General features: G+C 46.9%; 1 protein-coding gene and 1 long non-coding RNA gene across 5 annotated transcripts; one reads left to right on the top strand and one right to left on the bottom strand.

Moving 5' to 3' along the window:
* The first annotated feature begins 6,166 nt into the window (after positions 1-6,166).
* Positions 6,167-14,445, top strand: LOC120945469. Its single transcript, XR_005750589.1, has 2 exons — positions 6,167-6,255; positions 14,258-14,445. It is a non-coding gene; the product is annotated as an uncharacterized LOC120945469 (long non-coding RNA).
* Positions 14,446-73,875: 59,430 nt separating this feature from the next.
* SREBF2 (sterol regulatory element binding transcription factor 2) lies at positions 73,876-230,747 on the bottom strand. Of its 4 annotated transcripts, none has more exons than XM_040359628.1 (20): positions 230,480-230,747; positions 192,214-192,582; positions 187,834-188,045; positions 187,122-187,277; positions 174,041-174,121; positions 162,046-162,267; positions 161,236-161,350; positions 155,103-155,284; positions 153,569-153,761; positions 146,056-146,240; positions 145,358-145,619; positions 145,085-145,254; positions 141,865-142,036; positions 140,435-140,546; positions 139,095-139,207; positions 132,406-132,535; positions 114,343-114,508; positions 106,328-106,498; positions 104,741-104,852; positions 73,876-79,637 (listed from the first exon to the last, which is right to left on the bottom strand). In XM_040359628.1, the coding sequence occupies exons 1-20, from the start codon at positions 230,559-230,561 to the stop codon at positions 79,417-79,419; spliced, it is 3,426 nt and encodes a 1,141-aa protein (XP_040215562.1). In that variant the 5' UTR covers positions 230,562-230,747; the 3' UTR covers positions 73,876-79,416. The 4 variants fall into 4 exon arrangements, with proteins under 4 accessions (XP_040215562.1, XP_040215563.1, XP_040215565.1 ...); XM_040359629.1 differs by having other exon boundaries at positions 187,131-187,277; positions 230,480-230,746; XM_040359631.1 differs by lacking the exon at positions 174,041-174,121 and having other exon boundaries at positions 187,131-187,277; positions 230,480-230,746.
* Between the last annotated feature and the right edge of the window lie 57,611 nt (positions 230,748-288,358).

Here is a 288,358-nt window from a genome sequence, read left to right on the forward strand (position 1 = left end):
CATAGGATTACTAACACCACCCAAATTGAACCAATTGGTTCTACCCACTCTATGAGTGATATTCAAATAGGGAACTGTCTGTATGGTGCGACCTGCTACAGGAGACATCCGGGTCCCAGAACACCGAGGGGCCTCCTGCCCCACACCCTTGGGCGTGGAGTTTTTTAGGCAATAGGTGAGATTTTTTCACTGATATTTTGTGTCTTTTCTTTATTTGATGAGGAGGATGTATATGTACTGCTTCTACATTTTAATGAAGAGAATACAATGTTATAACGTGAATGTATTTAATATATATAACTTTTTTCGCTCTATCTCAGATGCATTACTTGTTTTATGCCATGATGAAGAATGCGTAGCATTCGAAACGCGTCGGCTTTTCAGCTACAAACTTACCTCCCAAATGGTGATGGTACCGTATGCCGGACAGTATTTGCATCATTTATGTTCTGTTTTGTATTATGTATATTTATGTAATTCTCGAGATATTTAACAATTTTTTGTATATGCTGTATGTATTTTTGTAATAAATTTATATATTTTTTCATATATATTTTTGAATAATTTAATTTATGTTGCCTACACAATCCCACTCTATGAGGTATTTTCGATTTCATTTTTAGTACTATGGGATGATGGCAACTACATGCTATCATATGTGAGTTGGTCCTTTTTCAACAAAAAAATGGTTAACAATAAAGTATAAAAACAATTACATACCTGAAAAGCAAACATGATAAAACATAATAACATTGCAGAATAAAATACAGTAAAAAAGAGCACAACAATAGAGAGAATAGAGAGCGAGAGAACAATAAAATGACAACTATTTTTTATATGTATATATATATATATGTTTTTTGTTTTTTTTTTGTAACTGTAACGGTTCGGTTCCAGGTTTGGGTCTCTCAAAATGCGATGGAATCTTGAGAGAGCCTGTGTAAGTGTGTGTCCTAGTCTGTGAAATGCTGTACCCTACTCTAATAAAGGGATTTTTAATAACAGCTTACCTGTAAAATCCTTTTCTTGTAGTACATCACGGGACACAGAGCAGCATAGCCATTACATATGGGTTATATAGTGTACCTTCAGGTGATGGACACTGGCACTCTCCGACAGGAAGTTCCCTCCCTATATAACCCCCACCCATAGTGGGAGTACCTCAGTTTTGTAGCAAGCAATATGTCTCCCAAAGATTCCCCATAAGAGGGGTGGGAGCTCTGTGTCCCGTGATGTACTACAAGAAAAGGATTTTACAGGTAAGCTGTTATTAAAAATCCCTTTTTCTTTATCGTACATCACGGGACACAGAGCAGCATAGTTATTACATATGGGATGTCCCCAAGCAATGCTAAATGAGGGGAGGGAGAGCAACCAGGCAAAGCAAAAACAGCGGGTGCCAAAGGACAAGAGGACTTTATACTGCGGCCTGTAGAACCGCCTGCCCGAAGGCTGAATCAGCGTTCCTCCTAACGTCCATTTGATAAAATTTAGCAAACGTATGAACAGATGACCAGGTCGCTGCCCTGCAGACTTGAGCCATAGAGACCTGGTGATACGCTGCCCAAGAGGCGCTCACAGCTCTAGTGGAGTGGGCCTTAACCGACAAAGGCGGGTTTTTCCCTTTCAGGCCATAGGCTTGAATAATCAACTGTCTAATCCACTTGGAAATGGTGGCTTTAGACGCTGCCTGACCCTTCTTGGGTTCTTCTGGCAGAATAAACAAGACGTCAGTCTTGCGAATCTGGGCTGTGGCCTTAAAATAAATCCTAACAGCCCTGACCACATCTAAGGAATGTAGTAGTCTCTCCTTCTTTGAAGAAGGTTTAGGAAAAAATGACGGAAGAATCAAGTCTTGATTTAGATGAAAACTAGATACTACTTTCGGAAGAAAAGACGGATGTGGCCGAATGGAACGACCCTGTCCTTATGTAGTACTAGATAGGGTGCCTTACACGACAAGGCTGCCAGCTCTGACACCCTTCTGCCGGAAGACATAGCCACCAGAAAAACCAATTTCCTAGTTAACAAGACCAGCGGGATCTCCGATAAGGGTTCAAAAGGCTGAAATTGCAAGGCCGATAGAACCAAATTTAAATCCCAAGGATATAGGGGAGCCTTCACCGGAGGATTAATCCGAATAACCCCTTGTAAGAACGACTTTATTAGAGAGTGAGAGGCCAAGGGTCTTTGGAAAAAGACTGATAAGGCAGAAACCTGCCCCTTGATTGTGCTAACAGCTAGACCCTTCTCTACTCCTAACTGTAGGAAATCCAAGATTCTCCCGATGACATACTTGCGGGGATGCCACTTCCTAGCCTCACACCATGCAATGAAGGCTTTCCACACCCTATAGTATATAAGCCTAGAAACTGGCTTTCTAGCATTAACTAGGGTGGAAATAACCTGGCCAGAAAGGCCCCTGTCTTTAAGAATTAGGGATTCAGCCGCCAGACCGTCAAATTTAAGGCCCGTAAGGCAGGATGGAAGAACGGCCCTTGTGAGAGGAGGTCCGGCCGCATCGGGAGGACCCAAGGTTCCTCTATTGCCATCCTTATTATTAAGGAGTACCAAGGCCTCCGGGGCCAAGCCGGGGCTACCAGAATCGTTGGTTTGCGCTCCACCTGGATTCTGTGAAGAAGACGGGGTAGCATTCGTAACGGAGGGAAGGCGTAGATCAGCGCAAACTGTTGCCAAGGACATACCAGGGCGTCCGTTCGGCAGGCCAATGGATCCCTTGTCCGGGATACAAATCTGATTAGTTTCGTATAGAATCTAGAGGCCATGACATCCACCTCCGGAGTTCCCCATCTCTGGCAGATGTCCTGAAACACTTCGGGATGGAGAGACCTTTCTCCCGGGGAAATTTGTTGGCGGCTGAGAAAATCCGCCTGCCAATTGCCCACTCCGGGGATAAATACTGCTGAAATGCATGGAATATGGGTCTCTGCCCAAGAAAAGATTCGGTCCACCTCTCTCTGGGCTGCCTGACTTCTGGTGCCGCCCTGGTGGTTTATATAAGCCACAGCAGTGGCGTTGTCGGACTGTATCCTTACTGGGGAGTCCTGTAATACATCCGTCCATGCAACTAGAGCCAACCGGGCTGCTCGTATCTCTAGGACATTTATGGATAGAGTCGACTCTCTTTTTGACCACTTCCCCTGCTGGGTCAGTCCTTCCAGGACTGCACCCCAACCCGATAGACTCGCGTCTGTGGTGACAATTCTCCATGAGACGGGACTGAACGATCTTCCCCTTAGAAGGTTGTGCGGGACTAACCACCAGCACAGACTCTGACGTGCTGCATGGGACAGGGATATGGGAAGATCCAGGGCCTGGACCCTCTTGTCCCAGGCTGCGAGAATTGCTCTCTGTAGTTTCCGAGATTGGATTTGGGCGTAGGGCACCGCTTCGAAGGTCGCCACTAACTTGCCCAATAGGCGCATACACAGACGAACGGTCGGCCTTGCGCTGCTTAGAATCACTTGAATTAGCTCCTTTATAGAATCCACCCTGGACTGGGGAAGAAAGATCTTCTGATGCACAGTGTCTAGAATCAGCCCAAGATATTCCAACCTTCTTGTGGGCTGTAAGGCCGATTTGTCCTGATTTAGGATCCAACCTAGAGATTCCAGGTAGGTTACCACTAGGCCTACTGCTTGCCTCAGACTGGCCTCTGAGAGATCGATCACTATAAGATCGTCTAAATAAGCCATAACCAGGATCCCCTGAGATCTTAGGTTGGCCAGAACTGGGGCCAGAATTTTTGTGAAAACCCGAGGGGCCGTGGCTAGCCCGAAGGGCAAGGCCACGAACTGAAAATGCCGACGTCCCAGAGCAAATCGAAGAAACTTGAAATGCCCGGGAAAGATCGGGACATGCAGGTATGCATCCTTCATATCGATAGATGCGAGGAATTCTTTCCCTTGTAGGGCGGCCACTACCGAACTAATAGATTCCATTCGGAAAGAGCGAATCCTTAGGAAGCGGTTTAGGGCTTTTAGATCCAATATTGGTCTTACATCGCCGTTGGGCTTCGGGACTACAAATAGATTTGAATAAAATCCTTGTCCGCGCTCCAGGGCTGGTACCTCCATAATCACCCCTTGATTTAAGAGGCGGTCTAGGGCTGCTAGAAGCGAGACTCTTTTTTGAGGATCGCTTGGGAGCCTTGACTCCTGGAAGTGGGGAGGGGGAAACCCCCAAAACTCCAGCTTGTACCCCTGGGCCACTGAGGACAGAACCCATTGGTCGGAGATTCTGGCCTTCCAAAGCTCCAAGAAGAAGCGGAGTCTTCCCCCTACCCGAGAGAGTGGGGGCGTCCCTTCACAAATTCGCTTTAGGGGCAGCTTTAACTGGTTTACGAAACCATGGCTTCTTGTTGCCTGAAGCTTGCCCTTGCGACCTGTTAGCAGGCGAACGGTACTGCCTAGAGGGTGATGGTCCTGAGACTGGAGAGGTTGGACGTTTAAAGGTAGGCCCCTGAAACCTCTTCTTAACAGGCAAAAGAGTGCTTTTGCCACTGGAGATTTTCTGAATATATTTGTCTAGGTCATCTCCAAACAATCTTTCACCCTGGAAGGAAAAACCTGTTAAGAGTTTCTTGCAGGGGGTTTCTGCAGACCAGTTTTTTAACCAGAGAAGCCTTCTCATATGAACCAAAAATAAGGATAAACGAGAAGCTTGCTGGATGGAATCCTTAATGGCGTCTACGGCAAAACATAAGGCTCTGGGCAAGTCAGCTAGGTCCTGAGCTTGTTGTGCCGGAAGGTCTCTTAAGACCTGTTTGGTCTGTTCCTTCAATGCCTGGCATACTCCTATGGCAGCCACAGCTGGTTGAACTACTGCACCTGCAGTGGCAAAGGAGGCCTTTACCAATGTTTCAAGCCTCTTATCAACAGGGTCCTTGAACATATGAATATTGTCTACTGGACAAGTTAAGGCTTTGTTAACACATGAAATGGCTGCGTCCACTGTAGGGACAACCCACTTTTTAGAAAAACCTTCTTCCAAAGGATACAGCACTGAGAACCTTTTAGGAGGAAGAAAAATCCTATCTGGTTTAACCCAGTCCTGGAAAATTAGGTCCCTCAGTAAGGGATGGACCGGAAACACTGCATTGGATTGAGGAGCCCTTAGGGAACCTAGAGAGTATACGGCAGCCTGAGGTTCAGGGAGGGGTAATTTAAACTCCGTCCGTACCATGTCCGCTAGGGACTGGATCCATAACTTTTCTGCTTGGGAAGCTGAAAACGGTTCCTCTATTGTGGACTCCTCAGAACCCTGTTCTAAGTGGTCTTCCCCTTGCTCCGTTGAGAAATCTAATTCCTCTGCGGAAAGGATCTCTTCGTCTGGAGACTCAACCCTAGGGGATGGGGACCATTCTCCGCTCAAATCCACCCAAGGTGGAGGCTAACATCTCCTCCGTAACAAAGGTAGGAGCTGGTTGAATGGGGCCAGCCGCAGCACCCAGCAACCCTGATGGCACGTCTAGGGCAGCAACCTCCAGTTTATCTGGGGAGGAAGGCACAGCCGACGATTGGCCGAGATCCTCAGAGCCCGATGGGGAACCCTTCTGTTTCTTTGGGCCCTTGGCATTTTTGGAGCCTCCTGCGCCCTTAGGAGCCATGACACAAACCCAAGGTACTCCGCTATAATACCACTGACTATTAAGACGGAGTAAACACACGCCCCCTAACAAGAGATGCGTCAGTTACTAAAATAGAAATAGTAATAGGTTAGGGTAATATTACAAAACCTTGTTTCCCCTAACCTATAAGGATAGATAATACAATTCCCTCAAGGGCTTGTCACTCACAGAACCACTATGAGTCAGGTATTACCCCCTTAAATTGCTGGTCCAGAAGCCTGGGTTTACTTAGCTTAGGCTGCTGCAAATACACCGGCTTTAATCACTATTTAAGAGCCAAGCTCTTATTAGGGTGCGTACTCCAATTTGGCCACCGGGTGTCACTCTCCCCAAAAAAACCCTGGTATAACAAACCACACGCAGCTCAGGCTGCAGCTCCGTGTCCCACGGCGATCGTGACTGACTGAGAGCCTAATATAGGCTTCAGAAGGACCGCCCTACGCTCAGCCCACCCCCCCACGCCGCGTCGCCGAAGCTATTTACAACGTGCGCGCGCGCACGCCTGACGCTGCTGGAGGAACCAGGAAGTCTCAGGGTGACAGCGTGGACGCTGACGGAGCTATGGGGAGAGACAGGCACCCAGGGAAGACTCCCATCTCTGGGAGGTAAGTCCAGCTTACTTTTTCCAGGACCCTTCCCTCCTATGGCAGCGCAGCAAGCCTCTAGACCAGCCAGGGGAACATTTACATGGGGGAGAAAAAACCATCCAGTGCAAACAGACTTTGTGGTGACATATATTGCCCATGCACAGAGGCATAATATAGGCTGCCCCCGAATCCCCTGTGGAGGGCTCACTGACAAACCAAGTTCCGTGGGCCCTCGCTTACCTTATCCACGCTGCAGGGTATTGCCAAAGGCCCCAATCTTCTCCCATCTCCGTGGGTATGGTCATAGACCTTCAGGGACCGGGGTCCAGTTTAGGAACACCACACACCTGGACCTATATAGCACCGCTGGCATCAGGATTGCTAGGTTGAAAACCAGTCCTGGAACCCAGAGTCCAGCCCTCCCAAAAGGAGAGGCATTATAGGCAAAACCCCTCCACGACTTGGGGCCCGGGTACCGTCCACTTTGGCTATGAAGCACCTTGGACGGATCCGGTAGGCTTGCCCGGGTCCCAAGGACAACTATAGGCAAAGCTCTTCAACGTGCACCAACACCTAAGACACTGGCGAAAAAACTGAGGTACTCCCACTATGGGTGGGGGTTATATAGGGAGGGAACTTCCTGTCGGAGAGTGCCAGTGTCCATCACCTGAAGGTACACTATATAACCCATATGTAATGGCTATGCTGCTCTGTGTCCCGTGATGTACGATAAAGAAACTGCATTAGTGTGTGGTAGCGTTCAAAACATTCACCATTGCAAAGACCAGGATTGTCAGGACAGCGTGGACAATAATATGGGGTTTCACACCTATATCCGCTCTTTCTACAGACACATTTTCTTTGGGGGGCTCGTTGGGTAGGAGTACTAGGGATGGCATACAGAAAATGCCTATCACGCAGCCGGCTCACTGCATTTGGTTGGGGATGGTGAGGTGCAGCACCGCCTGGATACAGGAGGGCTCGGACGATATCTTCCTAGAATTTAAGGAAAGATCCAGTCCATCCTGAAGCTCTGTATAGCATATGAGCGTTCAGCAAAGCCAATTGAAATAAGTATACAGACACTTTTTTGTACCAGCGCCTGGCCTTACGGGCAACTAGGTACGGCGCCAACAACTGGTCGTTGAGGTCCACCCCTTTCCATGTTTTGGTTATATTCGTGACACAGAGGGGTTTCTCCACAACACCAGTCGCAGTACAAATTTGGACTGTTGTGTTTGCGTGAAGGGAGGACAGAAGGAAAAATTCCTTTTGTCCCTCCACTTCACAGCGAGCAAATTATTACACCTTGAGCAAGCTCTCTCCCCTAGCCTAAGATGGGAAACTACAAGCCTCTGGGGTAAGCCCCGGCACGGTGCCACATGCGCCAATTTCATGATCAATGATTTGATGATCAAACAAGTGACTAAAACGTGGCAAAATGGTAACCCTTTGCAAATAAGGGTGACACCAAGTTTCACACTATCTTCCCAGCACTCCCTATGTGATCTGGGCAGTTCTCCGGCTCTACGTGACTATCTTTTCACTTGTAAATCATAAAACTACATGTATAGCCTGTGGCCCTGTCACAGAGCTTATACATCTTGACCCCATATCTGGCACGCTTGCTGGAAGGTATTGTTTGAAAGACAAGCGGCCAGAAAATGTAATGAGGGACTAATTAAACTTGATGGGGACAACTTGGGGACAACTTGATGCGGAGTATACAAGGCTGCAAAACGTTGGTTGAAGTGATTTACAAGGGGCCGAATTTTGTAGAGCCGATCAAATTCAGGGTCTCCACTAGATGTCCGAATTTCGGGTCATTTCGTTATCGTTTTAACAAACTAAAACAAACACGCAGAAAACGAAATTCGAAAGATCTGACATAAAAAAAGCTTTATTTTTGTTGCTACAACAGTTCGATATAGATAGAAGATTTGACATGAAGCTGAAAATAGTGATCTGTGTCTATCAAATGTGCCTAACCTTAACTGTATTAGTCCAAGACTATTCTACATAGAGAGGAAAGATTTGACATAGAGAGAAAAGATTCAACATTAAAGAGACTGTGTTGGGGTAGACCATTTGACATGAACGACGAAGATTGGCGAAGCAGCGAAAAACATACAAACATCGAATCTGTCATTGAAGGCTTATGGTGTCCGTCGAATGTTTTAAGAAGATTTGACAAGCAGCTAAACTGTACGATGCCGCTATCGTACATTTCCGGTCAAATGCTCGGCCCATAGGCTATAGAAGAATTCAAATGTTGGTTAACTAGTAATAATAATTAATAAATATAATTATTACTAGTGTCATACAACATTAGAATTCTCCTATAGCTTGTAGGCGGAAAATTAGACTGGAAATGTGCGATTGGGGTGTTGTACAGTTTAGTCGCTCCGTCGAATCTTCTTAGAACATTTGACAGACACCATAAGGCCGGGTACTAACGAGCAAACATGTACGATGAAACCGGTCCGTCGGACTGTTTTCACCGTACATGTCTGCCAGAGGGCTTCTGTACGATGGCTGTACTAACCATCGTACAGAAGTCCGCACGTAAACAATACGCGGGGCGTGTCCGCGTCGTCGCCGCGGCCATGACGCGGTGACGTGGGCGGGCCTGCCATTTAAAGGCTTCCACGCATGCGTCAAAGTCATTTGACGCACGCGAGGGACGGCGGGCGCTCGGACATGTACGGTAGGTCTGTACTGACGACCGTACATGTCCGAGCGGGCAGGATTCCAGCGGACGGTTTTAAAACACGTCCAGGAATATTTGTCTGCTGGGAAAAGGCCCGGCGGGCAAATGTTTGCTGGAATTCGGCCCGCTCGCGCCTACACACGACCGAACATGTATGCTGAAACTGGTCCGCGGACCAGTTTCAGCATACATGTTTGGTCGTGTGTACGGGGCCTTAGACTTCAATGACAGATTAGACCTTAATTATTTCGGATTTTCGGACAAATGCATTTTTTAACAAAAGGAAAAAAATAAAAACGAATTTCGGGAATAACTAAATACATTTATTTTTCAGACTAAAACGAAATTCCGACTATATTTGAGTGTGCACATGTCTAGTCTCCACAAAGGAGGACTGGGGATTAGCGGTGATGTATTGACCAGCATACAAATTACTTTGGTCCACAATAGATCTATAGAGATCTTACGTGAAAAACAGCGAATAAAAATCAAGTGCCGTGAAATCAACTGTTTCAACCTGAATTCCGGGTTGGCCAGTGAATGGGGGAAGTACGGGTGCTGCAGAAGTGGTGGGCTCCCAAGGACTCTATTGGCACGACTGGCCTGTCTTTGTCTTATTGGTGGCAGTGGGACACTACTTGTGCTTGCCACCTCGCCAGCTTGAACTGCACTTATGGGACTCGCCACATCACCAAGTGTTACTGCAGTGCTGGATGTACGTCCAGGGTGTACTAGGCCCCTGGTGCTTGTCAGTTCACCAGAAGGATGAGCGGCACTAGTACTTCTCTGCTCCATACAAAAGCCCAGCAGGTTTTGCACCTCAACAACAGAAGAAAAATAATGGAGTCGGGTACGCCTGACCTTGGCAGGGACCTCAACTTCGTCATCAGTGCTATCTGTCATGGAGCCACTGTCGTCTACAGGATCGTATTCTGAGCCTGAATCTGACAGATGAGTGACTTCCTCCTCACTCTCTCTCATGCTCAGAAACGTGTAGGTCTCTTCACTAATGTACCTTCGATTTGCCATTTTGGACTCTAAATTTGCTGGTACAACTAGTCAGATTCACAGGAAAAAAGCACCTAGGCTTGTCAGCAACTGAGTCAAACGCTACCAAAAAAAACTGTTAGCGATCGCAGGGATCAGGCCTGCACTTGGGTGGGTTGGGCGGAGGGGCAAAACACAGGTGCTAGCAGGTATCTGGGCCGATACCACTAACACTGTGTTTTTGGGAACCCTAAACTGCTGGGGACACTAGTATAGAGCTGATCAGATATTGATCCGTTCAGATACTATACCACTACTGGCACTAATCTGACGCTGCCTGGGGCGACACAGACCATATCTGACAGTAAAACCTAACTGATTTCACCCTCCGGGCGATCACAGGATTAAACCTTTATTGGGTAATAAATGGCGGGTGCACTGACGCTTTAAAAAGCAAACTAACCAGCGTCACCAGTGACACTTACATACGGCGATCAGAAAAAAAATCGCTTAGTGACACTGGCGACAGGGGGTGAAAGGGTTACCTGGGGGGCGATCAAGGGATTAAACCTTTATTAGGTGGGGTCTACCACTAACTGCCCTGACACTTTTTGCAGTTACAAATTACACCAAATGCTGTGATCAGTAAAAAAATTAACACAGCAAACGGTGACACTGTGACTGGGGGTGCAGAGGGTGATCTGGGGCGTGTTTTGTGTGCCTACGTGCTCTGGTGTCAGTGTACTGTTGTGCACTTACTCTGAGATGTCTTCTCTCCTCGGCGTCGGACGAAAAGACCGCCACGAGGAGAGATGACATCACTTCCTCTGCCTGTGTTTACAATTCACAGGCAGAGGAAGAAGCTGACTCGCCAGGAGCGATCGTGAGGGGGTGGCCATGAATCGGTGGCCTCCCCCTCATCTTGGATTACTCCTGGAACGATGGCGACTTTAGAATCACATTGGATTCACCTATTGAAAGCGATGGTGTCTCCTGGGTTAAATGAAATGTTAAGCTATAAACCTTTTATATATATATTGCAATCGTTCATCTTGCTGCCCCCCTGCCCTATTGTCTCTGATCCCACCCTTTTCCCTTATTCCCCTTCTCCCTCTTTCCTTGTTCCATCCATTCTCTTTGCCGTGGTCCTGGGTTTTTTACATGAATGGTTATACCTAAATCAGTATCTTTAGGCCTGGTTCACACCTATGCGAATTGAGTGCGGGTTAAATCAGCATCCAATTCGCAGGACATTTCAAAATACATTGTTTTCAATGAGGCTGGTTCACATATGTGCGATGCATTCGCACTGCGCATTGCCTCCAAACCGTGTGCGGTTTTTAGGTCTTGCGGTGCGGCTCAGGTGCGAATTCAGTCCCATTATCTTCTATGGGTACGCAGCTGAATTCGCAGATGTGTTCAGTTCTCTTCAGGAATTTCTCTCATTCAGCTCAATACACTTCTCCCCCACTCTCCTCTCACCCGGAACTTCTCCAAGGTCTCCAAATTCGCATCTAAAACGTTGCTAATCTGCTGAACACTTCTCTTATCTCTCTGCAGAGATAATAGAGCTGAAATTCGCACCGCACTAGTGTGATTCCGGCCTTATTGTTTATGTTCTTTCCATATATATGTGTTTTTGTATTTAATACAATTTATTGTGAATGCATGCGCATCTCCAGGCTCCTTGCACTGCTCCATCTAAGATACCATCCTCTCCTTTGTATGACAACCATTTAGACTAGGGTTGCCAACTCATCCCTTTAAAACAGAACACATATTAATTACACAGGTTCTGTGGCTGATTAAGGAGGTAATTAAACTCACTTGGTGCCTTATTTGCATTAAATTAGCCTCAGAACCTGTGTAATTAATATGTGTTCTGTTTTAAAGGGATGAGTTGGCAACCCTAATTTAGACCCATGATGATCGGACTGCCCCGTGCATCTGATTTTCTTGTGCCTATTGGGTGATCACATGGAAGCCAAGGGGGTCCCAGCCTATATGGCAGGGCGCCCGAGTCACTGGCTGCTATTGCAATTTCCGACTTGTTGCTTTGTTTCCCTCTAAGGGCTCGCCCTATGTTTCATTACATGGTGTGATGCCCTTTTTCCGCCACCAGAGGGAACTTCCTCCCATATTTCCTGGCCAAGTCATAGAATTCGTCAGCAACGCGGTTTGCGCATACACGGTCCAGTCCCTACGTCCGCTTCAGGTCTGAGGACTGAATGGGGGTTATATAAGGCCACCGGCTCCGGCGATTAGACGCTGCTGGAGCCCCTGGGATCTATACATGCTGTCAGACAATACCAGGTAATCTCTTGTGAAGTCTGGTTTGGAAAGCCTATGCTTCGATTTCCTCTATACTCCTTTAATGCTAAACCTTGGGACTCTTCAAATTACTATGTTTGTAAGCTGATTCCTATTTCAGTTTATAATGTGTTTGTTTCCAGTGTGGAGAATTTTCTCCACCCTGAGTTTATTTTTATATATAGAAAAATAGTTGGAAACAACTGCGCTAAGATGAGCGATCGGGATTAATAAGCAGCAATTAGGTTGTGTATAAACAAAATTAACAAATGAAAAAGAAAATAATTGCGCTAAACCCAAATACACACTTGTATTGAGCAAGTGTATGTGAAGACCATTGTATCTAAATAAATGATCCAATGGAATCAGGAAGTCAGGGTTTCCTACCCTGCTGATATTGATATATGTAAACCCAGTGATCAACAACATAAGCAGTGATAAACCATAACTTCAAATAATTGAATAAACAATAACAATATTAGTGTTTAAAAAGTCCATAAAGTCCAAGACTAATTTTTAAATTAGATAGTAAGTCCATATAATGAATAAAAACACCCGTGAAGATTCCAGAAATATTGCAATTAATACACCAGACGTGAATCCTCCACCGATCATGCAGCTGCTTACCAGAAATCTGGGTCCTGCCGGACCACTATCCACATATCTCTCAACCAGAGATTTTGTAAGGCAGTAGTAACTCCTTCACTTGCACTAAACCACTCCGTGCTCAACGAGGGATATAGAAGACAACAAGACAGAGCTCCACATAGCATAAATCCGGGTAATTTATTTTTAAAAAAACAGTAGTAAGCATATGTACATACAACTCACATTTGGGTTGAATAAACCAGCATTTGGCCTGTAACGCCGGCCGGACGTGTCCAGGAACAAAAAGAGGCCACTCGTTTGGAGGAATGAAGGCCTGAGGTCATACTTTGGGTTAGGTACATCGACGACGTCCTCCTCCTTGGCTTGCTGCAGTTCCCGATTTCTCCAGATGGAGAAATCGGGAACTGCAGCAAGCCAAGGAGGAGGACGTCGTCGATGTACCTAACCCAAAGTATGACCTCAGGCCTTCATTCCTCCAAACGAGTGGCCTCTTTTTGTTCCTGGACACGTCCGGCCGGCGTTACAGGCCAAATGCTGGTTTATTCAACCCAAATGTGAGTTGTATGTACATATGCTTACTACTGTTTTTTTAAAAATAAATTACCCGGATTTATGCTATGTGGAGCTCTGTCTTGTTGTCTTCTATATCCCTCGTTGAGCACGGAGTGGTTTAGTGCAAGTGAAGGAGTTACTACTGCCTTACAAAATCTCTGGTTGAGAGATATGTGGATAGTGGTCCGGCAGGACCCAGATTTCTGGTAAGCAGCTGCATGATCGGTGGAGGATTCACGTCTGGTGTATTAATTGCAATATTTCTGGAATCTTCACGGGTGTTTTTATTCATTATATGGACTTACTATCTAATTTAAAAATTAGTCTTGGACTTTATGGACTTTTTAAACACTAATATTGTTATTGTTTATTCAATTATTTGAAGTTATGGTTTATCACTGCTTATGTTGTTGATCACTGGGTTTACATATATCAATATCAGCAGGGTAGGAAACCCTGACTTCCTGATTCCATTGGATCATTTATTTAGATACAATGGTCTTCACATACACTTGCTTAATACAAGTGTGTATTTGGGTTTAGCGCAATTATTTTCTTTTTCTTTTATATATATATATATATATTTTTTATACATCTTAATATAGATAATTTATAGCTGGTCCTCCTATTTCCCCTGTAGTCACCCAGCACAAATGGCTTTCTGAGCGCAGTCAGCTGTTTTGAAAGTGTGGCAACATCTGGACCTACTATAGGAGAGATAGGTAAGGAGCCGTGCTTTGAGGGTGGAGATGCGTGTACATATAATTTTTGTAACTGAATGTAATACAATGTAATATATGACATGTAATTTATTGACTTTGACATAACACGTCTCATTTTTTGTTTTTCTAGAAGGCTTGTACTCTCAAACCGGACAGTTTTCCCCTGAAGAAGCCCATTCTATGGGAGAAACATGTTGGGAAACCCATCCTACAATGCTGTCCTGTAAAAATTTGTGATATTTGTACTTGCCCTATGTTACATTTTACTATATATTTTTTGTTTTGTTCTTCAAATAAAAAGTAAATTATTTTTAACCACTTAACCCCCGGACCATATTGCTTCCCAAAGACCAGAGCACTTTTTGCGATTCGGCACTGCGTCACTTTAACTGACAATTGCGCGGTCGTGCAACGTGGCTCCCAAACAAAATTGGCGTCCTTTTTTCCCACAAATAGAGCTTTCTTTTGGTGATATTTGATTACCTCTGCGGTTTTTAGTTTTTGCGCTATAAACAAAAATAAAGCGACAATTTTGAAAAAAAATAATATTTTTTACGTTTTGCTATAATAAATATCCCCCAGAAATATATAAAAAATATTATTTTCCTCAGTTTAGGCCGATACGTATTCTTCTACCTATTTTTCGTTAAAAAAAAAACGCAATAAGCGTTTATTGATTGGTTTGCGCAAAAGTTATAGCGTTTACAAAATAGGGGATATTTTTATGGCATTTTTATTAATATTTTTTTTTTTTACTAGTAATGGCGGTGATCAGCGTTTTTTTTTTTTGGTACTGCGACATTATGGCGGACACTTCGGACACTTTTGACACATTTTTGGGACCATTGGCATTTTTATAGCGATCAGTGTTATAAAAATGCATTGGATTACTATAAAAATGCCACTGGCAGTGAAGAGGTTAACACTAGGGGGTGGGGAAGGGGTTAAGTATGTTCCCTGGGTGTGTTCTAACTGTAGGGGGGGTGGCCTCACTAGGGGAAATGACTGATCTCCTGTTCATACATTGTATGAACAGAAGATCAGCATTTCTCCCCCTGACAGGACCGGGAGCTGTGTGTTTACACACACAGCTCCCGGTCCCCACTCTGTAACGAGCGATCGTGTGTGCCCATCGGCGATCAGGCCCACCGGGCACGCGCACGGGAGTCGGGGCCGAGCGGGGGGTGTGCGCGCCCCTAGTGGCATGCTTGAGAGCCGACGTTATATTACGTGCTCTCGCGCAGGGGAGCCGACTTGCTGCCGTAAAACGACGGCGGCTGGTCGGCATGTGGTTAAATAATATATTTGATATTATTCTTTGCACCTCTAAAAATCCCAATACTACCCTTTTCTGTTTTGTGTGGTGTTCTGAGATTCCAGACCCTTTTTCTTTAATGGAAACCCATACCCACTCGTTCCATTTGGGATGACATATTTTCCTAGTGGTGTTAGTCTTGGAGTTGTCACCATCATTCCTCTTCTGCAACTATTCATATATCTGAATCCTCAGGTTTCTTCTTTCTGGTTTTGTAGTATTGATTTATATTACCTATATTTGTATGTATTCCAATCTTTGTGCACTCTGTGTTTTCTGTGTATTTATTGGCATTTTATGCGATTTAGGTGCTATTTTAGACTACATCTTCTGTATGGTGTTTTGGGTGTCTTCCATCAGTACCGCCACACAGGCCCACCATCACTACCGTCATCATGGCCAAAAGAGTTTACACACCTGAGGAGGCATATGACATGCTTACCATGTTGGATGATGAGAGCAGCGGGGAGCTCCCATCCGATTCTGGTTCGGAATAGGAGCCAGTAGAGAGTAGTGGATCGGACGCCGAGTTAGTGGAGGAAACTGTCCCTCCTAAAAGAATAAGCAGCGCCAGGAAGAAGAGCCCAATATCAGTACTGGAATTACACATCCAACCCAAAGAATTTTGCCCCAGTCCTACCTCCCTGATGCCCTGGAAAACCCCTTATGTGTTGCCTGCCAGCTCAGGATCCACTATAATCCCCCCTTTACCGCACAGCCAGGTGTGCAGCCCAACACTACAAATTTTTTCCAATTAGATTTTTATTTGTTTTTCCCCAAAGATTTGTTGCAGTACATAGTAGACCAAACAAATCTCTATGCAGAGCAATTTATTGCCACCAACCCTAAATCTTTCTACGCCCATATGTTCCATTGGCAACGTCTCACACTATATTGTAATAATCTCAGTGTCTAAAAGGCCTAATTGCATTGCTCAGGAAAAATTAAAGCGGGGGTTCCTCGGGTTTAATTTTTTTTTTTTTTTTAAGTTTTCTTGCGCTCTTACCTTGTGTAGGTAATCGCTCATCTGTCCCAGTCTTTCAGCCTGCTGCAGCGGTAATCGCGAGAAAACTATATTTTATAAAATCCTAAGATGGACATTACCATCTTTACTGTGGGCACTGTGAAGCCCAGCTCGTTCTTCTTCCGGGATGCGGCGAATCCTAACACGCTGGCGAAGTCACAAGACCCGCCTGACGTCACGTGACCCGCGAGATATCGCGGGATTTCGACAGGAGACGCTCCCAGGAGACAAAGCGCTGATGGGGGATATTCGAAAACCACGCCCACTCCCGCGGGGAATAGTGAGTGACAGCTCACAAAAGGGCCTCGTTTCAAGGTAAGGAGGCCAATTAAAAAAAGAAAAACGAATACATAGTGTACCATGGCAGAAGTTTTTAAGAAGCAGAACTTGTAAATTAGGGTGAACCACCGCTTTAAGTTCCCAAAAAAGAAGAATTTAGTTCTTACCTGTAACTCTGTTTCCAGTAGTCTTCCAGGCCAGCCCTTCAGAGATGGAGCTCCTCCTCACACACAGGAAACGCATTCCCATTAATTTCTTTAAAAGGTGGTCCCTGGTCAGTCATCCAAGAGAACCGAAGGCCGGAATCTGAAAGACCTAAAACACAACAGAACCCCACAAGGTTAGACATTTATGGTGGGATCGTGCTGCCCCAGAAGACTACTGGAAACAGAGTTACCGGTAAGAAATAACTGCTTTTCCCCAGTCATCATCCAGGTTAGGCCTTGAGAGGATAACCAAGTACTCACCAGATCTAGGGTGGGACAACGGCTTGGAGGACTTTCCTACCAAAAGCCTGGTCCTAGCTGTATATCAGATCCAGCCTGTAATGCTGAACAAAGGTCGAAAATCTTGACCAAGTTGCTGCCCCGCAAATTTGCTCCGGAGTTGCTCCTGCCTTCTCTGCCCACGAGGCTGCTGAAGCTCTTGTTGAATGAGCCGTTAGATCTTTTGGCGGTACTATCTCCATAACTCTGTAGCATTCTAGTATAGCTGCCCTAAATCCATCTGGCTAGCGTTTTCTTGTACGCTTGTTCACCTGTTTGCCAGCGTACGGGACGAATAGAAGATGGGGGTTAATTTACTAATATCAATGCACTGCGCCGATTCATGGCTTAATTAGTACTCCGGGTGAAGCCATGAACTGGCTTAGCAGCCGGCGCAATGCAAGTAATATGTAAAGCCGCCGCCGAACTCCCTATAGAAGTCTATGGGAGAAATCAAAAGTGTTCATTTTAAAGGTTAATATGCAAGTTTTGTTCTAAAAAGTGTTTGGGGACCCGAGTCCCGCCCCAGGGGACATGTATAAATGCTTTTTTTATTTTTTAAAACAGACGTTTTTTCGGGAGCAGTGAATTTAATAATGCTTAAAGTGAAACAATAAAAGTGAAAGATTCCTTTAAATTTCGTACCTAGGGGGGGTGTAAAGTCAGCATGTGAAATAGCGCATGTTTCACGTACTTAGAACTGTCACTGCACAAAATGACATTCTGAATGAAAAAAATACATTTAAAATTCACTTGCAGCTATAATGAATTGCCGGCTCCGGCAATTCATTCATAAAAAATAAAACAAATAGCATGGGGGGTCCCCCCAAATTCAATTAACAGGCCCTTCAGGTCTGGTATGGATATTAAGGGGAACCCCGCCGTAAAAAAAAGACATGGGGTTCCCCCCAAATATCCATACCAGGCCCTTCAAGCCTGGTGTGGATTTTAAGGGGAACTCCACCCCAAATAAAAAAAATGGCGTGGAGTTCCCCCAAAAATCCACACCAGACCCTTATCCGAGCACGTTAACCTGGCCGGCCGCAGAAAAGAGGGGGGGACAGAGTGCGGGCCCCCCCTCTCCTGAACCGTACCAGGCCACATGCCTTTGTCCCCATGTTGATGGGGACAAGGGCCTCATCCCTACAACCCTTGCCCGGTGGTTGTGGGGGTCTGCGGGCGGGGGGGGGCTTATCGAAATCTGGAATACCCCTTTAACAAAGGGGACCCCCAGATCCTGGCCTCCCCCCCTGTGTGAAATGGTAATGGGGTATTCATTTCACAAAAAAAAGTGTCAAAAATGTGAAAAATTACAATAGCCGGTTTTTGACAATTCTTTTAATAATATCTTCTTTCCGCGCTTCTTCTTTCATTCGGGTTTCTTCCTGCAGCTTCTTTCTTGGGACTTCTCATCCGCATCTTGCCCGGCGTCTTCTTCCATCTTCTTCTCCTTCCGTCGGCCTTCTCATCCCGCATCTTCTTCTTCCTCTGCTTCTTTCTTGGGACTTCTCGTTCGCATCTTGACCGGCTTCTTCTTCCATCTTCTTCTCCTTCCGTCGGCCTTCTCGTCCGCATCTTCTTCTTCTTCCCCAGACGCTTGGGGTTCAAATTGAATTCTCCGCCGTGTGCCGCTCCTGGGAGCCCGCCCCCCTCTGACGCCACAGATAAACTCTTAAGAAAGTCATTTGCGTCAGAGGGGGGCGGGGTCACATGAGCGGCACACGGCGGGGAATTAAATTTCAAGCCCAGCGTCCGGGAAAGAAGAAGCAGCGCAAGATGCGGACAAGCTTCCATTTGAAGTTCCCGTTGTGTGACGCTCTGTGACCCCGCCCCCCTCTGACGCACATATACCACACACGGACTTTCTTATGAGTTTACCTGTGGCGTCAGAGGGGGGCGGGGTCACAGGAGCGCCACACGGGGGGGGGGCCGGGATCTGGGGGCCCCGCAAACCCCCACAACCACCGGCCAGGGTTGTGGGGATGAGGCCCTTGTCCCCATCAACATGGTGACATCCTCCCCATGTTGAGGGCATGTGACCTGGTACGGTTCATGAGAGGGGGGCCGCACTCTGTCCCCCCCTCTTTTCTGCGGCCGGCCAGGTTAACGTGCTCGGATAAGGGTCTGGTGTGGATTTTTGGGGGAACTCCAAGCCATTTTTATTTTTAAATTTTACGGCGGGGTTCCCCTTAATATCCATACCAGACCTGAAGGGCCTGGTAATTGAATTTGGGGGGACCCCCACGCTATTTTTTTTTTAATGAGCAATGACTGTATTCTTTATAGCCATGATTACTTTTAAATTACTTTTTTTGTTCACTTCAGAAATGACATCTTGTACAGGGACAGTTCTAAGCACGGGAAACATGCACTACTTCACAGGCATGTTATCCTCCCCCCCCGTATGAAATTTAAAGGAATATTTCACTTTTATTGTTTCACTTTAACCACTTCCATACCACGCCTATTCTGACACTTCTCTCCTTCATGTAAAAATTATATTTTGTTCCTGGAAAATTACTCAGGACCCTCAAACATTATATATATTTTTTTAGCAGACACCCTAAGGAATAAAGTGGCGGTCATTTTTTATTTTATTTCCAACGGTATTTGCGCAATAATTTTTCAAATGCCTTTTTTTTTTTGGCCACAAAAAAAACTGTTTCATGAATTTAAAAATAACAAAGCAGTAAAGTTAGCACAATTTTTAGGGATAATGTGAAAGATGATGTTACACCGAGTAAATAGATACCTAACTTGTCACGCTTTAATATTGCAAACACTCATGGAATGGCGCCAAACTTCGGGACTTAAAAATCTCCATTGGCGATGCTTGAATTTTTTTTACAGGTTAACAGTTCAGAGTTACAGAGGAGGTCTAGTGCTAAAATTATTGCTCTCGCTCTAACGCACGCGTCAATACCTCACATGTGTGGTTTGAACGGTGTTTACATATGTGGGCGGGACTTACATGCGTGTTTGCTTCTGTGCGAGTGCGAGCTACTAGAGACAGGGTCGTTTTAATTTTTTTTTTTTTTTTTTACGTAATATTTTTCTTTTTGCACTTTTTTGTCCCTTTTTTTTGGATCACTTTTATTCCTATTACAAGGAATGTAAACATCCCTTGTGGACTAGTGTGTGACAGGTCCTCTTTATGGAGAGAGGCGGGGTCAATAAGACCCCACATCTGTCCTCCAGGCTGGAAATCATTAGATGGGAAAAAAAAAAACACTGATCTCATCTTTTCAGCCGCGATCATGTTCGTTCAGCACAGTGGTGTAATGGATCTTTCACCTAGCAGCAAAAAGGGTCGCTGGTTCGAATCCCGCCTGTGACACCATCCGCCTGGAGTTTGCATGTTCTCCCTGTGCCTGCGTGGGTTTCCTCCCACAATCTAGAAACATGCTGTAAATCGGATCCTGTCTAAATAAGCCCCAATATGCAGTAGTATACTTAGGTTTAGTGCTGTCCTAGGCCTGACTAAACTTCTGCACCTCCTAATAGAAAAATGACCCACCCTTCCTGTCAAGGCCACACCCTGTTTTTTTAGGACACACCCAGAATTTTTCAGGGGACACACACACACACACACTAGTTCTGGGGGGGGGAGGGGGGCACTGGATTCCCTTAATTTGCATAGTTTTTCTCTCACTTCCTGTTTGGCTATGGGGCAGGAAGTGAAGGCAAATCTCCGCAATTGGACAGGGATGGTACAAAAATAAACTGACAGAGGCTATAACACTCCCTCCCTCACTCAGGGCCGGCGCTACCACTAGGCGGATTAGGCGACCGCCTAGAGCGCACTGTCGCCTAGAGGCGCCCGACCGCTATTACTCCCGCACTGTCCGTCCTCCACAAAATGCTGGTAGGCGGCAGCGTCCTCAGCCCTGACATGTCAAGCAGCGCCGCTAGGCAGAAACACCCCCCCCCCCCCCGGCGGCTCCAGTTCTCTGCTCTGAGTGACATCAGCGTGTATCACAAGTGGCATAGATAGGTCCCCCCCCCAGCCTGGGCGCCCTCCGCTGTTTCATGTGATGTGTGATACATACATTACTGTCTGTCATTATCTCATCTCCTGTGTCACCAAAGGTCCGTCCGTGTCCAGCAATGATCCTCCCTTTCAGCAGAAAGAGCCGACTCACATGAGGCAGCAGCAGCCCCTCCCTTCTCAGCTCTCTCTCTGTCCACACTGACTGACAGTCTGTGTGTGACAGGAGGAGGTGTACAGTCCGCAGCACAGCGCCCCCCGGCACCCCCCCCCCTCTCCTCTCTCCTGAGTCCTGTCAGTCACAGTGTGTGGAGGATGCCGCGCGATGCATCATGGGTACTAGCGGCTCCCGGGCTTGGGGGGACAGGTGGAGCATTGAAGAGGTACCGTGCCACTGTACAACAGCAAAGGTGGTGTGAGGGAGGGCAGGTAGCCACCACAGAGTTCACCGTTCAAGTTGGTGTGGTGAGTAAAGTAAAACTTTTGTGTATGTGGTAACAATATTTTTTTTTAAATGTATGTGTATATTAAAATATCTGCCCCTCCCCCCCAGAGCTTGATTTGCATTAATTGGCACTGATGTGATTGATCGGACGCGGTGTGGCTGTATTTGATGGACGCGGTGTGGCTGTATTTGATGGACGCGGTGTGGCTGTATTTGATGGACGCGGTGTGGCTGTATTTGATGGACGCGGTGTGGCTGTATTTGATGGACGCGGTGTGGCTGTATTTGATGGACGCGGTGTGGCTGTATTTGATGGGCGCGGGTGTGGCTGTATTTGATGGGCGCGGGTGTGGCTGTATTTGATGGGCGCGGGTGTGGCTGTATTTGATGGACGCGGTGTGGCTGTATTTGATGGACGCGGTGTGGCTGTATTTGATGGACGCGGGTGTGGCTGTATTTGATGGACGCGGGTGTGGCTGTATTTGATGGGCGCGGGTGTGGCTGTATTTGATGGACGCGGGTGTGGCTGTATTTGATGGACGCGGTGTGGCTGTATTTGATGGGCGTGGGTGTGGCTGTATTTGATGGACGCGGTGTGGTTGTATTTGATGGACGCGGGTGTGGCTGTATTTGATGGACGCGGTGTGGCTGTATTTGATGGACGCGGTGTGGCTGTATTTGATGGACGCGGTGTGGCTGTATTTGATGGACGCGGTGTGGCTGTATTTGATGGACGCGGTGTGGCTGTATTTGATGGACGCGGTGTGGCTGTATTTGATGGACGCGGTGTGGCTGTATTTGATGGACGCGGTGTGGCTGTATTTGATGGGCGTGGGTGTGGCTGTATTTGATGGGCGCGGGTGTGGCTGTATTTGATGGGCGCGGGTGTGGCTGTATTTGATGGGCGCGGGTGTGGCTGTATTTGATGGACGCGGGTGTGGCTGTATTTGATGGACGCGGGTGTGGCTGTATTTGATGGACGCGGGTGTGGCTGTATTTGATGGACGCGGGTGTGGCTGTATTTGATGGACGCGGGTGTGGCTGTATTTGATGGGCGCGGGTGTGGCTGTATTTGATGGGCGCGGGTGTGGCTGTATTTGATGGGCGCGGGTGTGGCTGTATTTGATGGGCGCGGGTGTGGCTGTATTTGATGGGCGCGGGTGTGGCTGTATTTGATGGACACGGTGTGGCTGTATTTGATGGACGCGGTGTGGCTGTATTTGATGGACACGGTGTGGCTGTATTTGATGGACGCGGGTGTGGCTGTATTTGATAGGAGCAGGTGAGATTGTATTTGATGGGCGTGGGTGAGGTGGAATTTGATGGGCGTGGGTAGGCTGTATTTGATGGACGTGGGTGAGACTATATTTGATGGGTGAGATGGAATTTGATGGACGCAGGTGAGGCTGTATGTGATTGGCGTGGGTGAGACTGTATTTGATGGGCGCAGGTGAGACTGTATTTGATGGGCACAGGTGAGACTGTATTTAATGGGCACAGGTGAGGTGGAATTTGATGGGTGCGGGTAAGGCTGTATTTGATGGGCTCGGCTGAGATGGCATTTGATGGGCACAGGTGAGATGGAATTTGGACGTGGGTGAAGCTGTATTTGATGGGCACAATTGAGACTATTTGATGGGCACGGGTGAGACTGTATTTGATGGGTGCGGGCGAGACTGTATTTGATGGGCACGGGTGATATGGCATTTGATGGGCACAGGTGAAGTTATATTTGATGGGCACAGGTAAGGCTGTATTTGATGGGTGCTGGTGAGATGGCATTTGATGGGCATAGGAATGGAATTTGATGGGGCGTGGGTGAGGCTGTATTTGGGTGTGGGTAAGGCTGTATTTGATGGGCATAGGTGAGACCAGGGGTTTGACAAATTTGCTTGGAATCTAGGAGTCGGCTAAAAAAGTTAGGAGCCAGAAAACGCGCCCGTCCCACCGAGTTTGCACGCAGAAGCGAACGCATACATAAGCAGGGCCCGCATATGTAAACGGTGTTCAAACCACACATGTGAGGTATCGCTGCGATCGGTAAAGCGAGAGCAATAATTCTAGTCCTAGACCTCCTCTGTAACTCAAAACATGCAACCTGTAGAATTTTTTAAACGTCGCCTTTGGAGATTTTAAAGGGATAGGCCCCATACACACGATAGAATCCATCCGCTGAAAAATCCCAGCAAATGGGTTTCAGCGGATAGATCCTATGGTGTGTACACGCCAGCGGATCTGTTTCCGCGGATATTTCTCCCCTGGGATGGATTCCAGCAGATCGAATATTTGCTGACATGCCAAACAAATCCATCTGCTGGAATCCATCCCAACGGATGGATCCGCTGGTCTGTACAGACTCACCGGATCCATTCGTCCGAAGGGATCCCCCGCATGCGTCGCAATGATTCGACGCATGCGTGGAATTCCTTATATGACAGCGTCGCGCACGTCGCCGCGTCATAATCGGCGACGGCGCGACACGTCATCGCCAGAGGATTTCGGCGCGGATTTCAATGCGATGGCGAGTACACTCCATCGCATAGAAATCCGCGGAAATCCTCGAGAGGATTTATCCGTGGAAACGGTCCGCTGGACCGTATCCGCGGATAAATCCTCCCGTGTGTATGGGGCCTAAGAGTTTGTCGCCATTCCACGAGCGGACGCAATTTTAAAGTGTGACATGTTGGGTATCAATTTACTCGGCGTAACATTATCTTTCACAATATAAAAAAAAATTGGGCTAACCTTCCTGTTTTATTTTTTAATTAAAAAAAGTGTATTTTGCCCAAAAAAGTGCACTTTTCGCAAATACTGTGTGACAGAAAGTATTGCAACGATCGCCATTTTATTCTCTAGGGAGTTAGAATAAAAATATATATATAATGTTTGCGGCCTTCTGCAGGCCTAAGCTTCCTTCCCCGGGCGCCAGGTCGCTAAATCCAGTCGCAATTGCGACCAGGCGCCTGGATTTTGTTGAACTTTGGGTGAGACTGTATTTGATGAGCACTGTTGAGATGGCATTTCATGGGCACAGGTGAGAAGGCATTTGATGGGCGCTGGTGAGGCTGTATTTAATGGACAGAGCTGAGACTGTATTTGACTGTATTTGATGGGCAGAGATGAGGCTGCATTTGATGGGCACTGGTGAGATGGAATTTGATGGGCATCCCTTACAGTCAAAGATGCCTGCTTACGCAAGTGAAAGTGCAATGTGTTAAATATGGGGGCAGTGAAAATCAAATAAATAATATGCTAAAGATATAAATGCAAAACGATTAAAGGTGCATAAATATATAAGGGTGTATGGATACTAATATCATAAATGCAAACAATGATCCATATATCATACGGTGCTAGATTAGAAAATAAATTGCTAAACCATAATTAATAGTTCATATTTAAATGCGGATAGGTTGGCTGTAAACTGCATGCAATAAAGTGCTGGTAAAATGTGCCAAATATATCATAAATGTAAACAATGATCCATATATCATACGGTGCTAGATTACAAAATAATAAATGCTAAACCATAATTAATAGTCCATATTTAAGTGTGGATTTAAATTCTTCATCGCCGATCCAGCCAATCGCAGCGCTGGAGCGGCGATACCCGGAAGACACGCTGGAGCAAGATGACATCTCGCTCAGCGTGGACCAGGTAAGTTCTACTTTCCTCCATCCAAGGTAAGTATTTCATAGTGAGCTAGTATGCGGTGCATACTAGCTCATTATGGCTTTTCCCTTGCAGGTGTAAAAAAAAAAAAATGTTCTGCGGGTAAACAACCGCTTTAAAAAATAATGTTCTTTAGCAATGAACACACATTTTACATTAGTAATTATGCTACCAAAATCAGTTTTTGCTGTAAACTGCATCCAGCATTGCTCCTGTTTCTTCTTGCCAGAGGCTGCCATTTTGTTGAAGCCCAGAACCCCTGAGCAGATGTAAATCATAAAGTGGAACTAAAGCCATCGATTTAATGGTTAAACAAAAAAAACGTATATTCCTGGAATGTTGGGATTGCTAAATGTCACATTTGCTTAATTCCTCAACCAAACTGTCAAAGCATTATATGGCTGGTGTCATTACTGATCACATGTGCAGCACCATGGCAGTTGCAGATTAAACAGAAGCAGCTTCCTTGGCTGTAAAATATAGGAGGGTTTAATTCTGCTTCAAGGCTGTCGGCAGGCCTCTGCAAATACTTCAGTTTGTAAAGATGCCTAAAATTTTGAGCAACTGAGCATGTGCAGAGTGGGAGAGACAGTATATTACTGGATTGTACACAATAAAGACACCTATTTTTAATGTCTTACATAGCTATACCTGCAAATTGGGCCAGCCCAAAGTGATTGAGGAGATCTTAATTTTCTGACTAAAGTTCCACTTTAACTTCCACCCTCAAAACGGTTCCCCCAATCGGGCTGTCCAAGATTGCAAAGAGGATTGGACAAGCCTCAGCCATGTGTACCCCAAATTCGTTTAGGTGGATAAGAGGGCTTTATTTGTCTAGGAAGATAGACAGACTAGGATCAACCAATATTTTTGGCTTTAAGTCATGTGGTCACTGTGAAAACTAGGGGTGCAACGGATCAAAAAACGTACGGTTCGGATCGTGTCACGGATCGGATCATTTTTCGGATCAGCAAAAAAAAAAAAAAAGTCGTAACGTGGCTCAAGCACTTTCAGCATGTGTTTAAGGCCCTTGTTTTGCACAACCGAATATGGCCTCATGTCTGCACCTATAAACACCGATAGCGTTTATGATGGCTTTAGCACGGCCTGATTGTGCAACAAGGGGTTGCTTAAATTCTGCTGTGATAAGCAGCTTTCGTTTTCACTCCTGTCGGTGAAACACCGGGGTGCTGTCGCTTCAAATGCGTGGCCATGCTTAATGCGTTTCCACTGTCATATGGCTTTCTTGTGCCACAGTGACCAAACACCATCATGGTTTTATCCACTAACCTCTTTCCTTCACCATTCTATTTGACAGGGAAGCCAAAATGCTCCCATACAGGGGATTTAAATTACGCAGGGTGTTCAAGCTCCTCCGTTCATCCGCTCGCTATGACCACGCTGTGTGTCGATTGAACATGCGCACAACTTTTTATTTCAGAAATCAATCTGCGGATCACGTGTGTGCGGTTTGGATCAATATCTTTTGGTACGGATCACGGATCAATGACGATCCTTTGCACCACTAGTGAAAACCATTTAAATGGCTCTTGTCCTAGACAAGAGCCAAAACCAAAACCCAATTTGTCATTCAGGGGTTAATTATTAGTTTATTTCTGCAGTGGATTGATTCACATTATACAATGTCTGGACCTACACGCAAGAAGTTGTCGGGTGCGGCTTTCAAAAGGAAAAGAAAAATCAGAGAAGAAGAGGCCCAAAAAATGGCTGGATCGTTAAAAAAATTCTTCAGTGCTGACCAGGAACAGAAATCCACACAAGCTCAGGATGATGAACCAGAACCAGTTTGTGAAGTTGAAGACAATCCTTTGCATATGGATAGCGGTGAAGGACCTTCAACAACCATGACAGTGGGTGCTTCAGCATTGACAACTATTAGTGAGCAATCTGTTGAAGAGAACAGTGACACAGATACTGAAGAAGAGACCTCTCCAATATCGCCAACACTACTAGAGATCACTTCATTACCACTGGATTTCTCTGATCCAGCGGATTGGCCAGATGTCATCACTACATCATGTCGGGATACCATTGTAATGAAAGGCCCAGCAAAACCAAACAAACGGTTTGCATGTCCCAGGGATGCATCTAATAGACGTTTTACAGCAGTCCATTACAAACGCCGCCTTGGAAATGGAGAAGTGCAGACAAGACATTGGCTAATCTACTCTACCAAGCTCAACAAAGTGTTTTGCTTTTGTTGCAAACTGTTTGCAAACAAAGAAACAAGTCTGATTGCTGGAGGTGTCAGTGACTGGAAAAATATATCGCATATTTTGACAGCGCACGAACAGTCTGCATATCATCTTGCTTCTGTGGGAAGGTGGAATGAGCTATTGCTGAGGCTTGGATCAGGAAAAACCATTGACCAGGCTTACCAGAGGTTATTAACAACCGAAACTCAGCACTGGCAAAGTGTTCTCCAGCGCCTTGTAGCCATCGTCCAATATCTTGGTAGGCAGTGCTTGGGTTTCAGAGGAAGCAATGACACACTTTACAGTGCAAACAATGGAAATTATTTGCAACTTGTGGAAATGCTGGCTACATTTGATACAGTGATGCAAAACCACCTTCAAAAAATTACAAATTCAGAAATTCATTGCCACTACCTGGGAAAGGATATACAAAATGAATTGATTGGCCTTATTTCTAAAGAAATAATCAGAAGGATTCTTCTCCTATTAAAAAATGCCAAGTACTATTCCATCATACTTGACTGCACCCCAGATGTTGCTCTTGTGGAACAGATGACCGTCATTGTTAGGTTTGTGTCAATCACACAGGGGGACTCAATAACAGCAAGCCCTGAAGTGAAAATCGAAGAAAGGTTTCTTGGATTCGTCCCAGTTCATAGTTCAACTGGAGAAATGTTGACTGAATCGATTCTGGCAGAGCTTGAGAAACTGAACATACCATTAAGTGATATGAGAGGCCAAGCGTATGACAATGGGTCCAACATGAAAGGGAAGCACTCTGGTGTTCAGAAGAGAATCAAGGATTTGAATTCACGGGCATTCTATATTCCTTGCAGTGCTCATTCCTTAAACCTTGTTGTAAATGATGCTGCTATGTGTTGTAGGGAAGCCAGTTCATTTTTTGGTACTTTGCAGAAAATATATGTTTTTTTGTCTGGCTCAACAAATCGGTGGGACATCTTAAAGAAGCACATCAGTAGGCTGACGGTGAAGCCACTATCAACTACAAGATGGTCAAGTAGAATTGATGCCATTCGTCCTTTCAGATTTCAAATAGTTGAAATATATGACACACTGATGGCAATTGAAGAAGACCCAACATTTGCTATTCTTGCAAGAACCGAGGCTGCTTCATTGGCAAAAGAGCTGAACAGCTTTACATTTTTGTGTTTGACGGTAATATGGTATAACATATTAAGTAGTATTAATGAAGTGAGCAAACTTCTTCAAAGTCAAACAATTTACTTGCCAGATGTTGTGGAGCTTTTGGAATCCAGCAAAACCTACTTAAAAACGTATCGGTCTGATAATGGATTTGAGGAGTTACTCACAGAAGCACAAACAATGGCACTGGAAATGGAAATTGAACCTGTGTTCCCTTCTACAGTGCAGAGAAAAAAGAAAAGTCTTTTTCCCTATGAGGGACAAGATGATCCTATCCAAGATCCCCAAAAACGGTTTAAAGTTGATTGTTTCTACACTATCTTGGATGTTGTAATCAAATCTGTTGAGGAGAGATTTGAACAGCTTAAAGGCCATAGCAACTATTTTCAGTTTTTGTATGACATCAGGAAACTTAAAGACGTGAATAGGGAGCAAATCTTGAAGAGCTGTATGGAGTTACAAGAGGTCTTAACTGATGTAAAGACCAAGGATGAAGATATTGATGGAGTGCAGCTGTGTGAAGAGCTAATTGTCTTGGCTCCTGTTGTATCACCAGGCATGAAACCAATTGATGTTCTGGGCTACGCAGTCAAGAATGGTTTTGCTCCAAATGTAGCTATAGCACTTCGCATTCTGTTGACACTCCACATCACAGTGGCTTCGGGTGAAAGAAGCTTCTCAAAATTAAAAATCATTAAAAATTACCTGCGTTCATCAATGTCGCAAGAAAGGCTGGTGGGTCTTGCCACTCTGTCCATTGAGAATGCCATTGCTCAAGAGATTGACTTTGAAATATTGTTGAAGGAGTTTGCTAATGCTAAAGCAAGAAAAGTCAATTTTTTGTAGACCCAATAGCCTTAGTTAAAAGATGCTCGAAGAGCACAGAGTTCAAAGATTGGCACTTTCATTATTGTTTTTAGGTTTACAATGTTATAAGTTCTTATGCACTATAATTTAATTTATAATTTGCACTTTACTTTAGTTTATTTTTACATTGTACCAAATTTATTGAGAGACGTTAGAGATATTGGAATGTTATAATATCTCTCCTGTCTCGTAGTGTTTATTTTATAATGGTATGTTTCTATAATGTTATTTATCTATCTTATTCTTGTGAGTCTTGTTGCCAGTTGATACATGCGCAATACTGCTATGTTATATTTTGCAAGTGAGAAAATGTTTACAAATAAAATCTACCTTTTTATGGTTTATTGTTTTGAATTATTTGATAAAAAAGCTGGTTTGGGGGCAAAATTGTAAAATTTCCACAATTACCTGGTCAAGCAAAGTGTTGCATGCAAAATAGTAGCGGTCATTAAAAAGGTGGAATGTACATGGGCAGGGAAAAGGGGGTGGGGTCAGGGGTGGAGCCAAGGGGGGCGGCAAAATTAGGTTTCGCCTAGGGTGTCAAAAATCCTTGCACCAGCCCTGCCCTCACTCTATCCAAAATGAAAGAAAAAAAAAGTGTTGATTATAGTTCTACTTTAAGCACAAATTTCTGATAATTTTATTGAGAGGACTAAGAAAATATAACCATGCCAATAGGCCAAGATACAGCATTGTTAATATGTATGAATGTGTGTTAGGGACCCCCACAAACACCACCCAATGTTAAATAAACAATTTTCATAATTTGCAAATAAGTATCATCTTGTCACGGAAGCATGAATCAGACGTACAACAACAGATAAATGAAATAGGAAGGCTTTATTAAAAACCAAACAGCAAGGTTAAAGTCCAAACGGATGATCAAACAGTCAGCAGAGTCCTTCACCGGAGCCAGGGTTGATAGCCAGGAATGAGCATCAGCCAAGCCGGAGTCCGTATCAAGAGAGGTGGTGGAACGAAGCCGGGGATCAGGAGCCAGGAGGATTGTCCGTGGAAGCCGGGTCGGTAACCAAGAGCAGCAGCACAATCTCAGGAGCATGTGTATACAAGAGGACCAAGCAAGGAAATTCAGCAACAGCCCTCCTATATATATGCAAGGCATCCAGCTCCTCCCAGTGGGAAGGAGGAGCCGCAGGGTGTGGTAAGTTATAAGAACCCCAGGAAGCAATATGGCCGCCAGCACATGTCAGATGTAAGAAGCATGCAAAGAGGTAAGACCATGACACATCTGCTCATTTTTTGGGGATGTCTGCACCCCTGGTGAAGACACCTCATAAATGTTGTCACTTTCTACTTCAAATTATTCACTTCCTGTCACATAGCCAAACAGGAAGGGAGGGTAAAACCTTACTAATGTCTTTTCTTGGGGACACAGAGATTAATCTAAATAGTTTCCCATTATGTAAATTGCACTCTAGCATTTTGCAGTGTACACCCCAAAGTATTAGGGATCTTGGACTTTGGGGTCCATTTACTAAAGGCAAATCCACTTTGCACTACAAGTGGACAAGCAAGGAAGAAAAAAAAAAAACTTTGCTTCTACAGGATTGGATGTTAAAACCATCAGTGCTTCCCCTCTGATTTTCAGCGACTATGCTTCTACTGCAGAGTGGCTTTGCCTTTACTAAACCCCAAACTAACTAATCATTTGGGGTGTACACAGCAGTGCAATTTGCTTAATGGGGACACTAGTTAGATTGACCTGTGTGTCCAAGAAAAAACATTGGTAGGGTTTTAACCGCACTTCCTGTTCAGCTGTGTGACAGGAAGTGAAGCCAATTTTATGAAAAGGGACACAAAGCCCAACCCAAAAAACACAAGCAGGGGTTCTAACACTCACTTGGCTTCCCTCAAACACCCACAATTAGAATAGGATTGCCTTGCGCTAGATTTAAGCACAGTGCTGTAAATCAGCACTTCAAGCCGGCCAATACACCCCCACCCCCCAACAGGCCATGTTTTCAGGTTTTCCTTCATCTTGCACATGTGCTTTAAAAGACAGTCTGGACAGCAATTCTTGATAAGATAAATCCACAAAACATGTCCTGTCGGGGGAAATTGACTGAGGCTGAGAACCACTGCAGTAAAAAAGAAACAATACTTACCATGCTGAATTTTTCATTTCCTGGTGACTAAACATGACAGCAAACATTTCATGCATACAAACCAGGAAAAAAGCTTCCATACAAAAATCACAACTGATTGTTGTAACCAATCAGCCCTAATTCAGCTGCAGCAGTCAAAATCTGTAGCATGAAAAAGTAACAAAAAACAAACTTCAAAATTTGAAAGTAATTTTATTGGTTTAACAAAGCAAGGAAAGCAAAAATAATATATATAAAAATAAAAATAAACAGGTTAATTTGAGACAGTAAACAGAATATGGTTAAACACAATAGAGCCACAGACACAGGTTTGAAATATTAGTCACAACATCTTGAGAAAGATTCAGCAAAATAATGCAGTACATCAAAGTGAGTGAACATACAAAAAAAAACATACATTGACAAAAAAAACCTTGATCAAAAACATATCTTTTGGCAAAGACATTCTTGCCAGCTCCCACACACACACAACCTGCCCTCTTTCAGGGCAGCTGACAAATGCTCTATGTGCTTTATATAACAGGCTTGTGTGTGCTAATAATGATGCAATTGAAAACACATGGACAAAGTTCAGTCTCTACATTGGGTGCGCTTGTAAATGGGTACACCTGTTAACTATCTCCTTAAATTACTAACCCAAAAAAAAAGCTCTATGAGACACAAAAAGCAACATCAAAAATTCTAAGTCCCTGGGCATGCTTAGTTCACCAGAAATGCAGAGGCAGAAACAAAGCTGCAATCGCGGCTGAAAGCATGAGGTCTGTGTTTATTTTTTTCCCTATCACATGCTTTCCAGCCTGAAGGACAAGATGTGAGGTCTTATTATTTTTTTTTTTACGAAATAATTCAATAATTAAAACGCCCCTGTCCCTAGTAACTCGCACTCAGAAGCGAACACGCATGTAAGTCCCGCCCACATATGTAAACGCCGTTCAAACCACACGTGAGGTATTGACGCGTGCATTAGAGCGAGAGTAATACTTTTAGCACTAGACCTCCTCTGCAACTCATAACTGGTAACCTGTAAAAAAAAAAAAAAAAAACAAGCGTCGCCTATAGAGATTTGAAAGTCCTGAAGTTTGGCGCCATTCCATGAGTGTGTGCCAGGGATTTTTTTCTCAGAGAATAGGTGCAGGAACTTCTCCTTCCCAAGTCACCCTTGACTGCACCCCCTACCCACCTCTAAGCACCGTTCCTTGGTTCCACCCCTTATTCACCTTCAAGTACCATCCCTTTTAGAGAATGCCGAAACAAGTATTCTGTGGTGCAAAGTATTTTGTATAGAATTTATTAATGACAACAAGAAATGCAGTCAAATAGCAACAATAGCTTCCACAGTAACCATCATTATTGACCCTCCAGCAGCAAGCAGATCCCTCCTGGCAAACATTGACCCCCTGCAACATAAGACACACCCCCAGCAACAATAGATTCCCCACCAGCAACAATAGACCCCACTCCCCTGCAAAAATAAATCTCCAGCAACAATAGATTCCCCAGTAGCCAGCATTAATAGACCCTCCAGCAGCAAGCAACAAAGACCCCTCCCTCAACAGTACATCTCTCCTAGCAATGACTGACACCCCCCCCCTCCCAGCAACAGATTCCCCACGAGCAACAGAAAAACTCCACAGCAAAAATAGCCCCTCTTCCTTTGCAAAATAGATCCCCTCAAGCAACAATAGATACCCCAGCAACCAGCATCAATAGACTCTCCAGCACACCCCAGAACCTATTTACATTACATACATTCAGTTCGGGAGGTGCCGGAACTGCGTTCCCCCACGTTCCTGCTGAAAAAAAGCCCTGGTGTGTGCAATATTAAAGCGTGACAAGTTAGGTATCTATTTACTCAGAGTAAAATCATCTTTCACCTTTTTACAATAAATTGGGCTAACTTTTCTGTTTTGTTATTTTTTAACCACTTGCTGGTCAATGACCGGGCCACTTTTTGTGATTCGGCACTGCGTCGTTTTAACTGACAATTGCGCGGTCGTGCGACGTGGCTCCCTAATAAAATTGGCGTCCTTTTTTTTACCACAAATAGAGCTTTCTTTTGGTGGTATTTGATCACCTTTTACATTTTTGCGCTATTAAAACAAAAATAGAGCGACAATTTAAACAAAAAAAAGATTTTTTTTAACTTTTTGCTATAATAAATATCCCCAAAAATCTATAAAAAAAACAATTTTGTTCCTCAGTTTAGGCCGATACGTATTCTTCTACATATTTTTGGTTAAAAATAAATCGCAAAATGCGCAAAAAGTTATAGCGTCTACAAAATAGGGGTTAGTTTTAATGCATTTTTGTTAATATTTTTTTTTTTTACTAGTAATGGCCGTGATCAGCGATTTTTATCGGTACTGCGACATTATGGCGGACACATCGGACACATTTTTGGGACCATTTGGCATTTTTATAGCGAGGAGTGCTATAAAAATGCATTGATTACTATAAAAATGCCACTGGCAGAAAAGGGGTTAACACTAGGGGGCGAGGGAGGGGTTAATTATGTTCCCTGTGTGTTCTAACTGAAGGGGGGGTTGGACTGACTAGGGGAAATGACAGATCGCTATGACGATCAGGCATTTGTCCCCCAGACAGGGCTGGGAGCTGTGTGTTTACACACACACAACTCCCAGTTCTCGCTCTGGGACCAGGGGCGAGCGGGGACGCTGAAGGGGAACTCCACACCAATTTTTTTTTAAAACTGGCGTGGGTTCCCCCTGCAGTGGCACATCAGACCCTTCGGTTTGGTCTGGATCATAAGGGGGCAAACCTACGCCGAAAAAACAGCGTGGGGGTTCCCCAAAAATCCATACCAAACCCTTATCCGAGCACGCAGTCTGGCCGGACAGGAATGGGGGTGGGGACGAGCGAGCGCCCCCCACCCTCCTGAGCCATACCAGACCGCATGCCCTCAACATGGGGGAGTGTGTGCTTTGGGGCAGGGGGGGCACTGCGCCCCCTACCCCAAAGCACTCTTGTCCCCATGTCAATGGGGACAAGGGCCTCTTCCCGACAACCCTGGCCATTGGTTGTCGGGGTATGCGGGCGGGAGGCTTATCAGAATCTGGGAACCCTCTTTAATAAGGTGGCCCCCAGATGCCGGCCCCCCACCCTATGTGAATGAGTATGGGGTAAATCGTACCCCTACCCATTCACCTGGGGGGGAAATGTAAAGTAAAAAAAACACCACACAGATTTTTAAAATAATTTATTAGTCAGCTGGGGGGTCTTCTGCCGGGGGCCCCCCACCCCCTTTAAGCTCTTTTTGATTGGGTGGGCACCCGGGCTTTGACGTTTTCTGCCAGGGGGCGCCACCCCCAGGCTTCTCGCTGCCTACCGCCGGGGCCCCCCACCCCTTTAAGCTCTTTACCATTCGGGGGGGGTGCACCCGGGCTTCGTCATTTTCTGCCGGGGCCAGGACTTCTCTCTGTTTTTTTCTCTGTTCCCTCTTCTGTCTGTCTCCTCCGCGGAGCCCAGGGCTTCTCTCCGCTTTCCTCTCTGTTCCTTCTTCTGCCTGTCTCCTCCGCGGGGCCCAGGGCTTCTCTCCGCTGTCTTCTTCCTTCTTCTGTTCCATTCGATGTCGACACGACAAGCACTCCGGCTGTTTTGGCGTCTGAGCGGAGCGCATCGACTTATATAGGCATAGGGCGTGGTCACCGGGTGATGCCACCCTGCGACCCCAACCTTTGCAACATCACATTCCCATCATGCCCCGGGAATGTGATATCACAAAGTTTGGGGTCGCAGGGTGGCATCACCCGGTGACCACGCCCTATGCCTCTATAAGTCGACACGCTCAGACGCCATAACAGCGGGAGAACTCGTCGTGTCAACATCGCTGGAAGAGAAGAAGGAAGAAGACAGCGGAGAGAAGCCCTGGGCTCCGTGGAGGAGACAGGCAGAAGAGGGAACAGAGAACACAGCGGAGAGAAGCCCTGGCCCCCGGAAGAAACCGGCGAAGCCCCCGGCAGAAAACGGCGAAGCCCGAATCAAAAAGAGCTTAAAGGGGGTGGGGGTCCCGGCAGAAGACAGTGGAGAATCCCGGGGGGGGTGCCCCCCCCCGGCAGAAAACTATGAAGCCCGGGGCCCCGGCAGAAGAGAGAAGACCGGGCCTACACCCCCCTTTGTAAAAGAGCTTAAAGAAGAAAGGGGCAGAAGACCCCCCAGCTGACTATCAAATTTTAAAAATCTGTGTGGTGTTTTTTTTACTTTACATTTTTATCCCAGGTGAATGGGTAGGGGTAATATTTAACCCATACTCATTCACATAGGGTGGGGGGCCGGCATCTGGGGGCCTCCTTTTTGAAGGGGGCTCCCAGATTCCGATAACCCCCCGCCCGCATACCCCAACAACCAACGGCAAGGGTTGTCGGGAAGAGGCCCTTGTCCCTATCGACATGGGGACAAGAGTGCTTTGGGGTGGGGGGGCAGTGCCCCCCTTCCCCAAAGCACACACTCCCCCATGTTGAGGGCATGTGGTCTGGTACGGCTCAGGAGGGGGGGCGCTCGCTCGTCCCCACCCCCATTCCTGTCCGGCCAGACTGCATGCTTGGATAAGGGTTTGGTCTGGATTGTTTTTTTCAGCGTAGGTTAACCCCTTATGATCCAGACCAAGCCGAAGGGCCTGATGTGCCACTGCAGGGGAACCCACGCCGTTTTTTTGTTTGAAATTTGGCAGGGAGTTCCCCTTCATGGTCAGCGTAGTGAGACGGCGTGCGTGAAAGGACACAATTGCCTCACACGCATGCGCAGTATGCAAATAAACCTCCCCGAGTGTTTAGGCGTACTTGCGGCGTGCTGCGATGTTTGCAGAAAAATCACTTTCACTTTCAATTCGGCCCGTAAAACTTAAAAAAACACGTCACTACACTTCCCGACATCAACCCACACCCTCCCCCTAATAAACTCCCGCCCAAACTCCTTCTATTTACATTTCTAAATGCTGTACACCAGGTCTATAGAGGCGCACCATGCGCCCTATCCTGGGCGCACTAGGCATTATAGTAAATAAAGAAATACACTGCTCTGCCGGCGTATTTCTTTAGTAAATGTGAAAACGGCTGTTACTCCTGCCTTTGCTCCATGATTCATGACGCAATGATGTCTCTTTCAGAATCTGGAAGTCGTCGAGTTCAGAGCATCAGACGCTTTCACATCTAGAAGGCTTAGTTTTTGCTCTTTGCTGTTGGTTGGTGAATTACAGAATGAAAGTAGTATTATATCCTGGGATTTATAAAAAGTTGACACTTTTGGTGTAAATCCCGGATCTATTTGAAGGACAATTCTATCGTCATGAATTTTTAGAAAAGGGTCTCTGACAGACAGAGCCTGGATTTCCCCCAACCTACGTGCGGTAGCAATAGCCATGAAGAAAACAGTTTTCACTTTCAATAGATTTTTATTTTTCAAATAAAGGAAACAAGTACAGTATGACCAAAGATTGGGTCTACATCATCATAACATTCATGAACAAGGAATAATGTCAGCAACAAGGGCTCAATTGATTTCATATTGCCCAAATATGGTCTAATTGAAGGAAGCAAACAAGCTTGCTAACAGGGAAAAGGGAGGAAAATAAGTGAATATAATAGTCTCTCACTCGGGGGAGTCTTACCTGTCCCGGGCACCCCTAATGGCATTATTTTTTCCCCCGGCCAGGCCCCCCCCCCCAATCCGCCCCTTTAACAAAAGTATTCATAAGAAAATTAGTGGGTTTGATTTTCACTTCAGTGCACCTCTAACTTGTACCCACGAAATAAATTAGGCCTATAGTGATGCCAAATTGTCTTTATGAAAAACCGAATATAGAACATTACCCTCTAGTCATACAACTATCTAAAAATAATAAAAGGTAGGAAAGAGAGAGAGGTGTGGGGGAACGAAATAAAAAAGAAAGGAAAAGGAGCATGTGCCTAACTAGGACTGGAGGATGTAGATTGCACAGGGTGTACCCCCGTCAAAGATATACCACAGTGGGACTCCCATGGTTCCCACGCGGCTTCAAATTTTTGTTTCGTATTTGATAGGATGCTGGCCAGCTTCTCCTGCGCCATGATCCACGAAATCTTGCGGTTTACCGCTTCAATGGAGACCCTGGGTTGTTTCCAAGCCCTAGCGATGGTAATTTAAGTCCGAGGAGCATAAATCGGATCAGCTTCTGTTTGGGCTTGGATATACCCGGACCCCGAGCATTTAGGAGAGCAACAGATGCTGACCTGGGGACCGAGCATTCAGTGACTGTATAGATGAGGTTAAAAATCCTCCTCCAGACTGGTCTAATTTTGGGACATTCCCACCAGACATGCACCATCGAACCCAGGAGTTGGCATCCTCTAAAGCACCTGGGATCTGATGATGGGTAGATGGTCGCAAGCCTGGTGGGAGTCATGTACTACCTCATGAGAACCTTCAAGTTTGCTTCCATCAAGGAAATATTTAAGATACCCTGAAATGAATCAGAACACGCTGCTTGCCAGGTCTCCAGGTCCCATTCAAGTTGGAGGTCGGCCTCCCATGCCATCATGTAAGAAGACTTCTCGGTCGGGCGGGTGAGTGAAGAGTAGATGACAGATATTCCTCCCCTTTGTCCCATGGCCTGCCCGCACCAGAGCTCGTAATCTGTGAATTTGGGAGGTAGAGGCCTCTCCGTCCAAATAGTGTGTAGGAATTGTGATATCTGTCTAAATCTGAATTTTTCAGTGTCAGGGAGATCCAATTTGGTTAAACAGTGGTCTAGGGTAAGGGGGCCCTTGGTTATGAAATAGTGTCCTATGCGGTACAGACCCTTGTCCAACCACCAACTGAAGGCCTTACTATCCATTCCAGGTGGGAAATTCGGATTTTGAAATATATTGGCTAGAGGTTGCCCCTTCAAAACCAGGGCTGGCAGGTGACGGATTCTATCCCAAAGGGCGTAAGATTGAGATAGGAAGGGGGACAAAATGGATGGTCTTCTCTTTTGGGGGCACCAAAGTAAGTAGTCTAGGGAAAAATGTGGGACAGCCTGTTTCTCTTTGTGGACCCAGTCCGGTTTTTCATGTTTGGAGTAAACTACGGATAGTTGAGCCAGTCTGGCAGGTAAGAAGTACTTATATAGATGCGGTAATCCCAGCCCCCCTCCTTTCCTATGGTTATATAGGGCGTTTTGGGGGATTCTGTAACCTGACTTGCCCCAGATGAATTTGAGTATTTTGCTTTTGTAAAGACTGCAACTGGTCTTTTCTGATGGGAAGGGAGCGGAATAAATATAAGATTCTAGGAAGCAAGGTCATCTTTATAGCGTTAATTCTGCCTAGCCAGGAAAGTTCAAATTTGGCCCAGTTACTCATGTCCGTTGTAAGTTTACGGTAAAGGAAAGGATAATTGTTTGTGTAAAGGGATTCTGTACGCGCTGTTAAACAAATCTCTTGATATTTGATGGATGAGGGACACCATTCAAATTTGAATGACTGTTGGAGGAGGAATACTGTGGAAGGTGGGAGGGACACGTTCAAGGCTTGTGATTTGGTAAAATTGACCTGAAGCCCAGAGATTTTAGAGAATTCTGAAATTACCTTGTAGAGGTTTGGTAAAGAAGTAATGGGAGAGGTTAGAAATAATAGTAAATCATCGGCAAAGAGCCCACATTTATGAGTTTGATCTCCGCATGCTACACCCCGAATGTCAGGGTTCTGTCAGATGGCTATCGCCAGGGTTTCAATTGCCATTGCGAAAATGATTGGGGAGAGAGGGCATCCCTGTCTGGTACCCCTAGCTATGTCTATTGGGGAAGAATAGTACCCTTGGATTAGGATTTGGGCCTTGGGTTTGGAATAGAGGGCTTGAATCACCCCCATAAATCTAGGGCCAAAGCCCCATCGCTCTAGTAGGGGGAGGAGATATTGCCAGGACACAGAATCAAAGGCCTGCTGCAGATCAAGTGCTAGGAGAAAGCCCTGTTGTTTCGGACCTCCGTCCCAATTGGATTGCAAGATTGAGACAATGTCCACTGCCCTTCTCACTTGATCTGGGCCTTGTCGACCTGGGATAAACCCAACTTGGTCCTTGTGAATATATTTACCGATGAAAGAGGAGATGCGGACAGCTAGAATTTTTGTAAGAATTTTTAGATCATTATTTATCAGGGAAATGGGACAGTAATTACAGACTTCTTCCGGATTTTTCTCCGGTTTTGGAATAACCGTAATGTATGCAGTTTTCAGTTGTGTACCCAAGGGGGTGCCTTGAGTCTTGAAATTAAAAAAGTTTGTCATATGTGGGGCTAGGGTATCTGCAAATGCCTTATAATAGGGGACCGACAGACCATCTGGGCCTGGGGCTGAACCCTTTCTGAGGCCCTTGATTACTTTCGCCACCTCCTCAACCGAAAAAGGTGCTTCCAACCTGTCTCTATGTTCTGTGTCTAAGGATGGGATGGGAAGGCTGTCCAGGAAATCATCGATCGAGTCCTTGGGAAGATGTGGAGGAGCACTATACAGGTTGGAATAGAATGTTTGAAACGCCTCCAGAATCTTTTTTGGGTTGGCCGTAGGTTCTTGACCCGCTGTGCGTATCTTGGGCAAGGAATGTAACCTTGTTTTAGGGGACAATTTGGTCGCTAACATATGCCCTATCTTTTCTTTTTGGGTGTAAAACTTATTCCCACTCCAGCGGAGACATCTCTCCGCTTTCGTTGTGAGAGCCAAGTTAAGTTCTAATCTCAGCTTGTCAATATTCTCTAGTAAGGCTAAAGACGGTTTCTTTTTGTGTTGTGTCCTTAGGGTCCTGTATGACTTCTCCAATCGCACAATGTCCGCTTCGTGTTGTCTTTTGATTCGCGTGGAGATCTGAATAATTTTACCTCTAATACAAGCTTTATGGGCTGCCCAAAGGGTCTCTGCAGAGATATCTTCAACATTGTTAATTGTAAAGTATTCTTGAAGAGCTCTATTGATTTCTGTTGTTGTGGTTGGTTTGGAGAGAATGGACTCGTTTAGCCGCCAATGTCCACTCTTTGCCATACCGGCTATAGTGCGTATGACATGATGACCGTGTAGTGGTCAGACAGGACCGTGTCTCAGATTTGGGCCTTGATCACTGCCGGAAGGACAAATGAATGAATTAGAATATGGTCGATCCTGGCATAGGTATTATACGGGTGAGAGTAATAGGTATAGTCTCCTGCCAGACATCCGTCAACCCCCTGTCATGGAGTAGTTTGGCAATTTTTAGGCTAACCCTAGTGGGTCTAGTAAGTTGGGCAGATGGAGGTTTGGATTTGTCCAAACCTTGGTTGAAAGCCACATTGGAATCCCCCCCCCAAATGACTGTGCCTTCCAGAAGGGGAGTTACAGTATCCAAGATAAGTTGGAAAAACTTGTCTTGCCCTTTGTTGGGAGAATAGTATGAGACCAGGGAATAGAGATGACCTTCAATTTTGCCCTTAACCAATATAAACCTTCCCTCCGGGTCTTTGAAGTCAGAGAGATATTCAAAGTTACAGGATTTGGAGAAAAAGATTGCAACCCCTTTAGTTTTATTCTCGGCGTTAGCCAAATTGAAAAAGGGGAAAGTGAAAGTGGACGAATTTGGGACTGTACCGCTCAGGAAAGTGGGTCTCTTGGATCATGAGTATGTCAAGTCCAAGTGCTCTATAACTATCAAAGATCTTTCGTCTTTTGATGGGGGAGTTCAGGCCTTGGACGTTATGTGTAGCTATTGTGAGGGAGCTCTGTACGTGATCAGCCATGAAAATCCGGAAAGTTACTGTGTCTGTCCCTACCTCCACTCACCCTTAGACGTTTTCTGTCCTCCCAAACCTGCCAGCTGTCAGCAGGATGGACGTCAGGCTGGCAGGTGGACACCCTTTGTTCGTAAGTACTGCAAGCTGTAAAATAAAAAAAGGCTATTTACATGTGGGAAAGACGAGGAACAGAAAAGGAAAGAACAGATTCTAAAGAGAAAAAGAGATGAAATGAAGGTCTCCCGATCCAACCAAAGGAGAAAATAAAAAATAAGAAAAAATACATTCTTGGGGGGGAGGGAGACGCCCCTCGAGAACTTCTACCAAGGTAGAACAAAATGAGCTTGCTTCCAAAAGGAAAAAAGCAACCTCGCCCCCCAGAGACCTTCTGGAGTCTGAGGGAAAGGCGGAGGTGCATGGGGCTCACCCCAGCCAGGGCGCCCTTACAACAATTTTCAAAACAGTAACTAGAAGGAATCAAGCAATTCAAAACCCAGTTCGGTCGGATCTAGGTCCGACCTGCGAGTTCCCCCGTCCTCACCTCCTGAGGGGACCGAGGAGGGAGGGACCCCAGAATCCAAGTGGGGACATCCCCCTGCTAAAAAAAAAAAAGAGAAAAAAAAGGAGATCTTTTTAATAAGTGAAGTACTGTAATGGTGTAATAGAAATTGTCCAAGAAGATGTTAAGCTGATCAAATAAAGTCTAATCCTCAGGGATAGGTCCACCCAAGATCCTCTAAAGTTCAAAGAGTATATGACCAATGTGTCAGCCAAGATCTGGATAAGTGGGTCCGCTGTCTCTAGCCTTCTTGGACTTCGATCTGGTCCATAGCAGGGATTGAGGACTGGTGGGGGTCGGTCTCTTGGAAGTGTTTGGGATACTATGAGTAGTATCCATGGTGGGATCTTGCAAAATGAACTTTAGACGTTGTAATAATCTTTCACCATCAGGAAAGGTGGAGAAGGAGTAATTCTTCCCTTTGTCTGAGAACTTAACCGCAAAGGGGAATGCTCATTTATATTTCATATCCTTTTGGGCCAGGACTAGCGGCTTCAATGACCGTCTTCGCTGTAATGTGGAGGGAGAAAGGTCTGCGTATATTTGGATGGGATGACCTTGGCATAAAACATTGGGCACAGAACATGCTAGTCTCATGACTTCATCCTTTACTGCATAAAAGTGAGGTTCGGCGATTATGTCCCGTGGTAAGCCGTCCTTTCTGGGTGGCCCCATGGCTCTGTGGGCTCTGTCAAGCTCTAGGCGGTTTTGAGGAATGTTGGGGATCAGACTCTGGATCACATTTTGTACCGCTGCTGGAATGTCAGTGATGGATTCGGGCAAACCTCTGATCCGGATATTATATCTCCTGGATCTGTTCTCCAATTCGTCAATCCTGGATAGGGCCACCTCCAATTGCTCCTGTACTGTTTGGATATGCTCTGAGTTCTGGTTTGTGGCTGCCACAGTTTGATCCAGCTTGTTTTCTATAGCTTCAATTCTGGTGCCCAAATTCTGAAAATCTGCTTTTAATTCTCCTGTTATTTTGGTAGCAGTTTGAGAAAGTGCCCTATGCAGGAGTTCAGCCAGTGCCTGATATAAATCAGTCACTGAGAATGCAGAGGCTGCAGTTAGGGGGCTGACAGAGAATTGAACAGCCTGGCTCCCTATGTTAGGTCCCATGAGGGGTAGTGCAAAGTCCTCCATATTACTGCCTGCCAGGGGTTCTGTGGAAGTTATTGAGGGGGGCATGTCCTGCTGATTTACTTGAACCATGGGGGTATAAAGCGGGGTGCCGTTTTTGAAAGAATCCTTCCCTCAGGCATCTCCTCAGCTCCGCTCTTGTGAGGTGCAGCAGTGGCTGCCATCTTGTAATTTTCCAGTTTTTTGCCCGTTTTTTAAACTGCAAAATAGCAGCCTTAAAACTTTCCTTTAATAAAACTAATTCGATAGGGGGGGTGCCCTGATGTCTTGGGGTGCTGTGTGTAGTGTTGGCACAGCTTCCAGCACGTTTTTAGCTGACTTACGGGTACCGCTGGGCTGGGGTGATGAGGAGCTCCCGGCTGAAGCAGCCATCCTCCAGGCTCTGCACATGCGCCTCTAGAAAACGGTTTTAAGTGTCAACAGGCGTAAAGATGTTTCTTGTAGTGGCTCAAAGGGATATTTGATGATCCCCTTCAGTACCACCAACAGATGTGGGACATTTGTGTCTTGGGTAGTCTGTATTTTTGCCAACGCTCTGCAAAAGTGAGAGACCAACGGGTCTTCTTGTAGTGCCCGTTCGAGATACACTGACAGCGTTGCTATCTGGACCTTTAGTGTGTACTGAGCACTAGACCTTTATTATCACCCTGCTGTAGGAACTCAAAAATAGTAGGCATATCCATCTTTTGTCTGTTATTTACAGCACACCAGCTGTTAAACTTTCTCCAGGTCTTCCTGTAGATGGCCCTGGTGTTCGGCTTTCACCACTTTTATCTGAGAGTTCTTTTCATCTCAAGATGTCTTCCTCAGTAACCAGGCCGCCCATTTGAAGCTTTCTTGTCTTAGGCCTGTTAGGGGTCCCTGACACATTAGGTCGTCCCTGTGAGGAAGTAGCCACGGCTCTTTTGCAGAGAGGCTGAGGAGCTGAGATAACCAAGCTCTCTTGGGCCAATATGGTGCTATCAGTATGAGTTTTGCTTGCTCTTGTAGGAATTTCTTTACGACCCGAGGAATCAGATGTACCGGAGGAAATTCCATGCGTTTTGGAGTGCGTCTATCCCTAGTGGCCGGTCTTGCTGGTTTAGCGAGAAGAAACTCTTCACCTGAGTGTTTTTCCGGGATGCAAACCGATCTATATTTGGTACTCCCCAGCAGGCTGTAATTTCCCTGAACACCTCTGGGTGTAATACCCATTCCTCGAGGGGAGATCTCGTGGCGGCAGAGGAAGTACACCACTTGGTTGTTTTCCCCCTTTAGATGGACCACTCCCAGCGACAGTAGGTTCCCTTCTGCCCACCGTCATATCTGGTTGGAGATGTGGCTTAAGGAGGGGCTCCTTGTGCCCCCTTGTTTGTTTACATAAGCTGCTTTCGTGGCATTGTACGATAGAATCAGTGTGTGATGATCTCTTGGTTGGCTTTGGCTATTACCATAAGCTCCCTCCAATTTGAAGATGCCTGGGCTTCTTCCGGGGGCCATCTTTTTGGGGTTTGGTTAGAAGAGCCAAAGAAGACATTACTCTTTGGCTTCCCAGAAACCTGAGGGACCGCCTTTTAAAAGAAATGAATGGCAATATGTTTTCTGTGCGTGAGGAGGAGCTCCATCTCCAAAACTTTCTAGCCCTTCTCATGGTAGAAATTCCCAAATCAGATAGGCCCCGGTCTCTTAGTACCTGACTTTCAATGGCCATGCCGTTAAAGCCAGCGACTGTAAAGTAGGATGCAGTATGGGACCTTGTGACAACAGGTCCTTTCTCTGCGGTAGACGCCAGGGGACGTCTGCTACTAGCCGCACTAGATTGGGGTACCAAGGGCGCCCAGGCCAATCCAGGGCGATCAGGATCATTGGAATCCCTTCTGCCTCTACTCTGCGAAGTAGAAGAGGCAGGATCTTTAGAGGAGGGAAGGCATAGATTAGCCGATACTGACTCCACGGCGCCACTAACGCATCTGTGGCGTCTGCCCATGGGTCCTTCGTCCTGGCCACAAATCACAATACCTTCCGATTGAGTCGAGACGCCAGGAGATCTACGTCTGGCATGCCTCATCTCTGGCAAAGGAGCTGAAACAACTCCGGGTGCAGAGACCATTCTCCTTGGTCCAACGACTGGCGACTCAGGTAGTCCGCCTGCCAGTTTTCCACACCCGGAATGTATATGGCCGACAGTGCCGGTATGCTTCTTTCTGCCCACCTTAGAATGTGCACGGCTTCCGACGCTGCAGCCGAGCTTCCTGTTCTTCCTTGATGGTTGACATTTGCCACCGCCGTGGAGTTGTCCGACTGGATCCTGACTGGACGCCCCTGTAGTCTCTGAGACCATGCGGTGAGGCACAGCCTGTTCGCCCAAAGTTCTCAGGACATTGATCGGCAGGTGGGAATCCTCCGGGGACCAGCGACCCTGGGTCGACTGGACCCCCCCCCCCACCCGATAAGGCTGGCGTCCGTCGTGATGACTGTCCAGTGATAAGGAAGAAACGACTTTCCAGAACAGAAGTGCCGGTGAGGTCAGCCACCAAACCAGGGAGGCCCTGACCAGGTGGCTCACCCGGATCTGATAATCCAGGGATGATGGGCCCTTGTCCCATCTGGACAGAATTTCCTTCTGTAATACTCGCGTGTGAGATTGCGCATATGGTACCGCCTCGAAGGAGGACATCATTAGGCCCAGGACTCGCATGCAGAAACAGAGTGATGACCATTTCTGGGACGTCAACTGCCGCACCACAGTCCGAAGGGTCTGCAATTTTTCCACAGGGAAGAATACCCTTGCCACTGAGGAGTCCAGGATCAATCCCAGATACACTAGGGGGCTGATTTACCAAGCCTTTACTCCATGACTCATGGAGTAAAAGCAGGAGTAGCAGCCGTTTTGCCATTTACTAAAGAAATACGCTGCTAGTGCAGTGTATTTCCCTAGTTACTAATGTGCTCCGTGCGCCCAGGAGAGGGTGCATTGTGCACCAGTACAGACCTGGCGCACGGCACATTGAAATGTAAATTGCGGGGGTTCGGGCGGGAGTTTATTAGGGGGGAGGTGGGGGGATGCAGGGGAAGTGACATGTGTTTGAAAGTGTTTGGCGGGCCGAATTGAAAGGGAAAGTGTTTTTTGAAAACAGATCCCCGTACGCTTGCACAGTGCGCCTGAACCTCGGGAGGTTCATTTGCATACTGGGCATGCGCAGAGAGAAATTTCGGCGCTTCCCGTGCGCCCTGTCAGTACGCCGTGAAAATCTTGGTAAATACCAAGCGGCGTACCCGTGAATGCGCTGCGTGACGCGGTGCACGGGAATCTCCGAGCTGTTTTCAGCCATGAAGGGGAACTCCGCGCCAAATTTCAAACTTGAAATCGGCGCGGGTCCCCCTTCAGGGCTACATTAGGCTCTTAGGCTTGGTCCGGAACGTGAGGGGTTAAACCCGCGCCAATTCGGCGTGGGGGTCCCCCCCCCAGATCCAAACCAAGCCCTCATCCCAAGCACGCAGTCTGGCACGGACAGGAATGGGGGTGGGGACGAGCGAGCGCCCCCCCCCTCCTGAGCCGTACCAGACCGCATGCCCTCAACATGGGGGAGTGTGTGCTGTGGGGGAGGGGGGCACTGCCCCCCCACCCCACAGCACTCTTGCCCCCATGTAGATAGGGACAAGAGCCTCTTCCCGACAACCCTTGCCATTGGTTGTCGGGGTATGCGGGCGGGGCTAATCGGAATCTGCGAGCTCCCTTTAATAAGGGGGCCCCCAGATGCCGGCCCCCCACCCTATGTGAATGAGTATGGGGTACATCGTACCTCTACCCATTCACATGGGGGAAAGTGTAAAGTAAAATAAAACACCACACAGAATAAAATATTTTATTAATCTGCTCCGGAGCCCCCCCTTTCTTCTTTAGCTCTCTTACAAGGGGGGGTTTCTTCTCTCCCGATCTTCCGCCGGGACCCTGGGCTTCGGTGATTTCTGCCGGGGGAGGGCACCATCCCTCGGTCCTCTCCGGAGCCTTCCGCCGGATGCCCCCACCCCATTTAAGCTCTTTTACATTAGGGAGGGGCATCCGGACTCCGGGGTCTTCTGCCGGGGGATGGCGCCTATCCCCCGGTCTTTCCGGTGCCTTCCGCCAGGGTTCCGGTCTTCCTGGTCTTCTGCCGGGGGTGCGCCAACTCCCTGGTCTTTTCTCTTCTGTCTTCTCTGCTCCCTCTTCTGCCTGGCTCCCCCGCGGAGCCAGGGCTTTCTTCCGTCTTCTTTCTTCTCTCTTCCTTCTTCTGCCTGTCTCCTCCGGGAGCACAGGGCTTGTCTGCGCTGTCTTCTTCCTTCTCTTCCATAGGATGTTGACACGACAAGGTTCCGCGCTGACATGCCGTGTCAGCGGCGGGCATGGACTTATATAGGGTAATGCCACCATGTGACCTCAACCCATGTGACATCACATTCCCTGGGCATGATGGGAATGTGATGTCACATGGGTTGAGGTCACATGGTGGCATTACCCTATATAAGTCCATGCCCGCTGCTCAGACGGCATTCCAGCGCCGGACCTCGTCGTGTCAAAATCGAATGGAAGAGAAGGGAGAAGACAGCGGAGACAAGCCCTGCGCTCCGTGGAGGAGACAGGCAGAAGCGGAAGGCATCGCAGAAGCCCGCGGGTGTCACCCCCCCGCAGAAACCGTCGTAGAAGCCCGGGACCCTCCCCCAAAGGCAGGAGCCTCACTGGTGAAGGGGGTCCCGGTGAATTACGTGGCTGAAGACGGGGGCGGGGTGCCAGTGCACCCCCCCCCCCCCGCAGAAACCGTCGTAGAAGCCCGGGACCCTCCCCCAAAGGCAGGAGCCTCACTGGTGAAGGGGGTCCCGGTGAATTACGGCGCTGAAGACTCATTCACATAGGGTGGGGGGCCGGAATCTGGGGGCCCCTTTATTAAAGGGGCCTCTCAGATTCTGATAAGCCCTCCGCCTGCATACCCCGACAACCAACGGCCAGGGCTGTCGGGAATAGGCTCTTGTCCTTATCGACATGGGGACAAGAGTGCTTTGGGGTGGGGGGGCAGTGCCCCCCTCCCCCACAGCACACACTCCCCCATGTTGAGGGCATGTGGTCTGGTACGGCTCAGGAAAGGGGGGGGGGCGCTCGCTCGTCCCCACCCCCATTCCTGTCTGACCAGACTGCGTGCCTGGGATAAGGGCTTGGTTTGGATCTTGGGGGGGACCCCACGCTGTTTTTTTTGCGCGGGTTTAACCCCTTATGTTCCAGACCAAGCCTAAGAGCCTGGTATGCACCTGGAGGGAACCCACCTTATTTTTTTTTTGGGGGGTCTGGAGTTCCCCTTCATGAACAGCGATCTGTCATTTACACATGTCAGTCCCACCCCCCCCTACAGTTAGAACACACCCAGGGAACATATTTAACCCCTCCCTCGCACCTAGTGTTAACCCCTTCCCTGCCAGTGGCATTTTTATAGTAAGCAATGCATTTTTACAGCACTGATCGCTAGAAAAATGCCAATGGTTCCAAAAAAGTGTTCCATGTGTCCGCCATAATGTCGCAGTACCGATAAAAATCGCTGATCGCCGCAATAACTAGTTAAAAAAAAAAAGCGCCATATTTTGTAGACGCTATAACTTTTGCCAAAACCAAACACTAAACGCTATTTGCGATTTTTTGGAACCAAAAAGATGTAGAATACGTATCGGCCTAAACTGAGGGTTTTTTTATTTTTTAGAATATATATTTTTGGGGATATTTATTATAGCAAAAAGTAAAAATAATTTTTACATATGTGGGCGGGACTTACGCAAGTCCCGCCCACATATATAAACATTGTTCAAACCACACATGTGAGGTATTGACGCGTGCGTTAGAGCGAGAGCAATACTTTTACCACTAGACCTTCTTTGTAACTATAAACTGGTAACCTGGAAAAAAAAGAAAAAGGTCGCCTATGGGGATATTCACGGAATTAATTTTGGCCCCATTGCAGGAGTGTTTCCAATAGTAAAGCGTGACATGTAAGGTATCTATTTACTCGGTGTAACATCATCTTTCACATTATCCCCAAAAATTGGGCTAACTTTTGTGTTTTGTTAATTTTTAACCGCTTGAGCCCTGGACCATATTGCTGGTCAATGACCGGGCCAGGCTGGAAAGCATGAGATCAGTGAATGTCTGTGAATGTCAGTGCATTACAAGGCATCATGGGATGTGTAGTTCTACAACAGCTGGAGGGCCGTAGTTTGAGGATCCCTGCCCCAAATGATTATTTAGTTTGGGGTTTAGTAAAGGCAAAGCCACTCTGCAGTACAAGCATAGTTGCTGAAAATCAGAGAGGAAGCACTGATGGTTTTAACATCCAATCCTGTAGAAGAAAAGTTGTTTTGTTTTCTTCCTTGCTTTGCACTTGTAGTGCAAAGTGGATTTGCCTTTAGTAAATGGACCCCAAAGTCCAAGATCCCTAATAATTTGGGGTGTACACAGCAAAATGCTAGAGTGCAATTTACATAATGGGAAACTATTTAGATTGATCTCTGTGTCCCCAAGAAAAGATATTAGTAAGGTTTTACCCTCACTTCCTGTTTGGCTATGTGACAGGAAGTGAATGAATTTGAATTAGAAAGGGTGAAGACACCCAGGGCCAGATTAAGAACATCATGGGCCTGGTGCTGAGGATTTTGGTGGGGCCTTTTAGGCTGCATTCACACCTCCGCGACAAGTAACGCCGCGTACGCGGCGTATTTTGCCGCGAATAGTGTAACTTTTTTTTTACAAATCCTTCCTATTGCTTTGTATGGCCGAACGCCAATGCCGCCTGAAAAAAAGGGTCCGGGACTTTTTTTCATGCCGCAGGTGTACGGCGTCTATGAGATGTGAACCATCTCATAGACAGCAATGGGAATTCTCCCCTCCAGCGGCACGAGCGGCCGGCGTCGGGCGTTTTGTCGCGGAGGTGTGAATGGGGTGTAATAAATAATAAATAAATGCGTGGGAATGACATGAACGCAGCCCAGCCAAGGCAAGTGACCAAAGGCACAGAACCCAGAAGGAAGACCGGGTGAAGATGGAAGTGTCCAGGCCCTGCCTGATTCATCGCAGCACTGGAGGGCTCAGTCTGAAAATTGAAGTGTACACTAATGTGCTAATATGCTGTGCATACTTGTACGTTGTGGCATAACCTACCCCAGGGCCTCTAAAAAGTAGTAATGTCAGGAAAGTTTACTACCGCTTTATTATCACAGGATCCCAGGAGCCTCTCATGGGGCCCCCTATTGACCCGGTGGACGGTGGCCCTTGGGCAGTGCCTAAGTGCACAGTTGCCAACATTTAAAAAATATTTTCAGGGCCACTTTTTTATATAAGTGCTATATTTAGAGTATCTGAGATTCCCGATGTTCCTCTATACATCATAGTAGTAATCACAAAATTAAATGAGTACTAATAATGGGGCAGAACAAATATGAGAACTGATATTTTCTTTAGTTGAACTAACAAAATTGTGTCCATTCTAGAGCTGGTAACATTGAGGATATTCAGTATAATTTTAAAGAACTGTTTTTGTGGGTAAGCGACATAGGGGAGGAGTATGGACGGTATATAAGTGGGAAGTATGTGCAGGTGAGGGAGAGAAATGTGGAGGGTCTAACAGTGGGCACTATGTACAGGAGAGGAGTACAAAGGGTACGGAAAAAAGCACTATGTACAGGAGAGGAGTGTGAAGGGTATGACAATGGGCAGTATGTACAGGAAGAGTGAGGGGGTATGACAGAGGGTAGTACGTACCAGAGAGAAGTGTGGAGGGTATGATGGGGCAGTATGTACAGGAGAGTAGTGTGGAGGGTATGACAGTGGGCAGTATGTACAGGAGAGGAATGTAGACGGTATGATAGTGGGCTCTATGTATAGGAGAGGAGTGTGGAGGGTATGACAGTGAACACTATGTATAGGAGAGGAGTGTGGAGGGTATGACAGTGGGCACTATGTATAGGAGAGGAGTGTGGAGGGTATGACAGTGAGCAGTATGTACAGGAGAGGAGTGTGGAGGGTGCGACAGTGGGCACTAAGTACAGAAGAGAAGTGTATGACAGCAGGCACTATGTACAGGAGAGGAGTGTGAAGGGTATGACAGTGGGCGCTATGTATAGGAGAGGAGTGTGGAGGGTATGACAGTGGGCACTATGTACAGGAGAGGAGTGTGTAGGGTATGACAGTGGGTACTATGTATAGGAGAGAAATGTGGAGAGTATGACAGTGGGCACTATGTACAGGAGAGGAGTGTGGAGAGTATGACAGTGAGCACTATGTACAGGAGTGGAAGGATATTTAGGGACTGCGTAGTGGTTAAGCGGGTCATACATGGATTGAAATTACGCCAATTATGCAGAGACCAGCCATAGTCAATCTATGTATGGGCTAGCTGGTTTTACACAAGTCAATCTATTAATCAACTTGAGTACAACCAGCCTGTTTTTTTTTCTTAAAACAATCAGTGCTGCCAGCTAAAGTTAGCAACACTGATCATTGTACGCACTGGCAGAACACAATAACACTGCAGGAGTGATTCCCCCATCCACAGGTCAGCAGGTGAGAGGGTGTGTGGGGACAGGCTGGGGAGAGATACTAGTGAGTGGCTGGGTAGGCACTGGTAGTATCAGAGCCAGATACACACAGGTTACATACGCCACGATCGTTAGAGTGAGAACAATAATTCTAGTACTAGACCTCCTCTGTAACTCTAAACATGTAACCTAAAAAAATGTAAAGCATCGCTTAGGATACCAAAAAAAATTGTGCTAACTTAACTAACTAACTGTTTTTTTTAATGAATGAAACATTTTTTTCCAAAAAAACATGTTTGAAAAATTGCGCAAATACCGTGCTAGAGCTGCACAATTAATCGTTAAAAAAATTGTGATCTCGATTCAACCCCCCTGACGATCTTCAATGCAGAGTTTGCTGATTCTTTCATATAACAAGTGGAGAGACTTTCAGCTGTCAAAAGAAAATATCCGGGCAGTCTGCCAAGTTTTTAACAGGAAACATTGTAACTGACACTTCCTTCTTAGATCAAAGGGATACACTTCTGTGTGTAAAGAACAAATCTGGGCAGTCTGCGAAGTTTGTAAACAAAATGAAACATTGTAACTAACTAACATTGTAACTAAATTTAACCACTTAAAGTCCAACACTTGTTTCTTAAGTTAGAAAGCAATATTATTTGCTAGAAAATACTTGGAACTGCCAAACATTATATATATTTTAGCAGAGACTCTAGGGAATACAATGGCTATTGCTGCAATATGTTATGTCACACTGCATTTTCCCACTTCAATGAATAATAAAAACCATAAAAACAAAACAGTGAAGTTAGCCCATTTTTTTTTTGTTTTAATGTGAAAGATGATGTTACGCCGCAACAATCGTGAGAGAATTGTGATCTATCTTCTAAGCAAAAAAATTGCAATTTTCATTTTAGCCAGAATCGTGCAGCTCTGTACCCTGCAACATAAAAAGTGCAAAGACCACCATAGAGTAATTTTCTAGCAAAAAACAAATGATGATTTTTACATGTAGTAGAGAAGTGTCAGAATTGGCCTGGGTGGTAAGGGGTTAATTTCCATGAGTAATATACAAATAATTATTATAAGCACTGTGATCCTATCAGTCTGCTGTAGTGTGTCAGCTTGTATTTATATTGGCCGCTCTGAATGTAGCTTCTGACAGGCTGTGCAAGCAGGCCCGTATCTCCGGAACCATAAATGATAGTTGTGGGGTAGCTCTTCCCATGCCTACCCCCAAATGTGGGGTTTCTGTGACCTCTGGTCATCGAGCTACAACCCCCCAAATTCGATCTTAGAAAAAAAAAATCTTAAAAAAAAAATATATTTTTTTTTTTTTTTTTGGGCAAATGGGCCTATCTTGAGAAAGGGGCCTGGAGCTGCAGCTCCATCAGCCCCATTGTTAATCCGGCCCTGAAGACACCTCACAAATGTTGTCACTATCAGGGGTGCAGACATCCCCAAAAAATGAGCAGATAATACTTATTTGCAAATTAATAATTTTTTAGTTAACATTGGGTGGGGTGCTCTAACACACACATTCATACATATTAGCCACGCTGTATCCTGGCCTATTGGCATGGTTATATTTTCTTAGGCCTCTCAATAAAACTCTATGAAATTTGTGCTTAAACTAGAACCAGGGGCGGACTGACAACTCATGGGGCCCCCGGGCAATAGAAGAGTATGGGGCCCCTCTGGCTTACAGATGGCCACCATGCCAGGAGGCAGTGCAGAGGCAGGCAGCTAAAATCTTGGGATATTCACATTAAAAGCATGTCATTTTCGGACATATCAGGGACAGATCTAAAAAAAACACAGATTTTTACATACTGTCCCTGGTTTTACTGAGCCTGGCAACCCGGATGGGGCCCCCTAGTGGCATGGGGCCCTCGGGCAGTGCCCGAGTGACTCAATGGTCAGTCCGCCCCTGACTAGAACTATAATCAACACTTTTTATTTTCTTTAATTTTGGATAGAGTGAGGGAGGGTTATAGGCCCTGTCAGTTTATTTTGTATTATCTGTGTCCAATTGGGGAGATTTGCCTTCACTTCCTGCCCCATAGCCAAACAGGAAGTGAGAGAAAAACTATGCAAATTAACCACTTCCCGCCCAGCCTATGGCCGATTTACGTCCGGGAAGTGGTTACACAATCCTGACAGGACATCCTGCAGGATTTCATGCCGCGCGCGCCTGTGGGGGCACGCAGCGCGGCGATCGGTGATGCGGGGTGTCAGTCTGACACCCTGCATCTCCGATCTCGGTAAAGAGTCTCTCACGGAGACGGAGACTCTTTACCACGTGATCAGCCGTGTCCAATCACGGCTGATCACGATGTAAACAGGAAGAGCCATCGATGGCTCTTCCTCACTCGCGTCTGACAGACGCGAGTATAGGAGAGCCGATCGGCGGCTCTCCTGACAGGGGGCGTTCGCGCTGATTGTTTATCAGCGCAGCCCCCCCCCTCGGATGACCACACTGGACCACCAGGGATGCCCACCCTGGACCACCAGGGTGGGCAAAAAAAAAAAAAATATAAAAAAAAAAAAAAAAAAAAAGCATTAAAAAAAAAGAAAAAAGATGCCAATCAGTGCCCACAAATGGGCACTGACTGGCAACCTGGGAAAATCAGTGCCACCCCACAGTGTCCATCAGTGCCACCCCACAGTGTCCATCAGTGCCACCCCACAGTGTCCATCAGTGCCACCCCACAGTGCCCATCCATGCACAGTGCCCACCATAAGTATCCATCAGTGCCACCCATAAGTGCCGCCCATGAGTGCCCATCTGTGCCGCCCATGAGTGCCGCCTATGAGTGCCCATCAGTGCCGCATACCAGCGCCGCCAATCAATGCCACCTCATCTGTGCCCGTCAGTACTACCTCATCGATGTCCATCAGTGCCATCTCATCGGTGCCCATCAGTGCCGCCATATCAGTGCCCATAATTGAAAGAGAAAAACTTATTTACAAAAAAATTAAGACAAAAAAAAAAAATTTTTTTTTTTTCAAAATTTGCAGTCTTTTTTTAGTTGTTGCGCAAAAAAAAAATCGCAGAGGTGATCAAATACCAACAAAAGAAAGCTCTATTTGTGGGGGAAAAAGGACGCCAATTTTGTTTGGGTACAGTGTTGTATGACCGCGCAATTGCCATTCAAAGTGCGACAGTGCTGAAAGCTGAAAATTGGCTTGGGCGGGAAGGTGCGTAAGTGCCTGGTATGGAAGTGGTTAAGGGAATCCAGTGCCCCCCTCCCCCCCAGAACTAGTGTGTGTGTCCCCTGAAAATTACTGGGCGGGTCATACAAAAACAGGGTGTGACCTTGACAGGAAGGGGTGGGTCATTTTTCTATTAGGAGGTGCAGATATGTAGTCAGGCCTAGGGCAGAACAAAACCTAAATATACTACTGCATATTAGGGCTTATTTAGACCGGATCCGATTTACAGCGTGTTTTTATATTGTGGGAGGAAACCCACGCAGGCACAGGGAGAACATGCAAACTCCATGCAGATGGTGTCACGGGCTGGATTCGAACCAGCGACCGCAAATACCGTTGGAAATCAAATAAAAAATGACCTCCACTTTATTCCCTAGGGTGTCTGCTAAAAAATTATATATAATGTTTGGGGGTCCTGATTAATTTCCCAGGAACAAAATATAATTTTTACATGAAGGAGAGAAGTGCCAGAATAGGCGTGGTATGGAAGTGGTTAAAGTGAAATAATAAAAGTGAAATATTCCTTTAAATTTCATACAGGGGGGGAGGGGGTTTACACGCATGTTTCCCGTGCTTAGAACTGTCCCTGTACAAGATGTCATTTCTGAAGTGAAACAAAAAAAAGGAAGTTTAAAGTACTCATGGCTATAAAGAATACAGTCATTGCTCATTAACTACTTGGTAACCGCCCTATAGCCGAAATACGGCTACAAGGCGGTTCCCTAACTCTAGGAGGGCGTCAATATACGTCCTCCCAGAGAGTCAGAATTGCGCGCCCGAGCGGGCGCGCACACGCGATCACCGGCGCTCGCTGGGTCCACGGGACCCGCAGCAACACGGATCGAGGTAAGGAGCCAATGGAAGCGGCTCCTTACCACGTGATCGCGCCGTCCAATGACGGCGCGATCACTTGTAAACAAACCGGCGTCATGTAATGACGCCGGTTCCTCCCTCTCCTCTCTGTACCGTTCGGTACAGTGTGAGAGGAGAGGGAGGGGGGGGGGATCGGGCGGCAGCAGCAGCCGCCGCACTGTGGGCTGGATCTGTGACAATTGCAGTCACAGATCCAGCCATCCCTGCGCAATACTCTGCAATAAAAAAAAAATGATAAGCGCTAAAGTAAAGTAAAGTGCAATACTCTGCAATACCCCCCATACTCTGCAATACCCCCCCATACTCTGCAATACCCCCCCCCCCCATACTCTGCAATACCCCCCGCCATACTCTGCAATACCCCCCCCCCCATACTCTGCAATACCCCCCCCCCCATACTCTGCAATACCCCCCCCCCCATACTCTGCAATACCCCCCCCCATACTCTGCAATACCCCCCGCCATACTCTGCAATACCCCCCGCCATACTCTGCAATACCCCCCCATACTCTGCAATACCCCCCCCCATACTCTGCAATACCCCCCCCCATACTCTGCAATACCCCCCCCATACTCTGCAATACCACCCCATACTCTGCAATACCCCCCGCCATACTCTGCAATACCCCCCGCCATACTCTGCAATACCCCCCCCATACTCTGCAATACCCCCCCCATACTCTGCAATACCCCCCCCCATACTCTGCAATACCCCCCGCCATACTCTGCAATACCCCCCGCCATACTCTGCAATACCCCCCCATACTCTGCAATACCCCCCCCCCCATACTCTGCAATACCCCCCCCCATACTCTGCAATACCCCCCCCATACTCTGCAATACCACCCCATACTCTGCAATACCCCCCGCCATACTCTGCAATACCCCCCGCCATACTCTGCAATACCCCCCCCATACTCTGCAATACCCCCCCCATACTCTGCAATACCCCCCCCCATACTCTGCAATACCCCCCCCCATACTCTGCAATACCCCCCCCCATACTCCGCAATACCCTCAATACTCCAATACCTTGCAATACGTCGCCTATGGGGATTTTTAAGTAGCAACGTTTGGCGCAATTTCACGAGCGTGTGCAATTTTGAAGGGTGACATGTTGGGTATCTATTTACTCGGCGTAACTTCATCTTTCATATTATGCAAAAACATTGGGCTAACTTTACTGTTTTTTTTTTTTTTAAGCACAAAACAGTTTTTTTTTTAAAAACACGCGTTCAAAAAATTGCTGCGAAAATACCGTGCAAGATAAAAAGTTGCAACAACCGCCATTGTATTCTCTAGGGTATTTGAAAAAAAAACATATATAATGTTTTGGGGTTCTATGTAATTTTTTAGCAAATAAATGATGATTTTTACATGTAGGAGAGAAATGTCAAAATTGGCCTGGGTGCTCCAGAACGCCTGATGGTGCTCCCTGCACGTTGGGCCTCCGTATGTGGCCACGCTGTGTAAAAGTCTCACACATGTGGTATCGCCATACTCGGGAGGAATAGCAGAATGTGTTTTGGGGTGTAATTTGTAGTATGCATATGATGTGTGTGAGAAATAACCTGCTAATATGACAGAAACTAGAATTTTTTTTTTATTTTTACAGAATTTTCAGTCTTTTTTCTTTTATAGCGCAAAAAATAAAAACCGCAGAGGTGATCAAATACCACCAAAAGAAAGCTCTATTTGTGTGAAAAAAAGGACAAAAATTTCAGATGGGTACAATGTTGTATGACTGAGTAATTGTCATTCAAATTGTGAGCACCGAAAGCTGAAAATTGGTCTGGTGATTAAGGGGGTTTTCGTGCCCAGTGGTCAAGTGGTTAAAAATAATAATAAAAAAAAAAAAAAAAAAAAATGGGGGTCCCTCCAAATTAAATTACCAGGCCCTTCAGGTCTGGAATGGATATTAAGGGGAACCCCGCCCCCCTCTGACGCACATGACCTTCTAAGGAGTTTACTTGTGGCGTCAGAGGGGGGCGGGTCCCAGGAGCGCAACACGGCGGCCAAATCAAATTCAAACGCTGGGTCCGGGGAAGAAAAAGATGTGGACGAGAAGGCTGGCGGATGGACGGAGAAGAAGACAGGAGAAGACAACGGGCAAGATGCGGGACCAGGAGGCTGAAGGACGGACGGAGAAGATAGAAGAACACGTCGGGCAAGATGTGGACAAGAAGACCCAAGAAAGAAGCAGCGGAAGAAACCCGAAGGAAAGAAGAAAAGAAGATTTTATTAAAAGATTTGTCAAAAACCGGCTACTGTCATTTTTAACACTTTTGACATTTTTTTTGGGGTGAAATGGTAGAGGTACAATGTACCCCATTACCATTTCACATAGGGGGGGGGCAGGATCTGGGGGTCCCCTTTGTTAAAGGGGTCTTCCAGATTCTGATAAGCCCCCCGCCCGCAGACCCCCACAACTACCGGGCAAGGGTTGTGGGGATGAGGCCCTTGTCCCCATCAACATGGGGACATCCTCCCCATGTTGAGGGCATGTGGCCTGGTGCGGTTCAGGAGAGGGGGGGGGGCGCACTCTGTCCCCCCCCCCCTCTTTTCTGCGGCCGGCCAGGTCAACGTGCTCGGATAAGGGTCTGGTGTGGATTTTTAGGGGGACTCCACGCCATTTTTTTTTTTAATTTGGGGTGGAGTTCCCCTTTAAATCCACACCAGACCTGAAGGGCCTGGAATGTATATTTGCCGGGAACCGCACGTCTTTTTTTTTTTGTTTTTTACGGCGGGGTTCCCCTTAATAGCCATTCCAGACCTGAAGGGCCTGGTAATTTAATTTGGGGGAACCCCTACACATTTTTTGTTTTTGTTTTATGAATGAATCCCTTTAGAATTGTCAGAGCCGACAATTCATTATAGCCGCGTGTGAATTTTTAAATGACTTTTTTCCTTCTGAATGTCACTTTGTGCAGGGGCAGTTCTAAGTGCGGGAAAAATGCGCTATTTCACATGCTGACATTACACCCCCCCTAGGTACGAAATTTAAAGGAATATTTCACTTTTATTGTTTCACTTTAAGAATTATTAATTTCACTGCTCCCGAAAAAACGGCCGTTTTAAAAAATAAAAAAAGCATTGATACATGTTCCCTGGGACAGGACTGAGGTCCCCAAAACACTTTTTAGGACAAAACTTGCAGATTAGCCTTTAAAATTAACACTTTTGATTTCTCCCATAGACTTCTATAGGGAGTTTGGCGCGGCTTTACATATTACTTTCAATGCGCTGGCTGCTACGCTGGTTCATGCGCCCAATTAAGCCTCCACCCGGCGCACTAATTAAGGCATGAACCAGCGCAGCGCACAGAGCATAGTAAATCAGCCCCTAGGCGTTGAGTCGGTAGCATTACTGATTTCTGAATGTTCAGAAGCCACCCAAAATGTCTGAGGGTCTGACATGTTGTAGACACGCTATCCTCTAATTCTGAGGCTAAAGGAGCCCTCAGAAGCAGGTCATCCAAGTAGCCCACGTTATGATGCCACAATGTCTTAGTAGGGCGAGAATTGGGACAAGCACCTTGGTGAAGACCCTTGGTGCCGATGTCAGGCCAAAGGGGAGAGCCACGAACTGATCGTGGTCTTCCCCGACCGCAAAGCTCAAAAGTTTAAAGGCTTTGTGCATATAGGGACATGTAGATAGGCATCCCTGATGTCCAAGGATGCCAGAAAGTCCCCCGGCTGGAGGGTAGTAACGACAGTGCGGATTAATGGCATCCGGAATCCTTGTACCTTCACAAAGCAATTGAGGGCCCTGAGGTCCAGGATAGGACGAACGCCCTCCTTCTTTGGTACAATGAACAGATTGGAGTAAAACCCCTGAAACCGATCCTGTACTAGAACAGGAATAACCACCCCGCGTTCCAGCAGGTCTTTAACTGCTCCATCTAGGGCTTCCCGAGCTGGTAGTAGCTGGAGGTTGGAGGGAAAAAATCTGTTTGGTCGGCAAGATAGGAACTCTATCTTGTACCCCGATGAGACTACCTCACGAACCCACCGGTCGGGAACCGGAGATGTCCACCGGGTCACGAATTCACAAAGACATCCCCCCACCCGAGGGATGGGTGGGGGCGCACCTTCATGCGGACGTGGTCTTGTTAACGGGTTTGCAAAACCAGGGACATCTCTGTCCCTGAACAGGCGCTTTATTGGCCTGTGGTTTTCTTCCTGCAGAGCTGGGCGGGCGAAAAAAAATCGCTTGAGTGCAGTAAAGAAGGGCCCCTGTCGCCGACGTGGCTCCTTCCCCTTATAGGTCTGTGGGAGCAAGGTGCTCTTACCTCCTGTGGCATCTTTAATAATTTGATCCAGGCAAGCTCCAAAGAGTCTAATCGCCTTAAAAGGGCAGGTCCATTAGGGCCTTCTTGGAAGCTTGGTCCGCCAACCAATTCTTCAACCACAGTAGGCGGCGTAACAACACAGCCTGACCAGAGGCTCTGGCCAGCAGAGGAATAGTGTCCAAGGCTGATTCACACACAAATTTTAGGCCCTCTACCAGTTGTTCCACTAGGGCTACCTCGTGGGTGGAAGCGTGATGTGTTTGTAAACCATTGAGCAGTAAGTTTGCCCACTCCGTGAGTGTCTGGGACACCAGCACCCCAACTATGGTTGGGCGTACCGCTGAACCTACTACAGTGCATAGGTTTTGGCAGGGCTCAAAATTTCAAGTCCTGAACCACTAGCCAGAACGTAAGAGTTACTCGCCACCAGTTGCCCCACCCAACCTCTCCCCTGCCCCACCCCCAAGTCGGCCCTTAAACACGCCCTTGTAAATGATCTCATGAAATTACACTGGTAAATGTTTTCAGCAGAATTAAGTTCCAAAAATAAATAAATAACTTTAATAATATTAACATAAAGCATATCAGTACTCATCAAATACAGCCTCATTGTGCCCATCCAATGCAGCCGCACTGTGCCCATCAAATGCAGCTTTACGGTGCCCATCAAATGCAGCTTTACGGTGCCCATCAAATGCACACTCACTGTGTCCATCAATGCGGCCTCACGGTGCCCATCAATGCACTCTCACGGTGCCCATCAATGCACTCTCACGGTGCCCATCAATGCACTCTCACTTTAGAGGGTCCATGTGTCACCCCTGTACACCTGGATAGGAAGAGGGCTGGGGCAGCATACAGAGGAACCAATCCCCTTAATTTTCCCATCCCCCCATCACTGCTACCACCGCTCACTGTCACACATCCCAGCCCCATGCTTCAGGGGGCCCATGTCTCACCGCTGTACACCCGGATAGGAGAAGCAGCGGGCGGCATATAGAGGAACCAATATCCTCCATTTTCCTCCTGCAGTCACGGCTATTGGTTCCTCAATCTGGTGGGATTGTGGTGGTAGTGGGATCAGTGGCGGGGGTGGTGGGATCAGTGGTGGTGGTGGGGGGGATGGGATCAGTGGTGGCTGTGAAGGAGGTAAGATCACTGGCAGTGGTGGGATCAGTGGTTGTGGTGGGATCGGTAGTGGTGGTGGGATCAGTGGCAGGGGTGGTGACATCAGTGGTGGTGGGTGGGATCGGTGGTGAGATCGGGGTTGGTGGTGGTATCAGTGGCAGGATCGGTGGTGGGGTTGGTAGTAAGAGGCAGAGGTGGTGGTGGTGGGGGAGGATGGCACCAGGGATAGGGATAAGATCTGTGGTGGTGAGGGGGGTCAGTAAGAGGCAGAGATTGGGATCAGCTGCACTGACTATTATGTCACTTACTTTCTCAGTCGATTTTTTCCTCTTCATCATTACTACCATGCCTCCAGGGATGCTCCTGTGTCATGGGATCTCCTGCAGAGGGGAGAGCTTCTCCCCCTTCACTGCATTGGTGTCAGATGGTCCAGAGTCTTACATGGCTTGCCTTTCCTGAGGCTTTGCCTTTCCTCAGCGAGCAGCAGGCAAACAAACGTCCCCCCCCCCCGCAGTGCAACAAGGTCCCACACCTCTAGATGGCTAGTTTCATAGACGGAACACTGATACTTTCACAAACGCCGGTCTAGGGGGGCGGGACCTTGTTACACAGGGCGCCGAACACAGACACAGTCAGCTCCATGACACACAGCAGGACATCCCCGCTGTGTGTGTGATAAAACAAAACAAGAGGAGAGAGAGCGCGAGAGCGCGCGAGAGAGCGAAAGAGAGCGAGAGCGCGAGCGAGAGAGAGGAGCGCTGCAGCTTCCTCACCCCAGCTCAAAGCCACTGTGTTTCCTCTGGCTGACAGTTTCCTGGCTGATCGCCAGGAAACGATCAGCCTGGTCCACCCCCGCTCCTCACTCGCCCTGAATGAAATTCCACTTGCAAATTGCGAGCAGGCAAGTGGAATTTTTGAGGGCTGGGTTACGGGATATCGACTCTGCCTTCTTGTCCGCCGGGTCCTTGAAGGCAGGAGCCCCCTCCACCGGAAGGGTGGTAAGCTTGTTTGGTCTGGACACAAGAGGGTCCACTATGGGGGGCGAGGTCCATTTCTTAAGTCTTTAACTCTCCTTCAGTGTGTAACGTACCGCTAGGCTTTTAGGTACAAAAAAAGTTTTGTGGTCTGTCACATTCCTTGTATAAAAGTTTGTCTAAATAAGACACACAAGAAAACACTTTAGCAGTGCGGGTCGCCTTACGGAACCCAAAGGGGACCGGCGCTTCTGTTGCTTCTACAGACCCCTCTATTTTTAGGGCAACTCGCACTGCGGTGATAAGGTCACTCACCAAAGCCTTCTCGCGAGCTGACCTGGGTCCAGAGTCCTCCTCACTGTCTGGCTGCTCTAGGTCTGCACCGTCAGTTCCCTTAGAGTCAGGCTCCCGAGTGGTAGCTAGACCTGGCTCCGTATCCGAGTTGTCCCCAGAAGATGGCGGGGGGAGGGGGCGCTTTCTAGCCCCCGTTCTTCCACGCGCTGAATCCACCTTGGCAATGAAGGCATCTAGGATTGCCGACATATCGTTCACCGATACATCGGGTACAGGGGCATCAATTGCCAGCTCAGGTGTTTCAGGGAAAGAAATGTCAGTTTCTGACGCCATGCTGCCCACACGCTTGACACAGGGATTCCAAGCAAGGTGGGCAACCCACCCTCCTGACTGCAGCAGAGATGAGGGGTACCCCCCCAGAGGACTCACGCCCCTGGAACCAGCAGTGCAGTTTAGCTGAGCTGCTTCTTGACAGCTGAATATAACTGTCAGTCTGCTGAATGGCTGCTATCTACAAGGCTGCTGTCCTTATCAGCTTGTTTGCTAGTTAGCAACGTGTGTCTGTTTGGCTGCTGATTTATAAGATGGCCGCCGCTCATGGGCTAGAGGTCAAGAATACTGAGGCCCCAAAAGCATGGCCGCCAGCGCTGTAATACTAGCATGGGCTACAAAAAAATGGCCGCCGAGCGGGACGCTAGAGGCCCCAGTTTCATGGGGAAATGCTGGCGGAGGATAGCCGTTCTAAGCGCCCTTCTTGGGGTGCACCGCGCAGGCCGCTGAGCGTATGGGAGACGCGGTACAGTCTCCCCTTGGGCGCCGTGTAAGCAACACCTCCAGTGCTGGGCGGCTACAAGAAAATGGCTGCCGTAGTGCATATAGACCCCAGAAGTATGGCCGCCGAGCTCTGAGTAGAGGCCAACAGTGGCTACAAGAAAATGGCCGCCAGGTATACAAACAATCCAGCATGGTCACAGAAAAAATGGTCGCCAGACACACAGCAGCAGAATCTCATATGCAGCTCTCTACATTGAAAGAGGGAAGCAGCAGCTGACAACATGGACACAAGTAAGCAATATCTATGCACTTATACTTTATATTGGTTCTCAGGTGGAGCTCCCCAGGGCAACCCCCACCTCAGCAGTCTAGGGAGGAGGGAAGGGGAAGGAGGGGAGAAGGGAAATAGAGCCCTTTACTCACCTCTCCAGGGATGCCCAGCTCTGCTTTCTTGCCGAAGCAAGGTAGTAGTACTTACCCTCCTGTGGTTTTATGTTGGAGCATCCTGGACAGTGCATCTTCTGCATGGTAACGGAGATGACTGTTGGCCAGGCTACTGCGACTCGGCCCTGTAGACTGGTCTTTATGCAAGCCCTGGAGCGCATAGCTCACCCGTAGAGCGACGGGCATGTTGTAGACGACCCAGCGCGCAGCTACGGTCGGCACACGCTCGATGGCCGAAACTGGGAAGAATACAAGGATCTATGATCCAGCATGTCGCCTAGTCGGCAGTTGATCGAAGATCGCAGGAAAAAAATAAAAATCCAGAATCTTGAACCAACAGCCTTCAAGCCATGGGCCTGAAGGGAGCCATGTCTTCTCCTGAAACTAGGCAGAAAAAAACTGATCTGCGAGATGCAGAGAGAGGGCTTATACCCAAAGGGCCCGCCAGGGTGTATGATAAGTTAACCTTTTATATATAAGTTTCTGCCTAGTCAACTCCTAAAGGAAGGCTAATACCCACTAAGTCAAGATTAAGGCTGTGTCCGTCCATGAACAAAAGAGAAATATATAGGATGTATATGACACAAGTCTATGTACATAAAAGCAGCCGCTAAATAAAACAGAAATATACACGCAAGTAAAAAAAGTCCTTAGTCCATATAGACAAAGTTCCAATATTTAACCATTTGCCGCCCGCCAATGACAAATTGACGTCGGCAAAGTGGTTGTAGAATCCTGACTGGACGTCATATGACGTCCTCAGGATTCTAAGCCGCTGCGCGCCCCCGGGGGCGCGCATCGCGGCGGTCGTTGTTGCAGGGTGTCAGTTTGACACCCCGCAACACCGATCTCGGTAAAGAGTCTCTCACGGAGACTACCATGTGATCAGCCGGTTCCAACCACGGCTGATCACGGTGTAAACAGGAAGAGCCGTTGATGGCTCTTCCTCACTCGCGTCTGACAGACGCGAGTAGAGGAGAGCCGATCAGCGGCTCTCCTGACAGGGGGGGTCGCGCTGATTGTTTATCAGCGCAGCCCCCCCTCGGATCGCCACATGGACCACCAGGGAAGCCCACCCTGGACCACCAGGGAAGGGCAGGAAAAAAAAAAAAGGGGCTAAAAAAGTATGAAAATAAAAATAAAAAGTCTGAAAAAAAAGTATGGAAAAAAAAAAAAGATGCCAATCAGTGCCCACAAATGGGCACTGACTGGCAACATAAGTAAATCAGTGCCGCCCCACAGTGTCCATCAGTGCCGCCCCACAGTGCCCATCTGTGCCACCCCACAGTGCCCATCTGTGCCACCCCACAAGTGCCGCCCATGAGTGCCCATCTGTGCCGCCTATGAGTGCCCATCTGTGCCGCCCATGAGTGCCCAGTGCCGCCCATGAGTGCCCAGTGCCGCCTATGTGTGCCCATCAGTGCCGCATACCAGCGCCGCCAATCAGTGCCACCTCATCTGTGCCCGTCAGTACTACCTCATCGATGTCCATCAGTGCCATCTCATCTGTGCCCATCAGTGCCGCCATATCAGTGCCCGTAATTGAAAGACAAAACTTACTTATTTACAAAAAAAATTACAGAAAAAAATAAAAACAATTTTTTTTCAAAATTTCCAGTCTTTTTTTAGTTGTTGCGCAAAAAAAAAAAAAAATCGCAGAGTTGATCAAATACCACCAAAAGAAAGCTCTATTTGTGGGGAAAAAAAGGACGCCAATTTTGTTTGGGTACAGTGTAGCATGACCGCGCAATTGCCATTCAAAGTGCGACAGTGCTGAAAGCTGAAAATTGGCTTGGGCGGGAAGGTGTGTGAGTGCCCTGTATGGAAGTGGTTAAAGCAGCGTTCCAAACAAATAAATGAAGTATGACCAGAATTCACATGTAAAAATGTATTATAAATTGGTAGTATGTTGTTAGGTGATGAGACAGTTCAATTTATAGGTGGACACCTGAAACACACTACCCTAGGCGTTTATAGCCAAAGGGATGCAATCCAAAAGCCTTGAACACACCAGGTGTCTCCAGTTTGGTCCAGTTATCTCAAACAGCTCATCGTCCAGGATGGTTTAGTCATGTAAAAAAAGGACAACATAATTTCTAACGGGCATTTGGTTGAATAATCAAACTATTTATCACCACCAATCAGTATAGAATGCCGCCTGGCATCCACCGCATTGAAAGTATCTGCATATGACAAGTAAAGGTGCAAGGAACTGAGGGGAAGTTATCCCACAAAGTTATAAGGCATATGTCATCAATAGCATGAATGTCAGGGGGGAAATAAGTTAAAAACGTCCATAAGGTTTTTTGTAAAAAGTCCATGGACCATAAGGACAGGTGTAGAATCCACCACTCAGGGCTGCCGTCATATGGGAACAGAAACCATGTTCCAGTACACTGAAATACACAAATGGAGAGGTGCCTCTGGGTGTAGGTTTATAGCAGATTTATTTAACACTTAAAGTTGGCAACTCACTCTCTTGTAAAAAAAAATAATAAAAAAAAAAAAAATAAAAAAAAAATGTTGCAACTCACATTTCTGGAGTAATAAGCATGTAGTATGTCCCAGCAAGAAGCATCTGAACCAAATCTCCATCCTGTCTGCTGCCACAATTTGATGGAGAGCGGAGGAAGGAAAGGCCAGGAGAACGAGTGGCGAGGAAGGTTATGTTATAACTTTATGTGGCGGTCTTCTGGGTCGTATGATGAGCTTTTCCGTGTTGAGGATAATGTCTTTATTCAGCCTGCACAGCACAACTAGCCTAGGAGCGGAGGTAAGTGCTGTTAGCTGAAGAAGGGGCAGAAACAGGAGTGGCAGCTGGGTTCGGCTTTTACAGGTACATACCGATCCCTGTATTTTCCTCCTGCAGCAGTTGAATGCTAGCGGGAGGGAAAAGATGCAGCCTTTCAGCTGCTGCAGGAGGATCAGTACCAGCTGTGGTGCCCCTCTCAATGCCGAGCCCGGGGCATCAAATGTAAAAGAAAGAAAATAAATCTAAAAAAATAATGTTTTAAAGCCCCCCGGTCCCCATGAACTCGTGCAGCAAAGAAACCGCATGCGCAAGTCACGCCCACATATGTAAACAGCATGTTCAAATCACACGTGAGGTATCGCCGCGATCGTTCGAGCGAGAGAAAGAATTCTAGCAAATGACCTCCTCTATAACTCTAACCTGTTAATTTTTTTTAAAGCATCGCCTATGGAGATTTTTAGGTACCGTAGTTTGTCGCCATTTCACGAGTGTGCGCAATTTCAAAGCATGACATGTTAGGTATCTATTTACTCGGCGTAAAATCATCTTTCATATCCAATAAAAAACATTGGTCTAACTTTACTCTTTAGTTTTTTTTTAATTTGTGAAAAAGTCGAGAAATTCAGCCTTTTATCGAATTTTTTAATTAACATTGAAAAGTCAGTGGCAATGCCAATTCATGCAACCCTGGGGTTGAGGAAAAAGTTGCCGAGAGCTTTCCTGTTTGTATGGCGCCTGGACTCCCTATCATATTTGGGGACTCATAACTCCATACTTAAACGATTATATGACTTAAATTATGGACCCTTAGTTGTTTCAATAGTAAAGACCTGAAGAAATGGAGCGGTAATACCTTGACATGGTTTGGTAGGGTAAGTGTGCTTAAAATGAACGTCATCCCTAGGCTCATCTATGTTTTGCATGCCATTCCCATAACTCTACCACAGACATTTTTTAAACAAATGAGGGCCTTAACGACTTTTGTGTGGGGAGATAAACACCCCAGACTGGCATACGAGATGTTGAGGAGACCAAAGGGGGAGGGGGGGTTAGGCCTCCCGGATATTGGGATTTACTATCGGTCCATGGCCCTGGTTCGGATTATGAATTGGTGCCAGGATTCAAATAGTAAAAAATGGGTATCACTGGAGAAAAAATTGGCAGGCAGGAATTTGGCGGTAGCGCCATGGATTCCATCCGCCTATAGGGGATTATCGGAGTATGTATCCCCCCTGACCAAAACAACACTTACAATATGGGATAGAATGAACAATATAGGAATGTTTGCTTCCCTGATATCACCCATAACACCCCTAGAAGGGTTCCCTTGGTTCCCCCCGGGAGAGGAGAGGGGTAGTTTAGGGTGTTGGGGTAGGGAGGGGAGGGGAAACTATGCTGGAATGGCCCCACAAGGGAAACTACTGCCATTGGGAGACCTGATAAAGAATTTGGGGGAAGTATCAATGGCAGAGTGGAAAAATGGTCAGTTAAAGGATTTATTTAACAAATGGAAACATCAGATTAGACCTGCAAGTCCCCTGACCAGTTTTGAAGAGGGGTGTGTTAACTTATTAGAACTGGGTCACATGTTATCCCAAATGTATAGGTTGGTATTGAGTGCCCAAGGCCGCACAACCCCTTACTACATACGGGAATGGGAAAAGGATTTGGGCCATAATTTTACGACAGAACAATTGGACAGATTGATGGAGAAAACACACCACTCCTCAATAGGCTCTTATGTACAAGAGATGTCCTATAAATTTCTCACTAGATGGTACCTTACACCTACTCGACTGGCACAAATGTATCCATCTGGAGATGCCAAATGTTGGAGGGGGTGTAACCAGAGCGGCTCATTTCTCCACTTACTGGTGGTATTGTCCCAAGATTAAAACATTTTGGGAAGAGATAACACCCTGGATAAAAAAAGTTAACACTTAGATCTATTGAACCCTCTCCGCTACATTTCCTCTTTCATGGGATGCCGGCTTCCATTAAATTTTATAAAAGAAGTGTTACTCATTTGCTAAATGCAGCTAAGGAACTAATCCCTAGATACTGGAAGCAATCCACATGCCCCATGATAGGGGAATAGAAAAGGAGGGTGGAGAAGGTTATGGAATCAGAGAGATGGGTGCATACAGTGAGAGACCAACAGGACAAATTTAAAGATACATGGGCAGGGTGGATATATTACGCTCCCAAAGTGGGGAGGGGAAGAAAGTAGGGGAGGTCCATGGCCAAATAAAAGAAGAGTATGAATTTAGAGAAACCCTAAAGGGAAAGAGGAAGGAGGGCTACACGGGAAAGGGAAGAAAAGTTTCATAGTTTATAGTAAGAAATGTCTAGGATGTATTTCTGTAATGTCCTTTTTTTAACTGGTCAAATAAAAAATGTAATTATAAAAAAAATATTTGTGAAAAAGTGTGTAAAAAAACGCTGTGCAAATACCGTGAGACATAAAATATTGCGAAAAACAATTTTTTAGGGTCTCTGCTAAAAATATATATGTTTAATGGTTGGGGGTTCCAAGTAATTTTCTATAAAAAAAAATACCGATTTTAACTTGAAAGCAACAAATGTCAGAAATAGGCTTAGGCATGAAAGGGTTAAAAAATGTAACTGATAAAATCTCCCATCTGTGGAAAAAACTGGGATTTGAACTGATGACCCCAGTGCTACTAGTCAGAAGTGCTAGCCACTTGGCCTCCTAGCTAGCTGCCCCACAGATCATTTTAACCACTTGTTGCTTGCTTGTAGGGCTGCAACTAACGATTATTTTCATAATCGATAAGTTGGCTGATTATTGTTTCGATTAATCGGATAACAGCCTTAAAAAAAAAGAAAAAAAAAAGTTTGCATTTTTAAATTTTTTTGGGCCAATTTGTTGTTGGGCAGATTACAAAACACAAATTGCCGCAAAAACACATTACATGCTTTTCTGCAGCTTCTCCATTGAAGTATATTGAACCAAAAAAATAAATAAAAAAAATAGCACCGTTTTGCGTTAAAAACTCCTTGCCCTTTTCAAATACGCAGCAGCTGAAAAAAAATCATGGATGTGAACGTGTCCCATAGGAAAACATGTAAATGAATTGTAGTGTGTTTCTGCAAAAAAAAAAAAAAACAGAGATGTGAACCCGGCCTGAGATGTTTAGCAACATAATGGGGTTAAAAAAACAAAAATAAGTACAAAAAGAGCAAATAATCGCTACTGTAAGGGGGTTAATTTTTTTTACTGTGGGACAGTGAAAGTAATATTTACAGTAGCGATTTTCTTTTTTGTACTATAAAGGGCTAATTTTAGTTTTTTTTAACCCCATTATGTTACTGGCCGATTAATCGATTATGAAAATTGTAATCGATTAATTTCATAATCGATTAGTTGTTTTGGCCCTACTTGCTTGTTTTCAGAACGGTTTAGCATTGTAAAGGGACTGAGTTCAGGAACATAAGAGCAAAGGGTTGGCACCTGCATTAGGTTCAGGCCTAGGTTCATCCACAGGAGAAAATCGGCCCAAGACCCCTTTCACATGGAGCATTTTTTAGTGCTAAAGGTCTAAAAATAGCCCATGTAAAACGCCTCCCCTGCAGCCCCAGTGCTTTCACACTGGCGCAGTGCGCTTGCAGGATGTTAGAAAAAGTCCTGCAAGCAGCATCTTTGAAGCGGTGTATATACTGCCCCTGCCCATTTAATTAACTGGGCAGCGTTGCCAAAGCGATTCAGCAGTGGTGCTTTTCAGGCACATTTAACTCTTTCTTCAGCCACAAACATGGTTTAAAAGCCTGCTTGCAGTGTGAAAGGGGTCTAAGAGATATTGGTGAAGATACCAATTAGCGTGGCGATCACAAAGTAGTGTGTTACCTTCCTGAAGAAACCAAGGAAATACAGTAGACCCAACATTAAATAACCGCTTGGGCTACTGAAGGGTTTGCAATTCATGTCTTTTCTGCACCATAACAAGGTCTTCATCTGTAAAAAATCTGCACTTCCCCACCTTTAAACTGGGGTGCAGAGGTACGCTTGGTATAAAAGCTCATCACACCTGAGGGTATATTTAGGAAGTTTATTGAAGTTGATAAGTTCACAAGTAACGCCTAAGCAATTCAGGGTAAATGCACCCCCCCTTCATCAGGGCTGTAGTGGTGGATGTGATGAGAACAGAGATGCAGCTGTCACGATACCCAGCCTAGGTATTCTGCTGAGAGTCTTCAATCACTTGCAAATAGGCAGCAGCCCAAGACCTTGACAAGGTACACCTACACCACACATTCATTGGGTACAAGCTCCCCTAAAGGATGACCAAGCCCTCAGTGCTCACATAATACTACACCATCCACTGCTCCAGCACTATCTCACACACGCATTGGTAACCTTAAGGCTCGGTTCACACCTAATACGGATGTGGCTCCTTGCAGGGGTCTTGTGCGTCCTGGTTCACCCTTTCAGCCCGAATTTTGGGCTGAATTCAGACCTGAAATGGACCAAAAGACGCACAGGGCTCATGTAAAAATTTGCACCTGAGATTGTGAATGGCTCTCTATGGAGCCGGTTCACATATCTCCTGCTATTGCGAATTGAATGCAGTGATTCCGCATCCAATTCGCGATAGTATGAACCAATCCTCAAACTGGAAAGTATCACAGTCCCTGGAGGGCTTTATCACAGCTTCCTTGATTTTGAAAAAGTATGGTTTCCCAATAATATGAGGAGAGCTTGCATCCCATGTGGAATTATTCAGATTTGAAAATTCTATCTCCTGGATCTGTTTTCTAAGAACTGTATTTAAGAAAGTTGACGTTGCCAAGCTGGTTCTGTAGTGAAGTTCTGAGAAACTTTAATTTCCTTAGTGGTCTGTGTAGTGGCTTCAGCAAGTTCCCTTTGCAACAAACCTAGCCATAAGAAGGGTGTCATCCTGAATAATGTGTGCGATTTCTTTAAATGTGAAAGAGGCATTTCTGAACCGTCTGTGTCCTGAGAGAATGATTGTTTTTCTGCTCAGGGGAGGGATAAATGTCATCCTCAGAATCAGATGACCCTCCATGGTTTTGTGATTCATGCAGAGGCAGCAGTGTGTACCGGTATGTTGTCATCTTGGACTAGGCACTGTGATTTTAGTGAGATCCTTCATAATGTATGTCCTCTTCCAAAAAAAAAAAAAAAAAGTGAGCCATCATAAGTCAGATGGTCTCTAGGGGGTTCATGGACTCCAGGCTGTTAAAGAGTCTTGTGTGGCTGTTGTATTGTGGATTGAGGTGACGAGAGGGCATGGCTGTGCTGGAAAATTCACACATGTGCCCTTTTAGGGTTGGGCTTTATTAAACAAATACATTACGCTATAAATACTTTAGTGCTTCAGTTGAGGCAGATTAAATAGGTCAGATAATTCACCAATTTAAAAAAAAACTAAAAAAAAACTAGGTCAGTGCAGACCTAGAAAATGCCTCATATCTAGAAATCTAAAAGATATATCCTTGTTTGACCATACGGCACTGACACTGTCCAATATTTTTGTCTAGTATTAATTATACAAAAATACATATTGCATTACACAAACTGGAACTGCATTTTTTTGTTTTTATATCCATTTCTTTGCGCATTATAAAAAACATAAATGGAATGATTTTCACACATACTATAAATGTAAAGTGGTAAAAAAAAAAAAAAAAAAAAAAAGCGAGTTATTGTTGAGAAGCAGTGCCTTGCGAAAGTATTCGGCCCCCCTTGAACTTTGCGACCTTTTGCCACATTTCAGGCTTCAAACATAAAGATATAAAACTGTAATTTTTTTTGAAGAAACAACAAGTGGGACACAATCATGAAGTGGAAGGAAATTTATTGGATATTTCAAACTTTAACAAATAAAAAAGTGAAAAATTGGGCGTGAAAAATTATTCAGCCCCTTTACTTTCAGTGCAGCAAACTCTCTCCAGAAGTTCAGTAAGGATCTCTGAATGATCCAATGTTGACCTAAATGACTAATGATGATAAATAGAATCCACCTGTGTGTAATCAAGTCTCTGTATAAATGCACCTGCACTGTGATAGTCTCAGAGGTCCGTTTAGCGCAGAGAGCATCATGAAGAACAAAGGAACACACCAGGCAGGCCTGAGATACTGTTGTGGAGAAGTTTAAAGCCGGATTTGGATACAAAAAGATTTCCCAAGCTTTAAACATCCCAAGCACTGTGCAAGCGATAATATTGAAATGGGAGTATCAGACCACTGCAAATCTACAAAGACCTGGCCGTCACTCTAAACTTTCAGCTCATACAAGGAGAAGACTGATCAGAGATGCAGCCAAGAGGCCCATGATCACTCTGGATGAACTGCAGAGATCTACAGCTGAGGTGGGAGACTCTGTCCATAGGACAACAATCAGTCGTATACTGCACAAATCTGGCCTTTATGGAAGAGTGGCAAGAAGAAAGCCATTTCTTAAAGATATTCATAAAAAGTGTCGTTTAAAGTTTGCCACAAGCCACCTGGGAGACGCACCAAACATGTGGAAGAAGGTGCTCTGGTGCTTCTTGGCAACAATGCAAAACTTTATGTTTGGCGTAAAAGCAACACAGCTCATCACCCTGAACACACCATCCCCACTGTCAAACATGGTGGTGGCAGCATCATGGTTTGGGCCTGCTTTTCTTCAGCAGGGACAGGGAAGATGGTTAAAATTGAAGGGAAGATGGATGGAGCCAAATACAGGACCATTCTGGAAGAAAACCTGATGGAGTCTGCAAAAGACCTGAGACTGGGACGGAGATTTGTCTTCCAACAAGACAATGATCCAAAACCTAAAGCAAAATCTACAATGGAATGGTTCACAAATAAACATATCCAGGTGTTAGAATGGCCAAGTCAAAGTCCAGACCTGAATCCAATCGAGAATCTGTGGAAAGAACTGAAAACTGCTGTTCACAAACGCTCTCCATCCAACCTCACTGAGCTTGAGCGGTTTTGCAAGGAAGAATGGGCAAAAATTTCAGTCTCTCGATGTGCAAAACTGATAGAGACATACCCCAAGCGACTTACAGCTGTAATCGCAGCAAAAGGTGGCGCTACAAAGTATTAACTTAAGGGGGCTGAATAATTTTGCACGCCCAATTTTTCAGTTTTTTATTTGTTAAGAAAAATTTAAATATCGAATAAATATCGTTCCACTTCATGATTGTGTCCCACTTGTTGTTGATTCTTCAAAAAAATTTACAGTTTTATATCTTTATGTTTGAAGCCTGAAATGTGGCAAAAGGTCGCAAAGTTCAAGGGGGCCAAATACTTTCGCAAGGCACTGTACAAAAATGTAAAAATGTGTTCTGTTCACAAAGGTTTTGTTGATCTGTGGACGTCCATGGGTTAAGGACACAGTAAAATGCATTTCTGTTCTGCAAAACATTTTAAAAGTCAAAACATTTTAAAAGTCTAACAGGCACAGAGGAAAAAACAAAAAATGCATAGTTTTTGGTAAATGTGTATTTTGGATACTACTTACAAAACATTGCATTTCACACTGAAAATATTTCATGGCCAGATCTAACATTTTACTGCTCTTTTCTTGACAATCATAGATATTTATATAGATATATTTACATAAGTATAAAAGTAAACACACATGAATACAATAAAAACCAGACTGAGCAAATGGGGGGAAAAAAACAAAAAAAAGGCCCTTTTAAACATAGTTTGTACATGTTTTTTTACCCTTTTATTTACAGATAAAGAATGGCAAACATCAGGATACAAAGCACGGAAACAAAATATTTGGAGCAACGTTGTAGTTTGGGTCCAATTTGTTTTTGCAGAATATACACACACGTTTGTAGTTGACATGCAATGGGTTGATTTACAAAAGTAGAAGCGGTTTTACTAAATTGAATGTTAATTCATAAGGTGAAGCCATATTCCTTTTTAAAAACCCAATTATGTGCTATTAAAAAAAAAATATATATATTTTTACAAAATCTCCCCCTCTACATGATTGGGTATTTAAAGTGAGAACAGCTTTACTTTTCACTAACATACAAATGACTTTGCTTTTTCATGCTATCCTGTGAAAGCCGAGGTTCTTAAATCTTATGAGAATAGTAGGCAAGAATGTTTTTCGTTTTTTTTCTTCTCATTTTTCCCCCCAAAGGAGTGGGGGGAAAAATAGAACTCAAAGAAAGGCAGCCATTAGACAAGTCTTTTTTGTTCAACCAGCGAGTTGAATGTAAAAACAAAAAAAAAAACGACTTGATTCCCCCATCCACACACTCTATGTGTCATAATATCATGACGGCAAGGAGACTTCCTCACCATCAGAATACATTGACCATTGTTGTCAGCTATGGCCAGTGGTGCTAGCTGCATGAGAAACAGACAGGACAGTTGCACAGAAGTCGATTAGTACCTGCTGAATCGATCCATTTTTGTCCGATCCAAGATACATTAACTGCCAACTCCAAAATAAATACTGAGACACCCCTATTTTGCCTTTAATCCTTCTTAGGTTGCTCTTGCAACTGACCTCCAATTATTTGGTAACTAATAATGGAGAATTCAGCGGGTGATCAAAACACCATAATTTGGCTTTGTAATGGTGTGGTAGAGTTGGGAACACTTCAGGAATAATAGGTCACCAAATTCTCCCAAACAGAAAACCGGCTTGCCAGCACGTATTTCATTTTTCCTGCAGCCACACAAACTGAAATGGCAATTTCAAGCTAATAAGGCTTTTAACAGACAAAGATTTATTCTACTAAACTAAGAATTAGACAAAATAAATACATCCAAAAATATACACATGCTTATATCTATTTGGAGGAAATTACTAGAATTGTACAGCATGTACAGTCATAGTGGCGATACATTTAGAAATAAGCCGTATTTACAAATAAGCTAATTATTTGTATATAAAAACTATTAGAAAAACGCATTATACAGGTCTTTTTTGTTCAGAAGTATATCAATTCAATATAGCTCACTAAGGCGCATTGCGTTTGATTATACAGAATGACACACATTCCTAAAATACCATTTGTGAGAGGTGTGGATGTACATTTTTAGTCTTGAAAAATTTGTCAGATAAATATCTGTGTATTTATACAAAACTACACATGTATATATGGTTGTACATAAACATTTACCCAGATTTGATAAAATATTTCAAACCTCTAAATGCATTAGTTCACCTTGTCAGAAAAAAAGGTTAACACCCTCACCACTGTACTTTCCTTTGTGGGTGATACAGTTTCACTGTCCACACAGCAATACTGGGGTTAGAAATCCGAGCTGTCCTTCCCGTTTTACTAGAAATGCTGGGAAAATCAGTACAGTTCTAATTGACTCTGATCTTCTCCAAAAAGGAACATCAAATCAGTTCTCCAACGCTAGAATCACTGCACTGGATGCTGAAACTGTACCACCAATTGCGGCAAGTGCAGCTGAAACAGGGATAGGGGGCGTCATTGAATTTTTCCGATTGGGGACTTACATTTAGACAGTTCAGTTTACTAGGATTCAGTAGTGACACTGCAATTGATGCCTGGATCTAAATTTGTAAAAGTATGCCTATTCATTATGATCAGACAGCTTACAAAACAGTGCAATAGACGAGCAAGACCTTAATCAGGGAAAATCTCCTGTGCCTTTTTATGGCCATTTTTAAGTTAATAGCAAGTCTGTTAGCACCAGTGGCAGCCCGTCCATTAGGGGCGCTCCCCCCTAATCCATGTGCCTGGCGCCTCAGAGCACTGCACCCCGAACCCACCCACTTGTGTGACATTAGCAAATTAATATCCGTCAGTGTCTTCATGCTTCTCCTCCTCGCCAATCAGGAAGAGAGACCCGATTGGCCGAGAGTCTTAGGACTCCCAGACAGTTTAACCAGGAGGAAAAGCCACGGTCCCAGCAGCAACAACAGCCTCTTTCAGGAGCCTGGAGCCACGGATCACACATGGGGTTGGTGGTTGTACGAGTGGATAGAGAGCTGCAAAATATTGACCACCAGCTGCCACAGGCTGGCACCACTAAGTAATACAAGCTTTAATTAAATATGGCTGATGTTCGGCATGCTGCTCGGTGTGTAAATAAATAACCCCAAAAAATTAACGTTTTAAAAATTTGTGGGTTCTGTGTGCAGTCTGACATTTTTTACACAATCATTGTGCCAAAAGAAAATGGCATTTCCTCTCTTTAAGGTTCAGTTCACACCAGTTTTGTTTCGACCTGTGTGTGCTGTCGGGCTGTAATGCGCGACAAAAAAAAAAATCACATTATACTCTGGTCCCTTTTCACGTCAATGAAATTTTCTGAAAAGGTGCTGGTACTTTTGGTGTAGCATAGTTTGTGGCCCTACAGACTACAATGGTAGTGCAAGAAAAGCACAAAAAAAAAAAAAGTCTCCTCCTCTAACAAAAGAAGCACATGATGATGCACCAAAAACTCAATGAAAAATGCACGTTTATGCGAATTTAGGCTAAAGTACATGCATTAATTTCCACGCCAATGATTTAAGAAAATATTTAGGAAGTAAAGTTTTTTTATGATAAAACCGTAAACTGAACTATCTTGTCCTACATTGGATACCGAATATATTTCTATTAGAGTACATACTTCAGGCATTAAGGGCTTAGTAGACACACTTGAAAATCATATGGAATCAAGCATTATGATATTGCACATTTTCACGTAATTTCTGTGTGTTGTAGCACATGAACGCTTCCAGTTAATTGCGATAAATGGGACTCTAGTTTTAACTCACCCTAAATGCCAAATTTCAAGAAGAAAATATTCTCATTGAATTTGCTGCATTCTCTCATGTTTAGGTATATAACTTATATTTGAAAAGAGAACATGACAATGCAACATGGCTGATGGGGGACAGAGGAGGTTATGGGAGCACATGAATGGATACCTCCAGAAATAACGGTCCAATACTCCCAAAAAACTGAAGTATAATGTCAATGAATGTTGTAAAACTGAACACAGTTTAAAATAAACGCTAAACTGTAAAAATGAATATATAAATTACATAACACTAAATCAATAAAGTTATATAATAAAACCATTAACTACAGCTGTCAAATACGAAAATAGAAACGAATGTTGGTCCCTCTCCTAAAAATGATGACAAATAATAAAACTGTTGATAAGTTACGGATAAGTTAAGTACAAATAGGTAAAACATATTAGGAGACTTCATGTCAAATAACAAAGATTTCTGCATTTCTTTTACATTTTCAGTTCTAACAGATGCATGTCTTAGACCTAGTAAAAAGGCACAAGTCCCCATGGTACAGTGATAATTCTAACCCCTAGAAGAGAAATTTTCAATAGAAGTAACAAGTTGGAAATTATTTCAGTTTACAGTGCAGTGCTCCTGTTCTACATATAACTTTCCTATAAATGTCCCAAAAAAAGAGTACAAATGGAGAGCCATCTATGGATGAGTGCATTCATTTTGCGAATTGGTGAACAACAATATCAAGCCTATGGGGTTCAGGCACAATAACTATTGTTTGATCTAGCAGATTTTGCCTATGTGCCTGCAACACCTACCAGAAGTCCAGAGCTTGACAATGCTCTTATCACTCTTTTTTGCCGTCACCAGACAATTCATGGCAGAACAATGACATTAATAAACAAAATATATTGGTGTGCTTAGCTGCAATTCTGTTGAACTTCACCACTAAAGTACACAAGTAAAGCCTATTACACACGGGGCAAATGTCGAGCGGCATTGGTCGGATAGAAACCGGCAATAGAAACCAGCCAACATTCGGCCCAGGTGGACTGCAGCGGGTCTGACTGAAGCCAACCATTCGGCCGGCTTCTGACTAAAGGGGCATGACTCAAAAAGGTCTGCCAGTCGGCTCCCGATCAGTGCCCTCAACCAATGGGCAGTCCCCCCTGTCAGAACACAATAGCACAGCAGGGGAGGTCACTGTTTAACATTGGATAGTACGGCGGCTCCTTCTGTGTTAGGTTTGTTTTTCCTTTGCTTAAGCCTAGTACACACTACTAAAGGCAAAGATGAAGACAATTATAAAAATAAAAAGTTGGGTCCCAATCACATACATGGCTACTTCTCAAAGTATTTAATAAAAAATAAAAAAACACATGGAAAGTGTCTGAACTTTGAAAAAAATTGTGTGTAGATAAACTGCACAGCATCTTTGTGATTATTCAATAATGCAAAAGTAAGGCTGTGTGAAGAGCAGCCATTCATAACACCCAATCAGAAATCCTCTTTCACCAGTTTTATCAGCCTGATTTGAGCTACTGACTTTGGTACATCAGGATTGCTCTTTGCACTGCCTCAATAAATAAGCCCACTGGTGTCTTGAGCTATGAATGTGCCATGCACTCTGCAATGATCGTAGCATAAAAGTATATAATGATAAACAGCACTGGACTGAATAATGAAGTTTTGGTCCAACTTAATGCAAAACGAACTTAAAAATGTTCCAGACATAAAAGGTACAGAATAAATGGTAGAAGCGTCTATGGGCAGACTTTGGGATACCACACCAGTGTCAAAGAGCAAAATCAGATTTCAAATAGAAATATTTTTGAAAGGAGCAGCTTTGCATTCTTTTGATTTGACAAGTATGTTCTCTATGTCATTACAACTACTGTGTCTCTGTTCTGAAATTTAAAAATTCCCACTGAAATCAAATTAAAAGAAAAAAAAAAGGGGTGGTCCATGATGCTTGTAAATGTGTAAATACAAAAAATTGCAATGTATATAATCTGCAAGATATATTCACTGCACAATGTCATTCTCAGGAGTAGAAAGACCTGCATGATTAAAAGTATCTAAAAATACTAAATAACATCCCTTTTTACTCCAGTTCGGATGATAGGCCCATATTGCAATATCACCGAATTCATTCTTAGCTTCAATCTTGTTTTCAAATCCCCACACATTTGATAGACATCAATAAAAAAAGACTGTATATTCCTGAAAGAAGAAGATAAATATGAGGCCAGACTGCGGTTTAAACAGTGAGTCTTTCATGAGGCGGCCATAGCTGTGCCCCCACTGAGCTTGATCATCATTTGCTGACAGTCATGGTATGAGCGTCTGTCGCCCACTTTTTCCAAAGTCCGTGCTGCTTCAGCCAACATCACTACTCTCTGTCCTGGCGAGGATAAAAATGATAGAGGCAGGTGTCGACAGGCCAACAAGATGGCAGTTGCTCGTTCTCTCTGTCCCGGTAAGGAGTACATATCCCCTGTTTAAAAACAGACAAAAAAAATTAACAAACCATCAAAATTGAATGTAATTCTTTACCGACATACTCTTAAAAGGGATACTATGGGTTCGAGTTTTTTTTGTTTTAAACAAACATGTCATACTTACCTCCACTGTGCAGTTAGTTTTGCACAGAGTAGCCCTGAACATTCTCTTCTGGGGTCCCTAGGCCGCTCCTCCCCGCAAGAGCTAACCCCCTCTGGGAAGCCGTCTCCCGAGGGGGTTACCTTGCGGGCACGCTCCTGTGTCATACACTCGGTGGCCATAGCCGCCAAGTGTAGGACTCGGCACTGCGTCATTGATTTGATTGACAGCAGCGGGAGCCAATGGCTGCACTGCCATCAACCATCCAATGAAGAACCAACTAGAGCTTGGTGAAAGCAACGCAGGATCGCTCACAAGGCGATTCGGGTCTCAGGTAAGTAAAATGGGGGCTCAGGGGGGCCGGTGACTGCAAGGTGTTTTTTCACCTTAATACATAGGATGCATTAAGGTGAAAAAACACAAAGCTTTACAACCCCTTTAAGAAATAGCTTAACCACTTAAGACCCGGACCAATACGCAGGTAAAGGATCTGGCCCCTTTTTGCGATTCGGCACTGCGTCGCTTTAACTGACAATTGCGCGGTCGTGCGATGTGTTTCCCAAACAAAATTGCCGTCCTTTTTTTCCCACAAATGGTTTTCTTTTGGTGGTATTTGATCACCTCTGCGGTTTTTATTTTTTTGCGCTATAAACAAAAATAGAGCGACAATTTAAAAAAAAAAATGCAATCTTTTTTACTTTTTGCTATAATAAATATCCCCCAAAAATATATAAAAAAATTTTTTTTTCCTCAGTTAAGGCCGATACGTATTCTACATATTTTTGGTAAAAAAAAAAAAAAAAAAAAAAATCGCAATAAGCGTTTGATTGGTTTGCACAAAATTTATAGCGTTTACAAACTAGGGGATAGTTTTAGGGCATTTTTATTATTTCTTTTTTTACTACCAATGGCGGCGATCAGCGATTTTTTTCGTGACTGCGACATTATGGCGGACACATCGGCCACTTTTCACAGCGAAAAGTGTATAAAAATGCACCGATTACTGTGAAAATGACACTGGCAGTGAAGGGGTTAACCAGGATGGGGGGCTGTAGGGGTTAAGTGTGTACTAAGAGAGTGTTCTTACTGTAGGGGGGCGTGGCTGTGCGTGTGATGTCACTGATCGTCGTTCCCTAACACAGGAAGGAAGGTTTGTTTACACTCACCTCTCCCCGTTCTTCCTCTCTGATCCGATCACGGGACACCGGCGGCGATCGGTTCCGCGGTCACGGAGGACAGGACCGGGTCGTGAGCGCACCCGCGACCCACGGCTGGGCATCTTAAAGGGGACATACCTGTACGTCCATGTGCCCAGCCGTGCCATTCTGCAAATGTAAGTAATCGTGCGGTGGTCCTGAACCGGTTAAATTGTCTAGGAAATATACGGCAAGGTGATTGCATCTTTGCCCATAACTAAAAAACGCAACTCATAAGCTGTTAACAACTTGACAACCATTGGGCTGTCACCCCTTCTACTCTTTTGTGCCCTGTGATACATTTTGCAAAAAAAAAATCCAGAAGTGAGGCGGGTGAGGCAAAAAGAGAACACAAGTTATTCAATATGTATATATATATATATATAAACTTGCCTTTGCATATGCATATTTTTATCATGGAGCACAGGTTTTTGTATCTAGAAGAGTACAGTTTTTCGAATGACTTATGTATTCAACGCAGTCATACACATTCGCACGTGTACGTAAAATCTGCAGATATGCCACGAAAGGGCAGTGCACATTTTTATTTGAAGACACAGATCTGCGTGTATGGCCCCAATGATTTCTGTAGTGCTGCATTTAGATGCGGACAAACTACTAGAACACGCTTTATATTTAATATAAAAGATTTTTTTCCTAAATACAGATTTTTGTTAGTGGGCTTTTTCCTATTTTGTTAATTTATGCTAGTGGGCTATAAAGAAATGGAGCCTGTTCCCACATTTTCCTTTTCTGGCTCTTGCTTTCTACGCATTAATATAGACGCAGGAGAAAAGGCCATGTCCGCTGGACTTCAACAAAATGGCGCTGACCATTTCCTGTTGGCCTTCTAAAGACTATGTGCTGCCTATTTGGAATGACTATCTCTGTTTAACATTGGGTTTTTCCCTCTAAATACATTTTTTTGTAAATTGGCTTTTTCTTTTTGGTAATCCATGCTAGCGGGCTACAATAGCATGACACTTGCTCCCATATTTTCCTTCTGGCATTCCATGTAATAATACAGACTGAGGAACAATGGCGGCGGTGGCGGCAGGGGGACTTCAACAAAATGACGCCGTTAATTCCTGTTGGCCCTCTAGAGCAGTGTTTCTCAACCTTTTTCCAGTCGGGGAGCCCTTAAAAAGTATTTTCAGTCTTGAGGCACCCCAGTCCAAGGCTTGGTTCACATTACGGTGTGTCGCAGAACACGCGCAAAATAATGCTCATTCCTGACACAAATGCTCTGCTCTTTAGGGGTACCATTAATTCTTAATGATACCCCCACACATTGGAAAACGTGGGGTGCTTTTGCTGCAGTGCAATTAAAAAAAAAAAAAAAAAGAAAAAAAAAGGTTGGCGACTTTGTTTTCCTGCATTTTTGTGGGTACGGAAATGAATGGACTGCCCTACATGCAGCTACACAGATGTGAACCAAGGGTTTGTTCACATGTCATAGGGGTGGTAAAACCACTGGGTTGAGCTGTTTTTACCACCCCCAACTTCTCCACCTTTAGCTGCAGAGGCAGCAGCTGAGGGTGTTCACATGCTGTGGCTGCAACTGGAGGTATACCGAGGGTGAATGGGGCGGCACTGCAACTACCCTGCAACTGTGTGCATTGCATATTTGCGGTGTAGTGATGCTGCATTTACGGGCTTAAAACAGGTGGTAAAGAGGCAACATAATTCCTCTTTACCGCCTGTCAAATGCCTCTGAAAAGCGATCTGTGTATGGATTGCTATTCAGAGGAGCAGCAGTCCTTGCTGCTATCAAAAAAGCCCTACAAAAGCCATTCTGATGGTACAGGAATGGGGGGGGGGGGGGGCAGGATTAAAAGTAACATACACACATACATGCAGACACATGCTTACACACATGCTTACAAACATACATACACATGCGCGCACACACACACTCAAACAGACACTCACATGTGCGCGCGCACACACACACACACACACACATGTATAAAGCCATTTTAAAATTAATATAGATTCTAGCTCAGTACCTGCAGGTACTGCATTTTAGGGAGAAGCAGAGAGCACAGCACACTCCTCTGCACTTTACTTTCACTTTTGAAGCAGTTCGGCATGAGAGCAGGCTCATCTGACAGCCTTCTCTCCACTGACCCCGCGGCACACCAGAGAACCTCTGAAGGCACATCAGTGTGCCGCGGCACACTGGTTGAGAAAGGCTGCTCTAGAGACCGTTAGTTGATTATACAGGCTAGTTAAATGGGCTAATTTTTTATATCGCTTGCTAGCACCCCCCCGAAAACATGCATTGGCATGAAACACGTCAGGGCGGAGCTATACACCAACATCCAGGGCTGGACTGGGACAAAAACTTGGCCCTGGACTTCATCCAGACTGACCCACTTTGACAGGTCTCTCCCATGGTGGCTAGACAACTCCCGCACCCCCTCTTCACCAGCCACTAGCCATTCTACTTTATTAGAGTAAAACGGCTGGTGCTGGTACTCTTATAGGCAGTACCCAGAGGGGAAGCTAAACATTATTTCACCCAGGGCAAAGAATCAGTTCGGTGCCCCCCCTTATGGGACAAGATTAGGCAGAAGTGAGAAACTCCCAGGCCATAGCTGTTGAGTCAGCTGTCTGTCCCCTCCCCCTTGCTCCTCTGTCATCCCCCCTGCTCCTCTGGTCCTCCCCCTGCTTCTTTGTTCCCCCCAATTGAGCGCTGCGGGAAGGGAGAGGTGAGCTCTGCGGGAAGGGAGAGACAGAGGAGCGGAGGGGGGCGGCGGTCTGCTGTCACTGAAGCTGGCCCACTGAGCCATCGGCCCACCCGGAAACTCCCTGTAGTCGCAATGGCCAGTCCATCCCTGCCGACATCACTCCGCTACCTTACTCGGAATATAGAACTGGCAGCCATCTAAGTGCACAGCTGTATTTGTTTTTACTACTCGACATCTGGATGTTTAGGTGATTCTTATGCATCAGTAAAAAATTGATTGACAACAATCCACCCAGCCAGCTAAAGCTATGGAAAAGATATATAGATGATATCTTGGTGATAGGGGAGGGTGACCTCCCGTCCCTTGAAAGATTTTTTTCTACGTTAAACAATGACAGGGGTATCCTTTTAAAATATGAGGCTAGTGAGTCACAGATCCATTTTTTGGACCTCAATATTCAAGTGAAGGACGGTACTGTGGTCACCACCACTTATTTTAAAGAAACGGACCCTAATGCTTATATTCCACTTACTAGCTGTCACCATTCCCAATGGCTTAAAGCTGTTCCTAAAGGGCAGTTTCAAATAATAAGGCGTAACTGCACCTCACTTGAGGATTATCATCAACAGGCCCAAGTCCTCAAATTAAGATTCCTGGAAAAGGGCTATAATGATGTTAATATTGATGACACCATTCTGTCAGTCAGTTCTATGAATAGAGGGCAGCTTCTAAGTGGTGTAAAGAAAACTGCTATAAGTAATAATGACTTTTTTAGTTTTGCCATGATTACTGGTTATTCAAATCAGCATGTTTCAGTAAAAAAGATATTGAAAAGACACTGGAATGTTTTGAAGAACGATTGTGTCCTGGGTCCTAACATGCCCGATCGACCATCTGTTATTTTTAGGGGTGCACCATCGTTGCGCCACAAAATTGCTCCCAAAGTGATTGACCCTCCTAAGACCATACATTTCTTTCAGCATATGAAAGGTTTTTTTCCTTGTCGTAAATGCAATATTTGCAAAAAATAAATACTTTTCAGGGGCGGAAACTCTTATCTATTCAGTCTACCCAGACTCAAAAAAATAGGATTTTTATAACAGCTTACCTGTAAAATCCTTTTCTTTTGAAGTACATCACGGGACACAGAGAAGCATAGTAATTACTATGTGGGTTATAGAGAGTACCTTCAGGTGTGGACACTGGCACGCCCTTAAGGCAAGAAGTTCCCTCCCCTATATAACCCCTCCCATACCGGGAGTGCCTCAGTTTTGTAGCAAGCAATAAGTGTCCCAAATACCCCAAAAGAGGGGCGGGTGCTCTGTGTCCCGTGATGTACTTCAAAAGAAAAGGATTTTACAGGTAAGCTGTTATAAAAATCCTATTTTCTTTATCGTACATCACGGGACACAGAGAAGCATAGTAATTACTATGTGGGACGTCCTAAAGCAATGCTATGAGGGGAGGGAGACCCCAAGAAATAAGCCGGGCGCCATCAGACATGAGGAATCAAACTGCAGCCTGCAGCACACTGCGCCCAAAGGCGCTCTCCTCATTCTTTCTTATGTCCAATTGATAAAACTTAGTGAAAGTATGGACAGACGACCATGTCGCGGCCTTGCAGACTTGAGCCATGGAGGCTTGATGATGCACTGCCCAGGAAGTACCCACCGCTCTAGTGGAATGTGCTTTAACCTTAAACGGGGGAACCTTTCCCCTCAAGCCATAGGCTTGAGTAATGACCTGCCGAATCCATTTGGAGATAATGGACTTCGACGCTGCCTGCCCACATCTGGGACCTTCTGGCAGGATAAACAATGTATCAGTTTTCCGGACCTGAGCAGTAGCCTTAAGATAGATCTTAACTGCTCTTAATACGTCTAGCGTATGTAAAGACTTCTCCCTTGCAGAACTAGGTTCTGAGAAAAAAGACGGGAGAACAAGATCCTGATTCAAATGAAATTTTGAAACAACTTTAGGTAGGAAAGCCGGGTGGGGCCGTAGGACCACTCTATCCTTATGGAATATAAGGTACGGTTCCTTACAAGACAAGGCCGCCAACTCCGAAACCCTCCTGGCGGAGGTTATGGCTACCAAAAATATCACCTTCCTGGTCAGAAGGACCAAAGGAATATGAGCCAAGGGCTCAAATGGTTGTTTCTGTAAGACAGAAAGAATATATATAATAGTGCGCTATATTACAATGTGTTGGTAAAAAAATATAGTGTGTAAGGCTGCCGACACAACATGGAAAAACTGTAAGACAAAATATAAAGAAAAATGTGGCGCCAATAAAAACACAAATGCCCTGTAAGGCAGTATCAGACTCAACAAAATCAATGAGACTTGGACAGTGAGTACATATGAAGAGATCAAGGAGACTCCCCCACAATCAGGTGAGTACCCGGATCAATAAATCGTGAATAATGAGTGTATCGACTCAAACCACATTTCCAATCAACAGGGAAGTGAAATCCACAATGTAAAAAACTGTGCACATGAATGAAAACAAGTAACTGTGATATTCATAAAGTGTCAAAGTAGAAAAGAACAATGGTTGTCATGAACCATGAAGTCCCATTTAGTGCATATAAATAATTTGTATGCATAAAGTTTATACAGTCCCAGGGAACATCAATCTTTATGGTAAACGGTGTATTATCTCCAGACAAAATCAGCAGTAGAAATAAATAAGTTGTACCCTTACCGGATGGAGTAGACCCACATCTCACCATATGGTGGGGGGTCTTCAAGGCTTGCGTAGGCCGATTGCCTTACAGGGGTAACTCTCCAGGCACTCCTAAAGCTCTTTTCCGGTAGGACCTTTCCACTCTGATTGAACCAGGGATCTGGAACTGGTGACAGTGATGATGATATTCCTGGAGGTAGTTGGAGTTCTCAGGGGATCCAGTGTACCAGTATAAATTAAAAAGAAAAGAAAAAACACCTCCTCATCGCATAAAAAAAATTTATTAAAAATTTTAAAAAATAAGGATAAGCTCCCAAAAGTCTCAAATAAGGGATTCTCAATAAACCATTATCACACCAAAAAAGAAAGCAGCACTGCAAAAGCAATCTTAGCATCAAGGCACACACACTTCAGAGAAGGATAAAAGTAGCTGTGCGCAGTGTGGGATGGATATGATCAGATGCCCGACCGGTTTCGTATCAAAATACTTCTACTGGGGTGCATATCTGAATCATCTTCTCCCCCTGCGCTTTAAATACCATCTCTACTTACCCCCATAGGACCAGCACTCATCGTTAATGGCGTGCGTTCCAATTGCTGACATTTCCGGTAGGCGTGCGCTCCAGGCGCCCGGAAATGACATCTATTCAATCCAATGGTTAAAAAACCCCTGTCTTTCCTGTGTATGTTACAAGCGCTCCAGGCGCCCGGAAGTGACATCTCCTGTGTATCAGCCCATCAACATGATCTCCCCTCAGCTCCCCTCCCTTCCAGGAGGATGAGCCAATCAGCACCAGTCCCAGCATGTGTGAGTCTAGAGAGGCGGAGCGCATCATAGGCCGACGTTAGCCCCGCCCCCTCATGACACAGCTCCATAGTAAGGAGATATGCAGACGTTGTGCCCGTGTATAAACACAACCGCACCTGCAAATTAGTGCGTGGAGGAGGTTCATTGATCTATAATGGATCACAGGGCGATCAGTGGAGATGTAACAGGGAAAATATCAGAGGAAAAGGGAACATAAAGGATGGCTAGAACATAGAGACATGTATGGAGGGCCTCCTGGTGGTGGGAATTGGTAAATGAAATTACCATACCACCTATATTCATGGGCTGCTACATAACACAACTCTCATATGTAGGCGCCATCTAGTGGTCAAAAACGAAAATGATGAAAATAATGACCATTTAAATCGTCCCATATTATTAAGCTATTAATAATCTATGAAAATTAAAAATTACTTTTTGGATTGTAGATGGTGTCCTGGGAGTAAGTAGAAAAATGGAAAGATTATTCAAAAAACAGAAAAGATATATAGAAAAAATATACAGTGACTTATAAAATTCCAATATGTTAATACTGGTCATATAAATCAGGACTGGTTGATGAAGGAGTTGACGTCCCACTCCACATTAAGGCCGTGGGGGACGTAACTCTTCAATTGGTAGATCCAGAAGACCTCAAGCTTTGATACACCCCGAACACTGGGCTCACCTCTCCAGTGAGGAACGAAGTGGTCAATAACCTGAAAGGTCGTCCCCTCAATTCTTTTATTATGCTGTTCAAGAAAGTGCCTGGGTACAGTATGTTTTGTGCACCCCTTCCTGATTTTGGCTATGTGTTCCCCTACCCTTATGGTGAAACTTCTAATAGTGCGGCCCACATATTGTTTCCCACAATGACAGGTAATGAGATACACCACGTGTTTGGTGGCACACGTGGAAAATATTTTCATGGGGAATACAAAACCGGTTACTGATGATGTAAAGCTAACTGTTTTTCTCTTATTAGAATTATGTAAGCATACCTTACACTTTCTACAAGGGTGATAGCCTTTGGATAAAGGGAAAAAGGAAATTTTTCCTGGAGGGTCTGGTATATTTGGCGCAAGTTGATTTCTTAGAGGGACAGCCCCTCTATAAATCACACCTGCTTGTGCAGGAAGAACCGGTCCCAACAAGGGATCATTTTTCAAAACTGCCCAGTGTTTTTGAATGATACTTTTAATTTGTCTGTATTGGGTGGAAAAAGTGGTGAAGAACGAGTGTTTAAATTTGTTATCTTGTGCTATTTTAACCCTTTCCACAGTTAATGTGGACCTATCTACTGTAGAGATTTTCTTAATTTCTTCTTCTATGGCCAGCTTACAGTATCCCTTTTCCACAAACCTTTCTTTCAAAGTTTGTGCCTGGACCTTGAAATCATTTAAGTTAGAGCAGTTCCTTCTTAGTCTAAGCATCTGGCTACGGGGCACCGAGCCTAGCCAGGACGGGTGATGGCAACTGTCCTGTGGGATGAACCCGTTGCGGTCCGTGCTTTTGAAGTATGTCCTAGTTTTAAGTTGATGGTTTTCAACAAAGATTTCAAGGTCAAGGAAGTGTATACTTAAGGGACTCGCCTCATAAGAGAGACAAATCCCAACTTGATTGTCATTCAAGATAGTCATGAAGGTATCAAGGGAGGTACGATCCCCTTTCCATAGGAGGAGGATGTCGTCTATATATCGAGCCCACAGAACGATCTCAGGTCGCTCTAGAGCATAGACGACATCCTCCTCCCATTTGGCCATAAAAATATTAGCCAGACTGGGGGCAAACTTGGCCCCCATGGCTACACCTTTCTCTTGTAGATAAAAGTCACCTCCGTACCAGAAATAGTTGTGAGAAGTTGCGAACCTCAACAGGTCCATGATGAATAACTTCTGTATCACAGGAATAGTTTCTACTCTATCCAAAAAGCGGTCAACAGCTTGAAAACCTAAATGATGGGCGATACTGGTGTATAACGAGGCCACATCAGCTGTGACTAATAAAAGGTCCTCCGTATAGGGTACCTCTTGTAATTTGGCGATAGTGTGTCTGGTGTCCTTCAAGTAGGAGGGTATACTTTTCACAATAGGTTGGAGATGGTAGTCTATGTATTTCCCTACTCTGGATGTTATTGAATTAATGCCACTTACAATAGGCCGCCCTGGTGGACGGGTACTATTTTTGTGTACTTTGGGCAAGTAGTACATGACTGGTATACGCGGAACCTTAGGCACAAGGTAACTCTTCTCTTTATTGTCCAATATTCCCTTTCTAGCCCCCATATCAATAAGTTTTTTCAAAGAAACCTTAAATTTAGAAGTGGGGTTCGAGGGTAATTTAATATATGTGGAACTGTCCCCCAGAATATTATACATCTCTTCGTTATAAGCAGTTTTGTCAAAAACCACTATCCCTCCTCCCTTGTCCGCAGGACGGATCACCAGATCCCTCCTTTCACATAATGTCTTTAATCCAAGTTTAATGTTAGGGTCAGAATAATTCCTTTTGACAGGAAGTTCTTCCAAATCTTTGATGACTAAATCTCTGAACACTTTGACACTAGGTGCTATTGGACATGAAGGGTTAAAGAGGGAAGGGTTAGAAAGCCCCGTATGTATAATCTCTGTAGTAACCTCTGGGAGACTCGGTCTACAGGGATTGGAAATAAAATACCTTTGGATATTCATTTTTCTCACGAACTTTTGTACATCAATAAAAGTATTAAATTTATTGAGAGTTCTGGATGGGACAAATTTTAAGCCCTTGTCTAAAACCACTTTCTCTGCATTGGTAAATTCAGCTGAACTTAAGTTAAAAATTCCCGCCAATGTTATACTCTTCTCCTTTTTCTTCCTGGCCCTCCTCCCCCCTCTCGTCCCCCGTTTCGTTCGTCTCCCCTGGGGAAGTTCTCTGGTCCCCTGTGAAAATCCCCCACAAGGTCATAAAGAAAGATCAAGAGATAGATCCTACCATGATCGATCACCTTACAGGAGAGAGGATTATTTTGCTTACCCCCCTAGATCATACGGTACACCAGGTGGACCACGTACACCTCGATATGATTATCCATCTAGGACCCACGAGTCCCATTATGGTTATATGGGAAGGGATGACGACCATTTTGATCGACCACCCTATAATTATAATCAAAATCTGCCCAAGTCCACCCACCCGGGGGATTTTCACAGGGGACCAGAGAACTTCCCCAGGGGAGACGAACGAAACGGGGGACGAGAGGGGGGAGGAGGGCCAGGAAGAAAAAGGAGAAGAGTATAACATTGGCGGGAATTTTTAACTTAAGTTCAGCTGAATTTACCAATGCAGAGAAAGTGGTTTTAGACAAGGGCTTAAAATTTGTCCCATCCAGAACTCTCAATAAATTTAATACTTTTATTGATGTACAAAAGTTCGTGAGAAAAATGAATATCCAAAGGTATTTTATTTCCAATCCCTGTAGACCGAGTCTCCCAGAGGTTACTACAGAGATTATACATACGGGGCTTTCTAACCCTTCCCTCTTTAACCCTTCATGTCCAATAGCACCTAGTGTCAAAGTGTTCAGAGATTTAGTCATCAAAGATTTGGAAGAACTTCCTGTCAAAAGGAATTATTCTGACCCTAACATTAAACTTGGATTAAAGACATTATGTGAAAGGAGGGATCTGGTGATCCGTCCTGCGGACAAGGGAGGAGGGATAGTGGTTTTTGACAAAACTGCTTATAACGAAGAGATGTATAATATTCTGGGGGACAGTTCCACATATATTAAATTACCCTCGAACCCCACTTCTAAATTTAAGGTTTCTTTGAAAAAACTTATTGATATGGGGGCTAGAAAGGGAATATTGGACAATAAAGAGAAGAGTTACCTTGTGCCTAAGGTTCCGCGTATACCAGTCATGTACTACTTGCCCAAAGTACACAAAAATAGTACCCGTCCACCAGGGCGGCCTATTGTAAGTGGCATTAATTCAATAACATCCAGAGTAGGGAAATACATAGACTACCATCTCCAACCTATTGTGAAAAGTATACCCTCCTACTTGAAGGACACCAGACACACTATCGCCAAATTACAAGAGGTACCCTATACGGAGGACCTTTTATTAGTCACAGCTGATGTGGCCTCGTTATACACCAGTATCGCCCATCATTTAGGTTTTCAAGCTATTGACCGCTTTTTGGATAGAGTAGAAACTATTCCTGTGATACAGAAGTTATTCATCATGGACCTGTTGAGGTTCGCAACTTCTCACAACTATTTCTGGTACGGAGGTGACTTTTATCTACAAGAGAAAGGTGTAGCCATGGGGGCCAAGTTTGCCCCCAGTCTGGCTAATATTTTTATGGCCAAATGGGAGGAGGATGTCGTCTATGCTCTAGAGCAGGGGTCTCCAAAGTACGGCCCGCGGGCCACATCCGGCCCGCTAGGACGTTTTGTCCGGCCCGCAGCTTCAGTCATCAGACTCACTGCAGGGACGGCTTGCTTTGCCTTCCGACAGGCATTGAGGAATTTCAGTGCAGACCTGCTGCAATTCCCAGCTCCTCCACCAGAGTTAGTTTCATTTTAGCTGTAACAGCTTGTCTGTGTAAAAGGGGCGGGAGCCGGGAAGTACAGCGTGTCTGCTCTAATGCCAGCTCTTCAGAAGCAGCACACGCTGATCTACTGGGAAACTTGCAGACAGTCAGTGATGGGGAAAATAACGTGCTGGGGGGAGAGAGGAGGTGGTGATGGCTCTGATGGGGATGTAGTGATGGCTCTGATGGGGGATGTAGTGATGGCTCTGATGGGGAGGTGGTGATGGCTCTGATGGGGGATGTGGTGATGGCTCTGATGGGGATGTAGTGATGGCTCTGATGGGGGATGTGGTGATGGCTCTGATGGGGGATGTGGTGATGGCTCTGATGGGGGATGTGGTGATGGCTCTGATGGGGATGTAGTGATGGCTCTGATGGGGGATGTAGTGATGGCTCTGATGGGGGATGTGGTGATGGCTCTGATGGGGGATGTGGTGATGGCTCTGATGGGGGATGTGGTGATGGCTCTGATGGGGGATGTGGTGATGGCTCTGATGGGGATGTAGTGATGGCTCTGATGGGGATGTGGTGATGGCTCTGATGGGGATGTAGTGATGGCTCTGATGGGGGATGTGGTGATGGCTCTGATGGGGGATGTAGTGATGGCTCTGATGGGGGATGTGGTGATGGCTCTGATGGGGATGTAGTGATGGCTCTGATGGGGATGTGGTGATGGCTCTGATGGGGGATGTGGTGATGGCTCTGATGGGGAGGTGGTGATGGCTCTGATGGGGATGTGGTGATGGCTCTGATGGGGGATGTGGTGATGGCTCTGATGGGGAGGTGGTGATGGCTCTGATGGGGATGTGGTGATGGCTCTGATGGGGGATGTGGTGATGGCTCTGATGGGGAGGTGGTGATGGCTCTGATGGGGGATGTGGTGATGGCTCTGATGGGGAGGTGGTGATGGCTCTGATGGGGGATGTGGTGATGGCTCTGATGGGGATGTAGTGATGGCTCTGATGGGGATGTGGTGATGGCTCTGATGGGGATGTAGTGATGGCTCTGATGGGGATGTAGTGATGGCTCTGATGGGGGATGTGGTGATGGCTCTGATGGGGGATGTGGTGATGGCTCTGATGGGGATGTAGTGATGGCTCTGATGGGGGATGTAGTGATGGCTCTGATGGGGGATGTGGTGATGGCTCTGATGGGGGATGTGGTGATGGCTCTGATGGGGGATGTGGTGATGGCTCTGATGGGGATGTAGTGATGGCTCTGATGGGGATGTGGTGATGGCTCTGATGGGGATGTAGTGATGGCTCTGATGGGGGATGTGGTGATGGCTCTGATGGGGGATGTAGTGATGGCTCTGATGGGGGATGTGGTGATGGCTCTGATGGGGATGTGGTGATGGCTCTGATGGGGGATGTGGTGATGGCTCTGATGGGGAGGTGGTGATGGCTCTGATGGGGATGTGGTGATGGCTCTGATGGGGGATGTGGTGATGGCTCTGATGGGGAGGTGGTGATGGCTCTGATGGGGATGTGGTGATGGCTCTGATGGGGGATGTGGTGATGGCTCTGATGGGGAGGTGGTGATGGCTCTGATGGGGGATGTGGTGATGGCTCTGATGGGGAGGTGGTGATGGCTCTGATGGGGGATGTGGTGATGGCTCTGATGGGGATGTAGTGATGGCTCTGATGGGGAGGTGGTGATGGCTCTGATGGGGGATGTGGTGATGGCTCTGATGGGGATGTAGTGATGGCTCTGATGGGGATGTGGTGATGGCTTTGATGGGGGATGTGGTGATGGCTCTGATGGGGATGTAGTGATGGCTCTGATGGGGGATGTGGTGATGGCTCTGATGGGGGATGTGGTGATGGCTCTGATGGGGAGGTGGTGATGGCTCTGATGGGGGATGTGGTGATGGCTCTGATGGGGATGTAGTGATGGCTCTGATGGGGATGTGGTGATGGCTCTGATGGGGATGTAGTGATGGCTCTGATGGGGGATGTGGTGATGGCTCTGATGGGGGATGTGGTGATGGCTCTGATGGGGGATGTGGTGATGGCTCTGATGGGGGATGTGGTGATGGCTCTGATGGGGGATGTGGTGATGGCTCTGATGGGGATGTAGTGATGGCTCTGATGGGGATGTGGTGATGGCTCTGATGGGGATGTAGTGATGGCTCTGATGGGGGATGTGGTGATGGCTCTGATGGGGGATGTAGTGATGGCTCTGATGGGGGATGTGGTGATGGCTCTGATGGGGGATGTGGTGATGGCTCTGATGGGGGATGTGGTGATGGCTCTGATGGGGGATGTGGTGATGGCTCTGATGGGGATGTGGTGATGGCTCTGATGGGGATGTGGTGATGGCTCTGATGGGGGATGTGGTGATGGCTCTGATGGGGAGGTGGTGATGGCTCTGATGGGGAGGTGGTGATGGCTCTGATGGGGATGTGGTGATGGCTCTGATGGGGGATGTGGTGATGGCTCTGATGGGGAGGTGGTGATGGCTCTGATGGGGATGTGGTGATGGCTCTGATGGGGGATGTGGTGATGGCTCTGATGGGGAGGTGGTGATGGCTCTGATGGGGATGTGGTGATGGCTCTGATGGGGGATGTAGTGATGGCTCTGATGGGGGATGTGGTGATGGCTCTGATGGGGGATGTGGTGATGGATCTGATGGGGGATGTGGTGATGGCTCTGATGGGGGATGTGGTGATGGCTCTGATGGGGGATGTGGTGATGGCTCTGATGGGGGATGTGGTGATGGCTCTGATGGGGATGTGGTGATGGCTCTGATGGGGATGTGGTGGGGGCTCTGATGGAGATGTAGATATGGCGGGGGCTCTGGTGGGGATGTAGATGTGGAGGGGGCTCTGATGGGGAACACTGATGTAAGGCCTCATGCACACTTAATATTTGGCCCTGGTGCACGAGGCTCTGGCATTTAGGTGCGGGCAGAGGATACAGGTGCACCATCCAGCCCTGATAATGGCAGCCTTTTTTTAAATTCTGCTCTATTCCATAGCTGAGGAGTAATTTATAAATGGCTTCTTTTTTTTTTTCGGCCCGCGAATATCTGTAAAATATATAATGTGGCCCTCGAAGTAAAAAGTTTGGAGACCCCTGCTCTAGAGCGACCTGAGATTGTTCTGTGGGCTCGATATATAGACGACATCCTCCTCCTATGGAAAGGGGATCGTACCTCCCTTGATACCTTCATGACTATCTTGAATGACAATCAAGTTGGGATTTGTCTCTCTTATGAGGCGAGTCCCTTAAGTATACACTTCCTTGACCTTGAAATCTTTGTTGAAAACCATCAACTTAAAACTAGGACATACTTCAAAAGCACGGACCGCAACGGGTTCATCCCACAGGACAGTTGCCATCACCCGTCCTGGCTAGGCTCGGTGCCCCGTAGCCAGATGCTTAGACTAAGAAGGAACTGCTCTAACTTAAATGATTTCAAGGTCCAGGCACAAACTTTGAAAGAAAGGTTTGTGGAAAAGGGATACTGTAAGCTGGCCATAGAAGAAGAAATTAAGAAAATCTCTACAGTAGATAGGTCCACATTAACTGTGGAAAGGGTTAAAATAGCACAAGATAACAAATTTAAACACTCGTTCTTCACCACTTTTTCCACCCAATACAGACAAATTAAAAGTATCATTCAAAAACACTGGGCAGTTTTGAAAAATGATCCCTTGTTGGGACCGGTTCTTCCTGCACAAGCAGGTGTGATTTATAGAGGGGCTGTCCCTCTAAGAAATCAACTTGCGCCAAATATACCAGACCCTCCAGGAAAAATTTCCTTTTTCCCTTTATCCAAAGGCTATCACCCTTGTAGAAAGTGTAAGGTATGCTTACATAATTCTAATAAGAGAAAAACAGTTAGCTTTACATCATCAGTAACCGGTTTTGTATTCCCCATGAAAATATTTTCCACGTGTGCCACCAAACACGTGGTGTATCTCATTACCTGTCATTGTGGGAAACAATATGTGGGCCGCACTATTAGAAGTTTCACCATAAGGGTAGGGGAACACATAGCCAAAATCAAGAAGGGGTGCACAAAACATACTGTACCCAGGCACTTTCTTGAACAGCATAATAAAAGAATTGAGGGGACGACCTTTCAGGTTATTGACCACTTCGTTCCTCACTGGAGAGGTGAGCCCAGTGTTCGGGGTGTATCAAAGCTTGAGGTCTTCTGGATCTACCAATTGAAGAGTTACGTCCCCCACGGCCTTAATGTGGAGTGGGACGTCAACTCCTTCATCAACCAGTCCTGATTTATATGACCAGTATTAACATATTGGAATTTTATAAGTCACTGTATATTTTTTCTATATATTTTTTTTCTGTTTTTTGAATAATCTTTCCATTTTTCTACCTACTCCCAGGACACCATCTACAATCCAAAAAGTAATTTTTAATTTTCATAGATTATTAATAGCTTAATAATATGGGACGATTTAAATGGTCATTATTTTCATCATTTTCGTTTTTGACCACTAGATGGCGCCTACATATGAGAGTTGTGTTATGTAGCAGCCCATGAATATAGGTGGTATGGTAATTTCATTTACCAATTCCCACCACCAGGAGGCCCTCCATACATGTCTCTATGTTCTAGCCATCCTTTATGTTCCCTTTTCCTCTGATATTTTCCCTGTTGCATCTCCACTGATCGCCCTGTGATCCATTATAGATCAATGAACCTCCTCCACGCACTAATTTGCAGGTGCGGTTGTGTTTATACACGGGCACAACGTCTGCATATCTCCTTACTATGGAGCTGTGTCATGAGGGGGCGGGGCTAACGTCGGCCTATGATGCGCTCCGCCTCTCTAGACTCACACATGCTGGGACTGGTGCTGATTGGCTCATCCTCCTGGAAGGGAGGGGAGCTGAGGGGAGATCATGTTGATGGGCTGATACACAGGAGATGTCACTTCCGGGCGCCTGGAGCGCTTGTAACATACACAGGAAAGACAGGGGTTTTTTAACCATTGGATTGAATAGATGTCATTTCCGGGCGCCTGGAGCGCACGCCTACCGGAAATGTCAGCAATTGGAACGCACGCCATTAACGATGAGTGCTGGTCCTATGGGGGTAAGTAGAGATGGTATTTAAAGCGCAGGGGGAGAAGATGATTCAGATATGCACCCCAGTAGAAGTATTTTGATACGAAACCAGTCGGGCATCTGATCATATCCATCCCACACTGCGCACAGCTACTTTTATCCTTCTCTGAAGTGTGTGTGCCTTGATGCCAAGATTGCTTTTGCAGTGCTGCTTTCTTTTTTGGTGTGATAATGGTTTATTGAGAATCCCTTATTTGAGACTTTTGGGAGCTTATCCTTATTTTTGAAAATTTTTAATAAATTTTTTTTATGCGATGAGGTGTTTTTTCTTTTCTTTTTAATTTATACTGGTACACTGGATCCCCTGAGAACTCCAACTACCTCCAGGAATATCATCATCACTGTCACCAGTTCCAGATCCCTGGTTCAATCAGAGTGGAAAGGTCCTACCGGAAAAGAGCTTTAGGAGTGCCTGGAGAGTTACCCCTGTAAGGCAATCGGCCTACGCAAGCCTTGAAGACCCCCCACCATATGGTGAGATGTGGGTCTACTCCATCCGGTAAGGGTACAACTTATTTATTTCTACTGCTGATTTTGTCTGGAGATAATACACCGTTTACCATAAAGATTGATGTTCCCTGGGACTGTATAAACTTTATGCATACAAATTATTTATATGCACTAAATGGGACTTCATGGTTCATGACAACCATTGTTCTTTTCTACTTTGACACTTTATGAATATCACAGTTACTTGTTTTCATTCATGTGCACAGTTTTTTACATTGTGGATTTCACTTCCCTGTTGATTGGAAATGTGGTTTGAGTCGATACACTCATTATTCACGATTTATTGATCCGGGTACTCACCTGATTGTGGGGGAGTCTCCTTGATCTCTTCATATGTACTCACTGTCCAAGTCTCATTGATTTTGTTGAGTCTGATACTGCCTTACAGGGCATTTGTGTTTTTATTGGCGCCACATTTTTCTTTATATTTTGTAAGACAGAAAGGACCAGATTCAGATCCCATGGACACAAGGGAATCTTGACTGGTGGACTAAGCCGGATCATACCTTGCAAAAAGGTTTTAATCAGGGAATGTGTAGCTAGTGGCCTTTGGAAAAAAATCGATAAGGCCGAGATCTGGCCCTTAATGGTGCTTAGGGCCAACTTCATGTCTGCCCCTAACTGCAGAAACTCCAGAATTCTGCCAATGAGATACCTCCGGGGATGCCAACCCCTGGTCTCGCACCAGGCCACATAAGATTTCCAAACTCGGTAATAGATAAGTCTGGATGCCGGTTTTCTGGCATTAATCAAAGTAGATGCCACCGCATTAGAGAGACCCCTTTTCTTTAAGATATGGGACTCAATAGCCAAACCGTCAAATTGAGAGACGGTAAGGAAGGATGGAATATTGGCCCCTGGGACAATAGGTCTGGCCGAAGCGGAAGGGACCACGGTTGCCCCACGGACATCCTTACAATGTCCGCGAACCAGGCCCTTCTGGGCCACGCTGGAGCCACCAGAATCACTGGTCTTCCTTCCGACTTTACCCTGCGAAGAAGACGGGGTAATAATTGCAACGGAGGAAACGCATACATTAGGGAGAACTGGTCCCATTGGAACACCAGTGCATCCGTGCCGTAAGCAAGTGGATCCCTTGTCCGGGACAGAAAGTTGCCCACCCTTGCATTGAACCTCGATGCAAAGAGATCGACATCTGGTGTTCCCCACCTCTGACAAATGCTCTGGAAGATGTCGGGGTGAAGAGTCCATTCCCCTGGAAGCACCTGTTGGCGGCTTAGGTAGTCTGCTCGCCAATTGTCTATTCCCGGAATGAACACTGCAGATATGCATGGGACATATTTCTCTGCCCAGGTCAGGATTCGATTCACCTCTCTTTGGGCTGCACGACTTCTTGTGCCCCCCTGGTGATTTATGTATGCCACGGCAGTGACATTGTCTGATTGAATCCTGACCGGAAGACCCTTCAACCTGTCTGACCAAGCTGACAGGGCTAGATAGACTGCTCGAATTTCCAGCAGATTTATGGGTAGAGACCTCTCGGAGGCTGACCATTTCCCCTGGAGAGACAAACCTCCCAGGACTGCACCCCAGCCTAGCAGACTGGCGTCCGTGGTCACAACCTGCCATGTCACGGGAACAAAGGACTTCCCCTTTAGCAGGTTCCGGGGAACCAGCCACCAACAAAGGCTCTGCCGGACTGACCGGGAGAGAGACATAGGGAGATCCAAGGCTTGAACCTTTTTGTTCCAAGCGGACAGAATGGCATGTTGAAGCTCCCTTGAGTGGAACTGCGCAAATGGGACGGCCTCGAACGAGGCTACCATCTTTCCCAGTAACCTCATACAGAGGCGAATGGGAGGCTGACGCTTTGCTTTGACTAGTTGAACTAGTTCTCTTAAAGCTTCGAACTTCCTTTGGGGCAGGAAGACCCTTTTTAGCTTTGTGTCTATGAGTAGACCCAAATATTCGAGCCTTTGCACAGGCATTAAGGCTGATTTGTCCAGGTTGAGAACCCAACCCATGGATTCCAGAAATTTTACGGTTCTGTGTACCGCTGAGTTTAGATCGGCCACTGACCGGTCTACTACCAATAGGTCGTCTAGATAGGCTACTATGGATATGCCTTGAGACCTTAGATAGGCTAACAGTGGAGCCAATACTTTCGTGAAAACACGAGGAGCGGTGGCCAGACCAAAAGGTAAGGCCACGAATTGGAAGTGGCGCTGATTTACCGCGAAGCGAAGCAGCTTCTGATGGTCGAGAAAGATAGGAACGTGCAAGTATGCGTCCTTTATATCGATGGACGCTAGTAGTTCCCCTCCTTGCAGGGAGGCCACCACCGACCTGATCGATTCCATCCGGAATGATTGGACCCTTAGGAACTTGTTTAAGGCCTTGAGGTCCAGGATGGGTCTTACATCCCCGTTTGGTTTGGGGACGGTGAAGAGATTGGAATAAAACCCCAAACCTTGTTCTTCCACTGGCAGCTCTCTGATTACCCCTTGGGATAACAGATGATCTAAGGCCAATGCGAAGGACCTTCTTTTGTCGAGGTCCTTTGGGACGTTCGAGGTTAAGAAGCGCGGCGGAGGAAATTCGCTCAACTCCAGCTTGTAGCCCCCGGAGACCGTAGAGAGGACCCACCTGTCTTGGATCCTGTCTAGCCAAGCCTCCGCAAACAGCTGAAGCCTTCCCCCCACCCGGCTGAGTGGGGGAGAACCTTCATAATGCTGACTTAGTTGCTGGCTTGGCCTGTGGCTTACGGTTCCAAGGCTTTTTGGAAGCCTGAGGCTGGCCCTGTGGCTTCCCACCTGCATTGAATCGTCCAGGAGGCCGTCGGAACTGCCTGGTACCGGAAGTACTAGGGATAGGAGAGGAGGATCTCTTAAAGGAGGGGGGACCCCTAAACCTTTTCTTTACTGGCAACAGTGTACTTTTGCCACTGGAAATTTTCTGAATGTAATTATCCAGATCTTCCCCAAACAAACGCTCTCCATGAAAGGGAAACCCCGCCAGTAATTTTTTACACGGGGCTTCAGCAGACCAGTTCTTCAGCCAGAGTAACCTGCGCATATGAACTAGCGAGAGAGTGAGACGTGAGGACTGCTGAATGGAGTCCTTAATAGCATCTATGGCAAAACATAATGCTCTGGGAAACTCAGCCAAATTCTGGGCCTGTTGTGCCGGCAATTCCTTTAAGACCCCTTTAAACTGGTCCTTCAAGGCCTGGCAAATCCCAATAGCCGCAATTGCAGGCTGGGTTATTCCTCTCGCCGAAGCAAAAGAGGTTTTTAATAAAGTCTCTAATCTCTTGTCTGTCGGATCTTTGAATACCAGAACATTGTCTACTGGACAGGTCAAAGATTTGTTTACGCAGGACACAGCTGCGTCAACCTTGGGGATGCCCCATTTTTTAGTGAATTGTTCCTCCATGGGGTATAAAACCGAAAACTTCTTAGGAGGAAGAAAATATCTATCTGGATGTTCCCAATCCTTGTAGATAAGCCCTTCCAGCAGGGGGTGAACCGGGAAGGAATAATTAGCTTGAGGAGCTTTTAAGGAGCCTAAAGATGAGACTGCACTTGAAGCTGGCTCTGAAAGTGGCAACTTGAAGGCCGAACGGACCATCTCAGTGAGGGACTGGACCAACAATTTTTCGGATTGCGACGCCGAAAAGGGTTCTCCCAAAGTGGAATCCTCAGAGTCCACTACTTCCAGCTGACCTTCTGCCAGATCTCCAGAGGGTAAATCAACCTCTTCTGAGGATGCATGCCCCAAATCGAGGGACTCCTCAGAGGGAGAGGGGGACCTTGTGCGTTTTTCCCTTGAGAGAGAGGATGCAATCAAGGTCGCTAATCTCTGCTCCAAACCCCCCATAGCTGAGGCCAGAGCCTCCTGTGTCACAAAAACTGGAGCAAGTGGGACAAGGGCAGAACAGGCATCTGACAGCCCTGATGGTTCACCCTGGGCCTCCTTCAATTTTTCAGGAGAGGAAGCAGCCGCAGGAGCATGCCCGAGATCCTCTGAGCCAGATGGCGATCCCTTTGCTTTTTTGCTTCTAGTCCCTGAGCCTTTAGCCATGATAAAGCTGAGGTACTCACAATAGTTGCAACTACTTGCGAACCTATAGACCAGCACTGACGCTGCTATTTGATGGTTGGCAAGGTGCAGAGCCCACTAAGCGCCTTAAGCAAATGTCACTGTCCACCACTAGTACTAAATACTGAAGTATGTGCACAAGATCTCTGTGTCCACCGTCAGCCAGAACCAGTTAGGTGGACTGGAGCATATAAGGACTAGGTGTATCACCTGACCTGCTCTGTCCTGTAATCTCAAGTCTCATAGAGAACAGCTGAGATAGACCCCCTGCGCGCGCCGCTGCTAGGCGTGCACCACGAGGCTACGCGCGCACACGTAGCCGCACGCGCGCACATGTCGTCACACGCATCTCACGGAGCACGCCGCGCACATTCGTGCGCATCGAAGCAGCGTACAAAAAATTCATTTGTGCGCGCGCGTGCGCCTAAGACACATCAATGTCGCGCGCGCATGACGCTACGCGCCATGCATGAGGATGGAACACCACAGCTCCATGTGAGAACCAGGTAAGCCAAGTGAAGCCAAACATTTTGGACAACTTTTTTCTGCTTTTAACCTGCACAGGAGGGGCTAACTACCTGACTAGAGATACCCCTCCTCCCCACAACACACAGGACCATATAGGAGGAGCACAGACAGTTAGCTTTAGGCAAACATAATGGCTCAAATAAAGGAAGGTTACTCCTAGGACCAAGTCCTGAAGCACCTTCACTTACCTGATCCAACGCTGCAGGACTCTGCAAAACAGACAGTCCAATCTTCACCCATCACGGAGAGCAGCGTCTATAGACCTTCAGGGACCGGGGTCCATGGACAGGAACACCACACCCCTGGACCCATATCGCACCCTGTCAGTAAACTTTTGGTATTAGGAAATTGACCAAAGTACTGAATAACCAGGATCCAGCTCTCAAAGAGAAGCATTACAGGCCAAACCCCGTTCTTCTTAACCGGGGCCCGGGTACCGTCCACTTTGGCTCAGAAGCACTTTGGACGGATCCGGATTTCATGGAGGCTTTTTACATCCAATATGGATCCCTCCAGTGGAGCTCCTTGGAGCACATGTTCACTCGTGACCAACACCTTAGACACTGGCAAAAAACTGAGGCACTCCCGGTATGGGAGGGGTTATATAGGGGAGGGAACTTCTTGCCTTAAGGGCGTGCCAGTGTCCACACCTGAAGGTACTCTCTATAACCCACATAGTAATTACTATGCTTCTCTGTGTCCCGTGATGTACGATAAAGAAACATATAATATAGATTCTTTCATTACCTTTTCTAGCGAACACGTTGTATATCTTATACAATGTCCCTGTTCTGAACAATATATCGGTAGGACCAAAAGGGCCCTTCACGTTAGACTAGAGGAGCATGTAGGCAAAGTTGGGCGGGGTTTTTCTAAGCATAACCTGTCCAAACATTATGCGAAATGTCATGCTAAGAATATTAAGGGCACCCTTTTTTTTACCCATTGAGAAATTATGTCCGCATTGGAGGGGTACCAATAAAATTCGTTCCATCTCTAAACTTGAGACTCAATGGATTTTTAATATGAAGTCTTTTGTTCCATATGGGTTAAATGTAGATTGGGACATCAATTGTTTTTTAAATAATGCTTAGAATATGTCCCGTGTACTACATTAATTTATAGCAGTTTTTCTATTAATAGATTATTTTATCTATTTATATTAATTTTTAACAATCATCAGTTTTTAATTTACTACTTTTTAATGTTATAAATTTGACATTAAGTTGAGTATATTATATAATGTATGTGGATTTATACGGCGTTCCTTCTCTGGTGCTTCCTCCGTTATTGCTCTAAGTTCCATTTATGACCGCTCTCCTTTTTCCCCACAAGATGGCAGTCATCTTGTCTATTCCATTTACAAAAATGTTTCCTCCCTAAGTCTGCTATACCTTCCATACGACGCACGTTAATACGTGGACGTTTGTTTGCCCTTCTTCCGAAGGTCCTTTGTGAAAGCCGCCCTCAAATCAAAATGGAGGTTTAGGGCTATTTAAGGAACCTAGTGATGACGCACAGCCAGCAGCCAATCCCTGACGACGTCCTGTTTGTGACGAAACGCGTAGGTGTGGCCAGCTTTTGATGTCATCACACTCTACAAGAAGATACACGGCAAAGGAGTGTGAGCAGATGGAGGAAACACAGAGGAGACACCACTCCATTTATTTACACGCTCTACTGTTTTACACGCTCTACTGTTTTCAACTAATTGTAAGTGCACATCTTTATCTTATTAAAAACCCTCAATGTAAACGGTTTCACACTATGTGGTTTCCCATCATTTTTTCATTGCATGGGAGCCTGAAGTGATATTCATTGGTGGCACGCATACAGTTTGAAATTGTTCCAGCTTCAGAGGTAGTCTTTTTGGGAAGACTTTTAAACATCCCTGGGCCCCATAAGACCGCTACAATACCGGTCTTTCCATCTGGTAAGGAGACTGCATCTTTATTTATCGGGTGTCCCTTTCGGTGGAGGATTTCTTTCTCAATTCATTTAGACACTATTATCCATGAACCTTTTTCATTTATGTGGACGTGGAATATATTTCTTGGACTTTTTTTTAACATCACAGTTCTCTTTTTTTCACAGTTTAATTCACCTATTTATTTTTCAATTATTTTTGGTGGTCAATATATATTTTTTAGCGCTGTACTTTTTGGTTTTAATTGTTTTATTTTACTTTGGTACTTTGAGTAATTGGTACTGGCAGCTATTCACATTCACGTGTGGTTTATTTTTCTTTATTGTATTTGTTAGCGCAGTGTTTTTTTTCTGCCCTTGTGGTAGAAATCCTTTTTTTCACATCAGTAAAAAATTACACTATAATGTGAGCTCTTTTGATATTTGGCTCTTTGGAGCGAGTGCTTCTTTTCCATCTATTGGTGCTGTAGGTTTTTCCAAATCTCCCCCCAGTGGTGGGCTGCTGCTACAGTCAGAGAACCTCAGATGATTAAATGGAGCTGGATGTCCAGAGTGGAAGCTGAGATTGTTAATTTCCAATGCATGACTTGCTGCATTGGCAGCCAGTGAGCTGGTAAGTGCGGTCTTACCCTCAGATGCCTGTGGTGTCCCCTTTTTTGGATAACGGAAGCAATACGTGGACTTTTCTGGAGTTAAAAGGACATATTGGTTTATTTATGCATTTGTGTGCGATTTTCACTTTCATGTTTTTATGCACATAATTTACAGTGGATATTTTAATTTGCTGTTATTTTAAAACGCTGCACCTTTATCACGGTTTAATCGGCATGTATTATGAGCAATATTGGCGATATTAACACTTCTGTAGAGCTGCCAATAAAAAACAGTAATGTTCAAGCTTACCTGGCTTGCTGATGTTTGGAGGCCGTTTCTGCAAGCTGTGTTGCAAAAGCTGGTGTGTGCGGGTAGGACTTGCACCAGCCATCAGTCTAACTGTAGCTTCATGTAGGAACAACTAGGATTAACAAAAAAAAAAAAAAAAAATGTTCATTTGAGTTTCTTTATCCTTTAAGCAGAACTCCAACTTTGTTTTTTTTTTTTTGTTTTTTTTACACATGTGGTATGGTTCGGTTTTAATCCAAAGCATCTAGTGTGGCTCCTGGCTGCTCTCTCCTATCTATTCATTTTGCACATGTCACTTCTGTCGATCCACTCAGCACATAGCAGGTGATAAACTCAATGAGATGACCATGTGCATGTTTGCCAGTGAGGCTGTATTCCCTCCACTCAAGTCTCAGATTGTGTCTGGTTCACAGCAAAGCTGACCATACATGGATCGAAATTCGGCCGGTTCAGCAGGGACGGGACAAATTTTAATCCATGTATGGGTCATATTTTCTCCCCTGATCAGTGCTGCAGGCTGTAGCCTGCATTGCTGAGCAGTGTATTCTGATGGAGGTCTCCCCACTGTCAGAATACAGTGGCTCAGGCAGGGAGGATTCCTTCATCCACCTCAAATGTGTGGCTGGAGGAAATCAGGTACGTTTTTTCATTCAAACTGGATTGAAGAAAAAAAATAAAAAATTTAACTGATCTATATGCTGCTTTAGTGTCACACAGCCACTTCTCGCAGTAACACTTGTTTTGACTTTACTTCTATAGTCATTGAAACTACAGAGATTATGTCAATACCTTCCCCGTTAATAATGCTGGGCAGGATTGAATAGATAGAAATTAGCATCCAAACCCATTCAGTCACGTCTACCTCCCGAGCCCTGCTTTCATGCAAAATTTTCATGCAGTCCTGCCTGTTTTAGGCTACCAGAAGGCAAACTGCACCAGCAAACTCTTCTGCATGCCGCAAAACAAACATTCCTGCAGTGTGATTATTTTTCCATTCACTGCAGTAGTTATTAGGGGAGCTACAAATCTAAATGGTATGCAAATATGAACACCCACTGATGCAATGTAATGCAGGGCTGTGGCCACGATAACAGAATTTGTTACTCCTCTTTCACCACCCACAGTAATGCCCCAAACTGTCTTAAAACTACAGTCCCAAAGCATTATGGGACATGTAGTTAAAGAAAATGACACAGCCATATAGGAGGAACTTCCTCCAGGTGCCCTGGACTTACAAGCAGAGCATGAGAGAAGCTATAAAGCCACAGCTACTAAATGAGAACTATATATGGCAATACAAAGTAATGTCTATAAGCAAAATGGGCAAAAAAACAGTGCTGAAAGTACAGAGATCAAACATATATTGCAACAGTAAGACGATCCTGAGCTCGAGTTTTAAAGTGATCCTGCCACTACAGAGTTACTTTATATAAAGACAATTCTGTGTAAAAAAACATCTACAGTATACACTGTACTTATTTTTCCTGTTGCCCATGTCTTAAAATGCTGCTGATTTTCTTTTTTATACAACAGGGCCGACTCTGACCTGTGTAGTTTATTTATATTCTGCTAAATATTACAACTTACCTTGCACTGAGCAGGTTTAAAGGTTAAAGCAAGCCTACGAAGGCTGCTGAGATCCCTCTGGAACCCTGTGAGAACAGATTTGGAGGCATGAATCGTTTCCCCAGATGCCTGTTTCTGCCATAAAGAGGTTCGCATGGACAGTAACAGATCACAAACTAGAAGCTGTATTACCTAAAAGACAAAAAGGAGATAAAAGGCTTCAAGCACACTTAGGATTCTCACTCGGTCAATGAGCATCTGCATGGCTGCTTATACGCTCCACTATTGCAGTATACAATTTTTGTAATGACATGAACACATCAAAGAATATACAAGATTTTAGGCGAATAATAGATTTAGGGGTTTCCAAATGCCATGTTTCAACACTGGGACAATGTTTTTTTATGTTGGTGTGCTGTGCCCATTTTGCACCATACTGGAGAGTTTTAAAAGCATACCTCAAAACCAATTTCAATAATTGGACTCCAGGTGTGCAAACTACTGACTCCAATTAGCTTCCGTTGAAGTAATTCGCCTATGGGTTCACTTATTTTCCTCCAGCACTATGAATGTTTATTGGCTGTGTTCAATAAAGATACAAGAAATTAGAATTGTTTGTTATCAGCGTAAGCACAATAGGTTTGTCTATTGTGATTTACAGTAGATGAGATCACTTTTTATGACAAATTACTACAGAAAGCCAGTTAATGCAAAAGGGGTGCACATACTTTTCTTGCCACTGTATGTGTGCGCACACACACTGATCAGCCATAATAGCAGTAGCAGATACTTCAATCCTGTAAGCTGTGACATGGTGTGTCTATTAGGGTTGTCCCGATACCACATTGAGACTGAGTACAAGTACCGATACTTTTTTTTATACGGTATGTCATGTGACAGTGGCAGTATTTTTTTTTTTTTTATTTTTTTTTTTGGGGGGGTGGGGGATGGAGAGATAGTGGATTGTCAGTGTGTTTTTTTTTATTTACATTTTAATTATTATTTTTTATTTATTGCAATTTTTTTTATTTTTTATAATCAGCCCTGTTGGGGGTCTTTGGTGAGATATCAGGGGTCTTAACAGACTCCTGACATCTCCCCTTTAAGACAGAGAAAGGGACTAAGGACACAGATTCCCCAGTCCCTTTCTCTGCAGCCTCAGCTAAAATGAATGGAGAGAAGCTCCTCTCCATTCAAAAACTAAAAACACAGGTTCATTCGGAAAAAGGTAGGAGCCGGGTTTAGCGTCTCCTACCCCTGCTCTCCATCCTGACAAATTGACGGGGGGGGGGGGGGGGGGGGGGGGGAGTACAGCATGAAGAGGGAAAGGACAGCGCGGAGGGGGGGGGGGTAGTACAGCATGAAGAGGGAAAGGACAGCGCGGAGGGGGGGGGGACAGGACAGCGCGGAGGGGGGGGGTAGTACAGAATGAAGAGGGAAAGGACAGCGCGGAGGGGGGAAGGACAGGACAGCGCGGAGGGGGGGGGGAGGGAGGACAGGACAGCGCGGAGGGGGGGGGGGGGGGAGGACAGGACAGCGCGGAGGGGGGGAGGGGAGGACAGGACAGCGCGGAGGGGGGGAGGGGAGGACAGGACAGCGCGGAGGGGGGAGGGGAGGACAGGACAGCGTGGAGGGGGGAGGGGAGGACAGGACAGCGCGGAGGGGGGGGAGGGGAAGACAGCGCGGAGGGGGGGAGGGGAAGACAGCGCGGAGGGGGGGGAGGGGAAGACAGCACGGAGGGGGGGGAGGGGAAGACAGCACGGAGGGGGGGGAGGAGAAGACAGCACGGAGGGGGGGGAGGGGAAGACAGCACGGAGGGGGGGGGGAAGACAGCACGGAGGGGGGGGGGAAGACAGCACGGAGGGGGGAGGGGAAGACAGCACGGGGGGGGGGAGGGGAAGACAGCGGGGGGGGGGGGGGACAGCACGGGGGGGGGGAGGGGAAGACAGCACGGGGGGGGGGGAAGACAGCACGGGGGGGGGGAGGGGAAGACAGCACGGGGGGGAGGGGAAGACAGCACGGGGGGGGAGGGGAAGACAGCACGGGGGGGAAGACAGCACAGGGGGGGGAGGGGAAGACAGCACGGGGGGGGGGGGGGGGAAGACAGCACGGGGGGGGGGGGAAGACAGCACGGGGGGGGGGGGAAAACAGAGGGGGGGGGAGGGGAAGACAGGGGGGGGGAGGGGGGCGGGGGGGGGGGGGAGGGGAAGACAGCACGGGGGGAGGGGAAAACAGCACGGGGGGAGGGGAAAAACAGCACGGGGGAGGGGAAAACACACGGGGGGAGGGGAAACAGAGCACGGGGGGAGGGGAAGACAGCACGGGGGGGGAAGACAGCACGGGGGGGGGGGGAAGACAGCACGGGGGGGGAGGGGAAGACAGCACGGGGGGGAGGGGAAGACAGCACGGGGGGGGGGGGGGGGAGACAGCACGGGGGGAGGGGAAGACAGCACGGGGGGAGGGGAAGACAGCACAGCACGGGGCGGGAGGGGAAGACAGCCCGGGGGGGGGAGGGAAGACAGCACGGGAGGGGGGGGGTGAACGGAAGACAGCACTGGGGGGGGGGGGGCAGGGAAGACAGCACGGGGGGGGGGGGGAGAGCACGGGAGGGGGAAGACAGCACGGGAAGGGGGGGATGACAGCGCGGAGGGGGGGTGGGAGACAGCCACGGGGGGGGGAGACATGCACGGATCGCGTGCGGCTTTGGGGGAGTTACAAGCAACGATCACTGCTGTATAACTTTAACCAAACAAGTGAAAAGGGGGCAGAATCAGTGCATTGCAACTCCCCTGCCGCACCAGATCACCCCGACTGCCCCAGGAATCGGGTGAAGCATCGGAGCATCCCCCCCCCAGTACAAAGTATCAGGGAAATGCTCGGTATCGGGACATCCCTAGTCTCTATGCACAGCTATTTTTTTTCCAGCACATTCCACAGACTCAACTAGACTGACAACTGGAGAATCTGAGACAAGTTAACACTTCAAACACATTTTCCTTAAGCCATTCTTAGAATTCAATAGGCCAGACCAGCTTCTTTCATTGCTCCATGGTCCAGGCTTGCGCAAGGTAAGCACTTTTGGTTGTGAACACGGGTCAGCATGGGCACCCTGACTGGTCTGCAGCTAGGCAGCCCCATACACAACGATGCACTGTGTCTTCTAGCACCTTTCCATCAGAACCAGCATAAACTTCTCCAGGAAGTCGAGCTACAGTAGCTCTTCTATTAGATCAGACTACACAGGTCAGCCTTTGCTCCCCACATGCATCAATGAGCTTTGGCCACACATAATCCTGTCGCACGTTTGCCATTTTTTCCTTCCTTGGACCACTTTTGGTAGGTCCTGATGACTGCAGATTGGGAACATCTGTCAAAAGCTGCAGTTTTGAAGATTCTCTGACCCAGTCTAGCCATTTCAACTTTGCCCTTGTCAAAGTGGCTTAGATCCTTACGCATTCCCATTTTTTTCTGCTTTTAACACATGGACCTCAAGGACTACATCCTTACTTGCTGCCTAATATATCCTACCCACTTTCAGATACCATTGTAATGACAAAATCGGTTAGTCACTTGTCAATGGTCATAATGTTATGGCCAATTGGCTCAAAGATGTTGGTCACATACATAAAAAAAACGAATCTGTGCACTCAGAATAATATTACCGTTACTCATTGTTTTGCCCTTGCAGTAGTAAATTTTTATTTTAGAACCCTATAAACTTCCACAAGATGTAGTTTTGGTTTAAAAACAGAAAGCCCATCCAGAAATGCCAAGTTGTTCCTCACAAAAAAATACCATAGTTCCTTGAGCGCTAAAACTGTAGATCATGCAACCAGAAAAAAGGTTATATGACCAAAAACATATGGAGATGCGGTATAAAAGAAGGATACTGGTGGACAGCACTCAATAGATTAGATATCAAGCCAAAAAGTCAGTGAGGCCATAAACAAATACAACAAAATAATGAATAAAATAATAAAAGTAATGATAAAATGAGCCAACGATACCACTTGAGGTCCCAAGGGTGTTAGAAAGTTAGCATCATCTGGAAGGCTAGCCTGTAAAGGAGGGGTGCCAGTGTCCATGTTGTGCTGCGTGGAGACCTAGGGCCAGATTCACGTAGATCAGCGGATCTATAGATCCGCTCGATCTACCTGATTTAAGATCCGCTCCCACAAGTTTGGGGAGGCAAGTGGGTAATTCACAAACCACTTACCTCCAAACTTGCGGCGGCGGATCGCAAATCCCCCAGCGGAATTCAAATTCCGCGGCTAGGGGGAGTGTACTATTTAAATCAGGCGCGTTCCCGCGCCAATTTAAATGCGCATGCGCCGTCCGCAAAATTTCCCGGCGTGCATTGCTCCCACTGACATCGCTAGGACGTCAGTGGTTTCGACGCTTACGTAAACGACGTCCGTCCGTATTCGAGAACGACTTACGCAAACGACGTTAAAAAATTCAAATTCGACGCGGGAACGCCGGCTATACTTAACATTGGCTGCGCCTCATCGAAGGCAGGGGTAAGTATACGCCGGGAAAGCCGCTACGGAAACGACGTAAGAACACTGCGTCGGGTCCGCGTACGTTCGTGAATTTGCGTATCTCGCTGATTTACATATTATTCAACGTAAATTAGCGGGAACGCCCCCGGCGCCATTTTCAAATTGAAAATAAGATCCGACAGTGTAACACTGTCGGATCTTAGCCATATCTATGCGTAACTGATTCTATGAATCAGACGCATAGATAGGACCAATGTAAGTCAGAGATACGACGGTGTATCAGGAGATACACCATCGTATCTCTTTGTGAATCTGGCCCCTAGTATGGCGAAGGGGCTCAAAGGCCGGAGTCGGACACGAGCGTGTGTAAGGTGACACAGCCGTGAATGGCAGAAAAAGTGTAGTGCCACCAAGGATTCTGCAGAAATCCAGTAACCCTGCCTTACAAATGCCAATAACGATGAAGGAGGACAAACGACCAGGACCCAGAGCCGGAAGCCGTGTATGTGGCTGGCATGTCTGGATGACGGACGCTGCGAGCTGGAAGTGTGAACGAGGTGGAAGCCCAAGAACCAGCGCGGAACGCAAGCTCGTCTGTTGCCGTGGCAAGGCGTTTCGCACGCATGCACTTTGTCATAGTCCATATTGATTTGCGGCAGCATCACCTTACACATGCCCGTGTCTCTGACTCCGGCCTTTGAGCCCCTTCCCGGAACCAGGTCTCCACTCAGCATAGTATGGGCACTGGCATCCTTCCATGCTGTACAGTTTAGCCTTCCAGATGATGTTAACCTTTCAACGCCCTTGGGACCGGTAAGTGGTATTGTTGGCTCATTTTATCATTACTTTTATTATTTTACTCATTATTTTGTTCATTAAACGAATAAAAACATTGTGTTCATTTATGGCCCCATTGACTCTTTGGCTATCTTGAGACCCAACCCAATACATTAAGTGCTGCCACCGGTATCCTTAATTTGTTCTTCACAACTATACGTTTCACAGTACAGACTGGATTTTTGCAATAACATTAGCCTTGTACAGATGACCACAAGGTAAACATACCTACTATATTAGCTTTGTATACATGACCACAAGGTACACATACCTACTATATTAGCTTTGTATAGATGACCACAAGGTACACATACCTACTATATATTATCTTTGTATAGATGACCACAAGTTACACATATTTAACAGACCAAAAGAGAAGTAAATGTTTAAGCTTTGCATATCCTTTAGGTACGATGATATAGCTGGGGCCTCCATACTGCACTGAAGAAACATTGCACAGACAATAATGACATGCAATGCAACAACAATGCACTACAGTGACACCAAGGTCAAAAGGAAAGTCAAAACTTGTATACCAAAACTTCACAAAACAGAATTACTCCACATATGAATATACCAAAATGTATTTAAAGCAGGAACGTAAAAGGTGTTGTAAAGGTAAAAAATGTTTTCTCTAAATAGCTTCCTTTACCCTATTGCAGTCCTCCTTCACTTACCTCATCCTTCGATTTTGCTTTTAAATGTCCTTATTTCCTCTGAGAATTCCTCACTTCCTTTTCTTCTGCCTGTAACTCCACACAGTAATGCAAGGCTTTCTCCCTGGTGTGGAGAATGCCTCTTGAGGGGGAGGGGGCGAGCAGGAGGGTCAGGACACTCTACTTTGCAGATAGAGAAAGGAGCTGTGTGTTAGTGGGCCTCCTGACACTCCTGTTTGCCCCCTCAAGAGGCTTTCTCCACACCAGGGAGAAAGCCTCACATTACTGTGTGTAGTTACAGACAGAAAAACAGGAAGTGAGGATTTATCAGAAGAAATTAGGACATTTTGCTTTTAAATCGAAGGGTGAGGTAAGTGAAGGAGGACTGCACTAAGGTAAAGGAAGCCAGTTAGGGGGAAAAAAATTACCTTTACAACTCCTTTAAAGTGCTACTAAAGTCTTGTTTTATTTTGATTAAAAATAACAAACATGTTATACTTACCTGTGCAGTTGGTTTTGCATAGAGCAGCCCAGATCCTCTTCTTGGGTCCCTCTTCAGCTCTCCTGGCCTCTCCCTCCTGACAAGTGCCCCCACAGCAAGCAGCTTGCTATGGGGGCACATGAGCCGAGCCGCAGCTCCATGTGTCCATTCAGACATGGAGCACAGACTAGGCACCGCCCTCCCTCTCTCTCCCCTCACTGGCTGCGAATGGGACTCGGCTGCTGTCTCAGCCAATGAGGAGATTCCCTGGCAGCCGAGTACAACATCGCTGACTAAAGATGGGCTCAGGTAAGTATCAGAGGGGGTGCTACACCCATAAGGTTCTTTTATCTTAATGCATAGAATGCATCAAGATAAATAACCTTCTGCCTTTACAATCACTTTACCCTTCCTGTCCTTTATAGCAAGAAAGTTGCAACCTTGGTCTCTGATCTGCAGTTGCCACGTTACACATGATAGATTAGAGCACAAGCAAACGTGACAATCATTTGCGGCATGCCTTCATTGTATCCAATTTGGAAGACCATTAAACCCATGGGTTTCGTTCTGCTTAAAGGAGTTCTCTGACCTAAAACTTTTAACCCCCGCTGTGCCCGGGCTGTAAAACTATACAAAATAAACTTTCACTTACCTGCCTACGATCCCCCGTTGTTCCGATATCGCCGTCCAGTTCTCCGGTCCCGGTCTCTTCCGCTTCCTGCGCGTCGGTGACTCATAGTGCGCTCAGCCTATCAGCAGGCCGCGACGGACATTGCTGCGGCCGCTGATAGGCTGAGCGCACTATGAGTCACCGACACGCAGGAAGCGGAAGAGACCGGGACCGGAGAACGGGACGGCGATATCGGAACAAAGGGGGATCGTAGGCAGGTAAGTGAAAGTTTATTTTGTATAGTTTTACAGCCCGGGCACAGCGGGGGTTAAAAGTTTTAGGTCAGAGAACTCCTTTAAGGCTACATTCATGCTGGCAATGTAGGCCAGTGTGATTTGCAGTGGCAGAAATCTTCAGCGAGAATCTCAAGATTCCTGACACTGCAAGTCACACTGGCCTAATATATCGGTGTGAATGTAGCCTTAAAGCGGAGTTCCACCCTAAAGTGGAACTTCCGCTCATCGGATTTCTCCCCCCTCCGTTGCCACAATTGGCACCTTTCAGGAGGAGGGGGGACAGGATACCTGTCAAAGACAGGTATCCTTCCCCACTTCCGGGAGTCTGGCTGCGACGTTACCGCAGGGTTCCCTCCTCCTCCCCTAGCCGCCGGGCTAATAGGAGAGAGGAGCGAGCCTTGCGCATGCGCAGTAGGGTCCCTGGCGTGAAGCCAAAAGGCTACACTGCTGGGTTCCCTTACCCGCAATGGTGACCGCAGCACCCGACATCAGGGAAACATCAGCTGTGGTGCCGACATCGAGGGACACCAGGAAAGGCAAGTCTCCAATTTATTAAAAGCCAGCAGTATGTGTAGCTGCTGGCTTTTAATTTTTTTTTTTGCCCGGAACACCGGGCAATACTTAATGCAGCAAAATACAGGAAGTGTAATTCACCTTATTTAGATCATTATTGCATGTACTACTCATATTCAGACTATTCCATAGGAAGGTGCTGGCTTTCTCACACTGAGAGAAAGCGTTTTGTGAACTATCAGTCTTTCCCAATACAGACATTTGCATGGCTCTGCACATGTGCACCACAGATTTTACCAAGGGATTCCTGAAAAACAAAAAGCATGACACAAAGGGATAGTTTAGTGTTCAATAGTGTAACATTTTGTAAATATATAAAGAAGATCAACTTGGTGTAAATGTTTTTATCAATGTCCATTAATACAGTATATAGGAAAAAAAATAAAAACCTTCAGTGGGTGTGGAGTGCACTGAAGAGATAACAGGTATTATACTTACTAAGGGTGTAAACATTTTCCTTTGTTAGATGCATCTAGTGCTCCTCTCTTTTTACATTATACAGGGTATAGGAAAGTAAGATCTGTGTGCTGAAGAGACCATCTCATTGCTGGCATAGATACTGGGACGTGAGGTATGAGTGTTAGGGGTAGGATATAGATGGAAGACAGCACATGCTGGAGATGGGCACTCACTATATTGAAGGCAGATTTTCCCATGTAAAAGTAGTACTCCTTGGTGGAGGGTGGCGTGGAGGAGCTACACCCCGACATAGGAGAACGGTGGTGAAAGTGGAGGAGACCACCAAAAGGTTCTGAGACCAGGAAAGGGCCAAAGGGGGAGGGAGGAAAAGGGCATTTTACCTCACAGATTCCTCAAGAAAGTAAAGAAAATTTTTATCGTAGGAAGACCTAAGGTATTAGCAAAAAAAAAAAAATATATATATAGGACGAGATGACAGCAATAAAGTTTATGTCCTATAACGTCAGAGGCCTAAATAACCCCCTTAAGAAGCATAAGATTTTAAGAGAGATTAAACTGTACAGAGCAGACGTGGTCTTCCTACAAGAGACTCACCTTACTCTGGAATCAAATGTCAGATTATACTCCTCCAAGTTTCCGATCTGGTACTATGGAGATACAATTTCAAAGCAAGCAAGGGGAGTTGCAATAGGTTTCTCTAAGGAAATGCGGTTCACATTGGAAGCAAGGATGACGGATACGGAAGGAAGATAGCTCTTCCTAAAAGGAAAACTAGGGGATATGGAGTGCACTTTGGAAAATGTCTATGCACCCAATGTAAACCCCATTAAATATGTCAACGGAATAATGGGAAAATTGAAAGATTTTAGCTCAGGACATGTGATTTTGATGGGAGACTTGAACTTCTGCATGAACCCGGAAACGGACAGTACGTCCCGGGCACATGGGACTAATAACGCACAGTTGAAAAAGATAAAAACAAAAAATGTTTAGTAACCAGATGGTTGATATCTGGAGGATAATGCACCCAAAAATACAGGATTATATGTTTTACTCCCCTGTGCACGGGACGTATTCTAGGATTGACTATATCTTGGTGGATCACAGATTATTGGAGAGGGTAATAGAGACAAGAATAGAAATTGTATCGCACTCGGACCATGCCCCTATAAGTATGAAAATGGAGACCCTGGGACATCAAAAACATTATTCCTGGCGACTCAACGAAGAACTACTCCGAGAAGAGGAGGGATTAGAAAGGGTTAAAAAGGAACTAGACCAATATTTCCTGATAAACGACACTAAGGGGGTATCAGGAGCCACCCTATGGGAGGCACACAAGGCCTACATTAGAGGGATTCTGATTTCGGAGGGAGCCAGGAAGAAAAAAGAGAGATGTAATAAATTAAATACTCTGATCGGGGAAATATTCAAAGCTGAACAAGAGCATAAAAAACAGGGATCAAGGGCATCGACATTAAGAATCGCGCCTACAAACTTGCCGCGTTCGCGGATGACATTCTCTTATTTCTTAAGACTCACGACTATCCCTAATCTCATGATAGACCCTGCAAGAGTTTAGGACCCTGTCCAATCTCCAAATCAACCTCTCCAAGTCATCTGCCCTAAACATCTCTCTGCCCCGATCACTATGCGACCTCTGCCAACTAAATTTCCCCTTTAAATGGAATGCCAAGGCCATTAAGTATCTGGGAATCCAACTTCCCGCCTCCCTCTCAGACCTGTACCCCCTTAACTACTCCTCACTGCTTCGGGTTGTGTTACACGACCTGAAGGGGTGGTCCCCGAAACCTCTGTCGTGGTTCGGCAGGATCGCGGTAATCAAAATGAATGTTCTCCCTCGGCTACTGTATACCATGCAAGCGATCCCCATCAGGCTCCCCACAGCTTTCTTCTCATCCTACAGGTCAGCCTGCGCGGACTTTGTGTGGCATGGCGCCCGCCCGCGCTTGAGCTATGCAAAACTCACGGTCCCTAAAATGCAGGGTGGCCTGGGACTCCCGGACCTACATAGATATCATCTGGCCTGTGGCCTCACTAGAATAGTTGACTGGGCCGCCAATGGGGAGAGAAAAAACTGGGTGGGGATAGAACAGTAATTTTCCCCCATTCCACTGTCCCACCTGCCGTGGGTCTCACAGGCTAACACTCCGCCCGAATGCCAGGACCATCCCCCTCATGCTCCCTTCCCTACGAGCCTTCCGTGAGGCATGCACCAAACACAAACTGTCGGACCGATGCGGCCCCTTGACCCCCCTAAGACTGAACCCCGACTTTCCTCCGGGCATGCACCCTGCTTTCCTGTCTGACGGCTGGCCACACGAGACGGTGCAGGCTGGTCAGTTCTTTGTTTCGGGCAGACTACTGCTCCAAGCGGAACTGCCCGCCAAAACCAACAAGGACGAGTTCCCATTTTGGACTTACCTTCAAATTCGACATTTCTTGGACAAGACAGCCCCGAGCCACCAATGGTCTAGGCCCTGCTCCCCCTTCGAGAGCCTCTGCGCCACCAAGGGACCACAACGGCATCCGATTTCCGTCATATATGGTCTCTTGTTCTCCACGCACTCCTCCAAAACTCATTGGGCCAACCAACAGTGGTAGAGTGACCTGGCACTCGACCTTACGGGGGAGGAATGGGAATCTATTTACAGGCGGGCCCACAAAGGCTCGGTTAACGTCCAAACACAGGAGAACGCATACAAGCTCCTCTCCAGGTGGTACAAAACCCCGCTCAAACTTCACAGGATTGATCCCACACTACCGAAGGTCTGCTGGAGGTGCCACCTGGAGATGGGCTCCTTTCTCCACATTTGGTGGACATGCCCCACTCTCCAACCCTACTGGACGGAGGTCCCCAAGCACATTGCACACGTAACGACGGAAAATCTAGAATTCACGCCCGCGCAATATCTCCTGCATCACGCCCATACGCTACCGAGGGGATATAATCGATCCCTGGCTATGCACATGGTAAATGCTGCACGGATGTGCATCCCACTAAAATGGCTCTCCCCGCATCCTCCTTCCCTCGCGGACTGGTTCCACCGAATCCAAAAGATAATGGAGATGGAGGACCTAATCCATCAAGCGACTGACAACCCTACAAGGTTCAATGAGACATGGGTCTGTTGGAGGCACTTCACTTCAACTGCCGAATACCAGAAGGTGTGTCCCTGACAACCCTGACCTTGTGACCCCGCTTCCCCCCCCCCCCCGCAGAGCTGTGGCGGAGCACGCACCCCTTCCATCCTCCCCCCAAGCATTAGGGACCCCCCCCCCCCCCCCCGGAGCAACGACTATGAAGTTGGGCGATCACCTGTCTATAGTTAACTACCCTTATCGGCAAACTGCCCAGGGAATGACCGGTATGCACACCTACTCCCATGGATACGCTTCGCCCGCATTCAGGTACACTGTAGTAGGCACAAGAGAAGTTCATAGCCACTTCCTACCGGATCCCTGGCTCACACGGTCTAATGGTTATTGCTGTTTATTGTACTTGATATTGCCCTCGACCACTATGCATTACTCTCAAATGTGTTATTGTTATTTTTCCTTCTCCTGTGTTATATGTAGCGGCTGCGCCCGCGAGTATCAGATTTGAGTGCACTTGTTACTGTTTGAAAACTCAATAAAAATCTTTGGAAAAAAAAAAAAAAAAAAAAAAACAACAGGGACAACAAGAGCAATACCACAAAATAGTACTAAAAAGAGAAGAGCGTAAAGAGAGATTAAAAAAAAACTTTAAACAGTATCGCCAGAGAAAGGTATATATAGGGGAAATAAATCGAGTAAGCATTTAGCAAAAATGGTACAAAAATAGAAAACCAGGAATTTATAATATATATATATATATATATATATATATATATATATATATATATATATATATATATATATATATATATATATATATATATATATATATATATACACATATATACACACACACACACACACATATACATATATACACATATATATATATATAAAAAGAGAAGAACAAGGCAATGGTGTATACTACAAAGGACATAGCAGACGCATTTAAAAACTACTACGAGGAGCTCTACTCAGTGGAACAAAAGGGCTGGCAGATAGGAGAGAAAAAGGCAATAATAAATTAATTCTTCTTTTTCTTAGGGAAAGCTAAAGTACCAAAAATCGAGGAGATCGAAAAATCTATATTGGATATTACTCACCGTAAAATCCATTTCTCTGAGTTCATGGACGGACACAGCAGCATTGACCTTAGGGTTATATACCTTTCTTCTAGAAGAGACTAGGCAGAAAAAAACAGCACTTTAAGTGTTAAAAACACTTCTCTCAGTACAGCACTTCCCTTGGGGCGTGTCCCCCGGGTACATCCCACTCTCTGGAAGCATCCAGCCTCAGTTCGTAGACAAGCAGTACAAACAAAGGAGGGGAGGGTGATTTTACGGTGAGTACAAAAATCCTATTTTCTCTTCCGTTCATGGATGGACACAGCAGCATTGACCTTAGGGACGTCCCCAAGCAGTGTCAAAAATTTTGAGGGGTGGGAAAAAAACACAGCAAACCAGGCTTCACCCCAAACAAACCAGAGTTCCTCAACGGAGGAACTTCAACCTTAAACTGCCGCTTGTAAAACCTTGCGGCCAAATGGGGCATCCAAAGATGCACTCACATGCACCTTGTAAAATTTTGAGAAGGTGTGGATTGACGACCAGGTCGTCGCCTTACATACCTGTAAGACAGATGCTTGATGACGGAAAGCCCAAGAGGCACCAATCGCCCTGGTCCAATGCGCCGTGACCTGAAAGGGAGGCGCCCGCCCCTTTAGGGCATAGGACTGGAGCACGACCTGTCTGATCCACCTAGAAATGGTGGCCGACGAGACCGCCAGACCTTTTTTAGGACCAGCCACCGACACGAACAGTGAGTCCGACCTTCGAAACGGAGCCGTAGCAGACAAGTACACCCGTAGGGCTCGAACCACGTCCAAGGAATGCAAAGTGGCCTCATTCGGGTTTTTCGGCTGAGGACATAAGGATGGAAGAACAATGTCCTCATTAATGTGAAAGCCCGAAACAACCTTTGGAAGGAATGATGGCTGTGGCCGCAGCACTACCTTATCCTTATGGATGACTAAGTAGGGAACCTTGCAAGACAAGGCCGCCAGTTCAGATACTCGTCTGACCAAAGTAATTGCCATCAGAAAAAACACCTTCTGAGACAGAGTCAACAAGGGGATCTACTGAATGTCCTCAAACGGAGCTTCTTGAAGCGCCGAAAGAACTAAATTCAAGTCCCATGGAGGTAGGGGAGGACCCACAGGAGGGGCCACATGCCAGACGCCCTGCACAAACGTAAGCACTAGGGAGTGCGACGCCAAGGGTCGCTGAAAGTAGACAACTAGAGCCGAGATCTGACTCTTCACCATACATAAGGCGAGAGCCTGATCCACTCCACGCTGTAAGAACAGCAGAATTCAGGACACCATGTATGTACGGGAGTGCCACTTCATCTCTTCACACAGAGATGTAGGCCCTCCGTGTACGATGGTAAATCTTCCGTGAAGTGGACTTCCGTGCTCGTAGCATGGTAGAAATCACCGGGCCCGACAGGCCTCGGTCCTTCAACACCTGGCTCTCAACAGCCACGCCGTCAAAGCCAGCGACTGTGTAAAGCAGGGTGAAAGATAGGACCTTGTGACAGAAGCAGGGTGAAAGATAGGACCTTGCGACAGAAGGTCTTCTCTCAGGGGTAGACGCCAGGGAACGTCTGCCACCAGACGCACTAGGTCAACGTACCAGGGATGGCGCGGCCAATCCGGGGCGATCAGGATTGTTGGTATCCCCTCGGCTTCCACCCTGCGTAGCAGGCGAGGAAGAAGCTGCAGGGGAGGGAAGGCGTATATTAGACGGTAGTGACCCCAAGGCGCTACCAACGTGTCTGACGCGTCCGCCCACGGGTCCCTCGATCTGGTCACAAATCGTGACACCTTCCGATTGAGATGGGACGCTAGAAGGTCCACGTCGGGAGTGCCCCATTTTTGGCACAGAGTCTGAAACACCTCCGGGTGTAGCGACCATTCTCCTTGGTCTAGCCTTTGGCGACTTAGATGGTCGGCTTGCCAATTCAGCACCCCCGGAATGTACACCGCCGACAGAGCTGGAACGTAGCTTTCGGCCCACCGGAGGATGTGCGCGACCTCCGTCGATGCAGCCAAGCTTCGTGTGCCCCCCTGATGATTGACGTATGCCACGGCCGTGGCGTTGTCGGACTGGATTCTGGCCGGTCGGCCTTGCAGACCCAGAGACCACTTGGAGAGACACAACTTGATCGCTCGGAGCTCCAGTACATTGATCGGAAGACGGGACTCCTCCTTGTGTCCAGTGACACGGCAGGAACGATTTCCCGTTCCTGAGTACCGAAGATGTCAGCCACCACACTAGGGAGGACTTGGTCAGTCGACTCACCCGAATCTGGTAATCCAGAGACGAAGGAAGCTTGTTCCAACGTGACAGAATCTCCTTCTGTAACACTCGAGTGTGGAATTAGGCATACGGGACTGACTCGAAAGAGGCCACCATCAGACCCAGTACTCTCATGCAAAAGCGAAGCGACAACCATTTCTGGGTCACCAACCGCTGCACCGCAGATTGCAGAGTCTGCAGTTTCTCCGCTGGGAGGAAAACTCTCGCCTCCGAGGAATCCAGGACCAACCCCAGATACTCCAGTCGCTGAGACGGTACCAGTACTGACTTCTGGATATTCAGCAGCCAACCGAATTTTTGGAGGGTCTGACAGGTGATAGACACGTCCTCTTCTAACTCTGAGCTTGAGGAAGCCCTCAGAAGAAGGTCATCCAGGTATCCCACGATAGCGATCCTGCGCTGCCGCAGCAGGGCCAGAGTCGGGGCGAGCACCTTGGTAAAAACCTGAGGTGCCGAACGGGATGGCCACAAATTGAAAGTGGTCCTCTCCGATCGCAAAACGCAGAAATCTCTGGTGTTTTGCACATATGGGGTTATGCAGGTACGCGCCCTTGATGTCCAAGGACGCTAGGAAATCCCCCTGATGGAGCGCTGCTACTACTGAGCGCATCGACTCCATCCTGAACTTTTGTATCTTGACAAAGCAATTGAGGGCCTTGAGGTCCAGGACTGGACGGACCCCGTCCTTCTTGGGGATTACAAACAGATTGGAGTAAAACTCTTGAAAACATTCCGGTGAGGGAACCGGCACAATCACTCCTCTGACTAGAAGATCCTGGACAGCCCCTGACAGATCCTTCAGGTGACCCAGAGGAAGCCGGAGGTTGGAGGGAAAAAATCTGTTTGGCGGACAAAAGAGAAATTCTATCTTGTACCCCGAGGAAACTACTTCGCAAACCCAGCGGTCGGAAAGAAGAGACCTCCACCGAGCCGCAAATTCGCAGAGCCGACCCCCACCCGAGTTGTGGGCGGGGGGCAAACCTTCAGGCGGAGGCAGGCTTGTCTGCAGGCTTGCGGTACCAGGTGCGCTTTTGTCCTTCAGTGGACGTCTTAGCACCCTGAAAACGTTTTCTGTCGCACTTGGCGAGCGAAAAGACCGCTTGGGGGTAGTAAATGAGGGCCCTTGCCTACGGCGAGGCTCCTTACCCTTCCCAGACTGCGGGAGCAGAGTGCTCTTATCGCCTGTGGCATCCTTTATGTCATCCAGGGAAGCCCCAAAAAGCCGTTCACCCTTAAAGGGTAAATCCACCAGGGACTTCTTAGAGGACTGGTCCGCAGACCAACACTTCAGCCACACAAGGCGGCGTAGTACCACCGCGTAGGCGGAGGCCCTGGAAAGCAAGGGAAGCGTGTCCAGGGCTGACTCACAGACAAACTTTAGACCTTGCACTAACTGGTCGGCCAGGTCAACGCAGGTCTCGGAAGCATTCTGCGCCTCCAACTCCTGCACCAGGGACTTAGCCCGTTCGGTAAGTGTCTGACACCAGAGCCCCGGCCAAAACCGGTCTCACCGCCGACCCCACCACTGTGAATAAGGAGCGGGCCACAGCCTCAGCTCTCCTGTCTGCGGGGTCCTTAAAAGCGGGAGCCCCTTCCACAAGCAACGTGGTAGCTTTGTTCAACCTGGACACAGGGGGGTCCACTGACGGAGATACCCACTTTTTTTGGAAATCCTCCCCAAAAGGGTAATGGACCGCAAAGTACTTTGGTACAGCAAAAGCTTTCTGCGGCCGATCCCATTCTTTGTATAACAAGCCGTCCAGATACAAAACACAAGGTAACACTTTCGCGGTGCGGGGTGGCTTGCGGAACCCAAAAGGGTCTGATGTCTCCGCCAAATCCTCCAGTTTTAGAGTATCCCGCACCGCAGTGATAAGAGCTCCAACAAATTCCTTCTCCTGCTTTGACCCTGAAGCAGAATCATCCTCACTGTCCACGTGGGTTAAGTCTGCATCCTCTGACATGACAGAAGTATGGTCAAAAGCAGAAACAGTACCTGATTCTGCGTCAGAGACATCACCAGAAGCAGGCTCAGGGAGGGGGGTGCTTTTTACCCCCCTTCTGGCCACTTCCATCCTGGCAACAAATGCCTCCAGGACTGCCGTCACAGCATCCAGTGAGGCCACAGGAGCAGGGGCACTAAGGGTTAACTCTGGCATGATTGGGGAAGAAGCCTCACATGAGGGCCCTGGTGGTTCAGACTCCATGCTGTCCACCACAAAAAAATGCCACCTTAGTCTGCAGACCCAAAAACGGGACCCACCGGTCACCCTCCTGGCTAGTACAGAGGGCAGGGGCTCCCGGGGACTCACCACCCAGAACAGGCTATACCGCTGTGCAGAGCTGAGAGAGTGCTGCTGTGCTGTGTCGTTTCCTCAGAGAAGAAAACTTTGGTGTTCGCGCCGCTATTTCGGGCGCTAGAGGCCAAAGCATTTCTAAAATGGCCGCCGACATGCATAAAACAGCATGCGCGCTACAAGAAATAGCCGCCGACATAAAGAGCCGGCCGTACACGTGCAAACACACAGTAAAAACACAGCCAGAGCACCTTAAAATAACAAATTTCAGCCCAGTATAGCAAAAAACAGCACCCCACAGCAGCACAGCCCCCCCGGTAGTAGCAGAGCCCCCCCCTCACAGCCGCCACCCAGAAACGGGGAAGGAGGGAGAGGAAAAGGGAGAGAGGAAAGCAGGGCGGACCCTCAGTCGACCTCCCCAGGAAAGCACCAGCCGAAATCACCCTGCCGAGGCAAGGGGACACTACTTACCAGTCTTGCGACCACCGGCTGGAGGCATTACAGACAGAACCAACGTCCGCTTACGGCATGGCTATCGGCCCGGCACACTGTGACACAGCCATAGAGACCAGTCATATGTGTGCCCTGGAACATGTAGTTCACCGGCCGCCCCTGGAGCAACAGGGCATGTCGTGGATGGCCTAGGTAAAGACCGGCACACGCTCGATGGCCGAACATGGGGGGACTACAAGGATCAAGATCCAGCCTGTTATCCAGTCGGCAGTTGATAGAGATCCCAGGATCCAAAAAGCAGGAACAGAAAACAAATAAATAAAGGCAAAAAAAAATAAAATCGCAAAAAATCTCCAGAGCACATGGACTCCAGAAAAAGTCCAAGCTCTCCTGACGCTAGGCAGATTAAAAACTGAGGCTGGATGCTTTCAGAGAGTGGGATGTACCCGGGGGACACGCCCCCTGGGAGGTGCTGTACTGAGAGAAGTATTTTTAACACTTAAAGTGCTGTTTTTTTCTGCCTAGGTATATAGGAAAGGTATATAACCCTAAGGTCAATGCTGCTGTGTCCGTCCATGAACGGAAGAGAAATCAGCAGAGCTCTAAGGAACTCGGCACCAGGAAAAAGTCCTGGACCGGAGGGGTTCACAACATTATACTTTAAAAAATTTAGGGAGATTTTGATCCCCCAGGCTGTGTAAATATATGAACAGGTTGGGATCGGACTACGAAATTGGTAGGGAAGACGCAGTAGCTATTAAAACGGTAATCCCGAAAGAAGGGAAAGATGGGTCACTCTGCTCCGGATATAGGCCTATATCATTACTCAACGCAGACATAAAATTGTTTGCGAAAGTCCTAGCAGAAAGAGTGAAAAGGGTGATGACCACCCTGGTCCATCCAGACCAGGTTGGATTTACCCCAGGAAGGGAAGGGAGGGACAATGGGGTGAGAGCCCTACTCCTCCTCCAGAAAATAAAAGAGAATGGGTCCCCAGGTCTACTCCTGTTAATAGATGCAGAAAAAGCATTTGACAGGGTAGACTGGGGACTCATGATTAAAACATTGGAAACAATGGGAATTAGATCAAGGATGGTCCAGTGGATAAAAACAACACTATTAGCAGGATTCAGACAGGACTTACGCCGACGTATCTTCTGATACGCAGCGTAAGTCCACGGATGCGCCGTCGTATCTATGCGCCTTATTCAGCAAACAAGATACGCCTGAATTGTGGCTTGATCCGACCGACGCAAGTCTCCTACGCCGTTGTATCTTGGGCGCATATTTATGCTGGCCGCAAGAGGCGCTTCAATTGATTTACGTGTCGAATATGCAAATGACCGAGATACGCCGATTCACAAACGTACTTGCGCCCGTCGCTGTAATCTACGCCGTTTGCGTACATCGGGCGTAAAGTTATTCCACCTAAAGCAGGTGTAAGTCATGATAGGGTATGGACGACGGAACAGCCGTTGTATTTTACGTCGTTTACGTAAGTCGTACGTGAATGGGGCTGGGCGTAGTTTACGTTCACGTCGTAGGCATTGAGCCGGTGTATCTTAGGGAGTAAATTCAACGTGATTCTGAGCATGCGCCGTTCGTTTGGCCATTCATTTACATGGGGTCACGCTTCATTTTAATAGATCAAGCCCACTACCTCCCTACTTTGAATTAGGCGGGCTTACGCCGGCCAATTTACGTTACACTGGCGCAACGTAGGGGGCGAGTGCTTTGTGAATACTGCTCTTGCCTCTCAAAGTTACGTTGGTGTAGCGCATATGAGATGCGCTACGCCGGGAAAAAGATGCGCCGCTATACCTGAATCCGGCTATATTTAATCACCCCTCCGCTAGGATTAAAATTAATGGTACGCTATCCGAAGCTTTCGAGATGAAGAATGGAACAAGACAGGGGTGCCCCTCATCTCCCCTTCTGTTCGTACTGTCCCTTGAGCCTCTTCTTGCTATGATCCGCAACAATCCGGACATCAAGGGCATTAAGGTAGAAGAACAACACAAATTGTCAGCTTTTGCAGACGACATATTGTTCTATATTACCAATCTCAGGACTACATTACCGAATTTGCTTAAAATCTTGAAACAGTTTGGCGAGATATCAAATTTTAAAATTAACGTAACAAAAGCGGAGATTTTGAATGTCAACATCAGTAAAGGAGAAGAGCAGCTCCTGAGAGCTTTCAGCGCTGTTGCACTTTGAATGACAATTGCGCGGTCATGCTACACTATACCCAAACTAAATTTTTATCATTTTGTACCCACAAATGGAGCTTTCTTTTGGTGGTATTTGATCACCTCTGGGATATTTATTTTCTGCAAATAAAATAAAAAAATTACCGAAAATTTTGAAAAAAAACGTTTTTTTGTTTCTGTTATAAAAGATTGTAAATAAGTACGTTTTCTCCTTCACTGATGGGCACTAATGGTACTGCACTGATAAGGCGGCACTGATGGGCATCGATGAGGTGGCATTGATGGGCACTAATATGCGGCACTGATTGGCGGCACGGACAGGCACGAATAGGCAGCACGGACGGGCACGGATAGGCAGCACGGACGGGCACGGATAGGCAGCACGGACGGGCACGGATAGGCAGCACGGACGGGCACGGATAGGCAGCACGGACGGGCAGCATGGATGGGCACTATTGTATGTGTTGTACTAATGGATGCCAATCAGTGCCAAACAATGCTTGTCAATCAGTGATGCCCATTGTGGGCACTGATTGGCATCCATTTTTTGTGTCCTCCTCATCCCTGGTGGTCTAGGGTGGCATCTTTTTTTTTTTTTTTTTTTTTTTATCCCTGGTGGTCTATATGGCCATCCCTGGTGGTCCAGTGGGCATCCTCGGGGGGGGCTGTGCCGATAATCGATCAGCACAAACCCCCCCGTCACAAGAGCAGCCGATCGTCTCTCCTCTACTCGCGTCTGACAGACGCGAGTGAGGAAAAGCCGATTACCGGCTTTTCCTATTTACATTGTGATCAGCCGTGATTGGACACGGCTGATCACGTGGTAAAGAGTCTCCGTGAGAGACTCTTTACCTTGATCGGTGTTGCGGGGTGTCAGACTGACACCCTGCAACAACGAACGCCGCGATGCGCGCCCCCGGGGGCGCGCAGCGGCACAGAATCCTGAGGACGTCATATGACGTCCAGTCAGGATTCTACAACCACTTTGCCGACGTCAATATGTCATTGGCGGGCGGCAAGTGGTTAATTACATATGGAGGAATAAAAAACATAGAATCTCTTTAAGGGTTTTAAAACAGGACAAGAAACATGGAGGGCTGGCTGTCCCCGACATTAGAAAATACTACAAAGCGGCGATATTGTCTCGGGTAGTGGAGTGGGCCAAAGACAAAAAGGAAAAAAGATGGGTAAAAATTGAATATGCACTAAGACACAATTGGGAAGTATCATATGGAACCCACCGCAGTACAGAGCACTAGATAATAGCACACACGTTTTGACACGTAATGCACTAAGGATATGGGATAGGCTACATAAAAAAATAGTTAGGGACTATAATTCACCTCTTATAGATCTAAAAGAAAATGACTACTTTGCACCCAGAAAAAAAATAGTGGGAGGGAATTGGATAAAAAAGGATAAAGCACAATTAAGAGAAATAAAAAGAGGAAAAATAATGACACTTCAGGAGTTAAAGCGTAAGAAAGATTTATTGACAGTGGATGAGTGGCGGTATCGCCAGCTGTATCATTTTGTGCAGAACCTACCCCAGACGATTAGGTCGGGGGGAGATCTTACACTGCTGGAAAGGCTGTGTACAGCAGAAAGCACAAAGGGCATCACTTCAAAACTTTATAAACTTCTGCTGAAGATGGACGAGCTGGAGATACCCCCATTCGTCCATAAATGGGAAAAGGAGTTGGGAACACATAGGGACAAAAACACTATAGAAAGAATTATTGATTTGACCCACTCTTCTGCTATTGATATTAGGACCGCTGAAATGAATTATAAGTGCTTAACAGGGTGGTATGCAACACCCGACAAAATGAGCAGATACAGCGAGGGACAGACAGCGAGGGACAGTCAGCAGACTGCTGGAGAGGGTGTACAGCAAGGGGAACAATGGCGCACCTATGGTGGGACTGCTCCAAGATCAAAAACTATTGGGAGGAAAATTTTAGGCCTAATAAAAGAAGTTACTGATAAGGAGATTAAAAAAGACCCATGGGTAGTCTTATTCCATGGTGGTGAAGAGAACGTGAAAAACTATAAAGAATCGCTGATCCCTCACTTATTGAACGCAGCCAAAAGGACGATCCCAAAAAAATGGCAAGAAGATGATAGCCCACTAATATGGGAATGGATAGACTCGGTAGAAGAAACTTACAGGATGGAGGAGCTGAAATATAGTAAAGGGGAGGAAAAAATAGGATTCAAAGAAAAATTGATAAAATGGAAAGGTAGGAAATATGGTAGGAAATATGTCGAAAGGGGTGTTTAAAGGGATAACTATTTTGCGACCTATACTGGTGTGAAGGACTTTTTGCCTATGTGCTTCAGTCTAATGCTCTCCCTGCTAACTTAATGCTGTGGGTTAGAGGTAACAGGTGTTCATGTGTGATTCATCTCTCTCTGTGAACACTGTTCATATGTTAAATAAGGCTAGCCTTTGAAAGGCCTTTAATTGTGCGATAACCCTGTCTAAAAACCTAGTGATTCTCAGAGGTGTTAATAGGTGTCAAACTGGAAGCAGACGAAACGTCTGCTTAGGAAACTCAAGTGTGTGAAGGTGGTTTGTTGTTTAAGGAATGTGCAGTGATTAGACATGATAATTGTCGGTCGGTGCCGACCTGTCTAGAATGTTTTAGTAATTAGCCTTAGTGTGTGATTAGGGGGGGTGGAGATCTCATTGTTGCTTCAATGTCTTGGACTGTATAAAAAGCTGAGAAGAAAACCATTAAAGGCTGTGTTGTTCCAGCAGTAAGCTTGGCATGTGTGGCTTTCTGGGCGACTCCAGGGATATTCCTCCTCGTGGAATATTGGGGTGATTTTCGTTATGGGAAGAAGGGAACGTTGACGGGGATATCATTGTAATACCGTCACAACTGGTTGGCAGCAGCGGGATTTTCCCTTCTACTCTCCTTTACACCCGGATTCCAAGCAGACACTGGAAGAACTACTGGAAGTTCGTGGAAGGATTGCTAGCAACAAAACCAAGCGGGTCATCATAGCAGAATCAATGGAGCTAGACCAGGAGGACGGGATTGCAGCAACGCCAGCAGTACAAGAGATGGAGACACCAGTGATTCAGGAGGAGGAATCGCCAGCCAACAAGCTAATGAGAGAGAAGCTAGCATGGTTCGGTCCGAACCCAACGGCAGATGTGGTGCTGAGAGTGATGGAGCTACAGGAGGCTAAAGAAATAAGGGACGCAGAACTACAGTTAAAACTGGCAGCAGTCCGACAAGCAGCCGCACATTCTCCAAACAGTGAGTACAGCACAGCAGACACAAGGAAGATTCCGTTTAGCGCTTTTAAAGCTTTTGATGAAAAGGACTGTGAAATTGATAACTACCTGGCAGATTTTGAGAGACAATGTAACCTGCACCGAATAGCTAGAAGAGAGTGGGTTGCAATATTGTCAGGCAAACTGTCAGGCAAAGCTTCTGATGCTTTCCGGACCGTGCCAGATCAGGATATCCATAGCGACGCCCGGGTTAAAGAAGTGCTCCTGGCTCGTTATGCAATAACCCCAGAGTCCCACCGACAGAAGTTCAGGGACTCACGCAAAACCACGGAAGACTCTTACGCGGAATGGGCATGCCAGTTATCCCTGTCGGCCTCTAACTGGGTTAACAGCAGCCAGGCCACCACCGCAGAGGACATTTTGCAACTAATGCTCCTGGAGCAATTTTACAATCACATCCAGACGGATGTCAAAGATTGGGTGAGAGATCGCAGGCCCATGACTCTACCAGAGGCCGCGAAGTTGGCGGATGAATATGCAGATACTCGCAAGACAAACCAGGTCACACCACGGGTACAACCTCCACGACCAACGGTGCCCTCACACCCACCAGCCGCTAGATACCAACCTCCTAACAGACCGGTGACATCTAGCCCTCGCTATCCACGCCAGGAGGACAACGAACAACGCTGCTTCCGGTGCAAACAGCTGGGTCACTTCAAGCAGAATTGCCCCATGAACGACAACACCAGGTCAAATTGGTCTCAACCTGGGTACCGCCCACCAGCAGCAGCCCATTGTGTAGACTCGGCTTGGGATGTCCAGGAGCTGGGTCCGGAAGAACCATTGGACACCATTTACGAAGTCCTCACGGTACAATCTGGTATTACGGACAACAGGGAACACCATTGTCAGCTGGTCATGGGCGACAGCCATGAGCCGGAGGGGCCCTGGAGGGAGCTGGGCAGAAAGAGGCACCGCCGGCCACCCTCCAAGAAGAAGAGGTCCTGGAAGCCGTATAACAAGCTGACCTGGGAGGAGAAGAAGCGACTGGAGGAGAGGGAGTCGCAGCGGGCGTCCCAGATGCGGGCCGAGATGTTCGCCAAGGGCCCACCGGTGGCCCCTTACACCACCACCCAGTTCCTGATGATGAAGGACCACGTGGAGAGCCTGCAGGACATGAGCAAGCAGGAGCTGATCCGTGAGTACATAGAGCTGGAGGAGTGCATAAGCCGCATGGAGGAGGAGAACAACCACCTGAGGTCACAGCAGGCTGACCCCCCCCAGGCTCCATGAACTGGAGATGGAGAAGCTCAAAGAGGAGAACTGGCGGCTGCGGAGGGAGCAGAGGGTGGCTGACCCTATGGGGCCCTGATTCCCCCCCCCCCCCCCCCGAACTCTGAGCACCGGTGCTACAGCATTTCAACAAATATAACTTTTTCTTTTTATGAATCTCCTGTGATTGTCACTTCAGAGCCATAACCTGCCCCCTCCCATAGCGGGACACCTAGATGGCGGCGCACAGACCCCTTCGCCGTCTTCACACTGACTTCTGGTGACTCTGCAGATCGCACAAAGACTTGGACTGACCGGCGTGTGATCTGACGACCCGGTGACATACCCAAGTCGGAAGCAGTTGCCAAGGGAGGTCAGTTACGCCAAACGGAGTTAACCTCAGACTGAAAGCTCTGAACCCGTCAACCCTACTGGACCAGGGAAGGTCCAACCGGGTTTGCCGGAGCAGGGAGAAAAGGGGGGGCCATTGTGAAGGACTTTTTGCCTATGTGCTTCAGTCTAATGCTCTCCCTGCTAACTTAATGCTGTGGGTTAGAGGTAACAGGTGTTCATGTGTGATTCATCTCTCTCTGTGAACACTGTTCATATGTTAAATAAGGCTAGCTTTTGAAAGGCCTTTAATTGTGTGATAACCCTGTCTAAAAACCTAGTGATTCTCAGAGGTGTTAATAGGTGTCAAACTGGAAGAAGACGAAACGTCTGCTTAGGAAACTCAAGTGTGTGAAGGTGGTTTGTTGTTTAAGGAATGTGCAGTGATTAGACATGATAATTGTCGGTCGGTGCCGACCTGTCTAGAATGTTTTAGTAATTAGCCTTAGTGTGTGATTAGGGGGGGGTGGAGATCTCATTGTTGCTTCAATGTCTTGGACTGTATAAAAAGCTGAGAAGAAAACCATTAAAGGCTGTGTTGTTCCAGCAGTAAGCTTGGCATGTGTGGTTTTCTGGGCGACTCCAGGGATATTCCTCCTCGTGGAATATTGGGGTGATTTTCGTTATGGGAAGAAGGGAACGTTGACGGGGATATCATTGTAATACCGTCACAACTGGAATTATGTAGGCCAATATCTTCTATGGTCTCTTTATAAATAAAGGAGTAAAAAGATAACCACACATGATGCGAAACCGAGTAGAGACTACATGTGCTAAGAAACCATGAGCAGGTCTCTTGTCAATGGTGGAGTCTGAAGTGAAAAAAAAAAAAAAGTAGTACTCCTTGGTGCCAAGCTATTTTGCACCCAACCCCCAGAGTCTAAGGAGATGATCATAGTCCACCTACTTTTGATACTATATAAAACCCTGATCTGTACTAAACTTAACCTTCTTGATCCCCAGCCTCCCTGTCAATCACCCAATTTAAGAATCAAATCAGAAGACTCTGGAGATAAAACATTGCTGTACTTTCAAAAGGAAACTTCAACATTTGTGAAAGCTCCCTGTGCCCGTCAATGGATCAACTTAGCTTTCCTACAAAAAAATTGAAAAATCAACCTGTGCTTAGGATTTTTCTTCAGCAAATGCTTATTCGGCAGGTTTACTTTAATACACCTCAGACTCATTTGTTGAAAGCCTAGATAACAAATAGCTAGAAGAGTAAAGGAGGTACATTTATAGGGACAAATCTCCAAAGCTCAGGACTGCAACCGAAATATGTGAAGTAGCTATAAAAGTATCCTACTGTCAAGGTAACACGTCGCTAGTGATAAATAAAGGCTTACTCGGCTTCCAGGAGCTTGGGAATTCTTTCTACATCCATATACTGAGATTTCACAGAAGAATCATCACCCTGAAACCAGCCAATTGCCATTGAGGATACAGCATACCACCACCGACATATAGGATCCATACCTGCGAGACATTATAAAAAAAGATTTTCAAGATAATGAACATTATCTGTATTCACACACTAAATTGGCTTATTACAATCAACTAGAATACAAGGAATATGAGTGTACAGATATATGAATTCAGAATGTGCACAATTGTTTGCAGTGTTTCCGGATTATTTTGTCTCTAGTACAAAAATTGAATAAACTGCCGTTTCAGATATGCAATTAAGTTGCTGTACGTGAGGACAATGCAGCTTTCTTCAAAATTGTATTTTACTGAGAGAGCACAAAAGGCCAGGGACACAATTAGAGATATATATTATATATATAAAAAAAAATCTATCTCCACTAAAATCAGCATCAACAAATGGAAATTGGTACAATGCAATACTAAGAATTTGACAGTAATACAATCAGAGACCAGCTAATGTAGAAAGATGTTGATCCCATAGGGAGGCCATTTTCTCAACCTTTTCATTATGGGAGGTACCCTTGAAATGCCTTTAAATTACCAATTCCAATAATTACTATATCTACAGCTTGTAGTGGTGTCATGATCACTGGGAAGATCGCTCCCTACATTTTTAGTCATTGGGGAAAAAAAAAAACCTTTACAAAATTGCTAAAAAGATCATTGGCGCAAAAGGTTATTCATCCGAGAGGCAGAAGTTTCTCATTGTGCAAGGAAGCTCCTAGAAACCTCTGGAGGAACCATAGTTGAGAAAGGATGCCATATGGTATACTCTGTTTTTCAGTTAAACACTTGCAGCAGGAGAAGGGAAGGTTACGTGTGAAACACCAACACATCTTGTGTGCTCAAACCCATTTCACACCAGCGACTTTGGACTGCAAAGTAGCATGGCAAGCCATACCCCATGATTTTCAATGAGTATCACTCATATCTGTGCGACTTCAAAGTAGTCCCTGCACTACTTTGGTTCCACTTTGATGCGACTTGATTACAGAGGCATTGCTTCAAGTTGCATCAAAAACTCACAGCAAAAATCGCGCGACTTTCAGGTCACACAAGTGTGAAGGGGGCTTAAGGCAGGGTTAGACAAAATCCGGGCGCCCGGTCGCAATTGCGACCAGAATTAGCGACCCGGCGCCCGGGGAAGCCTAGGCTTGCAGAAGGCCGCAAAGCCGCGGCCTCAATTACCGGCCGGCGCGGCCCAACGCGATCGCGCGGGGGAGCATGGAGATAGAGGATACCCCATCCTCTGTCCTAATGCTCCCCCACCTTTGCGGCCTTCTGCAGGCCTAAGCTTCCTTCTGTAATCTGGCGCCATCTTGTGGTGGCCGTTGGCATGACAAGTAAACCAGCAATTCTAATGGGGCTTCCCCAGTGTTTTCACTGCCATCTCCTTCCCTCTAATTAGAGCCCCCAAACATTATATATATTTTTTATTCTAACACACTAGAGAATAAAATGGCGGTTGTTGCAAAACTTTCTGTCACACTGTATTTGCGCAGCGTTCTTACAAGCGCACTTTTTTGGGGAAAAAATACACACTTTTTTTAATTGAAAAATAAGACAACAGTAAAGTTAGCCCAATTTTTTTTTATATTGTGAAAGATAATGTTACACCGAGTAAATTGATACCCAACATGTCATGCTTCAAAATTGCGTCCGCTCGTGGAATGGCGACAAACTTTTACCCTTTAAAATCTCCATAGGCGACATTTAAAAAATTCTACAGGTTGCATGTTTTGAGTTACAGAGGAGTTCTAGGACTAGAATTATTGCTCTCGCTCTACCAATCGCAGTGATACCTCACATGTGTGGTTTGAATACCGTTTACATATGCGGGCACTACTCACGTATGCGTTCGCTTCTGCGCGCAAGCTCGGCGGGATAGGGCGCGTTTTCTGGCTCCTAACTTTTTTAGCTGGCTCCTAACTTCCAAGCAAATTTATCAAACCCCGGCTAAAATTTACATATTGTCCTACATCTCCCTAAATTTAAAAAGGTCTGTTTACAAAGCACAGTAGCTAAAGCTGAAATTTTCACACACAAGTGAATGAGTCAGAGCAGTAACTCCTAACCCTCCCTTGAAATGCCTCTGTCCAAGGTTTCTGCGAGACCTCCACTCTGCTCCCGGAAGCTCAGTTCGTTATAAAGCAGTACAAACACAAAAACAGGAGGGGTGGGTGCTGTGTCCGTCAATGAACTCAGAGAAAACAAAATTTTACAGCGAGTAGAAAAAAATCCAGTTTTCTCTTTCATTCATTGATGGACACAGCCCTCATTCTTGACCTTAGGGACGTCCCAAAGCAGTGCCAGAACGAGGGGTGGGAACTGTACAATAGTCAGTCTGATCCAACAAGAAATAGTGGCCGAAGAGGCCGCCAGGCTCTTCCTCGGACCATCACATTTACAAACAGAGGATCCACCTTTCGAAAGGAAGCCGTAACCGGCAGATACACATGAAGAGCCCGAACCGCATCCAAAGAATGCAAGACGACCTCCTTGGGATGAGACGGTCAAGCACACAAGGAGGGAAGAACAATGTCCTCATTTCGATGAAAGGCAGATACCACCTTAGGTAGAAATGTGGCATGTGGCCTTAGCACCCCCTTTTACTTGTGGAGAACCAAATAAGAAGATTTACACAACAAGGCCGCCAACTCAGAAACTGGTCTAACGGACGTAATGGCTACTAAAAAAACCCACAACCGTCAGATAGCGTGAGTAAAGGAATCTCCCCAATGTTCTTGAATGGCGGCTTCTGAAGTACCGAGTGCACCATATTTAGATCCCACGAAGGTAGAGGCGAGCGTATTGGGGGAGCCACGTGCTGAACCCGTTAAACAAAAATACGCACCAACGAGTGAGTCGCCAATGGCCGCTGAAAAAAAAGATATCTAGAACCGATATTTGCCCCTTGATAGTGCTTAAAACCAGCTTCTGATCAACCCCACGCTGCAGGAACACCAGGATCTTAGACACTGAATAGGAACGCGGATGCCATCCCACAGCCTCGCACAAATCGATGCAAGCCTTCCAGGTGCGATAAATCCTCTGCAAAAGTAGATTTCCGCGCCTTCAGCATAGTGGGAATCACAGAAGCCGGCAACCCCCAGTCTCTCAGCACCTGGCTCTCATTAGCCATGGCGTCAAAGCAGGGTGGAATATCGGACCCCGAGACAGGAGGTCCTCCCGTACTGGCAGTCGCTCTGATTGAGTCGGGAGGCCAGAAGATCCACATTCAGCATGCCCCACCGCATTCAAATCAGACGAAACACCTCCGGTTGCAGCGACTATTCCCCCTGATCCAGCAGTTGTCGGCTGAGGCAGTCCGCCTGCCAGTTTTCTACACCCAGGATGTAGACGGTGGAGAGAGCCGGCACGTGAAGTTCTGCCCACTGTAGGATGCGAGAGACCTCCAGTGCCGCCTGCTAAGCTCCTCGTCCCTCCTGGTGGTTGACGTAAGCGTTGTCCGACTGGATTCTGACCGGACGACCGTGCAGAAGCGGCGTCCAACTGGAGAGACATAATCTGATTGCATGCAACTCCAGGACGTTGATCGATAGACGAGACTCTTCGGCCCCGGGCTGCTGGACATCGTATCGAAGACACAGAACCCCCCCAGCTCAACAGGCTGGCATCCGTCGTGATCACCGTCCACTGGAGAGGAAGAAATGACTTCCCGGACCGTAGAGCCGGAGACAGTAGCCACCAAAGAAGCGAGGTCCTGGTCAGACGGCCCACGCGTATCTGGTAATCCAGAGATGACGGAGACTTGTCCCATTTGGATAAGATCTCCCTCTGCAAGCCCCCGAGTGTGAAACTGAGCATACGGGACTGCCTCGAAGGTGGATAACATGAGGCCCAGAACACGCATACAGAAGCGTAGAGACGACCACTTGCGGGACAGCAGCAACCGCACTGCGGAGTGAAGGGTCTGAAGCTTGACTGGCAGAAGAAAAACCCTTGCAGAGCCCAAAAACAACCCCAAGTATTCCAGGCGTTGGGTCGGGAGAGCAACACAGACTTCGAGGTTCAGCACCCAGCCGAACTCCTGCAAAGCCTGCATCTTCCCTCAGTTCTGACTCCGACGCCGCTCACAGGAGGAGATCGTCCAGGTAGCCCACGACCGCCATCACCCACTGTCTCAGCAACACCAGAACTGGTGCCAACACCTTGGTAAAGACCCCGGGAGCAGAGGCCAGGCCAAAGGGGAGTGCCACAAACCAATAATGTGCATCCCCGACCTGTGTCTGACACAGATGGGGACATGCTGGTAAGCGTCCTCAATGTTTAGGGAGGCCAGAAAAACCCCCTGATGAAGCGCGGCCACCACAGAATGAACGGACTCCACCCTGAACCTCCGTACCCTCACAACAATTAAGGGCCTTGAGATCCAGGATCAGTCGGACCCCTTCCTTTGAAATTATGAACAGGTTGGTATAGAAACCCCCCGAAACCTTTCTGACGCTGGCACAGGACAAGCACCCCCCAAAGGAGCAAGACCCGCACCGCCCCCAACAAAGCCTGCCGACGAGGGGCAGATGAAGATTGGAGGGGAAAAACCTGTCTGGCGGATAGGGAAGAAACCATTTTGTAGCCGGACTAAATGAGTTTGCAGACCCACTGGTCGGAAACGAGGGAAGGCCACCGGCCCACAAACTCTCGAAAACGACCCCACAGCCGCAAGTCGGGAGGGGGTAAAACTTCATGCGGAAGAGGGCTTGCCAGCGAGCTTGCGCTGCCAAGGGCACTTTGGTCCCCCCGTGGAAGCCTTGTTGGACTGGGAACTCTTGCCCGCAGACCCCTGCGGATGAAAAAAACGATTGTGAGCGAAAAAGGAGGGACCCTGCCTGCGACGAGGCTCCTTGCCCTTTTTTTGCCTGTGGGAGAGAAGTACTCTTACCCTCAGTAATATCCTTCATAATGTCATCCAGAGTGGCCCCAAAATAGTCGCCCACCCTGGAAGGGTAAATCCACCAGAGCCTTCTTAGACGTTTGGTCCACAGACCAACACTTCAGCCAAAGCAACGTACAAAGTATTACGCCGGACCCAGAGATTTTAGAGAGTAACGGGGCTGTGTCTAAGGCCGCATCCAAAACATACTTGTGCCCTTGCACTAACTGGTCTGCCAGTTCCACACAGACCGTAGAAACTTGCTCATTACCCAACTCACGGTGTAACAGTTAAGCCCACTCAGCAAGAGTCTGCGACACAAGGGCCATGGCCAACACCGGACGAAGGGCCGAACCTGCCATTGTAAACATAGACCGAGCGACCGCCTTGGCACTTCTATCAGCAGGGTCCTTGAAAGAAGGGGACCCCTCCACCGGAATCATGGCGCCTTGTTCAATCTAGATACTGGGGGATCCACAACAGGAGAGGAAGACCATTTTTTCAACAGACTTTCCTCAAAAGGGTACTGCACTGAAAACCGCCTCGGAACGGAAAAGGACCACTGCGGCCATGCCCAATCCCTGTAAATAAACAAAATTGAAAGACAGGTAAGGAAACACCTTAGCGGTGTCGATCCCAAAAGGGATCGACACCTCTTTAGCCGCCCCCGCCGGATCCTCAATTTTTAAGGCATTGTGCGCCCACCAACCCCTTTTCATGCGCAGCGACAGACGATTCCTCCTTACTATCCGAGTGACCAGGGCCCGCATCATCTGAGCCCTCCAGACAGGTAGAAAAAAAAGCTCAATGAAGGAACACACCAATGCGATAAGGAATAAGCTCTGTGCAATTTTTGATACTTGCATGCAAAATCTACTTATAGGGTTTGATTTGCTGCTGTAAGTTGTGTTCAGTGCAACTGTAGTAATATGTTCTGCTATAGTGGAAAATTGTAAACAAGACCTGCTGCACCAAGTTATTAGCTCATGAGGTTCACTGAAAGCCAACCTTATTATAATACAGGATTTATATAGCAAAAACTGTTTGCTCAGCGCTTTGTTATGGATCCATGTGCGTGACCAAAGGCTTCCTGTACCCGCACACACTTCTCCAGACCAAGACAATTTTAAAGCAACCCCGTCAATTTAACCCCTGCAAGGAAAACATTGACTATTTACCTATCTGGTGGCCCTCATCACAGAACTCTGCAATAGTGAGGAGCTACCGATGCTTGATGATCCTGCAGAATCCAACTCCTTTCAGAATGTCAGATTCCTGGTCGTCTGCTGCACTCACTGGTTCAATCTGCCAGCCTCTACTTCACTACAATGTTGTTACACAGGAGCTGTCAGGAGGAACCAGAGCATGGAACAAGGGAGGAGAAATATTCCCCCCCAGAATTTCTGGGTTCTGCATTTTCAAAAACGCACAACTCTTTATTGCTGCAGATATTGACAGAGCAGAAAGCAGGAGGGAAGAAATCATTCTCGTCCTTACAGGGGCAAATTATAGTACATTTTTATTTTAGCAAGAGGGTCACTTTAATAATTTAGGAATTTATCGTGAACAAACAGGCACATTTTGCTAGTCTCAATATATTTCTGTTGCTTGGAATCAAATTTTAATTTTAACAGACATCATAAATGCCATTGAAACAAACTCTACATTCCAAAAAACACAGTAGAGTTAGAGAACAACTTTGCCATTACTTACTGTGATTAGACAATATGCAGGTTGACCCTCCAAGTGGGAGGGAGGTGGTGCTGCTAACTGAATCTGCAAACACATTTAAAACCTTCAAGTACTCTTGAGCTTTAGAAAACTCGCTGCAAAAGAAGAGTTTTAAGGTACTTGTGATACATGTGGGAAACAAACACAGTAATACGTTTTTATTGCAGGCTGCCTATCATAGGTATACCACCTATACGCCGATGACACCCAAATCTATCTGTCTACTCCTCACCTCACTCCTTCAGTCTCCTCTCGCATTACTAACTTACTAACTGACATCTCAGCATGGATGTCACACCACTTCCTTAAACTAAATCTCTCTAAAACTGAGTTAGTATTATTCCCCCCTGCTCGTGCCCCCCTCCATGACTTTTCCATAAAAACCCACAATGCAACCATCAGTCCCTCCCCTCAGGCCAGGGTACTCGGTGTAATCCTAGACTCTGACTTGTCATTTCAGCCTCAAGTCCAATCGTTGTCAAAAGTTTGTAGAATTCACCTTCGTAACATCTCTAAAATTCGCCCCTTTCTAACAAATGAAACCACCAAACTCCTCATGCACTCCCTTGTTATCTCTCGCCTTGACTATTGCAACTCCCTTCTTATTGGCCTGCCTCTCTATAGGCTATCCCCTCTTCAGTCTATTATGAATGCTGCTGCCAGACTTATCCACCTTACAAACCGCTCAGTATCTGCCAAACCTCTTCTCCAATCCCTACACTGGCTTCCTATCACCCAGCAAATTAAATTCAAAATACTAACCACAACCTACAAAGCCATCCACAACTCTGCCCCAAGCTACATCACCAATCTTGTCTCTAAACATATCCCAAACCGTCCTCTCCGCTCTTCTCAAGACCTCCTACTGTCAAGCTCTCTTGTCTCTTCCTCCCATGCTCGTCTCCAGGATTTCTCCAGAGCCTCTCCCATCCTCTGGAACTCACTACCTCAACCTGTCCGGCTATCCCCTACTCTTGCTACCTTCAGGCGATCCCTGAAAACTCACCTCTTCAGGGAAGCCTATCACGTCTCCAACTAATCTTTTACCACTTCCATCAGCTCATTCCCCACAGTTACAACCTTTTGTACCACCTGCCCCATCCTATTAGATTGTAAGCTCTTCTGAGCAGGGCCCTCTTAATCCTCTTGTATTTTATTGTATTGTAACTGTTTTGTCTCCCTTTATATTGTAAAGTGCTGCGTAAACTGTTGGCGCTATATAAATCCTGTATAATAATAATAAAAATAATAATAGGTCTTTTATTATGCATTTCTGGACTGGCTACGCATTTAAACATATACAGTATCAAAATTGCTCATACCAGCTTTCTTCTTCTTGGAACACTTTACTGCTCTCTGGTTTTGCAAGCGAATACAATGCTTTCTCCAGCAAGGATTCACAAAACGTTCGATGGATCTGAGCAATGGGGTCAGCTGTGTTTGAAAAAAAAAAAAAACTGTTTAGTACCATCTTTGTCATAGAAACAATTTATGTACAGAACACAAATCTTTTCCTTTTAACCACTTAAGCCCCAGACCAAAATGCAGCTAAAGGCCCAGGCCAGGTTTTGCGATTCGGCACTGCGTCGCTTTGACAATTGCGCGGTCGTGCGACGTGGCTCCCAAACAAAATTGACGTCCTTTTTTTTCCCACAAATAGAGCTTTCTTATGGCGGTATTTGATCACCTCTGCGGTTTTTATTTTTTGCACTATAAACAAAAATAGAGCGACAGTTTTGAAAAAAAATCTATATTTTTTTAATTTTTTCTATAATAAATATCCCCCAAAAATATATAAAAAAAAAATTTTTTCCTCAGTTTAGGCCGATACATATTTTTCTACCTATTTTTGGTAAAAAAAAAAAAAATCGCAATAAGCGTTTATCGGTTGGTTTGCGCAAAATGTATAGCGTTTACAAAATAGGGGATAGTTTTATTGCATTTTTTTTAATTTTTTTTTTACTACTAATGGCAGCAAACAGCGATTTTTTTCGTGACTGCGACATTATGGTGGACACTTCGGACAATTTTGACACATTTTTGGGACCATTGTCATTTTCACAGCAAAAAATGCATTTAAATTGCATTGTTTATTGTGAAAATGACAGTTGCAGTTTGGGAGTTAACCACAGGGGGCGCTGAAGGGGTTATGTTTCACCTAGTGTGTGTTTACAATTGTAGGGGGGTGTGGCTGTAGGAGTGACGTCATCGATTGTGTCTCCCTATAAAGGGGATGACACGATCGATGCAGCCGCCACAGTGAAGCACGGGGGAAGCAGTGTTTACACGCGGCTCTCCCCGTTCTTCAGTTCCGGGGACCGATCGCGGGACCCCAGCGGCAATCAGGTCCGCGGGTCCCGGAGCTTCGGACCTTCGCGCGCCCGCGACCCACGGCTGGGTAGATGTACATGACGTGCTGGTACGTCCATCTGCCCAGCCGTGCCATTCTGTGGACGTATATATACAGTGGGCGGTCCTTAAGTGGTTAATGTTCTATATTAATATAAAATATGGGCACCTGGAAAGCCAATACAGAATGTATATTTATTTTTTTAAACAAAGTAGAGGTATGTGTAAAGCATAAGCATCTATATCTCTCTCACACACACACACACAGTGCACTTTACTAATAAGTTGAGTAAATTCAAGTTACATTTGTGCATTGGTTTGAATATTCCACAATCTTGTTAGAAGTGATCCTAAAATTGTGTCATTTTACAGCAGGACAGAATACTGCTCTAGTTTCTCTTACCAGGATTTCTTGAGGAGCTGTAGAGAGGCTCCTTTGCAGCACTCTTCAGTGTCCAATTAAAGTGGATAAAGAAGTGTTTCCCCATTGGGTGTGTGAGCCATCGCAAAGACTCTGGTAAAGAATCACACTCACCAGTAGAGTTATTGCTTTGTGCACAGCCAAGAAAATATGCCTGAATGATAGAAGCCATATTAAAGCATGTTAAAAAGGAACAGTCCTGGTATCTTACATTATAGACATCAAATAGCAACTTTGTCAACCGTAAAAAAAAAAAAAACAAAAAAAAAAAGTAGTGCACAACCTCAAGCAAATTGACAATACATTCAACAATAAAGACAGAAGCTTTCTAGGAAGACAGTGAGGCTCTGTTCACATATATGCAGTCACGGTTTCAGAGAGGTGCAACTCTCTTCACTGCTTCAGGTGCAAATTTTTATCTGAAATCGCACCTGAACCAGACTGAAAAATGCACGGGACTCTTTAAAACCTCACTGCGGCCTAAGGGTAGGCATTAGGCAGGCACATTCTCCCAGAAGTTGATAAAGGAGTAGGACTTGCACTAGGATGGCCAATAATGCACAACCATAAAGGCCACGATTATTATAAGTGTCATCATTCCTTAACCAATTAAGCCCCGGACCATTTCGCTGGCCAAAGACCAGGCCACTTAACGATTCGGCACTGTGACAATTAAACTGAAAATTGCGCGGTCATGTGACGTGGCTCCCAAACAAAATGACATCCTTTTCCTACAAATAGAGCTTTCTTTTGGTGGCATTTGATCACCTCTGCGGTTTTTATTTTTTGCGCTATAAACAAAAATAGAGCGACAATTTGGGAAAAAAAATGTTTTACTTTTTGCTATAATAAATATCCCCCCCCCCCCAAAAAAAAATATATTATATATATATATATATATATATATATATATATATATATATATATATATATATTTCCTCAGTTTAGGCCGAAACGTATTCTACATATTTTTGGTAAAAAAAAAAAAAAAAAACACAATAAGCGTTTGATTGGTTTGCGCAAAAGTTATAGCGTCTACAAAATACGGGATAGTTTTATGGCATTTATATAAAAAAAAAATTTTTTTACTAGATCAGCGATTTATGACAGACACATCAAACACTTTTGACACCATTGTCATTTTTACAGCGAACAGTGCTATAAAAATGCACCGATTACTGTAAAAATGACACTGGCAGTAAAGGGGTTAACCTGTAGGGGGCGCTGAAGGGGTTAAGTGTGACCTAGGGAGTGATTCTAACTGTTAAGGGGCGTGGCTTGCCATGACACATCACTGATCGCTGTTCCCGATGACAGGGAACAGACGATCAGTGACATGTCAGGGGGAAGGACAGGGAGATGTTGTGTTTACACCGACATCTCCCAGTTCTTCAGCTGTGTGACCCGATCGCAGGACACCGGCGGACATAGAGTCCGCGAGTCCCGCGGACATGGTCAAGGAGCTCGCGACCACACCGCTCGCAAATTAAAGGGGATGTATATATACACCCATTTGCGCAGCCGTGCCATTCTGTTGACTTATATCCTCGTGTGGTGGTCGGGAAGCAGTTAAAGTGATCGTAAAGGTTCATAATTGTTTTTTGATTTTTTTTTTTTTTTAATAACAAAACATATTATACTTACCTGCTCTGTCCAATGGTTGCACAGAGCAGGCAAGTATAACATGTTTGTAACATGCCAAAATGTTTACGTCTACCGATTGCTTATGTTAGTTTATGTCTGCCGATTGCCCCCATAGCAAGCTATTTGCTATGGCGGCACTTCTAAGTGTTCGCTCCCGAGCCAGCTCTGTGTGCTCATAAGACACAGAGCGTGGCACGGCCTCACCCTCTGCTCCGTCCTCACTGGCTGTGATTGACACCAGCAGGAGCCAATAGCTTTCACTGCTGTATCTGAGCCAATGAGGAGATGAGTCGAGAGAGCCTCTTCTCTCATGCACAACACTGCATCAAGAGCGGGGCTCAGGTAAGTATAGGGGGGGGGGGGGGCTGCATACTAAAGGTTTTTTACCTTAATGCAATAAGTTCAAATAAAATAAAAACTTCAGCCTTTATAACCAATTTAGGCTGAAAGCTTTTAGTGGTGTATATAAGAATTTGGACTGGCTCCTGTATAACAGCTGTATATTAAAAAAAAAAAAAAAAAAAAATAATAAGCAATACCCCTGCAACTACCTAAAACTGCCTCAACTTCCAAAATCAGCTTAGCAGCAGGGTGTCTGTGAAATTGTCACATGCTCCACCTTAGGAGCCCCTGAGGAAGTCATGAGTTGTAACACGTAGCGGAAGCCAGGTGATGTCAGCGCGCAGGGACACAATAGAATAGAGCAGAGAACAGGACACACGGTACAGGATTGATACTGACGGAGAATTTTTATGTTAGCTATCTGTGTGCACAAGGAATGGTGCACGTATAAAAGCAAGTTTTATGGTTTAAATTTTTTAAATACGTATATTTTGTTATGGAAAGTCCTTTGAATATGTTATTTGCTTTGTCCTGAGTGTTATCTCCTGGATAAGAGATGGTGGTAACAAAAGGTGAGAGCACATTTGGGTGCAGTGTTATCAGAAGGTGAAGGAGTAGATTGCAGTGGAAGAACTGATGCACATTTACGCTCAAAAGAACTTGCTCTGAACACATTTTGCTTTGTGCGACAATATAAGGACAGTTAATTTCCAGCACGGTGGAGTGTATTCTAGTGAATGAACATTTTATTTTCAGCATGGTGGAGTGTATAATAGCGAACAGACATTTTATTTCCAGTGCAGCAAAGTGTTTTATAGCGAGTAACTGTTGCACATTTTGGGGTACTCCTTTAAAAAGGTATCCAATTGTAAGCATGGTGTAACTAAGCAATGTATTGCTTTGTGTTTTATATGAACACTATTTGAGAAGATAATTGTGAGGAAAAACATAGCTGCACTAATTCGGGTCTATTTCAGTAGTTTGTAGTGTGGGAACACACGATAGTGGGGGCCAGCTGCTTTACTTCGATAGAGGGGAGATTTAGCCACCCAGAGGTTTGAGGTATATTGTTCTGAATAAATACTGAGTGAAACAGAAAATGCTTGTTTAGATCCATGACTAAATCCAACATTGCCATAAATACAGCATTTATTATAAAGTGCTACTCAGGAAATCTTGAATTTACAATGCAATTCAGAGGTTACTGGTCACTTACAGCCAAGAAAGAAAACCTTCCAGAGAAGCTGATCTTCATCTGCACAGCTGTAGTTAGGTGAATTTCTGCAAGTAAACTTGGAAATATTTTGTCACCTGCACACTCAGCTAAATTGACAGCACACAGAGAAAGGTTGAGACCTGAGCATCGCCAACTTGAGGGCAATTTTCCTAAAGGAAAAGTGTAAATAACACAAAAAGGTAATGAAAGCTCAAGTACACTAGCATAATAAAAAAAAGCCATGAAAAGGCTTTTCAAATATTTTTGTCTTACCCGTTAAATGCAGTTGGTGCAGCTTGTGATAAACGAGGGCAGCATCTCGAGCGCTGGTTTCAGCTTCATCCTGAAATTCTCTTTTATTACAATTGGCAGGTGTACGTTTCAGTAGCCAGCGTACCAAGCTTACTTTCTGTAGACTACAACGTATAATGTTCCAGGACAGGCTGCATGCAAGGTCAAAGCGGGAAGCTGGGAGAGATCGACCAAGTACACAAAGGCAAGTCTGCAGATTTAATGCTGCAGCTCCAAAATCTCCCTATTAAAATATGAAAGAGCAGGTATAGTTAGGATAATATTCAGCACATCAATTACACTAAATTATCCTTTAACTGTTCTATTTGTACACTCGACACACACTTTTCCTGATGAAGTATTATGAGCCACTGAGTGAAATACAAAAACTTTGCTGCAGGGTATATCAGTGAAAAACTGGAGCGATGAGACCAATTTACTATATTTTGTGCACTCCGTTTATATTTCTGCATTACATTTACAAGTAGAACAAGCTGTTCAGCAAATGTGAATTTGCAAGGGTTGGGATAAGTTGGCTTACTTTTAATTTTTTTTTTTTTTTTTTTAACAGTGTGCATTAAGAGTGACAATATCAGATCTTTGCATACAATTTCACTGTTGGCTGATCAGGATTTCAAAGACAGCTGCTACAGAGCTACAAAAAAAGATGCACAACCTACCCGAGCAAGATCCAAATCAGCTTGTTTTCGGTGTCTCCAAAATTTCACCGAAGAACGAGAATGCAACCTTGTCACTGGCTCCCCATGGATCAACAGTTTCATGAAAACACTGAGGACAATCACTCCATTTACCAACCAAAGAATTAGAGTTGGGATAAGCCAGTCAAGCCAGCTGCCAGATAGACCTGAAAGAACAATAAATAAAATGCTAAATTACAGAAACACTACAATGAGTTGTAGCATTGATGAGTTTCATTTTTATTTTTTTTTTATTTTTTATTATTAATGGGGATCACTGGAGTCTAAGCAATACCCTTCTTTTCTAGCCACTTTAAAGAGAAACTACGCTTTTGTTGAAAAACAAACAAAAAATAGGATTTTTGTACTCTTGTACTCAATGTAAAGTCCTTTTCTCTGAAGCTCATGGATGGACACAGCTCCTTTATTCTTGACAGTAGGGTTTATATGCCGTCTATCAGAAGAGGACTAGGCAGACATGTTAAACAGTTAAAAACATGTAACACAGCAAAGCTGAATTGTACCGCCCAAGGGGCAGTCCCTCTGCATCTAGCAGCTCGGTTCGTCAAAAAGCAGTACAAACATAAAAAAAGGAGGGGTGGGTGCTGTGTCCGTCCATGAACTTCAGAGAAAATAATTTTACGGTGAGTACAAAAATCCTATTTTCTTTCATTCATGGACGGACAAAGCTCCTTTATTGACAGTAGGGACGTCCCCAAGCAGTGTAAAAAACAAAACGAGGGGCGGGCACAGCAAGCAAACCAACTTCCCCCTAAAACAAACAGAGCTCCTTAACGGAGGAGTTGCAACCTTAAAAGGCCGCCTGCAAAACTTTGCGGCAGAAGCAAGCATCCCCAGATGCATGCGCATCAACCTTGTAAAAACGGAGTGAAAGTGTGAACGGACGACCAGGTCGCCGCCTTACAGCAGGTCCTGCACTGCCCCAAATAGGGCGTTCCGACGAGTCGGAAAAAGATGGTTTGAGGGAAAAAAAATGTTTGGTGGACAAGAAAGAAATTCTATCTTGTACCCAGATGAAACCACTTTGCAAACCCACTGGTCGGAAAGCAGGGCGGTCTATCGAGCTGAAGACTTGCGCAGGCGAACCCCCACCCGAGAGTCAGGCGGGGGCAAACCTTCATGCTGTCGCAGATTTGTTTGCAGGCTTGTTTGGCTTGCGAACCCAGGGACTCTTTTGTCCCTCAGCTGGCCCTTTGTCGGTCTGGGAACGCTTACCTGCGGGCCCAGACTGATGAAAAAACATGCTTCTGAGCAGAAAAGGAGGGCCCTGGCCTATAGCGTGGGCTCCTTACCCTTTCTGGATTGTGGGAGCAGCGTGCTCTTACCCCCAGTGACATTCTTAATAATGTCCTCCAGCGAGGCTCCAAATAGCATCTCTCCCTGGAAGGGGAAATCCGCCAGAGTATTCTTGGAAGTCTGGTCTGCGGACCTGCATTTTAGCCAAATCAGGCGATGATTTTTTGACTCTCCTCAAAGGGGTAACAGACCCCATGCATTTTAGGACAGAAAAGGCCCTCTGCGGTCGTGCCCATTCTTTGATTATAAACTTATCAAAATAAGTTACGTAAGGAAACCCCTTAGCAGTATGGGCCGGCTTGTGGGACCCAAAAGGGACCGACACCTCAGTCAGGGCCAGGTTAACATAGGGGCAATTGGAGCTGCAGCTCCAGGCCCCTTTCTCAAAATAGGCCCATAGGCCCATTTGCCCAAAAAAATAAATAAAAAAAAGATGATCGACTGAGGATTGTAGCTTGGTGACCAGGGGACACAGAGACACCACATGGGGGGTATGTAGCTGAAGACCATCCCAACAACTGGTCAAAATATGGAGCTCCTATCATTTATGGTTCCGAAGATATAGGACTGCTTGCACAGCCGTCAGAAGCTACATACAGAGCAGCCAGTATAAATACAAGCTGACACACTCTGCAGCAGACAGAGGATGAGATCACAGGGCTTATAATAATTAATTGAGAGTTCTGAGTAATTTTCTAGCAAAAATAACAAACATATTATATATATATATATATATATATATATATATATATATGTATGTATGTATGTATGTATGTATGTATATCTCTATATCATTAAAAACACTAAAGTTAGCACAATTTTTTTTTGCATACTAAGCCAGTGGTCATCAACCCTTTTATCGGGGGCCCAGACTAGAATACTGCAATCACTGAGCAGCATACTATCACCTGTGATGTATTTCAGTTATCTTGCAAACCTGGCCTGTTAGTGGGCCCTGAGGACGGGGGTGATGACCACTGTCCTAAGTGATGCTTTAATTTTTTTTACAGGTTACATGTTTAGAGTTACAGAGGGAGGTCTAGTGCTAGAATTATTGCTCTCGCTCTAACGATCATGGCGTATGTAACCTGTGTATCTAGCTCTGATACTAGCCAGGGCCTTCCCAGGCACTGACCAGTATCTCTCCCCAGCCTGTCCCCACACGCCCTCTCACCTGTTGACCTGTGGATGGTTGAATCACTTCTGCAGTGATTTTGTGTTCTGCCTGTGAATACAATGATCAGTGTTGCTAACTGTAGCTGGCAGCACTGATTGTTTTGGGAAAAACCTGACAGGCTGGTTGTACTCAAGTCAGATAATAGATTGACTTGTGTAAAACCAGCAAGCCCATACATAGATCGACTATGGCTGGTCTCTGCTTAATTAGCATAATTTCAATCCATGTATGTACCGCTTAACCACTACGCATTTCCTAAACATCCTTCCACAAACCTTTAAATTTTTCCTTCCCAGATTCCTTCATCCTTCTCACCTGTACATACTCTCCACACTCCTCTCCTGTGCATACTGCTCACTGTCATACCCTCCACACTCCTCTCCTATATATAGTGCCCACCATCATACCCTCCACACTCCTCTTCTGTACATACTGTTCACTGTCATACCGTCCAAACTTCTCTTCTATACATAGGGCCCACTGTCATACCCTCCACACGTCTCTCCTGTACATACTGCCCACTGTCATACCCTCCACACTCATCTCATGTACATACTGCTCGCTTTCATACCCTCCACATTCCTCTCCTGTACATACTGCCTATTGTCATACCCTCCACACTCCTCTCCTGTACATACCGCTCACTGTCTTACCCTCCACACTCATTTAATGTACATACTGCTCAGTATCATACTGTCTACACTCCTCTCCTGTACATGCTGCTCATTGTCATACCCTCCACACTCCTCTCCCGTACACACTGTCCACATTCATAAACTCCTCTATTGTTCATAGTCCTGGCTGTCATACCCTCCACACTAGTCTCCTGTGCACACTGCCCACTATCATACCCTCCACACTCCTCTCCTGTAGATACTGCCCCCATCATACCCTCCACACTCCTCTCCTGTACATACCGCCCACTGTGATACCCTCCACACTCCTCCTGAACATACTGTAACCCAACCTTACCCTTCACACTCTACATACTGCCAAATATATTTCTCTCCATATTCCTCTCCTGTACATAACGCCCCCCCCCCCCCATCATACCCTCCACACTCCTCTCCTGTACATACTGCCCACGGTCATACTCTCCACACTCCTCTCCTGTACAAACTGCGCACTTTCATACCCTCCACACTCCTCTCCTGTACATACCACCCTCTGTCATACTCTCCACACTTCTCTGCTGTGCATACTGCCCACTGTCATACCCTCCACACTCCTCTCCTGTACATAGTGCCCACTGTTAGACCCTCCACATTCCTCTCCATCACCTGCACACGCTTCCCAGTTTTATACCGTCCATACTCCTCTCCTAGGCCTCTTACCCACAAAAACAGTTCTTTCAAATTCTACTGAATATCCTTAATATTACCAGCTTTAGAATGGGCACACTTTTGTTAGTTCAACTAAAGAAAATCTCAGTCCTCATATTTGTTTTTCCCATTAGTACTTATTTAATTTTGTGATTACTACTGTGATGTATAGAGGAACATAGGGGATCTCAGCTACTCTAAATATAGCACTTGTAAAAAAGTGTCCCTTAAAAATATTTTTGAAATGTTGGCATCTATGCACTTAGGCACCGGGTCAGTAGGGGACCCCATGAGAGGCTCCTGGGATCCTGTGATAATAAAGCGGTAGTAAACTTTACTAACATTACTACTTTTTAGAGGCCCTGAAGTAGGTTATGCCATAGTGTGCAATATTAGCACATTAGGGTACACTTAAATTGTCAGACTGAGCCCTCCAGTGGTGCGATCTGTGATCTGTCTGGTGGGTTACGGGCGCTTCCATCTTCACCCGGTCTTACTTCTGGGCTCTGTGCCTTCGGTCACTTGCGCTGGGCTACGTTGATGTTATTCCCATGCATGCTCATGCACATCCTCTCTCTCTCATCCTCCCTTCCCTTACCCCTCTCTCATCCTCTCTCTCTCTCTCTCTCTCTCTCTCTCTCTCTCTTCCCTACTCATCCTCCAGAGGTGGTTCTGGCCAGCTCAGTAGATTGCTTTAAGAAAGGCCTGGATTCTTTCCTAAATGTACAGAATATAACTGAGTACTAAGATTTGTAGGTAAAGTTGATCCAGGGTAAATCCGATTGCCTCTCGGCGGATCAGGAAGGAATTTTTTCCCCTGCTGTAGCAAATTGGATCATGCTCTGCTGGATGGACTTGTGTCTTTTTTCAACCTGACTAACTATGTAACTATGTAACTATCCTCCCTCTCTCTCTCTTTAATTTAATTTGTTATAACATTTATTTTTGCATATTTACTTATTTATTACTTATAAAAGGCCCGCCAAAATCCTCAGCACCAGGCTCATGATGTTCTTAATCTGGTCCTGACCTCAGTAGATGCCCCCGCCATATCCTCCAGTTTGAGGGTGATAAGTGCTCCAACAAGCATCTTTTTCATGCACTGACCCCGGACACAGAGTCTTCCTCACTGTCTGAATGGCCTTGGTCCGCATCCTCTGACACGTCAGAACAGGGACCCTGTGTAACAGCCAGGCCCAGGTCTGAATCTGAGCTTTCCCCGGAAGATGGTGGGAGGAGGGGGCGTTTTACCCCCCTTGCACCCACACACACCGCTTCCACCTTGGCAACAAAGGATTCCAGGACCGCCGACAAAGCGTCCACAGGTACCGTAGCTGCAGGGGCACCAGTTGACATCACAGCAATGTCTGGGGAAGAAGCGCCAACCTCTGAAGCCATGCTAACCCACACTCACCTGACAGCCACTTAGGGACTAAAGGCAAGGTACACAAAAGGCCCCCCCCTCCTAACTGCTACAGACCGAGGGGCTCCCCAGAAGACTCACCGCCCTGACCCAGATACTGCTTAGCACTGTGGTCCGCTCTCTCTCCTGCACAGACTGTTTCTGAGTTGTTCTGTGCTGTTCGCGCCGTTCAGAAAGACATTTCCAGCGCTAAACCAAGCTAGAGCTACAAAAGGATGGTCGCGGCAGCCTCAGGAAAAAAGCGAGTGAGCTACAAGAAAATGGACGCCAGCTGCATTAGCATTAGAATCAGCGAGGCTACATTAAATATGTATCCTTGTATAAATTTAAAAGGAGAGTAAAAATAAATAAATAAAAAAAAAATAAAGTAAAGTACACCTTTACTAATGATGTAAAACCAAATAGAGACGCTATGTGGGCTGGCAAAAATTAAAAGCTGAGCGCTCTAAAGAAACTCTACGAGGTGGAACCTGAAGTAAAGGAAAAAAGAAAAAAAAAAAAGAACCAGCGAGGCTACAAGATGTCCAAACGTTTCTAAGGTAAAAGAAAAGGCCGCAAACATGTTGGGCCCCTCGAGCAGAGGCCCCCCACATGGCAGACCACCCACACTAAGAGCAGACCCAGGACACACACCGTGCAGCCCCCAGCTAGGACCCAGAGCCCCCCCAGGAGGACCCCTGTGAGGAACACAGCAGGCCAAGCCCAGATGCATGGGGAGGGAGGAAGGGACAGGGAGAGAAGAAGAAAGGGAGAATGAGGGACCCCCTAATCGACCACCCCAGGAATGCACAGCTGTTCCATCCTGCTGAAACAGGGGGAACCCTACTTAACCGGCTGGACGCATTCCTGACAGACCCATCACCGAGCAGTATGGAGTGGCTGTCGGCCACGGCCAACTGTGACTCGGACCGCAGTAGCACGGTCATATGTCTGCCCTGGAGCATAGCTCACTGGCCACCCCTGGAGCAATGGGGTATGTCGTGGCCGACCCAGCGTGTAGCTAAAGGTTTGCTCACGCTCAATGGCCAGACTGGGGAGACTACAAGGATCTATATTATCCAGCCTGTCACCCAGCCGGCAGTTGATAGTAGATCTCAGGATCAAAAAAGTAGATCTCAGGATCAAAAAAGTAGAAAAAAAAAATCTCCAGGACCAATGGTCCAATAGGGAGCCAGGTCCTTCTCCTATGCTAGGCAGAAAAAAAACCTGCTATATGCAGTGAGGGGTTATAGCCAGAGGGACCGGTACTGTTCAGCTTTGCTGTGTTACAGGTTTTTAACATGTCTGCCTAGTCCTCTCCTTATAAACCCCACTGTCAAGAATAAAACCAAAAACCCAATGCATCAACTCATGTCCATTCCATATGAAAAAAAATAAAAATCAAAGCTGAATTATATAAAAGGTGTGATTTTTTTTTGTAAATTAAGGATGCTTACTAAAACAGAAGTGTTAATGAAAATGGCGGCTGGTGGTGCTAGAGACCTTGCGGCGGTCGGGTCTTATGTACTTACCCCATCTAGGTCGCGGGCTCTAACGGGGTGGCGGGCCTCTGCGTCTCCTCCTTCCTTGGCTTGCTGCCTAATATATTCCACTGAATTTTAGATACCATTGTAAGGGGAAAATAAGCGTTTTTCACTTAACCTGTCAGTGGCCATAAAGTTATGGCTGATCGGTGTATGTCCAGTATGTTGCAGTGCATCATTGCATGCATGTTAAACAAACATTATTACTTGGCTTATTTATATTACCGGACTCACTGATTCATACCTCTACAGTGATCTCAGCCATTCCTGCCTCTAGCTTAGCCAGCACAACATGCTTGCTGCTTTCAAGTCTAGGAGAGAATGGGACCTACTCCCGTATGACAGTGCTTGGGTCTATTGGCCAATCGTAAAAAATAATTTATGAGGGCGCTGGACGCATGAATTCAAATGGGAGCTTTTTTTTTCTCCTTAGAAGCGTGTGGTTAGAGCCGAAGGCTATAATTGGCTTAAAAAAAAGGCTGGGCTCAGAGCACTGCGCCCCAAGCCCATCCAGTTGTGTGACAATAGCAAATTAACATTCGCTTTGTCTTCCTGATTCTACTCCCTGCTCCTGAGACCCGACTGGCTAGGAGAAGCGATCCTATTGGCCACCGAGGGGGAGGAGATACTAACTTTGAAGTCTATAGCCCTTAAATTGCATCAAAGTGAGACCGAAGTAGTGCATGAAAACATCTTTATTAATATAATAATATATAAGAGAAATTATGCTTACCTGATACTTCAATACCTAGCATGGTTCTACCTGTTCCATGCTGCATGGTTCTATCAGCGTGCTCAGCAGTGTCCGAGTGCAGCAATGATGTGAGGGGATTAAAAGTCAAGCAAAGGAATGTCATAGCACATAGTAACATCCTTGAGCGGTCCATCATGCCCAATCCTGTGGGAGAGTCTGGTTCATCTTTAACCTTCAATATAAACCAAATCAATTTGGTAAAACAACTTCTGAAATATAAAACTAAAAGTAACACTGATCCATTAAACTAAATAGTGTGACATCCTGTGCGGAGCTCAGTTTTGTTTACCTTCTTTAAATGAGGTTAAAGTGGAAGTAAACTTCCATCTCTTGCTTTTACCTATAGGTAAGCCTATAAGAAGGCTTACCTATAGGTAGTGTAAATATCTCCTATATGCGCTCCGTTTAAGAGATATTTACTGCACATGCAGCCAGTGATATCACTGGCACATGCGCTCTGAAGGAACGTCTGCCCGTGACGTTCCTTCAGAGCCCTGTGCCATGAACGGTGGCTCTGGCGTGGGAGTGACATCACCCAGAAGAAAGAGGACTGAACATGGGAGCGTCTGCAGCGTTGACATCTTGGCTGGAAGAGCTTTGTTTTAGGGAAGAGAAGAAAAGTAACCGCTCAGATGAACCAAGGAACTTTTACTCATTGGATCCAAACCGTGGGTGCCGGCAATGCAATTGATGCAAAATTGAAGAGAAGAAGCTGGGACAGCCGCACTCCAAAAACGTTCTTTTTTATTAAAACTGGTCACAGAACATCACACGCCACAGCAAACTATCAGGAAAAGGCTAACGCGTTTCGCACTGTGCTTCAGTGCTTATTCATAGCTCATGAATAAGCACTGAAGCACAGTGCGAAACGCGTTAGCCTTTTCCTGATTGTTTGCTGTGGCGTGTGATGTTCTGTGACCAGTTTTAATAAAAAGGAACGTTTTTGGAGTGCGGCTGTCCCAGCTTCTTCTCTTCAATTTTGTTTTAGGGAAGTTTAGCATAATGTGCTAGCATGTGATGTATACTAGTACATTATGCCTTTACCTTGCAGGGCAAGGAAAAAAAAACGTCCAGCGATTTACAACCGCTTTAAGACAATCAGACTTGGAATAAGTGTGGTATAAGTGTGGTATCCTCTGAGTATGTCACAAAGTGCCTTCTGCTATTATGTCAAAGTCAACCAAAGTGACCAACCATTAACCAAACCGATAAAGTTTATAGAAAGCTTGGTTTAAAAAAAAAAAGGTCATTCATTTCTATTGTTTAAAGAACTAAACTATTAGGTCTCTACATCGACAAATACCAGAAAATACAAGAGTGGTAAATGTAAACTGCACAGGTTTCAGAAATCTATACATGTTCATGTTATGAATGGGACTATCTGAAACATAAAATAAATAAGCAGTTATTAGAAATCAACTATAAAACTACATTGAAAATTATTTTTGTGTGTGATGTATTAAATGTGTCTTTAATAGAAATGCTACTGCTTGCCACTGAATAGAAAGCCCACCTTTTCATCATCAAGGAGAGGGCTTCCAGGTTCTGAATCCACAGAGTAAGGGGAGAAGACAGCAGGAGAGCCAGAGTCAGAAGCTGGCGGAGACATCATTAAAATATTTTGGTTGAATTCGTCCATCTTCATTTCCATGCTGGTGTCAACCAAACTGCTCAAATCAATCCCTTTCAAATATTCTGAAAAAAAAACATAAAATGAATCCATGAAATACATTTGTAAAAACGAGCAAGAACAATCCGCACATGTTCAAGAAGGTGTTTTGAAAAAGGAAACTTTTGGCATCTTGAACATGAGCGTGGCATCCTCATATGGATTATATTAGGCATTTTCTTGGTCACTTAAAGGTTTATACAATTTAATCACTCTGGGGGTTGATTTACCAAAGGAAAATAGACTGTGCACTTTGCAAGCGTAGCTGCACTCAGCAAGCCCCAGAATATAGTAAATGAGGGAAAGCTCTGCCGACTTCCAAAATCACATGCAAGCAAAAAATAGGATTTTTGTACTCGCCGTAAAATCCATTTCTCTGAGTTCATGGACGGACACAGCAGCATTGACCTTAGGGTTATATATCCTTCCCTTCAGGAGAGACTAGGCAGAAAAAAACAGCACTTCAAGTGTTAAAACACATCTCTCAGTACGGCACCTCCCAGGGGGCCGGTCCCCTGGGTACATCCCACTTTCTTGCATCATGCAGCCTCAGTTCGTAAACAAGCAGTACAAACAAAAAGGAGGGGTGGGTGCGGTGTCCGTCCATGAACTCAGAGAAATGGATTTTACGGCGAGTACAAAAATCCTATTTTCTCTTCCGTTCATGGACGGACACAGCAGCATTGACCTTAGGGACGTCCCCAAGCAGTGTCAAAAAATTGAGGGGTGAAAAAAAAAAAACACAGCAAACCAAGCTTCACCCCAAACAAACCAGAGGTCCTCAACGGAGGAACTTCAACCTTAAACTGCCGCCTGCAAAACCTTGCGGCCAAAAGGAGGCATCCGAAGATGCACTCACATCCACCTTGTAAAACTTTGAGAAGGTGTGGATTGACAACCAGGTCACTGCCTTACACACCTGTAAAACGGACGCCTGATGGCGGAAAGCCCAAGAGGCACCAATCGCCCTGATCGAATGCGCCGTGACCTGAAAGGGAGGCGCCCGCCCCTTTAGGGCATAGGCCTGGAGCACGACCTGTCTGATCCACCTAGAAATGATGGCCGACGAGACCGCCAGACCCTTCTTAGGACCGGTCACCGACACGAACAGCGAGTCCGACTTCCGAAACGGAGCCGTAGCAGACAAGTACACCCGTAGGGCCCGAACCACGTCCAAGGAATGTGAAGTGGCCTCCTTCGAGTTTTTCGGCCGAGGACATAAGGATGGCAAAACAATGTCCTCATTAATGTGAAAAGCCAAAACAACCTTTGGGAGGAACGGCGGCTGCGGCTGCAGCACCACCTTATCCTTATGGATGACCAAGTAAGGAGCCTTGCAGGACAAGGCCGTCAGTTCAGATACTCGGCTGACCGAGGTAATTGCCACCAGAAAAACCACCTTCTGGGACAGAGTCAACAAATGAATCTTCCGAATGTCCTCAAACGGAGCTTCTTGAAGCACCGAAAGGACTAAATTCAAGTCCCATGGAGGCAGTGGAGGGCGCACAGGAGGGGCCTCATGCCGAACCCCCTGCACAAACGTACGCACCAGGGAGTGCGCGGCCAGGGGTCGCTAAAAGTAGACAGCTAGAGCCGAAATCTGACTCTTAACCATACTTAAGGCGAGAGCCTGATCCACTCCACGCTGTAAGAACAGCAGAATCCGGGACATCACGTATGTACGGGGTGCTATTTCATCTCTTCACACATGGCGATGTAGGCCTTCCACGTACGATGGTAAATCTTTCGTGAAGTAGACTTCCGTGCTCGTAACATGGTAGAAACCACCAAGCCAGACAGGCCTCGATCCTTCAGCACCTGGCTCTCAACAGCCACGCCGTTAAAGCCAGCGACTGTAAAAGCAAGATCGGACCCGGCGACAGAAGATCTTCTCTCAGGGGTAGATGCCAAGGGACGTCTGCCACCAGACGCACCAGGTCCGTGTACCAGGGACAGCGTGGCCAATCCGGAGCGATCAGGATTGTTGGTATCCCCTCGGCTTCCACTCTGCGCAGCAGGCGAGGAAGAAGCTTCAGAGGAGGAAAGGCGCAGATAAGTCAATAGTGACCCCATGGTGCCACCAACGCGTCTGACGCGTCCGCCCACGGATCCCTTGACCTGGCCACGAACCGTGACACCTTCCGATTGAGACGGGACACCAGAAGGTCCATGTCTGGAATGCCCCATCTTTGGCACAGACTCTGAAACACCTCCGGGTGTAGCGACCATTCTCCTTGGTCTAGCGTGCTCCCCTGATGATTGACGTACGCCACGGCCGTGGCGTTGTCGGACTGGATCCTGACCAGTCGGTCCTGCAGACCCAGAGACCACTTGGAGAGACACAACTTGATCGGAGCTCCAGTACATTGATTAGTAGGCGGGACTCCTGAGTCCAGCGCCCCTGGGCTGACTGGACACCCCAGACACCCCCCATCCGGAGAGGCTGGCATCCGTCGCGATCACGGTCTATTGGCACGGCAGAAATGATTTTCCGGCTCGAAGTGCCGGAGATGTCAGCCACCATACTAGGGAGGACCTGACTAGGCGACTCACCCGAATCTGGTAATCCAGAGACGAAGGGAGCTTGTCCCAACGTGACAGAATCTCTTTTTGCAATGCTCGAGTGTGAAATTGGGCATACGGCACTGCTTCGAAAGAGGCCACCATCAGACCCAGCACTCTCATGCATAAACTAAGCGACGCCCATTTCTGGGTCATCAGCCGCTGCACCGCAGACTGCAAGGTCTGTAGTTTTTCCGTTGGGAGGAAAACTCTTGCCTCTGAGGAGTCCAGGACTAACCCCAGGTATTCCAGCCGCTGAGACGGTGCCAGTACTGACTTCTGGGTATTCAATAGCCAACCGAATTCTCGGAGGGTTTGACAGGTGATAGACACGTCCTCTTCTAATTCTGAGCTTGAAGAAGCTCTCAGAAGAAGGTCGTCCAGGTATCCTACGATAGCGATCCCGCGCTGCATCAGCAGGGCCAGAATCGGAGCGAGAACCTTGGTGAAAACACTTGGAGCCGAGGCCAGGCCGAACGGAAGGGCCACAAATTAAAAGTGGTCCTATCCGATCGCAAAACGCAGAAATCTCTGGTGTTTTGCGCATATGGGGATATGCAGGTACGCGTCCTTGATATCCAAGGATGCTAGGAAATCCCCCTAATGGAGCGCTGCTACTACTGAGCGAATCGACTCCATCCTGAATTTTTGCACTTTGACAAAACAATTGAGGACCAGGATTGGACGGACCCCATCCTTCTTGGGGAGTACAGACAGATTGGAGTAAAACCCCTGAAACCGTTCCGTTGAGGGAACCGGCACAATTTCCCCCTGACCAGCAAATCCTGGACAGCTCCTGACAGACCATTCCGGCGACCTGGAGGAAGCCAGAGGTTGGAGGGAAAAAATCTGTTTGGTGGGCAAGAGAGAAACTATCTTGTACCCCGAGGAAACTACTTTGCAAACCCAACGGTCGGACAGAAGAGACCTCCACCGAGCCGCGAAGCCGGCTCTCCACAGATGCGGGTCGGGGGCAGACTTTCATGCAGAAGCAGGCTTGTCTGCAGGCTTGTTGGGCTTGCGGGACCAGGGGCGCTTTTGCCCTTCAGCGGGCGCTTTAGCTCCCTGAAAACGTTTTCCTGCCCCACTTGGCACACAAAAAAAACGCTTGGGGGCAGTAAAAGAGGGTCCTTGCTTACGGCGAGGCTCCTTTCCCTTCCCAGATTGTAGGAGCAGGGTGCTCTTACCGCCTGTGGCATCCTTTATGATGTCATCCAGGGACGCCCCAAAAAGCCGCTCACCCTTAAAGGGTAAGTCCACCAAAGCCTTTTTAGAAGACTGGTCCGCAGACCAACACTTCAGCCACACGAGGCGGCGTAGTACCACCGCGGAGGCCCTGGAGAGCAAGGGGAGCGTATCCAGTGCCGACTCACAGACAAACTTTAGGCCCTGTACCAACTGTTCGGCCAGGTCCACAGAGCTCAGAAGCATTCTGCGCCTCCAGCTCCTGCAACAAGGACTTTGCCCGTTCAGTAAGTGTCTGCGACACCAGAGCCCCGGCCAAAACCGGTCTCACCGCCGACCCCACTACTGTGAACATGAAGCAGGCCACAGCCTCAACTCTCCTATCTGTGGGATCCTTAAAAGCGGGAGCCCCTTCCACAGGCAACGTGGTAGCCTTGTTTAGCCTGGACACAGAGGGGTCCACTGACGGAGGAGAGACCCACTTTTTAAAAAGTCCTCCTCAAAAGGATAACGGACCGCAAAGTATTTCGGAACAGCAAAAACTTTCTGCGGCCGATCCCATTCCTTGTACAACAATTTGTCCAAAGGAAACACTTTTGCGGTGCGGGGTGGCTTGCGGAACCCAAAAGGGACCAGCATGTCCGATGCCTCCGCCAAAATCCTCAAGTTTGAGTATCCCGCACCGCAGTGATAAGAGCTCCAACAAATTCCTTATCATGCGCTTAGCGTGTGGGCTAAGCCTGCATCATCTGACATAACGGAACCAGGGCCAGATGCAATAGCAGGGCCTGATTCCGTGTGAGAGACATCCCCAGAAGCAGGCGCAGGGAGGGGGCGCTTTTTGCCCCCCTTCTGGCCACTTGCCGCCTCAATCCTGGCAACAAAAGCCTCAAGGACTGCGGCCATAGCATCCACTGAGGTCGCAGGAACAGGGGCACTAAGGGTTAACTCTGGCATGGTTGGGGTAGAAGCCTCCGGTTCAGACTCCATGCTGACCCACCTATGTATGCCGCCCTAGTACTGCAAAGCAGGACCCACAGGCCACCCTCCCGGCCGCAACAGAGAGCAGGGGACCCCCCAGGAGACTCACCACCCCGAACAGAGTGCAGTGCTGCTGAAGAGCTGAGAGCGCTGTCCGTGCTGTGCCGTCCCTCAGGAAGTAAGTATTCCGCTGGCTTTTGCGCCGTTATTTCAGGCACTAGAGGCCAAAAACTTTTCCAAGATGGCCGCCGACATGCAGAAAATGTGGGCTACAAGAAAATGGCCGCCGATACATAGAACCGCGACCCCGGTAAAATGGTGGCCATATACATGTTTTAAAAGCCCAGTAACACACAGCAGTCCAGCACATACAGCACCATAAATGTAATAAAAATCGTCACAGCCGCACCACCCTGTCAAGGCAAGGGGATACTACTCCCCCGTCCTGCGACCACCGGCTGGAGGCATCCCAGACAGAACCAACGTCTGCTTGCGGCATGGCTGTCGGCCCGGCACACTGTGACTCAGCCATAGAGACCGGTCATATGTGCGCCCTGTAGCATATAGCTCACTGGCCACCCTGGAGCAATGGGGCATGTCGTGGACAGCCTAGCAAAAGGCCGGCACACGCTCGATGGCCGAACATGGGGGGACTACAAGGATCAAGATCCAGCCCGTCACCCAGTCGGCAGTTGATTGTAGATCCCAGGATCCAAAAATGCAGGAAAAATTCAAATAAAAAAAATAAATAAAAAATAAATAAATAATAATTAAAAAAAAAAAACGCAAAAAGTCTACAGAGCACATGGGCTCCAGAAGGGCCATGTCTTCTCCCAACGCTAGGCAGAATAAAACTGGGGCTGCATGATGCAAGAGAGTGGGATGTACCCGGGGGACCCGCCCCCTGGGAGGTGCTGTACTGAGAGAAGTGTTTTAACACTTGAAGTGCTGTTTTTTTTCTGCCTAGTCTCTCCTGAAGGGAAGGATATATAACCCAATGCTGCTGTGTCCGTCCATGAATGGAAGAGAAATACTGTTTATTTTCCTTGAATGCGATCGGGTTCTCTTTGTAAAGTGAAGTTTTACCTAATTTACAAAGCTATAGAGACACTATATTTCCCTTTAGTAAATGAACCCGTGTTTATTCTACTTCCTGTGGCCCAACCTAGTCTTTACTGTCACTAGAAAAAAACAGACAGCTTCAAATCTGTCACTACAGCCATTGTAATTTCAGGCACATTTTACTTACTGTTCTTTTGATTAGCCAGCTTAAGTGCCATGTTTTCCTGACGAAGTTTCTGGTTTGATTGCTGAAGGTACTTTATGTAATCAATTGCTTTTTTCAAAACCCCCGATTTATGCATCTGAAAACACAAACACAGTTCTAGGTAGACAGAGCGCGCGCGAGACAGAGAAAGAGCGCGCGCGAGACAGAGAAAGAGCGCGCGCGAGACAGAGAAAGAGCGCGCGCGAGACAGAGAAAGAGCGCGCGCGAGACAGAGAAAGAGCGCGCGCGAGACAGAGAAAGAGCGCGCGCGAGACAGAGAAAAAGCGCGCGCGACAGAGAAAAAGCGCGCGCGCGAGACAGAGAAAGAGCGCGCGCGAGACAGAGAAAGAGCGCGCGCGAGACAGAGAAAGAGCGCGACAGAGAAAGAGCGCGACAGAGAAAGAGCGCGACAGAGAAAGAGCGCGACAGAGAAAGAGCGCGACAGAGAAAGAGCGCGCGCGAGACAGAGACAGAGCGCGCGCGAGACAGAGACAGAGCGCGCGCGAGACAGAGCGCGCGCGAGACAGAGACAGAGCGCGCGCGAGACAGAGACAGAGCGCGCGCGAGACAGAGACAGAGCGCGCGCGAGACAGAGACAGAGCGCGCGCGAGACAGAGCGCGCGCAAGACAGAGCGCGCGCAAGACAGAGACAGAGTGCGCGCAAGACAGAGACAGAGCGCGCGCAAGACAGACAGAGCGCGCGCAAGACAGACAGACAGACAAAGACAGAGAAAGACAGAGAAAGACAGAGAAAGACAGAGAAAGACAGAGAGGCAACTGCTTGTCCCTTACCTTGGCATCTGTTCCCATAACCAAGTCTTTGAGTTCTAGGATTTTATCATTGATTGAGGAACGATACCTCTTCTCAATGATATTGTGCGTTGTCCGCCTTTCACCCTCCTTTGGCACCTCTGGCTGTTTGAGAATACCAGGCACTTGCTTGATAGGCATCTTTTCATGTCCCATCATAACTGGCATCGTGGTCAGAATAGTTCCACCTCCTCCTACCAGTGTCTAGAAAAAATAATTTTTTTTTTTTTTTTAGGAAAATCCAATTTTCAGAAATGCGAAAGCGTTCTGCGATATGAACATTCTGGTTAAGAGCAAATAAGTTACAATCATATTTTTGAAGTTTAGTGTTTATGTGAAAGTGATGGCTTAGATCAGCTGGAAAATACTTGATTCACAGGAAGTATCAAAGCATTTTACACACATTAGTGATGCATCATAACATAAGATTATAAATTCTCGTGTTCATCTTGAAAGTGACATTGATTCTCACCAGTACTTCAAAAAACACACTTAACATTAATGCCATTATATTTTTTAACTAAACCCAGTCATAAATAAAAATAATAGCTGAATATTAACGGGTTAGAGATGGCAGTAAATAATACTTGCCCCTAAAGGACAGCTTCATTTTTTGAGAAATTGCCCTTTAGAACTCACATTTACCCTCTTGATAGAAACCCCACCCAGGCCCTTCCTGATGGCTGGCTATGTACTTCTCCGAATGGCTGTGTCCTGCATGAGTACAGAACAGCTATAGGAAGAAAGGAATGAAGCCACAGAAAGCATTCAAGTAGGCGCAGGTCTTTGGCATCAACACAGATCATCACACGGAGAATCCAGTAGTGCTTGAATGATGCAGTTACTCAATTAAAGTATGTGAGCCCTTACCTTGTAAAACAAACCATTCCGTTTAAAATAGAAATGAAAGACAAAAACGCATGTGCTTGTATGTATGTATGTATGTATGTATACATCAGGTAAAATAAATATTTAACATGACACCATTTTTTTTTCAAGGTATGTGTAATAAAATAAAATAACACTGCCAAAAAGTATTAAACACAAAGGGAGGTGCAAAAAGGCATGGAAAGCCAAGACATTAGCTGAAATCTATCAGTAATTAGGAAGCAATTCTGCCCCTTGTTAGTGCAAATCGTAGGAGTGCATCGGGCTTGTACACAGCGATTTGTGGGCGCGCCAATGAGCGGGTTCGGTGGACTATGTCCGCTGGCCATCCGAGATCGTTTCCGCAGTGACACAGCAGGGATCTGCCTGTGTAAACAAGGCAAATCTCTCTTTTACAGGGGAGATCTCAAAGATCCTGTCTTTCTGCTATGCAGGATCTGTGTGTTGTCCCAGTGAGCCCTTCCCTCATACAGTGTGAGGGAACACACGGCTAACCCTTTGATTGCCCCAGATGTTGACACCTTCCCTGCCAGTATCATTAGTACAACAGTACATATTTTTTAGCACCGATTACTGTAGTAATGTCACTGGTTCCCCCAAAAAAGTGTCAAAAGTGTCCGTTAGGTGTTCGATCTGTCTGCCGCAATCTCTCAAAAAAATAAATAAAAAATAACCGATTGCTGCCATTACTAGTAAAAAAATAAATAAATAAAAATGCCAAATCTATCCCCTATTTTGTAGACGTGGTAACTTTTGTGCAAATCAATCAATATAGGCTTTTTGGGATTTTTTTTTTGTTTACAATGTAAAAATAAAAAAGCAGCAGAGGTGATCAAATACCAACAGAAGAAAGCTCAATTTGTGGGGGGGGGGGGGGGACGACATCAATTTTGTTTGGGTACAGCATCATATGACTGCGCAATTGTCAGTTAAAGTGACGCAGTGCCGTATTGCAAAATATGGCCTGGTCATTAGGGCGGTAAATCCTTCCGGGTGTGAAGTGGTGAATATCAGCTGGTTCAGTCTCAACTGATGGCCTATAAAAAGGTGTCTTTTTAGCAAGGAGTCACACAAAAAACATCTCATGATGGGTAAAAGCAAAGGGCTTTCTCAAGACCTTTGCAGCCTTATTGTTGCAAAACATACTGATGGCATTGGCTACAGAAGCATTTCTAAACGTATAAATGTTCCAGTGAGCACTGTTGGTGCCATTATCTGGCCATAAAATCGGCCACGACCAGGTGCTCCTCACAAGGATTTCTAACAGAGGAGTGAAAAGAACTATCAGAAAAGTTGTCCAGAAGCTTCAGAAAGACTGGGAATTAGCAGGTACAATTGTTTCAAAGAAAACAATAAAATTAATTCACTCAACTGCCATGGCCTGTATGCACTCTCATCTTGCAAGACTTCATTGCGGAAGAAAAAGCATGTTGTAGCTCGTTTAAAGTTTGCTGCACAACATTTATGTGAAATACTGGGAGAATATAGTCTAGTCAGATGAGACCAAAATTGTACTCTTTGGATGCCATAATACATGCCATGTTTGGAGGTCAAAGGGCACTGCACATCATCCAAAAAACACTATACTAACAGTGAACCTTTGAATATCATGATGTGTGGCTTTTTTTCAGGATACGGTACTGGCAAACGTTATATCGTTGAAGGAAGGATGAATGGAAAAATGTATCAAGACATTCTAGATAAAAATCTACTGCCATCCACCTGGATGGTGAAGATAAAAGAAGGGTGGACATTTCAGCAAGACAATGATTCCAAACACAAATCCAAGGAAACTCATTTGGATTCAAAGAAAGAAATTAAAGCTGCTAGAATGGCCCAGCCAATAACCTGATTTGAATCCAAAAGACAATTTATGGAAAGAACTAAAGATCAGGGTTAATAGAAGGAGGTCCACTGAACTTTCAAAATTTGGAGACTGCGTGTGGAAGGATGGGCAAAAAAAGCGGATAAGACTAGATTTTCCATACAGGTGGCATCTTGAAGAGGTCATTAACAACAAAGGATTTTGTACAAAGTATTAAAATAAGTTTCAGTTGGAGCGTTCAGTACTTTTTCCCCAGTGTCATTACATTTTTTTACACATAACTTAATAGAATATATAGATTGCATGGGCTGTTACCAACATGTGGTGACACTTTAATGTCAATAGCATCTTTAGAAATATATTTACATAAACAAATGGTGACATGTTCAAATGCAAAAATTCTGCACTGTGTATACAATAACAAAAAAATAACAAAAAGGCAGCCAACACATAGGCAACATAGCCAACTTGAAAATCATATACAGCATCTCACAAGAGTGAGTACACCCCTCACGTGTTAGTAAATATTTTATTATATATTTTCATGTGACAACACTGAAGAAACAACAAGTAGTGAGTGTACAGCTTGCATAACAGGGCAAATGTGCCATCTCATCAAAATAACTCAACACAGCCATTAATGTCTAAACCGCTGGCAACAAAAGTGAGTACACCCCCAAGTCAAAATGTCCAAATTGGGCCCAAAATGGCAATATTTTGTGTGGCCAACATTATTTTCCAGAGTGAGAGCAATAACACCAAATTTAACATCTGCTCCCCATTCACACCTGAGACCTTGTAACAAGTCACGTGACACTGGGGAGGGAAAATGGCTAAATTTGAAGATATTCACTTAGTGGTGTACTAGCTTTTGTTGCCAGTGGTTTAGACATTAATGTCTGTGTATCGAGCTATTTTGAGGGGACAGCAAATTTACACACACTACTTTACATTGTAGAGAAGTGTAATTTCTTCAGTGTTGTCACAAGAAAAGATATAATAAAATATTTACAAAAATGTGAGGGGGTGTACACACTTTTGTGAGATACTGTATATACATCTAAAGCGGCACAGCAAGGTCATGCCACTGTGTGATAATGCAGTCTGGGCCATGTTTTGTGGAAAAACAAGCCCACTAATGGCACAGGTGTGTGCTGTTCTTTTAGGAAAGACAGGATTAGAGGTCAGGGCTCTACCAACCCAAGGAAGTCAGTGTTTGAAGGAAGCCGTGGGCGGTGCTGGCATGCACCATACTGTTCAAATCAGGACAGATTAGGGCTCGGGCTGGAGGGAGCGTCCAGGAGGGACAGAGCAGCTAGGGAGCAGCGGGGAAGGTAAGACGCAGAGCTGAGGTACAGCATCTGTGCACGAACACCGAATTGTGTCCGATGGTCAGGAGGACCATGCGGTACTACTCAGAGCAGTAGGCCGCTTTCATACAATCGGACCAGTCAGGTCCGCCTGTCAGTTTTGACGGCGGACCTGAACGGCCGCTCCATGCAGTCCTATGGCGCATCGGATGTCAGCGGAGGCTTGTCCGCTGACATCCGTCCCGATCCGCCAAAATCGGGGAGATGGCGATACGTCCCCATTCGTCCATGGTGGATCAGAGGAGATCTGATGAAAACGGACATGCTGTCCGTCTTTACCAGATCTCGCCATAGGAGACAGCGGTGCTGCACAAGCCCCTCCCCGCTCAGTGAGCAGAAAGGGACTTGTCATCCGCCGGCTCAGGCGAGATCAGTGGAGAGAAGAGGCCGTAAGGCTGCTACAAAAGAGCCAGGAGGCTCAGTGTTAGGTTTCATTTGTATCAATCGTAAGAATACCCTGTGTGGGAAGACATACCTGTTAAACTTTTTAAATAAAAGTGGGCAGGAAAGCCCTGAAAACTATATCTGCCGTGGAGTAAACTCACTGTTTTGCAACTACAATTGAGTTACAAAATCTCTCTGTGGCCAGAGTTCCAAGTTCTTGCATACCAAAAACCACGAGTTGCCTTAGGGCTCTTTCACACGAGCGGCCCGTTCAGGTCCGCCTGCTAGTTTTTTAGGCGGACCTGAATGGGCGCTCCGTGCTCCTCTATAGAGCCGGATGTCAGCGGTGACATGCCCGCTGACATCCGACCCTCTCCGATCCGCCAAAGTGTGAGAGAGGAAAAAACTACTTTTCCATCCGTCTGGCGTATCGGATCAGATGAACACGGATAGACGATCCATGCTCATCCGATCCCCCCATAGGGGAGAGCGGAGAAGAGACAGGGCGGTCCCTGCACAGTGTGCGGGGACCGCCCTATCATCCGCCAGGTCAGCGGGGATTAACGGAGCAATCCCCGCTGAGCAAGCGGAGGTTCACAGGGCGGATCATTACTGATCTCCCCCGTGTGAAAGGGGCCTTAGACTGTTTGTTTTTTTGAAATGTAAACACGGAAGCAAGGAAATGTGTATGGTCATGCAGCCTTAACTACTCGATACAGGGCACATTCACCCTCTTCCTGCCCAGGCCAATTTTTAGCTTTCAGCGCTGTCACACTTTGAATGACAATTGCACAGTCATGCTACACTGTAACCATGTGAAATTTGTATACATTTTCTTCACACAAATAGCTTTCTTTTGGTGGTATTTAATCATTGCTGGGTTTTTCTTTTTTTTTGTAAAAAAATAAAAAGACCGAACATTAAAAAGTGTTTGTCAATTTCTTTTTTTAAATAATAATCCGTGGACGCCACCACATCTTTTCGCACAAAGAGATGTAGGCCTTCCAGGTGCGATGGTAGATCTTCCTGGAAGAAGACTTCCGTGCCCTCAGCATAGTTGAGATGACCGAGTTGGAAAGACCCCAGTCTCTTAAAAACTTGCCTTTCAATAGCCATGCCATTAAAGCCAGCGACTGTAAAGCAGAATGAAGTATGGGACCTTGAGACAGAAGGTCCCCCCAGATTGGCAACCGCCAGGGTACATCCGTCACCAGGCGCACGAGATCGGCATACCAAGGACGCCAAGGCTAATCTGGAGCGATTAGAATCATCGGGATCCCCTCGGCCTTCACTCTGCGGAGCAGCCGAGGAAGCAACTTCAATGGGGGAAAGGCATATAAAGTAGCCGATACTGACCCCACAGGGCCACCAATGTGTCTGCACAGGGATCTCTAGACCTGGCCACGAACCTTCAACACCTTGCGGTTGAGACGAGAGGCCAGGAGATCCACGCCCTGTGAGCCTCACCTCCTGCAAGGGAGTTAAAACACCTCCGGGTGCAAAGACCAGTCGCTCTGGTCCAGCATCTGGCGACTCAGGTAGTCTGCCTGCCAGTTTTCCCTGATGGTTGACATAAGCCACCGCCGTGGCGTTTTCCGACTGAATCCCGATCGGGCGACCTTGCAACCTCCTCAAACACGAGGAGAGGCATCTGATCGCCTGGAGTTCTACAGTAGGACATTGAATGGCAGACAGGATTCCACTAGAGTCTATCGACCCTGGGCCGACTGGACCCCCCAGAACCCCCCCCCCCCCCCCAAGCCGTGAGGCTGGCGTTCGTCCTAATCACTGTCCACTGGAAAGGAAGAAGCGACTTCCCGGACCAAAGAGCCAGGCATCACAGCCACCAATTGAGAGAGACGCCGACAAGGTGGCTAACCTGAATCTGATGATCCAGACAAAGGAGATTCGTTACACATGGACAGCATCTCCACCTGCCAAAAATGAGTGTAGAACTGGGCATACTGTACCGCCTTGAAGGAGGCAACCATCAGGCCCAGGACTCGCATGTAAAAAAAACGGAGAGACGACCATTTGCGAGATGCCAACATCTTCACTGCAGACTGAAGAGTCAGCCACTCTCCAGGGGAAGAAAGACCTTCGCTTCCAAGGAGCCCAGAGTCAACCCCAGGTACTCAAAACGCTGAGTCGGCAACAGGACCAACTCCCGAATGTTTAAACACCCACCCCAATTCTTGGAGGGTCTGGCTGGCTATAGACACATCTTCCCCAAATTCTGAGCCAGAAGCTTCTCTCAGAAGGTGGTCATCTAAGTAGCCCACGAGGGCAATGCCCCGCTGTCTCAGCAAAGCTAGGATCGGTGCGAGCACCATGGTAAAAAAAACTCTTGGTGCTGATGCTAGACCAAAAGGAAGGGCCACAAACGGATAGTGGTCCTCCCCTATCGAAGCGCAGAAACCTCAGTTGACTTGCGCAAATTGGGACATAAAAGTATGCGTCCTAGACGTCCAAGGACACCAGAAAGTCCCCCAGATGGAGCACAGCTACCACCGAACGAATGGACTCCAAGCGGAACTTCCGTATTCTCACAAAGGCATTTAGGGCTTTAAGGCCAAAATTGGACGGACCCTGTCCTTCTTTGGGGCTACAAACAGATTAGAATAAAATCCCTTAAAATTCTCATCCTGCGGAACGGGTAAAATTACCCCGCAACTTAGCAAGTCCTGCACCGCCCCTTACAGGGCAAACAGACGAGCCGGAAGGAGAGGGAGACTTGAGGGAAAGAATCTGTTTGGTGGAGAAGAAAGAAACTATCTTGTACCCCAAAGAGATCACCTCGCAGACCCACTGGTCAGGGAGCAGAGAGGTCCACCGAGCAGTGAACCTGCAAAGCCGTCCCCCCACCCATGAGTCGGGCGGGGGCAAGACTTCATGCATTGGTGGATTTTGGTGCCGGCTTGTTCGGCCTACGCACCCAGGGATGTTTCTGTCGCCCAGCAGAGCCTTGATCGGCCTGGGAGGGTTTACCCGCGGGCCCGAACTGATGAAAAATACCGCTTCCGAGTGGGAAAAGAAGGACCAGGCTAACAGCGGGGCTCCTTCCCCCTGGTGGACTGAGGGAGGAGAGTGCTCTTACCCCCAGTGTCATCCTTGAAAATGTTGTCCAGCGAGGTACCAAAAAACCTCCCACCTTTGAATGGTAAATCTGCCAGGGCTTCTTGGATGCTTGGTCAGCAGACCAGCATTCCAGCCAAATCAGGCGGTGCAAAACCACCGCCGAAACAGAGGTTCTGGATATCAAGGGGGCTGCATCCAGTGTAGCATCACAGACATATACAAGGCCCTGGACCAACTGGTCGGCCAGGCTAACAAATTTGGGAGAAAGCTGGTGCTCCTCCACAGTCTGGTGTAAAACCTTGCCCATTCAGTGAGTGTCAGACACCAAGGTTGCGGCCACAATAGGCCGCGATGCAGACCCCAGCATGGCAAACATGGAGCGGGTCAGCGCCTCGGACCTCTTATCGGTATGGTCCTTGAAGGCAGGGGTTCCTTCTATAGGGAGTGTGGTCACCTTTTTAACCGGGCAACCAGGGCCACTACCGGAGGAGAAGCCCATTTTTTTTAAGAGGCTCTCCTCAAAGGGGTACCGAACCGCCAGGTGCAGAGGAACTACAAAGGACTTCTGCGGCCTTTCCCATTACTTATCAATGAACTTGTCAAAAAATAAAAAAAATAAAAAGGAAATACTTTCAGAGCGGTCCGATTTGTGTGACCCAAAAAAGACCGAGCCCTCAGAGGATACCCCAGCTGCACTATACAGCTTAAGGGAGACCCTTACAGCATTAATAAGCGCACTGACAAGTGCCCTGTTACTGACCCAAAAGAGGAGCCCTCCTCAAGGAAGGTCCTGGTCCACTTCCACAGACAACACAGAACCAGGGACCTGACAGCCAGTCTGAGTAAGAGCAGTCCCCAGGGGATGGTGGGGGGAGGGGGCACTTTTCACCCCCCCTAATGCCTGCACGCCGCTCCAACAAAGTGTCCATGGTAACCGCAGGTGCAGGAGCACCAGCTGCCACCTCTGGCATGTTTGCGGAAGAAGAACCAGACAGCTGTCAGGGACCCAGACCTGAATAAAGCCCACCCTCCTTGCTGCGCTGACCGGGGGTTACCCAGGGGACTCGCCAAACACAGGAGGAGACTGTTCAGCATTGCTGCCTGCCATCAGAACACAGCGTGTGTGTGTGAGGGGAAAAAAGCTGTGAGCTAAAATCATGAGGAGATCTGTGCTGCGCGCTGTAGAGGCAAAAACCACTTCCAAAATGTCCGCCGGACGCCTCAGATACAGCAGGAAACGACCACAGTAAAATGCCGACCGCAATAGTAAGCTGTGCCATAGCGCGACCCCAACAAAATGGCCGCCAATGGGAATTCACAATGATAACAGCAAACTACAAAAAAATGGCGCCGGCAAAACGCTGCGACGTGGATGAGAAGGCTTAATGAGGCATTTCTGAGTCAAACACACCCCCACAGAAATACACAGGCCCAGACACCCCACAGTCCCCTGGTGGGAAAATGAGCCCCCCCACAAGTCCACCCCGGTAGCAGTAGAGGGAAATATGACAGAGCAGGGAAGGGAGGATAGGAGGACCCCCGAACCCCAGGAATGATCTGCCGTACCGACCTGCATGGACTGTACTTACCCGTCCATGCGAGGACCCACTGACGCATTTCTGACAGGCATAGGAGTAGCTGTCGGCCCGGTCCACTGTGAGTGAAACACCACAGCCCAGTCATATGTAGACCCTGGAGCAACAGCTCACCGGCCACCCCAGGAGCCATGGGGTATGTCTTGGCAGACCCAGCCTCTTTGCAAAGGTGTGCTCATGCTCGCTGGCCGGACTGAGGAGACTACAAGGATCTATAGATCTAGCTTGTCTTTGAACCGACAGTTGATAGAAGATTCTTCAAGAATAAAAGAAAAGAAAAATTCTCAGGGCGCTGGGCCCAAAGGGAGCCATACATCCTTCTCCTTTGCTAGGCAAAAATAAACTGAGGCTGCATGCTGCAGGGAGGAGGGTTATGTCCAGAGGGACCACCCCCTGGGTGGGGCTGTTCAACTCTGTTAAAGTAACATGCATTTAATTATCTAACATTTTTCTGCATAGTCCTCTCCTGTGAACAGGAACATAACCCACTTGTCAAGATTTAAGGAGCCGTGTCCGTTCATGGACGAGAAGAGAAATAAAAGCCGCAGAGGTGATCAACTACCAAGCTCTATTTGTTTGGGGAAAAAAAAAAAAGGACATAAATTTTGTTTGGGAGCCACGTCGCACCACCGTGCAGTTGTCATTCAAAGTGCAACAGCGCTGAAAAATAAAAATTGGTCTGGGTAGGAAGGGGGTGAAAATGCCCTGAACTGAAGTGGTTAAAACATACCACTTTTATATGAAATAAAATGTAAGTATTATACTCCCAAGTTGACAAATGCATCAAAAGCTCATCATATAGAAACAGCAGCATCCAGTCCAGTGCGCCCTCTGCTTTGTTTTATGGTTTCAACGTTTCCAGACTTCCCCAGTGTTATGAGGGCAGCAAGGCGGGACTTATCCAAGAAAGCCAGTATGAGACAGGTAGCCAGATGTTATCCTTGGGTCCACTTTCATAATAGCACTGAAAATTTTCTGCTGGGAGAGTGCCACGGAAAGAGAGGAAGTGTCATCTGGATGGTGGCGCTGCAGTGGAGAGGTGGCTTATTGCCCCCCCCCCCCAAAGAGGGCTGGGATGGCATCCGTTTCACTCCGTGGTCACACAGGGAAATACGGCAAGGAAAGTGCGGCAGAGGAATGGTTCCTGAAGCAACAAATGCAAAGGAAGATTGCAACACCTGCTAAGTGCAGTGGTAAGATAGTTGCTGATAGAAATGTGAGAGAGACTGATTATGTGTTTAATACCGGTGATGTGGTGGTAAGTCCGGTGAGGAGATCTTCTTCCAAGAAGAAGCTGCTGTTGTGTAGTGGGGAAACAGGGGTTAATGCTGAATCCACAGCAAAACAGTGGATTGATAAGGACTTACCTTCGGGCAGAGTACGGTGTAGTAGAAAGACAAGTAGAAAATCTGAATATAATGCGTTGCTTAATAATGAGATTAGAAATGCTGTAAATATGGGTTATTGCAGCCTGTTGAGGCTGAAAATGCAAAACCCTGTGTTAAACTTGTTGTAAAGGTAAAAAATGTTTTCCCTAAATAGCTTCCTTTACCTTATAGTGCAGTCCTCCTTCACTTACCTCATCCTTCGATTTTGCATTTAAATGTCCTTATTTCTTCTAAAAAATCCTCACTTCCTGTTCTTCTGTCTGTAACTCCACACAGTAATGGGAGGCTTTCTCCCTGGTGTGGAGTTTCGTGCTCGCCCCCTCCCTTGAGGGGGGAGGGGGCGAGCAGGATGCCCACTAACACACAGCTCCTTTCTATGTCTGCAACGTAGAGAGTGTCCTGACTCTCCTGCTTGCCCCCTCAAGGGAGGGGGCGAGCACGACACTCCACACCAGGGAGAAAGCCTTGCATTACTGTGTGGAGTTACAGGCAGAAGAACAGGAAGTGAGGATTTCTCAGAAGAAATAAGGACATTTAAAAGCAAAATCGAAGATGAGGTAAGTGAAGGAGGACTGCACTAAGGTAAAGGAAGCTATTTAGGGGAAAAAAAAAATTATTACCTTTACAACCCCTTTAAGAGTGAAATGCTGCCAGTGCACGGTGGTGAAAATGTGGTATTGCAAAGTAAAAGTAAAAAACTGATGAGTGTACTGTAACAGATGCTGTTGAGCCCTGTCTGTGTCTGTTGACAGATGCAGTGCTCCAAAGCACCAGCAAGTGAAGCACATTTGATTGGGATGGCTTGGCCAATAGGCTAATAGCAATGCTGAAAGAATTTTCTGTAGGCAATAGTGAGGTGGACACCTGGTCTGCTGAACAGCTGGTAGACAAGGGCGTGTTGACTGCTGAAGTTAACCCTCTCGTGACTGAAGGTCAGAGTGGAGCATGAACGCACAGCAGAAATTGTACCCACAGCGGATGAAGGAGTTTATGGTGTAGTGCGTCTTGTGATGACAGACCTGCTCCAAGAAATGTTAGAATCATGGAGTGTATGTATAGCCAGTGTACATGTTGCCATTCTCTCCTGGATCAGGAGAACTTATACCACGGGGTGCTGCTAATTGGAGCTGGAGATACAGGCTGTACTGGGCAAAGGTTGCCAAGAATGGAGTTGCCATGTGATGCAATGTTTTGTGATAATGCTTAAAGTTATCTCACAGTGTGCTGGGTTGCTTTCTACCGATTTTGTGTATGAGAAGCACTATAGAGCACTGTTGGACAGATCAGAGGTATGGGTTGAAGCACCAGAGGACACAGAAATGGTTAAAGAGACTTGTGTATAAAAATGTTTTGAAAAAGGTCAGTTGGTAGAACAGTCGCTTGTGGCGTGTTGGACAACAGGGGGAGATGTGAAACTTTAGGAAGGTCCCATGGGGAGTAACCGCTTGCCTGTATGTCGTCCCTCCTCAGACACTGTCCTAGCAAATAATTGGACAAGAGTTCCTGATGATGGTTTGGTTGCCAAGAAACCTGAAAGACAGATGGTAATGACCGAGGTTAATAAAAGTAACAATAGGGGTGGTAGAGAGAGCAGTGGGACCACATGGGTCAGAAAGAAGTGCTTGTGGAAACATACCCAGAAAAAGAGTTGGGCCTATGTGGCTAATGGCTGGCACAGAGGTGTCCCAACCACAGTGACGGGTTTATGTGTTTCTCCATCTGGGTCAAAATAAGGAGGGGTGGAGGGGTATATGTGGCATGGTGAGGCACTACATAAGGGCCCTTTCACACGGGGTGGATCAGTAATGATCCACCTCCGTGTGTCCGTCAGCTCAGCGGGGATCCTCCGTAAAATCCCTGCCTAGCCGTCGGCTGACAGGGCGGTCCCTGCACACTGTGCAGGGACCGCCCTGTCTTTTCTCCACTCTCCCCTATGGGGAATCGGATGAACACGGACCATGTGTCCGTGTTCATCCATTCCTATCCGCAGACGGAAGAAAAAATAGGATTTTCTTCCGTCCGCAAAATCGGAGCTTTGCAGAGGCGGGTGATTACTGGTGTCAGTGGATGGTCATCCGCTGACACCCGCAATCACATAGGGACCAATGTATGTCGCGTTTTCATCCGCAAACGGATGGATGAAAATTCTGACATACGGTCCGCACATGTGAAAGGGGCCTAAGGCAGACTGGGCCAGGTTTTGGGGAAAACAAGCCCACTAATGACACAAGTGCGTGCTGTTCTTTTAGGAAAGACAGGATTAGAGGTCAGGGCCCCACCTGCTTGAGGAAGTCAGTGTGTAAAAGAAGCCTAGCAGGTGCCAGCAGGCACCCTACGGTCCAGGTCAGGACAGACTACGGCCAGAGCTGGAGAGAGAGAGTCCAAGAGGGACAGAGCAGCTAGAGAGCTGCGGGGAAGGAAAGACACAGAGCCGAGGTACAGCATCTGTGCCTGAACACTGGGACGTGTTTTATGGTCAGAAAGACCATACGGTACTATTAGGACCAGTAAAGCTGCCACAAGAGAGCCAAGAGGCTGGATGTTTGTATTAGTGAAAACCCCCTGCGTGGGAAGACGTATGAATTTAGACTCTTTCAATAAAAGTGGGCAGGAAAACCCTGAAAACTATATCTATATATAACACACACACACAAACACTTCTATATCAATATGAGTACCTTTATTCCTTTAGAGTAGGGGTGGAGGGAACAGCAGTACACTGAATGTCTGTGCGGGAGGGGTTCTCATGCCTAGCGCAGTCAGTTTGAAATAGGAAAGCAGGGGGAATGGCAGGATCACCAGGTAGTTCACACAAAAGAAGCAATACAAAGAAATCAGGAAAATTTTTAACCACTTCAATAACGGGCATTTTTACCCCCTTTCCTGCCCAGGCCAATTTTCAGCTTTCAGCGCTGTTACACTTTGAATGATAATTGTGCAGTCATGCAACATTGTACCCATGTGTAATTTTGATAAATTATTTCCCACAAAAAGAGCTTTCTTTTGGTGGTATTTGATCACGTTTTTTTTGCCATCTAAAAAAAAAAAAAAAAAAAAAGCGCCAATTTTTGAAAAAAAAAAATGACTATTTTTTACTTTTTGGTATAATAAATATCCCATTTAATATATAAATATAATAAAAAAAAATTATATATATATATATATATATATATATATATATATATATATATATATATATATATATATATATATATATATATATATATATATATACATATACATATACACATACACACACATATACACACACACACATACATATACATACACACACATATATATATACATACATATACATACATACATACACACACACACACAATATATGAAACACACATACAGTATATACATACATACATACATACATACATACATACATATCACATATACACACACACACACACGTATATATCATATTTTTTCCTCAGTTTAGGCTGATATGTATTCTACATATTTTTGGTAAAAAAAAAAAAAAAGCGTATATTGATTGGTTTGCAGAATAGTTAAAGAGTCTACAAAATAGAGGATACATTAATGGCATTTTTATTATTATTATTTTTTTATCATCGTGACTGCAATATTGCGGTATACACGTCAGACACTTGACACTATTTTGGGACCATTCACATTTATACAGCGATCAGAGCTATAAAAATGCACTAGAGGGGAAAAAACTACAGCGCTACTAACAAATAATCTCAAAGAAACCACACAAAAAATAACTAAATAATACAGCAGCAATCAAAAAACGGTGAACTGAATAAATGATGCGCTCGTATTAACTCATGTGCAATGTGAATCGTACATATACAATCAAGCAAACAACCTGGTGAAGAAACGTAATATATATATCCGGTGTGCTGCCTCGCGCCCGCAGCAGTGTACATTTTCCCCGCCCCCGTCACTAAGTATATTAGCCGCATGTTAGCCCGGCGCTCCTGCGGTCAGTGTGCCTAAAAAATAATACAGCTATTCCCCACAGCAATGTGCATATTGGCCGCCCGCTCGCCTGCTGCATATGATGATTCATTCACCGCCCACTGTTGCGTACAAGGGAGGTAGGCTAGGTCTCCCCCACCTCCTCCCCATGTCCCGCCGACAACACCTTCCTGCAGCCAATCTGTGCCTATGAAGGGGGTGTGAGCGGGAGATTTCGAACCAGCCAGCCAGTGATTTTGCCTGTCATGTCTGTTGTCGCTGCCTGCAGTGCTGCACAGACGTGACAGATCACCCGCCCGGCGCCACCGCTCGCTGTATTACCACCTTCCTAGGCACAGATTGGCTGCAGGAAGGGGCTGTGGGCGGGCACAGGCGGGACATGGGGAGGAGGTGGGGGGAGACCTAGCCTACCTCCCTGTACGGAATAGCGGGCGGATCGGATGAATCATCATATGCAGCAGGCAAGCGGGGAGGCGAGCGGGCGGCCAATATGCACACAGTGACAGGGGCGGGGAAAATGCACACTGCAGCCTGTCCCTGTATATTCCGTAGGCTAGGTCTGCCCCACCTCCTCCCCATGTCTCGCCTGTGCCCGCCCACAACCCCTTTGTGCAGCCAATCTATGCCTAGGAAGGGGTGTGGGCGGGAAAATTCAAACAAGCAAGCTAGTGATCCTGCCATGTCACTGCTTGAGTGCCTGTGCCTCTGAAGATGATGCAGACTGGGTGAGTGATCTCTCCCCTCTCACTTCTCTAAATGTGCCACAAGCCTTCCAACCTTCCATGTGCCACAGCTTTCCATGTGCCACAGCCTTCCATGCGCCATAGCCTCTCAGCCTCCCATGCGCCTTAGCCTTCCATGTGCCATAGTCTTCCAGCCTTCCATGTGCCATAGTCTTCCAGCCTTCCATGTGCCATAGTCTTCCAGCCTTCCATGTGCCATAGCCTACCATGTTCCATAGCCTTCCATGTGCCATGGTCTTCCAGCCTTCCATGCACCATAGTCTCTCAGCCTCCCATGTGCCATAGCCTTCCATGTGCCATAGCCTTCCATGTGCCATAGCCTTCCATGTGCCATAGCCTTTCATGTGCCATAGTCTTCCAGCCTTATGTGTACCATAGTGGTTCTTGAATGAATGAAACTGGAAACATCTGATCGCTGCTGGAGGTTGTTGTAACCGGATCACATTGAAGTGAGAGCTTGGCAATTAGGGAAGGAGCACTGCAGACTGACTGATTCAATCATCAGGACTTTTTCATGATCTACTCACATATATATTAAGAGTTTCTTCACAAGGTTTTTTGCTTGATTGTATATGTACAATTCACATTGCACATGAGTTAATACGAGCGCATCAGTATTTATTCATATAAAAATGCACCGATTACTGTTTAAATGTGACTGGCAGGGAAGGGGTTAACACTAGGGAGTGAGGAAGGGGTTAAATGTTTAACCTAGGGAGTGAGTCTAACTGTAGGGGAAGGGGACTCGCAAGGGGAAGAGACCAATTGGTGTTCCTCTGTACTGGGAACCCACACCGGTCTCCTCTCCTCTGACAGGACATAGATCTGTGCGTTTACACACACAGATCCATGGTCCACGTTTTTTTTTTTCTTGGAAAATTTGGGTATTTTTTGGTTTGTTTAGCAAAAAATAAAAAACCCAGTGGTGATTAAATCCAAAAACAATTAGTGGAGTGCTAAAAACAATGCAAATCAAAAAAACTAATTACAATTCAAATATAATTGTTTTTGGATTTGCATTGTTACATCAGGAAGTGTTGGCAGCTTTATTTGTGTTATATATAGCAGCTCACAAGGTTCTATACATATTCAGTGGCGATTAAATACCACCAAAAAAACCTTTGTCTCCAAAGAAAAAAAAATTATAAAAATTTTGTTTGGGTACAGCGTTGCATGACCGCGCAATTGTCATTCTTGACGGCACTGAAAACTGACTTGGGTAGGAAGAGGGTGAAAGTGCCCAGTGGACAAGTAGTTAAAGGATAAGCAACTGAAAAAAAATAATAATGAATTCTCATTTTTTGGCAAAAAAAAAAAAAGTGCATTTACCATTTTCTATTTGGAGCCTGGAAAGATCGCTGGTGCCCCCGCAGATCTCCTGCAGACTGTCAGTGTAAGCTATCTGCCCGTACAGTGTATTATAGACCCCAGATGCCTCCATAAAGAGAGTTACCGTCACTGCCCATTACCGTCACAAGGGATGTTTACATTCCTTGTGACAGCAATAAAAGTGATAAAAAAAAAAAAAAAAAAATTGAGGGAATTTTTTTTTTTTAACCACCTCAATACCAGGCCTATTTTGGCACTTCTCTCCTTCATGTAAAAATCCACATCCCCCCCCCCAAACATTATATATTTTTTTTGCAGACACCCCTAGGGAATAAAGTGGCGATCATTGGAACTTTTTATCTTGCACGGTATTTGCACAATCATTTTTCAAAGGCCTTTTTTAAGTCTCCTATAAGAACAATCAAGCGGCAGAACCGCCACTATGATCGTGCGTGGAATCGCCGGCTGAAAAAGAAGGAGATCTGAATGATGCCTGTAGTTGCAGCCATCATTCAGATATCCCCACCTCAATTCCAGGACTTCATATGACGGCGTGCGTTATTGAGGTGGTTAAAGTGCCCAATCCCTCCATGCTCGTGCGCAGAAGCGAATGCATACGTAAGTCACACCAGCAAATGTAAACATTGTTTAACCACTTGAGGACCCCTTTACGCCGATATACATCGGCAGAAGGGCACGGCTGGGCACAGGCACGTACAGATACGTCGCCGCCTTTAAGAGCCCAGCCGTGGGTCACGACCTAGTCCTGAGCTCCGTGACCCACAGACCCGATCGCCGCCGGTGTCCCGTGATCGAGTCACAGGAGCTGAAGAACGGGCAGAGGTGAGTGTAAACAAACCTTCCCCGCTCGTCTCTGTGGCTTGTCACTGATCATCTGTTCCCCGTCATAGGGAACGACAATCAGTGATGTCACACGTCCAGCCACACCCCCCTACAGTAAGAAACACACAATAGGACACACTTGACCCCTTGAGCGCCCCCTAGTGGTTAACCCCTTCACTGTTATTTTCACAGTAATCCGTGCATTTTTATAAGTGTCCGATGTGTCCGTCATAATGTCGCAGTCACAAAAAAAAAGAAAAATGATTAAGAAAAATGCCATAAAACCATCCCCTATTTTGTAAACACTATAACTTTTGCAAACCAATACGCTGGAAGTTATGCAAAATAAGCTGGTAAACATCACAATTTTTTTTCAGCTTTGGAGCTGGATGAGAACGCTCATCAAAGTCCTCATTATTTTCAAAGTGCAAATACTTCATGATCAATGAAAATCTGTACTCCGACATGACGGTTCCAAAAAAAAGGTGTGGCCAATAATTTATTGGTTGTCCAATACCATTTTTGCAGGGGTTTCCCCACCACTCCCTGTAAAATTAGGAGGCCCATAAACTTCCAGATGTCGTCGCTGGTTACAGGCTCCCATTTTCTGCGCCTTGAAAAATCGCTGATGGGTAGCAGCTTGTTGTTCCTGGAATCGATTCGTCTCCAAAACTATTTTGGCGATCACTTTAGCGGTCAAAAAAAGTTGGAGGTATTCCAAGGGATTGTCATCCTCAACGTCCACTTTTATCCCAGGCGCTCCTGTAAATGGAAATCTTGGGGGCGCTACGTGCTCCACACCGCAATCAATTGGACACATCGCTGGACACAGTCGCAGGATCGTCGCTCATATCACTTTCTGCGTCTGATGACGAACTTTCCCACGCGGCGCTGTCACTCAGCTCCTTCGCAAGTAATTTCGTATAGCTGTCGCTGTTTTGCAGCAGATCGCTGTGCGGTTTACAGACACAGGTACAGTAAATCTGCAGACAGGGCACTGGAGAAAGCACTAGGGGGCAAAGGTCACTGTATATTATTTTTAATTTTAATCCAATTGTATCAGTGTGTTTTACTTTGTTTATACTGTAGAGATTTTAATGGGGAGGATATCATGCTGCCTAATGAAAAATAATCTCTTTCCACCTATTATACCAGATAAAATGGCACAAAAAAAAAAAATGTTTACATTATACTGGTATATATCTTATCAGGATCTCATTTATCTATGCTTTCTACTTTCATTATTGCACTAGGGTGCAGCAAACAGAGCTGCACATGGCCATAAGCAAGGCACCTTGACCTACAACATTATGATAATGGTTTCAAGAGAAATTCATCAATCATTTATTACTTTCCATAGCTAGAACCTGCTAACTTTTCCCCTAAATATTTGTACACCGAGGAGCAGCAGTACCAAGAAAATATTTTGCTCTTCAGTAAGATCACAAGTATAGATTTTATCAGCCTGTACACTAGGTCCACCTACACAGTGGCAGCCAATCCATAGGGGGCGCCACCCCCCTCCTGTAGTCACAAAAAAAAAAAACGTTTTTTTTCTTAATTTAAGGGAAAAAAAATGCGAAAAAAAATTCCATTTGCTACTATGTGGCGCCGGCCATGTGCATTATGGAAAGCGCCACGTCAATGCAATCACGAGATTGCAGACACAGACACAGGCTGCAATTGATGGGGGACAGGGCTGTATGTAAGGAGGGACTCCGCTGTGGGCACCTGATGCAAGGAAGGACACCTGATGTAAGGAGGAACGCCGCTGGGGACACCTGATGGCATCTGGTGGCAGGCGACATGCTAGGGGCTCCCACTGATACTGTATTATGGTGGGTTTAATCATTTCATATTACAATGTAATAATAGAAATAATGTGCTTCAATAATCCTGACACCATAACAACCATGGTGCCGGGATGATTGAAGTATCTTTATCTGCGGATTGTTAAACTTTTCTAGAATACACATATTTCCATTGTTGTGTAGGATCTGGGCCTGCTGTCCCTCCCCCGTCTCAGATGCTAACCAAACCACCTTAGAGCTACGCCCACCATTTCGCTGAAGCCATGCCCATTTCCACCAAGTGGGAGGGGTCAAAAAGGAAGGGCGGGGTCTGGCACCCCCTATCCTAAAACTTCACCAGCCGCCACTGCACCTACATTAGTTCCTTGTAAGTATTGGTAATAGGAGTAGAAAAAAAAAAGCAATCAACAAAAATCTATACAGTATCTTTTTTCTTTCTAGTCCCAATATTGTGTTAAAATAGCATTCCTCATGTGGTAGGTCTATTGATCTGGTGTTATTAAAAAGGTTTCCCTTTCTGTTTTGATGACCTGCCCCTGCAATAGTTTTCTGTTATATAATGCTCTATATTTATAAGAGCTAGATATCCTCGGTTACTAATGTAGAAATAGTTCTGCAAAAAAGATAAAATAGACCCTACAGAGTACAGACTGTGTAAACATTGTTATTTTAATAAAGTACATTACTTTTGTGAAATGTAAAATATCACAAGGAAATAAAATATAGCTGAATCTACAAGGCACTTTATACCAGGGATCGAGAAAATCCAGGTGCCCGGTCGCAATTGCGACTGGAATTAGCGACCTGGCGCCCAGGGAATGAAGCTTAGGCCTGCAGATGGCCGCAAAGCCGCGGCCCGACACGATCGCGTGGCACGGAGACAACCATAATGTGTCTTTGCGCGACTGCGTCGGGCCGTGCCGGTAATTGAGGCAGTGGCCTTGCGGCCTTCTGCGGGCCTAAGCTTCCTTCTGTGATCTGGCGCCATCTTGTGGTGGCCGTTGGCATGACCGACAAGTAAACCAGCAATTCTAATGGAGCTTCCCCAGATTTTTCACTGCCATCTCTTTACCTCTAATTAGAACCCCCAAACATTATATATATTTTTTATTCTAACACCCTAGAGAATAAAATGGCGGTCATTGCAATACTTTGTCACACCGTATTTGTGCAGCGGTCTTACAAGCGCACTTTGTTTTGTGAAAAATACACTTTTTTAAATAAAAAAAAATTAAAACCGTAAAGTTAGAGCAATTTTTTTTTTTTATTGTGAAAGATAATGTTACGCCGAGTAAATTGATACCCAACATGTCACGCTTCAAAATTAAGTCCGCTGGTGGAATGGCGACAAACCTTTACCCATAGGCGACGTTTAAAAAAAAATTCTACAGATTGCATGTTTTGAGTTACAGAGGAGGTCTAGGGATATAATTATTGCTCTCGCTCTACCAATCGCGGCGATACCTCACATGTGTGATTTGAACATCGTTTACATATGCGGGCACTATTCGCGTATGCGTCCGCTCTTAACTTTTTTAGCTGGCTCCTAGATTCCAAGCAAATTTGTCAAACCCTGCTTTATACCATTTTAGGCATGACTATTATATAGCCTCATTTTATAGCTTTGGTAGGATGTCAATGCATTCCTCTAAAAAGTTAGGTCAACATCAAACCAAGGAGCCATATTGTAGCTGTAGAAAAAGGAGGAGAGAGAAGCCCCAAGCCAATCCTTTAAACAGCTTAGGAATTTATTCAGTATACAAGTATAAAACACTAAAAACTTGCGTGAAAAATGTTGGAACACTTGCAGAGTGCTAAAGTGGGTAGGAGCCTCCACGTGCAGTGTCACCGGAGCACAGGAGGACCGCCGGAAGTCTCTATTGAGGGATCCACGAGCACAGTGTGTCAGCCACAGCTTCTAAGACTCATGGAGACATCGGCTCACACGTTGAGGCTCCCACCCACTCTAGCACTCTGCAAGTGCTCCAACACTTTTCACGCAAGTTTTTAGTGTTGTTTTATACTTATATACTGAATTCCCAAGCTGTTTAACCACTTCAGCCCCGGACCATTTGGCTGGCCAAAGACCAGACCACTTTTTGCGATTCGGCACTGCGTCGTTTTAACTGACAATTGCGCGGGCGTGCAACGTGGCTCCCAAACAAAATTGACATCCGTTTTTCCCCCCACAAATAGAGCTTTCTTTTCGTGGTATTTGATCACCTCTGTGGTTTTTATTTTTTTGCGCGATAAACAAAATTAGGAGCGACAATTTTGAAAAAAGCAATCTTTTTTACTATAATAAATATATATAAAAAAAAAAAAAATTTTCCTCAGTTTAGGCCAATACGTATTCTTCTACATATGTTTGGCAAAATCGCAATAAGCGTTTATTGGTTTGCGCAAAAGTTATCGTGTCTACAAAATAGGGGAGTTTTATGGCATTCTTATTAATAATTTTACTAGTAATGGCGGCGAGCAGCGATTTTTATTGTGACTGCGACATTATGGCGGACACATCGGACACTTTTGGCACTATTTTGGGACCAGATTTATACAGCGATCAGTGCTATAAAAATGCACCGATTACTGTGTAAATGTGACTGGCAGTGAAGGAGTTAACCTGTAGGTGGCGCTGAAGGGTTAAGTGTGACCTAGGGTTGTGTTCCAACTGTGGGGGTGGGGCTACGTGTGACATGACACTGATCATCACTCCCGATCACAGGGAGCTGTGATTAGTGTCGTGTCACTAGGCAGAATGGGGAAATACTTGTTTACATTAGCATTTCCCTGTTCTTCCTCTCCATGAGATGATCGTGGGACTCCCAGCAGACATCGAGTCCGCGGGACCCACAGAGCTTGCGGCAGACGCACCCGCAACCCTGGGCCTTAAAGACAACATAAATATAAAAGTCGATCGGCCCAGCCGTGCCATTCGGTCGACGTATATAGTCGTGCAAAGGTCAGCAAGGAGTTAAAGGATTAGCCCCCCCCCCCCCTTTTGTTCACAGTGATCGGGATCCCCAGCCCGTGCATGAAGCAGCCTCGCCTTCATTTAGAGACTAATCTTTAAGGGTTTCCCCCCCCCCCCCCCAGAACTTTCAATCCACTCACCATTCACATGGTTGCACTTTCATGTATCAGCATACAGATGCATGCCTTTTCATTTAAGTTTTAAACTTTAATCTTTTTCATCAGATGGTTTAGCGCCGAACATTATACCAATATTGTGTATGGTTTCCTCCTAATATTGTAGCTGTATCCTTCTATGGACTAGAACTCACATTATAATGATGAAATGAGAGGCACCTATATGGCACTACCCAAATGCTAAGGGCCAATTCACACAATAGAAAAACGCAGTCCGGATGCGTTCCAGATACAGTAAAACCTTGGATTATGAGCATAATTTGTTCCAGAAACATGCTTGTAATCCAAAGCACTTGTATATCAAAGCAAATTTCCCCATAAGAAATAATGGAAACTCAAATGATTTGTTCCACAACTATTCATTCATAGAACCTTCAGTTTATAGTCCATATAAAAAGATTGTGACCAGGTTGTGTAACCATTAAATGTCCCTCTACAAATGGAAGCCCCCACAAGGGGATTAGAAGCAAAATTCAGCAGGAGCTACAGCAGTGGTTCTCAACCTATCTAGTGCCGTGACCCCTTGATAAAATTCCCCAAGTTGTGGGGACCCCTAACGGTAAAAAAAAGTTCCTATCGTGGGTTTTTGGCACCCAAGGCAAGAAATGTGCGCCCCTAACCCACGGACATTTAGCGATCCCTTCCACTCGTACAATATTAAAACCCCTTATAGTACATTTTAGGATGTACAACTTTCTCTTTGTTCTCCTTTCTTTCACTTTTATCTCTCTCTATCCTAATTTCTTGTGCGTTATCCCCACCCCTCTCTAGATGTCTTTCTTGTTCTCTTATTCTCTCTCTCCCTTTTTCTTTATTTCTCCCCCTATTTTCCTCTCCCTTCCATGAATTCTCTATTTGTATTCCTTCTCTTACTCCCTGGTGGGGAGTATGGGATCAGTGGCTATGCTGGCGGAGAGTTTGGATCAGTGGCTATGCTGGCGGAGAGTTTGGATCAGTGGCAGTGCTAGTGGGGAGTTGGGATCAGCCAACTTAGGTGCTCTTGATCAAGGTAATCTGCTGATCTGAGAACTGTAGTGGGGACTTTTAAAGGCAACTCTAATCACAGGTAGTGTTACTCACTGTGTCTCCGACTTTGTGGTTTCTCGTAGCAGTGGACACCTATGCATGATATCAGCAGATAGGGTCTCCTCCAGCCCCTCCAACTTCACATTCCTCACCAGTCAGCTGTCAGCTGACCTCTAGTCTCTGCCTCCCAGCTATGCCGTGAATGGGTGGCTCTGAAGAGGCCAAGTGGGCGGCCGCAAGCTTCAGGAACAGCCCAGGTTTTGGGGACTCCTGGCAAATCCTCATTTGACCCCCGGGGGGGTCCCGACCGCCAGGTTGAGAATCACTGAGCTACAGGGTATAAAAGAGAAGAGAGGTGTCTCCAAGTGTAGCCATATGTTGCTAAATGTTGTACCTTCATTAAATGTAACCATATTGCTACACTTAGAGGCGCCTCTCTTCTCTTTTATACTCAGTTGTGACATGATCCTACTTGTATATCAAGACATCGCTTGTATATCAAGTAAAAAAAAAAAAAAGTTGCTTGTCTTGCAAAACGCTCTCAAACCAAGGTTTTACTGTACTTTTCTGTATGCACATTTTACGCGTTCTAGTGTGTTTTTGGTGCAGTCCAGTGCATTTTCTCCCTTTTCTTAACCTCAAATAAGGACATGTGCATTCCATTGGGTTTTGGTGTGTTCAAGTGTATTTTACAGCATTCCAATACAGTCCAGTGCAGGAAAAATGCAGCATGTTCTACTTTTTTTTCTGGAACTGGATGCACAGGTGTAAACTAGGTCATTGAAAATCATAAATCCTACTTTCCATGTGCTCAACCCTCAAGAGCTTTATAAGGGAAATCTAAAACCCCTTGTTTAGTCCGTGTTTACACACACACACATGCAATGCGGGAACTAGCGCGATTTCTGTGCATCGCAGGTCACATTCAATAGGAAGTTAAGGACGCAACCAGATCGGTTCGTAGATCATAGTGCAAACTGTCAAATGGTACAGGAATCAGATTGCATAGGTGTTTACACCCATGCGATCCAATTCCTGTGCGGACCAAAAAAAAGGGTCCTGCACCATTTTGGTGCGAGTGCAATGCGATTTCAGCCATACAGTTTGAATGACTGAATTTGCATTGCACAGAAATCGCACGTGATCTGCACAGCAATGCGATGTGGATCACATGCAATGTATGTTCCTTAAAGTGGCAAAACGTTTTAATATATTTTTAGTAGGGCAGCTCTGATTTACATATTTCCAGTAAATATAGGATTTACAATGCTAAAACAGAAAACTATTGATAAAAAAGGCAGCCCAGAACTACACGAGGCGCTGGCGTCGATGGTTGGAGACCGCTTTTTTAAAGTCATTGCCAAAATGCACCCACCTAGACGTGTGGCAGCCTAGTAGTTCCCCCAGTTTGCCCAGAATTCAGGGCCTTTTTGATTGGGCACAGCTCAAGCATTTTCTCAACACTGAAACTTGCCAACTTCATCCTGCCTCATGCACATTACTAATTTAACCCATATATGTGTTATACATATTTTGTCTAACAGGGTTCAACTGCGCCAAGGATCAAGATGAGCGTCAACGGTATAAGAAAAATCTTATTTCTACATAAACAGCATTTCCTATGGTATTTACACAACGAAATTCTATAAATATAGACATTAGACTTACAGCACTTACAGGTACTTGGAGAGCGGTAGTCTGTAGAGGCGTACCAAGTGTTGTGATTGAAGGATTCTGAACCGCAGTCATCATTGGACTACCATCCGCCTTCAGAGCAGTCAGTACCAGAGATTCTGTCTTTATAATCTGAGGCTGTACCAAAACCTAAAGATGGAATATAAAAAAATATAAAAAAAATTCAGATATTAGGAGACAATGCAACAATCAAAAATTTAGTGAAGGGATTTTAATTTTTTTTTCTATTGTACAATATGTTTCCATCTGTACCAGCATTGAGTTTTGCTACACCAGGTATGACAGACAAAAATGCATAAAACTTTCCTATGGCTTACAACTAAACAAAAAAAAAAAAAAAACGTATTCTGCCTTTCAGAGTGGCAATTTATACAGTCTGGGAAAAATACCACCAAGAACTGCACTCAAAATAAAAATTATTATTTGAATTTTGCACCCACAAAAACCTTATACTTAGGATATAAATCAATCAGAAGCCTGCATTAGCATTACAAAGTAATACTTTTGCATTAAATTACATTGCAATAACCAGCTAGCTTTTGCCCACAATTCACAAAGGAAAGCCATCATCTTTGAGAATCCTATAGCCGTTTCATGCCAAAAACAAGGGTAAAAAGGTGGCGAGCATTCAAATCGAGGAAATAGTAATAGAGCTATTCCCAGTCTAATGAAAAAAAAAACTTACAGGAACTTGCTGAACCTGCGGTGTCATTGCCTGTACAGTAGCTGGAGTCAGTGTCTGGATAGTGCCCTGTGTGGCTGGGCTCAGGGTTTGGATGGTTCCATTAGCAGTATGGGTTAGTACTCTCTGGGCTTGAACCGTCTGGACCTGCTGCTGGATGGTAACAGGCTGAACTTGCTGAGTTGTCATAAGACTTGAAACCTGTGGTTGCAGCACTGCAAAACAAACACACACAGTGATGAACAAAGATTAAGGTTATACACCGTTTTACAGAATATAACTTTTTCCAGAGAGTATAGCAGGAAACAAGAAGTGAGGTATTGTGCAAGGGCTGCGTATAAGGCAGTACAGCTGGCTCTCCTTTACCAGGCCCCATCAGTTCAGAAGGGGTGCCGGGGGCACCTGCCAGGGGGGCTGGTTGTACTATTGCTGACACTTGTGACTCTCGGGCACCCCCCCTGCAGCATTGTCAGCTTCTACGTTTCTGTCTCCATCCGGATGCACTGCAGGCGGATCGGTTCTTGGATCTGCACCCCTCACCTTCCGGGTACCCCTCCCCGCAGCGCTGCTGGCTTCCCTCCTCTCCTGCCAGTTGCTGCAGGCACACAGGAATGGTTTTGGATGGAGAGCGAGGGGTGTAAGTATGTGCTATTTACTGGCTCCTTCCTTTTCTGAATACACACAGTGAGTGATTGGTAATGTAAAACTCTAGAAAATAATTGATAAAAAATAAGGATTTGTTCAAAATGTGCTTTTCTCTTTGAAAAACAGTAAGCTTTTGAATCGCTGTTCAGAAAGCATTTGACAGACGGGGAGGAGTCATGTTGCCTCCTCACCAGCGCACTGCAACCATATGCTTTGCACGTGGATGTGGGACACTTACAGAGCAGCGTTATTCAATTAAATGGGTCTTGAGCCATGGGGGTATGGTTTCTGCCATGGCTGTGAAGCATAACATCGCAGCCGTGGCATTTTAGTAAAAATATCATTGGATATTTTTAGAGGGAAGTCCTGTCAGAAGATGCATAACTAGAATCGTCAGGGCCCTGGTGAAAGAAACCATGAAGGGCACCCTAACCTCTGAGCCTGGGCCCTTCCTTCAGAGCCCAGAGCCCTTCCCACTGATCCCAGGTCAATTTACGGTCCCGCAGCAGATCCCCTTCCTGAAGTCTTGGGCCCCAGTGGCCGAACGGCAGAGCCCAGTTGCAAGTGCAAGTGAAGTTCCGGCAGTGGTGTCAGTTTGGACTGTGAATAGCATCAGTCAGTAGGGCAGTGGACTGGATCAGTAGTTTAAAATGTGTTTATTTTTTTTTGCATTTTTTTACCAATTTTATTTTTTTACAATTTTATAGGAGCCCCGTTGTGTGACTTTGCTGAAATATCAAGGATCTAAAGAAACCTCTGATGTTTTACCTTTGAGACACAGAAAGAAGATTGAGCAAGCAGCCCTCCAGAAAGAATGGACAGGAATAACCCTGTACAGAGCTTCTCTTTCCGTCACAGTACTGACTACTGTGCCCATTCAGAAAAGGAGGGGGGGGGCAGGGAATACACGGGGAGCAGGAAACAAAGTAACCGGGATACAGTGCAAGGATTTTTGTCTTCTCCACCACCATCCTCCCGTCAAACCCGAAACACACAGCAACACACCTCCTGTATTAGAGTGCCTCTCTCTGGATGAAGGTGCACAGGGGGCACCTACAGCAGGGGGCTAGAGTGTTAGATGTAGTAGTAGCAGCAGATTTAAATAAAATGGACAAACTGATTTATAAAGCATTAGCAGGATGGCTTCAGGTTACAGCAAAACATTTTATTTCCCTTTTGGGATAAAATGTTTTACGTAAATAATTAAAAGCTGATTGTTTCAAAGCCATCAGTGGGAGATGGTTTGTCATATCCCTATAACTGCTACCTCTGCATGAGAGCTTGTTCTGTTGAAAAATAAGTTAACAGACTTACAGGCCAGATCACCAGATGAGACTACATTAATACAGCCACCCCATCTAAAGAAGGGCACCTAGGCAGTCTGACAGGAGGGGGGGGGGCGTTACAGGAGGGACAGTATGAGGAGGCAGTGTGATATAAGGGGGACAGTAAGGAGCATTTCTTCTACAGGAACTGCCTTGAGGCAAGAAGTGGGAGCTGGGGGGGGGGGGGGGGAGCCAGCGGTCCAAGGTACAGATGACTGCTTGCCTCTTGTCAACATAATGGATACAACTAGCACCAGGCCGGACCTAGCTTCCGCAAGGCTTTCAGCAGCTGTAGGATTGGGACTAGTTCATCTATCCAGGTGTAGAGAAAAATTCTCTTCTGTGAGGCCAAGAATATTTTAGAAAGTACAGAAATGAGCTGCTGTTCTTGCCAGAAATAAGGCATTTTAATTTTACTACACTTCTTGTAAATTGAACTGAAAGCATAACACAATGTTATCTTCCCTTTATAAACTACTAATCCCTCCACCACCTATCTAATGGTGATGAACAAAAGGCAGCCATAGCAAGTTTACTTGAAGTCCATTCAGGGTCTTCTCCACTGTATCTTCCATAGATACAGTGGAGAAGTGAGCATAGCCACCCAGGGGACAAAAAGATTGTCATTTGTGAGACAAAATGAAAATATAGAAAACAAATCTAGTTGAGCACGGAAAACTTCTCTGTAAAGCTAACCATACATTAATCAGTCTTCTTTTTTATTCAACCAGGGATCCAATTTCCCCATCCACATTTCCCCCATTCAAGGTGGATGGGGGAAATCACTCCCGCTGTGGCTATGTATTCTGACAGTAGGGAGCCCCCCTTAGAACACACTGACCAGTGTTGCCAGCAGCACTGAAGGAGGCCCATAACCTAAAAATAGCCAAAAAACTGAGGTCCTACAGAGCGGTGTATGTCTATAGGGGCATGTCCAGGGAACATGTCCAAAAGAATTACCAGTAACCAAAGTAGCAGTCTAATGCAGCCACCACAAAGGACTGATTAGCTGCAATATATTCAATTTATGTTTTTGGGTTTGTATACTTATTTTTCATCTATTTAATTTAATCCTGTATACCCACTTTACATTTCCACCATGGGTAGATAGTAGAGCTGCACGATTAATTGTCAGGAATCATTATCGTGATTTTTTTCCCCTGTCAATACTGCCGGCGTATTGCCGGCAGTACTGCCCATTGTTTTTTTAATAGGCAGGAGCACATTAGGAGCGGTAAATTCACCACTCCTAATGCGCGCCAAAGAAGCTGCTGGCAGGACTTTTCCTGACACCCTGCTAGCGCACCGCTCCAGTGTGGAAGTCCTCAGGCTTTCACACTGGAGTGAATAGAGCAGCCGTTTAAGAGCGGATTGCAGGTGCTATTTTTAACGCTATAGCGCCTGCCAAACACCCTCAGTGTGAAAGGGGTCTAAATGAGGAAAGTTTAACCACTTAAACACTAAAACTTTTTCTGGCATTTGTTGGTTTCAAGTTAAAATATATTTTTTTTGCTAGAAAGTTACGTAGAACCCCAAACATTATATATATTTTTAGTAGAGACCCTAGACTAGTAAAGTTAGCCCAAATGTTTTTGTACAATGTGAAAGATTTTACACCGCAAGAATCGTGATCTTTATTCTAAGCAAACAAATTGTGATTCTCATTTTAGCCAGAATCGTGCAGCTCTAGTAGATAGATATCAGTACAAGTATGCACAAGTCAAGCAAGCCAAAGTATATGACAGATTATCAGGTGTGCCCAACGTTTTGATGAGCGGGGGCCACTTAAGTGACTTGGTAACCAGTCGCGGGCCACAATGAGCCGAGCGGGAGGACAGCAGACCACTCAAGTCTTTTTTGTAGATCGGATTGGAGGTAGGCGTTTGTAAGCAGACACAAGCCCATTTACATTTGCCACTCCTTAGAGGTGAATAGAGGGTCTGATTGGGTCAGACGGACCATGTGAAAGGGGCCTAAGGCTGCTTTCACACTGCTTGCTCGCACCACGTGTTCACCTGTGGCTTTCCTGCAGGTTAGACGCACTTTGCCATAGACTTCTTTTATATCCTATAGGTGTGGTGCACTTTCGGAAAGCTCACCAAACTCGCAGGTAATAGAAGTCTATGGCTCAGTGCAGGTAACCCGCAGGTGCACGTCGCTGCACCTGTGCATCAGTTTGAAAGCAGCCCAGTAACCACTGCAGAACATGTATGCCCATATATACACTGTGATTTTAATAACTGACCTTTAATAACAGTATTCTATTCCATCCCAGAGCAGGAGGTCGCGGGCCACATCAGAGGGCTCAGCGAGCTACATGTGGCCCCCGGGCCACTGGTTGGGCACCCTTGAACTAGATGAAGGCATGATTTAAACAAATAAGACAACACAAAAAATATTAAAAGATGCTAACCCTGAAAGCTTGTAGTTCCAGCATTCTGGTAGATGAGCGGCTGCTGTATTATTCGAGTTTGGGGAGCTGTGCTGAATGTTGGTGTCAACATGACTGTTTGCTGTTGCAAATGAGGCTGAGGATGGGACTGGACTACTGGTCGTGGTTGAAGGAGAGGAGCAGTCCTCTGGGGAACAGCTTGAACAGGAGCCTTTACAGACACTACTGGAGGCTGTGGCGCTGATGTCTGAAAGTTCTGTGGCTGGACCTGGTTATAAGTCTTGGGCAAAGTGGTGTCCATCCCAGTACTTCCTTGGTAGCTGGAACATAGCTGATCTTCAAATAAGTCAGGAAATTCTCCAACCTGGTTACTAACAAACTGAAGCATCTCTGAAAAAAACAAAAAAAACAAAAAAAAACACTGTATTAAACAGACAAAAGATGTTTAAAATGACCTTAAAACATTTTATGATACATAAATGTTTGAATGGTTTAAAATAAACTAGGTATCAGATAGAAGTATAGCCATCCAACTGATTGTCCCATCAGATGTCGGATGTCACCCCTTCGGCTAAGACCGCGGTATATTAAGATACCTCTCAACTCAACTCAAATCCCAACAATTAAGGTGGAGCTTTGCCAAAAAAAAAAAAAAAAAAAGATTCGCTTTAAGTCCTCCGCTCGCCCTCCTCCGACATGTAATATTTTCAGGGGAAAGGGGGGTTGTTAGAAACTGGTACCTAAAAGGACCATTAACAAAAGCGCAGCACGGCTCATGCACGCACTGTGGGCAGCCAGCTTTGAAGCCACAAACCAGCAAGGCCCACAGTTGAGATGACAGCGCCCCAAAGGCTAGTGAAGAACTGGCCTGGGTGAGAATGGTGTTGAATCCCTGGTAAGAGTCATTTTATTAAAAGTCAGCAGCTACAGGAAGCCAATTGTAATGTACAGCCTGTACAAAATGCCAAACCACAATTGCTCCCCCTTGCGCATGTCCCCAGGTTGAAGTAATTGTAAAGCTTCACATGATTGTAAAGTCGTTTTTTTTCCTATAAAAATAAACATGTTATACTTACCTGCTCTGTGTAATGATTTTGCACAGAGCAGCCCAGATCATCCTCTTCGAGTCCCTCTTCGGCCCCTCCCTCCTGTCAAGTGCCCCCCCCACAGCAAGCAGCTTACTATGGGGGTACCCCCCCCCCACAGCCAAGTTGCAGCTCCATGTGTCCATTCAGACATGGCGCAGTGGTTCGGCCCCACCCTTCTCTCCTGATTGGCCGACATTGATTGACAGCAGAGGGAGTCAATGGCGCCACTGCTGTGTCTCGGCCAAATCAGGAGGGAGAGTCACGGGTGGCTAAGGCACTCAGGCAAGTATCAGGGCGGCTGCTGCACACAAAAAAAAAAAAAAACACACAACCCCTTTCATTTTTTTATTAAAATTATATATATATATATATATATATATATATATATATATATATATATATATATATATATATATATATATATATATATATATATATATATATATATATATATATATTTTTTTTTTTTTTTTTGATTCCCCTGTCAGCGCTGTGCAATCCTTTTGCCAAATTCTGGGCTGTGGCCGTTCGGATCGGCACACCCCGCGATCCGCGGAGCGCTCCGGAGCCTCGGCCGTAGGAAAGTCCCCGGCTTCGGCCTAGCTCCGGAGCGGCGGCCATCTTGCTCCACCCGTGTGCTTGTCAGAGCCCAGAGCACAGCGTGACACGCCTCCCCGCCTCAGCGCGCAAATGGAGCAGACTAAAGCAGACAGCACAGGATCATCCACCGGCAGCTACAGGAAAGGTGAGGCTGAGAGGATCCTTGAAGCGGGCGGTGTATATAGTTACAGAGCTGTGAGCAATCTGCTATGGGCAATAGTGACCTTCCCCAGTGTGCTGCGAGTGTCTCTCTACTGAGAATCTACTGAGAATAAGCCTGAGAGAGGACACTGCGATCACCCGCCAACCAAGGAGCTCAGAATGATAGGGAGAGGGGGGGGGGGGCAGATCACCGGGAACTGTGTGTCCATCAACCCTGACATCTGGGAGCATCCCTGCAGAGGAGATCAATGTGTCATCTGTACGAGGATATTCCCCACCCCCCCCCCCCCCCTCTTTTCTATACAAGAAACCCCCCCTCCCTGTGCGATTGAGGATGGATATGCCCCCTGCTTTTTTTCCTGTGTGCTCTGTACTAATCACAGTAATGATAGTGATTAGGGGGCAAGTGGACATCTTTTATTACACCCACCAGAGTTTTAGATTTCACAGTTATTCTTAACACAAAACTGAGCTTATATGCTTAAATACAGTATTTGTAAATTCGACGGACTGTTTAAATGTTACATTTAATGTGAAAATCAGAGGTGTTGTGTCACATTAGCAATAAACAGTCCGTCGGATTTCCAAACACTCTATTTAAGCACATAAGCTCCGTTTTGTGTTAAGAATAACTGTGAAATCTAAAACTCTGGTGAGTGTAACAAGATTTGTGGGGGGTTTTTTTTTTTTGCTGATCCGAAAATGATCCGATCCGTGACACCTGATCCGAGGATCGATCCGATCCGTGAGTTTTTTGATCCGTTGCACCCCTACTCCTCACTGGACTTGGACTTGACTGACAGCAGCAATGTCTCCTGGGAGTTGAGGAAGCAGGAGCAGATCTGCTGCAGAAGACAGGTTGTTTAGAGGAGGATACAACAAATACTGGGATAGTTTCTACCTTAATGCAGGGAATGCATTATTATACAGAATTGATATAGCGCCAACAGTTTGTGCAACGCTTAACCACTTAAGACCCAGACAGTTTTTGCGATTCGGCACTGCGTTGCTTTAACTGACAATTGCGCGGTCGTGCGACGTGGCTCCCAAACAAAATTGGCGTCCTTTTTTTCCCACAAATAGAGATTTATTTTGGTGGTACTTGATCACCTGATGCGGTTTTTATTTTTTGCGCTATAAACAAAAATAGAGCGACAATTTTGAAAAAAATGCAATATTTTTTTACTTTTTGCTATAATAAATATCCCCCAAAAATATATATAAAAATATATATTTTTCCTCAATTTAGGCCAATACGTATTCTACCTATTTTTGGTAATATAAAAAAAAAAAAAAAAAAAAAAAAAAAAAATCGCAATAAGCGTTTATCGGTTGGTTTGCGCAAAGTTTATAGCGTTCACAAAATAGGGGATAGTTTTACTGCATTTTTTTTACTACTAATGGCGGCAATCGGCGATTTTTTTCATGACTGCGACATTATGGCGGACACTTTTGGGACCATTGTCATTTTCACAGCAAAAAATGCATTTAAAATGCATGGTTTACTGTGAAAATGACAATTGCAGTTTGGGAGTTAACCACAAGGGGGGCGCTGATGGGGTTATATGTGACCTCATCTGTGTTTCTAACTGTAGGGGGATGTGGCTGTAGGTGTGACGTCATCTATTGTAATTCCCTATATAAGGGAACACACAATCGACGACGGCGCCACAGTGAAGAACGGGGAAGCTGTGTTTACACACAGCTCTCCCTGTTCTTCAGCTCCGGGACCGATTGCGGGACTCCAGCGGTGATTGGGTCCGCAAGTCCCGCAGCTTCGGACCGGGTCGCGTGCACGCACCCGCGGTGCGTGACCACGCGGCTGGGCTTAAAGGGCAACGTACAGGTACGTTGATGTGCCCAGCCGTGCCATTCTGCCAACGTAAATCGGCGTGAAGGGGTCCTTAAGTGGTTAACAAAATAAAGGCAGAAATTACAGTTACATTACCATTTGGTATAAAAGGAATCAGAGGGCCCTGCTCACTAGAGCTTACAATCTAGGAGTTAAAGCAGAACTTCACCTTGTTTGTATCCCCCCCACTACCACATTTGGTACTTTTTAGGGGGGGGGGAGCAGGCACCCGCTCCCACTTCCAGTTAGATGCTACCAGGCAATACCCATCCCCCACAGACTTCTGGGATACATCATAGGTCCCAGAAGACTACGGGACCACACACAAAGCGCAGCACGGCTCACACATGCGCAGTAGGAGATCTGCTATGAAGCCGCCAGGCTTCACTGCCGGTTTCCCTTATTTATGATGCCGGGGCCTGGACAAGAAGTCGATTGAAGAATTGCCTTGGGTGAGGACATCGCTAGATCCCTGGACAGGTAACTGTCCTTTTGATAACTTTTTTGGGGGGAGCCTGGAGCTCCTCTTTAAAGGTAAAAAAATGTTTAGACTTTAGAACCATTTTAAGTTTTCCTTTTTTGAAAAACTGCTAATATATTAATTATTAATATTCTCTGTCACATCATCACTAAGCTTGTAAAATACTTGCAGGGACAGCTGCTGTGGGAAAGCTGCTTGCAGGACTTTTTGACATCCTGCAAGCGCAGCGCTCCAGAGTGAAAGCACTCGGGCTCTTACACTGGGATTGCAGATGAGGCATTTTTCAAGCGCTACTTTTAGCGCTAAAGCATCTGAAAAACACCTCCAGTGTGAAAGGGGTCCAAGTCAATCCAAGTCAGTGACTGTGTAATAGAAAAATAAACTAAACTACTCATTTTGCTGACATCAAATCGATGCCAGGAAACTACAAATTAATTTCAAAACAATAAATAAAATCATAAAAATTCACTATGGAACCACTGGACACAATTACGAGTGTGGATGCTACCGACTTTAAATTTTTACAGTAACAATGCATTAGAACCACATATGTTGCCACTTTGCTTTAGAAAAGCAACAAAACCTGAAGGGCGCAATCACAATTGCAAACGCACCCTGGCTGCGATTATATGTGAAAACCCCAGCAGGGGATCCTGCGATTAGCTATGAGCAGCACCCGCACTGAAAGCAATCAGAAGCTGCCGCCTCTCACAGCTAAAAATCGCACCCACTGGTATGTAATCGCTCATGCTGCAACCACATTTGAGTGATTGGCCCCCGGACAAGAGGACAATCCTTTTTGCAGGGGTCAAGACATACTGCACATTTGTAATGGCATCTACATTACCTAAGAATTTAAATTCTTCAATCCAAATTCCTAAAATTATTTTGAGAAACAGTGAGGCAATGGCTCTGGGGCATAGAATGCGTAAAAGGTAAAAACCTTAAGCCTTCTGGATATAAAAACCTAACACACCCCTGTTACAATGTCAGGTTTCTGTGATGATATAACTGGGGATGTAGCTGTGTTCAGAATTAAGCAATCACATTCAACTCATGCTAAATAGGAGTCAGTACACACCTGCCATCATTTAAATTGCCTCTGATTAACCCCAAATAAAAGTTCAGCTCTTCTAGTAGGTCTTTCCTGACATTTTTTTGTCACATCCTACAGCAAAAGCCATGTTCCGCAGAGAGCTTCCAAAGCATCAGAGGGATCTCATTGTTAAAAGGGTATCAGTCAGGAGAAGGGTACAAAAGAATTTCCAAGGCATTAGATATACCATGGAACACGGTGAAGACAGTCATCGTCGAGTAGAGAAAATATGGCACAACAGTGACATTACCAAGAACTGGACGTTCCTCCAAAATTGAGGCCTACAGCAACAGGAATATCTGGCAAGTACCGACTGTGTGGTACATGTGACAACAATCTCCCGTATTCTTCATATGCCTGGGCTATGGAGGTAGAGTGGCAAGACGGAAGCTTTTTTTTTTTTTTTTTTTTTTTTACACACATAAAAACATCCAAGCCCGGCTAAATTTTGCAAAAACACATCTGAAGTCTCCCAAAAGCACGTGGGAAATGTGTTATGGTCTGATGAAACAAAGGCTGAACTTTTTAGCCATAATACCAAAAGATGTTTGGTGCAAAAACACCACTGCACATCACCAAAAGAACACCATACCCACCGTGAAGCATGGTGGCGGCTTCATCATGCTTTGGGGCCGTTTTTCCTTCAGTTGGAAAGGGGGCCTTAGTCCAGGTGGAAGGAATCATGATCAGTTGCAAATACTAGTCAATATTGGAACAAAACTAGAGCTGCAACCAACGATTATTTTCATAATCGATTAGTTGGGCAATTATTGTTTTGATTAATCGGATAATAGCCTTAAAAAAAAAACATTTTTTTATTTTTTGGGGCCAATTGGTTGTTGGGCAGATTACAAAACACAAATTGCCGCAAAAACACATTACATGCTTTTCTGCAGCTTCTCCATTGAAGTATATTGAACAAAAAAAATCAAAATAGCACCGTTTTGCGTTTAAAAAAGTCCTTGCGCAGCAGCTGAAAAAAAATCATGGATGTGAACGTGTCCCATAGGAAAACATGTAAATGAACTGAAGTGTGTTGCAAATAATCGCTACTGTAAGGGGTTAATTTTTTTACTGTGGGACAGTGAAAGTAATATTTACAGTAGCGATTAGCCTTTTTGTACTATAAAGGGCTCATTTTAGTTTTTAACCCCATTAGGTTACTGGCCGATTAATCGATTATGAAAATTGTAATCGATTAATCGATTAGTTGTTTCGGCCCTAAAGAAAACCGTCAGGCTTCTGCTAGAAAGCTAAATATGAAGAGGAACTTCATCTTTCAGCATGACAACGAACCAAAGCATGTATCTAAATCAACAAAGGAAAGGCTTCACAAGAAGAAGAGTAACATTTTGGAATGGCCCAGCCAGAGCCCAGACCTGAATCACATATAAAATCTGTGGGGTGATCTGCAGAGGGCTGTGAACAGGAGATGCCCTTCGCAATCTGACAGAGTTGGAGTGTTTTTGCAAAGAAGAGTGGGCAAATATTGCCAAGTCAAGATGTGCCATGATGATAGACTCATACCCAAAAAGACTGTAAGAGTACTGTAAGGCTTCATGTACACGGGACGTTTTTACAACTGCGCCTGAACTATTTAACTTGACAGATAATACCCCACGTTTAAAACGTCCATATTGTCGCGTTTACAAGCGTAAAAAAAAAAAAAAACGCCTATAAACGAAACGCTGCTAAATGCAGGTTACCGTATTTAGTGTCTGAAACGTGGAAATCTACGTCTAAACCCATTTTTTTGCTTTCAAAGAAACGCTATTAAAACGCAACTGCCTAAAAACGGCAATAAACGAGACTGTGTACATGGTCACATAGGATAACATTGAATGAGTTCAGGGGAAGCAGAAAAATAAAAAAAGCGTCCAACTGCCTCTGAACTTCCGTTTAGCAGCGTCCCATGTACATGGGGCCTTACAAAAGGTGCTTCAACAAAGTATTAGTTTAAGGGTGTGCACACTTATGCAACCATATTGTATTTTTTTTTTCACACTTCCCTCCACCTAAAAGATTTAAGTTTGTTGTCCAACTGAGTTTATAAGTCACATTAAAGGGTTACTAAACCCACGCTGGTAGCTCCTCCCCGCATTGAGTGCCCACGTAGGAGAAGCGCTCTTCTACGGTGGAAACCTCACCTTATGCCGCGTACAGACGGTCGTTTTTTGTGATGAAAAAAAAAAGACGACGTTTTAAATCATGAAATAAAACAACGTTTTTGAAACTTCATTTTCAAAAACGACGTTGCCTACACACCATCGTTTTTTCAAAATGCTCTAGCAAAGCGCGGTTACGTTCAGCACTCTTTTCCATTGAAGCTAGCTTCATAACTTGCTTCTGAGCATGCGTGGGTTTAAAAACATCGTTTTGCCCACACACTATCATTTTAATTGACACAAAAAAACGACGTTTTGAAAAACGACCCAAAAAATTCAAGCATGTTCAAATTTTTTTTTTTTTGTCGTTTTTCAGAAGACATAAAACAAAGTTTTCCCCACACACGGTCATTTTAAATGACATTTTCAAAAACTACGTTTTTTTTCCCCCCATCACAAAAAACGACCGTCTGTACGTGGCATTACACCACAGAAACCTGACATTATACCAGGGGTGCGTAGACTTTTATATCCACTGTATTGGGCCTTATGCACACTGGCCGTTATAAAAACGCCAATAGCGTTAGCTGAAGAATTCGTTTAGCTTTTTTCTTTTTTTTCTAAGCAAAACTATACTCCCACAAAAGCTTATAGCGCAAAAGCCCTGATAAATGACGAATAGCCACATTTTTAAGCTTTTATCAGTTAGAGCGTTTTTACAGTCCTCTCAAAACCCACTCGTTCTGGGGTGTTTTTCGAGCCAAATACTGCCGATAACAGCATGTGTGTGCGTGAACGCATAGGATAACATGCTGGGGAGTTTATTGGCTGCAGAAAACAGCAGCTGTAAAATGGTGCTTAATAGTGCCTAATAGTGATCTACCAACGTTTCAAGTGGACATATGTCATTTCCTGCTTGCATTACTGGCTCACCGATTTTCCCTGAAGTCTGCACTAAAGTACACGTCAGATTTTAGGCATCCTCTGCAACACCACAAAAAAGTAATTTTTGGTGGGATACTCCAAAAAAGGTTCATGAATTGTGAAAAGAATGCAGAGGAGTCCTCGTGAGAACACTGCAAATGCATCAGCTGATGAATAATGAAAACAAGTTACTTGTTTAGATTCACTCAGCAGACAAACAGCTTTTTTAGTTTGTTAAATTCCCTGCAATGTACATTGATCACCCAGATGGGATTTTTTTTCGCGCAACAAAAGTGAAGTTACTTTTTAAGCATCTTTCAGTAAAATTATAACAATATCTCTATATACAGATAAGAGTTGCAAGTGTGTCACCTATGTTCGCCCTTCCCTCCAGCTCCTTTATTCATAGAAGCTTCATATTCATAAAATTCATAAAGCTTCAATCACTGAAAAGAGCTCTATGAAAGAAGAATGGTCTGGTGAATGAAAGCTCCACCTCCTCCATTCATAATGCAATTGAGTGCAATTTCTATGAGTGGAGGAGTGGAAAAGATGGGCATACTCAGACTTCTGGATAAGGTCAGATCAATCACATTGACCCCCTACTGCACCAGAAAATTACAGCTAGGAGGGTATGGGGGTGGCAAAGGACTTGAGGTATCAACTAGGAGAGTCGCCAGTAGCACTGGGATCACGTCTCATTTAATACAAGTACTGTCCCTTGTGCAGATAAAAAAACAACTAAACTGGAGTGCGCATGCGCGGGAGCTCCGTAATGGATGCCTGAGCCGGGAGCTCTGCTTCACCCCAGACCCGCGATCATCACAGCGGGCACAGCGCTGCACGACACGAGTCGGCTCCTCCGCCCACGTCCTCAAGAAGCCTCCGGGAACACTCCTGGATGTCTGGTCCAGTGGCCAGATGCGATCTAGGGCCGGAATTCAACAAAGCGGGCCGAGACGGGTGCACCAAGATGGCCGACACGGCCGGCTCCACACAGCCACATGCGGCCTCCAGGGAAAGAAAGCTGGAGCAGAGGCAAGTAATAGCACCCGCAACCCTCACATACCCCCAATGACCCAGGGACACTCACAACACCCCCAGGCTCCCTCTCTGGCTTCTACTGAATCCCTACTAGGCCGAGCTATGGATGAATGCGCTCTGTCCCCAGCCGGGCCTACCTCACTATCCCAGCAGGTTACTCCCTCCCCAAGCCTGCCTGACCAGGATCCTTACTCCCCGCAGGGAGACCTTTTCCTTAAAAACTTTCCACCCTCCTAGAGAGAGGACTGGCCAATACAGCCGCCCAAATCACAAGAGACATTAAATCAGACTTTGCCAATCTGGGTTCCAGAATGGAGGCTATCGAAAGCAAGCTGGATATTACAGTCTCTCGTACAAATCAAAATGCAGCACATATCCAAGTCCTTCAGGACCAGCTTGACGCGGCCCTGTCCAGGATTGACGATCTCAAAAACAGGTCCAGGAGGTACAACTTTAGAATCTGTGGCCTCCCTGAGACTAACGGACATTCCCGCTGCGGTCCAAGATCTCATTAAAGAGCTTCTACCTAACATACCACCTCACCGCCTAGAGTTGGACAGAGCTCACAGGATCCTTGGACCCCCCAGGAAGGATGGCTCTCCAAGGGATGCAATAGTGAAACCACACTTTTACGCCGTAAAAGAGGAAGTTATGAGACAATCCCGCCTTAAGCAGCAGGCCACCTGCCGCGGCCATCAAATACAAATTTTCACGGACTTGTCGCCCTCCACCATTCAAAAGAGGCATGCACTTAAACCGCTTCTTAAAGTTCTCACCCAACGGGACATTAAGTACCGGTGGAACTTCCCCTTCGCGGTAAAATTCGCCATCCAGGGCAAAGCTTATGCCTTCTCCAGCTTACTGGAAGGTGAGAAACTTTTTCTTCATCTCAAGCTGATATCCCAGGAAGCACCCATGGATTTTTCAGTGGCCTTAGCGTCCTCCGCCAAACGACCAACTTCAACAAGTCCAGTCTCCCCTCTCTGGAACAAGGGAAAGCCCAAGAAATCCAAAGACGGCTGACCTCATTAAGATGACTGTTCAGATGTCTCCTCCTCCTCTGCCCCCCACTTGAGCACACCATTTAGGGACCCCCCCTTTTTTTTCTGCTGCAGTTAGAGCTTCAAGCTCCTCCCCTAACACATAGCCAGGTTGTCCCTTTTATGACTGCCTTTAGTCTTGACGGGATATTTTTCTCAGGCTTTTCTGTTTTTTTTTTTTGTTTAATATTTTGCATTATTTTTCTTTGTGTTTAGCACCAGGCCGACCATGTCCTTTCTGGTCGAAGACTTTCTGCAAGCAAACCCAGCCCCCTTCGGCAGGCTTCCTTTGGCCCCTTGGGATCCCTTCTGGAGACCCCATGTCTCTACCGCCACCCACACTGGAGCCCTCCCGTTTTGACTTCCTCCTGGAACTCTTGTATGTCCATATATGCACTACGTTTTTTTTTTTGCTTTGTTTCTCATTGTTAATTGTTTTTGCTAGCTGTGTTAGTTCATGTCTCAGGTCCTCATAGATGCAAGGGTCTGGGGTGACACCCTTGCGCCTCCACCCATCCCTCAGGGGCTGGTATTCGCCTCTGCGGCATGGGTCGTCGGACCTCTATTAGAGGTTTCCGGCGCTTTTTGGTAGGCCTCTGGCTGGATTTTTCCTTGCCAGACGCCATTGATCTTCTTGGAAGATGTTGTATTATGTTTTTTTTGTTTTGTTTGTTACCCTTTTCCTTCCCTTTTCTTCTCTTTCAAGCTGATCAGCAGGTCATGCACAACCTACGCTCCCGGTCCCCGACCGAGAACCTCCCAGGCTTCTTCCCCAACCCCGGTAGGAGAGGACATCGAATGGTGAGTGACTGTTTCATTAGCTTTCCACCCCTCTGCACTAATGGCTGACCCAGACCTGCTGGGAAAATACCTTAAGGTAGCCTCACACAACGTTCAGGGGCTGAACTCCCCCAGGAAAAGGAAATTAGCTTTCGGACATTACCGTTCCCTGAGGTTAGATATTGTCCTACTCCAAGAGACTCATTTTCCGATTCGATACAGCCCCAAATTCCTTCACTCTCATTACCCAACATTTTACTTAGCGAATGCTAAAAAGAAAACTAAAGGTGTAGCTATTCTTTTCTCCAAGAACTGCAATTTCAACCACACCTCAACGCTCCGTGATCCTGAGGGCAGATTTATCCTTGTCAAGGGCTCAATCGAAGATAACATATATTCAATAATTTCCTATTACACCCCCAACAAAGGCCAGACTACAATTTTTCAGGTCCTTCTCAAAACCCTGCTCCCCCTTGTAGAGGGCAAGGTTATCTTTGGTGAATGTTGCCTTTGATCAGGGACTTGACAAGTCTAGATCCCATAAGGCCCAGCTGACGCGCCCTACTAAGGCCAGCTTGAATATAGGAAAGACCCTGCATAAACATGGTCTGGTCGACATTTGGAGAGAATTAAATCCCTCAAAAAAGGGATTACACCCATTATTCTGCTCCCCATCAATCCTATGCTAGAATAGATCACATCCTACTGCCCCCCAATCTTATACCTTTGGCTCATAAAGCAACCATTATTGACACTGCTTGGTCAGATCACTCCCTTGTCTGCCTCACCTTGCGCAATACTCTCACTAGGTCGCCAGGGATGCAGTGGCGTCTCAATGAATCCATTTTGAGTGATCCCATTATTACCACAGACATTGAGTAATCCCTAAAGGAATACTTCCTTTTGAACAATGTAGAAAGCGTTTCCCCCGAGGTTCTCTGGGCCGCTCATAAGGTAGCTATCAGGGGCAAAAATAATTGGCCTTGCGTCCAGTCTCAAAAAAAGAGAGACTTAGGGATATCGAAAATTTAGAAAACAAATTCAGGGCCCCGAAAACCCTACATAAGGAATCCCCTTCCAAAACTCTGAGAGAACAATTGGATGCTACCAGGTTGGAACTCAACCTAGCCCTCACAGCAAAAGCAGAGAAAGCTATCCACTGGAAGGAGCAAAATTCTATCACCAAAAAGATAAAATTGGCTCCTTGCTAGCTTCCAAGCTTTCACCGAGAGTAAGCACCCATTCCATACTAGGGGTGCAACGGATCACAGTTGATCCGTGATCCGAACGGGTCACCCCCTTCGGATCGGATCACACTGTGATCCGCGGATTGCCACGGCTCCGGAGCTAGGCCGAAGCCGCGGCCTTTCCTAATGTTACGGCGGCGGCTCCGGAGCTAGGCCGAAGCCGCAGCCTTTCCTAATGTTATGGCCGCGGCTTCGGCCTACCTCCGGAGCCGCGACCATAACGCTAGGAAAGGCCGCGGCTTCGGCCTAGCTCCGGAGCCGCCGCCATAACATTAGGAAAGGCCGCGGCTTCGGCCTAGCTCCGGAGCCGCGGCCATCTTGGTACACCCGGCGGCGGCCCTCCTCTGTTTACACCCACAGAGGAGGAGCCCGCACTCGGACACACCGCTCGGGGAGTGCCTGTCAGTACTAGCTGAGGGGGGGTCACTGTACTGAGGGGTCACTGTACTGAGGAGGGGGGGTCACTGTACTGAGGAGGGGGGGTCACTGTACTGAGGAGGGGGGGTCACTGTACTGAGGAGGGGGGGTCACTGTACTGAGGAGGGGGGGGTCACTGTACTGAGGGGGATCACTGTACAGAGGGGGGGATCACTGTACAGAGGGGGGGGATCACTGTACAGAGGGGGGGATCACTGTACAGAGGGGGGGGGATCACTGTACAGAGGGGGGGGGATCACTGTACAAAGGGGGGGGATCACTGTACAGGAGGGTGGGGGATCACTGTGAGGAGGGGGGGGGATCACTGTGAGGAGGGGGGGGTCACTGTACTGAGGAGGGGGTCACTGTACTGAGAGGAGGGGGGGTGTCTGCACTGAGGGGGTACATGTGGATATTACAGTGGGGGAGATTTTTTTTTTTGCCGATCCGAAAAATGATCCGATCCGTGACTCCTGATCCGAGGAACGATCCGAACCGTGAGTTTTTTGATCCGTTGCACCCCTAATCAAGATCAGAGTCACGGGACAGACCCTCTCGGCAAACCCCAATAAAATACTTGAAGCATTCCACAAGTTTTACTCCAAACTCTATAGCCCGACCCCTTCGGATAATACCCCCAAGACTTCTGGCTTCCTCCGGGATCTTCCCATCCCAACTCTCTCGCCTGATTATGATCAGGCGAGAGACTTGGGATGGGAAGATCCCGGAGGAAGCCAGAAGTCTTGGGGGTATTATCCGAAGGGGTCGGGCTATAGAGTTTGGAGTAAAACTAGAGGCAGAGTTCTCGGTTGAGGAAATAAAGGAGGTCATGAAGAACCTAAAAACGGGTTCAGCCCCGGGACCTGATGGCCTCTGTCCCATACTACAAGGCTTTTGCAGACACATTGGCACCGTTTATGGCAACGTTTTTCAATGCAAAAGCTAAGGGTACTCCTTTAGATCCTCAACTCAATACCACCTACATAACATTTTGCTTGAGTCTAAAGATCAGTTTGACTCCACTTGGGAGCCCTGGGCCCATCATTTGGGCATTTCCCTCCACCAGGGGATTCAGGTATAACACAGACATAGCAACTTTACATGGTTGGGGCCCGCCCTGCTGTTTGGCTCTTCCTCTTCTCTTTCCTATCTCCCTCCCCTCTTTATATAAGGGGATATTATGGCCTCCAATACGTTCGAAATGGATATGTAGCCCGGTTACCTTTGGGCAATTAAGTCGTTTGGTCTCCCCATCTTGAAGCTCAGGCTTGGATCCTTTCCGACTTTTAAGCCCACAGAGCGCATGTTAGGTCCTTGTTGTTCGTTGCACTTCGGGGTCGCGAGGTGGTCGCCCTAGCGCAGTTTGTACCCATTCGGGGCGGTCGCGGCGGGACCCAAGATTTGTGATGATCGAGGACGGAGAACTTAGTTATGTTAAAGGTTTTGTGTCAAGATTTTGAGCCCGTTTTTGTTGCTCTCTCATTCTCTCCTTTAGAAGATAGGATCTTTGCCTCTTGTTTATCTTCAATGACCTGGTTGTCGTTGAATAGAACAACTATAGCTTTGGAAGGCTAGCTATTACCGTGGTTGAATTTTAGATTAACTGATAAGACAATTATAACATTATAATCACCCTCTACTTTCCTTTATAGAAGGTGTAAATGGCCTACTTTGTCATATGTGCTCCTATGTACTATTGTTCCCATATGTATCTTCATTCTTTTTGTACTTTATAAAACTCAATAAAACTATTTGGAAAAAAAAAAACTAAACTTAGGCTTTAAAGCAGAGCTCCACCCAAAAGGGAAACGGGCAGGTGGAGGCCGCTCTCCTTCCCTTCTAGTTGTGACCCGTCCAAAAATCTTTAATCTTACCTGACGGTCTTATGTGATGAGTCCTCAGACATCCAATACCCGGGTGGGTACCGGTGCTGTCCTGAAAGACTCCTGGAAAAGGACGTTACCGGTAAGTAACTCCATTTTTCCCTGGATCGTCTTTCAGGACAGCCACCTTAGAGAGGATAAGCGAGCACCTTACCTTAGGGTGGGACTACTGCTTGCAGAACTTTACGACCAAAGGCCTGGTCTTTGGCTGACAGCAGGTCTAATCTGTAGTGCTTTACAAACGTGATGAAGCTGGACCACGTTGCAGCCCTACAAATTTGCTCTGGAGAAGCACCAGCCCATTCCGCTTGTGAAGCCGCCGCTGCTCTGGTGGAATGTGCCCTGATCCCATCTGGGGGCTCCGACCCCCCTATCACATAAGCTTGAACAATAGCTAATTTAAGCCATCTGGCTATAGTTCGTCTGGAGGCTCCGAATCCCTTCCTAGCCCCCGAAAATAAAACAAAAAGGGAATCAGACTTCCTAAACTGTCTAGTGCACTCTAAATACTGAAGGATGCACCTCCTAACATCCAAATTATGAAAGGTACGTTCCTGTTCTCTCACAGGATTCAAAACAAAAGGTCGGTAAAATAATTTATTGACCTCTATGAAATCTTGAAGCCACCTTTGGCAAAAAGGCCGGATCCGTTTTAAAAAAAAAAATCACACGATCCGGAAAAACTTGAAAATAAGGAGCCCTAATAGAAATGGCTTCGAGTTCACTTACTCGCCTTACCGTAGTAATCGCCACCAAAAACGCAGTTTTGAGGGTGATTAATTTTAAGGTACAAGACCCCAACGGCTCAAAAGGTTCCCCTGTAAGGGCCTGTAAAACTAAAGAAAGGTCCCACACTGGAAAAGAGGAGTTTCTAACTGGCCTCTGTCTGCTTAGGGCTTTAAAGAACCTCACTATCCATGGGTCCATCGCTAGCTGTTTTTCCAAAAAAACGCTCAAAGTGGAGACCTGTCCTTTCAATGTGCTAAGCGCTAAACCTTTGTCTGCCCCCGACTGCAGGAACTCTAGCACTGCCACTGAACTGCGTACGTCAAAAGAGCCTTCTGAGCACCAGCTATTAAAACATTTCCAAACTTTACGATAGATGCTTTGCGTCTAATCTTTCCTACAGCTTAGGAGAGCCGCAATTAGACGATCAGAAAAGCCCGTCACTTAGCAATGCCTCCTCAGAAGCCAAGCCGCCAGGTTCCACCTGTCCAGGTGAGGACAACAGATTGGACCTTGAGTGAGAAGGTTGTTCTGAATCGGAAGAATCCAAGGAGGTTCAATGGCCAGGTTTTTTAGAATGGAGAACCACGGTCTCCTGGGCCAATAAGAGGCAATCAAAATGAGGATTGTGTTCTCCCCTTGAAACTTCCTCAACACTGCTGGGATCAGCACAGGAGGGGGAAGGCATAGCACTTTGAAAATGCCCATGTCTGAGCCAGGGCATCTATTCCCAGCGCCCCATCCCATCTGTTCAGGGAAAAGAAGAGATCTGCTTTGGTATTTTGCTTTGAGGCAAAGAGGTCTACACATGGCACCCCCCATTTCTGGACTACCATGTCGAATACCTCCTGGTTCAAGACCCAGTCGCCTTCCCTCAGAGTTGTTCTGCTAAGGAAATCCGCTGCCTGGTTCTGTTCCCCCTTCAGGTGAGTTGCCGACAGACAGAACGTTGAGCTCCACCCATCTGAGGATGGCTTCCGCCAGAAGCCACAGGGAGCAACTTTTTGTACCCTCCTGCCTGTTGATGTAAGCTACCGCAGGGGAGTTGTCCGACCGGACGCGCACATGTTGCCCCTGAAGTTCCCCCTGGAAGGACTTGAGTGCTAGAGCTACTGCCTTCAGCTCCCTCCAGTTGGAGGACCTCTCTGCGTCCTCCCTCCCCCAGGTACCCTGTACCCATCTGGGTCCCAAGTGCGCTTCCCCAACCTGTGCCGCTGGCATCAGTCGTGACCGTCTTGGCTACTGGCAGAATCCACTAGAGACCCTGCGACAGATTTGCTCCCTTCCTCCACCACCAGAGGGACTTGATTTGGGATCGAGATCAGGGCATCCAAAGACCTCCGACTGCGGTCCCAAACCCTCAGAATGAACAGCTGAAGAGGACGAAAGTGTAGTCCCGCCCAATGAACTGCTGGTAGCGTGGATGTCAGTCACCCCAAACCTGACATGGCCTCCCTGACCAAAACCTGACAGCTGCCCTGCAAACGCAACATGGCTTTGTCTACCTTCAGGACTTTCTCCGAGGGAAGAAAGACCCTTTGGTTCGTTGAATCCAACACATAGCCCAGGAAGGTGACCCTCTGGGACGGGACTAAACTGGACTTCTCCAGGTTTAAGAGCCATCCTAAATTTTCCAGGAGGTCTCTTGCTACCTGAAGGTCCCGGACCAACTGTTCCGAAGAAGGTGCAAACAGGAGAAGATCCCCTGAATCGCAGGAATGCCAGGACTTCCACCATCACCTTGGTGAAGATGCAGGGGGGGGGGGGGGGAGATGATAGGCCGAAAGGTAGCGCTCTGAACTGCGAATGGAGTACCTCCTTCCCAGTTCTTACTGCTAGCCTTAGGAACTTTTGATGGTCCTCTGCTATGGGAATGTGTAGGTATGCATCTTTTAAATCGATCGATGCCATGAAGCAGTTTGGCGGAAGGAGCGCTCTTACCGAATAGATCGAGTCCATTCTGAACCTCCTGTAAGTGACAGACATTCAGAGGCTTCAGATTTAGGATGAGCCTTAATTTTCCCAACGGCTTGCGGACCACAAAAATGTGGGAGTAAAAGCCTCTGCCTGTCTCTGGAGTTGGAACCTGGACTATCACTTCCTGTTCTTCCAACTCCTGTAGGGAGGAAAGGAGAGCGGATGCTTTTTCCGCACACACTGGTAGGTTGGTGACTAAGAGCCTGAGTGGTGGGGGATTTGAAATTCCAACCTGTAACCTCTTCTGATGATCCCCAAAATAAAAACTGATTGGAGGTGATCATCTCCCACTGTGGAAGGAAGGCCCCCAACCTTCCTCCCACTGTTACCTTGTCACTGGGTCTTTTTGGGCTGTTCAGGAGGGCGAAAAATCGCTGCCCCTTGCCCTTTCCCCTTCTGTCCCCAAACCTTCTTCTGGTGACCTGTCTTAGGGGCTTCAGATTTCCCATGGAATTGAAAAACTTCTTTTTTGCCTGTTGCCCAAATTTCTTTTTAATGGGAAAGGCCTTCTTTTTGTCGGCCGTCCGATCCAGGCCCAAACAATAAATCTCCTGTGAGAGGTATACCACAGAGCTTTATTTTGGATGCACTGTCCCCCTGCCACGTTTTAAGCCACAAGGCTCTCCTTGCTGAATTGGTCAGAGCTGTGATCTTGCGGACATACGCACCGATTCTGCCGAGGCGTCTGCCAGGTAGGCCACCCCCTTAAGTAGCATGGGAAAAGAAGCGAGAATAGTCTCCTTTGCTGTTCCTGCTTCAATATGTGCCTTTGAGTGAGCCAAAACTCCATATTGCGAGCCACCACTGTGGCCGCCATAGCGGGCTTAAGGTTCCCCTGTGACGAGTCCCAGGACTTTTTCAAAAGTGAATCCATCCTTTTATCCATGGGGTCAGAGAGCACCCCCATATCCTCAAACGCCAGATTTGTATGTCTGGATACCTGAGAAAAGGCTGCATCTAGTTTCGGAGATTTATTCCGGACTAAATTATCCTCCCCCCGTATTCCCTGTTAAAAAAAAAATTATCCTCCCCCGCAAAAGGAAATCTTCTTTTCAGCGTATTCGAGAAAAAAGGTTTCCTTTCCGGATCCTGACATTTTTTTTTTAATGGCTTCGACCAAAACGTCATGGACTGGGAAAACCTTCTTTTTCTGTTCCTCCAAGCCCCTGTACATTTGATCGTGCAGTGACAACACCTTCTTTTCCTCCTGAATTCCCAGAGTGGTGTGGATGGCACCTAAGAGCTCTTCTACCTCCTCTAGGGAACGTTTGTACCTTGAGGTATTTGTGGACTCCCCGTCCACCCCCTCTGTATCCGATTCTCCCTGAGAATCTGAAATGGTGCTGCCTGCTTCTTCCTCAATTTCCTCTGCCAGACCCTCTGGCTTCTCACCACTACTAGGTTAAAGTGGAGGTTCACCCAAAAAAATTAATTTTTAACATTAGATTGAGGCGAATTACTGGAGGCAGAATCGGGTGTTTTGTTTAAAATCAATGCAGTACTTACCGTTTTAGAGATATATGTTCTCCGCCGCTTCCGGGTATGGGCGTTCCTATTTGATTGACAGCCTTTCGACCGTCACATACAGCGCGTCACCAGTTTCTGAAAGTAGCCGAACGCCGGTGCGCAGGCGCCGTATAGAGCCGCACCGACGTTTGGCAACTCGTGACGCGCTGTATGCGACCATCGGAAGGCAGTCAATCAAATAGGAAGGCCCAGTCCCGAAGACCATACCCGGAAGCGGCAGAGAACATCTATCTCTAAAACGGTAAGTACTGCATTGATTTAAAGATTCTGTCTCCAGTAATTAGCCTCAATCTAATGTTAAAAAAAAAAAAATTCGGGTGAACCCCCGCTTTAACCCTCTTGACCACTGGGCACTTAAACCCCCTTCCTAACCAGACCAATTTTCAGCTTTCGGTGCTCTCATAATTTGAATGACAATAACTCAGTCATACAACATTGTGCCCATCTGAAATTTTTGTCCTTTTTTTCCCACAAATTTCTTTTTGTGGTATTTGATCACCTCTGGGTTTTTTATTTTTTGCGCTATAAAAGAAAAAACACTGAAAATTCAGTAAAAAAATATATATATATATACCTTGTTTCTGTCATATTAGCAGGTATTGCAGAGTATGGGGGGTATTGCAGAGTATGGGGGGGGGGGGGTATTGCAGAGTATGGGGGGGGGTATTGCAGAGTATGGGGGGGGTATGGCTGGATCTGTGACTGCATTTGTCACAGATCCAGCCCACAGCAGCTGCTGCTGCTTCCGCTCTCCCCCCTCTCCTCTCACACTGTACCGATCGGTACAGAGATGAGAGGGAGGAACCGGCGTCATGACATGACGCCGGTTTGTTTACAAGTGATCGCTCCGTCATTTGACGGAGCGATCACGTGGTAAACGGCCGCTATCAGCGGCAATTTACCGCGATCTGTGATGCGCCCAGGGGGCGCGCGAGTGAAGGATTCTGGGAGGAGGTCCCAGGGATGTCCTCCCAGAAAAACTCCACCGCGCTGTAGACATCTTTTGTCTATGGCGCGGTGGGAAAGTGGTTAAGTCAGGTGAAAGCCCCTGCTGCGCTGGTGGAGGGTTGCTCTGGGGCTGGGGCAACTGAAAAGTGGAAAATAGAGCCTGAAAAGACTGGAAAGTGCTTGAAAGCTCTTTAAATGACACCGCCAGATCCACCCCCTGTTCTGCTGTCTGCTCTCTTATTAGCCCATCAATACAACGCCTACAGAGTGCTTTTGACCAGGATTCCCCCAATGTTGTTCTGCACACAGGGCACTTCCTCTTAGAGCCATGGGCCGATTTACTTGTGGCTTTCTGAAAGAGAAGCGAGAGAGACAAGCAGTAACATTAACTAGGGCCCACCAGCGCTATTCACAGGGATCACCAGGAGTGCCACCCCCAGGACCAACCACCACCAGGGTCCCAGATACTCCTTTCCCCATCGACCACCAGGAAGGGATCAACACCTGTGGAGCTACCGGGGGACAGGCAGGGAAACGCCACCCCAGGATTCCGCTTACCTGTGACTGGCTGGTGCTTTCACCCGAGGGAGCTGTCTTTGAGGCCTCTGCCATCGCTGCTCAGAAGAATGGTGATCCGTGGTCTCCCGGACGTGCTCACGCCAGACTGAGAGAGACTGCACCAGCCCAGTGCCTGGTCCGCTTTGTTAGGCCGCGTCCGGAACCAGAAAACGCGGCCTCGTGTAACTGTGCCCGCCCTCACCCGGAATTGACGTCACCCCGTCATCCGGCCCAGCAAGCTCCACGCTGGCTGCAAATGCAGGAGGGACCTGGGACAGCGCCACCCTTGGCAGAAGAAAGAACGGACCTCCCAGCTTACTCTTCCTGTAAAGAGACGCTGGGACGCAGGCACGGCGCTACAGGTATATATAAAAATAGTTTTAGGGAGAGAGAGATCCCCATCTCCAAACTACCCACACACGGCCTCAGCTTCCCCAGCCATCGGCCCTTGGTTCCACAGCGGTGTCTCCCCACCGGAGGAAACACCATAACTGAAGGGCTAGTGGGAGGATGAGGCTTAAATACTTCTATGTAAGGCGGTGTTTCCTGAGAGGGGAGGAGCCAGGATCTCTCTAAGGTGGCTGTCCTGAAAGACGATCCAGGGAAATATGGGGTACTAGATTTTGTTGTCAATTCATGTGCGCACATAAATTTAAAGGTTTGACATGGGTATCTATTTAACAACATTTTACTGAAACTTTGCTCTTCCTAGACCTTTGCAGTAATAACGTGCGTCATAAAAAAATAAATATAAAACAATAATAATTGGGACTATCACTATTATATTCTCTTTGTTTGTGTAATCTTCAGGCCTAAAAATAGGATTTTTTGTACTCACCGTAAAATCCTTTTCTCTGAAGTCCATGGACGGACACAGCTCCTTAAATCTTGACAAGTGGGTTATGTTCCCTGTTTACAGGAGAGGACTAGGCAGAAACATGTTAAATAGTTAAATACATGTTACATTAACAGAGTTGAACAGCCCCGCCCAGGGGGCGGTCCCTCCAGACATAACCCTCCTCACTGCAGCTTGCAGCCTCAGTTCGTAACAAGCAGTACAAACCTAAAAAGGAGGGGTGGGAGCTGTGTCCGTCCATGGACTTCAGAGAAAAGGATTTTACGGTGAGTACAAAAAATCCTATTTTCTCTTATCGTCCATGGACGGACACAGCTCCTTAAATCTTGACAAGTGGGACGTCCCCAAGCAGTGTCAAAAAACGAGGGGTGGGAAATATATCAGTAAAAACAATTTTAACTTCACCCCAAAACAAGCAGAGCTCCTCAACGGAGGAGGTGCAACTTTAAACAGCCGCCGGCAAAAACTAGCGGCTGAAAAAAACATCATAAGATGCACTCACAGCAACCATGTAAATTCTGGAAAAAGCGTGAACGGACGAGCAAATCGCCGCCTCGCACACCTGTGAGACCGACGCATGATGTCGGGAAAAAAAAAAAAAAAACCCAGGAAGCACCAATTGCCCTGGTCGAAAGTGCCGGGACCGGAAAGGGGGGCCCGCCCTTAGGAGCATAGGCCTGTATGACGGCCTGCCCGATCCACCGAGAAATGGTGGTCGACGAGACCGCCAGGCCCTTTTGTGGACCAGACACCGACACAAAAGAGAGTCAGAAGCTCCGAAATGGAGCCGTAGTAGGCTGGTATACCCGCAAAGCGCGTACCACGCCTAAAGTATGAAAGGCCGAAACCTCCTTCGGAAGAAGGGAAGGTCGCGGGCGCACCATCACCTAATCCTTATGGGGGATCAAGCATGGCGGCTTGCAAGACAAGACCGCCAACTCAGAAACCCCTCTAACAGAGGTAAAGGCCACTAAAGGGGCCACCTTCTGAGATAGTGTCAAGAGAAAATCTCTCTGATGTTTCCAAAAGGAAGGTTCCTGAAGAACCGAGAGCACCAGAGTCAAAACTCATGGGGGAAGAGATGGGCCAAGAGGGGAAAGTATATGACAAACCCCTTGCACACAAAAAAAGGGGACCCACCAGGGAACGGGCCGCAAAAAGGCCACTAAAAGAACACAGCCAAGGCTGAAATCTGCCCCCAAACGGTGCTTTAAGCAATTTTTAGATCCAATCCAAGCTTTAAAAACAGCAGGACCCTGGACATTGAAAGTACGCCCGTGGACGTCACTCCATCCCTTCGCACCAAGAGAGGTGCGACGGTAGATCCTCCGGAAGAAGACTACGGTGCCCTGTTGAGATGACCGAGTCAGACAGACCCTGGTCACCTAAAGTCTGGCTTCCAATAACCATGTTAAGCAAGTCAGTGACTGTACAACAGGAGGAAGTATGGGACCTTGAGACAGGAACCTCCTGCCCTGGCAATCGCCAGGGTGCCTCCGCTACCAGGCGCCCGATATCAGCGTACCAAGGACGCCGAGATTAATCTGGAGCGATTAGAATCATCGGGATCTCCTCAGCATCCACTCTGTGGAGCGGCCAAGGAAGCAACTACCATGGAGGAATGGCAAAAAATCACCGATACAGACAACACAGGGCCACCAGCGCGACTGACGCGTCTGTACAAGATCACTAGACCTGGCCACTAACTGACACCCTTGCGGCGGAGACAAGCTGCCAGGAGATCCATGCCATGTGAGGCTCACCTCCTGCAAGGGAGCCGAAACACCCCAAGCACAAAGACCAGTCGCCCTGGTCCAGCATCTGGCGACTCCAGTAGTCTGCCTGCCGGCATACCTGATGGTAGACTGAAGCCACGGCCGTGGCGTTGTCCGGCTGAAACCAGATTGGTCGACCACAAGGAGAAGCATAGCCTGATCGCCTAAAATAGTAGGACAATGAACAGTAGACAGCACCTGGTATTCCCAGGCGGTCTTCCACCAGGCACTAGCCAGGCCCGACCCTGGGTAGCTACCGAGACCAGACACATTCAAGGAGGTGTGGTCATAGGTCCACGCAAGTCCAGCGACTCAGGGCCGACTGGACCCCCCGGTTTTGTGAACCTCCAGGTTCACAACCCGTGAGCTGGCATTCGTCGTAAACACCGACCACTGGAAGGAAGGAACAACTTCCCGGACCGAAGAGTCGGGAATCTCTGTCACCAACTCAGAGAGACTCTGACTAGGTGGCGCACAGGAATCTAATGATTTCAGAGACAAGAGATTTTTACCACCTGGACAGTAGTTCCACTGGAAAACCAGGGTGTGGAACTGGGCATACAGTACCACCTTGAAGGAGGCTACCCACAGACCCTGAACCAGCAGGCGCCCGGAGAGAAGACCGATTGCGTGATGCCAATACCTTCTCCGCAGACTGAAGAGTCTGCAATTTCTCCAGGGGAAGAAGGACCTTTGCCACTGAGGAGTCTGGATCAACACTAGATACTCCTACGCTGAGTCGGAACCTAGCATGCCCATAATTTGAACCCTGGGTCGCACACATGTAGGGCAGGCTTGCTGCCACTGAGCTACACTTTCTGGCCTAAACGTTTAACATCCACCCGAATCTTCGGAGGGTCTGAATGGGAATAACCCATCCACTAGGTCGGAGACAGAAGCTGCTCTCAGAAGAAAGTCGTCAAAGTAGCCAATGAGGCAAAGCCTCGCTGTCCCAACAAAATTCAAATAAGTGCGAGCTCCTAGCTGAAAACCCATGGTGCTGACGCCAGATCAAAAGGGAGGGCCACAGGCTGACAGAGACCCTTCTCTCATCACGAAGCACAGAAAAAAACACTGTGACATGTGCAAAACGGGACATGCATGTATGCGTCCCTGATGTCCGAGGACGTCAGGACATCCCCCGGATGAAGCGCAGCTACCACCGAACAAATGGATTCCATGCGGAACTACCCGACGTTCACAAAGGTATTTAGGGCCTGAGGCCCATAGAAAACCCCAAAACTCTCGTCCTGCAGGAAAGGTAAAATTACCTTGCAGCTTAGCAAATCCCACACTGCCCAAGGCAGACCGACGTGCCGGGAGGGGAAGACACAAGGACAGAACTTTGTTCTGTGGATAGGAGGAAACCCTATCTAGTACTCCGAAGAGACGACCTCGCAGACCCACTAGTCGGAGAGCAGGGAGGTTTCACTGAATTGTGAACCTGCAAGCCGCCCCTCCCACCTAGAGACAGGGAGGGAAGGCTATATACATTGGCAGGATTTGGGTGCCGGCGTGATCGGCTTATGCACCCAGGGACAGATTAGTCCCCCAGCTGGGCCTTTGACGGCCTGGGAGGGTTGCCCCTAAATAATACACACACATAGTGTGTATGTATATTATGTAGGTGTATGCACACATGTCTTTGGAGGAAACCGGAGTACCCGGAGGAAACCCACACAGACACAGGGAGCGACAATGCAAGCTCCAGGCAGATTGGCGTCAGTGTGCAGATTCGAACCAATGACTCTTTTGCTGCCAAGTAATGGAGTTAAGCACTACACCACCGTGTGCATAAAACCATTCTGAAACAGACGCCCTGGATAACAAGGGCGCAGCATTCAATGAAGCATCACAGACCTATATGAGATGAGGCCCTGGACCAGCTGGTCTGCTAGGCTAATAACCTCAGGAGAGAGTCGGTGCTCCTCCACTGTCTGGTGCAAAATGCTCACTCTGTGAGTTGTATACAGCACTAGGGGTCAGGACTACTCCAAGATGGCCGCCGAGCGTTCAGAACGCGGCCACAGGAAAAAGGCCAGCACAATGTAAGCTGCGCCATAGCGTGGCTACGACAAAATGGGCGCCAATGGGAGTTTTCAATGTAATTGAAAAATCTCCCAAAAAATAGCGCCAGCGACCACTGAGACCCCAGTGTAGTGGCCACAATAGGCCGCAAGCCAGACCCCAGCATGGTAAACATGGAACGGGTCAGTACTTCGGATCTTCTATCAGTCAGATCCAGACAAGTAGGGGTTCCCGCCCGGCGGTGAGGGACTACAAAAGCCCTCAGTGGCTTTTCTCATTCCGCATCTCAGAAATTATCAAAGAAGGGCACAGAAGGAAAAACCTACACAGCGGTCTGATTTGTGTGATCCAAAAAAGACCGAGCCCTCAGCGGAAACCCAGCTGCACTATGCAGCTTAGGAGAGTCCCTTGCAGCAGTAAAAAGCGCACCCATAAATGCCTTATTCTGCCTTTTTTTTTTTTTTTTTTTTTTTTAAACTAGGTACCTAGTCCATGGCTCCATAACAGAGCATTCCCCAGGGGATAACGGGGGAAGGGGGCACTCTTTTACCGCCCGCCCGCAGTCCACCCCCACCCTGGCACAAACTGTGTCCAGGACTAACAATAAAAACTCTGTGGGAATCACAGGTGCCAACACCTGCTGCCACCACCAGCATGTGGGGAAGGACCCAGATACTGACTCCAATATTTACATATAGTGTGTATTATAATATGCACACCTGTCCATACAAATAGACAAAAGCTCCTAGAGCCCTATTCAGGGCCTCTCACCCACTTGCTGCGCTGACCAGGTGTAACCAGGGGACTAGGAGGAGACTGCACAGCGCTGCCTGTGAGGAAAAGAACCGTGAGGTAACTTTTGCAGGGACCTGTGTTTAAACAGGAAAAGCCTCATAGGGCTGTTTTATTTAAGGACAAGTCACAGATACAGCATAAAAAGCAAAACCATTACAGGTGTCACCAATCAGTCAGCGTCTGCTGAAGTATAATCATAAACATCTGTGCTCATCACAGGGCTTTTTACCTCACAGGAAAGCCCAATACAAAAAAGAAAAAACACAGGCCAGATAACACAGTCCCCTCAGAAAGGCCCCCTCCCCCCTGACAGCGGCAATGTTAGCAATGCAGCAAGGGAAAGGAGCAGGGAAGTAAGGGGAAGGGACCCCCGAACCCCAGGAATGCCCAGCCGTGCCAACCCACCGAAGCAGGAGGGACTGTACTTACCCGTCCAAGCGAGGACTCGCTGACGCATTCCTGACAGAACTACAACCGCAATGGAGGTAGCTGTCGGCCCGGTCCACTGTGATTGAGGCAACACCACAGCTCAGTCATATGTGGACCTCGGAGCAAAGCTCACCGGCCACCTCAGGAGTCATGAGGTATGGCGTGGCAGACCAAGCCTCTTTGCAAAGGTGTGCCCACGCTTGCTGGTCGGACTGAGTAGACTACAAGGATCTATAATATCCAGCCTGTCTCTCAGCCAACAGTTGAAAGAAGATTCTTCAAGAAAAAGTAAAGTAAAATAAAATAAAATTTCTCCTCAGGGCGCTGGGCCCAAAGGGAGCCATACGTCCTTCTCCTTTGCTAGGCAGAACGAAACTGAGGCTGCAAGCTGCAGTGAGGAGGGTTATGTCTGGAGGGACCGCCCCCTGGGCGGGGCTGTTCAACTCTGTTAATGTAACATGTATTTAACTATTTAACATGTTTCTGCCTAGTCCTCTCCTGTAAACAGGGAACATAACCCACTTGTCAAGATTTAAGGAGCTGTGTCCGTCCATGGACGATAAGAGAAATGATTTTTTTAAACGTGTGCAAAAAAAAATAAAAAATTTCTCTGGCAGTGAAAGGGTTAGAAGCTGTTGACTTTTAATAAACAGAAAAAGAACTAGAGCTCTAAAGCTCTATGCACACAAAATGGTTCTGGACATTGGATTGCCGGCAGGAAAATTCTGCGATTTTTATCAGCGTTTTGCATTGGCGTCAACGCGCGTTTAGTAGCCCATTGATTTGAATAGAATTAGCACAAGAACTCGGATCATAATAATCTGACTTGTGTGCCGAGAATGAAGGGGAACCCCCGCCAAAATAAAAAATTGGCGTGGGGGTTCCCCTTTTTGGGCAATGCCAGACCTTTTGGTCGGGTATAGATATTAAGAGGAACTCTAATGCCGAAAAAAATGGCATGGGTCCCCCCCAAAATACATACCACACCCTTATTCGAGCACGCAGCCCGACAGGTCAGGATGGGGGGGGGTGAGCGAGCCCCCTCTTCTGGACCATACCAGGCCACATGCCCCAAAGCACCCACCCCCCATGTTGAGGGCATGCGGCCTGGTATGGTGCAGAATATGGGGGGGGCGCGCTTGCTCACCCCCCCCCCCCCCCCACATCCTGACCTCCTGGCTGCGTGCTCGGATAAGGGTTTGGTATGGATTTTGGGGGGCCCACGCCAATTTTTGGGGCATGGGGGTTCCCCTTAAAATCCATACCAGACAGAAGGGTCTGGTATCGTCCGGGAGGGGGGGGGGGGGGACTCCAATTTTTTTCATTTTAGCGGGGGTTCCCCTACATCCTCAGCACACAAGTCGCACCAGCAAGTCAGATCATGATCAGACTTCTGATGCAACGCCTATTCAAATTAATGGGCTCCCATAGGGAACCATTGATTTTGAATAGAGGCAGAGAACCGGCTGACGAGTCTTAACGCTCTGCTTACAGCGTTAACCCACGTTTAACAGCTTTTACCAGTGTCTGGCATTTTCGGGACTGCTCTTGAATGCGATTTTAAGGCGTTCAGACAACAGCCCATAAACGCCCCTGCTGATCAACGTCGAAATACATCCATGTGTGAATATGGACACATAAGATATCATAGGAGGAGAGTTTATGGGCTGTTAAACTGAAATGTTTGCGAGTTTGGGTATTTTTTTTTTTTCTTTTTATGAGCTTCAGTGTGAATGGAGCTATAAGCTGGTAGTCAACCCAAAACTGATTGCCGGTCTTCTGCAATGGCCATGAACGGTCAAATTTAAATTTGACAGAACGACTAAAGGCATCAACTGTAAACTTCTGTTAACATATAGATGGTCCCTCAATCTATATAATTCTGTCTGTAAATTGTTTACTCGACCCAATAAAATTAACCACTTAACCACCAGCCGCCGTCAAATAACGGCGACAAGGTGGTTGCTTAACTCTGGGAGGACGTTATGCAGTCACAGATTCATCCATCCCTGCTCAGCCATCCCTGCATTAACCCCTGCAATACCTTCCCCGCGCAATACCCCCCGCGCAATACTCTGCAGTACCCCCCCGCGCGCGCGCAATACTCTGCAGTACCGCGCGCGCGCAATACTCTGCAGTACCGCGCGCGCGCAATACTCTGCAGTACCGCGCGCGCGCGCAATACTCTGCAGTACCGCGCGCGCGCGCAATACTCTGCAGTACCGCGCGCGCGCGCAATACTCTGCAGTACCGCGCGCGCGCGCAATACTCTGCAGTACCGCGCGCGCGCGCAATACTCTGCAGTACCGCGCGCGCGCGCGCAATACTCTGCAGTACCGCGCGCGCGCGCGCGCAATACTCTGCAGTACCGCGCGCGCAATACTCTGCAGTACCGCGCGCGCGCGCAATACTCTGCAGTACCGCGCGCGCGCGCAATACTCTGCAGTACCGCGCGCGCAATACTCTGCAGTACCGCGCGCGCGCGCAATACTCTGCAGTACCCCCCCGCGCGCGCAATACTCTGCAGTACCCCCCCCGCGCGCGCAATACTCTGCAGTACCCCCCCCCGCGCGCGCAATACTCTGCAGTACCCCCCCCGCGCGCGCAATACTCTGCAGTACCCCCCCGCGCGCGCAATACTCTGCAGTACCCCCCGCGCGCAATACTCTGCAGTACCCCCCCCGCGCGCAATACTCTGCAGTACCCCCCCCGCGCGCAATACTCTGCAGTACCCCCCCCGCGCGCAATACTCTGCAGTACCCCCCCCGCGCGCAATACTCTGCAGTACCCCCCCGCGCGCAATACTCTGCAGTACCCCCCCCGCGCGCAATACTCTGCAGTACCCCCCCCGCGCGCAATACTCTGCAGTACCCCCCCGCGCGCAATACTCTGCAGTACCCCCCCGCGCGCAATACTCTGCAGTACCCCCCCCGCGCGCAATACTCTGCAGCACCCCCCCGCGCGCAATACTCTGCAGCACCCCCCCGCGCGCAATACTCTGCAGCACCCCCCCGCGCGCAATACTCTGCAGCACCCCCCCGCGCGCGCGCAATACTCTGCAGCACCCCCCCGCGCGCGCGCAATACTCTGCAGTACCCCCCCCGCGCGCGCGCAATACTCTGCAGTACCCCCCCCCCGCGCAATACTCTGCAGCACCCCCCCGCGCGCGCGCAATACTCTGCAGTACCCCCCCCGCGCGCGCGCAATACTCTGCAGTACCCCCCCGCGCGCGCGCAATACTCTGCAGTACCCCCCCGCGCGCGCGCAATACTCTGCAGTACCCCCCCGCGCGCGCGCAATACTCTGCAGTACCCCCCCGCGCGCGCAATACTCTGCAGTACCCCCCCCGCGCGCGCAATACTCTGCAGCACCCCACCCCGCGCGCGCAATACTCTGCAGTACCCCCCCCCGCGCGCGCAATACTCTGCAGTACCCCCCCCCCCCCGCGCGCGCAATACTCTGCAGTACCCCCCCCCCCCCGCGCGCGCAATACTCTGCAGTACCCCCCCGCGCGCGCAATACTCTGCAGTACCCCCCCGCGCGCGCAATACTCTGCAGTACCCCCCCCGCGCGCGCAATACTCTGCAGTACCCCCCCGCGCGCGCAATACTCTGCAGTACCCCCCCGCGCGCGCAATACTCTGCAGTACCCCCCCGCGCGCGCAATACTCTGCAGTACCCCCCCCGCGCGCGCAATACTCTGCAGTACCCCCCCGCGCGCGCAATACTCTGCAGTACCCCCCCGCGCGCGCGCAATACTCTGCAGTACCCCCCCGCGCGCGCGCAATACTCTGCAGTACCCCCCCCGCGCGCGCGCGCAATACTCTGCAGTACCCCCCCGCGCGCGCGCAATACTCTGCAGTACCCCCCCGCGCGCGCAATACTCTGCAGTACCCCCCCGCGCGCGCGCAATACTCTGCAGTACCCCCCCGCGCGCGCGCAATACTCTGCAGTACCCCCCCGCGCGCGCGCGCAATACTCTGCAGTACCCCCCCGCGCGCGCGCGCAATACTCTGCAGTACCCCCCCGCGCGCGCGCAATACTCTGCAGTACCCCCGCGCGCGCAATACTCTGCAGTACCCCCGCGCGCGCAATACTCTGCAGTACCCCCCCCGCGCGCGCGCAATACTCTGCAGTACCCCCCCGCGCGCGCGCAATACTCTGCAGTACCCCCCCGCGCGCGCGCAATACTCTGCAGTACCCCCTACGCTAAAAATCTGCAATACCCCCGCACAATACTCTGCAATACCCCCCGCACAATACTTTGCAATACCCCGGCCAATGCTCTGGGGAAAAAAATGCGTTTTAACCACTTCCCGCCCACGTCATATGAGGTCCTTGACTTTGTGCAGGGATATCTAAATGATGCCTACAGCTACAGGCATCATTCAGATATCATTTTTTTCAGCCGGCGATTCTTTACACTATAAGAACGATCATGGCGGCTGTTCCACCTCTTGATCGTTCTTACGGGAGGCAAAAGGGGACGTCCCCACTCCCTTCGCCCTCCAGGTGCTTCTTCTGACTCACCGCTGCGATCGAAGCCAGGATCTTTTTTTTTTTTTTTTTCCAGCCTAGAGGTGAGATGTGGGGTCTTATTGACCCCATATCTCACTGTAAAGAGGACCTGTCATACTATATTCCTATACAAGGGATGTTTACATTCCTTGTAATAGGAATAAAAGTAATCAAAACATTTATTTTTGGGGAAAAACGTGTCAAACTAAAATAAAAGTAAAATGAACAATAAAAATAAAAAAAAATAACATTTAAAGCGCCCCTGTTCCCGCGTGCTCGTATACAGAAGCGAACGTGCACGTAAGTCACCTAAGGGGATTTTTAAGTAGCAAAGTTTGGCGCCATTCCACAAGCGTGTGCAATATTGAAGGGTGACATGTTGGGTATCTATTTACTCGGCGTAACTTCATCTTTCATATTATGCAAAAACATTGGGCTAACTTTAATGTTTTTTTTGTTTTTTTAAACGCACAAAACTGTTTTATTTCCCAAAGAAATGCGTTCGAAAAATTGCTGTGCAAATACCATGCGCAATAAAAAGTTGCAACGACCGCCATTGTATTCTCTAGGGTCTTTGCTAAAAAAGCATATATAATGTTTTGGGGTTCTATGTAATTTTCTAGCAAAAAAATGATGATTTTTCCATGTAGGAGAGGAATGTCAGAATTGGTCTGGGTGTTCCAGAACGCCTGATGGTGCTCCCTGCTTGTTGGGCCTCTGTATGTGGTCACACTGTGTAAAAGTCTCACACATGTGGTATCGCCATACTCGGGAGGAATAGCAGAATGTGTTTTGGGGTGTAATTTGTGGTATGCATATGCTGTGTGTGAGAAATAACCTGCTAATATGAAACTTTTGTGGAAAAAAACGTTAGGGTCTCAAGAAATGAGAGAGGCTGTCAGTACATCAGATGTGATCAAATTGATCAATTTTCAGTAATTGGTACCATAACTTATAGACCTTATAACTTTCACCCAGACTAAATATCCAAATTTTTTTTTTTTTTTTAACCAAAGATATGTAGCAGTATACATTTTAGGCCAAATTTATGAAGAAAATTTCATTTTTTGCAAAATTTTATAATAGAAATGAAGAAAAATTCATTTTTTTTCAAAATTTTCGTTCTTTTTTCATTTATAGCGAAAAAAATAAAAACCGCAGAGGTGATCAAATACCACCAAAAGAAAGCTTTATTTGTGGGGGAAAAAAAAAAGGACAAAAATTTCATTTGGTTACAGTGTTGTATGACTGAGTTATTGTCATTAAAAATGTGAGAGCACCGGAAGCTGAAAATTGGTCTGGTTATTAAGGGTGTTTAAGTGCCCAGTTGTCAAGTGGTTAAATAAAGTTAAATAAAAGGCACCTTTAGACCGCTTTCATACCGAGGCACTTTTGCACTGAAAACATCACCTGAAAACTGCTACCCGTTCAGGTCTATTGGATGCTTTCACACTATGGCGGTGTGCAAAATGTCCTGCAAGCAGTATTTTTGCTTAATATGCACCTCAAAAACACCCCATTAATTTCAATGGACGGAGGTGCCGCAAAATGGCTCTTTTTTTTTTTTAAGATCACGTTGCCTTAAAAAGCGCACAGCTTTTTTGAGCACCTCAGTGTGAAAAGGATCTTAGAGATGTTGAATCATGGCAATTTACAAACAGATTAGAGGTAATTGTGGGCTTTTTATTCTTTGCATACCTTATTTTTCTCCCCCCTACTATGTGCAGATGAAACAATCTCCCTTTACTTCCGGGAACTCTGCTTGTACCCTGAGATTTCTCAGTTTATGGAGGAAATTTCCCAGGAACTGGTGATGTAGGCTTCCCAAGATGCAGCTGTGAGGCCAGGGCTATATCACCAGTACCTCCCTCTAGTAGGAAGTGGGGGGAAAAAAACTGTAATTAAAAGAAAAAAGCAACAAAATGTTTAACCAAATATTGTAACATGATTTGATACCAGAATGCAGAGTTGTATGCCGATGTAATTTTTAGTGAAAGGTCAGTTTTAAATTATTGAAGGTATTGCATTCGCATTACAAGTGGGCAGCTAGCATTTTTTGAGAGTTGGTCACGTTCACAGTGCTTCACACCATAATATGCCCAGCATGTGGCCTTTGGCTAGCTTTTCCACTCCATTCATGTCAACATATTCATGCCTCCATTCATGTCAAAATGTGTTTACCGCGCATTTGAGATGCATTACCAAACAAGATGATAGTACAAGAAACCATACAATAGAAACCTAACAGAGGAAGTGTCTAGCAAACGTTATTTAACGCGAGGCAAACAAGTAAAACACAAATGCGCCAATAACATGTATTATTAATAATAACATCATTATCATAAGCACATTATCGGGCGCGAATGGTAATTACAATTGCAAAGCACTTCTAATCGGGCCTTAAGACTGCACATCTTTTGTTTTAATGTACTTGGAAAATATAAACTGAAAGATCAATTAGGCCCTGTTCATACTAGTGCACTTTCCGCTGTGGCACAGCCATGCACGATAATGAAAACACATTGGGCCGGATTCAGGAACGACTTACGCCGACGTATCTTCTTATACGCCGCGTAAGTTCTAGTATGCGCCGTATTCTTAAAACCAGATACGCCCGAATTCCGGCTCCAACCAACCGACGTAAGTCTCCTACGCCGTCGTATCTTGGGTGCATATTTACACTGGCCGCTGGGGGCGCTTCCGTTGATTTACGTTTCGAATATGTAAATGACCTAGATACGCCGATTCACGACTGTACTTGCGCCCGTCACAGTAAGCTACCCTGTTTACGTAAGGTGTACGTCCGGCGTAAAGTTATCCCACCTAAAGCAGGGGTAAGTCATGTTAAGGTATGGGCGCGGGAACAGAGTCGTATTTTACGTTGTTTACGTAAGTCGTACGTGAATGGGGCTGGGCGTAGGTTACGTTCACGTCGTACGCATTGAGCCGTCGTATCTTAGGGAGGATATGTGACGTGATTCTGGGCATGCGCGCGCATGCGCCGTTCGTACGGCCATGCATTTACATGGGGGTCACGATTCATTTTAAGACAACATGCCCACTACCTGCCTACTTTGAATTAGGCGAGCTTACACCGGCCTATTTACGTTACGCTGGCGTAAATATGGAAGCAAGTGCTTTGTGAATACTCAGCTTGCCTCTCAATGTTACGTCGGCACAAAGATACGCAAATGTACCTGAATTTGGCCCATTATTTTTTATGGTGCAGCATAGTGCGTTTTTGGCCCCATAGACTTCAATAGGAGATTAGTCAACCGATTTACCATCTTTGAAACACAGAGTAACAGAAACACTGCCAAAAATGCATAGAAATCTATATATATTTTTTATTATCATTAAAAACGCACCTTTCATTGATTTTTCTTCTTTTATTATTGTCTCTGTAACATTATGTAAGGTCTTTGAGGACAGGAACTGATGTGAATGTACAATACGTAAAGTGTTGTGTAAATTGCTGTTTACCATATAAATAGCTGTAATAACAGCCACCACATCGAAAATCCAGAGAAAACCTCTCTATTTCTCATGATAATATTCCCCTACCAGCCCAGCAAACGTCCTCATGTGACAACAAACTGCACCCACCTTAGTGAGTCACCTTCCCGACTAATGAATGAAACCACTGACGTCTTTCTGCTCCTATAAAGAGTTTCCATACAAAGCTCTAAAGAATATTTGAAAGTCCTCCATCATCTAAAGCCTGCATTTTAATATGAATCGTACACAAATACAATTCTATCTCAATCCCATACTTTTACATTATCCCTGTTCACATTTGAGCGATCAGGCGTCTGTAGCCCGAAAAGGTACATGAGCTACATTTGAAGCACATTCCGACATTTTTCCCCAACAGTGACTACAATGGGAGAGCTTGCGTTTCAGGCGCTCCCCTAATAAAAGCCTATGAGGCCAATTCTACATCCAAAAAATACTACTATATGGCACTACACCCCTAAAAACGCACCAAAAAGAGGCCTCAAAATGAGGGCCTATGCTAAATAATACAATCTCCCATTTGTTAGTTGAACCGAATGGTCTTTTCAACCAAATCACCTAAGAAGTACATCACTGCTAAATGCCGAGATATTCTCAATGGCAGCACAGTTCATATTATTCCTGATACACAGAAGTGTATTTTGTGCCCAATACAAGCAAGCTGTGCTATAAATGAAAGCTTGTATCAATATCAGACTATATGTGAGCTCCAAGCATGCCCCGATCTACAGATTGTACACAATATACACTGCTCAAAAAAAATTAAAGGAAAACTTTTGAATCAGACCTCCTGGGATATTGATCTGGTCAGTAAGGGCTCTTTCACACGGAGTGGACCGTTTCCGCTCCGTGTGTCTCCGTCGGCTCAGCGGGGATCCCCGCTCAGCTGTCGGCGGATAGGGCGGTCCCCGCACACAGTGCAGGGACCGCCCTGCCTCTGCTCCGCTGTCCCCTATGGGGAACCTGATGCAGACGGACCGTCTGTCCGTCTGCATCAGTTCCGCTCCGCCGAACGGAAGAAAAATAGGGTTTCTTCCGTTCGGAAAAGCGGATCCCGACTGACGCGGACGCTAGCGGATGCTCCATCCGCTAACGGACGCGTTCCCACAGGGATTCATTACAAGTCCGTTAACGGACTTGTAATGAGCGGACAGACGGAGCGGACGTCTGAAAGGGGCCTTAAGTAGCAGAGGTGGGGGGTGGTGTATACAGAGGCAGTTGTTGATCAGTTTCAGCTGCTTTACTGTTAATTGAAATTAACAGCAGGTGCACTAGATGCGCAACAATGAGACGACCTCCAAAACAGGAATGTTTTTTTCAGGTGGAGGTGTCTGGCATTTTTTTTCCCTACTCATATTTTCTGACTGTTTTTCACTAGTTTTGCATTTGGCTAGGGTCAGTGTCACTACTGGTAGCACGAGGCGATACTTAGACCCTATAAAGGTTGCACAGGCAGTCCAACTCCACCAGGATGGCACATCAATACGTGTCATTTCCAGAAGGTTTGCCGTGTCTCCCAGCACAGTCTTAAGAGGATGGAGGAGATTCCAGGAGACTGGCAGTTACTCAAGGAGAGCTGGACAGAGCCAAAGAAGGTCCTTAACCCATCAGCAGGACCGGTATCTGCTCCTTTGTGCAAGGAGGAGCACTGCCAGAGCCCTACAAAATGACCTCCAGCAGGCCACTGGTGTGAATGTCTCTGACCAAACAATCAGAAACAGACTTCATTGGGGTGGCCTGAGGGCCCGACGTCCTCTACTGTGCTCTGTGCTCACTGCCGGACACTGTGGAGCTCGATTGGCATTTTCCATTGAACACCAGAATTGGTAGGTCTGCCACTGGTGCCCCATACTTTTCACAGATGAGAGCAGGTTCACCCTGCGCATATGTGACAGACGTGAAAGGGTCTGGAGAAGCCACGGAGAACTTTATGCTGCCTGTAACATCGTTCAGCATGACCGGTTTGGTGGTGGGTCAGTGATGGTCTGGGGAAGCATATCCATGGAGGGACGCACAGACCTCTACAGGCTACACAATGGTACACTGACTGCCATTAGGTATCGGGATGAAATCCTTGGACCCATTGTCAAACCCTGCGCTGGTTGGTCCTGGGTTCGATAGCATGCAGCCAGTTCCTGGAGGATGAAGAAATTGATACCATTGAATGGCCCCCACGCTCCCCTGACATTAATCCAAAAGAACACCTCTGGGACATTATGTTTCGGTCCATGCGGTGCCGCCAGGTTGCACCTCAGTCTGTTCAGGAGCTCAGTGATGCTCTGGTCCAGATCTGGGAGGAAATACCCCAGGACACCATCCGTCGTCTCATTAGGAGCATGCCCTGATGTTGTCAGGCATGCATACAAGCACTTGGGGGGCCATACAAACTGCTGAGGACCATTTTGAGTTGTTGAAATGAGATTTCAGCAAAATGGACTAGCTTGCTGCATAATTTTTTCACTTTGATTTTCGGGGTGTCTTTGAATTCAGCCCCCTGTAGGTGGATAATTTTTGTTTCCATCAAATGATGTGCCATACTTTAATTCCTAACACATTACCCAGTCCATATCAGTATAGATATGCAGCATGAGATGTTTGCCCATTGAGATCTGATATGTTTTCAAAGTGTTCCTTTTTTGAGCAGTGTACATAGAACATCAGTGATAGCAAGCTCACACCTTGTGGTGTCCAGAAGCATGCAGATCTTTGGTTGCAAGGTCTATGTACAGCATGTTTAGGTAACTGATGGACCTTTACATGAAGTGAAGAAAACACCAGAATTCTTTTAGGCATTTTTCACACATGCAAACCGTTTGTCAGTTTTTCATCCATTTGTTGACAAAAATGGACATTGATGCATCTCTATTGAAAAACGGATCCAAAACGGCCCATCATCTATTTATATCGGCGTCTGTCACCATCTGTTTTTTGGAACGGATCAAAGACGTATTTTTCTTCCATTAAAAAACAAACGGATTGGACAAATACTAAGCATTTGTAGTCGTGCAAATGCTAAGATACCTGAATATGATACCTTTGTGGTGCGATTTGAGCCTATACATAATCGCATGCGATACTTTGCAGTGTAATTGGAGCCCCTTCTTTTTGTATGGGCTCAAATCATACCTCAAAAAGGTATCGGTGAGTACTTGACCAAAAGTATTGGTACTTGTGCTCGCTGTATTGGTGTGACCCTATAAACAGTCAAGCAGTCCGTTTTTGGCTCCTGGACTCAAGTGGTTAAAGACTCAAGTGAAGGATGTAACAACCGATGACAAACTGTACATTATTATTTTTATTTTTTTTAAATGTGACTGAACTGATGAAATGTGTGAAAGGGTCCTTGAAGCAGAGCTCCAGCACCCCCTCCAAAAATATAAAGTCAGCAGCTACAAATACTGTAGCCATTCCCCATAAGGCTGACTGGCAGTGATGCCTTGTGGCTTCACTGCCGGCTCCCTACTGCACATGCGCAAAGCGTGCTGCATTTTCTGAATGGCCCAGTGGCGGTGAAGGCGAACTTCCATGAGACCGGGTGTGGGGATGAGTACCTGTCAAAAACAGGTACCCGCCCCCCCCAAAGGTGCCAAATGTAACAGCTGAGGGGGGGGGGGGGCAAACAAGTGAATCTTCCCCTTTTGGAACTTGCCAGTGTGCAGAACACGTGTGCCACAGGTGGCAACTGGGTGAAAGTGGCAATGTAGTCTGTGTTCATGTAGTACAGGGGTAGGCAACCTAGGGCCCTTCTGCTGTTGCAGAACTACAAGTCCCATTATGCCTCTGGGAGTAATTGTAGCTGCCAGCCTTGCAATGCCTCATGGGAAATTTAGTTCCACAACAGCTGGAGGGCCCCAGGCTGCCTACTCCTGATGTAGTCGGTGCGTCCCTGTAGTCCTCACACACACCCCTTACTCACCATCAATATCTCCCAGGGTCAGCTCATCGCCCAGCTCCGTTAAGGTCTCCATGTTCTCCATGCTCAGCTCGCCTGTTTCCATACGAGAGCTGGAGGTCCGGCAGATCACACCCTCACTGCTGGGAGCAGCTCCGTCCTCCCGGTTCCTGTCACACTCTCCGACTCACCAACCTGTCACTAACCAAAGAGACGCCATGTTCCCCCAGCACCGCCCAAAACCAAGCGATGACGTCAGGGAGTTGCGGGTCAAGCCTCGCTCTGGCCTCTGGAAATTGCGAATTGCAGCGGCGGGAATGGGGACTGAGTGGTTTCCCCTCCCTCTATTCTGAACACGCCCCCGTCCTTGTGGGAAGCCCCGCCCGGACCTCTTGTAATAGCGCGTGCTGGTTGTTTTGTTGTCAATGAGGCCAGGTCCCTTCGTCCAATGGCAGCGCTTGGCATGGCATGGTGTGATACGACGTCAGAGATCAGGGGATGTGAATTTGCATACGAGACTAGCTGTGTATAGAAAACCCCTAGCGACGCCTTCTACACACGGCGGAATGACAGCTGGAATTAACCTGTTGTAGGCCATCCGTGCGGGTCTTTGTACGAAGCTGTGCTACCGACACTCACATATCATTACAGATCGGCTAACACAATATTTGATGCTGAAGGTCACTGCTTTCCTTGCTGACGCCTATGTACTGACAATACACGTTTAGGCAGGGAGCCTCTGATGTATGTTTAGTACATGGCTCAGGAAGATTGGGGGCCCCTCACGTGCTGGATATACATAGAAAAGCACTCATTATTCCATTCAATTAAAGGCCTTCTACTGATTGGTTCTAGGAGCTTGGTGCCAAGTTGTGCCATGACAGAAACAATTACCTACCTAGTATCCAGCTATATTTTGTGCATTTGGGAAGAATCTAGGCCTTTCTTTAAAACAATCTACTGAGGTCAGAACTATTTCTTGAGGAAGTCAGTTCCACATGTTCACAGCTCCTACTGTGAAGAAGCCTTTCTGTATATTTTTACAGGAAACAGCATATATGGTGAAATACAGTATTTGGAAATCCATAGGACTGTTTACATGTTGAATTATAAAAGCAGCGCTGTTAGGTCACATTAGAAAACCTTTGAGATCAGAAGGTTTAACGCTGCTTTTAAAATTCAACATGTAAACAGCCCGTCGGATTTCTAAATTCTGTATTTCACCATAAAAGCTCAGTTTACTGTTAAAAATAACTGTGAATTGCAAAAACTCCAGTGAGTGTAACAAGATGTCCGCTTGCCCCCTTCTCTGTGTATCGTTACTGTGGAGGAGTGCGGGGTGTAGCAAGATGGCGATGACGGAACGTCACTTCCGTTACAGATTATGACTGGTCACCATATCTGACGGAACACTGCACTGGGGAGCTACAGTTCATTGAGGCAACCATGAATGCCAACATGTACTATGACAAACTGAAGCAAAGCATGATCTCCTCCCTTCGGCAACTGGGCCACAGGGCAGTATTCTGACATAACGACCCCAAACACACCTCCAAGATGACCATTGCCTTGCTAAAAAAAAAAGCTGAGGGTAAAGGTGATGGTCTGGCCAAGCATGTCTCCAGACCTAAACCCTATTGAGCATCTGTAGGGCATCCTCAAACGGAAGGTGGAGGAGCGCAAGGTCTATGACATCCTTCAGCTCTGTGATGTTGTCACGGAGGAGTGGAAGAGGACTCCAGTGGCAACCTGTGAAGCTCTGGTGAACTCCATGCCCAAGAGGGTTAAGGCAGTGCTGGAAAATAATGGTGGCCACACAAAATATTGACACTTTGAGCCCAATTTGGACATTTTCACTTAGGGGTGTACTCACTTTTGTTAGGAACAAAGAAATTTGCGCTAACCGGAAATATGATGAATGAAATAAATAAAAAAATGGGTGTGTTAGAACCGAAGGCAGCAATGAACAGTGCATATACACATAAATAACATGGGGAAAAGAAAAAACTGCGCCAACTCTATAACCCAGCTGTGATACTGGAAAAAGAAATGTTCAATATAAATAAAAACATAAAAATCAAATATTGAAAAGTTGAATAATGAATGAATTAGTCCAAAATAAATGTCCTGATGAATATGAAACACAGGATATGCAGCAGGAATCTTTACAGCTGGATTCTGATAACACCACAGTGAACGGTATTACAAATCAGTGAAGCCACCACCACATAGATAGCCTCTTACCAGATTGCTAAGAGGGAATAGCCTTGAGCAAGATACACCGCTCTGCGTTGATAACAAATCCGGGGGATAGCAAATCCGGGGGAATCCTGATCACAATCATCCAAGGGAGAAGAGCCAGCTATCCAGCGAATCCAATCCTCCACAAAAAGAGAGTGGCAGCCCTTCCACTCAGAGATCACGTAGTTCCCCAGAATAGAAACAGACTATAGTTTGAGGGTGTTTATTTAAATATAAAAGTTGTACTTACAATCGTTCTAAAAACTTCAAGCATAAAAACAAATGCCGGCCGGCAACGAGAGCCCTTCCTCGTTGCCAGCGGTTTAGACATTAATGGCTGTGTTTTTTTTGAGGGGGGCAGCAAATTTACACTTTTATACAAGCTGTACACTCACTACTTTACATCGTAGCAAAGTGTAATTTTCTTTAGTGTTGCCATGTGAAAAGATATAATAAAAATATTTACAAAAATGTGAGGGGTGTACTCACTTTTGTGAGATGCTGTATATAATACAGTTTAGAGTATATAGTGAATTTAGTGTAAGTATTTATATAATACAGTTCAGAGTATATAGTGCAGTCTGTGTAGCATATATAATATAGTTCAGAGTGTATATATATATATATATATATATATATATATAATGCAACTCAGAGTATATAGTGCAGTCCATATAGTATATATAATACAGTTCAGAGTATATAGTGCAGTCTGTGTAGCATATATAATATAGTTCAGAGTGTATATATATATATATATATATATAATGCAACTCAGAGTATATAGTGCAGTCCATATAGTATATATAATACAGTTCAGAGTATATAGTTCAGTCTGTATAGTATATATAATTCAGTTCAGAGTGTAGAGTATATACAGGGTGGGCCATTTATATGGATACACCTTAATAAAATGGGACTGGTTGGTGATATTAACTTCCTGTTTGTGGCACATTAGTATATGTGAGGGGGGAAACATTTCAAGATGGTTGTGGCCATTTTGAAGTTGGCCATTTTGAATGCAACTTTTGTTTTTTCAATAGGAAGAGGGTCATGTGACACATCAAACTTATTGGGAATACAATGGTGTGCTTGGTTTTAACGTAACTTTATTCTTTCATGAGTTATTTACAAGTTTCTCTTTGTTTACTTGCGGAGTGGATATAAATTGTGTTGATGTCTGGTGAACGCAGTAAAAGGGTCATTGCAGCAGATTTCAACGCAAGACAGCCTACGAGACCACCCATCTCCCATGCTACAGTTAGCAAACTGCTTGCCAAGTTTCGTCAAACTGGTTCAGTGTTGGATTTGCCAAAATGTGGACACATGAAATCTGTCACTAATGAAGAAGCATCAGTGGCTGTCCTAGCTTCATTCAGCAAGAGCCCACAGCGTAGCACTGGCAGAGCACATTGAACACATTTTATAAGTGGTCAGAAACTTGTAAATAACTCATGAAAGAATAAAGTTACGTTAAAACCAAGCACACCATTGTTTTTCTTGTGAAATTCCGAATAAGTTTGATGTGTCACATGACCCTCTTCCTATTGAAAAAACAAAAGTTGGATTCAAAATGTCCGACTTCAAAATGGCCGCCATGGTCACCACCCATCTTGAAAAGTTTCCCCCCTCACATATACTAATGTGCCACAAACAGGAAGTTAATATTATCAACCATTCCCATTTTATTAAGGTGTATCCATATAAATGGCCCACCCTGTATAATACAGTTCGGAGTATATAGTGCAGTCCGTATAGTATATTTAATGCATTGCAATGTATATAATGCAGACCATATAGTATATATTATACAGTTAAGAGTATATAGTGCAGTCCTTGCAGTGTAGTATATATAATACAGTGAAGAGTATATAGCGCTATCAGTTTAGTATATATAATACATTTCAGAGTATATAGTGCAGTCAGTGTAGTGTATATATCATACAGTGGAGAATATATAGTGCAGTTAGTGTAGTATACATAATACAGTATAGTGCAATTCTAAATATATAATACAGTGTATTGAAGTGGTTAAGGGGAACTCTGTGACAGAATTAAGAAACAAAAAGGCGCCCCCCCCCAAAAAAAACATCCATACCAGACCCTTATCCGAGCAAGCAGCCTGTCAGGCCAGGAAAGCGGGGGGAGAAGCGAGCGCCCCCCTCTTGAACTATACCAGGCCGCTTGCCCTCAACATGAGGGTGCTTTGGGGTGCCCCTTGATGGGCAAGAGCCTCTTCTCGACAACCCTGGCCATTGGTTGTCGGGTTTGCGGACAGGGGGCTTATCGCAATTTAAAAAGCCCCCTTGTGAACGGGTATCGGGTACATTGTACCCCTACTCATTCACTAAAAAAAGTGTCAAAGAGTAAAAACCACAACACAGTTTTTGACAATTCTCAATTCCTTTCTTTAAAAAAAAAAGTGTCCCACAATGTCCTTCCATCTTCAATCATGCCGAAGGACCTGAAAAAATGATTTTTTTTAAAAGCTTTGCCTCCTGGCGACTGCTGTCTCTTGTCTTTGACAGCTGTTATAAAGGCAAGGGTGGGGCCCCCTGGTGATGTAACCAAGTGACCCCACCCCTTCTGATGTCATGTGACATAAGAGGGGATGGAGTCATCCGGTTACATTAGCGGGTGGCCCGGTGCGCTATGGTCCATGAGGACACGAAGAGTCGGACACGACTAAAACAACTGAACAACAACAACAACAGGGTACAGGCTACTTTAAAGTGATTGTAAACTTCAGACATGAAAAATTAACAAAGCACACTCTTCTATAGTATGCACAAGCTTGAACTACTGAGTGTGGTTACTCTCTGATCTCTCCTCTCTCTGAGGCCCCGTACACACCATAGAATCTATCCGCAGATAAATCCCATCAAATGGGTTTCAGCGGATAGATTCTATGGTGTGTACACTCCTGCGGATATTTATCCTCGGATAAATCTCCCCTGGGATGGATTTTCAGCAGATGAATATTTGCTGACATGCTCAACAAATCCATCTGCTGAAGTCCATCCCAAAGGATGGATCCGCTCGTCTGTACAGACTCACCGGATCCATCCGTCCAAAGGGATTCCCCGCACGCGTCGTAATGATTTGACGCATGCGTGGAATTCCTTATATGACAGCGTCGCGCCCGTCGCCGCGTCATAATAGCGGCGACGGCGCGACACGTCATCGCCAGAGGATTTTAGCGCGGATTTCAATGCGATGGTGTGTACACGCCATCGCATAGAAATCTTCTGAAATCCTCGAGAGGATTTATCCGCGGATACGGTCCGCTGGACCGTATCTGCGGATAAATCCTCTCGTGTGTATGGGGCCTGAATGAGAGTGATAGAACATTAGGCTGACAAAACAGCCTCCTGGGAGACGACAATCTTTCCCCCAGCATGCAGCTGTGTATATCTCACTATAATTCTGTGTAGGGGGGAAAGTTTCTCTTCTCTCCAGTCAGCCATCAGATTACAAGGACCTCTGCACTCTAGCTCTGCAGTGTGTGACGTTAGATCCCCATCCTGTGCTTTCTGCTGAGGAGAAAGATCCTTTGATATGTGTGTCATAGAAGATTGTACAGGAGAAATAACTGCAGATAAACAGATACAACTTATGTAGGAGTATGTGTTTCCTCTGTGTATCACCTGGGTATTGTGACAAAATGCGGTATTATACCACTGCCCTTCTCACCAACTCGTGAAAAAGGACTGGCCAATCTCACACCGCATGGTCACATAACTTTACCACTCTCAGCTGCACCCTGCACAAAGATTTTCTAGTTTGCAGGACTCAAGCTAGGTGCCACCAAAATGAGAGCAATTGTCACTGGGCTGCAATAATTAAGCAATTAACTCTTTAAATGACCATCACCTCCTTTTTACAGAGAAGGAAGAAACTCACAATCTTAGCAATTACAACTATGATTCTAGAATAAATGTCTGTAACACACACTGTCACCACAGACAGGCACGTTCAGAGATTTAGACCCCTTTCACACTAGGGCCATCCATGCAGTGTGAATTTTAGCGGAATTTTTTCTTGCTGTTTAACCCCTTCCCGACCGCCGCATGTACATATACGTCGGCAGAATGGCACGTACAGGCACATTGGCGTACCTGTACGTCCCTGCCTTCTATCGGGTGGGGCGTCCGATCGGGACCCCCCCCCTACACGCGGCGGTCGGGTTCCCTCGGGGAGCGATCCGGGACGACGGCGCGGCTATTTGTTTATAGCCGCTCCGTCGCGATCGCTCCCCGGAGCTGAAGAACGGGGAGAGCCGTATGTAAACACGGCTTCCCCGTGTTTCACTATGGCGCTGCATCGATCGAGTGATCCCCTTTATAGGGGAGACTCGATCGATGACGTCATTGCTACAGCCACACCCCCCTACAGTTGTAAACACACACTAAGTGTACACTAAATCCTACAGTGCCACCTGTGGTTAACTCCCAAACTGCAACTGTAATTTTCACAAAAAGAATGCAATTTAAATGCATTTTTTGCTGTGAAAATTACAATGGTCCCAAAAATGTGTCAAAATTGTCCGAAGTGTCCGCCATAATGTCGCAGTCACGAAAAAAATCGCTGATCGCCGCCATTAGTAGTAAAAAAAAAATAATTAATAAAAATGCAATAAAACTATCCCCTATTTTGTAAACGCTATACATTTTGCGCAAACCAATCGATAAACGCTTATTGCGATTTTTTTACCAAAAATAGGTAGAAGAATACGTAATGGCCTAAACTGAGGGAAAAAATTTTTTTTAGATATGTTTTTGGGGGATATTTATTATAGCAAAAAGTTAAAAATATTGCATTTTTTTCAAAATTGTCGCTCTATTTTTGTTTATAACGCAAAAAATAAAAACCGCAGAGGTGATCAAATACCACCAAAAGAAAGCTCTATTTGTGGGGGAAAAAAGGACGCCAATTTTGTTTGGGAGCCACGTCGCACGACCGCGCAATTGTCTGTTAAAGCGACGCAGTCCCGAACTGTAAAAACACCTTGGGTCTTTAGGCAGCATATTGGTCCGGTCCTTAAGTGGTTAAGCTGCGCCTTTTCGCCGCTTAGGATCCTTGGTGCTAGGCACAACTCTGCCCTAGCTTGTGGCTGAAGCTGGATGCCAGGGGATCCACATTTAATGTTGATAAATGTAAAGTTATGCACTTGGGGGCTAAGAATATACATGCAGCATACATACTAGGGGAGAACAAATGAGGGAATCAATGATGGAGAAGGATCTGGGGTTTTGCTAGATCATAAGCTCAATAATGGCATGCAATGCCAAGCTGTGGTTTCCAAAGCGAGCAAAGTCCTTTCTTGTATTAACCACTTGCCGACCGCGCCATAGGCATTTTACTGCTACAGCGCGGTCGAGTTGTTCTGGGAGGACGTCCCTGGGACGTCCTCCCAGAATCCTCCACTCGCACGCCCCCTGGGGCGCGCTCCTGGAATCATCCGTGATCACGGATCGCGGTAAATTGCCGCTGATAGCGGCCGTTTACCACGTGATTGCTCCGTCAAATGACGGAGCGATCACTTGTAAACAAACCGGCGTCAATACCCTGGGCGATACTCTGCAATACCCCAATACTCTGCAATACCCTGCGCGATACTCTGCAATACCCCAATACTCTGCAATACCCCAATACTCTGCAATACCCTGCGCGATACTCTGCAATACCCCAATACTCTGCAATACCCTGCGCGATACTCTGCAATACCCCAATACCCTGCGCGATACTCTGCAATACCCCAATACTCTGCAATACCCTGCGCGATACTCTGCAATACCCCAATACCCTGCGCGATACTCTGCAATACCCCAATACTCTGCAATACCCTGCGCGATACTCTGCAATACCCCAATACTCTGCAATACCCCAATACTCTGCAATACCCCAATACTCTGCAATACCCTGCGCGATACTCTGCAATACCCAAATACTCTGCAATACCCAAATACTCTGCAATACCCATTTTTTTAAAGCACCCCTGTCCCCGTGTGCTCGCATGCAGAAGCGAACGCATACGTAAGTTCTGCCCACATATGAAAACAGTGTTCAAGCTACACATGTGAGGTATCTCTGCGAATGTTAGAGCGAGAGCAATCATCTTGGCCCTAGACCTCCTCTGTAACTAAAAACATGTAACCAATAAAAGTAATTAAAGCGTCGCCTATGGGGATTTTTAAGTAGCGAAGTTTGGCGCCATTCCATGAGTGTGCACAATTTTGGAGGGTGACATGTTAGGTATCTATTTACTCGGCGTAACTTCATCTTTCACATTATGAAAAAAAATTGGGCTAACTTTACTGTTTTTTTTTTTTTTTACGCACAAAACATTTTTTTTAAAAAACACGCGTTCAAAAATTTTCTGCGAAAATACCATGCAAGATAAAAAGTTGTAACGGCCGCCATTGTAAAAAAGCATATATAATGTTTTGGGGTTCTATGTAAGTTTCTAGCAAATAAATGATGATTTTTACATGTAGGAGAGAAATATCAGAATTGGCCCGGGTGCTTTAGAACGCCTGATGGTGCTCCCTGCATGTTGGGCCTCTGTATGTGGCCACGCTGTGTAAAAGTCTCACACATGTGGTATCGCCATACTCGGGAGGAATAGCAGAATGTGTTTTGGGGTGTAATTTGTGGTATGCATATGCTGTGTGTGAGAAATAACCTGCTAATATGACAGAAACTAGTTTTTATTTTTATTATTTACAGAATTTTCAGTCGTTTTTCTTTTATAGCGCAAAAAATAAAAAACCCAGAGGTGATCAAATACCACCAAAAGAAAGCTCTATTTGTGTGAAAAAAAGGACAAAAATTTCAAATGGGTACAATTGGTCTGGTCAGGAAGGGGGTTTAAGTGCCCAGTGGTCAAGAGGTTAAGAGAGGTATGGACTCCGGAGAGAGATATCATTTTACCCCTGTACAAATTATTAGTAAGACCTCATCTGGAATATGCAGTCCAGTTTTGGGCACCAGTTCTCAAAGAAGATATTGGGGAACTGGAGAACGTGCAGAGAAGGGCAACCAAACTGATAAGACGCATTGAGGAGCTCAGCTATGAGGAAAGATTAGAAGAACTGAATCTTTTTTCTCTTGAGAAGAGGAGATTAAGGGGGGATATGATCAACATGTATACTACAAATACATAAGTGGTCCATATCGTGAACTTGGTGTTGAGTTATTCACTTTAAGGTAAGCACAGAGGACTAGGGGGCCACTATTTACGTCTGGAGGAAAAAAGATTTAGGCCCGGATTCAGATACGAGTTACGGCAGCGTATCTCCGGATACGCCGTCGTAACTCTGAGTGTGCGGGGTCGTATCTATGCGCCTGATTCTTAGAATCAGTTACGCATAGATTTCCCTAAGATCCGACCGGCGTAAGTCTCTTACACCGTCGTATCTTAGGCTGCATATTTACGCTGGCCACTAGGTGGCGCTTCCGTAGATTTACGCGAGGAAAATGCAAATTAGGTAGATACGCCGATTCAGAAACGTACGTCCGCCCGGTGCATTTTTTTACGTCGATTACGTAAGGCTTTTTCCGGCGTAAAGTTACCCCTGCTATATGAGGCGTATCCTATGTTAAGTATGGACGTCGGGCCAGCGTCAAATTTTCCGTTGATTACGTTGTTTGCGTAAGTCGTTCGCGAATAGGGCTGTACGTAAGTTACGTTAACGTCGAAAGCATTGCCTATTTGCGGTGTAATTTGGAGCATGCGCACTGGGATACGTTCACGGACGGCGCATGCGCCGTTAGTCAAAAACGTAATTTACGTGGGATCAGCCTTCATTACCATACAACGCGCTCACTGCATGGATAATTCGGATTCCACGGGCTTACGCCGGACCACATACGCTACACCGCCTAACTTAGGGCGCAAATTATTTCTGAATACGGAACTTGCGCCCTAAGTTACGGCGGCGTAATGTATCTGAGATACGTTACGCCCGCCGATAGATACGAAAATGTATCTGAATCCGGGCCAATATCTCCAAATACGGAAAGGTTTCTTCACAGTGGGCCAGATTCACGTAGCCCGGGCGCAACGTAACTTAAATGATTTAAGTTACACCGCAGCAAATTTCCCAAGTTAGTGCCCGATCCACAAAGCACTTACCTGGAAATTTGCGGCGGTGTATCCTAAATCCGTCCGGCGCAAGGCGGGCCCAATCGAATGGGGCGAGTCCCATTTAAATTAGGCATGCTCCCGCGCCAGACGTATTGCGCATGCTCCGTCGGGTAAATTACCCGACGTGCATTGCGCTAAATGACGTCGCACCAACGTCATTTGCTTAGACGTTAACGTAAATGGCGTCCAGCGCCATTCACGGACGTCTTACGCAAACGACGTTGATGTTTAAATTTCGACGCGGGAACGACGGCCATACTTAACATGGCTTAAGACAACTAGGGCTCAGCCCTAGTTTTACGCGGCGTAACTCGACGGAAACGACGTAGAGTTAGATCGACCGGACGTTCGGGGATCGCCGTAAGTATTCATTTGCATATTCTACGCCGGCCGCAATGGCCTCACCACCTAGCGGCCGGCCTAGAATTGCATCCTTAACCACTTCCATACAGGGCACGTATACACCTTCCCGCCCAAGCCAATTTTCAGCTTTCAGCACTGTCGCACTTTGAATGGCAATTGCGCGGTCATGCTACACTGTACCCAAACAAAATTGGCGTCCTTTTTTTCCCACAAATAGAGATTTCTTTTGGTGGTATTTGATCACCTCTGCGATTTTTTTTTTGTGTGCAACAACTAAAAAAAGACTGAAAATTTTGAAAAAAAATACGTTTTTATTTTTTTCTGTTAATTTTTTTGTAAATAAGTAAGTTTTCTCTTTCAATTACGGGCACTGATATGGCGGCACTGATGGGCACCGATGAGATGGCACTGATGGACATCGATGAGGTAGTACTGACGGGCACAGATGAGGTGGCACTGATTGGCGGCGCTTGTATGCGGCACTGATGGGCACACATAGGCGGCACTGATGGGCACACATAGGCGGCACTGATGGGCACACATAGGCGGCACTGATGGGCACACATAGGCGGCACAGATGGGCACTCATGGGCGGCACTTATGGGTGGCACTGATGGCTACTTATGGGTGGCACAGATGGGCACTGATAGGTGGGCACTGGGCATGGATGGGCACTGTGGGGTGGCACTGATGGACACTGTAGGGTGGCACTGATGGACACTGGGGTGGCACTGATTAACCTATGTTGCCAGTCAGTGCCCATTTGTGAGCACTGATTGGCATCTTTTTTTTTTAATGCTTTTTTTTTTTACAGCCTTTTTTTTTTGATCTGCCCTTTTTTTTTTTTTTTTACAGCCTTTTTTTTTTTGATCTGCCCTTCCCTGGTGGTCCAGGGTGGGCTTCCCTGGTGGTCCATGTGGCGATCCGAGGGGGGGCTGCGCTGATAAAGAATCAGCGCGAACCCCCCCTGTCAGGAGAGCAGCCGTTCGGCTCTCCTCTACTCGCGTCTGTCAGACGCGAGTGAGGAAGAGCCGTCAACGGCTCTTCCTGTTTACATCGTGATCAGCCGTGATTCGACACGGCTGATCACGTGGTAAAGAGTCTCCGTGAGAGACTCTTTACCGAGATCGGTGTTGCGGGGTGTCAGACTGACACCCCGCAACAACGATCGCCGCGATGCGCGCCCCCGGGGGCGCGCAGCGGCTCAGAATCCTGAGGAAGTGATATGACGTCCGGTCAGGATTCTACAACCACTTTGCCGCCGTCAATCTGTCATTGGCGGGCGGCAAGTGGTTAAGATCCGACAGTGTAATTCAATTACACCTGTCGGATCTTAGGGCTATCTATGCGTAACTGATTCTATGAATCAGCCGCATAGTTAGAAACAGAGATACGACGGCGTATCAGTAGATACGCCGTCGTATCTCGTTTGTGAATCTGGCCCAGTAAGAGCTGTGAAAATGTGGAATAGACTCCCTCCAGAGGTGGTTCTGGCAAACTCAGTCGGATTGCTTTAAAAAAGGTCTGTATTCTTTCCTAAATGTACATAATATAACTGGGTACTAACATTTATAGGTAAAGTTGACTAAGGGAAAATCCGATTGCCTCTCAGGGGATCAGGAAGGACATTTTTCCCCTGCTATAGCAAATTGGAGCAAGCTTTCCTCTGGATCAACTGTGGGTGTAGGTTTATATGAGATTGTATTAAATTTTTGTTGGGGTTGAACTTGATGGACTTGTGTCTTTTTTAACCTTACTAACTATGTAACTTTATAACATTCTGTGTATCCTCACATTCTTGTAGCTGGTCAGGGAAAGGGACAGGCAAATGGCCTCTAGGCCTGGTTCACACTAATATGGCTTTTAATGCAGCTTGAGTTGCAAAGATACGCATGGCAAAAAGAAATGGTGCCCATTCTAATCAAATCCATCTCTAGGATTCCTCCCTAGCCAGGCAGACATGCATCTGTCCTGAGAGCCATCCACGTTAATGGGAAAAAAACTTTACCAATTCCAGTGCAAGGCTGGTAAGTCCCAAGGCCCAACAATATCTTGGCCTTGGAACACGGGCGCATGGTCATTCCAGAGACTGAGGAAGTTTGTCCCACAAAAGGCTGTACAGAGCACTCCTTCAGGAGGAGGTTATTCAGATCTCCCACAATGTGTATTCCCTCAGAGAGTAGCAGCACCAAGATCGAGGCTAGTTGGGTATGCCATGGGAAGGCCAAAAGAAACAGCTATAAACTGGTAGTGCTATTCACCTACCGCAAGACGTGAAAAACGCTGTTGTGGTGGGAAAATGGGGACATGTAAATACGCATCCATGATATCAAGGGATGCCAAGAGCTCCCCTTGTTGTAGCAGTGCAATGACAGACCAGGCCAATTACATCAAAACTTTTGGATGTGCAGGAAGGTTTTGCGTACACCTCGGTTTGGTTTTGAAAAAATCTGTAATAAAATGCCTGAAATGGTTCCCTCAGGGGCACCAAAACAATTACTTTTAAAGAGAAAAGTTTCTGCAGAGCAACACAAAGTTCCTGCAATCTCTGAGGAGAATGAAGATTTGAGGGCATGGAGTGGGGAGGGTTCAGGAATCAAAATTCCAGGCTGCACCCATGGACCCAAAATGCCCTGAGTCCATGCAATTGAGCAAGCCAACAGATATCCCCCTCAACTGGCAGATGTGGGGGCACCCCCCTCGCTGTGAGGGGGGGTTTGGCATTATAATTGGCTGGCTTAGGCGTCCGGGACTTGAGATGAACATTTGGTATTGGAGGTCTGGCATTGAGAAAAGGAACTCTTCTGAAATCCTGGAGCTGCTTATTTTGTATCGCAGGCATCTTCGTTTTCCTCTTACTAGGCAAGATCTAGCTACTCTAGTAGACTGTTGGCACTTGCACCTCGTGTCCCCAATGTCTCAAGCAGCACAACAACCCTTTCTTTAAGCTCTGACATAGAAGCCAAAAATTCCTCTCTGGTTAAAAATAAGGGAGTACCCAAGGGGTAAACAGTGATTCAGAGGAGGAGACTTAAGTAAAGGTATCAGAGGAATCCTGATTTATCCCATTATAGCTCCGATCAGTGTATGCTGACCTGCACACTTATCTTATTTACATCTTGCCTGATGTCCACCATATGGGTGAAGGGATCCCCTGTGGGGTATAGGGTGACTACGTGTCCCGGATTGCCCGGGACAGTCCCGCATTTTGCAGGTCTGTCCCGGGCACATTTATTCCAGGACAATACAGTGTCCCGGAATGAAACTGGCACAGCCACCCCCCCCCCGGGCCAATCTGATTCCCCCAAAAAAGGCCACCCCATCACTGCTTTACTCACTGACAGTACTTGTCCTGGCCGGGAATGCCTGGAGGAGCACAATCCCGCCCCCTGCTTGTGATTGGAGAAATCATAAATCCTGCCTCTTGTGTCCAATCACTGTCCCTGAATAGTAGTTTGGAAATGTGATCACCCTAGTGGGGTACCTATCACCTATGCTGTGGAGCAGGTGGTGTGTAGCAGTCTTGTGTCTTATGACAAAAGGCTGCTGGATAACATTCTGAAGGCACATGCACAGACCAGGGCCTCAAAATGGAGCAGAGATGAAACTGTAGCAGCAGAGTGCTGTGCATAGTTGAGCATGTATTAAAATGGCATTGTACGGGGCGTGGCTTAGCAATGGCCTAGTGAAGACATGCTTTAGAAGAGCTCCCGGCCCGACTCGGCTTGCATTGGCCGCCACTACACTTTCCCTGCATGTGGACACGGCATAACAACCCCTAGGGGATACAGGACAAGATCGGCATCCCGGGGGACCCGTTCTCAGAGATCTCAGCCCAATATACGGACCTATTTAAGAAGCCCAGTGACTCTCTCGCCAGGCGCCATTGTGGCCGTGCCACGTGGATCCCGCACGGAACCAGACTTGAGCCCGATGGCTCTTCCGACCACCTCACAGGTACCGGACCCCCTTACAGGCACACCGTCAGCCTTCCAGCCGGAGATGGATGACACTGCCCTGAGCCAGAGCCGACTAGACGCAGACCTCCGCAATATGCTCCAGGCTCTCCCCACGCGATCTTATATAGAGGCCCTGATCTTGCGTATCGAAGAGGCACACAGCAGGGACATCCAAGAGGTCCGAACGGAGCTGCACTCGGTCGCGGACCGTGTAGCGTCGGGAGAGACAGTGGTCGCTTCGTTGGTGTCGCGGGTGCAGGCCCTTGAACAGGCCTGCGAATCCCATTCCGCAGAGGCCCAGAAGATGCAGCTGCACCTGGAGGAAATGGAGGACCGCAGCCGCCGCAATAACTTGCGGCTGCAGGGCATTCCTGAGGCCACAGGTCTGGAGGATCTGGCGGTGACGGTTGTGGCCATTTTTCACAGACTACTGGAGACCCCCCGCCCTCGCTGGAGATTGATCAGGTCCACCGTACACTGGGCCCCAAATCTGCAGACCCCGCCAGGCCGCGTGATGTCATATGCCGCCTGCACCGCTACGCGCAGAACGAGGCGATCCTGCGGAGAGCGTGGGACCTGGGCGACCTGGACTTTGATGGGGCATGTATTCAGGTGCTCCCTGACCTGTCCCGGGCCACACTTCAGTGATGGGCAATGCTCAAACCGGTGTTGGAACTGGCGAGGAGACGCGGCTGCACCTACCGCTGGGGGTACCCGTTAGCGGTCACCTTCCGTACGGACTGGACCGCCTTCACCCTGAGAACACCGGAAGACCTACCTGAGCTCTTCGCCATCCTGGGTGCAGAACCTGTCCCGGTGCCGAACTGGTTACGGCGGATCCCTAAATTGACGGGCCGATCGGGCCCTGCTGCCGGTCGTCACAGCCAGCCTGCCCGTTTCCAGAGATCTCGGGGCCATATGAGAGCTCAACCCACTGCGGAGGCACGTGAGTTGTAAATGATTCCCAGCAAACCTACCTTGTTGTTTTGACCAGGCTGACTGTCTGCACTTTCCGCTACTTGGATCCCCGGCCGGTATGTTTGCGGCCTTGTGCCGCCCCCCCCCCCCCCCGTGTGAGCCGAAGTTTGGTGTACCCCCCCCCCCTGTTGTTCATGGGGAGCCCGAAAAGTGAGCCACCCGCCCTATCCTCGCCTTTGGGGCGCTGCTCCACTGGAAGTCCGGTGCGAGGCGGCTAAAACTGGGGATGTGCTGGGACTGTGTTGCTTCTCCCAGACCCCCCCCCTTTTGCCTGTTTTTGGCTGTGTTCTGGGGTGATGTCCCCCCCGTGCCCGCTCGGCCGGGCGAATATGACCAGTGGGTCAGGACTATGGCCCATGACAGTGTCCCCCCCTGCGGACAGCATTGTCTTCGGGGTGTTGATCCCCCTCTGGCGGCGACGTGGCCACCACCTCCCGGTGCCATCACCGTTTGAGACCCAAAAACACCTGGAATTTACTTTTCTCTTTCCCTCTGATCCCCCTCTTCGGACGCACTACAGATGCCGCAATGCTGGATTCCCCGGATGAGACTTTCTCTTCCCCCCCACCCGGCTGGCCTGGAACATCAAGAGCCACGGGACAACCTTGACTCAGGTGGTGTGAGTACTGTGGGGGGTTGGGGGTCCTACCGAACTAAAGATAGTAGGGGGTTTCATAACCTTTCCAGGATTTGGGGTGTTTTTTCCAGCATGCTTGGGGGGGGGTGGGGGCCCGGACCCGCCACTGTCGGGGGGGGATGGATGTTGCTTTTGGGAGCTGGGTGGGGGGCCTGGAGATGTTTCCTGGGGGCCGACCTGGGGAGCCCCTGTGAGGGGGGTGCCCGCCCCCCCCCTGCCTCTCATTTGGGTATGGGGTGGGACGGGGGGATTTAGCTGGGGGACCTTTGGGTTTTCTGATTGAGGGGGGGTTGTATTGTGGGAATGTTGTTATGTTTGGTGGTCGGCCTGGTCACTGTGTTCACTATGTCTATTTGTTTTACTGTTATAGTTTGTTGGAGTCCTTGGTATTATATATGTCCTGTATATATTTACACCTGCTTGTTAATTTTCCACAACACTTGCGGGCCGTGGTACCCTGTTCGAGGTCCACGCCCGTCATTCATGCGGTGGCCGGTGGGGTCGGGAAGGGTTTGGTAGCATCCCATGCGCCCTTGCTGACCGCACTCCCACTTAGGATGACGCTCGTTACCCAGGTGACACTGGGGAGCGTTCTTGCAATATTTTGCAACCTCAGTTACCCAGCTATGCTGGTTAGCACCCGCTGCCGGCTTACCCCTCCAGCGGGCGCGTCTTACACCCCCTGCGGGACTGGTCACCCGCAGGAGACTACTTATTTTTCTTCTCTTCTTCTTCTAGTCCTCTACCTCCTATCCTTATTGCTCTCCCTTACTTTTCTCCTCTCGCCTCCCCCCCTCCCCCCCTTTAGTCGCCTACCATTTCTCCCCCAGCCTCTAGGAGTATGGATGAGATAACTCTTGTCACCCTAAACGTGAAGGGACTTAATGTCCCCGAGAAGCGGCGGCTGCTGCTTAATGACACGAGGTGCCTTCTCCTGCAGGAGACACATTTTAGAGACAATACCTTTCCAATCCTGAAAAATAGGTTCTACCCGACGGTATACCACTCCGCATACTCGGAAGCCAAATCTAGAGGAGTCTCGATTTTGATTTCAGCGAAAATCCGCGATTCAGACGGATCCGAAGGGCAGATTCCTTTTCCTCCGAGGCCTGATTGGTGGTGCGAAGGTCACTATCGCCACCCTGTACGCTCCTAACAGCCAGCAAGACACTTTCATCAAAAATCACCTGGCCGCCCTTCGGAAATTCTCAGAGGGCCAGCTCATTGTAGGGGGAGATTTTAATCTCCCCCTGATCCCTGAGGAAGACACTTCTACGGGACGCTCCGCGAGTACTCGGGCGCATGTAGGGCCATTCATTTAGCTCTTCACGCATCGCAGCTTATCGACGCCTGGCGCCTGTTTCATCCCAGTGAACGTGACTATACCTTTTTTTCCCGCCCCCACAATGCGTATTCGCGTATTGACTACATTTTTGTTCCCCACAACCAACTGCAGGCGATTAGGGAAGTCTTGTTGGGCTCCATCCTGTGGTCAGACCATGCCCCAGTCTCATTGCGATACACCCTGACCGACTTTTACAGAGGACAAAGGAAACCATAGAGGCTCAATGAGAGTCTCCTACAAGACCCCGAGGTACTGGCTGACGTAACTAGAGACATAACCGACTATTTTCAGACTAACAATACCGCGGACAGTGGAGATGGCCTGATCTGGGAAGCCCATAAGGCGGTGATTCGTGGGACCCTCATAAAGCACGGGGCGAGACTTAAGCGACTGAGGATGACCCAGCTGAACTCCCTACTTGACAAACTTCAAGGCCTGGAGATTAGCCACAAGAAAACCCCGACGGGTCCACTAAAGGCGGAACTCGACACGGTACGTACACAGGTCACTGACCTGCTTACTTTTAAGGCTAAGTCGGCTCTACAAATAACTCGCAAGAAGGTCTATGAGTCGGGCAATAAGTGTGGCAGACTCTTTGCTCAATCCCTACGCGACCAGAAACTGGCGTCCTACATTCCGCATGTACGATCCCCGACGGGCCAGAAGTTGACCATGCCCCATGTTTCGCAGGAGTTCAAGTCCTTCTACGAGTCACTCTATAACCTGCCCATGACGTCCCCACCCCCGAACCATATGTTAGACTAAATTACCTCCTCCCGCATGCCCACCCTACCTGCCGAGACGCGTGCCCTGTTAGAGGACCCAATCACGTTAGCCGAGCTTCAGCTCGCGGTGAGCAACACCAAATCGGGGAAAGCCCCCGGACCGGACGGCCTCACACTTCAATATTACAAGACGCTGCTGCCATCCCTGGGGAATCACCTGGTAAAGATGCTTAATGGCCTTACCGAGGGCGGTACCTTACATGCCTCCACACTACAAGCACAGATTTCAGTTATCCCTAAGGAGGGCAAAGACCCGACGTCCTGCGGGAGTTACCGACCTATCTCCCTCTTTAATACGGACCTTAAATTGTTTACCAAAATTATCGCCACCAGACTACAGCCCCACCTGCCCCGCCTTATCCACCTAGACCAAGTGGGCTTTGTCCCAACGAGAGAAGCGAGGGACAACGCCACCAAAGTCCTGGACTTGGTCTACTCCACCACCTGTACTAAGACACCTAGTATTTTTCTGAGCACCGACGCGGAGAAGGCATTTGATCGGGTGGGCTGGGCCTTTATGCTCGCGACGCTGAGACATGTGAGGCTAGGCTGTAACATGATGACGTGGATTGCAGCGACCTATGCGTCACCCACAGCCAGGGTGCGGGCTAATGGGGTGTCTTCTGACCCCTTCCCGATTACTAACGGGATGCGACAGGGCTGTCCGCTGTCACCTCTTCTCTTCGCCCTCTCGCAGGAACCATTCCTCTGCCATGTGCGGCTACACCCAGGTATATCGGGTGTGGCAGTAAACCGCACCCAACACAAGGTGTCGGCCTATGCCGATGATCTCATGTTTACCCTCACCAATCCTACTGTCTCCCTCCCTGCCCTCCTAGGGGAATTTGAACGATATGGGGTACTCTCCAATTTAAAAATCAATTTCACCAAATCGGAGGCCATGGGTGTTGGGATACCACACACACAACTAAAACATCTGCACTAGAGATTTCGGCTGAAATGGACAACAACCGCCCTGAAATACCTAGGCACACATATCCCCCAGACAATTGCCCAGGTGTACGATCTTAACTTCCCACCCCTGCTGAGGTCGATCCGAGCACTCCTGAACAAGTGGCATACTGGAATACATTCCTGGGTGGGCCGCTGTAACATCGTGAAGATGACAATCCTCCTAAAATTTCCGTATCTCATGCAAGCATTGCCCATCCGTGTCCCCACCTCATACTTTAAACAGGTGCAGTCCACACTCACGGAATTCATTTGGGCTAAAAAGAGACCACGACTCTCAGCTAAACTCCTGGTCTTACCTAAATCCCAGGGGGGCCTCGCGGTACCAGATATCCTCGCTTACCACCACGCAATTCATCTAAGCAGGCTTGTGGATTGGTGCCGTAACCGGGAAAACAAGCTTTGGATGCAGATGGAGCAGGACCAGTGCGAGATTCCCCTGAACAGTGCGCCTTGGTGCGCCTCGAGTCTTTCGGCGGAAACAGTGCGCCTTGGTGCGCCTCGAGTTTTTCGGCGGAAACCAAACGCCATCCACTAGTCGGCAACACGATACGTGTCAGACTTATATCGCAGGCATCGGTATCCTCAACTGACTCACCTTTATACCCAATATTGGGGAACCCCCGGTTTGCGCCGGGGGTGCGGGATTTGGTCTTTCCGAGGCTGAGCGAGGCGGGACTATACTAGTCCTCCCATTTTTGTTTGGGAGAGAGATGGTACACTGTTGCGGAACTCTCTGATCCCGGGGGCCCGTTTCGCTTGGATTTCCTGAAATCCCGTCAACTAGACCACTTTCTCCGCTATCTGACACCCCCGGCCGCCAACACTCAGCCCCTCACAACACTTGAGGAACTCTGCAACACCTCAGGTAGCACATCTCACACGCTCTCCCTAACCTACAGTCTTTTAAATGCACCACGCAGGGATTTTGTGCCCCTGGGTATACTTAAATGGGAGGAGGAACTACACTGCCATTTCGATACTGCCAAACGACAACACATCCTGAGGTTTACTCATGGGTCCTCCATCTGCGCCAAGACCCAGGAGACGAATTACAAGCTCCTGTCACGGTGGTACAGTACCCCAGTGTTTCTCCACAGGTTCTTCCCGGCGACGTCTGACCTTTGTTGGCGCTGTCGGGCCGACAGGGGGACGCTGCTACACATTTTTTGGTCCTGCCCCAGCCTGAGTCGCTTCTGACGAGTGATTCGCGAGGTGGCTCAGAAATTCAATGACCACGATATCCCAGCAGACCCCGCGTTTTTTCTCCTGCATGCATCTAACATGCATGCTAGGAGGTATACAAGAAATCCGTGATTAGGCACCTGTTAGACGCAGCCAAGGCTTGCATCCCACTCCATTGGAAGGCTACATTTCCGCCGACAATACCCCAGTGGATCGCGAAAGTGGAGGAGATGAGGCGCATGGAGGACCTTGTCCTCACAGTGCACGACAGACAGGAAACTTTTAAAAACACCTGGCAACTGTGGAGTATCTTCATATACTCGGCTGAGGTCCAAGCATTGAAGGAGCCTGCGGCTTTGGCCATGTTCCCTCCCACCCCAAACCAACCGCATACCAGTGAGTAGGTTCGTATACAAGAATTCCCCCCCCCCTCTCGGGGAGCCTGCGAATAGAGGGATTAACCCCACACCCCCCCCCTTCTCTATCCTTGACCGCCTTTTCCTTTTCTTTCTCTCTCTCTTCCTCGCTACACTTCTAGCTCTGTGCTTCTAACCCTGAGATTTTCACACGACCCCCGTCTGGGGGTTCTTCTGGATAAAAAGAGAAAATGGTGGGACCGGTTGCGGGGTCCGGACATCTTGCTATAACAACTGCCACAGGACGGGGGGCTCCCCCCCTTCTTTGAGAGCCGCCGCTGTTTTTTTTTGCGTGCGGCGGCCTTCGGGCACACCCCGGGGACACATACGCCATTTGGCGCTGGCGGTCCGCGGTGGGTGCTCGACAGGAGGTTCGCGATGGCTTTAGTGCGTTATGTTCTGCTGTTGTGTAACTTATCCATTGCATGTACTGTGTGTACTATTATGTTTTATTCTTGTCGGCCTGCGTGGCCTTGTCCCTGTTTTACAAAAAAAGGGCACAGGCAAAGGCATGATGGGACTTGTAGTTTTGCAACAGCTGGAGGGCCGCCAGTTTGAGACCCCTGATTTAGAGAGTTGCAAGAGCCCAGACACTGCTTTCAGACTCATGCCACCCACCCCTTTGTGTCCTGAGTAGGGATGAGCCAAACAACCCCAGTTCGGTTCGCACCAGAACATGCGAACGGACCGAAAGTTTGCGTGAACTTTCGAACCCCATTAAAGTCTATGGGACTCGAACGTGAGAAATTAAAAGTGCAAATTTTAAAGGGTAATATGCAAGTTATTGTCCTAAAAAGGGTTTGGGGACCCGGGTCCTCCCCCAGGGTGCATGTATCAATGCAAAAAACGTTTTAAAAACGGCAGTTTTTTCTGGAGCAGTGATTTTAATGATGCTTAAAGTGAAAAAAATAAAAGTGAAATATTCCTTTAAATATTGTACCTGGGGGGGTGTCTATGGTATGCCTGCGAAGTGGCGCATGTTTCCCGTGTTTAGAACAGTCCCTGCACAAAATGACAATTCTAAAGTAATAAAAACGGGAAATTGTATCATACTTACCAGTAATTTTCCTTTCCTGGTGCCTATCCATGGCAGCATACCTGTGACAAGCTCTGCCTTGGCTCCTCCCTCAGGATTAGTGAATATTATAAAAGAGTCGGTGAACACCACCCCCACATTCTCCGTAATATAGAAAACCGAGGGTGGGAGCGTATGCTGCCATGGATAGGCACCAGGAAAGGAAAATTACTGGTAAGTATGATACAATTTTCCGTTTTCCTGGTGCCTCCATGGCAGCATACCTGTGACAAATAACTAGCTGAAACGGGTGGGATGCTGCTTAGAAGTTTTATTACAAGGACATCATTAACAAATATTAGTAAATAGAGGAGGTGACTGCTGACTTGATCGCCTGTCTGCCAAACTCTACCGAAGAGAGAGCTCCTGGGTCTACCCGGTAATGTTTCAGAAACATGTGTTGGGACGACCAGTTCGCTGCCCTACAGATAGTCTCGATCGACACGTTTGCTCTTGCTGCCCAAGAGGCAGAGACTACCCTCGTGGAGTGCGCCTTAACCATCAAAGGAGGATCCAGACCTCCTGCCCTGTACGCCTTATGAATGAGCTTCACAATCCATGAGGAGATTGTTCTTGCTGACGCCTCCTTGCCTTTTCTTTTCCCCCAGGGGATTATGAGTAACTTGGAAGAGTCTCTGAAAGACGCTGTGGCCTGGAGATAATGCTTCAGCGTGGAAGCAATATCTAGCTCGTGAAAAGAGCCTGAGTCCTGCTCTAGGAATGTTGGAAGCGCCCAGGGTTCCGACATGGATAAGGATGAAGCAACTTTGGGGATGAACCCTCGAACTGTCCTGAGTTCCACCCTGTCGGGGTAGAACACGATGTGATTATCGTCTGCTCCTAGAGCTTGGAGCTCTGAAACCCGTCTGCCCGAGGTTATGGCTATCAAAAATGTAAGCTTCAAGGTTAAATTCCACAGTGATGCTGAGCCAAAAGGGGCAAAAGGCGGATTGACTAGGGATTCTAGGATGATAGCGAGGTCCCAGGTGGGAAAAGACTGCTTAGTTGGCGGCCGGATCCTTCTGACGGCCTTGAAGAATTGGACAATTAGTGGATCCTCGGCCCACCTCTTCCTGGTTGCCGATGAAATTGCTGCTAGCTGTACCTTTAGTGTACTCAGGGCAAAACCCATGCTTAGGCCTGCCTGCAAAAAATCAAGAATTTGAGAAGATGATGGAAACTCCGGATCGCAGTTTTGGTCAGACATGAAAGACCTGAACTTGTTCCACACTTTCCCATATATACTGTGTGTGGATGGCTTTCTAGCCTTGAGGAGGGTAGCAATAACTTCGCTGGAGCAATCTAGAGATTCAAACTTTTGCCTTTCAGCCGCCAGATGTGAAGGTTCAGCCTGCCTGGATCTGGATGGGTGTGACACCCCTGTGACAGGAGGAAGGGTATCAGCGGAATCTTGACTGGGGGTTGCGTACTCAGGAACATTGCCGTAGGAAACCAGGGCCGTCTCGGCCAATATGGCAGAACCGCTATCACTATTGTGTATTCGATCATAACTCTCGCCAGGAGTTTTGGGATCAGAGGCCGTGGCGGGAATGCATAGGCCAGATCGCATGTCCAGGGGGCTGTGAGAGCGTCCACTGCTTCCGCTTGGGGATGCAGTAGCCTCGAGATGAACCTCGGAAGCTTGGAATTGCTCGAATAGGTCCAGCTCGGGGAGCCCCCAGCGGTCCACTATACAATTGAAGATATTGGGGTGAAGAGACCACTCGTTGGCATCTACGAACCTGCGAGATAGGAGATCGGCTTTTACGTTGAGACGTCCTGGCAGGTAAACTGCCCTTAAGTCCTCTAGATTTCTTTCTGCCCAAAGGATTATGGGTTCCACCCCCCTCAGCAGGGGTCTGCTGTGCGTCCCTCCTTGTCGATGTATGTAAGATACAGCGGCCCTGTTGTCCATCCGTAGGAGCACTGGCTTCCCTGAGATCTCAAATTCTAGGGCTAGAAATGCACGGTAGACTGCCCGGATTTCCAGGATATTGGATACCAGGCCTGTTGCCTGAAACGACCATCTGCCTTGTACTGAAAGCCTGCTAAACTGGCGTCGGTGGTAATTATGATCCAGTTGACATGCCCTAATGCACGTGATTTCATCAGAGTTTGCTTCTTCATCCACCAATGGAGGCTTCTGAGCATCAGGGTCATCAGGCGTATGGGTTGAGCTAGAAACTGTTCCACTGCCTCAAGAACTCCAGTTGAAAATATCTCAAATGCCAATGGGCCCAAGGGACCATCGGGATGCATGATGACATCCTGCCTATCAGGCTCAGGCAGTTCGAGGCAGTCAGATATGGTCTGGTACTCACATTCTTCATCTGTCGAATAATGGACTTCACCTTCTGGGGTGGAAGGGACACTGTACCATTCCCTGTGTTGAATAGTGCTCCCAGATAAATCATTTCCTGGGTTGGGGAAAGGTGACTCTTCTCCTGGTTTACCTTCCATCCGAATTTCACCAGTGCTGTCAGAAGAACTTCTCTGTGTTCCAGTAACTGGGCTGGATCTTTCGCTAGGAGAAGAAGATCGTCTAAATAGTGGTATACTCGAAGCCCCTGTTCCCTTAAAGGGGCTATGAAAGCAATCAGGGTCTTCGTGAAGACTCTTGGAGATGTGCAGAGGTCGAAGGGGAGACTGCGAAATTGGAGGTGTACCTCGGCCTACTGCGAACCTCAGATACTTCTGGAAAGATGGGAGTATAGGTATATGCAGGTAGGCATCCTACAAGTCTATGGACAGCATCCAGTCCCCCGGTTGGACTACCCGAATGATCGTTTGTAATGATTCCATCTTGAATTTTTCTAGGAAGATGTAGCGATTTAGCCTTTTCAAGTCTATGACTGGTCTCCAACCACCCGTTTTTTTGGGGACCAGAAACAGGGTGGAATAAAAACCTGAAAATTTTTCTGATGGAGGTACGGGAACCACCGCCTGCTGATCCTGCAAGGAGAGAAGATACTGTTGCAGCGCCTCTGCTTTTTGAGGGGATTTTGACATCTCCGCCGGAGAGAAGAAGTCTTTGGGGGGTTTGTCTAAAAACGTCCAAAAATTACCGTATTTGATCGTGGAAACTACCCACGGATCCTTGCACTCTTCCTCCCAGATCTTTGAGAAGAGTTGAAGTCTGGCTCCCACAGGGACTGCTTGGGACGGCTTGGCATTAAAAAGACTTAGCGGGATCCTGTGGAGTAGAGGCTGTTGCCTGTCTGCGGTTTTTCAGGAAGGTGGACTGGGTGCTTCTCCAGTTTTGACTGAAGCCTTTTCCCTGCCTGGGTTGACGATAGTCCTTATTCTTGGAATACTGGAATCTAGGTGCAAAAGACCTGGAGAGCCTGGGACGTCTGTCTTGGGGTAACAGGCCCGATTTTCCACCAGTGACGCGAGAGATGGCTTTATCTAATTTCTCCCCAAAGAGGGCTTTCCCGTCAAACGGTATTTTGCACCAATTCTGTTTCGACGCAACATCTGCTGACCAAGGCTTCAGCCACAGGGCCCGCTTGGCCAATACTGTGTGGAGCATGGATCTTGCGGAGCATCGAATTGAATCGATGGCAGCTTCTCCAATAAAGTCTGCTGAAAGTTTTAGTTCATCTAAGGCTTTAATAATGTCCTCCTTCGGCACCTCCTGTTGGATTGCCGCCTCTATATTATCCGTCCACACACGTAGCGCGTTGGATACTGATGTCAGGGCTATTGCAGGTTTACAGGCATTGCCCGCCATCTGGTAAGCTTTCTTTAAATCCAGGTCCATTCTTCTATCGAGAGGATCTTTGAATGAAGTCCAGTCCTCCATCGGTAGTGTAATGTTCTTTGCTAATCTTACCACGGCTGCATCAACTGTTGGTGGGCCTTCAAGCATTGAGGAGTCGGCCTCTGAGAGGGGGTATAGTTTCCCCAGGCGATTGAGGGAAAATCTTTTCTCCGTTCTCTTCCACTCTTCCTCAATCACGCCTTTAATTTCATCCATGAGAGGAAAAAAGGAAATCTGACGCTTGAGATAGGGAAAAAAAGCTTTAGACTTTTTGATCTCTGTCTCTGGCTCATCCCAGCCGATTGCCTGCTTTACGGCTTGCACATAGGGTTGGACCATGGCAAAGGCAAAGCCAGATGTTTCCATGTCGTCAGAGGAGTCACCTGAGACGTCATTCCCTTCTTGAGGTTTAGAGGAGGAAGCAGGTGCTGGGCGCGAACTTCCACTTGTGGAGGGCCCAGGGGTGGCCTCTTCAGCCAGATATTCCTGAGGAGGAGACGCCGGCTGCTGTGGCGGCATTGTGGCTATTAATTCCGCAAAAGAATCTTTTATCGCCTTCTTAAGGAGGTCCGCCGCTTGTCTGCTTTCGGACTCTCTGTCCGTCGCATAGTCCTTCAGGCAGGCTCGGCAAAGCCGCTTATGTGGAAGTGGGGAGGCCCCACAGGCCTGGCATTTTGGAGATCTCTGTCTCGGGGAGCGTGAGTGATGGCGCTTCTTGGCCGATGCCTTCTTGCCATTCCCATGGTCATTACGCCTTGGGGACCTGCCTCTGCTGAGACTAGAATCGGAGTCTTCATGTCACCTGGAGGTCTTCTTAGACGTCTTCTGGCGTACAGGGCTGTAATACATAAAAGGTACCAGCCTCAGTGCACTCTTTTTTTTTTTTTTTTTAACGCATAGACCTACCTGGATGTAGGTCCTTACCTTAGGTGTGTAGTAAGTTGGCTCATATTTGGCGGCTTAACGGAGGCAGCAGCTAAGGAAAAGGTCAGGGAGAAAGCAAAGAGTTACCACTTCAGTCCTATCCCGGCTCAGGGGGTGCCATTGGTTCCCTATTTTATATTAATATTAAGCCTGGGGTTTTTTTTCTTTTTGGGACCCCCGACCCCAAATAATTGTTCCGAAAAGAAAAGGAAAATTCCGTCCCCCTTTTTTTTTTTTTTAACTTTTTTTTTTTTTTTATATACCTGAAATAATAAGTATCAGGCTCTGGAGCTCTTGGTGGATGAGTATCAGGCTCTGGAGCTCTGGAGCTCTGGAGCTCTTGGTGGATGATCCTCTCCTGACAGCCTCAGAGCCCTTCTGAGGCCATCGGGGAGTTAAAATAGGATCCACCTGCCCAGGAAACGCCTCTGCCCTGAACTCATTGAGTTACTGGCAAGAGAACGTTACCTTTCCCTTAACCAAGATGGCCGCCGCGGCCTCCGGACCTATCGTGCATGCGCGAACCGGCGGCCCTAGGACCCGGAGGTCCCGGCCGTCGGCGCCTGCGCAGAACGCGGCGGAGGACGCCGCAAGTAAATAAATAATGACAGGGATGGCGCGCGCGCTCCCTAAGGGGGAAGACTACAGGGGAAGGGGCGCACATCGTGTGGAGATGGATCAGACATCCATCAGTGTAGAGGGGGGCCCGAGGAGGAAGAGGGGGAGAGAGAGAGAAAAAAACAAAAAAGGCTCCAGTATGCTGAGTGTACAGGAAGAGGGGGGGAGGAAAAAAAAAAGAGGTGAGAGGGATGTAGGGATAGCTGCTGCCTCTGAGCCCTGGAGAGCTAATGCCTGATAAATGCCTGACAAACACCGGCAACAAACGCAAAGTTGCAGATAGCGTTCAAATCTAAGGGCGAAGTCTGCTTGTCCCAAAAGAACCTACAGAAGGGACTCCCAACCTTATAAGCGCGTTTAGCTGCCCAAGAGAAGGGACCGCATCCGGGAGAGGCTTGAACCCGGATGGACGCTGCCGAATGCAGAAGGTAAGGACGCTTGCTACCAAATTCACTGCCATGAGGTTTGAGGAAAAAAAGGAGAATGTGGGGGTGGTGTTCACCGACTCTTTTATAATATTCACTAATCCTGAGGGAGGAGCCAAGGCGGAGCTTGGCACAGGTATGCTGCCATGGAGGCACCAGAAAAGTCATTTAAAACTGCATGCGGCTTTAATTGGGCCTTAGGCACTGGTGCCACAACACTGCAACCCCTCACAGATACTCTAGTTGGAGCACAGGAATGAGCCCTGCTGCAAATTATTGCAGCAAAAATTTTAATTACACGACCCTGTTAAACAGGGGCAGAAAAATTGGGCCTTAGCCTCAGGTGGCTGTGCCCAGAACCAAAAATGTTCTTACAAGCTATCAGCATGATCGTTGAGGAGGAAGAGGATAGTTACTCAGCATAACAGGATAGTCACTCAGCATCAGCATAGGCAGTCTTAAAGGGATCTGACATTCAAAAAAAATTATTCAATTACATCAGCATCAGGTGCTTGGTAGCTGGTGATCCAAGACTGATTCCTTTTTATGAAGGTCAGCCGATCGACCGAGTCAGTGGATAGGCGCACCCTGTGATCGGTTACAAAACCTCCAGCAGCACTGAATGTGCATTCCGAAAGAACGCTGGATGCAGAACAGGCCAGTAGCTCAATTGCATACTGTGCAAGCTCTGGCCAGTTATCCATCCTCAAGACCCAGTAACCCAGAGGATTTCCGGTGGGAAAGTTGTCCAAGTCTGATCTTGCCCCTAGGTATTCCTGCACCATGTAATTTAGACGCTGGCGATGGTTGCTGGAATCGATCATACCTTGGGGCTGTGGACTAAAAAATTGTCTGAATGCATCGGTCAGACGGCCACCGTCTCCACCGCTCCTTCTGTGACTGACCGAAGCCTCAGCAACACGTTGTCCAGGACCAGGAATTTGTAACCTCCCAGGCTCTGGAAACGCATTGCACAAACCTTTCTGCAAGGCCTCCCGAAGATGTTTCATCCTCTGCTCCCTCTGAGACGGCAAGATAAGGTCCGCAACCTTACTCTTGTAACATGGATCAAGGAGGGTTGCCAGCCAGTAATGATCCCTCTCCTTGATACCACGAATACGAGGATCCTTCCTCAGGCTTTGCAGGATCAGGGAGGCTATGCAGCGTAGGTTTGCTGAAGCATTTGGTGCGGAGTCCTCTGGGTCACTAAGGACGACATGATCCGCAGCCACCTCCTCCCAGCCACATATAAGTCCATGGGTTTCTTGGGACTGTAAATAATTCCTTGAAGACTGCTGCTGATGCTGAGTGCTAGGCTCCACCTCCATGCTGACATAATCCTCCTCCTTCTCGTCCTCTTCCTGTGTGATTGGCGGGCCAGCAGGAACACTGTCTGGTTAAAGAGAGGTATGGAAGTCTTCCTTTTCCTCCCTCTGTTCTGCCTCAAGTGCCCTGTCCATTATTCCACGCGTGTGCTCTAACAGGTGGATGAGAGGGACAGTGTCACTGATGCATGCACTGTCACTGCTCACCATCCTTGTGGCCTCCTCAAATGATGACAGCACAGTGCATGCATTCCTGATCATGACCCACTAGCGTGGTAAAAAAAAAAACAAGCTCCCCTGTCCTGGTGCCATATGCGTGTGCAGCCGCTGCAGCATGGCCAAGGTTGAGTTCCACCTGGTGGGCATGTCACAGATTAGGCGGTTCTTGGGCATGTTGTATTCCTTTTGGAGGTCAGCCAGCCAAGCACTTGCATTATATGACCGGCGGAAATGCACACAGAGTTTCCTGGCCTGCCTCAGGACATCCTGTAAGCCTGGGTACCTGCCCAAGAACCGCTGCACCACCAAGTTAAGGACATGAGCCAAACAGGTCACATGGGTCAGTTGTCCCTGTCGGAGGGCGGAGAGGAGATTGGTGCCATTGTCGCAAACCACCATTCTTGGCTTAAGCTGGTGTGGCGTCAGCCACCTCTAAACCTGCCCCTGCAGAGCTGACAGAATCTCTGCCCCAGTGTGGCTCCTGTCCCCCAAGCACATCAGCTCAAGCACTGCATGGCATCTTTTTGCCTGCGTACTTACATAGCCCCTTGAACGCCTACGGAGCACCGCTGGTTCTGAGGACAAAGCACAGGAAGAGGCCATGGAGGAAGAAGAGGAGGGGGTGGAGGAGAGAGGTGTGTCAAAATCACCACTAGTAGCATTTTGGAGGTGTGGTGGCGGAACAACGTCCAACATTACTGCACCCTGTCCTGCATCCTTCCCAGCTGCCAGCAGAGTCACCCAATGCGCTGTGAAAGATAGGTAATATCCCTGTCCATGCCTGCTGGACCATGAGTCAGTGGTAATATGCACCTTACCGCTGACCCCCCTGTCCAGCGAGGCCAAGACATTGCCTTCCACATGCCGGTAGAGAGCCGGAACCTGCCACTGAGGAACCGCACATTCCACAAACTCACGGAAGGGGGCAGAGTCCACCAACTGAAAAGGCAGCAGTTGAAGTGCTAGCAATTTAGCCAAGCTAGCATTCAACCGCTGGGCATGTGGATGGCTGGGAGCGAACTTCTTTTGGCGGTGCAGCAGCCGGGGGAAGGAAAATTTGCCTGGTACAATCTGGCGTTGGTGTACCGATAGCAGAATTCTACACATTCATTCTCTCCGTGCAGGTTTCTGAGAGGACTGAAGGTATAGTGGGGTTGGAGATCCCAGGTAATAAGGAGCAAGGAGAGGTCCGCTTTGTTCTTTGGTGTGGGTCTTTTATGTATGCTTACCAACAGACTGCATGGCAGGTCAACATATGTCTGATCAAGCATGTGGTGCCCAAGCGGCTGGTGTTTTGGCCACGTGACATACGCTTGAGACATATGTTGCAAATAGCATCGGTGCGATCTGATGCACACGTTTTAAAAAAGGCCCACACAGAAGAACTTTTGGAATAACGCGCAGAGACAGCAGCTCCCTGCACATGCGGAGCTCTGCGGTGTGATGCAGTCGGTGTGCTGCCCTTAATCTGGCCCTTGGAGGGCATGCTGCCTCGTTGGAGATGTGCCTCCTCCTCCTTCTCTCTCCTATGAGGCACCCATGTAGAGTCAGTGACCTCATCATCCCCTCCCTCCTCGTCACTGGAGCAAACCTGGCAGTATGCTGCAGCTGGGGGTAACATAACTGCCAGTTTGCTGTCTTTTTTGGGCACTCCCTCTCTCTGGGTTCACTTTACTGCCTTCCTCAAGCTGGGTACCATCATCGGAGCCTTCAAAATGCAGGTTAGGATGAAGGAAAAAAGCTGGGACAGCCGCACTCCAAAAAAACTCCTCCTTTAATTAAAAATCACAAAATACATGCCACAGCAAAAAACAGCACAACAAAAGAAAAGCTGACGTTTCGCACTATGCCTTAGTGCTTCTTCATAGCCTTCGGAGCCTTCAAAATGCTGCAGATTCTCTTGCAGCATGTACCCAACACTGTGGTCAAACAGTAAAGGGGACTCCTCAGGAGGACATGGTGGGGCTAGGGAAGGAGTGACGGATGCCATTGAACCAAGGGAATAGGCCTCTTTGGCAGACAAAGTACTGTGTGAGAGAGGATGAGGAGGATGAGGACGACTTGGTCATCCACTCTACCAACTCTTCAACATGTTGCGGCTCAACATGGCCTGCTGCCGAAAAAAAGGACAAGCGTGCCCCACGGCCACGTGCTGATGAGGATGCACCGTGTCCATGACCAGCACTGTTGCCTCTAGACACAGAGCCTGCTTGCCCTCTTTTATTGGCCTGTGTGTGTCTGTCTCTCCTTGTTGGCCTTCCAGACATACTTTATTTGATGTATTGGAATAGGTAGGTACACAAGGAATTGTCTGCAGTCAGCTTTAGCTGCACACTGTGGCCAGTATACAGTACACTGACTTACTATACTGCAGGTTAGCTCAATCAACTGCTTGTATTATCAGTAATAGAAAAGCAATAGTCTGCAGTGAGCTTTATGTGCACACTGTGGCCAGACTACACTACACTGACTTAAGAAAATGCAGGTTAGCTCAATCATCAGTAATAGAAAAGCAATAGTCTGCGGTGAGCTTTACGTCCACACTGTGGCCAGTATGCACTACACTGACTTAAGAAACTGCAGGTTAGCTCAATCAACTGCTTGTATTATCAGTAATAGAAAAGCAATAGTTTGCAGTCAGGTTTACTGAGCCCAGTATACACTACACTGACTTAATATACTGCAGCGATGTGTGTGTGTGTGTGTGTTAATATATATATATATATATATATATATATATATATATATATATATATATATATATATATATATATATACAGAGGCCCGGATTCAGGTAGGAGATACGACGGCGTATCTCCAGATACGCCGTCGTATCTCTGAGGCCCCGTACAGACGACCAAACATGTCTGCTGAAACTGGTCTGCGGGCCAGTTTCAGCAGACATGTTCGGTCGTGTGTAGGCCCGAGCGTGCAGGATTCCAGCAAACATTTGCCCGCCGGGCCTTTTCCCAGCGGACAAATATTCCTGGACTTGTTTTAAAACAGTCCGCTGGAATCCTGCCCGCTCGGACATGTTCGGTCGTCTGTACAGACCTACCGTACATGTCCGAGCGCCCGCCATCCCTCGCATGCTTCGAATGACTTTGACGCATGCGTGGAAGCATTTAACTGGCAGGCCCGCCCACGTCGCCGCGTCATTGTCGCGGCGACACCGAGTCATCGTCGCGGCGACACCGCGGACACCCCCCGCGTATTGTTTACGCGCGGATTTCTGTACGATGGTTAGTACAGCCATCGTACAGAAATCCCCGGGCAGACATGTACGGTGAAAACGGTCCGGCGGACTGGTTTCATCGTACATGTTTGCCCGTGTGTACACGGCCTGAGTTGCGCCGTTCATAAAAAACGTAAAAAACGCGGGGTCACCATTAATTTAAATAAAACACGCCCACATCATCCAAATTTGAATTAGGCAGGCTTACGCCGGAGCACATACATTACGCCGCCGTAACTTAGGGCGCAAGTTCTTTCTGAATACGGAACTTGCGCCCTAATTTTCGGAGATACGTTACGCCCGCACAATATTACGCTGGGCTACATGAATCCGGCCCACAGTATATACACACCCACAACTCTTAGGATGCATATATATACTAAATACACTGACTAAAGCTAACTCAATCGCCTGCCTGCTCTATCTAACTGAAATGAAATGACACTCTGACTCTCTCTATCTCTATCTCTCTCCGCAACACACTACACAAGGCCGACACGCAGACGGCCTTATATAGTGTGGGGCATGTACCTACTCCCCTGACCCATGAAAGGCCAAAGGCACCCTTCCTTTGGCCAATTATTGCTCTCTGTACTGACAGTGCTGTGATTGGCTAAGCATGCGGGTCATAGTGCATGCTTGGCTAATCATCAGCCAGCAATGCACTGTGATGATGCAGTGAATTATGGGCCGTGACACGCCACTCGAATTTGCCGCAAACTGCCCATATTGTTCGAAATTCGGCGATCGGTCAAACAGACGATGTTCGAGGCGAACATGAGTTTGACTCGAACACGAAGCTCATCCCTAGTCTTGAGGTAGGGGTCTAAGGTCCAGGCACTACCTTCAAGATTATAGGTGGAGCAGAGTTATGGATATAGTCCCAAACTCGTCACTCCAAGGCTTTGGTATTCTTCTCAGGGAAGTACCACCAAGTGAGAACACCCCACTTCCTCAATTTTGGGAGAGCACACCCCCTCCTTCATGGAGGGATCTTAATGGACTGGGTCACACAGGTGCTGGATTGCCACTTTCCTGGACATGTAGAGCACCCTGCATCTAACTGTATCTTGATATAACGCTGTACCCAAGGATGAGCACCAAACGCAAGGTCTAGTGCCAGAAGTAACATTACAGGCAGGCCCTACATCTTCATGTGGTAGGGTCCAAGTAAAGGCTGGGGGGGGGGGCATGGCCTGCGATGGTGTGTGAGGATACACACTTCATGGAGCTCCATACGTAGACTTACCCCCTGTTCTTTCTACGTCTCTGCACATCGTGGCATCCACTTACATAGTTACATAGTTACATAGTTACATAGTTAGTCAGGTTAAAAAAAGACACAAGTCCATCCAGTTCAACCACAAAAAATAAAAAACACAGTACAATCCTATACACCCAACTCCATATCCACAGTTGATCCAGAGGAAGGCAAAAAACCCCAGCAGAGCATGATCCAATTTGCTACAGCAGGGGAAAAAAATTCCTTCCTGATCCCCCGAGAGGCAATCGGATTTACCCTGGATCAACTTTACCTACAAATCTTAATACTCAGTTATTTTATGTACATTTAGGAAAGTATCCAGGCCTTTCTTAAAGGCCTGGATACTTAGGATACTTAGGTGGAAGGATGCCAACTTGGAGCTCCCACGGTGGCCATGGAGCTCCAAGTTGGTGTCCTCTTGCCTCAGCGGATGCCACAAGGTGTGGAGAAAGAACAGGAGGGTAAGTCTAATAAGACAAACAGGCCCCAAGGAGAGAAGCAGCCCAGGAAGCAGCCCCCATGCTCTGGCCTCCACCTCAATCTGAGCTGAGGGATAGGAGGAACAGGCTAGATCAGGGCTCAAAATTTCAAGTCCTGAGCTACTAGCCAGGCCTCAAGAGTTACTCGCCACCAGTTGCCCCACCTAATTCATTCACTGCCCTGCGCCTAATTGCACCCGTAAACACGCCCTCGTAGATTATCTCATGGAATGACAATGTTTTATGCAGAATCAAGTTACAAAATTAAATATTACCAACAACAACTTTAACAAAATGGGACAGGGCACTGGGGGCAGACCAGAGGGACAGGGCACTGGGGGCAGACCAGAGAGACAGGGCACTGGGGGCAGACCAGAGGGACAGGGCAGTAGAACTGGGTCTCTTCCCCATTCTCTTGCTGTCTCCTCTGCAACTCCCATACATTCTCTCTCTCTCTCTCCCCCATTCATCTCATCGTCAGGAGCCTGTGTGTGCGGCTCCAGGCTTGCATGTCCCTGCTTCCCCCTTTTATTCAGGCTGGCAGAGAGGAGAGGAGCTGCAGCACAGCGGGAGGGAGTACAATCCAGCGCTGAGATCCACACAACTGCACAGCCATTGACACCATAGCACAGCGCACACTGACAGCGCACAGCACACATTGAGACCAGTCTGTTCACAGTGCTCAGGCTAAACTTACATAGAGCACAAGGAGAAGAAAACTGCACAAACTAGAAGGCTGCCGCTCTCATGTCAGGGCAACTGCACAAACTAGAAGGCTGCCGCTCTCATGTCAGGGCAACTTTCAGTGAGCGCTGCACCGGAGTGGTAATTTTTGCAATCCTCCACCTCACTCATTACTTTCTGCTCTCCAGCTACATTGGTTGGGGCCCGGGGGAAGGGGGCAGGCTCAGAGAGGTCATACTGTTAGGTCCCATGGCTTAATGAGAATTGTAAGGAGAGCACCTGTGTACTGCTCTGCTGGTGCGCGGCTCAACAGACTACTTTTCCCGAGCATGCACCTTTCCTCTTCGGCCGCCAATCTCATCGGGACTCTAAGTGTAGGCACAGATTGGAGGGAGATTGGTTATGCAGCCCTGTCATCACTCGCCCCCAGCTTAAATCCACTCGCCAAATGCTAGTAGGCGAGTGGAAATTTTGAGGGCTGTTCTAGATGATACCATGCCACTGGAGACACCACCTGATCCCACTCCTGATGTTTTTGATATGCCTGCTGAACACACACCACCCAGCCCATGCTTAGCGAAATACTGCAGGCACTTCATAAATGTACTACTTCAGTGGAAATCTCAAGGAGCATTTTGGGTGCTAAAAGAAACCGTGTCCCTTCTACTACAAGACCTCCAAAAAATTAGGGAGAGAACCACCGCTGTAGAGGGCCATGTCAGTGATTTGGAGGAATAAATGCCCCCTTTTGGCAGGGATGCCAGAATGGCAGCACAAGTCATTCAGGGTAACAAAACTGATATGAATATTATTTTTGGTTTTTAAAGCCAGATCGCCATAATAATGATTATTATCTTGTATTTTTTAACCTCAAGGGGGTTGGTGTCCCTTGTTAATTTGACATTGCATTTTTGAAATGTACCTGCTTACTCACAAACAAACTGTCATTTTTTCATAAAAACACAAGTATTTACAAGCAAGTATTTACTGAAAAAAAAATCTATTTATTCTGGCTCATAACAAAATAAAGAGGAAGGCAAGGCTGGAATTTGCGAAGCCTTTGGACCACAGGGCAGACATCAAGTATTTGAAAAAGAAAAATGGGGGCTTGAGAAGTACATACAATAGGGAGCACAATCTGGTCCTGGACTCTGAGAAATCAGGAACAGCAGCAGATGATATATATGTCCCTAGTCTGTGGTACTACAACAGCCTGCATCTTCTGTCAGACCAGACTGAACCCAGGCCATCACTTTCTTGTCTTTCGTTCCCTCCACGCTTCACTACACGCTTCCTTGGAGGCTGTGGCTCTGGAGGTGTACTTGTGGCAGGAGGAGCAAAAGGAGGAGGAGGAGGAGGTGGAGGAGGATTGGCAAACTCAGAAATGTTAGTTGTTTCTCTTAGTTGGCCCATCAACCCCTTATTTAGGGCCTGTAAAATCAGGTTCTCACAGGTGAGGTGTTGGCCCTTCTCCATGTCCTGCATTTTGGCAGCGATTAGGCTGGCATAGCCCTCTTGAACGGTGGGGGGGGGGGGGGGTCTCTGAGGGTTGCATGTGCATCCCGAATGAGGGCAAGTGCTGCCTCATCCAGATTCCTACCCCTCTTGGGCCTTTTTGTTTGAAGGCGGAGGGGAGCCACCTGGGATTGGGTGAGGCCACTGGGCCTGGCCACCTCCTGGCTGCCACTTCCCCCTGCCTTCTCCTGCCTGCCACTTTCCAGAACCTCGTCCTGGCTGAGCTCTTCCTGTGTATAAAAAGGGGACATCATTTAAGTTTTTGGTTTGTCAATCACACACAATTTTCAGCTCATGACTGTTTCAAATTGAATGTTAATAAATAGAAAAGACTATCACTCTGACCCCAGCAGTTTTCATTCTTGTCTCAATCATTTTTGGCCACTACTGTCTATTCATATGTCAAACACCTTTTGTTCAAATTTAAATTTGTTATCAATATTAACATCTATTTAACATCATTAATTTTAGAAAAAAAAATCTTTAGAAAAACCTGGCTCCAGCTGGGCGCATCCACTTCTTCCAGGATGGAAAGCCCAGGTTGGTCCTCAGAAGCCTCAGCTGGGGTGGAGGGAAGGGTAGAAAGTGATGGCCTCACTTCAGTCTGGTCGTCTACAAAGTGCATTTTATTGTAGTACCACAGACTGGATACTGTAACGCCACTGGTGTTATTTTGTACAAATCGAGCGCAGCCTTACCTTATTTCCATGGCTGCGCTCCTCTCCCTGTACTGGCCGCGTCACTTCCGGCGCGCCAGTGTTTGCGTTCCACGCTGGAACGCGGAAGCGCGCCCCAGCGTGTTCCCTGCTTTCCCGCGCCTGTCGGCTATTTAAATCGACAGAAATGACGGCAGGGTCTTCCGCTATTTTGTTGGACCCCTGCCGTCACCTGGGACCTTCTGCCTCACGCCACGAACTGCTGCCGAGTACCCCTGAAGCCTCTGTGCTCAGTCTATGAGCCTCATTACCCGGATCCTCACCACCTAATAGGAACAGGACTTCCACTTGGCACATTGCTACTGCGCTCCCAGCAAATCCTGCAGACTTCAGGAATTCCCTGCAAGCAGCATCTCCATTACTCAGAGTCCACACACCTACTCCAGGATTGTATCCAATCTTCCACAACCGCAGATTGCAACAGAACCGCAAGTATTCTTATATGAGCATAACATTACTAAGTTAATTCCTGCAGCACTCATCTATAGACTTTATGCTTATTAACCCTTATGCTTCATACTTGTGACACTAACTCTAACAACAGAATACCATAGACATTGCTGCTGCTTCTGTACTATTGCAAACCATAGACATTGCTGCTGTTTCTCTAAGGCCGGGTACTCACGAACAAACATGTACGGTGAAAGCGGTCCGTCGGACCGTTTTCACCGTACATGTCTGCCAGAGGGCTTCTGTACGATGGTTGTACACACCATCGTACAGAAGTCCGCGCGTAAACAATACGCGGGGCGTGTCCGCGTCGTCGCCGCGGCGATGACGCAGAGACGTGGGCGGGCCTGCCATTTAAAGGCTTCCACGCATGCGTAGAAGTCATTCGACGCATGCGAGGGACGGCGGGCGCCTGGACATGTACGGTAGGTCTGTACTGACGACCGTACATGTCCAAGCGGGCAGGATTCCAGCGGACGGTTTTAAAACACGTCCACGAATATTTGCCCGCTGGCAAAAGGCCCGGCGGGCAAATGTTTGCTGGAATTCGGCCCGCTCGCGCCTACACACGACCAAACATGTATGCTGAAACTGGCCCGCGGACCAGTTTCAGCATACATGTTTGGTCGTGTGTACGGGGCCTTACTATTGCAAACCATAGACTATATAATACTACTACCTTTTGATTAACCCTTAAATCTAAGTATACTTGCAAACAAAACCTAAGGAGAACCTTTCTACTGCTTCCACACACATATGATAGCTTATGCAGTAATAAGCTCTGTTGTTTATTGTGATTCTCATATAGAGGTTGTGATGAGTAAAACCCTAAACTCTTTGACCATATAAAAGAGTGAAGTAGTGGTTATATCTGAGAAACTTCCGCATTTGAGATCCTATTCCAATCAAATTAAAATATAGCAGGACTGTTTCAGATACATACACATCCTCTGCTGCTACTCCTGACTTCCGTGATTCCAGGACCTTATTGTGCTCCTTCTTGTCTATGCCTCTCAAGTTCCCAATTTCTTGTCCACAAACTCGATGTCTGCGTTGGGGACCTCCGTCTTTACAAATTGCAGCAGTTTCTTCAGCGCTGTCTCCCTTGCTATTCTATTTTTATGGAGGGGGTTTTTGATTTTTCACAAAACAGGCAGCTCCCTGTACCTGTCAAGGAACTCGCACAAGAATTCAGGGTTTTTAAAAGCATTCATTTTTTCTGCAAGGCAAAACACAAGACAAAAATACTAATGTCAGTCTAAATTCTCCTAATCTTATCCCAATATAGGCCTCAATCTCGAAGCAGTATAGGCCACTGATGACCCAAGTTAAAATGTTACCTTCGGTCTCATGTTCGGCGCTTCCTCTTTCCGCCGCACACAGAACGTAGGTACAACACATGCGAGTTAGCTTTATATACACTGCGCATGCATGAAATATTCCCTGTCCCTTCTCTTTCGGCGCAGTGGGAGAGGAACATGGCGAAGACACAGCAGCTGCATGATAATAGCACTGACAAGGAGGAAAGCCCGGAGCAACAATCGTCCCAAACCAGGAGGAGATATAAGGCCTCAAATATGTCCTTTGTAGAGATAGTGGAAATAGTGGACATCTTGAGGAGGAGCGACTATGATGGGAAGCATGGGCCGTACACCAGCCCTAATGTGAGAAAGGCCAAGATCATGTCTAAAGTTGTGAGGAGTCTGCACAGGAATTTCTGTGTTCCTATTATTATTATTACTTGCATGTTGCTCCATGTGCTTTTCTTTACTGTTGGACACTTTCAGGTTAGTGGGCACAGTAATCGGTCGGTCGTAGTAAACATTGTTCGCCCACTACATAGGATGTTTTGGGCAGATACAGGTTAACTACATTTGGTCATGCCTATTTGTATTAAAATAAGTTTAGTACATTGTTGTCTAGATGTGTTTGTAACTAGAATGAAATGCAAACTTGATTCAGTGTAAAGGAGATGACACTCAGGTGCTCCAGTAGATACTTGGGGTGTCTCCATGTGTGAAACGTGTCCAAAAAAGGTAACTATTTCAGCTTTGGTAAGGAACAAAAATCATGTCTTTAGCTTGGAACTCTGCCAAAACAGACTGTGCCTAAGGACACCAGGAACCCCACACCTCACAAAGAAGGGGAATGGATGACACCAGAACCTGAAGATGTGGAGGGAGTAGAGGTGGAAGAAGTGGTTGAAATTGTCACCACAGCAGGTCAGTGTCTGACACCACAGATTCAGGTAAGAGATGTAGGCCTGCATATTTATAATACATGGTTTTTAGATTTTTTTTAGGTGATGTGCATGTGGTGGAAGAAGAAACTCCTAATTTCACAAGTGCTAGTGCACAAATCCTAATCCAGGAGATCATGGTGTGTAGTCGGGAAATAGACATCATGAGGAATAATCTCAATGTTCTTGACCAACATCAACATGATTGATGTATTGATGCAAATCTAAATAACCACAAATTCCCCCCTTTTGTCTTGTTTTGCCCTATTTCCACATATTTTTCAACTTTTTTAAAGCCAAATTTTGAAGATGCACACAGTGGGGCTGATTTACCAAGCCTTTGCGCCATGATTCATGGAGCAAAGGCATAAGTAAAAGCCTTTTTGACATTTACTAAAGAAATACGCTGGCAGAGCAGCGCATTTCTTTATTTACTATAATGCCTAGTGCGCCCAGGAGAGGGCGCATGGTGCGCCTCTATAGACCTGGTGCACGGCATTTAGAAATCTAAATAGAAGGTGTTTGGGCAGGAGTTTATTAGGGGGGGATGTGGGGTGATGTGGGGAAGTGTAGTGACATGTGTTTAAGTTTTACGGGCCGAATTGAAAGTGAAAGTGATTTTTCTGAAAATGAGCGCCGTACGCCGCAAGTTCGCCTAAACCTCCGGGAGGTTTATTTGTGTACTGCGCATGTGTGCGCGGCAATTTCCGAGTTTCATGCACGCCGTCTCACTACGGCGGCAAAATCTTGCTAAATACCAAGCGGCGTAGCAGCCTTTGCGTGACTTAAGGGGGCGCACGTGAAAGCCCAAACCGTTTTCAGCTTGCGCTGACCATGAAGGGGAACTCCGTGCCAAATTTCAAACAAAAAAACGGCGTGGGTTCCCCTGCAGTGGCACATTAGACCCTTCGATTTGGTCTGGATCTTAAGGGGGAAAACCTACGCTGAAAAAAACAGCGTGGGGGTTCCCCCAAGATCCATACCAAACCCTTATCCAAGCACGCAGTCTGGCCGGATAGGAATGGGGGTGGGGACAAGCGCGCGCCCCCACTCCTGAGCCGTACCAGACCGCATGCCCTCAACATGGGGGAGTGTGTGCTTTGGGGCAGGGGGGCACTGCGCCCCCCACCCCAAAGCACTCTTGTCCCCATGTCGATAGGGACAAGGGCCTCTTCCCGACAACCCTTGCCGTTGGTTGTCGGGGTATGCGGGCGGGGGCTTATCAGATTTTTGTAGTCATTTTTTAGTCAGCTGGTGGGTCTTCTGCCGGGGCCCCCCCTTTCTTCTTTAAGCTCTTTTACAAGAGGGGTGTAGGCCCGGTCTTCGCCGTTTTCTGCCGGGGGGGGCCGTCTTCTCTCTTCTGCCGTGCCCCCGGGCCCGGGCTTCTCCTGGCTGTCTTTTGCCGGGCTCCGGTCTTCTCTCTTCCCTCTTCTGCCGGGCCTCGCGTGGGCACGGTCTTCTCTCTTCTGCCGGGCCGCCCGGGCTTCTCTCCGCTGTGTTCTCTGTTCCCTCTTCTGCCTGGCTCCACCGCGGGGGCCAGGGCTTCTCCGCTGTCTTCTCTGTTCCCTTTTCTGCCAGGCTCCGGTCTTCTCTCTTCCCTCTTCTGCCATCCGCCCGGGCTTCTGCGCTGTCTTCTCTCTTCCCTCTTCTGCCTGGCTCCACCGCGGGGGCCAGGGCTTCTCCGCTGTCCTCTCTGTTCCCTCTTCTGCTGGGCTCCGGTCTTCTCTCTTCCCTCTTCTGCCGTCCTCGGTGGAGCCAGGCAGAAGAGGGAACAGAGAAGACAGCGCAGAAGCCTGGGCGGACGGCAGAAGAGAGAAGACCGGAGCTCGGCAAAAAAGGGAACAGAGAAGACAGCGGAGAAGCCCGGGGGGTGGCCCACCCCGGCAGAAAACTACGAAGACCGGGTGCCCCCCCAAATGTAAAAGAGCTTAAAGGGGGTGGGGGCCCTGGCGGAAGACAGCAGAGAAGCCCAGGGGGGGTGGCCCACCCCCGGCAGAAAACTACGAAGACCGGGTGCCCCCCCAAATGTAAAAGAGCTTAAAGGGGGTGGGGGCCCTGGCGGAAGACAGCAGAGAAGCCCAGGGGGGGTGGCCCACCCCCGGCAGAAAACTACGAAGACCGGGTGCCCCCCCGCCCAAATGTAAAAGAGCTTAAAGGGGGTGGGGGCCCCGGCGGAAGACAGCGGAGAAGCTGGGGGGGTGGCCCACCCCCCGGCAGAAAACTACGAAGACCGGGTGCCCCCCGAATGTAAAAGAGCTTAAATGGGATGGGGGCCCCGGCAGAAGACAGCGGAGAAGCCCGGAGGGGGGGTGGCACACCCCCCGGCAGAAAACTACGAAGACCGGGTCCCCCTAAATGTAAAAGTGCTTAAAGGGGGTGGGGGCCCCCCGGCGGAAGACAGCAGAGAAGGGGGGATGGCCCACCCCCCGGTAGAAAACGATGAAGACCAGGTGCCCCCGAATGTAAAAGAGCTTAAAGGGAGTGGGGGCATGCAGTCTGGTACGGCTCAGGAGGGGGGGGGCGTTCGTCCCCACCCCCATTCCTGTCCGGCCAGACTGCGTGCTTGGATAAGGGTTTGGTATGGATCTTGGGGGAACCCCCATGCAGTTTTTTCGGCATAGGTTTTCCCCCTTACGATCCAGACCAAATCTAAGGGTCTAATGTGCCACTGCAGGGGAACCCACGCCGTTTTTTTTTATTTGGTGTGGAGTTCCCCTTCATCATCAGCGTCCCGCTCGCCCCTGGTCCCGACGTGGGTGCCTGGCGGGCGCGATCATTGCCGTGCACCCGCGATCGCTCTTTACAGAGCGAGAACCGGGAGTTGTGTGTGTAAACACACAGCTCCCGGTCCTGTCAGGGGGACAAATGCCTGATCGTCTGTTCATACAATGTATGAATAGCGATCTGTCATTTCCCCAAGTCAGTCTCACCCCCCTTCAGTTAGAACACACCTAGGGAACATACTTAACCCCTTCCCTGCCAGTGGCATTTTTATAGTAATCAATGCATTTTTATAGCACTGGTCGCTATAAAAATTAAAATGCTCCCAAAAATGTGTCAAAAGTGTCCGCAATAAGGTCGCAGTACCGATAAAAAAATCGCTGATCGCCGCCATTACTAGTAAAAAAAAAAAATAGTAAGAAAAATGCCATAAAACTAACCCCTATTTTGTAGACGCTATATTTTTTGCGCAAACCAATCAATAAACGCTTATTGCAATTTTTTTTTAACCATAAATATGTAGAAGAATACGTATCGGCCTAAACTGAGGAAAAAAATTGTTTTTTTAAAATATATTTTTTGGGGATATTTATTATAGCAAAAAGTAAAAAATATTCATTTTTTTTTCAAAATTGTCGCTCTATTTTTGTTTATAGCGCAAAAAATAAAAACCGCAGAGGTGATCAAATACCACCAAAAGAAAGCTCTATTTGTGGGGAAAAAAGGACGCCAATTTTGTTTGGGAGCCACGTCGCACGACCGCGCAATTGTCAGTTAAAATGACGCAGTGCCGAATCGCAAAAAGTGGCCCGGTCATTGACCAGCAATATGGTCCGGGGCTCAAGTGGTTAAAAAATAACAAAACAGGAAAGTTAGCCCAATTTTGTGTGATAATGTGAAAGATGATGTTACACCGAGTAAATAGATACCTAACTTGTCACGCTTTAATATTGCACACACTCATGGAATGGTGCCAAACTTCGGGACTTAAAAATCTCCATAGGCGACGCTTGTTTTTTTTTTACAGGTTACCAGTTTAGAGTTAAAGAGGAGGTCTAGTGCTAAAAGTATTGCTCTCACTCTAACGCACGCGTCAATACCTCACATGTGTGGTTTGAACGGTGTTTACATATGTGGGCGGGACTTACATGCGTGTTCGCTTCTGAGTGCGAGCTACTAGGGACAGGGCGTTTTAATTATTATTATTTTTTTTACATAATAATTCAATAAGACCTCACATCTGTCCTTCAGGCTGGAAAGCATGAGATCGGGGGGAAAAAACAGATCTCATGCTTTCAGCCGCGATTGCAGCTTTGTTTATGTTTCTGCCTCTGCATTTCTGGTGAACTGAGCATGCCCAGGGACTTAGATTTTTTGATGTTGCTTTTTGTGTGTGAACAGCACTTGGATGTCTCTGAGCATGCTCATAGAGAGTGTTTTTTGGGTTAGTAATTTAAGGACATCCTTAACAGGTGTAACCACTTACAAGTTCACCCAAAGTAGAGACTGAACTTTGTCCATGTGTTTTCAATTGCCTCATAAGCACACAAGCCTATGTTATATAAAGCGTGTATAGAGCATTTGTTATCTGCCCTGACAAGAGGGCAGGTTGTGTGTTTGTGTGGGCTGGCAAGAATGTCTTTGCAAAACAGATATGTTTTTGATCAAGGTTTTTTTTTGTCAATGTATGTTTTTTTTTTACGGTTTCACTTTGATGTATTTGTCTGTGCTGCACTATTTTGCAAAATATTTCTCAATATGTTGTGACTAATGTTTCAATCCTGTGTCTGTGGCTCTATTGTGTTATTTCCAAAGCATAAACCATATTCTGTTTATTGTCTCAAATTAACCTATGTTTATTTTTATTTTTTATATATATTAATTTTTGTCTATATTTATTTTTTTGCTTTCCTTGTTTTGTTGACCAATAAAATTACTTTCAAATTTTGAAGTTTGTTTTTTGTTACTTTTTCATGCTACAGATTTTGACAGCTGCAGCTCAAATAGGGCTGATTGGTTAGGCCAATCAGTTGTGATTTGTCTCGAAGCTCCTTTCCTGGTGTGTATGCATGAAATGTTTGCTGTCATGTTTAGTCACCAGGAAAGGAAAAATACAGAGCGGTAAGTATTGTTTCCTTTTTACTGCAGTGGTTCTCAGCCCTCAAGTACCCCCGACAGGACATGTTTTGTGGATTTATCTTATCAAGAATTGCTGTCCAGACTGTCTTTTAAAGCACATGTGCAAGATGAAGGAAAACCTGCAAACATGGCCTGTTGGGGGGGGGGGGGGTGTATTGGCGGACAGGCTTGAAGTGCTGATTTACAGCACTGTGCTTAAATCTAGCGCAAGGCAATCCTATTCTAATTGTGGGTGTTTGAGGGAAGCCAAGTGAGTGTTAGAACCCCTGCTTGTGTTTTTTGTGTTGTGCTTTGTGTCCCTTTTCTTAAAATTGGCTTCACTTCCTGTCTGTCACGGAAGCATGAATCAGACGTACAACAACAGATAAATGAAATAGGAAGGCTTTATTAAAAACCAAACAGCAAGGTTAAAGTCCAAACGGATGATCAAACAGTAAGCAGAGTCTTCCACCGGAGCCAGAAGGATAGTCCGAACAAAGCCAGGGATCAGGAGCAAGAAGGGTAGTCCGAACAAAGCCAGGGATCGGGAGCCAAAAGGATAGTCCGTGGAAGCCGGGTCGGTAACCAAAAGCAGCAGCACAATCTCAGGAGCATGTGTATACAAGAGGACCAAGCAGGGAAATGAAGCAACAGACCTCCTATATATATGCAAGGCATCCAGCTCCTCCCAGTGGGAAGGAGGAGCCGCAGGGTGTGGTAAGTTATAAGAAGCCCAGGAACCAATATGGCCGCCAGCACATGTCAGATGAAAGAAGCCTGCAGAGAGGTAAGTCCATGACAGTACCTCCCCCTCAAGGGCCCCTCCTCCGCGGTGCAAAAAACGGTTTCTGGGGGAAGCGCGCGTGGAAGGCTCGGAGCAAGGCAGGAGCATGGATATCTGCGGAGGGAACCCAGGAACGTTCCTCTGGACCATAACCACGCCAGTGGACCAAAAACTGCACCCGACCGCGGACCAAGCGTGAGTCCAGGATATCGCTCACCTCATATTCTTCATGATCGCCCACCTGGACCGGACGAGGCCGAGGAACCGAGGAGGTGAAGCGATTGCACATCAGTGGTTTCAACAGGGAAACGTGAAACACATTGGAGACCCGCATACCAGGTAGGAGCGCAAGGGCATAGGCAACCGGGTTTACCCTGCGAAGCACTCGGAAAGGGACCAACAAAGCGAGGAGCCAGCTTGGGAGTGGGCACTCGAAGAATGAGGTTGCGAGTGGACAACCATACGCGGTCTCCGACCTGGTAGGAAGGAGCAGGCGCCCGTCTGCGATCAGCCTGGAGTTTCTGGCGCTGCGCAGAGACCTCAAGGGACCTCTGGATCTGTACCCAAGAAGCATCTAGAGCGAAAAGGTGATCCTCCACAGCCGGAATATCCTGGGGAGAGAATGACTCCGGTAACACGGCAGGTTGGAACCCATAATTGGCCATGAAGGGAGACGTCCCAGAGGAAGAGTTCACCGCCGTGTTCCTGGCAAACTCAGCCCATGGCAGAAGGTCAACCAATTGTCTTGATGATCGGAGACATAGCAACGAAGGAATTGCTCCAGGGCCTGATTGGACCGTTCTGCGGCCCCATTGGACTGAGAGTGGTAGGCCGAGGAGAAGGAGAGTTGAATCCCCAACTGGGAGCAAAAGGCGCGCCAGACACAAACTGACTTCCCCGATCCGACACTATCTCCTTGGGCAAACCGTGCAACCGGAAGACCTCCCTGGCGAAAACCGTGGCCAACTCTTGTGCAGAGGGTAATTTCTTGAGAGGAACACAGTGGCACATTTTGGAAAACCGATCCACAATCATGAGAATGACCGTATGGCCTCGGGATGCAGGAAGGTCCACAATGAAGTCCATCCCAAGGTGTGACCATGGGCGCTCCCCAGTGGCGATGGGTTGCAGAAGGCCCAACGGAAGGTGCAGAGGGGACTTACTTTGGGCACAAACAGAGCATTCCGCTACATATGCGGCGATGTCAGAACGTAGAGAAGGCCACCAGAACAAACGTGAAACAGCCCAGGACAGCTGATTCTTTCCAGGATTCCCCGCGGTCTTGGAGTTATGGTAGGTTCGCAACAACCGAGTGCGCAACTCCTCAGGCACAAAACATCTGCCGTTGGGTCTCCCAGAGGGAGCACCAGATTGGGCCGCCAAAATCTGCTCTCCAAGGGGAGAGGTCAGGCTGGTGCGAATGGCGGCCAGGATCTGATTAGGAGGTATGACCGAAGTCGGTATCGATTCCTCCCTGGACAGCTCGGAGTATTGACATGATAAGGCATCCGCCCTGACGTTCTTGGAACCGGGTAGGTAGGAGACCACATAATTAAAACGTGACAGGAACAGAGCCCATCTGGCCTCACGGGGTGTCAATCTCTTGGCCTCAGAAAGGTAAGTCAGATTCTTGTGGTCCGTCAGGATGAGAACCGGAACCACCGAACCCTCGAGCAAATGCCTCCACTCTTTGAGAGCCTGCACGATGGCCAACAACTCTCTGTCACCAATCTGGTAGTTGCACTCCGCGGGAGACAGTTTCCGGGAGTAAAACCCACAGGGAAGCAGAGGACCCTCTGGTGTCCGACGCTAAGACAGAAGGGCGCCTACTCCCGTCTCAGACGCGTCCACCTCGAGAACAAAGGCAACCCAGGGTTGGGATGAGACAGTATTGGAGCCGACACAAAGGCAGATTTTAGAGCCTCAAAAGCCCGGATGGCCTCGGCCGACCAGATCTGGGAATTACAGCCCTTCCTGGTCAGATCCGTGAGAGGCTTGGCCAGCATGGAGAAGTCCCTGATGAACTTCCGATAATAATTGGCGAAGCCCAAAAAGCGCTGCAGGGAACGAAGACCACTGGGCTGGGGCCACTGTAAGACAGCCGAAACCTTCTCAGGGTCCATGGAGAACCCCTCCGCGGAAATGATGTAACCTAAGAAGGTTACCTGGGACCGGTGAAATTCGCATTTCTCAAGCTTACCGAACAGCTTGTTCTCTCGTAACCGTTGCAACACTCGCTTGACATCCAGAATGTGGGCCTCCATGGATTCAGAATATACCAAGATGTCATCCAAATAGACCACCACACACTGCTGCAACAGGTCACGGAAAACATCGTTGATGAATTCCTGAAAGACTGCGGGCGCATTGCACAACCCAAAGGGCATAACCAAGGATTCATAATGACCGGTCCTGGTGTTGAACGCGGTCTTCCACTCGTCACCAGCCTTGATCCTTACCAGGTTATATGCCGCCCTCAGGTCGAGTTTGGTAAAGACCGTGGCCCCTTTCAGGCGATCAAACAACTCGGAAATCAAGGGTATCGGGTATGCGTTCTTGATCGTGATGCGATTAAGGCCCCTATAGTCGATGCAAGGCCTCAACTCTCCGCCCTTCTTTCTCACAAAGAAAAATCCAGCCCCTGCCGGGGACGAGGATTTGCGAATGTGACCACGGGAAAGCGCCTCCTTCACGTACTCCTCCATGGCCTCATTCTCCGCAACCGACAGTGGATAGACCCTGCCACGAGGAGGAACGGCACCACGTTGTAAATCTATGGCACAATCGTAAGGGCGATGCGGGGGTAGGAACCCAACGCGCACCTTATCGAATACATCCCGGTACCCCTCGTATTCAGGAGGCAACACAGATTCCGAGGAGGTACACAACAACTTGACAGGCCCAAGGATGCAACTAGCCCCACACTGTGGTGACCACGAGAGGATCTCGGCCGATCTCCAATCGAAAGTCGGATTATGCTTCTGGAGCCAGTGGTACCCCAAGACCACCGAGTAGTGTGGAGACGAAATGACCTGAAGGCATGGCGACTTCCTGTGAACGGCCCCAATGGCTATCCCCACTGGAAGGGTCTCATGAGTCACGTGCGACGGCTGGAGAGGTCTGCCGTCTATCGCCTCGAGAACCAGCGGGGAAACTCGAGCCTGCAGAGGAATGGAGTTGGCGGCAGCGAACTTACTATCAATGAAAAATCCACCAGCACCAGAGTCCACCAACGCCTGGGTCGTCACCGAGCCCCCGACCCAGGAGAGAACAACGGTGATCAGTGGTTTATCAGCACGGGAAACCGGGGACGAAGAGACTCCACCCAAGATCTGCCCCCGACAGGATCTCAGGTGCGAGCGTTTCCCGGACGGTTCGGACATGCCAACCGAAAATGCCCACCGAGACCACAGTACATGCATGGGCCCTCGCGTCTCCGGAATGCCCTCTCCCCCTCGGACAGGCGAGCAAACCCCAGCTGCATGGGTTCACCCCCAGGCAGGTCAACTCCAGGAGGCGAGGGAGGAGAGGGAGGCACGGGTGGGACAGCAAACGTTAGGAGACCTCCGCAGGCTCTCCTTAAAGGAAGGTCTCTCCCTGAGTCTGGTGTCAATCAATATCAGGAAAGAAATAAGAGCCTCGAGCTCCACTGGTAGGTCCTTAGCCGCAACCTCATCCTTCAAGGCATCCAAGAGACCATGGGAGAAAGCAGCGACCAGAGCCTCATTATTCCAGCCCACCTCTGCTGCCAGGGTACGAAACTCAATGGCGTATTCGGCTACCGATCGTGAACCCTGTCTGAAGGACATAAGGAGCTTCGCAGCAGAAGCAGAGCGAGCCGGTACATCGAATACCTTCCGAAGAGAAGCAACAAAACTGGAAAACTCGGCAACCACCGGATTGTTGTTCTCCCATAAGGGGCTTGCCCAGGCCAAGGCCTTGTCCGAGAGCAGCGAGATCAAGAAGCCCACCTTTGATCTCTCAGTGGGAAAGGCATGTGGCAGCAACTCGAAATAAATGCCCACTTGGTTAAGGAAACCTCGGCACTGAGTTGGCTCTCCCCCAAAGCGCTGCGGAAGGGGGGCAGAACCGCGCATACCCCGAGACACCGCAGGCGCAACAACAGGTGTCGGGGTAGACTCTTGCGCAACAACCGGAGCGGCAGTAGGAGCGGACCCAGGAGCGGCAACCGGCCTATCGGCAATGGGAGCGAGATGAGCCGTGCGTGCAAGCAGGGTTTGCAACGCCTGAGCGAACTGACCCAGCAGGCGATCCTGCTGATCCAGTCTGGCAACCAGCATGGGTAGCGAAGGTGGCCCTGTACCGTCAGAATTCATGGCTTGGTCCTAATGTCACAGAAGCATGAATCAGACGTACAACAACAGATAAATGAAATAGGAAGGCTTTATTAAAAACCAAACAGCAAGGTTAAAGTCCAAACGGATGAACAGTAAGCAGAGTCTTCCACCGGAGCCAGGGATCAGGAGCCAGAAGGATAGTCCGAACAAAGCCAGGGATCAGGAGCCAGAAGGGTAGTCCGAACGAAGCCAGGGATTGGGAGCCAGAAGGATAGTCCGTGGAAGCTGGGTCAGTAACCAAAAGCAGCAGCACAATCTCAGGAGCATGTGTATACAAGAGGACCAAGCAGGGAAATGAAGCAACAGACCTCCTATATATATGCAAGGCATCCAGCTCCTCCCAGTGGGAAGGAGGAGCCGCAGGGTGTGGTAAGTTATAAGAAGCCCAGGAACCAATATGGCCGCCAGCACATGTCAGATGAAAGAAGCCTGCAGAGAGGTAAGACCATGACACTGTCACACAGCTGAACAGGAAGTGAGGTTAAAACCCTACCAATGTCTTTTCTTGGGGACACACAGGTCAATCTAACTAGTGTCCCCATTAAACAAATTGCACTCCAGCACTGCTGTGTACACCCCAAATAATTAGTTAGTTTGGGGTTTAGTAAAGGCAAAGCCACTCTGCAGTACAAGCGTAGTCGCTGAAAATCAGAGGGGTGTTAACATCCAATCCTGTAGAAGCAAAGTTATTTTATTTATTTTTTGTTCTTTTCTTCCTTGCTTGTCCACTTGTAGAGCAAAGTGGATTTGCCTTTAGTAAATGGACCCCAAAGTCCAAGATCCCTAATAATTTGGGGTGTACACTTCCTGTTTGGCTATGTGACAGGAAGTGAATGAATTTGAAGTAGAAAGTGACAATATTTGTGAGGTGTCTTCACCATATCAGGGGTGCAGACATCCCTAAAAAATGAGCAGATGATACTTATTTGCAAATTAAGAAAATTGTTTATTTAACATTGGGTGGTGTTTGTGGGGGTCCCTAACACACATTCATACATATTAGCAACCTGTATCCTGGCATGGTTATATTTTCTTAGTCCTCTCAATAAAATTATCAGAAATTTGTGCTTAACCACTTCCATCCCGGGCACTTATACACCTTCCCGCCCAGACCAATTTTTAGCTTTCAGCGCTGTTGCACTTTGAATGACAATTGCGCGGTCGTGCTACACTGTACCCAAACTAAATTTTTATCATTTTGTACTCACAAATAGAGCTTTCTTTTGGTGGTATTTGATCACCTCTGGGATATTTATTTTCTGCAAAAAAAATTAAAAAAATGACCAAAAATTTTGAAAAAAATAGTTTTTTTTGTTTCTGTTATAAAACATGGTAAATAAGTACGTTTTCTCCTTCACTGATGGGCACTGATGGTACTGCACTGACGGGCACTGAAAAGGCGGCACTGATGGGCACCGATGAGGTGGCACTGATGTGGTGGCATTGATGGGCACTAGTATGCGGCACTGATGGGCGGCATGGATGGGCACTGATAGGCGGCACGGATAGGCGGCATGGATGGGATTGGATAGGCTGCACAGATGAGCACGGATAGGTGGCACAGATGGGCACGGATAGGCGGCACAGTTGTGCACGGATAGGCGGCACAGACAGGCGGCGCGGATAGGCGGCACGAATGGGCACTGATAGGCGGCACGGATGGGCACTGATAGGTGGCATGGATGGGCATGATAGGTGGCACGGATGGGCACTATCGTATGTGTTGTACTAATGGATGCCAATCAGTGCCAAACAATGCCTGCCAATCAGTGATGCCCATTGTGGGCACTGATTGGCATCCATTGCGGCACTGATTGGCATCCATTTTTTGTGTCCTTCTCATCCCTGGTGGTCTAGGGTGGCATACTTTTTTTTTTTTTAATCCCTGGTGGTCTAGTGGGCATCCCTGGTGGTCCAGTGGGCATCCTCAGGGGGGCTGTGCTGATAATCGATCAGCACAAACCCCCCCCCGTCACAAGAGCAGCCGATCGGCTCCCCTCTACTCGCGTCTGACAGACGCGAGTGAGGAAAAGCCGATTACCGGCTTTTTCTGTTTACATCGTGATCAGCCGTGATTGGACACGGCTGATCACGTGGTAAAGAGTCTCTGTGAGAGACTCTTTACCTTGATCGGTGTTGCGGGGTGTCAGACTGACACCCTGCAACAACGATCGCCGCGATGCGTGCCCCCGGGGGCGTGCAGCGGCTCAAAATCCTGAGGACGTCATATGACGTCCACTCAGGATTCTACAACCACTTTGCCAACGTCAATTTGTCATTGGCGGGCGGCAAGTGGTTAAACTATAATCAACACTTTTTTTCTTTCATTTTGAATAGAGTGAGGGAGGGAGGGTTATAGGCCCTGTCAGTTTATTTTGTACCATCCCTGTCCAATTGGGGAGATTTGCCTTCACTTCCTACCCCATAGCCAAACAGGAAGTGAGAGAAAAACTATGCAAATTAAGGGAATCCAGTGCCCCCCTCCCCCCCAGAACTAGTGTGTGTGCCCCCCCCCTGAAAAGTGTGGCCTTGACAGGAAGGTGGTGTCACGGGCGGGATTCAAACCAGTGACCCTTTTTGCTGCTAGGTGAAAGTACTATCCACTACACCACAGTGCTGAACGAACATGATCGCGGCTGAAAGCATGAGATCTGTGTTTTTTTTCCCATCTCATGCTTTCCAGCCTGGAGGACAGATGTGGGGTCTTATTGACCCCGCCTCTCTTCATAAAGAGGACCTGTCACACACTAGTCCTATTACAAGGTATGTTTACATTCCTTGTAATAGGAATAAAAGTGATCCAAAAAGGGACAAAAAAGTACAAAAAGAAAAATATTACGTAAAAAAAAAAAAAGAACAAACCAAAAAAAAATAAAACGCCCCTGTCCCTAGTAGCTCGCACTCAGAAGCGAACACGCATGCAAGTCCCGCCCACATATGTAAACACCGTTCAAACCACACATGTGAGGTATTGACGCGTGCGTTAGAGCGAGAGCAATAATTTTAGCACTAGACCTCCTCTAACTCTAAACTGGTAACCTGAAAAAAAAAAATCAAGCGTTGCCTATGGAGATTTTTAAGTCCCGAAGTTTGGTGCCATTCCATGAGTGTGCGCAATATTAAAGCGTGACAAGTTAGGTATCTATTTACTTGGTGTAACATCATCTTTCACATTATCCCTAAAAATTGGGCTAACTTAACTGCTTTGTTATTTTTTAATTCATGAAACCGTTTTTTTGCCCAAAAAAAAAAGGCGTTTGAAAAATTATTGCGCAAATACCGTTGGAAATACAAAAAATATAATGACCGCCACTTTATTCCCTAGGGTGTCTGCTAAAAAATATATATATAATGTTTGGGGGTCCTGAGTAATTTTCCAGGAACAAAATATAATTTTTACATGAAGGAGAGAAGTGCCAGAATAGGCACGGTATGGAAGTGGTTAAAGTGAAACAATAAAAGTGAAATATTCCTTTAACACAACTATATTTTCGCATCTGCAACAAAAAGGATCAAAAACAGAACTTCTGTTTCAGGCCAATCGGAAGATTCATCCCGCAACAACATGGACGCCCCCACCCATTCTGGGTCAATCCATCACCCCCAGCACCAAAGTCAAAAGTCTCAGAGTCATCTTCGACACCTACATGACAATGGATGCACAAATAGGGTCAGTAGTCAGCAGATCGCACCATCTGCTACGCAGACTCTCTCCCTTTATCCCAAAAAAAGACATAGCAGTCGTGGTGGGGACACTTATCAACTCCAGACTTGACTATGCAAATGCCCTCTATCTCGGACTCCCAAAATACCAAATCACCCATCTGCAAGTCGTTCAAAATACGGCCTCTCAACTTGTGACTGGGAAAAAAACATGGGAATCAATCTCACCTTCGTTGAGATCCCTTCATTGGTTGCCCGTAAAAGAGTGCTCACTTTCAAAGCACTCTGTCTAACGCATAAGTGTATTCTGGGAAATGCCCCCCAATATCTATGCGAGAAACTAAAAGCTCACAACACCAATCGCATTCTGCGATCCACCAACCAAAATCTACTCCAGATACCCAGAGCCAGATACAAGTCCAAAGGAGAACGAAGATTTGTGGTCCAAGGACCCAGACTATGGAACGCTCTACCAACCACCATCCGACTGGAGGTAAACCACCTGGCCTTTAGGAGAAAGATCAAGACCCATCTCTTCTGAGGGCTCAGGGAATGGATACCAAGCTCCCAGAGGCGATTCAGTTCGCATGTGTTGCGCTATATAAGTTTCTCTCTCACTCACTCACTAAATTTCATACAGGGGGGGGGGTATAACATGCCTGTGAAGTAGTGCATGTTTCCCATGCTTAGAACTTTCCCTGTACAAGATGTCATTTCTGAAGTGAAAAAAAAGTAATCATGGCTATAAAGAATACAGTCATTGCTCATTAACTGCTTCAATACAGGGCTTTTATACACACACCTCAATACTGGGCCTATTCTGACACTTCGCTCCTACATGTACAAATCATCATTCTTTTGCTAGAAAATTACACAGAACCCCCAAACATTATATATGTTTTTTTAGCAGACACCCTAAGGAATAAAACTACGGTCATTGCAGTGTTTTATCTTGCACGATATTTGCGCAATAATTTTTCAAACGCCTTTTTTTTGTAAAAAAATTGTTTCATGAATTAAAAAAAATAACAAAACAGTAAAGTTAGCCCAATTTTTTCGTAAAATATGAAATATTATGTTACACCGAGTAAATAGATACCTAACATGTCACGCTTTAAAATTGCACACACTCATGGAATGGCGCCAAACTTTGGTACTTAAAAATCTCCATAGGCAACGCTGTGAAATTATTTACAGGTTACCAGTTTAGATTTACAGAGGAGATCTAGTGCTAGAATTGTTGCTGTCACTCTAACGCACGCGGCGATACCTCACATATGTGGTTTAAACGGCATTTACATATGTCGGCGGGACTTACGTTTGCGTTCGCTTCTGCGCGAGAGCTACCGGGGACAGGGGTGTTTTAATTTATTTTTTATTGTTTTTTTTTTTTTACTTATTTATTTTTTTACTTTTTCTCTATCACTTTTATTCCCATTACAAGGAATGTAAACATCCCTTGTAATAGGAAATGTGTGTGACAGGTCCTCTTTATGGAGAGATGCGGGGTCAATAAGACCCCGCATCTCTCCTCCAGGCTGGAAAGCCTGGAAAAAAAATTCACCGATCTCATGATCAGTGTTGCTCACTAGCCGCAATCGCGGCTTTGTTTACTTACGGGTACTCGGGCATGTCCTCATCACATCGCGCCCGGATCCTCCGACGGTCAGAGAGATGACTGGTGACCATCTGGTCACCAGTCATCTCTATGCTTCCTGCCTGCGCCGGACGATTCCTTCTCGGGGCCCCCGATGGCACGGGAGAGCCCGGAGAAGCACCGGATGGTGGCGGGAGGGGGGGATGTCCCCTCCCGCCGCCTAAAAGAACGATCAAACGGTGATCATTCTTATGGTGCGCAGGATTGCCGGCACTAACAAATGATATATGAATGATGCCTCTAGGTGCAGGCATCATTCAGATTTCCCCCCGCAAAGCCAGGACGTCATATGATGTCCACCCAGGATGGGAGATCCCATCTGTGTACGTCATATGACTATGGGCTAGTATTAAAGTGGTTTAAAAAAAAACGTGGGGGTCCCCCCAAATTCAATTACCAGGCCCTTCAGGTCTGGTATGGATATTAAGGGGAACTCCACCCCAAATAAAAAAAAATGGCATAGAGTTCCCCCAAAAATCCACACCAGACCCTTATCTGAGCATGTTACCCTGGCCGGCCTCAGAAAAGAGGGGGGGACAGAGTGCGCCCCCCCTCTCCTGAACCGTACCAGGCCACATGCCCTCAACATGGGGAGGATGTCCCCATGTTGATGGGGACAAGGGCCTCATCCCCACAACCCTTGCCCGGTGGTTGTGGGGGTCTGCGGGCAGGGGGCTTATCGAAATCTGGAAGACCCCTTTAACAAAGGGGACCCCCAGATTCTGCCCCCCCTGTGTGAAATGGCAATGGGGTACATTGTACCTCTACCTGTAACGGCTACCCAGCTAGAGAGAGGGTCTCAGCCATTGGAGAAGTCCTTTTCCCTGGCAAGCTGCGATATGCAAGTACCGCCGGTATCCCCGTCCAATAGATCCAGAGAGAGAGAGAGAGAGGGTTCCCCTTCACGAACGAGACAAGGCTACGTTGAAGGGTCAAACAAGACTGACTTTTAATTGCACATTTCACCTCGCTTTTTATATGGTTACAAAGACTGTACAGGAACAATGACACTCTCCGTTCCCCCCCCTCACACAGGGGGGGCTTCAATACACATACTTTGAAATAATGACATTCCCTTGAGCCAATCAGTCTCTAGAAGTTTTGGCTCCAAGCTGACATTTAACATGACTTGATCAGACAATAGAATTCAATTAACCTTTAAAACAATTACACACTCACACATAACAGCCTCCGTATACTGAGGGGATTAACTACACAAAGGAGAGTCCATTAGCTATACAAAGGGAATATTAGCATTCAGCAGTGAAAAAGTCCCTTGTATAATTAACCCTTTGAGCTCAGAATACAATGTGGTAAATCCAATTGTAACGAGCCATGCAGTTCTTTGTAGACCTCACTGTAGAAGTATTATAGGATGTCCAGGCAGAATAGTTCATAAGACCGTTACACTGCTCCCCTTTTGTGGAACACTCCGGCAGACCCGGATTGATCCTTTTCGGGTCAACTTGGGATGTCCGGTCTGCTGTTAGGGTAAAAGTTCCGTTTGCCTGGACAGTCCGTCGGCATTCCCATTGGCTTACCAGGTCGGTAGCTGATGGTGAAGGTGAATAATGGAATTCAGTTCTGGAACAGTCACTTGCTTTGCTCTCTCAATGACTCCCAAAACCTGTTGCTGATGCTCTTGGGACAGATACAGCACCACCTGGATGCAACTCCCATTTAATCTTTTGACAATTTCCGCCTGTTTGTGCATTTCAATGTTCAAGCCACGGGACATCTCATAATACATGACATAGTGTCGTTGCATCTCTGATTTCTCGCTGGCCAACTTGTCACATTCCCATTTTAGACTTTGATATTGTGCCGGATCTACAGTACATGTCGGGGAAGGTATTCTTACCCGGTTCTCAGCAGCAAGCAGCTTGATTCCAGCAACGCGGGTGGTCCCGGGACAAGCAGCAGCAGGTGTAGGTAAATAAGCCAAAGTCAGAGGGCCAATGTCGTTGCCCAGCACCACCTCGGCAGGTAGGTTGTCCATGATACCAACTGTGGTCTTTCCTGGCCCGGCTCCCCAGTCTAAGTGCACCCGGGTGGTGGGTATGCGAAATACAGCACCCCCTGCGACCCGGACGGCAACTGTGCGAGTGGACACGTTCTCTGGCTTTACCAGATGTTTTTGAATCAGAGTGATAGTAGTCCCGGAATCTCTTAGGCCTTGTGCTACTTGTCCATTCACCCGTACCTCCTGACGGTGATGCTGACGGTTATCCGGAGAGGCATCTTGTATTGGGTCTGCCTCATACCAAATTCCCAGACATTCCTCAGGGCCCCCCTCGGTCTCCAGGCAGTGGGCCGCAGAGGGACGTGATGGAGTGACCTCTGTGTTGGGCGTTGTGCGTCTCCAGTTGTTATTTGTAGCTCTCAAAGGGCAATAACGAGCAATATGTCCCGTGTCGCTGCAGTGATGGCACGTCACCCTAGGCGAATCCCGGGGATAGTTGCTAGGCCCCTGAGGACGTGGTGGGACTGGAGCCCGAAACTCTGGGCGTGGGGTGACGGTTGGAGTACGCGGTTCTACCTTCTGAGCCAGCCGCGTAGTACCCTGGCTTACTTTCCTTGTCTCCGCGTACTCATCTGCTAGCCGAGCCACCTCGTTTAAGTTAGCGGGACGGCGATCTCG

The sequence above is a fragment of the Rana temporaria genome, chromosome 7 (assembly GCF_905171775.1).
Source record: "Rana temporaria chromosome 7, aRanTem1.1, whole genome shotgun sequence".
Lineage (NCBI taxonomy): Eukaryota > Metazoa > Chordata > Amphibia > Anura > Ranidae > Rana > Rana temporaria.

Bases quoted from the DNA above. Each gene is read 5' to 3' on its own strand.
- SREBF2 (XM_040359628.1), bottom strand. From the start codon at position 230,561: ATGGAAACAGGCGAGCTGAGCATGGAGAACATGGAGACCTTAACGGAG. The intron at 146,241-153,568 runs GTAAGCATAATT...TTGTTCTTTCAG, and splicing joins GCTAGGTATTGAAGTATCAG to GTCTATCTGGCAGCTGGCTT. The intron at 79,638-104,740 runs GTAAGCTTGAAC...GTTTTTAAACAG, and splicing joins TCCAAACATCAGCAAGCCAG to GGGATATGTACTCCTTACCG.